Source organism: Schistocerca gregaria, chromosome 1, assembly GCF_023897955.1.
Source record: "Schistocerca gregaria isolate iqSchGreg1 chromosome 1, iqSchGreg1.2, whole genome shotgun sequence".
Lineage (NCBI taxonomy): Eukaryota > Metazoa > Arthropoda > Insecta > Orthoptera > Acrididae > Schistocerca > Schistocerca gregaria.
In genome coordinates, this window is record NC_064920.1 from 1,201,988,290 (window position 1) to 1,202,276,647 (window position 288,358).

Consider the following 288,358-nt stretch of genomic DNA (forward strand, 5'->3'; position numbering starts at 1 on the left):
GCGTCGTCTCACGCGGTCTGCACGTCCAGCACGAACGCTGGTCCAACTGAGGCGCCAGGTGGAAATGGCATGGCAAGCCGTTCCACAGGACTACATCCAGCATCTCTACGATCGTCTCCATGGGAGAATAGCAGCCTGCATTGCTGCGAAAGGTGGATATACACTGTACTAGTGCCGACATTGTGCATGCTCTGTTGCCTGTGTCTATGTGCCTGTGGTTCTGTCAGTGTGATCATGTGATGTATCTGACCCCAGGAATGTGTCAATAAAGTTTCCCCTTCCTGGGACAATGTATTCACGGTGTTCTTATTTCAATTTCCAGGAGTGTACATACAGGCAGTAAAACAATTACAATATATAAAGACACAGAAATGTCATATCTTCTGGTAACAAAATAAGGAAAAAATTTATAGTACAATAGATGGAAATAGGAGGATATGCATTGCCGGCGTTACACGTGTTGGCGCACCGGTTGCGTTGCCAGCGGTCCAGGACGGTCTTGGGGCTGACGCAGAGAGATGTCCTGCCGCTGTTGACCGGTGCTTTCAGTACCGCTCCCACAACGGCACTGTTTGGACCGTTAGCCGTCATTCCTGTGGATATCACGACTAGATACAGGGTAGCATGCAATTCGCTGCGGGAAGGAAACAAAGCTAAGATTCTCCAAATAATGGGATCTAATGTTGACACTTAGGTACAACTAAAACAGCGGAGATTTGACAAATAGCAATGTGACTGGGACGTATCAGATAAGTATCTGATGTGAAATTATCCCGACCTTCAGACAGAGAATGCCGGCCGGTGTGGTCGTGCGGTTATAGGCGCTTCAGTCTGGAACCGCGTGACCGCTACGGTCGCAGGTTCGAATCCTGCCTCAGGCATGGATGTGTGTGATGTCCTTAGGTTAGTTAGGTTTAAGTAGTTGTAAGTTCTAGGGGACTGATGACCACAGATGTTAAGTGCCATAGTACGCAGAGACATTTTAACCATTTTTCAGACAGAGAATGGGGATAATTACATCAAAGCCAGTCGGGTAAAGATTTTCTTATGGGACATGGCTCATACCCAATATACCGACGTAGGATTACAAGGCACAACACAAGCATATGTTGTTATGGTGTACAGTGCACCACGGAACATGTAGTCTTGCAATGGCACACTTATTATATTGACGGCACAGGGATCAATAACAATATGAACAGTATCTATGCACGCAAAAGTGATGAATGTAAATTTGTACCAAGGCTAGTGTTCGAATCTGGGTCTCTTACCCAGGAGGCAGGAGGGAGGCATGCTAACGTTGTCTGTGCAGTTCTGCAAAGCCATTGTGCCCGGGTGGCATAGCGGCTAGCGATCTGCATAATGAGCAGGAAATGAAGGTTCGAATGCCAACCTTGGTACAAATTTTCATTCGTGTCTTCAGTCTGCATACACACATTTGCAGATGTTTTAGTTGAAAAGGTCTCTGGAACAGTATAGTTTCATTTGATTAAGCACCTATGTCTGTGTTTGAGGTAGGTTCTCCCGTTTCATTCGATGGTAAGGTTGGAGAACCTATGTAACGCTGCTTAAGTTTAGGGTTAATACCAACTGCGCTGAGTCGTAAATGGGAATTCAGATCGAGGAGAGAGGAGTTTATTTATTTATTTATTGTTCTGTGGGACCAAATTAGTGAGAAGTCTCCATGGTCATGGAACGAGTCAATTCATGAAATTATAACACGATAGAAGAAACAGATCAAATGAAATATAAGAAACGTATTCAGGTGACAATTCGTAAAGTTAAATAAAGAAAATCAACAATGTAACACTGGAATTTGCGTAATTTTTCAGCTGTTCCAGGAGCTCCACGACAGAATAGAAGGCGTGAGCCATGAGGAAACTCTTCAGTTTAAACTTAAAAGTGTTTGGGCTACTGCTAAGATTTTTGAGTTCTTGTGGTAGCTTATTGAAAATGGATCCAGCAAAATAATGCACTCCTTTCTGCGCAAGAGTCAAGCAAGTGCATTCCACATGCAGATTTGATTTCTGCCTAGTATTAACTGAGTGAAAGCTGCTAACTCTTGGGAATAAGCTAATATTGCTAACAACAAACGACATTAAAGGAAATATATACTGTGAGGGCAATGTCAGAATTCCCAGACTATTGAATATGGGTCGACAAGAGGTTCTCGAACTTACACCACAGCCCATTTTTGAGCCAAAAATACCCTTTTTGAATCAGCAGAAATACCCCAAAAAATAATGCCATATGACATAAGCGTATGAAAATATGCGAAGTAGACTACTTTTCGTGTTAACTATCACTTATTTCAGATACTGTTCTGATGGTAAAAAAAGCAGCATTTAGATTCTGAACAAGATCCTGAATATGGGCTTCCACAAAAGCTTACTATCTATCCGAATGCCTAGGAACTTGAACTGTTCCGTCTCGCTTATAACATGCCCATTCTGTCTGATCAAAATATCGGTTCTTGTTGAATTGTGAGTTAGAAACTGAAAAAACTGAGTCTTACTGTGATTTAGCATCAAATTATTTTCCACAAGCCACGAACTTATTTAATGAACTACATTATTTGATAATGTTTCAAGATCCTTCACTACCAAGCGGGTGTCATCAGCAAACAGAATTATTTTTGAATCACCTGTAACACTAGAAGGCATGTCATTTATATAAATAAGAAACAGCAGTGGCCCCAGCACCGACCCTTGTGGAACGCCCCACTTAACAGTGCCCCATTGGGACGGAACATCAGTACCACTCTCAGTATTGCGGGGAATTACATTCTGCTTTCAGTTCTTAAAGTAAGAGACGAACCAATTGTAAGCTACTCCCCTAACTCCATAATGGTCCAAATTCTGCAGTAATATTTTGTGGTCAACACAGTCAAAAGCCTTTGTTAAATCAAAGAAAACACTTAGCGTTCGCAACCTTTTATTTAATCCGTCCAAAACCTCACAGAGAAAAGAGAATATAGCATTTTCAGTTGTTAAACCATTTCTGAAACGAAACTGTACATTTGACAGCAAATTATGTGAATTTAAATGCTCCAGTAACCTTGCATACACAACCTTCTCGATAACTTTAGCAAACACCGATGGCATAAAAATGGATCTATAATTGTCAACATTATCCCTGTCTCCCTTGTTATAAAGTGGCTTCACTACCGAGTACTTTAATCGGTCAGGAAACAGACCACTCCTAAAGGAAAACTTACGGATATGGCTAAGTACTGGGCTAACATACATAGAACAATACTTCAGTATTCTACTAGATACCCCGTCATATCTATGAGAGCTCTTGTTCTTTAGTGATTTAATTATTAACTCAATCTCCCTCTTGTCAGTATCATGGAGGAACATTTCAGGTAACAGTCTCCGGAACACTTTTTTCTACAAGCGCTATATGATTCCCTGTTGGGAATAGGCTTGTATTTAGTTCACTAGCTACATTCAGAAAGTGATTATTAAATACTGTACTTACTGCAATTACCAGTAACACGGACATTCCCACTACGCACTGATTCTATATCCTCGACCTGTCTCTGCAGACCAGCCACTTCCTTTACGACTGACCATATGATTTTAATTTTATCCTGAGACTTAGCTATTCTATCTGCATACCACATACTTTTTGCCTTCCTAATAAATTTTTAAGCACCTTAAAATACTGTTTGTAATGGGCTGCTGCATTTAGATTTTGACTGTTTCCAACGTTTAGATATAATTGCCACTTTGTTCTACAGGATATTCTTATCCCTTTAGTCAGCCACCCAGGCTGTCTGTTTGTGCTAGTACCCTGTTTTGAACGCTCTAACGGAAAGCAACTTTCAAAGAGCATGAGAAAAGTCTTGAGGAAAGCATTATATTTATCGTCTACTGTATCAGCGCTAAAAACATCTTGCCACTCTTGTTCCTTGATAAGGTTTACAGAGGTCTCTACAGCAACTATATCAGTTTTCCCAAAAAAATGTTAACTATATTTAACATGTGTCACAGCACAAAAATCTTTTAGAGTTAAAACTTGTGCATCATGATCTGAAAGGCCATTCACCTTTTTGCTAATAGAATGCCCTTCTAGTAATGAGGAATGAACAAAAATATTGTCTATGGTTGTTCTACTGTTCCCTTGCACTCTCGTTGGGAAGAATACGGTTTGCATAAGATTATATGAATTAAAGAGGTCTACCAGCATCCTCTTCCTTGCACAATCACTTATACAATTATTTTTGAAGTCACCACATATAACTAACTTTTGTATGAAGTGAACCAAGAACCTCCTCTATCCTTAGGAAAAATGTTGTGAAATCGGAGTCTGGGGATCTATAAATAACAACAGTTAGATGTTTAACTCCACTAAATTTAACCATACCCACACAACATTCAAACACCTTTTCAGTGCAGTACTTTGAAACATCATTTGACTCAAATGGGATACCGTTTTTCACATACATGGCTACTCCACCACACAGCAAAGAGCTCCTAGAAAAGCTGCCAGCCAACCTGTATCCTGGTAAAGGAAGCCTCTGAATTATCTCCTTATTTAAGAAGTGTTCAGATATATGAATAATTTCAGAGTCAACATCTATAAGCAGTTCACTAACTTTATCTCTAATACCTTGTATATTTTGATGAAATATACTAATTCCCTCATTACTTGGATACCTAAGCTTTGTCGAAAGTGGTTTCTTAGTTAGAGAGACTTCCCTTAAGCAAGAATACCTATCAGCTGACTTCAACCTAAAAAAGGTGCAGCTCTAACACCAACTAGTACAGGAATTTTCCCATGAGTGATCCCACCAACCCCACCTATGCTGTCACCTATAAGCTTTGCCAACCTCCCCTTTCCATACCTGTTGAGGTGCAGGCCATGGCTAGTGAAACCCGTCCTGCTGATAGATTCCACTGACACCACTGAAATGTGAATGCTAGAGGAGTTCTTATAGTTGCACAAACCCACTGTGCCAGGAAGGCACAGTAATTGGCGCAACTGCCTAGTGATCAGCAGACCTGGGTTCGAATCCCAGCCCTGGTACAAATTTTTATTCGTCGCTTCGGTCTGCGTATATACGAGGTTTGAATGAAAAGTGATGCTTCCTCCTTCGTTAATTGGGTTTGGATGGGAATACTTTAATATATCAAATGCAGAAATAATCCTTAGAAAGTGATCTCTAATTACCAACATTCACTTTTCCACGTAATCACCAACCGATTGGATACATTTCTGCCAACGATGAACACGTTTTATGAAGCCATCACGGAAGATGTCTCACAGTTCTCTCAACGTCTTCATCAGAAGCATAATTATGTATCCGCAGATCGTCTTTCATTTTCGGGAACAAATGGATGTCAGATGGTGCTAAATCTGGACTGTATGGACGATGCCGTACGGTGGTGACATTCTGTCTCTGTAGTTCTGCTATGATGGCACCTGAAGTGTGTGGTTTAGCATTGTCATGCTGCAGGAAAACAATTCCGTTTTCTTTTCGAACCCTTGTTAGTCGACGTTTCAGAGTTCACAGCGTTGTGATGTAACGCTCTGAAGTTATTGTTGTTCCACGATCAAGGAAATCAACATGGATAACTCCACCTGCGTCCCAGAACACTGTGGTCATGATTTTACCAGCTGAGGGCTGGATCTTCAATTTCCTTTTTGTGTCGAGTCTTTGTGTCGATATTCCATAGACTGACGTTTCGTTTCCGGGTCTTAATGGTGTACCCAAGTTTCGTCTCCTGTCACAACTGAATGGAGAAATGCGTCACCTTCATTATCGTAACGCGAGAGGAATTCCTGACAAATTTCAAGTCTGTACGCTTTCATTTCAGGAGTCAGCATTCGGTGTACCCATCTTGCACAGATCTTCCGAAAGCCAAGCAAAGCAATAATGTGAGCCACACGTTCTTTTGAAATGCCGATTGTGCTTGCAGTTTCTCTCTGAGTGATACGAGCATCGTCCTGAATCAGTCTGTCAACATCTTGCTAGTGAGACTCGGTGGCTGGTGTCACAGGACGTCCAACTCTTTCTTTGTCACGCAGGTCAGATGTTCCCGTCTCAACATTTTTAAACTTACTCGTCCAACGATGCACAGTAGTCACATCAACACAATCACCATAAACTGCTTTCATTCTCTGATGAATCTCCTTTGGGGTGACACATTCTGCTGTCAAGAATTCAATGACTGCACGTTCCTTAAATCACACTGACCGACCGTGTGCGCAGGGTTCCATACTTTACACTGTAACAACACAACCGTTCAATGCTAAGGCTTCCCGCCAACCGGAGCTGTAGAGAAGAGGCTACGGAACAAACCAGTAACTACCGCATACCAATGCTGCCAACTGTTGAAGAGTTACGAAGGTGGAGGCATTGCTTTTCGGTCGACTCTCGTACATCATACATGTCTGAGACTTCAAAAATAATTTCATTTGAGTAGGAATAGTATAGTCTCCGATAGAGATATGTGGTATAAAGCTGACAGCTTAGTTCAAAAATGGTTCAAATGGCTCTGAGCACTATGGGACTCAAAATCTTAGGTCATAAGTCACCTAGAACTTAGAACTACTTAAACCTAACTAACCTAAGGACATCAACACACCCATGCCGGAGGCAGGATTCGAACCTGCAACCGTAGCAGCCCCGCGGTCCCGGACTGCAGCGCCAGAACCGCACGGCCAGCGTGGCCGGTGACCGCTTAGTAAACCAAACTTCAATCGCAGAGATGAGCAGATACCATAAAAACCTAACATAGGGCAAGACATTTTCAAGTACAAGATGATGCTTTCGGGGCATCACCCATCGGGTTGGGCAGTGTGGAACGTGGAAGAGAATTTTCGGATAGTTCCACTTATCACGCTATCACCACATGAACCAGACACACAAATTCTGATTCATCTATGCCGTCGACATCTGCATGTCCTTGAGAACTTCTCGATTCTAGCCGCCGACGTTTCCTTTGGATGTACGTAGGATATTTCGATATACAGCTAAAGGCATTCTAGGAGATGCAGACCCTACTGTAGAGGAGAATTAAGACTCAGCGAAGAACACTCAACTGGTAATCCTGACGTATGTGGAGGATAAGTTAATACAAGTATTTACTGTGAATTCTGTAAGCTGATAATCAAAATATCCACGGGTGTACTGCCGGTCTATAGTATCCAACGGGCACAATATTTCGGCGATCAAACATGTCGCCATCATCAGGTGAACTGACGGACTGAGCTCCTGTGAACGTGGCGGGACAGAGATCCGTACGCTATGGCTGCTCAGGGGGAACTGGGTTCGGTCGCGGCGGCGGCCGATTTAAATACCCTCTGCCCGCGGCGCGCTCCCTCTGTATTTTTTGTCTCAATGAAAAAATCTTAAAGAAATATATTTTGTGTGTAAACGGAGTAATAAAGAGTTGTATTTCAGTAGTAGTATACTGTATTTAGAATAGTACCAGCTGAAATGGACTCTGCGAGTCTTGACTATTACCAAGTCACATTTGTCAATGCGAATTTGACGTAGCAGTTTAGGAATAGTTTGTAGTTTATCTGTAAGAGTGGTGAGACTCCTGTCATTTCGAGACCGCCACTGTTTTGTAGGAGTGTCTGTTGGTAATATATGGTAATTAATTGTTAATATTTCTCTTTAAATTGGTTGCTAAAATTTTAGAAGTAGGTTACATGCTAATTGGTTTGTTTTCTATTTGGCATATTTGGTGATGGATAACATTTCGTAGTTGTACAATCACTTACTTGCTATCATAGATAGCATGACATTACAACACAGAAAATAAATAAATAATTAAAATTTTATGAGAGGAGCCCAAAAGGCATCAGACAAGCTCTTTTAGTACGGGATGTCAAATAGAACCAATGCATCAAGGGAACTTTCCAGACGAAAAGGGTATGATTGATTCCTGAATGTGGTCCCGGAATCAGTTGTGGAAGGCTATTATGGCTTCTCTTTTCTTACACTCCTTGTTGCGAAAGGGAGAGACACTCTATACCAGTAAGAATTGTCGGACAGAGTACACAAAGGATAGCAGCCACACCAGGAGATAATGGAGAATGTCGCAGAAAATGTTGAAGAACTGGTGTATCGATCTTTGGCACCAGTCTCCAACCCCAGCCGGTCGCGGAATGTAGATTGGACTCACACAACTCGGACTTACGACTCCGCAGTGAAATGACAGCGCAGCATCCGATTAGTGCAGGTAAAACTAACTCATCCACCGAGGAAAACGAAGAAGAATAGATATCTGGAGGGCGAAGGATACAAATCAGTTTTTTTTTCTTTGGACGCCCTGGACACGTCGTGCGCTGGAGAAGAGAAAGACGCGCGTTTGACGACTGTTACGCCGCGAGACATCAACCATCACGAAAGTCCTATTCGCGCCAGTCAGCCCCAGACAATTACCATTGACCTGTGGGCACTATCTCATCGCCATATTCTGGACGAGGTCTTACCCCCCCTTCCCCCCCCCCCCCCCCCATAAGGCCGCAGTCGTTCCCTGTTGAGATACCCGTTTTCCGAGCCGCGGAATTCAGCAAGAGACCATGAATATGTAACGGTGAATTAACATTTAATAGTCCTAGGCGATTGGAACCCTGTTACAGGCTATTATAGAGGAGGGGTGGAAGGTAGATTTACGGGACAACATAGACTGGGGAAAAGGGATGAAAAGGGCTTGTAATGGCTGTCGTGAACTCCCTGTTGAAAAATAACAGAAACAGAACGTATGCTAGGCTACATATGGTTGGGAAAAGATTTAGAAACCGGACTCTGAACTCTAAGGAATACCCAGATAATGAAAAAAATGTACGAATTAAGCTTCCTGAGGGACATTATTACGTGGGATGGCTGATGCCGACCGGTGTGGCCGAGTGGTTCAAGGCGCTTCATTCTGGAACCGCGCGACCGCTATGGTCGCAGTTTCGAATCCTGCCTCGGGCTGGATGTGTGTGATGTCCTTAGGTTGGTTAGGTTTAAGTAGTTCAAAGTTCTAGGGACTCATGACCTCAGCTGTTAAGTCATGTAGTGCTCAGAGCCATTTGAACCATTTGAAGTAAAAGAGCTGGCAGATATCAGATGTTAATATGGAAACCAAGAAGAATTTGTGGGGGTCTATCTTTTGAGGAAACCTTTATATGGAATGAAACGTAGTACATCATAAAACAGAAGAAGAAAGAACTGGGTGCATTTTATATGCAATCGCTGAAGAATTTCAGAAATAAGGTGGAAGGATAAGTACAAAATGAATAGGTGCTAAAAAGAAAGGGCAACGGCAGATGTCAACAAAAAACACATGCCCAAAGAAAAGACAGGTACAGACATCTCTATTAACGAGAGTCAACTTGGTACTGTACTGAACAGTTGAGGAGAAAACAGTCGGAGTAAGCAAGAGACTAGAATGTACAAAACAGGTTGTAGGGATGTTGTATGTAACTGTACTACGAGGGTAAGTCAAATGAAAACCTTAAAATTGTAATAACAAATTGAAATTTCGCGCCGTTATCCTGTAAGTTGGTAAGCGTGCTACAAACAGCGTGCAGAATGGCCTGTAGGTGGCAGCATAGTGCAGATACACATATACCGTCGCAGTATCCGTATAAAGATGGCCGCCCCACTTGCGACTTCTACCAGGGAAGAACAGCGTCCTGTTATTCGGTTTTTGCGTAGTGAAGGTGTGAAACCTATTGAAATTCATCGACGAATGAAGGTTCAGTACCGTTATGCATGTTTGTCACAGCAGCAAGTCTACGAATGGAGTAGCAAGTTCGAAAATGGTGTGACTTCAGTGGAAGATGATCCTCGTTCAGGTCAGGCACAACGAGTTGTGGCTCTACAGAACATTGCAGCGATTGAAGAAAAACCGCCGAGTGACACTGAATGACATTGCAGCATGTCTACAGATTAGTCATGTGTCAGCACACCACATTGTGCATGATGTGATCCAGTTTCACAAAGTGTCTCCAAGATGTGTGCCACGGTAACTGACTCCTGAAATGAGAGAACGACGTGTAGATGCTTGTGAAGAAATTGTTCGGTACTTTAAACGAGAAGGTGATGGCTTCCTTGCAAGAATCGTTACTGGGGACTAAACCTGGGCTCACTTCCACCAACCGGAAACGAAGAGAGCCAGCAACGAATGGCGACATTCCTCATCACCAAAACCAAACAAGTTTCGAACAGAACCATCAGCAGTGAAAGTTATGCTGACTCTCTTTTGGGACGAAAAAGGCGTCATTTTGGAGCATTACATGCCTAGAGGGACCACTGTCACCATTGCATCATACACAGATCTCCTAAAAAATCATCTGCGGCCTGCAATCATATCAAGGCGACGTGGACTGCTGTCAGCAGGTGTCCTTTTGCAGCATGACAATGCAAGGGCTCAAACTGCAAAAGAATTTTTTTGTAACGGAGTTTATGCTCTTGTAAGCGCTGGAGGACTTGAATTGAGCGTGGGGGAGATTATGTTGAAAAGTGATACAGCTTTGTACCACTTCTGCACAATAAATAATATTTAAGGTTTTCATTTGACTCACCCTCGTAGATAGGAAAAAATCACGTACAGTACCAACGAGTCTAAAGAGAGATTTCTTAAAAGAAAGAACAAATTAGGTATGAAGCGGCTCACGCATTGTGAGAGACATAATGAAACGAGTGAGGTGAAGTAACAGTATCCACGAGTCCCCACACGGGTTCAGGAACAGATCGCCGTGATAGGTACAAAAATATTAGAGATGTACAGTGAGGGGACAAAAGTCATCAGATACCACCTAATATCTTATCAGAGCTCCAGTTGCCTGACGTAGAGTAGAGACTCGACGTATCATCGACTCAACAAGTCGTTGGAAGTCCCCTAATGAAATACTGACCCTTGCTGCTTCTGTAACCACCCATAATTGCGAAAGTGTTGCCGGTGTAGGATATTGTGCACAAACTGACCGCTAGATTATGTCCCGTAATTGTTCGGTGAGATCGATGTCTGTGATCTGGGTGGCCAAACCATTCGCTCTAGTTGTCTAGAATGTTCTTCAAACCAATCGCGAACGACTGTGGCCTGGCGACATGACATCAGTGTTTGAGAACATGAAGTCCATGAATGGCTGCAAATGATCTCCATGCAGCCGAACATAACCGGTTTCTGGTCAATGATCGGTTCAGTGGGACTAGAGGATCCAGTCCATTCCATGTAAACACAGCCTCCACATTTATGAAGCCACTGCCAGCCTGCACAGTTCGTTGTTGACAAATTGGGTCCATAGCTTCGTGGGGTTTGCGCCACACTCGAACCCTACCATCAGCTCTTACCAAATGAAATCGGTCCAGGCCACGTTTTCCAGTCGTCCAGGGTCTAACTGATATGGTCACGAGCCCAACAGACGTGTTAGAGGCGATTTAGTGTTGTTATCTCCTGCCATAGCCCTTAGAAGTCAAATTTCACCTCGGTGTCTTGACAGATATTTTCGTCGTACGTCCCACATTTATTTCTGTTGTGAGCAGCGGAAAGCGAAAAGGGACTTCTTGTCGGAAGACTAAAATTTTCAGTAAAAGCAAAAACATTCAATAATGTGTAATTTACCGTTTTTCGTTTTTTTGTATATTATAATAGTTTACTTCATTCTGTACACGCTCGTATTGATTTGAAACTTGTTTGAATGCAACAACAGTCAGTTATGTCATGAATAGCAATCGACGTCAGTTTTCGGAAAAGGCACCTCTTGTCGTTATGGGAAAATAACATTGGTTCGACAAGAGGTCCATTTTCTAAATATCGCGGCTATACATGCAGTACTTCACAAAATAGAATCTCTTAAATTTTAGAATCATTTTAAGGAGCTCAGTGTAACTTCGTATAAAAGAAAACCGTTTTGTGATTTCAATAATGCCAAACAACACACGTGGTCCTATTTTTGCGAATGCCAACAGATGTTGCCAATGTACAGTTGGTAACACTTCAAGAACAGTTGACAGCTGACGTTACAAATTCGTGTTTACAGCTTGCTCAGTTTAAAGTACGCAATGTGTGAAGATAGAATTGTGAAAGCACTAAACGATATTGGTCTTGGTGGTGCTTTATGTGATGAAGAGTGTGAAGTATTTCAAGATTATTTTTCTGAAAGAATGCCAGGTAGTGACGAATCAACTGATGAGGAACTGGAACTTCAAGGTGATGAGTTAGTTAACCTATCTGATGTTTCTTTATTATAATACATTCCGAAGTTTAATGAAGCCTTAGGTAACAATGATAATGTTATTGATAAAGTTAGTATTGAAACAGAACGAAATGTTAACAGTGCTCAAGTTGTAGATGAGAATGATGGTGCGGAACACTTTGACCTGGTCGCAACCGATGACTGCATAAATTCAATTGACTCTTTCGATGCTGACAGAGACCATGCTCTCGTTTCAGAGATTTTAAAAGTGGGTTGCGGGTGCAAAGAACAATGTTGCAATTACTATTCAGTTGATGAATGTTTGGATATGCGTCGAGAATGTGCTAAGATTGATCATTATGAGAACAATGTCAACACAATAGATCAAGTAATTTTAGGCCAATTTCGGTGTGTAACTTCAGATTCTTCTTTGACAGCTCGTAAACATAAAGTACAAACTCAGAGGAAACAACCACGAAGTAAATACTTAGTAAAAGGTCGGCATATTTGTAAAAATACTTACATGTTTTCCAACAATATTAAAATTAAAGTACTAAAACGCCTAACAAAAATGCGTAATGATACAGCTTGATTGTCAAAGCTCATGGTAATGCAAGAAAACTTCCTAAGAATCTGACTTCTTTTTCTGATTCAGAGTTTGTTCTAAGGCTTTTACACAATTACGCAGGACAACATGCCATAATTTTACAGGCAGAAGTAGCACTCAGTATATTTCAAATTTCAAACTTCTACTTTCAAGTGATAGTAAAGCCAAAATTTTTGAAACTTACATGACTTCCTTTACAAATGATATGCCCGTAAAACCAGTACCAAGTAGAGTGTTTTGTAATATCTGGAAGGAGATAAGCCCAGAAATAGTTGTCGTGAAGCTCAAATCAGATCTTTGTGCATTTTGCCAAAGGCATTTCACTTCAGGAAGTACAATGGCTTCACTGCCTGAAGAAACTAAAGTGGAAACTATTGAAAAAATGAGATCACATCTACAACTTGTTGCAAAAGAAAGAGAGTTTTATAAGGGAACTATCAAAAAGACTAAGGAAAATTTTGAAGATGGTGATAGGAGTTGTGTACACTACAGTTTTGACATGGCCCAGCAGGTTCACATCCCAAGTAACCCGTTGCAGCCTGGACCTATTTATTTCTTGGTACCATTCAGAATAGGAATATTTGGGGTTATGTGTGAGACTGTGAACAAACAAGCAAACTGTCTACTCCCAGAAAGTGTAGGAACAACAAAGGGATCCAACGTTGTTGCCAGTCTTTTCCACAACTACTTGGAAAACTACAGTCATGAAGAAGACACAGTGTTCATCCATGCTGTCAATTGTGTAGGTCAGAACAAGAACAATATCTTATTAGGATATCTTGCTAGGAGAATCAGTAATAACAAAAATAAGAAAATTGTTTTGTCATTCATGTCAGTAGATCACATGAAATTTGCATGTTACAGGGCATTTGAATTTTAAAGAAATGATTTAGGGTCACCTATATCTCATCCATACAAGAATTCGCCGACTGCATTGAGAAATATACACCTACAACAAAAATTAACTCAGCTGTTGGTGTTGGATATGAAGTAGGTGAAGTTGCTGTGAATACATATGGCTGGCTAAATTTCCTGAAGGATAGTAATGCTAACAAAGTACCTCACATGACTAAATACAACCACTTTGAGTTCAACGTTAGCTACAAAGGTAGAGTACATTGCAAATTGGACATTGATGGAAATGAATTTGTGTACCGCATTTTCCCCAATGACAATGAACCCACTGGGTTTCCTGCTGCAGTAATTCCTCCATGGATGACAAGACAACGAAAAGAGTACCTTTTTAAAAACACCAGGACCTTTTGCCAAGAGAACTACAAAGACATTCTGTGTCCCGAAATAGTCTCAGAACGTGAACCAGAAACTCAAGTGAGCGACTGTGAAGATCCTGAAGAAGAACCTGAGCAAACAAATATTCCAGAACCAAAGAAGAGGCGAAAACGCTCTTGTTAAAGTGCCTTTAACCCCATTCAGACATTTTTTATTTTTACGAACAGAAAATCAAGACCTTTGGCAACTACAAAATATGGGATCTCAGTAATCTATTTTGGAGGATTTGTGAATTCCAATTTCTTATGGTTCTAGTCCCATTAATTACTCCAGAATCAAAATTTGATCCAAAAGATGCCATAAAATAGTATAAAATATAAATATTATACAAAAAAAATTGTCAACAAGGGGCCGATTTATTTGGATTCAAATGTATTTACACTCTGATGTGATGTAGGTCAGAGGCAGTAATCCACTTATTGTGAAGTGTCAATTTCAAAAACTCCAAACCACTGGACAAAGAACATTTTAAGTGTAATATATATGCAGAATTTGTTTCTTAAATATGTAAAGTTAAGGAACGATAATAAAGTGAAACTTTGAAAGACCATATCTCAAAACACCTCTTTCATGCCATAAATATTCAACCTGCCATAAATTCCTCAAATTTAGAGATAGAAATAAATTTTTTTACAAGTTGTTTAGAATTTAATGCTGAATGTAAAAACTACAAAACTCAAATTTCGACATATTCGACAAGAGGTCCCTTTTCGCTTTCCGCCTCACACTTATTTCACGCAGTTTTGTTGGCACTGACACTTCTACGCAAACGCCGCTGCTCTCAATCGTTAAGTGAAGGCCATCGGCGACTGTGTTTCCGTAGTGAAAGGTAATGCCTTAAATCTGGTATTGTGGACACATTACATTGTGGGCACATTGCATTGTGGGCACTCTCTTGACGCTGTGGATCTCGGAATATTGAGTTCCCTAACAAAATACGAAAGGGAATGTCCCATGCGTCTATTGTGGAATTTTGTTATTTCTGTGGAGGTTGACTCACTGCAGCCCGGCGTGACTTGCCTTAAATGCTCAGAGTCGCACACAACCAGGGAAGGAAATGCTAACGCGGTTCGTGATTCGAGCTTTTTTTCCCATGAATATTAATGTGAGAGCTAACGGCGAAGGGCTGAGCAGGAGGCCTTGGCAGCCGGCCTCTTCTGCTAATTGCCTCACCCTAATTAGTTGTGGCTGTGACTCATCTCTGCACTGCATTTTGAGCTTTTACCAGAGAAAATTCCACGTCGCAAGCGCATACGAACGTTACAAATCTGCGCAGACGGTTGAGCATAAGCTCTGGTTGTCTGGTGCAACTGCTGAACCGCATACGGTTTTCACATCTGTCGCGGGAATTCTTATTCGGAGTAGGTGTTAAAAGTCTTCGGTTATGCATTGGTTAGGTCAGATCATTTTAAGTGGCAGTAACTAAATGTGCGACAGTGCTGAGAGCTCATCTTAAAATAAGTTATCTATACTATAGAAGCAACTAGTCAGCAGTCTTTGGACAGAAAAACATTTTCAATGAAGATCCATAACAGGCATAAGAGCCTAAAGCACGATGCTGCTGCTGATTACCTTTCCACAGGACGCGACCGTACATAGAAAAAGAAATTTTTTTATCGAAAATAGCTCCGACAGTGCTCCGTTTCCACGTTGTAAGTAGTGTTTTGCAGCTCTGCACAGTACGTTAAAAATGATAAATATACAGGAACAGAACTTACCAACATAGCACATGAAAGTTCTTACATAAAATATTCGAAACGCGCACATGCTCATATTTTTATTAAGTTAAAATACTTTGGCTCAGCGCCATGCTTCCGTTTTCAGTTGACCCAGGGAAGGTTTATCCCAGGGAAGTGTGTTGGGTCATTAGTGCATATTTTGTTCATCAGTAACCGCGAGAACAATATAAATAGTAACTCTAGACATGTCATAGATGACGCGACTCAAAAAAAAAAAATGTTCAAATGGCAATCAGCACTATGGCACTTAACATCTGAGGTCATCGGTCCCCTAGACTTAGAACTACTTAACCCTAACTAACCTAAGGACATCACACACATACATTCCCGAGGCAGGATTCGAACCTGCGACCGTAGCACCAGTACGGTTCCGGACTAAAGAGCCTAGAACCGCTCGGTCACAGCGGCCGGCTCATGCGACTGTCTACAATGAAATATTGTCTGAAAAAGTTGCACAAATATTCAGTTGTATCTTGATTATATTTCAGTGTGCTATAAATACTGGCAACTTGCTTTAAATGTAGAAAAATGTACAAATGTAGCGTTCACAGAACGAAAGAAAAAAAACGAAAAAAAAAAAACAAAAACGTGGTATCCTATGAGTACTGAAACAGTTAGAACAATTGGAATCGATCAAATCATGTAAATATCAGAGTGTAGCATTTTTAAGGGATGTGACTTGAAACTAGGGAAGTGCAGTCAGTCTACAAAGAATTCGTGCGACCATTCCTAGAATATTGTTCAAATGTGTGGGAGCCGTAGTAGATACGACTGTCAGTGGACACATGGTGTACCACTCTCACTCCTCTCCTTTCCTGTTCCAACTTCGGACAGCCCGCGGGTAGAGCGATAACTGGTAAGCCTGCATGATAGCTCGAATATCTATATCTTTACCGTCACTGTCTTGACTCTTCTAGGTAGGTAGGCTGTCGGAATTTTACGCTACTCGCTATTAAAATTGCTACACCACGAAGATGACGTGCTACAGACGAGAAATTTAACCGACAGGAAGAAGGTGCTGTGATGTGCAAATGATTAGCTCTTCAGAGCATTCACACAGGGTTGGCGCCGGTGGCGACACCTACAACGTGCTGACATGAGGAAAGTTTCCAACCGATTTCTCATACACAAACAGCAGTTGACCGGCGTTGCCTGATGAAACGTTGTTGTGGTGCCTCGTGTAAGGAGGAGAAATGCATACCATCACGTTCCCGACTTTGATAAAGGTCGGATTGTAGCCTATCGCGATTGCGGTTTATCGTATCGCGACATTTCTGCTCGCGTTGGTCGAGTTCCAATGGCTGTTAGCTGAATATGGAATCGGTGGGTTCAGAAGCGTAATACGTAACGCCGTGCTGAATCCCAGCGGCCTCTTATCGCTAGCAGTCGAGATGACTGACGTTGCCTGGTGAAACGTTGTTGTGGTGCCTCGTGTAAGGAGGAGAAATGCGTACCATCACGTTTCCGATGAAAGGCATCTTATCCGCATTGCTGTAACGGATCGTGCAGCTACGTCTCGATCCCAGAGTCAACAGATGGGGGCGTTTGCAAGACAACAATCATCTGCATGAACAGTTCGACGACGTTTGTAGCGGCATGGACAATCAGCTCAGAGACCATGGCTGCGGTTACGCTTGATGTTGCATCTTAGGCAGGAGCGCCTGCAATGGTGTACTCAACAACGAACCTGGGGTCACGAATGCGAAACGACCTGTTTTTCGGAAGAATCCAGGTTCTGTTTACAGCATCATGATGGTTGCATTCGTGTTTGGCGACATCACGGTGAACGAACATTGGAAACGTGTATTCGTCATCTCCATACTAGCGTATCAGCCGGCGTGATGGTATGGGGTGCCATTGGTTACACGTCTTGCTCACCTCTTGTTCGCATTGATGGCATTTCGACAGTGGACGTTACATTTCAGATGTGTTACGACCCGTGGCTCTCCCCTTCATTCGATCCCTGCGAAACGGTACATTTTAGCAGGATAATGCACGACTGCAGGTTGCAGGTGCTGTACGGGTCTACCTGGATACAGAAAATGTTCGACTGCTGCCCAGGCCAGCACATTCTCCAGATCCTTCACCAATTGGAAATGTCTGGTCAATGGTGGGCGAGCAACTGGCTCGTCACAATACGCCAGTCACTACTCTTGATGAACTGTGGTATCGTGTTCAAGCTGCATAGGCAGCTGATTTCTCCGGATCTATGCACCCATATTGCGTGAAAATGTAATCACGTATCAGTTCTAGTAAAATATATTTGTCCAATGAATACCCGTTTATAATCTGGATTTTATTCTTGGTGTAGCAATTTTAATGGCCAGTAGTGTACATTTTTTCCATCTATCTAGTTTCCAGTTGACTGCCCCTTAAACTAATCGATTATCCTGGAGCCCTAAAACATGTTCAAGTTGCAGGTTGACTATCTAATGGCTTGTAGGTTCAACAAAATTTCATTTTGATTATTTTATGTAACTGATGACGGAATTTAAAAATGTTACCATGCTCTCCCATTAAGAGGTATAATCTTATGTTAGAAGTTTACCAGGAGGAGAAAAGAACTACAGTTAGTGACAGTGTATTTGTCTTTAGGCGGTGTGACTGACGTCGCGTAAATACTCTGACTTTATTCATCCTGTGTCAGAAAAATTGAGCATTTAACGACTTACAGCAAACTTTAAACATGATTTTAAGCCTTTAGGAAACATTTTGTCGCTGACAGGCCCCCCCCTCCCCCCTCCCACCCCCCCCCCCCCCGAAAGAATAAAAAAGAGGTTTCTCGATTACATTTTTGCTGTTATCGCGAACTTCAGCATCACAGATGACGTTTCCATTTATTACCTCTCTACTACGACTCTGTTAGCAACACAGTTTTCTGACAATATTCGTACACGCCAACCGAGCGAGGTGGCGCAGTGGTTAGCACACTGGACTCGCATTCGGGAGGACGACGGTTCAATCCCGTCTCCGGCTATCCTGATTTATGTTTTCCGTGATTTCCCTAAATCGCTTCAGGCAAATGCCGGGATGGTTCCTTTGAAAGGGCACGGCCGATTTCCTTCCCCATCCTTCCCTCACCCGAGCTTGCGCTCCGTCTCTAATGACCTCGTTGTCGACGGGACGTTAAACACTAATCTCCTCCTCCTCTTCTCCGTACACTACACTGAATGTACCTAGAAAATTATAGCATTGTACGACTCATAGTTCAGGATATACGACACCATAGATATTTAGACGCTTGAAAAAGTAGCTTTCGCATAAAAAGGTGCGCAGTAAAATTTCAACATCAGGCATTATGTTACAGTTTATTATTTCTTTACTACTATATCCACTTGCAGCATACTTTTCAGACAATTTGCATAGGTATCACTCAATGTACTTGCCTGCTAGTTCAGGAGATATGACGTTATAAACATTGACATGTGTCTAAAACCAACTTTTCTTAAAACGGAGCGCAATTTCATAATTAAAGCGTTTTGTGACTTAAACACAATTTCAGACGTTTTATAAACTTCAACACATTAACAAGGCGTTTGAAGCTATTTTATACCCCATAGTTCTGTATTCGTACTAAACGGAAACTAAGCAGCAACAACTATTGAGGTGTTCCAAGGCGAACATGAAAAAAGAAAAAGTGGTTCATTCTCGAACCGCTTCCAACAATGTAATAGTTTCTTTCCGTTGTTGCACTAGACATACAGCGACCATTGCTTTAGAGAAGCGATGTACACAATTCCTAGCACCGAGGGCAACAAACCTCTCACTATGGCTGTGTAATACACTACTGGCCATTACAACTGCTACACAAAGAAAAATGCAGATGATGAACGGGTATTCATTGGACAAATATATTTTACTAGAACTGACATACGAGTACATTTTCAGGCAATTTGCGTGCATAGATCCTGAGAAACCAGTACCTAGAACAGCAACCTCTGTCCGTAATAACGGCCTTGATACGCCTGGGCATTGAGTCAAACAGAGCTTGGATGGCGTGTAGAGGTACAGCTGCCCATGCAGCTTGAACACGATACCACAGTTCATCAAGAGTAGTGACTGGCGTATTGGGACGAGCCAGTTGCTCGGTCACCATTGTCCAGACGTTTTCAATTGGTGAGAGATCTGGAGAATGTGCTGGCCAGGGCAGCAGTCGAACATTTTCTGTATCCAGGTAGGCCCGTACAGGACCTGCAACATGCGGCCGTGCATTATCCTGCTGAAATGTACCGTTCGCAGGGATCGAATGAAGGGTAGAGCCATGGCTCATAACACATCTGAAATGTAACGTCCACTGTTCAAAGTGCCTTCAATGAGAACAAGAGATGACTGACACGTGTAACCAATGGCACCCCTTAACATCACGCCGGCTGGTACGCCAGTATGGCGATGACGAATACACGATTCCAATGTGCGTTCACCACGATGTCGCCAAACACGGATGCGACTATCATGATGCTGTAAACAGAACCTTAATTCATCCAAAAAGAATGACGTTTTGCCATTCGTGCACCCAGGTTCGTCGTTGAGTACGCTATCGTAGGCGCTCCTGTCTATGATGCAGCGTCAAGGGTAATTGCAGCCATGGTCTCCGAGCTGATAGTCCATGCTGCTACAAACGGCGTCGAACTGTTCGTGCAGACGGTTGTTGTCTTGTAAACATCCCCAACCGTTAACTCAGTGATCGAGATGTGACTGCACGATCCGTTACAGCCATGCGGATAAGATGCATGTCATCTCGACTGCTAGTGATACGAGGGCGTTGGGATCCAGGACGGCTTTCCGTATTACCCTCCTGAACCCACCGATTCCATATTCTGCTAACAGTCATTGGATCTAGACCAACGCGAGCAGCAATGTCGCCATACGAGAAACCGCAATTTCGATAGGCTACAATCCGACCTTTATCAAAGTCGGAAACGTGATGGTACGCATTTCTCCTCCTTACACGAAGCATCACAACAACGTTTCACTAGGCAACGCCAGTCAACTGCTGTTTGTGTATGAGAAATCGGTAGGAAACTTTCCTCGTGTCAGCACGTTGTAGGTTTCGCCAGCGGCGCCAACCTAGTGTGATTGCTCTGAAAAGTTAATCATTTGTATATCACAGCATCTTCTTCCTGTCGGTTAAATTTCGCGTCTGTTGCATGTCATTATCGTGGTGTAGCAATTTTAATGGCCAGTAGTGTAGCTATACAGAAAAGAACGTTATTTGTACTTATTTTTTGTTTCACAAGTATTCGTTTCATTTAGCAAATATTATTACAACAGCGCACTTTTACAGAAAAATTATTTACACAATTTAATTTAAAGCAAGACACTGTATTGTGTTCAGAACTGATTTACTGTTTGGTTCAATTTTTGTCGTAGACAAGCGCGAAATTGGCTCTAAATCGTCAGTCGTCGAAAACTTATAATTGTTTTTATTGACCCAACGGTAGAAATTCTACAGATCTGTTTTATCAGATACAGTTCGCAGGGTCTCGTTGTTTAGCATGTCGATGAGTTTCAACTGTGTTACATTTCCAGGGAAGGTGTAGCAAATGACGAACAAAAAAGAAATGCAGACGAACGAACGGTAAGGGAATGGTCGTCATCAGATCAGTGGCGACGTCACGTCCAGCAGGTTCTGGGCCCTCACAGAACCGCGTTTTTGAGTTACCGACATAAGAGTGCGAATAAATATTTCCAGAAATGGTCCGAACTCGTAAGAAGATATATAAATTTTAAAGGAGAATAGTTTTAGAAAAAACTGTAACGAAATGCTCAATTCTATGTCTTCCTTCGATATTTTGTGAAGGTCAAGCTCTCATCACCCCGAAGGTTCGCCTCAGTACTGCAGTGTTTTACCAGCCTTGGTTCAACTGGAAGTTGTTCACAGTTTGCCTCGTTCTGGCCTTTGAACAGACTGCCCAGCCGCTTATAGGGGGGACCTACAGTTGAACGTCGGCTGTGATCCTCGGTGCAACTCTGCAGTTTTCAAAATTCCAAAAATGGCGTGTGTGTGTGTGTTTGAGGTTTACGGGCGCTAAACAGCGTGGTCATCAGCGCAAAAATGGCGGATGTGTATGTATGATATCTGACAAATAATAACCGTAGGACAGATCAAGGATGAAAAATCAGATTTTTGGATCCTCAGTCTGGCGCTGGATGGCTGACCCACCAAGACACAATGTGTTAGAACGCGGACTTCGTAGTAATAGCTATTGTGGTGCAATGGAATTTGTGATACTATGACGTTTTTGCAGAATGAATATCTCCTCTATAAAAATCAACATCGATTCAGCAAATGGAGATCTCGAGAAGTTCAGTTCCCTCCGTTCGTTCATGAAATGCAGAGTGGCGTATGCAAATGATCTCAGTGTCCCTCGACTTCCGGAAGTTACTCGATGCAGTTCGGCAACGTCTTTTAGTGAGCAAAATACGAGCTTACTGAGTATCAGAACGGCTGCGTGATTGGATTTCACAGTTCTTTTCTCATAAAGCTCAACCGTCTTTCTCAACGGAACAAAATCGAACAGTGTGCAGGTGGGAGTACCAAAAGGGAGTGTCAAAGGGCAGTTACTGTTTGCATTTTGTATCAAAGGTTCAGTGGGTAACGCTGGAGCCTGCGAGGGCAAATTGCGGACGATACTGTTGTTTACAGGAGGTTCGCAACGCCAAAAAGACTGTAGCGAAGTGCAGGAAGATCTGCAGACGGTTCACGATTTATCCAGTCACTGGCAGTTAACCTAGAATCTAAATAAATGTTACGTGTACCGCATAAATAGGCAAGGAGATCTACTACTGGCGGAATAAACCGCTGGTGGTCCATCACTAGAAACAGGGACAATCGTCAAATACAGTCCACTCTAAAGTGGTATGACCACATAAAACTGCTTGCAGTAAGACCAAATTTCAGCCTGAATTTCATTGGGGAAATCTAAGACAAATCTAGCTAATCCTTGAAAGGAGTGGCTTACAGAACAGTTGTCCCATCGATTCTTGAGTATTTCTCATTAGTATGAACCCATTAAGAGCTAGAACTAATACAAGATGTGAAGAAAATGCAAGGAAGAGTGGTCCGTTTCATCATGAGATCGTTCAATAGGCGCGTGAGCGTTACGGAAACGTTCAACAAATTTCAGTGGCAGACGATACAAGAGAGGCATTGTGCATCGCGTAGAGGTTCGCTGCTGACGTTCCGAGACAGAACATTTCCGGAAGAGTCGAGCAACGTATTACTTCTTCCCGTACTCGTTTCGCGAAATGAAAAATCAGAAAAAGCGAAGCTCATGTAGAGTCCCCCCCAACAGTCATGGTCCCCACGAGCTATTCGCGAGTTGAACAGTGAAAAGAAGATGGTGGGGGAAGGGGGAGGGAGAGAAAGTTGCCAGAAGTACTCTCCGTCACACACCGTAAGAAGTCGTGCGGACTGTAGATGTGAATGCACGTGGATAAACAGTGAACGATAAATACACTGGCCGATTAAAAGAGTTATGACATCCATATGGAATGCCGAATAGACCAAAAGGTGTCAGGAAAGAAGGGGGGGGGGGGGGAGGGTTTACTGTTTAACGTCCCGTCGACAGCGAGGTCATTAGAACGGAGCACAAGCTCGGATTAGGGAAGGATGGGGAAGGAAATCGGCCGTGCCCTTTCTAAGGAACCATCCCGGCATTTGCCTGCAGCGATTTAGGGAAAGCACGGAAAACCTAAATCTGGGATTGAACCGTCGTCCACCCGAATGCGAGTCCAGTGTGCTAACCACTGCGCCACCTCGCTCGGTCAGGAAAGAAGGACCCACCAGTATAAAAAGAGGCAGTGAGTATCGTTTTGTTGGAAGAGAAGTAGTAACAGGTAGTAATAGGTCGGCCAGGAGGGCTCACTGACTAGTCACTGGATCTCACCTGCGTAATAGCTCCACTAAGGACGTTTCAACCCTTGTAAAGCTGCCCAAGTCGTCAGTTGGTAAAATGATTGTGAAGGACAACCAAAGCTTAACCCAGACTAGACAGATCTCGTGTGCTGGTGGACAGGCACTGGTGGCTCCAAATAGTCGCTTGTATTCATGGGAGGAATCACGCATGATTTCTAGAGTGCTACCAGCAGTCATCTAGCATAGTGACTGCGTACGGAGTTAAAAATTGTAGATATAGTGATCGAGCAGCTCGTCATAAGCCACTCATGCCTTTGTCAGTTCTGAGCAACTCTTAAGGTGGTGTGAAGAGTGAGTCTCAACTGGAGTTACTAATTACAGTTTTACGTAATCCCTTCACGAAAGAAGATGAAGTAAATATTCTAGAATTCGAAACCAGAACAGCTGTTAGCATGAGTGACATAAAAGTAGATATCTCGGGTGTTGCGAAACAAATCACTTAAGAAAGGCAAGTCTTCCGGTCCAGATGGTATACCAATCAGGTTTCTCTCAGAGAAAAGCGCCTTTCTTAGCAATCATACACAACCGCTCACTTGACGAAAGGTCTATTCCTAAAGACTGGAAAGTAGCACAGGTCACACCAATATTCAAGAAAGGAAAGAGGAGTAACCCATTGAATTACAGACCCATATCACTGACCTCAATTTGCAGTAGAATTTTGGAGCATATATGTATACCTTGATGAAAATGACTTATTGATACATAACCAACACGGATTCAGAAAATATCGTTCTTGTGCAACACAGCTAGCTCTTTATACCCATGAAGTAATGAGAGCTGTCGACAAGGGATCTCAGATCGATTCCATATTCCTAGATTTCCAGAAGGCTTTTGATACCGTTCAAGCGACTATTAATCAATTGCGTGCATATGGAGTACCGTCTCAGTTATGTGACTGGATTCGTGATTTCCTCTCAGAGAGGTTGACGGAAAATCATCGAGTACAACAGAAGTGATATCTGGCGTTCCGCAAAGTAGTGTCATAGGCCCTCTGCTGTTTCTGATCTAGGGCACTAAAATAAATCCGATAAATCTTGGGTATACGATTAATCGCACCAATCTAAGGGCTGTCAATTCGATTAAATACCTAGGAATTACCATTACGAACAACTGAAATTGGAAAGATCACATACATAATATTGTGGGGAAGGCAAAACAAAGACTGCGATTTGTTGGCAGAACACTTAGAAGATGCCACAAACCGACTAAAGAGACAGCCTACATTACACTTGTCCGTACCCTGGTGGAATATTGCTGCGCGGTATGGGATCCTTACCAGTTAGGATTGACGGCGGACATCGAAAAAGTGCAGAGACGGTTCAAAATGCCTCTGAGGACTATGGGACTTAACTTCTGAGGTCGTCAGTCCCCTAGAACTTAGAACTACTTAAACCTAACTAACCTAAGGACATCACACACACACATGCCGGAGGCAGGATTCGAACCTGCGACCGTAGCAGCAGCGCGGTTCCGGACTGAAGCTCCTACAACCGCTCGGCACCCCGTTCGGCTGCAAAGAAGGGCAGCTCGTTCCGCGGTATAGCGCAGTAGGGGTGAGGGTGCCACTGATATGATACGCGAGTTGGGCTGGCAGTCACTGAATCAAAAGCGGTTTTCTTTGCTGCGAAATCTATTTACGAAATTTCTCTCACCAACTTTCTCTGCCGAGTGCGAAAATATTTTTTGAAACCCAGCTACGTAGGGAGAAACGATCATCATAATGAAATAAGAGATATCAGAGCTCGAACGGAAAGTCTTAGGTGTTCCTTTTTCCCACGCGCCATTCGAAAGTGGAATGTTGGAGAAGTAGTATGAAAATGGTTCTATGAGTGGAATCGTGTGATTTGGAATGACGAGTCACGCTGTTCCCTGTGGCAGTTTGATGGAAGGATTGCGTTTGACGAATTGCTCGAGAAAGTTCTCTGCCATCACGTGTAGTGTGCCAACAGTGAAGTATGGAGAAGGTGGTGTTACTGTATGGTGGTGTTTGTCTTGGTTCAGGTCTGTCCTGCAGAAAACGCTAAATGTGGAAGGATATGAAGACATTTTACAGCACTCTGCACTAGATAATGTGGAGGTAGAGTTGGGAGGTTTTATTTGACTGTATCAGTATGGTTAAGGACCCTGTTATAAAGCGTTATCTGTAAGGCAGAGGTTTGTGCACAATAGCATTCCTGAAATGGACTGGTGTGACCAGACCTGAACCAAGTGGAACAGCTGAGGGATGAGTCAGCATATCGCCTTCGCTCAAGGACCGTGCATTCAACAGCAGTACCTTATCTGGTTTCGACTCCTAAGGAACAATGGGCTGCCTTTCCTCCACAGACTTTCAGACACTACTGGATGTCTCCCCGGCAGAGTTCATGTGATTATAAAGGCGAACCGTGGACACTTCCCGCATTGCTACCCAACTACAGGTGTCCCGGTACTGTAATCAGATGCGTCGTGAAATAAGTGCAACAGCGAGTGCAGTTCTGTCACGTAGTCAGCACTGGCAGCTGGGACAGTGAGCGCGCAGGTGCCCTCCTGCCCGCACCAGCAGAGCGTGGCGCCGTGCGCAGCCACCCCCGCCGCCCCCAGGCGGCAGCGTCACTTCCTGCGGCCACCGGGCCAGCGGCAGCGGGCAGCGGGCAGGGGCAGACGCAGCCACGCGCGCTCGGGCATCGGGTTCAAGGCCCGCGGCGCCTTTGTCTGCCCGCAACAATCGCCGACTGTGTGGCGGGGCGGGCGCTCCTTCCGGCCGCCCCCGCCTTGCGCCACGCCGCCCCTGGCGGATGTCTTAACACGCCGCGCCGCGCCTGCCTGTCACACCTGCGACTGCATTGTTCCCGGTAAAAGTCGCGCAGCGGATGGCAAACATGGCGCCGCGCCCCTCTTAGACAGTGTAAGGACTCTTTCACTCGAGAAACCGTGCAGCCGCATGCAGAGATTCGCTTCACATTGAACCTTATGCGTCCTTTCACATGAGAGACGCCGAGCGTCGACTTCGGCTCACTATAACCGTCGTATAGTTGTGACGGTTCAAATATATCCACGCCCCTTGTATTCCACAAGGCCACAGCCACAGTTCGTGGTCTAGTGGTGTGCGCCACGTCCTCTAGATTTCTGGATCCAGGTTTTTTTCTTTTGTTTTTGGCAGGGTCAGCGATCAAAACATGAAAGAATTAAAGACATTAGGTGCCAGTGGACATTGATTTAAATCAATGGGGAAGGTCGAAAATTTGTGCCACACCTATTTTCGAACCCTGATCTGCTGCTTACTTGGCACTTGCGCTGACCATGGCGCCATCTCGACACAGTACATTAGATTAGATTAGTACTTGTTCCATAGATCACGAATACGACACTTCGTAATGATGTGGAACGTGTCAGGTTAATAAAAGGTCTCTACACAAAATATTACATGACACTTAATACTTTTAATTTTTTTTTTTTGGGGGGGGGGGGGGTTGGTGAAATTAACCCTTATTATATCCAAAAATTCATCTAATGAGTAGAAGGAGTTGCCATTACGAAATTCTTTTAATTTCCTTTTAAATGCTATATGGCTATCTGTCAGACTTTTGATGGTATTAGGTAAGTCATCAAAGACTTTTGTGGCAGCATAATTTACCCCCTTCCGAGCCAAAGTTAGATTTAACCTTGAGTAGTGAAGATCATCCTTTCTCCTAGTGTTGTAGCGATGTACACTGCTATTACTTTTGAATTCGTTCGGATTGTTAATAACATATATATATATATATATATATATATATATATATATATATATATATATATATATATATATATATATATAGTGAGGCTACAGTCAAGATTCCTAGCTCTTTAAATAAGTGCCTGCAGGATGATCTTGGATGAGCTCCAGCAATTATTGTGATTACACGATTTGGGCAATCAATACTCTTTTACTCAATGATGAGTTACCCCAGAATATGATGCCATACGAAAGCAGAGAATGAAAATAGGCGTGGTAAGCTAATTTACTCAGATGTATATCGCCAAAATTTGCAATGACCCTAATAGTATAAGTAGCTGAACTCAAAAGTTTCAGCAGATCCTCAGTGTGTTTCTTCCAGTTCAACCCCTCATCAATGCAGATACTTAGAAATTTTGAATATTCTACCTTAGCTACCGATTTCTGATCGAAGTCTATATTTATTATTTATTAAAGGTGTCATTCCATTTACTGTGTGGAACTGTATAGACTGTGTTTTGTCGAAGTTTAATGAGAGCCCATTTGCAGAGAACCACTTAACGATTTTCTGAAAAACATCGTTTTGAATTTCATCAGTTAATTCTTGTCTGTTGGGTGTGATAGCTATACATGTATCATAGGCAAAAAGTACCAGCTTTGCATCTTCGTGAATATAGAATGGCAAGTCATTAACCTTGCGGCATCACATTCTTGATTGTTCCCCAGTTTGAGAAATCACCAGTGTTTTGCATATTATGTGAACTGTTTATTTCAACTTTCTGCACTCTTCCAGTTAGGTATGTTTTAAACCATTGGATCACTGTCCCTTTCATACCACAGTACTTGAGCTTATCTATAAGTATTCCATGATTTACACAATCAAATGCCTTTGATAGATCACAAAAAAATTCCAATGGGTGAGTTCCGGTTACTCAGAGCGTTTAATATTTCATTAGTGAAAGTACGTCCGCCCCGTTAGCTGAGTGGTCAGCGCGACAGACTGTCAATCCAAAGGGCCCGGGTCGGAGTTTTTCTCCACTCAGGGACTGGGTTTTGTGTTGTCCTAATCATCATTATTTCATCCCCATCGACGCGCAAGTCGCCGAAGTGGCGTCAAATCGAAAGACTTGCACCAGGCCTACGGTCTACCCCACGGGAGGCCCTCGTCACACGACATTTCATTTCATTTTCAGTGAAAGTATATATAGCATTTTCTGTTGAAAAACCCGTTTGGAAACCAAACTGACATTTTGTTAAAACTTTATTTTTACAAAGGTGTGGAGCTACTCTACAATACATTACTTTTTCAAAAAATTTGGATAAGGCAGTAAGAAGAGAATTTGGCCGTTAGTTGTTGACGCCAGACGTATCCCCTTTTTTGCAGTGGTTTAACAATGGCATACTTCAGTCTATCTGGAAACATACCCTGCTTCAGAGAGCTATTACATATGTGGCTAAGAATCCCACTTATTTCTTGGGAACAAGCTTTTATAATCCTGCTGGAAATGTCATCAATTCCGGCTTGTTGTTTGTCAAGTTTCCATTCACTTTGATGGTAATGCGATCATCCTGTACTATTGGTTGCCCTGTCTCCATTGTAATAATATTCGAAATTGTTTTGATTTTGTTATCAGAGGTATTAATCTCAGACATGATGCATATGCTTTTGGACATTTTAGTAATCTTTCTTAATGTAGCACATTAGTTTTTATAATATTTGGCTGTTCCTGGGTCATTACTCTTTATTGTTGTTAGACACAGTTCCCTTTTGTGGTGCTCATGACAACTGCACGGACTACCCTAGCACGCTTCCCATCATATCCAAACTCTCAACTTATCCACATACTACTGATATAATGCCCCTCGACCACTATCCTCATTACTCGTGGTATCTCGCCGATTCCCGTACGATTTCGAGCTTGGTGTCCATCCACTCTGAAGGAATCATTGGCCTGTCCGCACCTGGATTATATATGTGGTGTCTGACCTTTCTGACATGTCCAAAAAGGCACATCGAAATGGTGTAAAATAGAAGGCCAGACAACTCTGGACTGGGCCACCTGGCCAATAATGATATACGAGCATTTCATTTCGTTCCCACGTAAATACTGATTTAAAACGAAAGAGGTGGTACAAAATAAACAATGAATGTATTTACTGTGTGGAAAACATTGTGGAAGAAGCTGGGAAATATCTATACCTCAGTAAGGAGCTTCTACAGGAGAGCCAGTATGTCTCCTCTGAAGGTGTGTGTTCAACAGGTGCAAAGAGTATTTGATTTCCGTAGTAAGAGATGGCCGCAAGTGCGACTGCTATCAACGATGCTGTCATCAACCGACTGCGCTAACGTCGACAGAATCACTCGCCTGAAAGCGTGTGCAACCAATGAGACCGTCACCAGTCGCCACAAGAAGAAATTTAAGTCCCTTGCAGAGACAACACAGAACACTAAGCCTTGCCTCGATGAATCTTGAACAATGTCAAATCTCTCAGTCCACCGGCCAATGAACCACTGGCTAAGGGACAAAACTTCTCTATCCCACCTGAGCGGATCCCTACAGAAGAAATCATCGAGTCTACGGAAGCAGTGCTCCATCACACGATATAAGCTGAGAAAATTAGGTGGGAAACTCTGAAATTTACTACGTGAAAAGCCACTGGAGCACAACTTCAGCTTGAAGAAACGGTAGATTTCACAGAGCTGAAGAAGAACAACGGAGCTGTGATTTACAAGCAGATAAACGTAATGCTACTGTCAACCTGCCGTATGAAGACAGGATGAAAGAGTTACTAAATGATCCTATCTACAATAATTCGGAAGCCACAACCTCAATCAAGAACCTAAGAAATGATGCTGACGCAACCAGTTATAACATTTCAGCTCCTCAACACCAAATTAAAACGTTGATTAGGAGGTGTCTGCTTCGTGCAAAAGGTCTTGAGTTCATATTGACGACAACAAGTAATTCTTCATTACAGACGTTTATTTACAAACAGAACTGACAGACTGCACACTCAACAACTGACTCTCAGAGCTAACCGCACTGCATATCCGAACTGGCAACTGACAACTACTAGGTGTATTAATATCTTTCCAAACAATGAGAGTCTTTGACAATGTTTTGTTTACAATACGATAGCAATTCACGACTTAAAACTAAATTAGACATTACAGAATTTTAGTACAGATTAAAGTAAGTAAAAGGATCAGTACATATAAATTCTTACAAGCATAATTTCTAAATAGATTTTCTACCAGCTTCTGGATAACCTTCACCAGATTTGTACCGATATTTCCAGAAATATCTTGACATTTGATTCTGGATATTTCTTGAGTGATTCAGAACAACTATTTATATGTAAAATGATTTAAATCGTGTTTCAAAACGTAAATAAATCTTTTTAGCAATATTTCTTGATACAAATCGTCTTTCGAAATTATGTTATGAAACAGTTTTCACAAGTTTTCGTATTTTTGCGATCATAATATAGAATTTCTCCATAGAAAGTTCCAGAAGTGTGCATTAAACGTTCATTTAAAGACTTTCTCTTTAGCTGGTGAGTTTTTAAAAGTATCTTGTCCATATTATACGAAATAATTTAGCTCAAAACTGATAATTTATACAATTAATCAGAGCTACAGCAAACAGTGAGTCTTTCTTTTACAAAATGAAATATAATTACAAAATTGAATGAAAATAGGTTACTAACACTAATATATATTTACATTAATTCTATTTTTGTTCTTTTTGTGCAAAATGTCCTAATATTGACACAGTACAATATTTAAACATCACCAAAGTTTCCCTTTACATTTTGTATATCTGTATCGACATCCCCTAAAAGTCTACAGTATCCAATACTTCAATATGTCCCAATATGTCCTGTAATGTTACACAGTGGACTAATTCCCAGGATACCGGTTCCTTCTTTAGTTTATAAGTGCCAATAATACATAAGGAATGCCATCCTTTAAGGCCAATACTGAATGGGATCAACTCGCCCAAATAGAGTTTGGAAAAGTATCTAGCCTGTACATTAATGACCTCTACATAGCGAAAACACTCTTATTTGAATAACTCGACTCACTGTACAGAACGCATAAATAGAGAAATAATTTTACTCACAGTTGCTTTTCTAAGCAAGTTACTATTCACATACGTGGCAGTAACCGAAACTGTTCCCATTCTAAAAAAGCATGTCCTGCTAGACATAACCGACCTGGTTGAGTTATGTTTGTCATCAGCGTACTTCAAATCGTAAGGAAAATGCGACGAGCACAAAGATGGGAGCTGACAAATTGATGGAGGCCTTTGATGCAACTGGGCTATGTTCCAATCATTTGCCCCAAGCTGCTGGTTTAGATACGTGGACGACATGTTCGCTATATGACCCTCTGGTGATATGGAGATAGAGAGATTTCACGAATATTTGAAAAAAAAAATACACATGAGGACCCAGTTAACGGGACAATAGATGGCACACTAGGGCACTAAGTGTATCGGAAAACTGCACATACGGACAGGTAGTTGCACGCGTAATCCACCACCCAGCACAGAACATGTCTGACATCTATTCTTCGGCTATCTCCATGCAGCACCTAAGCCCACAACATAACACATGAGCTGAAAAGGTTGCAAATAATGTTCTTGGCTAATAGTTATAGCCACGAATCGATCCACTCAGGCAATGTTAACGAACAAAAGCAAGCAAGACGGGCAAACCAACAAACTACAGGTGAAGAATGTTACTCACCGGATTGGTTAACACACTCACCATGGTTGGTGTCCAGACACGTCCGCTTCTACAGCAGCCGCAAAATCCAGGATGTGCTAGGCTCCACCAAGGACAAGGTAAATGCTATGCACACTGGAGGCGTGTGCAAGACAGAATGTGAGTGTGGAGAAGTACACATTTGCGAGACAGACAGGTTTGCAGCAACCTGCATATGGGAGCACGATCGCTACATTCGACTCAAGCAGTATAACAAATCTGCAGCTAACATTTTTTAGGAAACTATTATCAGCACCGATAGGCTTGGAAAAATGCATGATGCACACAGCGCTGTCTTGTAAATTACTTATTCACAAGCCTAACATCATGAACAGAGAGGATGCACTCAGGCTTGCCCCATCATGGTTATGACATTAGAACCCAACGTGACCTACTAACAACACGACAGCGAGTAACAGCTGCCGCGCGACCGGTCTCCAGCAGGAGGAAATCAGGAGCCCATGCCTCATTACATGACTATAAATCATGGCACACATTGCAAGAAGCAATAGACAACAGCAGATCCCCACTCCCTCCACCGCAATAACCTATTACAAAAATGTTCCCATTCCTTCCGACTCATTTGGCCAATTATATCAACTCTTTTTCTTTTGGTAAGACGTACTGTCATACTCAGTGAGTAGTCATTACAAAATATAAGTGACCCAGGACAGCAAGAACACAACAGGAGACCCAGAAGAAGGCCACTGTAAATGTGGTCGAAACATTGGTTCCGCTAGTAATACTTTTCTTTTTTTTATAAGACTCGATACTATAAGCAGAAAACCTTTGTGTCAGTACACCGGCTGTTTATCCATTGGAATTTCAACCTTAATTCAAGCGTCTGATGAGTGGCTCCGCGCACTGGTGAAAGATTAACTTTATGCTTTTTTATAATCTCATTAATTTATTTTCTGCTCCTAAAAGAAGTTTTTTAAGGGAGTTTAAGTCAGGTCGCTGAAAAGCGGTTGTTTACCGGAGCATAACTCACAGACATATTCTGTCCAGCTTGGAATGAAGGCTATCTATTCCATCGAGGCAGGGTGACTGAACTACGAACTGTTCCTCAAGTTCGTTCGGTGAATGATCGCCGCTACCCGCTTCGCACGGTCTGCAGGCTGGATGTGCAGGGAGCAGCTTGCCATTATTTCGCCCTTCGCGTGCGATTTTGATACACATTGTGAAGTCAACAGCTCTATTGCTTTTGCTCACTGCCCACCGTCTATTATTCGCGTGCAGTATTTTAAAATTTTTCACTCCGCGACTGACGATACAGGAAATGGAGACTGTATTCCAAGTAGACAGTTCCGTTGCGGAATTGCAAAGAATGCTAGTACTGTGTCGTTCTTTCGTATATGATTAGGGAAAGAAATTGAATAAGGGTGAAGCTTGGAATGTTAAATGTAGGTAATGTAATAGGAATTTTGGCAATGTTCTGCAACAGAAGAACAAAATGATACGTAAGCATTTGTGATAAATTTTTACTAATATTTGGAAAGGTATTTTCCCTACAAACATTTGTAAGTGATACATTCTCCTGCAACTCTGTCTTTGTTAAGTAATGAAAATATGTTAAAAATGTTTTTCTTCGATCCACTCGGCTTATGCAGCAGTGCTGCCGAAATACTCCGCTAAATTAATAGAGCTTTAGTTTCTAACCGAGACAGTCTCCAAATTTGAACTACTGGAGAGAGATCTCATAGTCCGAAAACTGGAAAACACAATGGGAAAAGATAACGTATGAGCAAGAATAATCAAGTCAATCCTTAAATACAACTTAATCACAATATCAGACAACCTCTCTTTTTCGAACCCCGTTCTGCAATCGAACGGAGTCTTACAGGGTGACCCAGTGAGCCCTTTGCTGTACATTCTTGTCACAGAAAAAGTACTCCGAATTGGAGAAAATGAAGAAGATGTATATGTATATGCATACTCTGACGACATAGCCGTAGGTTCAACAGATATACAAAACCTGCAGAGAATCATTGAGAAAATAGACAAATGGGCAGTGAAGACAAACTACACATAAACATAACAAAGATACGGTAATTTTCAGAAAAGGCGGCGAAAAACCTAAAATGCGGAAATCAGCGTCAGAGGACAAAAAATAAAAATCTCATCAGCCTTTAAATACCTAGGGCTGACGTTGCAACCAATAGCCAAATACTTCACCAAACATTCAACAGAGCGTGCAACCCAAGCGATAATAGCAGTACAGGACAACAAAAACATCCGCCTACTCAGTCTAGAAACAGCCTGCGTGTCTGGCAGTACATGATATTTGGTTGGTCTTGGTTTAGTTGTGGTTGTCCCTTCGTGTCTCCGTTTCACAATCACATCACTAGCTGTCGAGTTGGGTAACGTTACAAGGGTCGAAATGTCTCTGTTGGATTTGTTACTCCGGCTACATCCAATGCCTAGTTCACACCTCTCCTGGTGTTCCATTCCTCCTGCTGTCCGTTCTGCTATTCTTGGTTTCCAGCTGACCCGCCTCCTGTCACAGTGGATTGTCCACCCCATGTGACATCCGGTGGTCAGTCTCGCCTTAGATTGGTGTAGTCAGATACTTTTGATCAGACAGAGTATTTTAATAGAGCACAACTGATGGCTTTCCAGAGGCGGACAACAGTGAGTGTTTTCAGGAGTATTCACATGGTGGTACGAAAGCGTGTTGAAAAGTAATGGTTCCGAATTGTTTACATGGAAAGTCTTAACGATTTTTAAAATAAAAAACTGTTACTAACATTATTTACTATTATTCTTCATGTCAACATTTTAATTTCTCAACATAGTACTCCTGGCCACGAAGGCATTTCTCCCAAATGGAGACCAGTTTGTTGATAACATCACTGTAGAATGCTCGAACAGTCCACGGGCATACTGCCGGTTCATAGTGTCCAACGGGCACAATATTTCGGCGATCAGACATGTCGCCATCGTCAGGTGCGCTGACGAACTGAGCTCCTGAGGGCGAGCGGCCGATTTAAACGCCCTCACCACGAGGGCCGCTCTCTTCGCCGTCCGCGCCGGCGGTCGCGAAGACGTGAGCGTCGGAATCTGTCGTAGCGTCGGTGTGCTTGCTACGTCCGGCATGGTCGCCAGTTCGTACTTCTTGCTGAGAGCCTTTTTAATTACATTGAGTGCCGGAACCAAAGCCTTGCTGAGATGGTACCCGCAATATCGGTTGATAAAATCTTCCCTGATGCGAATTTCGATAGCCTCCCTTATAATCTGTCCCAATATTTGGACACTATGAACCGGCAGTGTACACGCGGACTGTTCGAGCAACAAATACGCTGACAGAAACTGAAGAATCACATCACTGTAGAATGTTCGGCTTCCAGGACACTGCAGATCGATTTCAGCTACTGTGTAGCTATCTTCAGTGCAAGTACATCTAAGTCATGACGATGCCGGCCGCGATGGTCAAGCGGTTCTAGGCGCTCAATCCGGAACCGCGCGACTGCTACGGTCGCAGGTTCGAATCCTGCCTCGGGCATGGATGTGTGTGATGTCCTTCGGTTAGTTAGGCTTAAGTAGTTCTAAGTTCTAGGGTACTGATGACCACAGATGTTAAGTCCCATAGTGCTCAGAGCCATTTGAACCATTTGAAACAAGTTATGATGACGCAACGTAAATAAAGTCGCACATAGTATTACATAGACATGACTGATGACAGTTTAAGCATTTTCTCTAATGTCATTTTGACTTATATTACACATTAGCTGAAATCAATGTGCAATAAACAGATTACTCGTAAAAATGCTGTCATGCCACCTGTCTTGGATCTGATTAATACGGTCGTGGCGCACGCTGTTCCTAGCGAAAACAAAACCTGATGTTTGACTTCGTTGACGGAGCCACAACGTCACCCCTGCTTGCAACACTTCGTTACTATCAAACTAAAGTGCTCCAAAGTGTTGTTTAAGTTTTCGAAACAGGTCCAAATCGGATGAGGACCTTTGTTACGCTCAAGGAAAATATGTTCCACCCGTGGCCGATCTCTCCGAATTGGAAACTTGATTGCAGCACGCTTGTTCTCAGGCAGCGTCGTAGTTACGTTACACACCGCCATGAAACGCGCTGCAATTCGGAGCCCTCTAGCGGCAGAGCTTTGCAAATATGTAGCCTACACATCAAAAATAAAGATGTAGAACATTAATAATGTTGGTTTTATTTTAAAAGCTTTAAGAGTTTTCGCATAAACATTTTCGGAGGCATTACTTTTCGTCCCACCCTCGTAAGTAGGTATGTGAGTTGTAACACAAGCAGTACTTGGCAAACGTATTCACAATTTTGGGATTGCGTTATATGCAAATCCAGTAGAGCTGTTTGCTACTAGACAATTGTAACGATTCTAAGAATTTCAGTTTTCATTTGAGTAATACAACAATGACTTTCGCAATAGCTTTACTCATGATGAAATAATTCCTTTCGCTGATGACAGCAGTACTGTAGTCACTGAGAAAACAAGAGAACTTGTTGCAGAGAAAGCAAATGAAATGCTTAAGGACGTTTACAATTGATCAATAAACAGTAAAGTGACATTGAACATAAAGAAAACCAATGCCATCAATTTCAGTTTGAATAGGGAAAATGACAGTGTTAAATGAAATGTAGATGGCACCTCTGTAGACTGTGTAACAAATGCAAAATTTGTAGGAATCAATATTGATTCTCAGTTGAAGTAATGTGAACATAATAGGTACTTGCAAACAGAATGTCATCAGCATGTTATGCCCTTAGAATCCTACCATCACTATGTGACGTGCAGTATCTTTTAGTTACGTACTATTGATATGTACATTCAATTCTTAGCTATGGCATTCTTTTTTGGGGAACTAATGCACACAATTTTCAAACTCCAGAAAAGAGCCATAAGAATAATAACCAAAAATAGTAGTCGAGCTGATTGTAAAGATCTGGTCCAAACATTGGAGATTTTAACTGCTCCATGTGAATACATTTACCAGTCAGTTGTACACATCAACAATAACATTGGTAATTGCTGCACAAATAGTTCTGTCTATGAGCATGGAACAAGAGCTAGACTCAACTTACATTTACCAAGAAAAAATAAACATAAAACTCAAAACAGAATATTCTATCAAGGAATATACTGTACAATAAATTACCAAAAGAGATTAAAGAAATTGCAAAAATGTAATTATTTAAAAAGGCAGCTAAAAAGCACATATTATAAAATACATTTTTACATTGAAGGATTACTTAGAAGAAACAAAGTAAGGGTTTGGTAAAAAATAAATAATAATAACGATTATAATACTTCCAACATTCCACACACCAGCTTCACTTTATGCTTTTTTCCTTTTCTAGAAAAACTTACCTACAAGCTACCCACCGCACCTCTTCCTCTTTCTGAGCTCAACGTCTCACTCATTATAGAGGTATAACACTTCCGTCTGCTACTGCTATAATATAACCTCAAAGCTGGAGACTGTTCGTATAATGAAATTATTTTTATTCAAGCAAATATAGTATAAGGGAGCACAGCAGTGTTAACCTCTGAGAGGAATTTTGTTATGTTGGCCGTATTGTACCTAACGGAGGTGGCTTATCGTAAGTGGAAGTCAAAATTACGTAAATATTTAAACAGTAACAAACAAATTTTACCTATACACACTGTTCAAAGGATAAAGAAAACGGTCGCCAGCCTAATTAGGCATAAGAATGAGTACCATTCTTGTTCAAGAAAATAAGTATGAGTAACTTTAACGGACAGACACAGCCTATACTTTATCACCTAAGAGTGGAATGAACTCTGACACCTGCATACGTTCACGGTAAGGTTGGATCTGACAGAGCAGAAAAACTACACTCCTGGAAATTGAAATAAGAACACCGTGAATTCATTGTCCCAGGAAGGGGAAACTTTATTGACACATTCCTGGGGTCAGATACATCACATGATCACACTGACAGAACCACAGGCACATTGACACAGGCAACAGAGCATGCACAATGTCGGCACTAGTACAGTGTAAATCCACCCTTCGCAGCGATGCTGGCTGCTCTTCTCCCGTGGAGACGATCGTAGAGATGCTGGATGTAGTCCTGTGAAACGGCTTGCCATGCCATTTCCACCTGGCGCCTCAGTTCGACCAGCTTTCGTGCTGGACGTGCAGACCGCGTGAGACGACGCTTCATCCAGTCCCAAACATGCTCAATGGGGGACAGATCCGGAGATCTTGCTGGCCAGGGGAGTTGACTTACACTTTCTAGAGCACGTTGGGTGGCACGGGATACATGCGGACGTGCATTGCCCTGTTGGAACAGCAAGTTCCCTTGCCGGTCTAGGAATGGTAGAACGGTGGGATCGATGACGGTTTGGATGTACCGTGCACTATTCACTGTCCCCTCGACGATCACCAGAGGTGTACGGGCAGTGTAGGAGATCGCTCCCCACACCATGATGCCGGGTGTTGGCCCTGTGTGCCTCGGTCGTATGCAGTCCTGATTGTGGCGCTCACCTGCACGGCGCCGAACACGCATACGACCATCATTGGCACCAAGGCAGAAGCGACTCTCATCGCTGAAGACGACACGTCTCCATTCGTCCCTCCATTCACGCCTGTCGCGACACCACTGGAGGCGGGCTGCACGATGTTGGGGCGTGAGCGGAAGACGGCCTAACGGTGTGTGGGACCGTAGCCCAGCTTCATGGAGACGGTTGCGAATGGTCCTCGCCGATACCCCAGGAGCAACAGTGTCCCTAATTTGCTGGGATGTGGCGGTGCGGTCCCCTACGGCACTGCGTAGGATCCTACGGTCTTGGCGTGCATCCGTGCGTCGCTGCGGTCCGGTCCCAGGTCGACGGGCACGTGCACCTTCCGCCGACCACTGGCGACAACATCGATGTACTGTGGAGACCTCACGCCCCACGTGTTGAGCAATTCGGCGGTACGTCCACCCGGCCTCCCGCATGCCCACTATACGCCCTCGCTCAAAGTCCGTCAACTGCACATACGGTTCACTTCCACGCTGTAGCGGCATGCTACGTGTTAAAGACTGCGATGGAGCTCCGTATGCCACGACAAACTGGCTGACACTGACGGCGGCGGTGCACAAATGCTGCGCAGCTAGCGCCATTCGAAGGCCAACACCGCGGTTCCTGGTGTGTCCGCTGTGCCGTGCGTGTGATCATTGCTTGTACAGCCCTGCCGACCGCGGTGGTCTCGCGGTTCTAGGCGCGCAGTCCGGAACCGTGCGACTGCTACGGTTCCAGGTTCGAATCCTGCCTCGGGCATGGGTGTGTGTGATGTCCTTAGGTTAGTTAGGTTTAAGTAGTTCTAAGTTCTAGGGGACTAATGACCACAGCAGTTGAGTCCCATAGTGCTCAGAGCCATTTGAACCATTTGTACAGCCCTCTCGCAGTGTCCGGAGCAAGTATGGTGGGTCTGACACACCGGTGTCAATGTGTTCTTTTTTCCATTTCCAGGAGTGTATTTGCATAAATATAACAGATAACAGTACACACTATTACTTTCAGGCCTTATTGAAACTGAATGGTCTTCATAACATTACTATTAATATTCACTGTAGAATCATAACATAAGTTCAGTATTACTTTTCAAACATTTTCCTATCTGACAAATTTGTAAATGTAGTTCACTGCAAAATTATGAACTACTCATAGATTAAGTCTCTCTCAGGTAAATACTTTTCTGTTTAGAATGAAAGTTAAATGTATTTATCTAAGAAACAATTTCTCACTGAATTTTGAATAAAATTTTTTACTGTTTTCATAGATATTGTTCTTTCTATTAATTGCTATTTATCATGAGCATAAAGGATAAACTGTGGATCCTATTACACTATTGATATGCACTTTCAATACACAAGTGGAACCCAATATTGTACAGAATTTGACTTGCATAGCAAGTGTAATTAAAACTTTCTATAATTATGTAACTTTGTGGATTTAAACTAATTTCAATGGACGGGGGCTCTCAATCTTGACCATTGTAGCAGAGCAAACTAAACACACTTTCAATACACTAGACAAACAAGTACTTAGCAAGCATGAACATATAACTCTCAACAGTTGCAGTTCTGAACTTTCTCTGCAGTGAAACACAAATTTGAGGTATTAGTAAGATCCTTTCAACAAACAATATTAATTTTAGCACACTCTACTGCCATATTAATTTTAATATGCCTTCAATAAAGGATACTCGGTAAACACTTTAGTGAGGGATGGACCCTAAGTGGATATGTGACTGAGGATAAATCTCGGTAGGTACAAGAGTTCAGTTAAATTTTACCATATATTTGGGTACACTATAACATCCTATGAGCTGATCCTTCACTGTACATTACTATAGTGTTCCATTACAGTGATTGCGCAATGTGGTGGCGATTGCATGTTGGTAGGTGGATTTGCAGGTAGAATTGCTGAACTCTGTCATTTCTTGGTGGCGATGAAGATACCAATTCCAGAATAGTTCCAGCTCTTTAGCCATCCATCCAAGGCATTACAAAGCGTCAGGAAAAGTCTCTCTCGGAACCAATACAGTGCACAGCTTTTACATGAGCAGTTGATAGTTTGGTAGCTCGTCCCCGGCTGAGTCTTGGGTCCACCTTTCTATCCATGCCCACAACATTTTGCGTGCGCTACACAGTTCCGTTCCCGAGGGGAACTACAACACCCTTTACATACAAAATAAGTAAGAACCATAAGTGAAGGTCAGCAGTTTACATAACAACAACCAAACATATTAAATAAAACAGAACCTTTGCACATATTGACATTTCTATAAAAAAAATTTAAACAAAATTATTCAACCTCAATGATAAGCAAAGATATTATGTGAGAAAGAGAAAACATATCATTTGCTCATATTGTGCATATTACAGAGATTACACTTCATTAAAGTATCGAATTAATCATACACTAATTACGGAAGTTCAACTATGGGATGTTGAACAAAATAGAAAGCTAAATGAATCAAGGAAAGGTATGTATTGTATACCAGAAGTAAATCTAATGATTGTCTCTAACTAGAAGTCTGTAAATCTATGTGTATTCGAATCAGATTATGTTAAATTGGTCTGAATTTGTAAATACTTTGACATCTCCTATATCCTTGTAAATAGAGATCTATGGATGAATAAAGCTACTACTACTACTACTACTACTACTACTACTACTAACGGCATCTACGTGAATACTGCGCTCGCACCTAACGATGTGTAATGTGTGGTGGAGGGTTCCTGTTGTACCATGATCGTTTCGCTCCTTTCCTGTTCCATTCAGGAGTGTTGCCAAATGGGTCCAGATTTCTCCGATTTTCTCTTCGTGGTCATTTCATGAAGCTTATACAGGCTGCTACAGGTATAGATAAAGATATTTTTACTGCTGACTGAGGATAGTGTACTGAACAATATTACATCAATATTTACCTAATTTGCAAACTTATAATTGTAGCTATTAGAAGTAGTATGTTTTCAGATTGGCTAGTACCTATAATTACATGTGGCAAGAGCAAGTGATGGATGCGTATTTTCCCCTGGGCAGCAGTTCAGATGTTGGAGTGTGGACGCGTGGACTCAAAACGGTTAGTCTACCTGACAGGAGTCGTCCTCTTAACGACGTAGTTGAGGAAATTAATGTTTCTCGTCACGGCCGCATTGAGATCTTTAGAGACGGAGTGCAAGCTCGGATTAAGAAAGGATGGGGAAAGAAATTTGCCGCGCCCTTTCAAAGGAACCATCCCTGCATGTGCGTGAAGCGATTTACGAAAATGACAGGAAACCTAAATCTGGATGGCCGCACGCGGATTTGAATCGGCGTCCTCCCGAATGCGAATCTACTGTGTTAACCGCTCGGTTACCGATACAGTTACGATCACGAAGAAAACGTCAGGTAGTAAATTATGTGACGTATTTTCTGGAACACTGTTAGACATCGAGGAAAAAACAACTGGAACACTAAATTATGTGATTTATTTGCGGGAGGACTGATAGGCACAGAGAGAGAACAACTGAAACACTGACGTGAATATACACTCCTGGAAATTGAAATAAGAACACCGTGAATTCATTGTCCCAGGAAGGGGAAACTTTATTGACACATTCCTGGGGTGAGATACATCACATGATCACACTGACAGAACCACAGGCACATTGACACAGGCAACAGAGCATGCACAATGTCGGCACTAGTACAGTGTATATACACCTTTCGCAGCAATGCAGGCTGCTATTCTCCCATGGAGACGATCGTAGAGATGCTGGATGTAGTCCTGTGAAACGGCTTGCCATGCCATTTCCACCTGGCGCCTCAGTTGGACCAGCGTTCGTGCTGGACGTGCAGACCGCGTGAGACGACGCTTCATACAGTCCCAAACATGCTCAATGGGGGACAGATCCGGAGATCTTATTGGCCAGGGTAGTTGACTTACACCTTCTAGATCACGTTGGGTGGCACGGGATACATGCGGACGTGCATTGCCCTGTTGGAACAGCAAGTTCCCTTGCCGGTCTAGGAATGGTAGAACGATGGGTTCGATGACGATTTGGATGTACCGTGCACTATTCACTGTCCCCTCGACGATCAACAGAGGTGTACGGCCAGTGTAGGAGATCGCTCCCCACACCATGATGCCGGGTGTTGGCCCTGTGGGCCTCGGTCGTATGCAGTCCTGATTGTGGCGCTCACCTGCACGGCGCCAAACACGCATACGACCGTCATTGGCACCAAGGCAGAAGCGACTCTCATCGCTGATGACGACACGTCTCCATTCGTCCCTCCATTCACGCCTGTCGCGACACCACTGGAGGCGGGCTGTACGATGTTGGGGCGTGAGCGGAAGACGGCCTAACGGTGTGCGGGACCGTAGCCCAGCTTCATGGAGACGGTTGCGAATGGTCCTCGCCGATACCCCAGGAGCAACAGTGTCCCTAATTTGCTGGGAAGTGGCGGTGCGGTCCCCTACGGCACTGCGTAGCATCCTACGGTCTTGGCGTGCATCCGTGCGTCGCTGCGGTCCGGTCCCAGGTCGACGGGCACGTACACCTTCCGCCGACCACTGGCGACAACATCGATGTACTGTGGGGACCTCACGCCCCACGTGTTGAGCAATTCGGCGGTACGTCCACCCGGCCTCCCGCATGCCCACTATACGCCCTCGCTTAAAGTCCGTCAACTGCACATACGGTTCACGTCCACGCTGTCGCGGCATGCTACCAGTGTTAAAGACTGCGATGTAGCTCCGTATGCCACGGCAAACTGGCTGACACTGACGGCGGCGGTGCACAAATGCTGCGCAGCTAGCGCCATTCGACGGCCAACACCGCAGTTCCTGGTGTGTCCGCTGTGCCATGTGTGTAATCATTGCTTGTACAGCCCTCTCGTAGTGTCCGTAGCGTATGGTTGGTCTGACACACCGGTGTCAATGTGTTCTTTTTACCATTTCCAGGAGTGTACACTAAGACACCATTGATCGCAGTATCCCACTTGTTCCCAGAAGATCCTTTATATAAGGAAGTCATACCTTGAAACGTCCGTTCAGGGAATTTTGACGGTGAGACTGTGGAGCTGTATTCTGTGGAGGACGCGAGCGGCAGTGGTTTCCCCCTGAGCCAGTGGCTGCCTCGCAACATCCCGTGCCGGCGGTGGGCGGCTCTGGCGGCGTAATGCGACGCAAATTGGCAGCCATCGACAAAGAAGGCGGCCGGCCCGATATATCGGGTCCCGGGCGCTTCTTTACATGCGGCCCGCAAATTGCTTTTCCGGCAGGCGGCGTCAGAGGCGGCGCCCGACGCGGCGGGGGCTGAGCAGAGATCTCGTTAAAGCGGGCGCCGCCTCCGGGCGCGTGGCGGCCCTGAACACACCCAGCGTCTGCCCGCAATCTGAGCGCAGTCTCTGGTCGTCCCACACTCTGAGCGCAGGACGTGCCTTCTAGGCCACCTTCGTCCAAAATCAACTTGCAGTACCTAAGCTGACAAACACAGTCTGGCGAATGGTCGTCGTAAGCCCAAGTGCTAACAGTTCCTAAACAACCAGCTAGTGCGCGCACAACATAGCTTGGCACGTACCTGCGTAGCTGGCACTTCAGGGTAGGGGACTGCGGTAAGGGTGAGGGCTCTGTTGTGGTAGGGAGGTGCTTTTCGCCAGCTGAATAAAGGAATAAGTCACATGTAAGCTACATCTTACAAGTCTGCAATCGATCCCGCTAAAAAAAGATATGTCAGTACGACCAATAATTCGATAGACATTGACGTCAACACCATCTCACCACAGTACCAAAGAAGAAATAGTCACATAAGGAAGGGATCGACAAAAGCAAAGCAAGTCCAATAACATGATACCAGAATGAAATCTCATAAAACAAAAAAGGTGTAAAATACGTCAAGTAGCGGAAAATGATTACAGTTGTAAGTAGGCTGTTTAGGTTTTTATGTTGGTAACGCCACGTAGCGCTCTGTATGAAAATCACTGGCTGTGCTGTGTGCAGTCTGTGGCTGGTTTTCATTGTTGTTTGCTGTTGTAGTGTTGGGCAGTTGGCTGTTAACAGCGCGTAGCGTTGCGCAGTTGGAGGTGAGCCGCCAGCAGTGGTGGATGTGGGGAGAGAGATGGCGGAGTTTTGAGAGCGGATGATCTGCACGTGTGTCCATCAGAGACGGTAAATTTGTATGACTGGATGTCATGAACCGATATATATTATGACCTTTGAACACTATTAAGGTAAATACATTCTTTGTTCGCTATCAAAATCATTCATTTGCTAACTGAGCCTATCAGTAGGTAGTGCCTTCAGTAGTTTGAGCTGGCAGTAGTGGCGCTCGCTGTATTGCAGTAGTTCGAGTAACGAAGATTTTAGTGAGGTAAGTGATTCATGAAAGGTATAGGTTATTGTTAGCCAGGGCCATTCTTTTGTAGGGATTTTTGAAAGTCAGATTGCGTTGCGCTAAAAATATTGTGTGACAGTTTAAGCACAGTCATTTATAATTTATCTAAAGGGACGTTTCTCAGTATAATATGAAGGACACGCGTAATGTGAAAATTATGTGTCAGTCCACTGACTATACTAATCTATACTAATAATAAAGTGTTGGCGCCACTCCTATTCCTTACTTATATAAACGATATGCGCTGTAGTTGTTTCACGGGTAACTCTAAAATATTTCTGTTAGCTGATGATACTGGTTTCGTAGTAAAGGATGTTGTGTGCAACACTGGCGCGGTTTCAAATAGCGCAGTCCATAATTTCATGGCTTGTAGAAAATAAACTAACGCTCAATCACAATAAGGCTCAGTTTTTACAGATTCTAACACACAATTCAACAAAACACGACGTTTTAATTTCCCAGAATGGGCATGTGATTGGTGAAATTGAACAGTTCAAGTTTCTAAATGCTCAGATACATGGTAAACTGTCGTGGAAAGCCCAGGTTCAGAGGTTTAATGCTGACATTTTTTACTATTCGCATGGTATCTGAAGTAAGTGATCGTTCGAGACGAAAAGTAGTCTACTTCGATTATTTTCTTTCGCTTATATCGTACGGTATCACATTTTGGGGAAACTCGTCCCATTCTAAAAGGATTTTTTGGTTCAGAAACGGGCGGTTCGGGCAATAAGTAGTGTAGGTCCACGAATCTCTTGTCGACCCCTGTTCACCAATCTAGCTATTTTGACATTGATCTCTCAATATATATATTCCTTATTGTCATTTCTTGTTAACAATGTTAGATTATTCCCAAGAATAATCAGCTTTCACTCAATTAATACTCGGCAGAAATCAAACCGGCATTTGGATTGGACTTCCTTAACTCTTGAGCAGAAAGGTGTGCAGTATACTGCATACGTACTGTATACATTTTCAATAAGCTACCAGAAGATTTCAAAACTCTTATCAGTAATCCACGATCTTTCAAATCGAAACTGAAGAGTTTCCTCATGGGTCACTCCTTCTATTCTGTTGAGAAGTTCCTTGAAAAATTAAGCTGATTCTTGTTGTATCGTTGATTTCATTTACTTAAACTTATGACTTAACTTTTTTCGGCTTCATAAAGGTTTTATTTTTGTCTGTCATTACTTTTCAGTTGTAACTTCGTGTTCTGACACGTTCCATGACCCTAGAGATTTGTTCCTGAATTTGGTCCTACGAAACTTGACGTCTAAATAAATATATAAGTGAGTAAAGCCGTCATGTCTGTGTGTCTTTGAACACGCTAATCTCCAAAACTACTAGACGAATTTTCATGGCTTTTTCGTAGGTAACTTGGACACAGATTCGGGCACCGTATAGTCATTTGTTCATCAAAACATGATCACTGCAAAATATATCGTGATTTAAAGTTTTACTGAAACTTTCTTGTTGTCTGTCTGTCTGTTTGAACATGCTAATCTCCAAACCTAGTAAACGGAATTTTATTGGTGATCCGTGGTAACTCCAGCGTGGCTAGGCTTTATTTCATCAAAATCCAATCACAAGAAATTCATATATACTACAAAAATGTATATGTGTATGTTTCACATGTCCTCCGAAACCAGTGGACCGATGTCAAACAAACTTGGTACACACATCACTTACTGTCTGAAAAGAATCGCTGTGAGGGTAAAAATCAACTGCCTATCAGAGGAGTAATGGGGGGCTGAAAAAGAAAGAGTGGGCCACAACTGGCGAATACCCACAGTTTATTCATCCAGTATTCGAGAAAGAGGGCACTTTGTGACTTGCAACAAACTTCACACATAATTTCAACCCATTACGAAACCGTTTCTCTCTGACACCCTCCTATATAATGATGAATGGAATAAAGTTTATCCCATTCTACATTTTCGATGTTCGTTTTGGTATCAGGCACGGCGTTTTAACTTCTTACTTCCTTACAACCAACTTACATTTTGCATACGGTCTTCACATATAATACCGAATATACCAGCAAAATTATGTTTTTGTTCGACAGTTAGTTCAGGATATATAAGGTCCTAATCACTGAGAAGCGCGAAAAGGTGACGCATCGTGTGTGACGTTTAAATTTATTATTACTAACGAGCAGGACCGATTTCGATGAAATTTGTTGAACTCTGAGGAAGTACATAGACTACTTTCTAAAATATTTTGTACAATACTACGTGGATTGCGAAAAATATTCACTCTTTGAAAAAGCAATTTACTATTCCATTTATAAACTTTATCATATTTATGAAAAACGTTTTCTTGGTGGATATGTGCTACGTGAAACTACTGAAAGTAATGAATACAACGTTTTTGCAATCTTCAATATTTTGATCTGTACTTCCACTACAAGTTGCATAATGTGTGGCAGCAACATCCACACTTACAACGCCCATCAAAGGATGAAAATGAAAAAGTTTGTCCCGTACTAGATTTTCGTTGTTCATGCAGTAAAACCGTCGCGTCGTGTATGACATTGTAATTTATTACTTCTTTACTAATAACTATATTCATGATGGATTTTGTAGACAGTTCAAACACACGTCCAAAATTATGTCATGCGTGAAAAACTGCCGTATCATTCATTTATTACTTATTTGTTACTCAAAATAGCTCTGAGCACAATGGGGCTTTACTTCTGACGTCTCAGTCCCCTAGAACTTAGAACTACTTAAACCTAAATAACCTAAGGACATCACACACATCCATGCCTGAGGCGGGATTCGAACCTGCGACCGTAGCGACTTCTTTGTTACTAACTCAGTTGAATCCGCCTGGCGAATTAGTGTCGAGGTCCGAGGTGCCGGCCAGCCTGTGGATGGTTTTTAGGCGGTTTTACACGTGCCTTGGAGAATTCGGGCTGTTTCTCCTTATTCCGCCTCAGTTACACTATGTTGGCGATTTCTGCGCAAACACTGTCTCCACGAACGCGTACGCCATAATTATTCTACCACGTAAACATCTGGGGAACACTAGTCTGGTATGAGACGTTCCCACGAGGGAGGGGGGGGGGGGGTGAGGGGCGAGGGTGAGAGGAGGGGGCTCCACTGGGGGGACCGAAACGCACAATAACCCTGGGTTTGGTGTGGGGCGGCGGTGGGGTGGGTGGACTGCTGTGGCCTGTTGTGGGGTTGTGGACCACTGAGTGCTACGGCGGGACGAAGCCTCTCCGTCCCTTCTAGGTCTAGGACCCCGTTCAATACACACAAAACACATAATACATACTAACTTTAGTCACAACATACTTAGCAGACAGATCGATACATACACTACTGGGCATTAAAATTGCCACACCACGAAGATGACGTGCTACAGACGAGAAATTTAACCGACAGGAAGAAGATGCTGTGATATGCAAATGATTAGCTTATCAGAGCATTCACACAAGTTTGACGCTGGTGGTGACACCTACAACGTGCTGACATGAGGAAACTTTCCTACCGATTTCTCATACACAAACAGCAGTTGACCGATGCGTACCATCACCTTTCCGACTTCGATAAAGGTCGGATTGTAGCCTGTCGCGATTGGGGTTTATCGTATCGCGACATTGCTGCTCGCGTTGGTTGAGATGCAATGACTGTTCGCAGAATACGGAATCGGTAGGTTCAGGAGGGTAATACCGAACGCCGTGCTGGATCCCAACGGCCTCGTATCACTAGCAGTCGAGACGACAGGCATCTTATCCGCATGGCTGTAAGGGATCGCGCATCCACGTCTCGATCCCTGAGTCAACAGATGGGGACCTCTGCAAGACAACAACCATCTGCACGAACAGTTTGACGACGTTTGCAGCAGCATGGACTATCAGCTCGGAGACCATGGCTGCGGTTACCCTTGACGCTGAATCATAGACAGGAGCGCCTGCGATGATGTACTCAACGACAAACCTGGGTGCATGAATGACAAAACGTCATTTTTTTGGATGGATCCAGGTTCTATTTACAACATCATGATGGTCGCATCCGTGTATGCCGACATCGCGGTGAACGCACATTGGAAGCGTGTATTCGTCATCGCCATACTGGCCTATCACCCAGCGTGATGGTATGGGGTGTCATTGGTTACACGTCTCGGTCACCTCTTGTTCGCATTGACGGCACTTTCAACAGTGGACGTTATATACGAGATGTGTTACGACTTGTGGCTCTACCCTTCATTCGATCCCTGGAAAACCCTACATTTCAGCAGGATAATGCACGACCGCTTGTTGCAGGTCCTGTACGGGCCTTTCTCGATACAGAAAATGTTGATTGCTGCCCTGCCCAGTACATTCTCCAGATCTCTCACCAATTGAAAGCGTCTGGTCAATGGTGGCCGAGCAGTTGACTCGTCACAATACGCCAGTCACTACTCTTGATGAACTGTGGTATCGTGTTGAAGCTGCATGGGCAGCTGTACCTCTACACGCCATCCAAGCTCTGTTTGACTCAATACCTAGGCGTATCAAGGCCGTTATTACGGCCAGAGGTCGTTGTTCTGGGTACTGATTTCTCAGGATCTATGCACCGAAACTGCGTGAAAATGTAATCACATGTCTGTTCTAGTATAGTATATCTGTAGAATTAATACCCGTTTATCACCTCCATTTCTTCGTGGTGTAGCAATTTTAATGGCCAGTAGAGTATATTAATTACCACACCATGAATGGAGTTACTCATTTGTTAATGTATCAAAGCGGCCTGTCCAATCTGTCTACACGGAACGGTGCACCAGGCGCATCCACGTGACACAACGGAAGAATAGTGGTCTAAAAATGATCCTGGCAGGCACCACTAAGCGGTATCCCGCCTGGTTAATGACGACTGGTTAGAAACCCGTCACGAACTGGTGATCTTTGTTTCATGGACGTCCTCAGGTGTCGCAGCTATGCATCCTCAGGTGTCGCAGCTATGCATCCTCAGGTGTCGCAGCTATGCATCCTCAGGTGTCGCAGCTATGCATCCTCAGGTGTCGCAGCTATGCATCCTCAGGTGTCGCAGCTATGCATCCTCAGGTGTCGCAGCTATGCATCCTCAGGTGTCGCAGCTTTGCATCCTCAGGTGTCGCAGCTATGCATCCTCAGGTGTCGCAGCTATGCATCCTCAGGTGTCGCAGCTACGCTGTGGTCCCCGAACGCCGCGTTTACCAGTCGCGGTGTGGTGCCTACGAGCGCAGGACGTGGAGTGGCGGATGCGAACGAGGAGGCAAATTGGTAAACCAGAGTGGCAAAAGTGCTGCCATCTATTGGCGGAGAGAAGAACACAGGGCCACTAGCCCGGCCGTTCACAATTTGAATTTAGTGGTTTACATCTAAAATGAAGAAAAAATAAAAAATACATAAAAATGCACGATATAAGTGAAAAGTGCAATTATGCGTAGTAAAGTAGCGTACTGAACATGTCGGTCCAGAAATGTTGTAAAACTGAGTGGAAGGTGCGATATAAAAGTATTATATAAAGCGTAAAGCGCAATGAAACTTTCCTTTTAGATGAGTGGCAAACAAGTTTTAAATTTAGTGGGGATATATAAGTCGCAACGTAGAACAACGCGCTCTAGTCATCAGTTAAAAGAACATGCACATGTGTCACGCCTATTTACAAGCTCTCGTAACTGATCGACGGTTGTCTGAATCCTCCTGAAAAGTGCTGTCCCGAAATTTCAAAAGTGTAAATCTCTCTGTGGAGCACAATGCCACTGAAGTTTGTTAAACATCTCCGTAACGCTCTCTCGGCAGCTAAACGATCCCGTGGCGAAAAGCGCCGCTCTTCGTTTGATCCTTTCTATCTTCTCTATCAGTCCTACCTGGTAGAGGATCCCAGATAGATAAACAATACTCAAGAATCGGCCGAACAAGCGCCTCATAAGCCACTTCCTTTGAGGATGAGCTACATTTCCTTAACGTTTTTGCGATGTATCTGAGTCTGCTGTCTGCTTTTCCCACTATCTGTGAAACGTCCCCTTAGAAAAATTGTACATGACTGTGCTTAAACGGACACACAATATTTTTAGCACAACGCAATCTGACTTTCAATAATCCCTACAAATAATGGCCCTAACTATTATTTTGTAACTGTTCCGTATTTCTATGTCCCTCTTCCCGTATTGGAACGCGAGTGTCCTCTGAAATACGTAATTCTTGTATTACCTGTGTCAGCTGACCTTGTACTTCCCGGACTTCTCTTTGGTGTTGCGTATTAATTTGATTCTGATTTTGTTTGAATTTCCTAATTTGTCCGCACTCTTCTGTGTCATTAAAGACTACCGGTTTCGTGTCATTCAGATTATCATCTACCTTCGTAGATAAATTATTTAGCTGATCCGAAAGTTCAACTACTTTCTCTGATAATGAACTAATTTCCTCCATGTGTCTTTCTGAACCAATTTTCAGAGTATCTACTATGTCCTTTAAGTTTTCCTGAGTTTTTGCAAGTTGCGTAACCGAATCGGTAGATGCAACTGAGTAGATTTTAGCTTGCAAGGTCTCATGATTTTCATGAACCATAGTTTGCAATTCTTTTATGGCTGTTTCGTGATTCTGTAATGCATTGTCATGCCGCGAAAAAATAGGTTGTGTTTTTACGTCATTACAGACTTTTTAACATTTTGATTCAATGTTATGTAACTCAGTAGTTAAATCTTCACGTGTGTGTTCAAGTCTGGTGTCTAACTTTCGAAGATTTTGTTCCATTATGTTTAACTTTTGAAGCTTTTGCTGTGTTTGTCTCTGATTTTGTTCCATTGTGTCTAACTGTTGCTGTGTTTGTCTTTGATTTTGTTCCATTTGTTGCATCAATTGCAATAATAATGTATTAGTGTCTGGAATCTCTTTCTCTATACTTTTTGGCAGTGCATTTTCACCGGCAACATTCACATTTTGACAAGCAGAAAATGTGTCTTGACTCATTTGAGAAAACGATGAGAACCCAAAACCTGAGTCTACAGTATTTGCAATATTGTGTTCTGTCATTTCTGATTCCTGAGGCGAGCTGTTGCCGACCGATCGATCGATAATGCTACCCTGTTCACTAATTGTTTCACTGCCTACACCATTATTTGCAGCCCGCTCCATTTCCCTATGCACAATTACCAAATTACTACTTTGAAAATTACTTAATTCATTACATGGTGGTGCTAACACACTGCTTTCGTCTTCACTGTCATTTCTCAGTTTACTTTGGAGCCTAGTATTACGTTTTTCACACGCCATTATTGTTACAATATTTCACACGACAACACAGAAAAGCACAATTTGAAGTGCAAAATAACAAAACACATTAACATAGCATTGAAAATAATATCTAGTTAATTTCAAGCGCAGCTGCGAAATACTTGGTGCAAATCTACATGCATGCCACAACTGTTTTACTGCACAACAATGAAAAACTGCAATTATAAAGGAGATTCTCACTACAATTACGCGCTATCAATAAACAATAGCTACACTAATTACGCAAACTACAAGAAAAAATCAGAAGATTCCAGTGAGGTATCTTCGGCTAAGGGTCGACATATGAAACGTCTCCTTAGAAAAATTGTACATGACTGTGCTTAAACTGACACACAATATTTCTTAGCGCAACGCAATCTGACTTTCAATAATCCCTACAAAAGAATGACCCTGACTAACATTAACCTATACCTTTCACAAATCACTTACCTCACAAAAATCTTCGTTACTCGAACTACTGCAATATAGCGAGCGCCAATACTGCCAACTAAATAAAAGATTCAAACTACTGATAGGCATAGTTAGCAAATGAAAGATTTTGATAGAGAACAAACAATGTATTTACCTTAATAGCGTTCAACAGTCATAATATATATAGCAGTTCATGACATTCAGTCTTGCAAATTTCAAAACTCAGCCATTTCTCTCCCCACATCCACCACTGCTGGTGGCTCACCTCCAACTGCGCAACGCTACGCACTGTTAACAGCCAAGTTCCCAACGCTACAATAGCGAACAACAATGCAAACCAGCCACAGACTGCACACAGCACAGCCAGTGATTTACATACACAGCGCTACGTGGCGTTACCAATATAAAAACCTAAACAGTCTACTTACATCTGTTTTATATAACCATTCCACTTAAGGTCGCTCTGGATGGTTACGACTAGACATTTTATGGCAGACGGTGTCTTCAGCTGTTTGTCATCAATGGAATAGCCGTACAGTAGTGGATATCTTTTCCTATGTTAGATTTATTTACGGTGAGGGTCAACTGCCAGAGCCTGCACCATCCATCAGTTCTCTGCAGGTCGTTCTGCATATTCTTACTAACCTCTGGCTTTGCTACTTTCTTATAAACAACTGCATCATCTGCGAATAGCCTTAAAGAGCATCCAACGCTTTCTACTAGGTCATTTATATATACTGTGAACAGCAACGGTCCTATCACACTTCCCTGTGGTACTCCGGATATTGCATTTACATCTGTCGATTTAGTTCCGTCAAGAGCGACGTGTTGAGTTCTATGTGCAAGGAAGTGTTGAATCCAGTCGCAGGTCTGCTCCGATATTCCATATATATTTGTCATTAAACGGCACTGCGGGACGACGTCAAATGCCTTATTGAAATCAAGGAACACGGTATCAACCAGAGCGCCGTTGTCCACTGCGCTGTGGATCTCATGGAGGAAAAGAGCGAGCTGAGTTTCGCGGGATCTCTGTTTGAGAAATCCATGTTGATTTTCATAGAGGAGATGTTCATTTTCCAAAAACATCATAATTCTTGACCATGAAATATGTTCCCTACTTCTACAACAGATTGACGACAACGATATAGGTCTATAATTCTGTGGATTTGTCTTACGGCCTTTCTTAAAAACGGGCATGACCTGCGCTTCGTTCCAGTCATTAGGCACCTTTCGTTGCTCAGGCGATCTACGATAAATTACTGCTAGAAGAGGAGCAAGTTCTTTCGCAAAATCTTTACAAAATCTTACAGGTATTTGATCTGGTCCTGAAACCTTTCCACTACTAAGCGGTTATAGCTGCTTTTCAATTTCGCTATCGGTTATCTCAATATCTTCCACTTCGACGGTCGCACGACGATTGAAAGGAGGGACAGTGTTACGATCTTCCTTGCTGAAACAACTTCGGAAGAGCGAATTCAGTATTTCGGCCTTCTCTCTGTCATCTTCCGTTTCGGTGCTGGTTTGGTCGCTGAGCGAATGAATAGATGACTTTGATCCACTTGCTGATTTTACATACGACCAAAATCTCTTAGCGTTTTTACTCTCGGACGACACGTCTTACTTTCGAAATCATTGAACGCTTCTCTCATTGCTCTCCTTAGACTCGTTTTCGCTTCATTCAGCTTTTGTTTGTCAGCTAGGTTTTTACTTCTCTTGAATCTGAAATGAAGTTATCTGCGTTTACGTACGGCTTTTCTAACCCGGCTATTAAACCATGGTGGATCTTTCCCATCCCTTAAAACCTTACACGGAACATACTTGTATAGTTCGTACTTGTCTAGGGCATCATATTTGATGCTGACTGCTGACATATTCTGAAATTTGTACCCTGTCACACTTACTAAGCAAATATATCTTCCTACCTTTCTTAACATTCCTTGTAGGACCCTTCGTCATAGATACTGTCACAGACTTATGATCACTGATACCTTCCTCTTTGTTAACTGATTCGATAAGTTCGGTCTGTTTGTTGCCAGGAGGTCTAAGACAGTGAGATGTTAAAAGACGGTAAGACGTGACTGTGTCCTGATCGATTTCGCGTAGCAGCGCGGTAGACGCTGCCACATCCTGGAGCGCGCAAAGCTGCTGAAGATTGTCTTTGAGAATGGGGCCAGCACGTCTGCAGCGCACAGCTTGGCACAGCACAATCATACTTACGGTGGGCAAATTGCAATACCAGCAGAGTAGTTTAGTTTTTTATTTCACACTTATGGAATCAAGGACGATCACCTGGCACGTCTTCTTCTGCACTGGAATCAGTGTGTCGACTTCTGGATTTTAGTCAACTTGAGTCATTGCTCCGATCGAGAATTAAGGGAGTAAGTATTTGTCAGTTATCGTTAACATCTAGAGAGAGCACGTTCTTAAGAGGGCAAGAACAACTGCCAAGATAAGAGATATCCTCGGTGTCGCAAAGCAGCTTAAATAACTTAATAAAGGCAAGGATTCTGGTTCAGATAGTATACCAGTCAGTTTCCTCTCAGACTATGCTGATACAATAGCTCCATATTTAGAAGTTATATACAACCGCTCCCTCACAGAAAGATCCGTACCTAAAGACTGGAAAATTGCACAGGTAACAGCAATGCCCAAAAACGGAAGTAGGGGTAATTCGTTGAATTACAGGCCCACATCACTAAACACTGTATTCGAACGTTATGAAGTACGAAGAAGAAAACGATTTACTAACACATAGTCAGCAAGGATTCAGAAAATATCGTTGTTGTGAAACACAACTAGCTCTTTATACTCATGAAGTAATAAGTGCTATCGACAGGGGATGACAAATTGATTCCATACTTTTATATTTCCAGAAGGCTTTCGACACCGTTAAAAAAAAAAAGGTTCAAATGGCTCTGAGCACTATCAGACTTAACTTGTGAGGTCATCAGTCCCCTACAACTTAGAACTACTTAAACCTAACTAACATAAGGACATCACACACATCCATGCCCGAGGCAGGATTCGACCCTGCGACCGTAGCGGTTGCGTGGTTCCAGACTGTAGCGCCTAGAACCGCTCGGCCAGCACAGCACGCTCGACACCATTCCTCACAAGCGTCTTCTAACCAAACTGCGTGCCTACCGAGTATCGCGTCAGTTGTGGATTCGTGATTTCCACTCAGAAAGGTTCGTAGTAATAGACGGAAAGTAATCGAGTAAATCAGAAGTAATAATCAGAAGTAATATCTGGTGTTCCTCAATGAAATGTTATAGGCCTTCTGTTGTTTCTGATCTATACTATCGATATAGGAGACAATCTTAGTCGCAGTATTAGATTGTTTGAAGATAATGCTGTCATTTATGTTGTAATTGTTGTGGTCTTCAGTCCTGAGACCGGTTTGATGCAGCTATCCATCCTACCCTATCCTGTTCAAGATCCTTCATAGCCCAGTACCTACTACAACCTACATCCTTCTGAATCTGCTTAGTGTATTCATCTCTTGGGTTCGCTCTACAATTTTTACCCTCCACACTGCCCTCCAATGCTAAATTTGTGATTCCTTGATGCCTCAGAACATGTCCTACCAACCGATCCCTACTTCTCGTCAAGTTGTGCCACAAACTCTTCTTCTCCCCAATCCTATTCAATACCTCCTCATTATTTATGTGATCTACCCATCTAATCTTCAGCATTCTTCTGTAGCACCACATTTCGAAAGCTTCTATTCTCTTCCTGTCCAGACTATTTATCGTCCATGTTTCACGTCCATACATGGCTACACTCCATACAAATACTTTCAGAAAAAACTTCCTGACACTTAAATCTATACTCGATGTTAACAAATTTCTTTTCTTCAGAAACTATTTCCTTGCCATTGCCAGTCTACGTTTTGTATCCTCTCTACTTCGACCATCATCAGTTATTTTGCTCCCCAAATAGCAAAACTCCTTTACTACTTTAAGTGTCTCATTTCCTAATCTAATTCCGTTAGCATCACCCAACTTAATTCGACTACATTCCATTATCCTCGTTTTGCTTTTGTTGATGTTCATCTTATATCCTCCTTTCAAGACACTGTCCATTTCTTTCAACTGCTCTTCCAAGTCCTTTGCTGTTCTGACAGAATTACAATGTCATCGGCGAACCTCAAAGTTTTTACTTCTTAATGAATTTTAGTACCTACTCCAAATTTTTCTTTTGTTTCCTTTACTGCTCACTCAATTTATAGATTGAATAACATCGGGGAGAGGCTACAACCCTATCTCACTCCCTTCCCAACCACTGCTTCCCTTTCATGCACCTCGACTCTTATGACTGTTATCTGGTCTCTGTACAAGTTGTAAATAGCCTTTCGCTCCCTGTATTTTATCCCTGACACCTTTAGAATTTGGAAGAGAGTATTCCAGTCAACATTGTCAAAAGCTTTATCTAAGTCTACAAATGCTAGAAACGTAGGTTTGCCTTTCCTTAATCTTTCTTCTAAGATACGTCTTAAGGTCAGTATTGCTTCACGTGTTCCAGTATTTCTACGGAATCCAAACTGATCTTCCCCGATGTCGGCTTCTACCAGTTTTTCCATTTGTCTGTAAAGAATTCGTGTTAGTATTTTGCAGCTGTGACTTATTAAACTGATTGTTCGGTAATTTAAATTCCCACCTTTTTGCAGTTTCTTCAATTTTATTCTGCAGTTCATAACCAATAGATTGTGGTCAGAGTCCACTTCTGCCCCTGGAAATGTCTTACAATTTAAAACCTGGTTCCTAAATCTCTGCCTTACCTTTATATAATCCATCTGATACCTTTTAGTATCTCCGGGATTCTTCACTGTATACAACATTCTTTTATGATTCTTGAACCAAGTGTTAGCTATGATTAAGTTATGCTCTGTGCAGAATTCTACCAGACGGCTTCCTCTTTCATTTTTTTGCCCCAATCCATATTCACCTACTATGTTTCCTTCTCTCCCTTTTCCTACTCTCGAATTCCAGTCACCCATGGCTGACATTTACCGTCTTGCAAAGTCACCAGATGACCAAAACGAATTGCGAAACTGTTTAGCTAAGATATCTGTATGGTGCGATAAAGTGTGTAGTTATTCACATGATTAATAAAAGAAATCCACTAAATTTCGATTACGCGATAAGTTACAAAAATCTAAAGGCAGTAAATTCAACTAAGTACTTAGTGATTACAATTAAAAATAGCCTAAACTGGAACGATCACATAGATGATGCTGTGGTTAGAGCAAACCAAAGACTGCGATTCATTGGCAGGACGCTTAGAAGGTGCAAGAGGTTTACTATAGAGACTGCTTACACCACGCTTTCCGCTCTGTTTTGGAGTACTGTTGTGTGGTGTGGGATCCGCATCAGGTGGGACTGACAGACGACATCGAAAAAGTACAATGAAGGGCGGCTCGTTTTTCGTTACGGCGAAATAGGGGAGATAGTGCGAGACATGATACGTGAATTTGAGTGGCAATCATTAAAATAAAGGCGGTTTACTTTGCGACGAGATCTTCTCACGAAATTTCAATTTTCTTCTCCGATTGCGAAAACATTCTATTGGCACCCATCTACGTACGGAGAAATAATCATCGCGTTAAAATAAGAGGAATCAGGGGTCGCACAGGAAAATTTAAGTGCTCTTTTTTCCCGCGCGCAGTTCGAGTGTGGAACAATAGAGAGACAGCTTCAAGGTGGTTCATTGAACCCTCTGCCAGACACTTCATTGTGAATATCAGAATAATCACGTAGACGTAGATATTGATGTAGATCTGACAGGACACTGACACTGCTTTTTCATTTAATCTTCACGTTATTTTGAATAGATATAATTGTGATAGGTTTCTGATTACTGATTTTGTTTGTGATCCCGTAGTTGGGTTTGTTAGGGAATGGGATTAATGAGTTTAATCATTGTTCCTGTTCAACATCTTTAAATTTTTATGTTGTAGGCTTGTGATATATGAAGATATTAGCAATCAGGTCAAAATCATATCCAAAATATTATTGTCGTCAGATAGCGTCAGTCAGAGTGAGATATTTTTTTTTTTTTGCAATTTCCCCACTTTATGGCCGTAATTTCCGCGTTAACCATTTAACTTCGCACGCAACCATTTGGAGGTCCGTTCTCAAAGAATTGGTCCACCTCCATTAATTTTGGAGGGTTAAGGGAAATTATACAGTGTGGCAGTTTTGCAACCTGAATAATAAATCAACCAGGGACACGTTTCAGCCCTCTAAAACTGTCTACACCAATGCTGGGGTGTGATTATGAAGTTAAACGCGAAGAAATGACCACAGTTGCACCAAGAACAGGCAGATATCATCTACAGACGGACTGGTCCCTTGAGCATTATGAGAGTGGTTCTGAAAACTCGCATCAGCTGTCCGGCTAGGTGAATGACTGTGCATAGGGAGTTAAAAACAATGGGGTACTGTGGTTCTACAGCCCATCATAAGACACACATTCCCATAATCATTGCTAAGCGACGGTTGAGATGGTATAAAATGGGAGGCCACTGGACAGTGGATAACCTGAAACCAGTGATTTAAAGTGGTGAATCATGCTATACGCACTGGCGATCTGTTGGAAGGATCTGAGTTATGGCGAATGGCTGTGGCCCTGAGCACTATTGGACCTAACATCTATGGTCATCAGTCCCCTAGAACTTAGAACTACTTAAACCTAACTAACCTAACGACAACACACAACACCCAGCCATCACGAGGCAGAGAAAATCCCTGACCCCGCCGGGAATCGAACCCGGGAACCGGGGCGCGGGAAGCGAGAACGCTACCGCACGACCACGAGATGCGGGCGGCGAATGGCTGTAGAACGCTGTGTACAGAGGAGATAGTGATACTGTTTAGTGCCGGCCGTAGTGGCCGAGTGGTTCTAGGCGCTACAGACTGGAACCACGCGACCGCTACAGTCGCAGGTTCGAATTCTGCCTCGGGTATGGATGTGTGTTATGTCGTTAGGTTAGTTAGGTTTAAGTAGTTCTAAGTTCTAGGGGACTGATGACCGCAGCAGTTAAGTTCCATAGTGCTCAGAGCCATTTGAACCGTTTCTGATACTGTTTAGTGGTGTTTTTCCTGATTAGTTTGTGACCACCTTGTTGCACTGAAGAAAAAACTAAACGCAGAAGTATATGAATAGCATGACAGTGTGCCCTGTTATACTTTAACATTTTAAGGCAGTGGCTTGTGGGCAATAACAATCCCAAAACGTTGTGGCATGCCCGGAGTCCCAAGATGAGGTCACTGGAACACCTCTGGAATGAGTTGGAACGTCGACCTCGCTCCAGAACCTAGTGTTCAGCATCACTATCTACTCTGGCTACTGTTCTTGAGGAAGAGTGGGCAGAAGTTCTTGCACAGACGTTGAGACGACCCGTTGTCAATTGTCCCCAGCACAGTTCAATGGCGAATGTTGGGCACACTGCACGTTAACGTCCAGTAAAAGTACCAACATACTTTCGATCAATAGTGTAGGTGCAGAATAAGCGAAAGTTTCTTTCCCATCGTTCCTGATAGAGCAATTTTGATGACCAGCAGCGCAAATGTCCCGTGGATAGAGGATACATCGATGTGGTATCCGAGGATGACGATGATGTTTGGTTTGTGGGGGCGCTCAACTGCGCGGTTATCAGCGCCCATACAAATTCCCAACCTTTGCTCAGCCCAGTCTCGCCACTTTCGTGAATGATGATGAAATGATGATGACAACACAAACACCCAGTCATCTCGGGGAAGTTGAAAATCCCTGACTCCGGTGGTGTCCGGGTATCCGAGGTTTCGATTGCGAGTGTGAAACGACTGACGGAGTTGTGAAGGCTCCAGTAGAGGGCGCCCGAAGCCGGCGAGCAGAGCGCTCGCGTGTCGGAAGGAAGGCCCCGTGGCCCGTGAGCCTACCGGCCCAGCAGGTTGGCTGCCGGCCGTGGTGGGGGCCCTGCCCCCCCTCCTATATAGCGGGCGCAGCTGGCGCCGCTCGCATCCACTGTGCGCGATGCTCAGCTGACCACCGGTGCACACTGCAGCATGGGTCTTCTCAGCGTCTTCGTCTGCGTGAGTACTGAGTACTGAGTAGCCGGCAGCCTGCCCTGGGTGACGTTGTGGGAGTGAACCACGTATTGCAACCAGCGCGCGCGGCCGCAGTTCCGTGTCTAGCTACAGTGGAACCTCGTTTATCCGGAGTAGGTCGGGTCGCAGATCAACCAAATGATCGAAAATTCGGTTAATCTGGAAATTCAGAAAAAAAGATTAAAATAAAATGTGTTAGTTGTCACAAACATACACGTTTCCTTTGCTTTTCAAATGGTTGGGCGGCGAAATTAAGTACAGGTACTTCGTAAACTCAGTACATCATTATCATTTATCCAACATTAATAATTTCCGAAATAATTATCGACTGGTACATGTAAGATACAACATTTATTGTACGCTTGTGTACTTCTCGTCAAGTTGTGCCACAAACTCTTCTTCTCCCCAATCCTATTCAATACCTCCTCATTATTTATGTGATCTACCCATCTAATCTTCAGCATTCTTCTGTAGCACCACATTTCGAAAGCTTCTATTCTCTTCCTGTCCAGACTATTTATCGTCCATGTTTCACGTCCATACATGGCTACACTCCATACAAATACTTTCAGAAAAAACTTCCTGACACTTAAATCTATACTCGATGTTAACAAATTTCTTTTCTTCAGAAACTATTTCCTTGCCATTGCCAGTCTACGTTTTGTATCCTCTCTACTTCGACCATCATCAGTTATTTTGCTCCCCAAATAGCAAAACTCCTTTACTACTTTAAGTGTCTCATTTCCTAATCTAATTCCGTTAGCATCACCCAACTTAATTCGACTACATTCCATTATCCTCGTTTTGCTTTTGTTGATGTTCATCTTATATCCTCCTTTCAAGACACTGTCCATTTCTTTCAACTGCTCTTCCAAGTCCTTTGCTGTTCTGACAGAATTACAATGTCATCGGCGAACCTCAAAGTTTTTACTTCTTAATGAATTTTAGTACCTACTCCAAATTTTTCTTTTGTTTCCTTTACTGCTCACTCAATTGCGAAAACATTCTATTGGCACCCATCTACGTACGGAGAAATAATCATCGCGTTAAAATAAGAGGAATCAGGGGTCGCACAGGAAAATTTAAGTGCTCTTTTTTCCCGCGCGCAGTTCGAGTGTGGAACAATAGAGAGACAGCTTCAAGGTGGTTCATTGAACCCTCTGCCAGACACTTCATTGTGAATATCAGAATAATCACGTAGACGTAGATATTGATGTAGATCTGACAGGACACTGACACTGCTTTTTCATTTAATCTTCACGTTATTTTGAATAGATATAATTGTGATAGGTTTCTGATTACTGATTTTGTTTGTGATCCCGTAGTTGGGTTTGTTAGGGAATGGGATTAATGAGTTTAATCATTGTTCCTGTTCAACATCTTTAAATTTTTATGTTGTAGGCTTGTGATATATGAAGATATTAGCAATCAGGTCAAAATCATATCCAAAATATTATTGTCGTCAGATAGCGTCAGTCAGAGTGAGATATTTTTTTTTTTTGCAATTTCCCCACTTTATGGCCGTAATTTCCGCGTTAACCATTTAACTTCGCACGCAACCATTTGGAGGTCCGTTCTCAAAGAATTGGTCCACCTCCATTAATTTTGGAGGGTTAAGGAAAATTATACAGTGTGGCAGTTTTGCAACCTGAATAATAAATCAACCAGGGACACGTTTCAGCCCTCTAAAACTGTCTACACCAATGCTGGGGTGTGATTATGAAGTTAAACGCGAAGAAATGACCACAGTTGCACCAAGAACAGGCAGATATCATCTACAGACGGACTGGTCCCTTGAGCATTATGAGAGTGGTTCTGAAAACTCGCATCAGCTGTCCGGCTAGGTGAATGACTGTGCATAGGGAGTTAAAAACAATGGGGTACTGTGGTTCTACAGCCCATCATAAGACACACATTCCCATAATCATTGCTAAGCGACGGTTGAGATGGTATAAAATGGGAGGCCACTGGACAGTGGATAACCTGAAACCAGTGATTTAAAGTGGTGAATCATGCTATACGCACTGGCGATCTGTTGGAAGGATCTGAGTTATGGCGAATGGCTGTGGCCCTGAGCACTATTGGACCTAACATCTATGGTCATCAGTCCCCTAGAACTTAGAACTACTTAAACCTAACTAACCTAACGACAACACACAACACCCAGCCATCACGAGGCAGAGAAAATCCCTGACCCCGCCGGGAATCGAACCCGGGAACCGGGGCGCGGGAAGCGAGAACGCTACCGCACGACCACGAGATGCGGGCGGCGAATGGCTGTAGAACGCTGTGTACAGAGGAGATAGTGATACTGTTTAGTGCCGGCCGTAGTGGCCGAGTGGTTCTAGGCGCTACAGACTGGAACCACGCGACCGCTACAGTCGCAGGTTCGAATTCTGCCTCGGGTATGGATGTGTGTTATGTCGTTAGGTTAGTTAGGTTTAAGTAGTTCTAAGTTCTAGGGGACTGATGACCGCAGCAGTTAAGTTCCATAGTGCTCAGAGCCATTTGAACCGTTTCTGATACTGTTTAGTGGTGTTTTTCCTGATTAGTTTGTGACCACCTTGTTGCACTGAAGAAAAAGCTAAACGCAGAAGTATATGAATAGCATGACAGTGTGCCCTGTTATACTTTAACATTTTAAGGCAGTGGCTTGTGGGCAATAACAATCCCAAAACGTTGTGGCATGCCCGGAGTCCCAAGATGAGGTCACTGGAACACCTCTGGAATGAGTTGGAACGTCGACCTCGCTCCAGAACCTAGTGTTCAGCATCACTATCTACTCTGGCTACTGTTCTTGAGGAAGAGTGGGCAGAAGTTCTTGCACAGACGTTGAGACGACCCGTTGTCAATTGTCCCCAGCACAGTTCAATGGCGAATGTTGGGCACACTGCACGTTAACGTCCAGTAAAAGTACCAACATACTTTCGATCAATAGTGTAGGTGCAGAATAAGCGAAAGTTTCTTTCCCATCGTTCCTGATAGAGCAATTTTGATGACCAGCAGCGCAAATGTCCCGTGGATAGAGGATACATCGATGTGGTATCCGAGGATGACGATGATGTTTGGTTTGTGGGGGCGCTCAACTGCGCGGTTATCAGCGCCCATACAAATTCCCAACCTTTGCTCAGCCCAGTCTCGCCACTTTCGTGAATGATGATGAAATGATGATGACAACACAAACACCCAGTCATCTCGGGGAAGTTGAAAATCCCTGACTCCGGTGGTGTCCGGGTATCCGAGGTTTCGATTGCGAGTGTGAAACGACTGACGGAGTTGTGAAGGCTCCAGTAGAGGGCGCCCGAAGCCGGCGAGCAGAGCGCTCGCGTGTCGGAAGGAAGGCCCCGTGGCCCGTGAGCCTACCGGCCCAGCAGGTTGGCTGCCGGCCGTGGTGGGGGCCCTGCCCCCCCTCCTATATAGCGGGCGCAGCTGGCGCCGCTCGCATCCACTGTGCGCGATGCTCAGCTGACCACCGGTGCACACTGCAGCATGGGTCTTCTCAGCGTCTTCGTCTGCGTGAGTACTGAGTACTGAGTAGCCGGCAGCCTGCCCTGGGTGACGTTGTGGGAGTGAACCACGTATTGCAACCAGCGCGCGCGGCCGCAGTTCCGTGTCTAGCTACAGTGGAACCTCGTTTATCCGGAGTAGGTCGGGTCGCAGATCAACCAAATGATCGAAAATTCGGTTAATCTGGAAATTCAGAAAAAAAGATTAAAATAAAATGTGTTAGTTGTCACAAACATACACGTTTCCTTTGCTTTTCAAATGGTTGGGCGGCGAAATTAAGTACAGGTACTTCGTAAACTCAGTACATCATTATCATTTATCCAACATTAATAATTTCCGAAATAATTATCGACTGGTACATGTAAGATACAACATTTATTGTACGCTTGTGTACATCTATGTGTATGGAGCGCATACTAGACTCCAAGTAACTCAACATTTTCAGTTTTTTTTTTTAATTTGGATTATCTTCATTGTTGATTGTTACATTCTTGAAAGGCCCTAGTGGTGGTGTGTTCTGAGGTAGTACTTTGTCCTCCATGCCGTGTTGGTAGCTCCAAGCAGCACCTGCTGTGTCTGCTGACTTACACCAAGAGCTGCATGCCGGTCAAGGAGTACTTCAAACAAATGGAGAAGTGATTGGCGACTTCATGGCATGTTGTGTGCATCACGGCCAAATTGTGGATAGGATTGGCAGGAAAATCAGCATTGACCGTATTTTGTTGTTTTATTATCAGCAAAATCGGTTTTCGGTTACTTAGTGACCATCCTGAGTGCTTTAATATACAATTAAAATTGGTAGGCACTGGTATCAAGCTATAACCACAAGCTTAGAGGGATCACATAAATAGTGAAGTACAAAACAAATATTTGAAATAATACAGGACATTATAGACACAGATATGCATCTGTGGTAATAAAAAACCATTAACTTTTGGAGCAGAATTAATATTAGACACATTTGCTCATTTATGGAATACGAGAGAGCAGAAAACTTAGCACGTCTAACGCTTGTGGAAAGAATCCAATATGTAATTCATGTCAAAATTGTACCCACACACTTTCGCGGTAGTACGTAAATTATAAATTACTTTCGCGATAGTTTTAACAGATATTATGAAAACTCATGACTCGTTTCGGTGGATTTCTACAACCATCCTCAGATCGTTCACATCGTAAAAAAAAAGAGTTGAATAGACGTCAATAAAACATCAATGGCTATAGTCATGTAGTGACAGACACTCGTGTTATGGGCCGACAACATCGTGGCGGGATGTAGTTAAAATCATGACCGGGAGCGAGCCAGGCAGTAAACCGCAGTCTTGCGACTTGCATGTAATGAAGAAGGAAAATGACTAGCAGGAATATAAAAAAAATGGATAGTATGCCCATTGCTTGCATTTGTACAAGATTTACTGAGAGAATATCCATTAACTGTATTTGAGCAACAAATAGAGTAAGAAACTGTATCTGCTGTACAAATGCAAATAATGGGCATTGGATCACTTGAACTAATGGAACAGGCCACCTTTATCACCTGCGTCTTGCGGTGTTGTGTTCCACAACCTGGTCCTGTCACGGTGGTGCTTTCAATTAAACATTGTCATAGTGTTGTTGGCCCATAATACGAATGTATATCATTTCATGAATGTAGCTAATGATGAAGTCTTTCAATGACTATTCAACTCAACTCTTTTTTACTATTTCAAGGATCTGGAGGCTGTAGAAATCAACCGAAACTAGTTACCGCGTTTTAATTGTATAATGGCAATTGTGGTCCGCCGCCAGCAATGGACAGTGAAGCTTTGACGATGCCAGCCACTCATGCTGCCGAAACCTAACAGAAAATCATGAGAGAAACGTTGGCTAAAAAATCCGAGACATAACACAACAGGCAATTTGTGAACAAGTGGCTACGAAAACAATATCTTTGCACAACAATTATGTTACCTACTGTGATTGTCGCCTGTAGTTGACGTAGCAGAGAGAGATGCCAGCTGTTTACAGGACAGAGGGTGTGACCGTGTTGTGATTGGTTGTTGCTATGGTAGATGTCCTGTAAGCTCATAGCTATCAGTCACTTTGTTATTCTGATCCTGAAAGAGTTGGAATTCATCCTGTGCAGAAATCTTACAGTTGTGGCGTCTCTGGCGCTCGTCTTACATTGCCACCACAAGCAGTGGCTAGTGTCACTTTGGCCTTTAGCTCTGGTGCTACAGTGTCTTGAGACTGAGAGCCAACTTTGTAACTCATAATCACTACCGCCATTGCAAACGAATAAACGGCAATAAATTGGCCTTCAGAAGCAAAAGTCATTTCTTTACGATTGCTCTCCCATTCTGACGCTGTTGAAGTTGCACCATGAAATTCGGCAACAATATTATTCAACACTTCTCCTTTATACATACTATACGAAGCATCTAACTTTGTGTCCATAGACATTGTCAGATGTCATTTACACTCGAAACAAACAGTGGAATACAGTACAGTTGAGTGTTAACTTATTACCTGACATAAAGCCCTGATCCCTGTGTGGCCCTTTTCTGGATCGAAATTTAAATAATTGCTGCACTAGATGGTTGCCGCTTTTACTTTCGTACCATCGACACGGCACAGCATTAATTCTAAACGAAAAAAAAGTTGTAGACGATGAGGATCAGTAGGAGATCCGAGTTAATGGTACACAGATAAACGAGATCCCACTGTAAGTAGTTCTTTTTTTAAATGCTGTGATCATACAATTTATAGAGATTAAGTGATTGGTTTCTTATGTTCTTTTAGTTTTATATTTATACTTCACAATAAAAATAAAATGCTCAGTCTTATTTCCTATGTCAGATGTATGTATAATATCGTTTACGATCTTTGATCGCTGCCTCAAAGAGGCGCATGTACTGTTGCCGTGTTTCTTTATTGTTGGAACACGTTCGACACAATCACGCACTGTCGCTTAGTAGACGAAGCCTCAACGTGACACGATTGTGGATTTCCTAGAATATGCAGGTCGATCTGTCGTTCTCACCAGGGCAATATCGGTGAATCTTAAAATCGGTTTATGACTACCCCATGGGTTGCTACGGTGACATTACTATCCACTACAAATGTAAATGATGTACTGGATAACGTAGGAAACTCCGCGAGGCTTTTCGCGGATGATGGAAACACGCAAAGCCAGAAAACTGTAGCGAAAGGTGGGAAGACCCACAGGCGATCGACGAGTAGTGCAGTTGGTCCCGCAACAACAAATATGAGGTTCAAATGGCTCTGAGCACTATGGGACTCAACAACTTAGGTCATAAGTCCTCTACTTAAACCTAACTAACCTACGGACATCACACACACCCATGCCCGAGGTAGGATTCGAACCTACGACCGTAGCAGCCCCGCGGTTCCGGACTGCAGCGCCAGAACCGCACGGCCACCGCGGCCGGCCAACAAATATAAGGCGAATAGATCAGTTCAGTTACATGATTTCCGATGCCTTTAGTCAAGAGTTCAGGCATTAAACGCGACAGCGTTACGGAGATGCTCCACAGTCTCCAATGTCAGAGGCCGTGTTTTGGTATACGAAGCAAAATATTATTTCATCCAACATACGTCTCGTAGAACGACTGAGGCAGAAAAAATCTGCGAAACTGGAAATCATACGGAGACCTACCGCTAGCCATTCTTTTCACTACTGTGGGTCACCAAAGAGGGAAATGATAATGATGTCAGAAGTACTCTCCTCCAGACTCTCTAACTCGCTATATGAAGTACAGATGTAAATGCTGGTGTATATGTTTAGATATGGATGAGGAAGAGAAAATGAAAGCGAAATTTCTGAGAAATGTTACGGTGTTTTTTAAACATAATTTTTTTCTTCATTTTCTGCAATATGACTTCAAATAATAAGAAACGCTAAATGAGAAACTCAATAATAACATACCTCACATAGTCTCCTGACTTACTATTAACTTCCGCTCCTGTAATAAATGACATTTTCTAGTGGAGTTAATGATAAACATTTTAATGTACACATAATGTTTTCATTGAGGCAACCAGAGAAAAGGCTTAATATCATTAACCGGTGTCGGCCACCATCAGAACGACTGAAAGCTGCGTGAGACGGCCAGAAGAGTCTTAGTGTGACAGAGCGTTACTTTTCTTTGGCTGGCTCAAAGAATATGTTAAGTGTACAGTAACTTCAATTAAAAATAAGTGAGTAGAACTGTGAGCATTATTACCAGAGCCTCCCAGTTTGTTGAAGGATGGAGGGTTTTCATTTCGCAAAATAAGTTGCTGGATTATTGTGTCGTCGATGGCGAGGTTATTGAAACCAAAGCTCAGATGGGGGAAGGATGGTCGGTGATCGGGTAAACAGTCGTTTATTAATTCAGGAAAAACACAGAAAAAATAAAAACTCTGATATAATTTCACTTATCTATTGGCATTTCGGTATAACAGGTCAGTCAAATGTACAATGTTGATAATTGTCCGATTTGTGGACTGGGATTTCTTTGGCTCGTAACTTCATATCTAAGCTAGGTTTAGTCTGTATACAACATATGGTGTGGAAAACTTTTAAACTTTGCTAGTAATTGTCCGATTTGTTTGATGCCAGACAGACTATGCACATTTACTCGTTTGGATATCAGTAGGAGAATCCAGTATGCACGTTGAGATGTTAGTTCCGTGTGCACGACACGGAATACCAGCATTTATCGGAAAACTGGAGGATGTAGTAGTGTAGTAGGCTTCATAGAGGACTGCTTTACTTCAGTGATTCATCATACCTGATATGTGGGGAACACATTAATCAAGTCACGTATCGGAGTGACTGTGATCAGCGTAGCCAATCTAATAATGTATAAGGCTATATTTAATGAATAGAGAATTATTTAATATAACTATATTAAATCATTAATTGCGTCACGTAAATATGAAACGTTCAGAATGTAGTGCTAGAAACATCTTAATACACAAAATGTGAGTTAATGTTGTGCATCAACAAATTATGTACACACTTCTGCATTTCAGGGCTAAGTATACATGTATTTAAGAATAATCTATATTGTCCTCTTCTTGCAGCTTCGTTTGGTTAAATAATTATTCCAAACCAAAAGAACTAGAATTTTGTCTGGAGGAACTTTTACAATGGTAATCTGCATTTTTACGTTTAAATCCAGTCTTCAGCCAACAATGTTTATAAAGCTAAGCATGATTATCGCATACACAGCGCTTTTTTTTAAAAAATCGCATCCGTTTTAGACAGTCGATCTATTCTAAGTTATCGTCGATATCAGACGAGTGTGAACCAAAGCCGCCTGCTCACTGATTTTTCTTAGTACTTTTAGGTTGGCGGCAAGTCATCCATGCTAAATTGTACTGCGTATGTGACGTTTTTTGGTTAATTTACAACGCGACAACGTGATTACAACTTAAAAATGGACCAAGTTGAATTTGTTTATTGAAACTAATGAACTAACATCCAACAAACCAATAATTCTCTAGCCGTGGACCTGTTGACCTTCACCTCTCGACTACGCACTCGAGCACAAGATAAGGATTTCCTATTAATGTAGCGGTGGATATTCCTGCGACTATGGCTTCTGTCACATGTATTTAGACTCGAAACGTTTATGAAGTGACCAAGAACGTCGCAACCTTTATCTGGAGACCGGCCGTGAAAGGACGTAAACTTGGCACCTCCCGAATGTGAGTCAAGTCTCTTGTACACAAAGGCGGCTGGCTATGTTGGTGGCATATGAATGCTATGATTGTGTCGCGTAGTTTAACGGTTCTTACCTCCATCCTGCAAGAAATTTGTTGCTGTATGGGGCTCTTTCGTAGGGTTAGTATTGATTCTGAGGACGAGTGGAACCTACGTCCACATCAGTACTCTGCGAATCAGTGTGACGTGTCACGCCTGATGCTCCAGTAATAAAGTACGTCACCGGAAACAGAGTGTTGCGGGATGGAATCCTTCCTGGACCACGGAAATATTCAGTGTACCGTTAATCTAGTCTTCACCACTCAGCGATGGATCGGATTCCACGCTAAACTGTGGGTCCCCTTTCCATGGTTGGATAGCTGTGGTGGGTTTGGAACATGCAAGTCGCCGAAGTGGGTTTGAAAGACACCTGGTCATTTATACCCAGGCAACTATTACTGTTATTATAATTAACTCTGTGGATTCTCATTATATTTAATTCTCTTCTGGGCCTCATGTGAAATGTTGCTGTAACGTCATTCACTACTAAGTATACTAAGAGTATGGCAGTTTTACGCTGCAAGCACAATTGCTACTTTTGAAGTCTCGTAGCTGTATATCTGCTTTGATTATGTCAGCAATGAAGTGTCAAGGTTTTAGGGAAAACTGCGTTAGAAGTTAGAACAAAGTTGTAAAGTGAAAGAATTGATGTTGTTGTTATTGTTGTTGTCTTCAGCTTGATGACGGCTGTGATGCAGCTCTCCAGTCTGTGCATCTTTGCACTATTGTTGCAACCTACAGCCACCGGAACCTGTTTACTGTAGTCAAGATTTTGTCTCCTTCTACAGTTTTTACCGCCAAGACTTCTCTGCATCACCAAACTAACTGCTCTTTGGTGCCTCAGAATGTGCCTCATCAACTAATCATTTCCCTTAGTAGACTTGTGATATAAGTTTCTGGGAGGGGGCCATACAATGTGTTACGTGGAACGTTCAAACTGGGTATATAAAATTCGACAGTCTCTGAATCTGGAGAAAAATAACGTTTTTCGTCGAAATCAACGGTCTTTTCACAGGCCATAAACTCTGCCTGTTATTGAGGAAACCATGTTGAATCATTGCTCTACACTTAAAAGACGTTCCTGTGGGATACTTTGCGTGTTTGCGACTAGATCGGTAATTTCTTCACGGGCATTACATAGCACATTATACCGGATGGAGACTCATCTAACGGCATTGATGGTTCAAATGGCTCTGAGCACTATGGGACTTAACATCTATGGTCATCAGTCCCTAGAACTTAGAACTACTTAAACCTAACTAACCTAAGGACATCACACAACACCCAGTCATCACGAGGCAGAGAAAATCCCTGACCCCGCCGGGAATCGAACCCGGGAACCCGGGAGCGGGAAGCGAGAACGCTGCCGCACGACCACGAGATGCGGGCTGGCATTGATGTATCTAGTGTGATTCACGGAAGCGTAATTGGACAGTTGTTGTTCATACTGTACGTTATGAGATGGCACTTAGTATTAGTTGCAAACTTAGGCTTTTCGACAATAATGCAATTATCTGAGAAAATGCTGTACCGTAAACTCTGCACTAATAACAAGCTATATTTGCACAACACACTTCGCGAAACGTAATAGTGTGTCATCTTTTGACCGCAGGGATTACTGAATCACAACTACACTTGCTCGTAGCATACACGTATTTCGCTGTAGCAGTATGTAGTCTCAGTAGTAGATAAAGCAGATGGCAGGCCGAGATTCATTAGCAGGATACCGCGTCATTATATTTCGCCTACAAAAGAACTGCATATATAACACTTTTGTGGCCCATACATGAACACTGCACAAGTGTACGGGACTCACATCAAGTTGCCAGGAAGACGTTGTTTGAATGGCGAGAGGATCTGAACTGTTGAAAACGTCTAGCAAGCACACACTGAACACGTCGAACAACTCGCTAGAACCTGTTCAGGAATACCAAAAAACTTCTTTCGGGGAGGTAATTACGAATTTTCTTTAACCCGTTATGAATCAATGTTCTACACAGTGCGCAGATAAAATCAGGCCAAGAAGACCTCGCACGGGAGGACAGAATCTGTCGTTCCTCGGACGCTTCATCCGTAAATAGAACGGGAAATAACCTGAATGTATGGCCTACGGTGCACTCCACTTGTACAAGTAGATGTATGAACATACGGGCGATATCTGTTTCTTTCTTTTCATGACCGTCATGTGTTTCGTTCCCTTTCTAAAGCGGTTAAGCTGAACGGCTGTGGAGCTCTTTTGAGCCAGATTCCATCAGGATTTTACAAACCGGCAGGAGAATACTGAAGCCGAGACTAATTGGTGACTGAAGAATGCATGTCAAGATTTCGGAGACATACCTGCTAAACAAATACGTGGACGCGAACATGTACATTCATCTAGAAGACATCATTAGAGACAGATATTTACTTCTACAAGTGGACGAGAATTTGACTCTTTAGACCATCAGAAATTGTTGTCTTCCTTAGATCCTCTGAAGTAAGAAAATGACAGGGACACATCTCTTGGCCCATTATATGAAAATATACCAAAAATTCATAAAGGTATTTTAGATTTTGCACTAGTAAAAAAAGAAATCGCTTTAATTATACACATGAAGCATTCATTAGGAAGCTCTCCAATGGGGTAGGATGTTCATTAAGAAGCAGAGGTTTAGCAGGTGACTCCTACAATTTAATTTTCGCCACGTATAACACTTTCCTTCCTTAACATTTGACACATATTGGCCTTGTCCTTGATTAGTCTTTATTAATTGATTCGGTACCACAATTCAAAGACTACATCATTCATCGCCGAGGGTTCTGATTGTCCTCTACTTTGTCCATCTTGTAGTGAATCGCAAGTGATTCATTGGCATAGAGACACTTTATTTTGACCATTGTGTTGAAGGGACTTATTTTGGTGCTGAAAGAAATGCGTATATTACTGTAGATCTTTTTTTGCAGTGTGAGGTCCAATCTGAAGCAGGAGATATTTATTTGAATGATGGCTAACTGAAACCCTCAGCTGTCGACAGGTGTTTTTGATATACCTCGATGTGGACAGCTGCAAATGTGTGCCCCGACCGGGACTCGAACCCGGGATTTCCTGCTTACATGGCAAACGCTCTATCCATCTGAGCCACCGAGGACACAGATGAATAGCGCGACTGCAGGGACTTATCCCTTGCACGCTTCCCGTGAGACTCACATTCCCAACTGTCCATATATTCTACATATGTAGAATTGTGGACAGTTGGGAATGTGAATCTCACGGGAAGCCTGCAAGGGATAAGTCCCTGCAGTCGCGCTATTCATCTGTGTCCTCGGTGGCTCAGATGGACAGCCGGCACGGTTAGCTCAGCGTGTTCGGTCAGAGGGTTACGTGCCCTCTGTAATAAAAAAACTGAGCTCATCGATCAACAACGAACTTTAATGGATGTCTTACGACGTCCGCCCCGAGCAGATGCAACGAACAAAATGAGATTAAAAAAAAAAAGATGGTTAGAGCGTCTGCCGTGTAAGCAGGAGATCACGGGTTCGAGTCCCGGTCGGGGCACACATTTTCAGCTGTCCACATCGAGGTATATCAACAACACCTGTCGGCAGCTGAGGGTTTCACTTAGTCATCATTTATTCCAGGGAAAAGCTGCACGGTCATCAACAGTATTCTGTTCTTTCGAGAACAGTTACTGTCTTCATATAGATATTTATTTACATACGCTGAACCTTTAAATCTAATTGGGCATTCTTCACATAAATTTTTGTTCTCTAAATAGTGCATACACATGCCCAGAACAGGTATTGGGCAATACTCATTGTCGTCTGGACAATTGCTCCCGCCAGGCAGTACAACTGGGTTTTCCCATCTCGTGCTTTATAACAGACATGTCTTCTAACAACGTCCGAAGTTGCCTGAGAAACTACAAAAGGACTTTTCCTCGGCTCGAGATTAGTAGAAGAAGATCAAAGGCGATAACAGCGAGTGAAAAATAATGAAACAATCTCCACGTTCGTTGAGAAAGATGTGCTACCCGAACAAAGCTCAAGGCACGGGAATGACGTTACGGAAGTAAATTGTGTCGTCCTCAACTAAGCTGCAAAGAAAAAGAAGCTCACAGCACAAAGTGCAGTGGTTGTTATTTGGAACTCTCTGAATGGTAATGTAAGTAGAGTGAAGGGCAAACGTTACATAATGTGATTGAGCTTGCGGATCCCGTGATCGAAACGAACGCGAAATAGGATAAAAGTCGTGGTCTTTCATATTTCCACATCTTCTGTAACTTTCATCACCTCTAGGTATCCTATATAATACGTTTTGTATATTCCAGTATTAGAAGTCGACTCTCGATTGTGTTAATATTTGTGCGATTTGAAGGTCAGCACACTGACATAAATGTTCTAAAGCAGTAGAATGCAGATGTCAAGGCAACTCAAAAAATCGATTTCGAAGACGAGCTACAAAACATTTCGACACTGCTAAGAACTTCGTCGGTATGCGCATGAGTAGCGTTAAAGATTTGGTATCGTAGGTCGCTAGTTCGAATTTCGTTAGCATTAGTTTTTTGTTTTCTTTAAATTCTATACTTATTAACAAATGTAAATGTTATTTAACACATACAAAATCATAATTTTTTTAGTAAAAACAAAATTTAAAAAAAATTTAACCACTAATCGCATGAAAATGTGAGTATTCACAGTAAATTAAAATCTGATGTAAAGATGCGAAACATTAAATTAAAAAAAGCAGTTTTGAAATTTAGAGTTACAAGCATTACTTTTGTACATACCTTTTTTCACTAAACAGTAAAGCATTTCACATGTCTGTAACAAATTTTAATTTATTTTCATGCGATTGCTACAGATGTACTGATACACACAGCTTCTACCCCTTCAGAGTCCCAACACACGTCACAGGTGATCATATGTACTTTCGTTAAGCTAACTTAAGCTTTTGCTGGCCTCTCCTTTTTCCTCATCTTGATACGGTGTTTATCTTTAGTTCAGCGCCTGGACGTGCTACGGGTTGCCTGCAGTAAGTAATTACAGAAATATTTACGCGGCCCATGGTACATACCAGGTGCCCTTAAATTAAGGCAGCTTTGAGAAATTGTCTATTGACAGATGCACCACGGCAGGATGTAGGTTTAAAAGCCTTGGTAGCGTGGTGAAACCTAGCACAACGTTTCTGTTGCTCAAATAGTTGCCGAACACACCTTTTCCTGTTTCTGATGAGCAGGAACCTTTTTTTATAACAGAACCTTTAATTACGTACTCTGTTTATTCACATCAGTAATGCAACCGCTCTATGAATGTACCTTTGCCAGACGCAGGGTGGCAAGGTTAGCAGGTGGCCTTGCTTGCAAGTGTGTCCCTGGATTTCAGAACATTTTTCGCGTCCTTTAAACAGACCGATAATGTCTTTTGGCCGATGAAGTGCAGAAATGCCTTGCGTTCGTGAATCCGTGCGAGCTGTAGGCAGCCTAATAAGAGAGAAAGTCGATCTACATTTTTACTCTACAGACCACTAACCGCTGTGTGGCGGAGAATGGGACGTTACGTAGGGCCGAAGGGCAGCTGCGGCTTCCCAGGTGCAGGAAGCGAGACTCATCCAACTTCTATCCTTGTACGGCTATCCGTCGTGGGTCCTATTTCAAAGTAGACCACTTTCAGTGACGTCCTTCTTAACTGTGTCAATCCATCTTCTCATTCTCCTCCTTTTTCCACTTATAGTCATTTCAAGGAATTCCTTGTCTATTCTACTTTCCTTTATTCGTTTCACATGACCATACCATCTCAACCTTGATTGGCGAAGTTTTTCCAGTGCACTGCGTTTTACACCTGAATCCATTATGTTCCCTTCATTCCACGTCATTTTTGTTCCCTTCAACACAAATGAAACAAATAAATTCAGCAGCTTGGATTTGGCTATTCTCTGTCTCTCTCTCTCCCTCCCCCCCCCCCTCTCTCTCTCTCTCTCTCACACACACTATCAGAGCACAGGCCTCCATTGAGTAGGTCAAAATTTGATACATTAGGTGCTGAGGATGATCAGTTTCGTCTTGTATGATATGTGGTATGAGATTAAATTCAAGTAGTACTGTCTACCATAAAGGACACTTGGCTAGAATGCAAATGAGGCTCTGAGAGTCATAAGGGCCAATAGCATACCGTCTTCGACCCTCCATACTTAAGTGAATTCAGAGAAACCAGTGACACAGCTTTTTGTGAATGCTCAGATATACGTCGATTGTTGACCTACAGTACAGATAAACCTGATACATCATAAGATCTACAGACGTCAGAAGCAACTAAAGTCTTACAATCGACGATAGTGTGATTTATGGTTCTCAGTGCCTCAGATGGATTACTCTATGATAAAACCCAAAACATAATGTTCTATATCTCACTTAGAATCCCTCAAAATAGGTTTCTCTCAGTATAACTATAACACATAGTGATGTCCGATCTAATTTTACTATATAGTGAGTGAATTCGCGTGTCTGTGGAATATGCTATCGCGTAGAGGGATTTATGCCAAGTGTATGTAGACAAAAGTCTGCTGCAGTGTGCTACCACCTATTGGCAGTAGCAGCGCACGCTGTAGACTGTGCCCTTTGTTTATCAAATTCGTATTGATTTGGCCCGTTAGGCAATTACTTCACGTCACGTGACGCCAGTTGGACATGTGCAGAAACTCCTTAAAACGTGCACAGGTGAAGGTGTGCTCGCGACTCTGGTGCCAAGTTTCACCGAGTGCAGAGGAGGAGTATGTAGCACAGATGTCGAAAGTTAGTGTGTTCTCACGCTCTTGTGCTTTTACACATCATCCGCCACTGATTATAAATACAGTCTTAAGTCAAAACTACTTAAATTTGGCCGCGCGGGGGTTAGCCGAGCGGTCTATGGCGCTGCAGTCATGGACTGTGCGGCTGGTCCCGGCGGAGGTTCGAGTCCTCCCTCGGGCATGGGTGTGTGTGTTTGTCCTTAGAATAATTTAGGCTAAGTAATGTGTAAGCTAAGGGACTGATGACCTTTGCAGTTAAGTCCCATAAGATTTCACACACATTTGAAGATTTGAACTTAAATTTGGACTTACTCCCCTTTATGTCTCAGGTGCAGAATTCTATACCATATTGGCGTCAGTGAGACAGGTGTGCGATTGGACCAGACAATACTGCCCCCCTCTCCCCCCCCCCCCCACATATTCTGGAACGACCCGTGCCTTTCCCACCCACTCAGCACACTCAGTTGTTCCAGTGACCTACGGGGCAATTCCTGCGCGTATTCGATACACATACTAATTAACGACCCATCAGGTACTGTATCCTTTGATCACTCACTTGACTATCTTCTTCGGATCCCAGCAATAGCCGAATGTAAGAACTCCGCTGAGATTGCCATGGTGAAGGACATCTACCTTCATTTCCTTGTTTTCCATTGCGCTGCCTTCGTCGCCAAAGGGCATCTTGACAGTCGATTTTGTTCCTTTGATTGATTTTCACGTAAAATAAAAGCTTCTTCTAGATTGTTGACAACTCAGTTGCTTAGATCTTGCTTGCGAACTCACTGCACACTTCTTGCACAACTGTTGTTACGCCCGTTTTGACTTCGTTCAACTTTTGCTTGTCAGCAAGAGTTCGGTTTCGTTTGAATCTGTTATGACACCCCTCTTTGCTTTTGTACTCGTAGCAACTTCGCAGTACTGTACTGTAGCGTGTTCCCCTTAATTCGTACTGTTTTACATGGCAAACACTGTATCTAGCACTATCCTACAATAGCCTGAATTAGTATCAGAGATCATCGATATTCTCCTACAAATAAACGTTGCTTGCTGCCGGTTATTCAGGTCGCTTAAAATCGTATTTTTGTAAAATCCGAAGAAAAAATTTCGATCTTCTGTCATAGTCGTGGAAAAGTTGTCTAGCAGTCAGAGAGATTACAGCTCCCACAGAGGCATACCGAGAATATTTCTTTCCACGAACAATACGAGACTGGAATAGAAGGGAAAACCGATAGAGGTAGTCAAAGTACCCTCCTTCTCACACCGTCAGGTGGCTTACGAAGTGTGGATGTAGATGTAGATATTTGTAGTATGAACGATGCTCATCAGTAGGTGTCCAGTACCTTGTCCATCGTATTAACCGATCCTTCCGTCGCTTCTTGATGGAACAACTTGATAAGTATAAATTAAAAGCACAATATTGCGTATGTTCTACAGCACTAATTTATTTTAAAGTTTTATGGCTTTGTATACCGAAAGCCGGTTAGCAAAATAAACGAGTACTGCAGAACATACACAATACGGTGCTTTCCGTTTATAATATTATTCGTTTACTATCTGCTGGCAGCTGTACCTAGTAGCCTAACCACACAGTATAGTTTAGTGTAATTATGAAACAACTGTAACTAAATTAACATTATAAAAAAAATACCTATTGATGCTGTTATGAGTTCAACATATTACAAGCAGATATACTTTACCTCGTAAAACGCAAAGAGTTTGCATATTTACTATTGACCGCCATTTCTAAAATGTAAAACAAAAACCAATGAAAAATGCAAAATATGTTTTACAGTGCAAATTCTCTCTACTTCGATTCTGAACAACTGACAACAGAAGCAGTAAGTATTTTTTGGTACTAATGCTTATTTTAGTCATAAATGTGTCGCTATCAGCCTAAATGTGTCGCTATCAGCCTAAAAAGCATTGTGTAAGTCGACCATTGGCAATTTAAATCAGAAAGTAATGACAAAATAATAATAATAGTATGAAGCGCCTGAAATGGGCCTTATATGTTGAAACGCATCTTGCTGTTTAATAAAACCCGCTTCGAGACTGAAATCCTTATATCTCATGAATTTTGAGCGTCCATTTTCAGTGTGTACGGAAAATCAAATTACATAAAGACAATGTTAAAGGGAAACGAAAATTTGTGTCGCTTTCTTCACACCGGGCCGTAGATGTAGTAAGCTGTCGCAACGTTTCTGTGACTTCTAGCCTTTACTTGAACTCTCGACCAGGATAAGCGTCCCGTATAATACGTGTTCTGCACAACCAAGTCCGATATTTTTCCAGAAAACAGGTAAGCATTTTCTCCTTTTTCGCAGAACACAGAACTGTGTTAATTGTTATCTCCAGGCTCGTAGTCTCAAATTTGCAGCTATCGTTAAAATAGATTCACTTGTCGTAAATAAAAACCCGGCTGTCAGCTTCGATAATCTTTATCATTTATTTACGCTTCTTGCCTCAGATGTTTTGTAAATCATGCAAACTGCCACATCAACGCTAATACTGCGCAACACCAAACATATCGAGAATTTATGCAAAGCGATAGCTCCTGACACATTTCAACGGCGCCTGTCTCACCTGAATTTCAGCGCTCTTGGCCCAAGATCGATACCATATTTACATTTTAACGTGTAATGCAAACTACGTGTAATCGTCCAAAATTATGTTAAACCTTAATCAGATGAAGGAAATTTTAATTGTAATATTTCTACTTCTTTGAAATGATCAGTAACTACAAAAAAATAATGTAGCTCTTCTATCTATGACGGATCACATAACTTGTTTTCGGTGGGTGTTGTGATACACCGTACTCTTAAAACAAAATTGCAATGTAATGTTTACTTTTGTCTGGACATGACTCTCCAGATTTTATATATTGTTTCATTGCTACGAGAATCCAAATGTTATGTTAGCATCTGTGACTCAAGTGGTAGTGAGACTAAACGGTGTTTTAGAATTTTGATTTGAGACGCAATTTTCGTTACAGTCTTGGTCCGCCACACAGTTTTCATCTGCCAGGAAATTTCAAACAAAAAATACTTTATCAGCTATGATAAAATCAATGTTCAAATAAAAATGTGGAAGGGGGATTTTCGCCTCCAAGTTTTCTCTATATCGCGCACACATTCTTCCAACAGGCATCCTTTCGTTACCTTGTATATCAGTCACGCCTCCAAAGTAGGCTTTGCGGAAAAAATTACACAATATTTTTGTAGCATTTTAAATCGGAACTCATATTTCTACCTTCCTGAAAATACAGGCTGAAGCAGCTAAGACAAACCACCCCAAATATAATCAGAATGAATGAATATGTCGTGGTGTGCTTTTTGCCAAGTTGTAGCGAACAGTGTGACAGGTTTCCTGACGTTCGCAAGAATTATTATTACGGGACAGACTTTTTTTAATGGAACTATACACTTTTTTCCTTGTTCATTTGAAAGAAGCTTCTAAGATAACTTCAACTACGTAACATGTTTGGGACTTGATCAGATAGTATTGAGATAACAGAGCCGCAAACCGCTGTCCCGCTAGAATGAGATTTTCACTCTGCAGCGGAGTGTGCTCTGATACGAAACTTCCTGGCAGATTGAAACTGTGTGCCCGACAGAGACTCGAACTCGGGACTAGGCGTAAGTCGTACTTCGGTAGCTCAGATGGTAGAGCACTTGCAAGCGAAAGGTAAAGGTCCCGAGTACGAGTCTCGGTCGGGCACAGAGTTTTAATCTGCCAGGAAGTTTCATATCAGCGCACACTCCGCTGCAGAGTGAAAATCTCATTCTGGAAACATCCCCCAGGCTGTGGCTAAGCCATGTCTCCGCAATATCCTTTCTTTCAGGAGTGCTAGTTCTGCAAGGATCGCAGAAGAGCTTCTGTAAAGTTTGGAAGGTAGGAGGCGAGGTACTGGCAGAAGTAAAGCTGTGAGGACCGGGCGTGAGTCGTGCTTCGGTAGCTCAGATGGTAGAGCACTTGCCCGCGAAAGGCAAAGGTCCCGAGTACAAGTCTCTGTCGTGCACACAGTTTTAATCTGCCAGGAAATTTCACTGTCCCGCTGTCTGAAGGGGTTCCACAAACGTCCGTTCCATTACACCAAACGCAAGGAACCACGTAGCTGAGGTACGGTTAATGTGTTTACAATCACGGTTGTCACAGCAAGCGCTCAAAATGCTAACCTTGAGCTTTGCTGCATGCTACAATGTGATTCTGGAGATACAATACTGGGTGTTGAATTTTATCTCGAGTTAACGGCAACACAGGCGCCTTTGATAAGGCGTTCCATGCCTTCGGTAGATGTCGGTGTTTCCTAACAGGCCTCTTGTCTTAATTCTTGCCAGAGATAAAAGTACAGAATTGTCAAGTTTGGTAAGTATGCAAATCAACTTGTGTTTCCCTAACGACTTATCCAACGTTCCCCACACATTCTCTTAAGTGGGTCTGTCATTACATGTGTGGAATAGAAGGGACCAAAAAAATGTTCAAATGTGTGTGAAAACTTGTGGGACTTAACTGCTAAGGCCATCAGTCCCTAAACTTACATACTACTTAACCTAAATTATCCTAAGGACAAACTCATACATCGATGCCAAAAGGAGGAGTCGAACCTCCACCGGGACCAGCCGCAAAGTCCATGACTGCAGCGCCCTAGACCGCTCGGCTAATCCAGCGCGGCTCGGAGGGACCTCCGTCATGTTGGTACCACACTCATTCCCTTATTTCCAGTTAGATGTCTACCAGGAACTGCGACAACAACATATCTTAGGGACTCGGGAGTACTTAGATTCCTGTCAATTAAACAGGAACCAATGACGCGGGCCTTGAAAGACAACGCACCAGACGTTGACACACCACGAGAGTTGTTTTCAACCACTTCTTTCAGCTCGCACTGATTTTTAACTAACTATAAGTGGTAACCAAATTTTCACTGAATAGGATTTTAAGCTATTGCTATGAAGCTGTAGACGAAGCGAAATGTGAAAAGAAGGGAATGTGGTGGAATGTAGCGTTACCAAAAGATTTGTTTGGTTGATCCTCTCGTACTTCCTAGGTGCCTTTCAAAGACAATTTCATTGTGTTACGACAGCTAAAATGATAATTTCATTTCTTCCAGCGGTTGCTATTCTTTTTCCTTGGCGTATTTCATTCTCTACATTTCAAATTTGCCGTGCGGGATTAGCCGAGCGATTTATGTCGCTGCAGTCATGGACTGTGCGGCTGGTCCTGGTGGAGGTTCGAGTCCTCCCTCGGGCATGGGTGTGTGCGTTTGTCCTTAGGATAATTTCAGTTAAGTAGTGTGTAAGCTTATGGACTGATTACCGTACCAGTTAAGTCCCATAGGATTTCACACACACACAATTCAAATTTACAGTTTTCTTTGTAATGTTTGAAAACACAGATACTGACTGCCTGCCACGATCATGATATTCTTCAGAATCAACACCATCGTTGTTGTAATAGCTTAGCGACATTCAACTTTTTCGAGTATCGTACACATTATGAATGCCTGAATAGATTTTCGAGCAAGTTATCTGATTGATACAGCAGCAAGCCACAGACTCATTGGCTTCAGGCCAAAGGTAAACACAACAGCCGTACATAAGTTACGTGTTTGCTTGCATTCGGTGTAATAGGGCAGACGTTTGTGGAATCTCTTCTCCCAGGCGCATACGGAACATCTTCTCCTGACGGAGGGCCGTGGTTTGCTGCATTGTAGCTTTGATACACTACTTGATCAAGTCTCATACAAGTTATGTCGTTGAACGTCTCTTAAATGAAAAAACTCTACAGTTCCATGGGGAAAAAGTCAAGCTTGTAAATCGGCGACTATAAACGATAAAAATTACTTTCGCACTTCAGGAAATTCACCATACTCTCCGCTATAACTTGGCGGAAACGGCACGTCGGTATATTCATTCGTTGTCGATACATTTGCTGTGGCCTGTCTTAGCTACCTCATCCCCTGTACAGAGAACAAGGAGGTATGGGCAGACCACATCCAGTGAGCCCGTGTCTAGGGAATGTGCTTATCGCTGAAGCAACTGGTTTTCGGTGATACCGGTTTCTTTCATCGCCAATTAAACCTGACTGTTAAAACCACTCAAATTCACCGGTTTCTTAAATAAACACACTTCCGTTTTTTTCTTGATATTTCCTATAATAAATGCGGAAATCGGATAAACCTACAAATATTTTAACCCTCTCTGTTTAAAGATACACTACCGGCCATTAAAATTGGTACACCACGAAGATGACGTGCTACAGACGCGAAATTTAACCGGCAGGAAGAAGATGCTGTGATATGCAAATGATTAGGTTTTCAGAGCATTCACACAAGGTTGGCGACATAAGGAAAGTTTCCAACCGATTTCTCATACACAAACAGCAGTTGACCGGCGTTGCCTGGTGAAACGTTGTTGTAATGCCTCGTGTAAGGAGGAGAAATGCGTACCATCACGTTTCCAACTTTGATAAAGGTCTGATTGTAGCCTATCGCGATTGCGGTTTTCGTATCGCGACATTGCTGCTCGCGTTGGTCGACATCCAATGACTATTAGCAGCATATGGAATCGGTGGGTTCAGGAGGGTAATACGAAACGCCGTGCTGCATCCCAACGGCCTCGTATCACTAGCAGTGGAGATGACAGGCATCTTATCCGCATGGCTGTAACGGATCGTGCAGCCACGTCTCGATCCCTGAGTCAACAGATGGGGACGTTTGGAAGACAACAACCATCTGCACGAACACTTCGACGACGTTTGGAGCAGCATGGACTATCAGCTCAGAAAGCACGGGTGCATCACAGACAGGAGTCCCTGCGATCGTGTACTCAACGACGAACCTGGGTGTGCGAATGACAAAACGTCGTTTTTTCGGATGAATCAAGGTTCTGTTTACAGTATCATGATGGTCGCATCCGTGTTTGGCGACGTTGAGGTGAACGCACATTGGAAGCGTGTATTCGTCATCGCCATACTGGCGTATCACCCGGCGTGATGGTGTGGGGTGTCATTGGTTACACGTCTCGGTCACCTCTTGTTCGCATTGACGTCACTTTGAACAGTGTACGTTACATTTCAGATTTGTTACGACCCGTGGCTCTACCCTTCATTCGATCCCTGCGAAATCCTACATTTCAGCAGGATAATGCACGACCGTATGTTGCAGGTCCTGTACGGGCCTTTCTGGATACAGAAAATGTTCGACTGCTGCCCTGGCCAGCACATTCTCCAGATCTCTCACCAATTGAAAATGTCTCGTCAATGGGGACTGAGCAAATGGCTCGTCACGATATGCTAGTCACTACTACTCTTGATGAACTGTGGTATCGGGTTGAAGCTGCATGGGCAGTTGTGCCTGTACACGCCAAGCTCTGTTTGACTCAATGCCCAGGCGTATCAAGGCCGTTATTACGGCCAGAGTTGGTTGTTCTGGGTACTGATTTCTCGGGATCTATGCACCCAAAATGTAATCACATGTCAGTTCTAGTGTAATATATTTGTGCAATGAATACCCGTTTATCATCTGCATTTCTTCTTGGTGTAGCAATTTTAATGGCCAGTAGTGTACATAGAACCAAATTATTATTTTAAATAGGCAAATAAAAGAAAACTTACTTCTCCAACATTTGCTGCTTTTCTCGAAAAGTGATAAGTAGTTGGATACTGCAACAATCACCAGTATTCTCCCATTCATTCTAATTTTTTTTCAAACTCTGCTCAAAAAATTAAACATGTCTTAAACGAGAGACATACCACTATTTGGGCATCACAGTAGTCAGTTCTAATGGATGGAAACTAAGGTTAGACAACCCTATTTTTCATGGTAATTTGTCCGTTTTCTAGGGTTACAAGCGTATAAAGGCATACTTCGTAGATACAGGCACCAGATGAGCTACTTTCTACGAATGAACTGTAAAGTTTAAATTATCTACTCTCATGATGTCGCAAGTTCGTTGCGCTGTCTCCTATTTTCAGTCTTGTAAAGCAAATAGAACATTGCAGTTAACTGAGCCTGCACTTCGTAAAATACTTCCAAAGCAAGGACTGTGTGTCTACCCAGCTAGCCGCGCGGTCTAACGCGCTGCTTTCCGAGCGAGAAGGCGTGCGGTCCCCGGTGTGTCTGCCAGAGTGTGGATGGTTTTTAACGCTGTTTTCCATCTGCCTCGGCGAATGCGGGCTGGTTCCCCTTATTCCGCCTCAGTTACACTATACGCCATTATTACCCTACCACGCATTCATCTGGGGTTACACTTGGGGGTGGGTGGACTACTGTGGCCTGTTGTGGGGCCGGCCAGAGTGGCTGAGCGGTTCTAGGCGCTTCAGTCTGGAACAGCGCGACCGCTACGGTCGCAGGTTCGAATCCAGCCTCGGGCAAGGATGTGTGTGTCGTCTTTAGGTTGAAAGAAAATTACTGTTAATGAATTAAAAGATCCACGCAGTGGACACCAAATGAAAAAGCTACTCCTTGTGTTTCTGATCTAGACTGCCATAAAAATGCGAAGGACCTGATAATCAGAACTCAGGGAGAAGTTGTAGTATAATTCACAATCGATTTATTGATCTTCAACAAGACAAGACAACAAAATTATTAAAGAAACATCATCCAAAAAGTATTTATTTAATAAAAGCCTTACTAAAATGGGATCTATGGTGGACAAAGTGATCTGCTGGGGACGACACACGACACTAACCTGAACACAACTCACTCTCTCTCACTTCATACACGTGAATCCAGGTTATGGCATCAAACTACGCCACCACCAAGCATCTACAGGGTGTTACAAAAAGGTACGGCCAAACTTTCAGGAAATATTCCTGAAACACATGTGTCCGGAAACGCTTAATTTCCATGTTAGAGCTCATTTTAGTTTCATCAGTATGTTCTTCCACCTACGTTCAATGGAGCATGTTATGATGATTTCATACTGGATACTCTACTTGTGCTGGTAGAACATGTACCTTTACAAGTACGTCACAGCATTGGTTCATGTACGACGGACCTCCTGCACATTTCAGTCGAAGTGTTCGTACGCTTCTCAACAACAGATTCGGTGACCGATGGATTGGTAGTGGCGGACCAATTCCATGGCCTCCAAGCTCTCCTGACCTCAACCCTCTTGACTTTCATTTATGGGGGCATTTGAAAGCTCTTGTCTACGCAGTCCCGGTACCAAATGTAGAGACTCTTCGTGCTCGTATTGTGGACGGCTGTGATACAATACGCCATTCTCCAGGGCTGCATCAGCGCATCAGGGATTCCACGCGACGGAGGGTGGATGCACGTATCGGCGCTAACGGAGGACATTTTGAAGATTTCTTGCAACAAAGTGTTTGAAGTCACGCTGGTACGTTCTGTTGCTGTGTGTTTCCATTCCATGATTGATGTGATCTGAAGAGAAACAATAAAATGAGCTCTAACAGGGAAAGTAAGCGTTTCCAGACACATGTCCACATAATATATTTTCTTTCTTTGTGTATGAGGAATGTACCTGAAAGTTTGGGCGTACCTTTTTGTAACACCCCGTATTTTCTACCATACAAAAAAAAAGAGGAAAACTTTGGTTCGAAAGAACAGGGTGCTGAGAAATAGATATTATAGCCCTACATCACAGCAGCCAATACTTTACCATCCTACTGGTCAAGGCAGCACACTATGATGCGTTCGGCGACTGAAGTCATGGACGTCGGAAATCTGTTATTAAATGCGCGTTCCCGAAAAATGCAAGTACATGGCCTCGCGTTTGGTTAATTCAGAACACAGGTACTTCCCTAAGAGCCTCTGAAACCCCGACGGATTCCAATGTGCAGGTGGACTCGTTTGCTGGTCTGCCAAACCAATTTAACTCGATGCCACGACTGTGTGTGTCGGAATACGTCAAATGTTTAGGCGGCCGACTCAAGACAAATAAGTACACCCATGCATCACTTGTTGTGACTGTGATGACATAAGCAGTACCTCTGACGGTTCAAAAGGTGACTGGCACAGGCTCTAAGTCGCACCCTATCAAAGGACACAAGTCTCACCGTTTAGGTAGAGACCTGCAGTTCTTTACTAGCAAAGCGCCGGTACAAGAGACTAGTACATGTGCTCTAGAGCACTTGCACGCGAAAGGCAAAGGTCCGGAATTCGAGAGTCGGTCCGGCACCCAGTTTTAAAATGCCAGGAAGTTTCAAGACCATTTCATCACAATGTATGAAGTCAAATCGCCGTAGATCGTATTCCCTACACCGAATCAGAAGCGAGAGTGCCCTGCAATCTCTCAAGGTTAGTTAGGTTTAAGTAACTCTAAGTTCTACGGGACTGATGACCTCAGCAGTTAAGTCCCATAGCGCTCACAGCCATTTGAACCTCTTTTGTGGTTGTGAAGCACTGAGGGCTACGGCGGGACGAAGCCTCTCTGTCATTTCTAGGTCCCCGGTTCAATACACAATACACAATGGTGTCGTCCATAAACTACAATAAAGACCAGATGGAGCTCGTCTTGGGCACTGGATGTATGCGCGCACCATCTAACAGGCAATACTACACGGTGATAGATACACCATTGATCAGCAAAGCTGAACCAATTCTTATCCCATGTGTTTGTTGTCAGTTTCTGTGTGCATTGTTAATAAAATAACACTGGCCGCTCTTCCCATTTTCTACTAGCCAATAATGCAATATTTCAAAGCAACTGAAATTTTACGAATAAAATTTCGTCATTTTTCAAAAAGGTTTATTTAAAAATTTAAAATTTTCACTCTGTTGATATGGCTACTTGATATCACGGTTTTTTACCTTGTTATTAGTAAAAAATGAAAAGAACGCCTGTTACAACCGAAGTTAAACAAATACTGAAAAATACCGGTTATTCAGAACTGAAATAATGGTATCGGTTTTAATCGGTCGCACTGCGGTGGTCAAATGAGCATGCACTAAAGCCGTCGGCGCACGGACCGTGCTGTCCAACGTCAACGTCGAGCGGGCCAAGTCCAACGTGCTGCTGAACGCTCAGGTGCGATGCGACTCGTGCATACGGTACGTGGGCCCCAACGTGGTACACGCGATCGCTACGCACTCCAACGTCAGTTGAGGGATGCTACTAGGTCATAAATCACACTGTTTACTCAAAGGGCGCGCTTAAAATTCCCACATTCGCTCTATTACAACTCACATTTCCTGCATCGTCCAGAAAAAGGAAAGTACCATGTCCAATCAATAAGGACACAAGTTTATAATAGTTCCATTACAAATAGTGCGGTACAAATTTGGAATACTTCTCCTTATAAGATAAACATTATTTCGTCATTCCCACATTTTAGTAAAACTTCAAGGTCAGTCTTACTTGATCAATGTTCCTACACAGTAGCAGAATCTTTGCAGTATGTGAATTACGAAGTGTAAAAGAAAAAGGAGCAAAATATCTTTATACAGGTAGTGCAAGCTGTCCTGTAGATTAAGCCAATCGAACAAAGTCACCCCTCAAAAAGAGGTGAATTTATATTTACATAACATTAAATATTATAGTATATACTTATATTAAACTAATAATAAAGTAGCAGAAAAAAATTTGGAAGAGGCACGACGAAAACCACTGCCCAATCAAATTCTTCTGCAGCGTGCAGAGACGCTACTCATTACGCTTCAGCAATTACGCACTGTACATGTCTAATCATCGTATCTTAGCTCCTGCAGAAAACCTTAATCGTAGATATGTTACTAATTGAAGTTTAATAATAACAAATTGTACGAAGAACAATGTGTTTTTGGTAGATCTTCAGTGTGTCACTGGCTTCAAATAGCCTACTCTCATAATACGCAAGTTAGGATAATTCTTTTACCACGAATATGATGTTTCTCATTATTTTATTGGAACGAATCACACAGTTAACAACGAGTTTTCCAGTGATTCTCAATTTGCTGGTGCTCAGAAACGGCGTATATACATATAGGCTTGAAATGAATGCCAGTATGGCGCCTCACAACTCTGTACTGAAGGGAGATGGCGTGTGTGTGATGTTGGTGGCGTTGTGCCACCGCGCTGGTCAACGCTCACACGCACGCTCACAAGGGAACCTCCCCATCGCACCCCCCTCAGATTTAGTTATAAGTTGGCACAGTGGATAGGCCTTGAAAAACTGAACACAGATCAACCGAGAAAACAGGAAGATGTTGTGTGGAACTATGAAAAAAATAAGCAAAATATGCAAACTGAGTAGTCCATGCGCAAGATAACTAACATCAAGGATAGTGTGAGCTCAGGAGCGCCGTGGTTCCATGGTTAGCGTAATGACGCCTCTGTTCACTGTAACAAGTTTAGTGTCTGTGTTTTGCGACCGCACCGCAAAACCGTGAGATTAGTAGCCGAAAGGACGTGCCTGTCCAATGGGAACCGAAAACATTTGATCGTAAGGTCATAGGTCAACCGATTCCTCCACAGGAAAATAGGTCTGATATATTCTATACCACACTGGTGACGGCATGTGCGTCACATGACAGGAATATGTTGCCAACCCACGCAACTTGTACAGTTGGCGAATGGGTTAAAAGATTCTTCTACCTTGCCCGATTCAGGTGTTCTTGTGGATGTCATAATCACCCCCAAAAAAGTGATGAAAACATATGAGTTTGTCACATAAAGTGCAACAAATGAATGCAACAGTTTGAAAGTAGCACAATTTTCCCTGTGCTGTGTCAAAACGTATGTTTTTAACATTTTCAAATTTTGCGTGTGTAGACCGTCAAATCCTGCATATGTCCAAGCAAATATGAACATGTCCTGGAATTTTGGAGAGCGAAGTTGATTATGTGTGAGTGCCTGAACTTTGGTAATTGTCTGAAAATAAAAAAAAATTATTATTTCACTCGATGGAAGATTTGAACGAAGGACCTCTTGTTCCACAGTTGCTCACGCCAACCACGGGACCACGGCGCTCCTGAATTCATTCCATACTTGATGTTGCATGGAATACTAAGTTTGTATATGTTGCTTATTTTTTTCATAGTTGCACATAACTTCTTCCTGTTTTCTCGATTGATCTGTTTTCAGTTTTTCAAGGCCTATCCACTGTGCCATCTTATAACTAAATCTGAGGAGGGTGCGATGGGGAGGTTTCCTTGTCAGAATATGTTACATGTCATATATTGCTCTGCACGTTCGGAAAGACTGCCGAAGGTGCTATTCCAAGCCATGACGCCAGAAACTCGGCACGCTCAACGCTCAACGTTCGGATGCACGGCCCGTGTGCCGACGGCTTAAGGCAACGCCTTCGCTCTTGTGAGTCACAAGCGGGTGCGAACTCCAGGCGGACCCCGTTTCGCGTCCGCGGTGGCTTTTGAGGGCGGCCTCGCGTAATCGCCTCGCGTGTGCCGGAGCGGCAAGGCCGCGGGCTTCCCACGGCCATCCGAGGCTCAAACACAATGGCGGCCCTCGCGCAGTTATGTCGGCCGAGGCGACGCGTCCGCTTACTCTACCCGGCAAGTTATTGCTGCTGCCGCTGCTGTTTGTTCTCCACCATCAGGGCAAACGCTCTGCTGGGAGCAGCGAGCTGGTGCGGTGCGCACTAACGAAACTCGTTTCCCGCACAGGCAAGTTTTTTGGCTGACACAGCGCAATCATAAACGAGAAACCGCCACTTCTTCCGAAGCACGATGTGCAGACGTCATGAGGTGAATGTGGAAGATTCTGCAGGAGAGACGCTCAGTAGCTCGGTACGGGCTTTTGTTGAAGTTTCGAGAACATACCTTCACCGAGGAGTCAAGCAGTATATTGCTCCCTCTTACGTATATCTCGCGAAGAGACCATGAAGATAAAATCAGAGAGATTAGAGCCCACACAGAGGCATACCGACAATCATTTTTTCCACGTACAATACGACACTGGAATAGAAGGGAGAACCGATAGAGGTACTCAAGGTACGCTCCGCCACACACCGTCAGGTGGCTTGCGGAGTATGGCTGTAGATGTAGATGTAGACCGAAGTTCATTTAGTTTATTCCGCTCGTAAATTGTTTACAGTGTGGAATCGTTTTCTGTTTTATTAAACGGCTTCGGTCATCCATATCCAGTTGCGGTTTGCCAATCTAGCAGCTTCCGAGAGCAACATAAACTTCATTTTCAGAATTTCATACACTTATTAAGCGAATTTGTCTTTAATAGTGTCATAATCTGCTCAGTAAGATGATTAATCTAATGTTACAGGTTTAACACAATGAGAGAAGTATTAGCATTAGAAACTGTGTTTGTGTCTTGACGCAGCGCAATTCACGGTGGACAACTTACCGAGGTTATGCTCATCCAGTACTTGACAATGAGAGCTTTCAGCGAGCTCTTAGCGACTTCGAACATACTTCAAACACAATTTCAAACCTTCCAGAAAGAATTTCAAAACGATTATCCCGCCGACCTCAACAAAATAATGAAACGAACAAAGTTTATCGCTTACCACGTTTTCGCTCTTCATGCAGTGAAATTCCAGCATTTCTCATGACATTTTAATGTTATACATCTACACTACTAATTGTACTTATATCAATTTTTAGACACTATCCACATTTGGAACAATTATTTATTTGTATTTTATGCTACCAGTCACGTTTACGTCTTTCTTTTATGTATAATTTAAATAAAGCAACAGGTTTCAGTACGTTTTGCCCATCTTCAGGCGTTTACCTACACAGAACGTTATTACAAAAAATTAATTGTTTTAAACTACATTAACATAGAATTTTCTGTTTACTGTGCTCTCCTGGAGGGCCTGTTGAGGTATTTCGAGGAAATGTCGCGAGTGGGATGGTGAGTGACGAGAAATTGACGAAAGGTGACGTCTTCTTGTGTGGAGGTTACATTCTTTACATGTATACAAAAAAAGTGCAATGAATTACGTCGGAAACGGTGCCAAAATAAATAATACAAAGTGTAACGTTACACAACAGCTCCGCCACTGTACCAAGGAGGAAAAATGAAGCTTTTGGACGACAAAATCACCACGGTGTAATCATAATGGACAACGAGACACAGATAAACGCGAGCAAAAGACATCACTGGACATCAGCTCTGGCCATCGACTGCCCCTCTCTTTCATTCTCTCAATATACCCCAGAGCCTCCCCACCAGCTAACAGTAAACAAAAGATCAGTTTAAGACAATGTATTTTCAAGTAACAATTTTTTGTATGCATAAAGGCCTGAAGGTGGGCAGAACACGCTCTAAACTCGTTGCGTTACATAAAATTAAATCTAAAACAGTCCCGGGTTCGGTTCTCGGTGGGTTTGGGGGCCTCTTGTCCCGCTCCCTCGCCGGAAGTTCGAGTTCTCGCTCGGGCACAGGTGTGTGTGTGTGTGTGTGTGTGTGTGCGACTTAAACCTAACTAACCTAATGACATCACACACATCCAAGCCCGAGGCATTATTCGAACCTGCGACTGTAGCGGTCGCGCGGTTTCAGACTGTTGCGCCTAGAACCGATCGGCCACTCCGGCTGGCGATGACCTTAGCACTTTGGTCCCATAAGACCTTATCACAAATTTCCAAATTTTCGAGTTGGGGATTTTCTCTGCCCGGGGACTGGGTGTTTCTGTTGTCCTCATCATTTCATCGTCATCATCATGATTCGTGACAGCGGCTAGATTGGATTGTGAAATAATTGGACTATGTAAAAATTGGCTCTGTGTACGGGGGCTGATGACCGCGCTGTTGAGCGCTCCACAAACCGAATATCATCATCATCATCGTCATCATTAAATGTAAAACAAATAAACGTGACAGGTATCAGAAAATATCGAATAATTAAGCAGAATAATTTTTACCTTTGACACATTGGCCGTAATCGTACTAAGGTAAGGAGATATCAGAAAATCCATAAACAGCAGCATAACCCATCGAAAACTACTTTTCTGAAATCATAAAGCCTCAAAGCTTCGTTTGAAAACCGAAGCAAGTGTCTGTGTCTCGGAAGTTAAACAAGCTTACAAAACTCACTTGTTATTGTTTTGACAGCCCATTGCGACTGTTCGGCACAGTGAAATGCGATTACCAGTATCGTTAACGTATCAATAGTAGCTGTAGTGACAGAGGAGGTTCATCCTACGATGTATGGGATTCGAGGAAGTGACGTCATAAAGTGACATCGGAGGCTGCCCGTTTGAGATTCCCTCGTTCCTGTTCAGCTGGAGCAAGTCGAACGTTCCAATCGGATCGGCGGGACTCCACCGCCTCGCAAATGCTGCTGTGTGACCAGCGGTGGAACACAGAAATTCCATTACTGGGTCGGCGGGCGTGTGACTGCCACTGTTTGTTGTTTGGATTAGGGCTTACCCGAGAGTGCTGTTGTTGCTCCTTCGCGAGAAAATGAAAGGTGCCGTCAATAAAGTGAGCTGTATATGTCTTTCAATGGAACGGGAATAGTATTTTAACACATAAGCAGAATCCCAAATAGGTAAAAGTAATAGTGTTCAAGTAGAGTAAGGACTTTACTACATTTCTGGTATTATATTTAAAATAACTCCGTTGAAGACAGTTGCGACCTCTCCCCTCCCGCCGAAATTCCTTATAATGATTAAGTTTCAAATATCGTTATCATCATTCGTCAATCAATCTGCAAATCCGAAAGAATATAAAACAAAGATACATTGAGACACACGAATAGCTAAATGTGTATCTTTTATCTGATTTCAGTCCAGTTTTCGGTATACAAGCACACTACATAAAATCTTCCCAAATTTGCAACATTCAGACTTTCATCCTCCAAATGATATCTACTAATGTCAAAATAGGCCTCCATTTGAGGAAAAAAATCCTTATAGTGTACTTCTGGAGCTAAAGCATTGTGGAAAAGGGTATCACAGACTAGAAGCAAAACGGAATAGAAGAGGAGCGAAGTGTCTGGGATGTGGTGGTAAGAAGGGTGCTGAAAATTAAGTGCACTGATGTTATTTAAATGAGCCCCATTCAATATAGCACAAGATAATTCCATAAATACAACTTGTGGATTACACCAGTGTAATGTGTAATGTGATAAATTTGATGGCTGCAGGTCTTTAGTTTCAAACATCACTTGTCCTATCAGTGTAAGTACGTGCAGTGTAACTACTGATGAATTAAAACATGTCTTCATAGCTCAGTATTTATTTTGTAAACAATATCAGAAGCAGCTCATGGCTGATGGTTCAAATGGCTCTGAGCACTATGGGACTTAACATCTATGGTCATCAGTCCCCTAGAACTTAGAACTACTTAAACCTAACTAACCTAAGGACATCACACAACACCCAGCCATCACGAGGCAGAGAAAATCCCTGACCCCGCCGGGAATCGAACCCGGGAACCCGGGCTTGGGAAGCGAGAACGCTAGCTCATGGCTGACACGTGACATGTTTCTCACATTATTACCGACGTACACGTGGTCACTAAAATTAAACGTATTGCAGGTCTACATAACCTACCCTAACATCAGTTCAGCCTCAAGCGACACTTGGAAATTACCCAAAATTTGCTTGACGACTCTCTTCCCTCCACCAGTTGAAGGGATGCGACGTCTCAAAATGAAGTACTACAATACATTACATAATACAATTAAGCTGCTTGAAAGATAGCTCGATTTTCAGTCATATTATTATCAACTTCAAAGAGTTCTTCTATCGCATATTAAGCTAGATTGACTGTATATTGATATGGTAGCAAACATACTTGTGTCCATCATTACAAGCTCAAAACTATCTGCCACATTGGAAAATTAATTTCATGAAATTTAAATTGGCTGAGTGTTTATGTATAAAATGATTCGTGTTAAATAGGTGTTTTGTTTGTAATGATTACAAGACTTGAGTGAGTAATATACACATCAAAAAACATTTTGCATCACCCCAGTTCCCAGAACTCCTGAAGGTAGACGTTGACTGTGGATTCTGAATCACAGACAAAGTCCCTTTGACCTTTCAGAGAAGTTACTAAAGCCGCCCAAAGAAGTAAACAACCATGCATGAGCACCGCCTATTAGATGCAGGGGGTCCGACAGTCAGTTCCATTCATTCTACCAGGAAGGGGGTACACGGCTCGTGTTGTCCGTAGTTCAACCGTGTCTAGACGGTCAGTACCGCGGTTCGATCGCGTCCGCATTGTTACTCTGTGCCAGGAAGGGTTCTCAGCAAGGCAAGTGTCCCAGCGTGTCGGAGTGAACCAATGCGATATTGTTCGGACATGAAGGAGATACAGAGAGACAGGAACTGTCGATGACATGCCTCGCTCAGGCAGACCAAGGGCTACTACTGTTGTGGATGACCGCTACCTACGGATTATGGCTCGGAGGATCCCTGACAGCAACGCCACCATGTTGAACAATGCTTTTCGTGCAGCCACAGGACGTCGGGTTAGACTAAAACTGGGCACAATAGGCTGCATGATGCGCAACTTCACTCCTGACGTCCATGGCGAGGTCCATATTTGCAACCACGACACCATGCAGTGCGGTACAGATGGGCCCAACAACATGCAGAATGAACCGCGCAGGATTTGCATCATAATTCCTTCACCGATGAATGTCGCATATGCCTTCAACCAGACAATTGTGGGGGACGTGTTTGGAGGCAATGTGGTCAGGCTGAACGCCTTAGACACACTGTCCAGCGAGTGCAGCAAGGTGGAGGTTCCCTACTATTTCGGGGTGGCATTATGTGGGCCGACGTACACCGCTGGTGGTCATGATACATGAAAGCCAATCAATGACCGATAGTGCAACTATATCGGCAGCATACTGGCGAGGCATTCATCTTCATGGATAATTTGCGCTCGCATCGTGCACATCCTGTGAATGACTTCCTTCAGGATAACGAAATCGACTAGAGTGGAGAGTCATGAACTCTAACTAACGTGCCTGGAATAGACTGAAAAGGGCTGTTTATGGGCGATGTCAGTGATCAACCACTCTGAGGGATTATGCCCAATCGTAGTTGTGGAGTGGGACAATTTCGACCAACAGCGCCTTGATGAACTTGTGGGCAGTATGCCACGACGAATACAGGCATTCTCAATGCAAGAGGACGTGCTACTGATTAGTAGAGGTACCGGTGTTTACAGAAATCTGGATCACCACCTCTGAAGGTGTTGCTGTTATGGTGTACAACATGCAATGTGTAGTTTTCATGAGCAATAAAATGGCGGAAATGATGTTTATGTTGATCTCTATTCCAATTTTCTTCACAGGTTCCGGAACTCTCGCAACCGAGGTGATGCAAAACTTTTTTTTTATTTGTGTATTTCCAAAGTTTTGATGGATTTAATTTCATGATCTAAATTTTAATATATTAATTCAGCTGATACGTTTGGATTACAGTTGTATGAAAGAAACATGATCTTTTGTCCTCCAGGAGCTGCTGAATAAATGTTACTTTTCAAAGCAATTGTTTAATTGAATTTCAACATCATGCAACACCTTTCTTCGGTCACAGGCGACACAGTTTTGGTATTAACCAAATGTGTTTGCCACCTACGAAACTTATAGTACTGTTGTAGTCTTTAACTGTTATCAGTCCTCTCAGTTCATGGTAGCAAAATATGGGGTGATGAAGCAGACTGGAATTAAAATTGTAGACATAGAATTCTTTCAGATTTCCTAGAACACAGTTTTGGAATGATTATATGGTATCAATTAAACTACTAGACGATCAGCAATATTGTACTGTTGTCATAAAAAGTCTTGTGTATAGGGAAAAATGGAAATAATTTAATATAAACTTTTGGTTATGTTCAAAGAGTTTGTTGATAGGTGTCACGGTCGACTTTGCATCGATAATGAAAATATACCACAAAGGCAAGACTGCGATGAGATAGAAAATAAATACATAGCAGGTCGGGTGTAATTCCTACTTGGAGACGAAGAGATTGGGAGGGGAATCAAGGCATGCCAGGCGAAATGTCCCATGACACGCGGCTTTAAACCTATTGCAAAACAGGAGAAGCTAATAATAACTGTTACGACGCTGTATGGTCGAGTTATCGATTTCCCGGGACCAGTTGCGAGAAGTAGTGTGACTGAAACCAGAACGAGCCGACAGCTGGGAACACGCAGACAATGGCGGCAACTGCAGCTGGTGCAGAACGCATCACGCAACGGCCAGCCCTTTGTCTGAGCGGCAGCGGGTGCGCCTGACTGCCGATGGTACAGTGTGTTACAGCCGTATTACTTTACACGTATTAAGCTGCTTTGGTAAGGACGTAAAGATTTCGCCGCTGCAACAAGAGGAACAAGCCTAACTACCAGATACATTCGATCGTGTTTGAGTACCTCGAAAACTCTTAATGTCTACGCATCATCGTCGATAGGACAAGACTTGATGGGTGGCAGTAGAATGGAAGTAGTTCACACAGGTATGTAGAACAAGAAACTCTGCAGCACCACTCATACTGCTCTGAACGATTGCTCCTAAGTTGAACGTAACATGTAACAGACGCAAGGGCATGTACTATACAAATGGGCGAAATGTTGTCTCGATGTAACGTAGTTTTTTCTTTTATCTTTGCTTTTTCCTTCTTAAATATCGCCATTATCTTTCTGAAATAGTTTTTCATTAACCTGTATCTTCGATTAGATGTTTTTAAATGACTATATGGGTAATAATGAGTTGTTTGGTATCATGTGATTAATTATCAAATGGCTCTAAGCACGATGGGACTTAACATCTGAGGTCATGAGTTCCCTGGACTGAGAACTACTTAAATCTAACTAACCTAAGGACATCGCACTCATCCTTGCCCGAGGCAGAATTTGAACCTGCGACCGTAGCAGCAGTGTGGTTCCGGACTGAAGCGCCTAGAACCGCTCGACCACAGCGGCCGGCATTTAATTATCTACGTTGTCAGAATTTTATAAGATAAAAAGACAAGTTCAACTGGAAGACAAGAGAGAAGAGAAAACCGCTTCCTCCCCTGAGTGAGGGACACCTCTAAGACTTCATGGAATTGACAAAACTAAGTACCGAGCTAATCACGTGGATTCAGCTATTCTAGGCTTCCAGAAAGCTGTGAGTCAATTGCTCACTAGTACAGGAAAAACACACTATCGGGCAGTTAAACTGGTACGAACACTAATGAAAGAACTACTTCACCATGATGCTTCGAAGTAGGTCAGTTGGAGCTAGAAGAATTGTTTCTGACAACTTCGTCTTCTTAGTATCGCACCACACACTTTGAACACCAAAAACGTATACTAGGATGAACGGCTATAAAACCTAACTCCAGAAGAGGGTGTAACCTTTCTTCTTGTTTGAATAATACAGTTACACAAGTGCTGCAGATAACGTTTTTGGAATGCTGTAGATTAGATTAGATTAGTTTTTCGTTCCATAGATTCGTGCTGAGGAGATCCTCGTGGATGTGGAACATGTCAATTTTTTAAGCTAAACAACAATACTAACAGTATAAATATATGCAACACATCATTTGCTTCTATTAAAAAATTCGTCAATGGAGTAGAAGGAGTTGGCCACTAGTAAGTCTTTCAGGCTCCTTTTAAACTGATCTTTATATGTAACTAAATTTTTTATGTTTGCTGGCAAATTATTGAAGATGAATGTTCCTGAGTAGTGCACCCCTTTTTGAACTAAAGTAAGTGCTTTTAAGTCCTTGTGTAGATCATTTTTGTTCCTGGTATTGTATGTATGAACTGAATGAGCTTTTTGTTGGAAAAAGAGATATATTATCAGCACGTCCTAATCACGTCTCAGTCTTAAAAGACCACGGGCGACTTATGGCTAGCCTGTTACACCAGTTTCCTCACTCTGACTGTTGCCTAACTAAGTACGATCAGTTTCCTGCATATCAGTCTGTGTATTTCTTTTTGTGCTTGAGTGATTTCACAACATGTTACAGGTTATCTTAAGTTACGTAAAGGGAAGCACTCCGTCTTCAGGCCACAAGTGGCCCATCGGGACCATCCGACCGCCGTGTCATCCTCAGCTGAGGATGCGGATAGGAGGGGCGTGTGGTCAGCACACCGCTCTCCCGGTCTTTACGATGGTTTTCTTTGACCGGAGCCACTACTGTTCGGTCGAGTAACTCCTCAATTGGCATCACGAGGCTGAGTGCACCCCTAAAAATGGCAATAGTGCGTGGCGGCCCGTATGGTCACCCATCCAAGTGCCGGCCACGCTTAAGCTACGTAGATAGAACATAAATATGTTAAAAGCAAAATGTCACAACTAAGCCATAATAATATTATTTTTCGTTGACTAAAAATTGGATATTTTATCCCATTCACATGAACTCCGCTCATCCCAGTCATTATCCGTTTGAGAATATTACTTTAACAGTTTTTATCTGGAGACTAAACTTTTCCACTCATATCTCATTACCAATTCTTGCTTCAGCACACTGATGTGATCATACTGTAACAACGGAAGACAAATTCTTTGTACGAACTACAGTGCAAAACACTTCACTTGTCCTATTAGTATTTAAGAAAAAGGCAGGCCTGTGTTAGTGTTAATAGCTGTCGTAAAAGAGAAAATGCAAAATGTTGACTGTTTTTCTATTGTGCCTCAAGTAACCATATTTACTGGGGAAATGTAATCAGTCTACAAAGGATCTTAGCTCACAAAGCATTCATGCTACGCATCCTAGAATATTTCTCAATTACATGGGACCCATACCATACAGGACTAGCAGGGGATGTTGAACGTATGGTAAGAAGGGCAGCGCGAATGGTCACAGGTTTGTTTGAGCCACAGTAGATCATCAGACTATCTACGTAAAGCCTAAACAGGCAGGCGCCAGAAGATTAAATGTCCCCCGAAAGCTTACTGAATAAGTTTCAAGAACCGCGTGACGTGTGTAATCTAGGATATCGCTCCCGTAGGGATCTCGAAGAATATACTGATTACGGAACACGCAGAGGTATTTAAGATTCATTCTTCACGCCTTGCACAAGCAAATGCGACAGGAAGAAACCGTAAGAACTGATGCAATGTGAAGCACCCTCTGCCACGCACTTCTCAGTCATTTGTAAAGTATGGATGCAGCTATAAAACATTGGCGCCTTGTATGTGAACCAATTTTCAAGAAACGAACAGGAGCTAACTGTATATAGCTTCTTAAACCCATCAACGTATCTTAACTAGTGGTTAAGGAAAGAAGATACTTCGGAAGGTGACTTCCGAACCTTTTCTATACGTAACTGGCAAAGTCACTTAACTGTGTCAGATATGCTCGCCCGAGGAAAACAACGTGCAGAAAAAAGCTGCATCTTATCTAACGGATGAGTTCAAACAACTCATAAAACTCACACATCTGGCATACAAACCACGACTTACTCCGGGAAAATCGCTTTACTTATAACAAGAATCGGAACAGGGTTATTCACTCTTTTAGGAACGCTAACTCTGGCATGCCTATACATTATCTGAGAACAGACACGGAGCGCCTGTCTTATGGAAACCTATGCTGATTCTATCGACCCTGTCGAGAAACTAAACCAGCACTTCGCTTTAGCAACAGCCACTGTTGAATGGCAAACAGAAATGTCTCTTACTAATAATCCGATCGCTGTACAAGATGGTGCTTAAAAATTGTTTTATGAAAGACGCTGACAGTACCCACAAAACGTCCACCACGCATATCAATTTAGTATCTACTGGTCATGATAGCGTTACAATGAAATGATCAGGTTCATTAATGAACCACGGCTAGCATAATAACAGATATCGTTAACCATTATTTCACCACAACTGTTTTCTTTGCGGCATGGAAACAGGGACTCGACAACTCACAGCATTCTATGATTGCCTTCCCGTCTGTATTTTTCTGGCCATTTCCAAAGCCTTAGAATCCATAGTAAATTACCAGTTTACTGCTTGCTTGATGACGAGTAAACTCCAAACAGTATCTGTTAGCCATTTACAGACGTTGCAACATACCATCTGCCTTAACAAAAATAACAGACGACCTGAAACTAACCACTGACAGACAAGAGGGTACTATAACGTGCTATTCAGATTTTACCATCGCCTTTGATACATCTGATTTCGACATTTTACTTGCCAGACTTGTTGTTGTTGTTGTCTTCAGTCCTGAGACTGGTTTGATGCAGCTCTCCATGCTACTCTATCCTGTGCAAGCTTCTTCATCTCCCAGTACCTACTGCAACCTACGTCCTTCTGAATCTGCTTACTGTATTCATATCTTGGTCTCCCTCTACGATTTTTACCCTCCACGCGGCCCTCCAATACTAAATTGGTGATCCCTTGATGCCTCAGAACATGTCCTACCAACTGATCCCTCCTTCTAGTAAAGTTGTGCCACAAACTCCTCTTCTCCCAAATTATATTCAATACCTCCTGGACTGGTGGCCACAGATGCTAAGTCCCATAGTGCTCAGAGCCAATACCTCCTGATTAGTTATGTGATCTACCCATCTAATATTCAGCATTCTTCTGTAGCGCCACATTTCGAAAGCTTCTATTCTCTTCTTGTCCAAACTATTTATCGTCCATGTTTCACTTCCATATATGGCTTCACTCCATACATATACTTTCAGAAACGACTCCCTTGCAGTTAAATCTATATTCGATGTTAACAAACTTCTGTTCTTCCGGAATGCTTTTCTTGCCATTGCCAGTCTACATTTTATATCCTCCCTATTTCGACCATCATCAGTTATTTTGCTGTCCAACACATTTACTACTTTAAGTGTCTCATTTCCTAATCTAATTCCCTCAGCATCACCCTACTTAATTCCACTACATTCCATTATCCTCGTTTTCCTTTGTTGATGTTCATCTTATATCCTCCTTTGAAGACACTGTGCATTCCGTTCAACTGCTCTTCCCAGTCCTTTGCTGTCTCTGACAGAATTACAAGGTCATCGGCGAAACTCAAAGTTTTTATTTCTTCTCCATGGATTGTAATACCTACTCCGAATTTTTCTTTTGTTTCCTTTACTGCTAGCTCAATATACGGATTGAATAGCTTCGGGAAGAGGCTACAACGCTGTCTCACTCCCTTCCCAACCACTGCTTCCCTTTCCATGTTCCTCGACTCTTATTACTGCCATCTGGTTTCTGCACAAATTGTAAATAGCCTTTCGCTCCCTGTATTTTACCGCTGCCACCTTCAGAATTTGAAAGAGAGTATTTCAGACAACATTGTTAAAAGCTTTCTCTAAGTCTACAAATGCTAGAAACATTTGCCTTTCCTTAATCTATTTTCTAAGATAAGTCGTAGGGTCAGTATTGCCTCGCGTGTTACAGTATTTCTACGGAATCCAAACTGATCTTCCCCGAGATCGGCTTCTACCAGTTTTTTTATTTGTCTGTAAACAATTCGCGTTAGTATTTTGCAGGTGGTACTTATTAAACTGATAGTTCGGTAACAGATTAAATTTTTCTCCACGTGCAATGGAGTTGTTGCGCTGAAACCAAAAGTTCCGCCAATTGTAGTGGGACTACCGTGTCGAAATGCAGATAGACAGTTTTCCGCATCCCACAGATTTCGGTATTAGATCTGACATTCCTCTCGTTGTGCGAGGATGTGCTGCAAAGTAATATCTTCGAATTTTTTAATCTGTCCTCAATATCGGTTGAGGCATGCATATTACTCGGTCGACGTTCTCGCTTCACTGATGCAAGTTGCAACCCTCTTTCGTTAGAGAGTTCGAAACTGCAGCGTCTAGAATGGCTGTACGTAACGTATGTCCATGTTACAGAAACGCGTGTTGTATTTGAGTTTCTAAGCGCAAAAGCTTACCTCCAACTGAAATCAAAAGAAGAATGGAAGCTGTGTACGGTGATGATTCTATCGACATCAGTAATGTGCGTCGTTGGGTTTTTCGTGCTCGTAATGAAGGAAATGGCGGTGACCACGGAAACAAGAGACCATCAATGGAGCTCCGTCACAAAGGAACACCGACGTCAAAAAAGTCATGCCCAAACTGTTCTGGGATGTTCCTAAAGACACCACCATAAACTCCGCAAGGTACTGCGGGACCTTCAGAAAACTGCAAGCACGAATTCGAATGTTTTCTCCCCCGCCTCCCATTCATCATTACGATGCCAGACCATACACGAGCACTGCGACATTTCAAGTGCCCGACGCCTTGATCTGACTGTCATCGATCATTCTCCATACTGGCCCTACTTGGTCCGATCACATTTTCGTCGGTTTCCAAAACTTAAGGAATGTCTTCGAGGAGTTCACTTTGATGGTGGTGAAGCGGTGTAAGTACAGGTGAAGTTGTCGCTCCGGCCACGAAGTCAGACATTCTACAGCGACATCGACTAACTGGTCTCTCGTTGGGAGATATGAGTTCGTCTCCAGGGCGGCTATGTTGAGAAATAAATATGTAAACATGAAGAATAAACAATAATTTTATCTTGTAAATCTTCCATTTGGTCCGTGTTTGCATATAATAACAACAATATCAGAAACTGAGTCGATCTTCTCAAAAACATGCTGTAACATAGAACAAACAAGGTAGTATGAAAGTATCCACAGAAAACTATACTTCAAAAAACGAATAGTAAAAATGTAATAATGTGTCGCTGTGTTTGTATAACCGTGCTATTTTCTTCATGTTTTAGTTAAGAAAGCCCACTGATGATGGTGATATTAGTCGCCGAAACTAGTTTGGCAAAATAAAGAAATAAACGAGTAACAAAGTATTTTGCATCAAGGCTGACTCAGTTTCTGTTATTACTGTTTTCATGAAGAATAAAGATGGAGAATGTTAATAAAGTTTCGTTTATTTAAAAGTATTTAAAAGTATTTTCACATGAAAAAAAATCAGAGGCATTACCTTTCAGCACGCCCTCATACCTCAGTGTCATCACTTCAACTGCACAATAAATAGTTTTATACTGCAGTCGTCTAGCTGTAATTAAGTACAAAACCTATCACATACAGACAAGTATCGAGAATATAAGTACTGGCTTCTGTCATCAGAAAAGAGCGTGTGATTTAGGGTTAAAGCTCAGTCATCAAAAATCCAGTAGTGTCTGGAAGTTATTACTAGACTCATAAGTACAAATTCCGGGAAACTCTCCCATATTCCTTTTAGTCCTAGATAGGAGAAGTATTAATGTCTTACCCTTAGCGAGGAGTTTCGGAGTAATATTAGATGAAAAGTAAACTGGAATGAACACAATACTACAGCTTGCAAGATGTCACCAAAATCCCTACAGGACATGGTACAATGTAAAAATGTCGGTCTTTTGGAGTGGAAAATAAGACTGCACAACAGGGCTAAGACATTTTTCATTTATTATTGTGTATGACTTCTGAAGAAGGCTATATTATTGTAGCAGATACCATGATTAAGGTTTAAAATAAACATAATTTAGCGGAACTATGGCCTGTTTTTCATTCGGGACAATTGTACAAACGTCTGTCCTAATAATCCTTGATCACAGCGATATTATCATAAAACGTATTTCTCAGGAAAGCTAACTGTACTTGCAATTGGTGATGAACACTTTGGTACGATACTACTTGAAGTTTTCTTTTTTGACGACTTTTCCCCACCTAATGTACATGTGTCCTAGGAAGGCAGCGACAACTGCAAAGATCTCCGGACACTATCCCTGATGCGGCGTTCTATCGATCTTCCCTCGACCCACTCATATCCTAACACAGGAGAAACACTCGTTCCCATCTCAGCAAACACTCCGTCCAATTACATCGCACGGATGACTGCTCCAAATCCATTACGCTAGCAGCAGCACCACTCTGAAAAAATCTCCCTCACAATAAGAACTAAACTACATCTATAGCTTCAAAAGACAGCTAATGGTCTCCTAAACAACAATATGTCTACTTTGCCGTTGAATATATACATTACCATATTACCGCCGAACATCCTTGTAGCACAAACATGCTGTCCTGCCTCAAATACACTCCTGGAAATGGAAAAAAGAACACATTGACACCGGTGTGTCAGACCCACCATACTTGCTGCGGACACTGCGAGAGGGCTGTACAAGCAATGATCACACGCACAACACAGCGGACACACCAGGAACCGCGGTGTTGGCCGTCGAATGGCGTTAGCTGCGCAGCATTTGTGCGCCGACAGTGTCAGCCAATTTGCCGTGGCATACGAAGCTCCATCGCAGTCTTTAACACTGGTAGCATGCCGCGACAGCGTGGACGTGAACCGTATGTGCAGTTGACGGACTTTGAGCGAGGGCGTATAGTGGGCATGCGGGAGGCCGGGTGTACGTATCGCCGAATTGCTCAACACGTGGGACGTGAGGTCTCGACAGTACATCGATGTTGTCGCCAGTGGTCGGCGGAAGGTGCACGTGCCCGTCCACCTGGGGCCGGACCGCAGCGACGCACGGATGCACGCCAAGACCGTAGGATCCTATGTAGTGCCGTAGGGGACCGCACCGCCACTTCCCAGCAAATTAGGGACACTGTTGCTCCTGGGGTATCGGCGAGGACCATTCGCAACCGTCTCCATGAAGCTGGGCTACGGTCCCGCACACCGTTAGGCCGTCTTCCGCTCACGAACCAACATCGTGCAGCCCGCCTCCAGTGTTGTCGCGACAGGCGTGAATGGAGGGACGAATGGAGACGTGTCGTCTTCAGCGATGAGAGTCGCTTCTGCCTTGGTGTCAATGATGGTCGTATGCGTGTTTGGCGCCGTGCAGGTGAGCGCCACAATCAGGACTGCATACGACCGAGGCCCACAGGGCCAACACCCGGCATCATGGTGTGGGGAGCGATCTCCTACACTGGCCGTACACCTCTGGTGATCGTCGAGGGGACACTGAATAGTGCACGGTACATCCAAACCGTCATCGAACACACCGTTCTACCATTCCTAGACCGGCAAGGGAGCTTGCTGTTCCAACAGGACAATGCACGTCCGCATGTATCCCGTGCCACCCAACGTGCTCTAGAAGGTGTAAGTCAACTACACTGGCCAGCAAGATCTCCGGATTTGTCCCCCATTGAGCATGTTTGGGACTGGATGAAGCGTCGTCTCACGCGGTCTGCACGTCCAGCACGAACGCTGGTCCAACTGAGGCGCCAGGTGGAAATGGCATGGCAAGCCGTTCCACAGGACTACATCCAGCACCTCTACGATCGTCTCCATGGGAGAATAGCAGCCTGCATTGCTGCGAAAGGTGGATATACACTGTACTAGTGCCGACATTGTGCATGCTCTGTTGCCTGTGTCTATGTGCCTGTGGTTCTGTCAGTGTGATCATGTGATGTATCTGACCCCAGGAATGTGTCAATAAAGTTTCCCCTTTCCGGGACAATGAATTCACGGTGTTCTTATTTCAATTTCCAGGAGTGTAAGCCACCTGTAATATAGCTTCGATATTAAATGAAAATATCCTATTACAAGGGGGAGTCGCGTGACGTTTCTTACTACTGCCTGAGTAAGTTGTCCAGTACTTTACCGAGCCGACTACGGTTTAAGACATTCGTCAGTGAATACTCTCCGCTTGAAAGAGGCGTAACAAAATGAGAAGCTCTCCTAAGGTTAGTGAGCATTAAACTCAGCATCTGCGTCGTTCGGTGATGCGGTTGTAACGCGCTGTTGCAAGCGACTGAGGACTTGCTGGAGGTGCTGGAACAATGCCTCGTTTGAAGCGCCTGTGCGTGCTGCACTCAGTCCGTAGACCGAGTCGCGGAAGTTTCCGGACAGCATAATGAAGCCAGCTTCCCGCCAGTCCGCAGTTTAGCCGGTTACACGAGGGACACTCCGCTCAGGTAACAACACCCAGTGTTCTAACGACGATATTTCCATAACCTCTGAGGCAGACTTCGCGGAAAGCTCTCGTCTCTGAGTAGAGACGGCGCATGTAATGCCAGCTGTGCTCTGTACCAACTGAGAACGCCGTGTTAGAAGTTGCAAAAATGCAACAAAGGGCTGCAGAATACGACAAGTATATCCCTGCTGATGTTTCCAAAACGTAATGCCCACAAATCTCTGCTTCGACTCTCGCTAGTCGCATTTTGTTTAGATTTATTACATATTTTAAATTAATTAACAAAGCGAAATACTACTTGAAATAATGAAAACAACATTACATTTATTCAGAAGTACTTTTCGTATGATAATACGAATACTCACAGTGAATCAAAATGTGGTAGAAAAAGACGAAACATTTTATACAAAACAATATTCTTTTTTATTTGTAGACATCGAAAAATATTATTCATAAAAAAATTTTTTTCTTTAACGAAAACGCATTTCGCATATCTGTATAAAATTTTAATTTAATTTCGTGTGACCGGCAATTGAAGCTAAAGTGCTGTTCCTTTATTGAAAAGCTATATTTGTTAACATTTGAATTCGTTAATGAATGTGGATCTTAACTATAAGTTATTACTAGCGAGATTCGAACTAACGACTTCACAATTACAAATTTGCTACAGTACGCTACCGTATAACACGTTAACATATTCTAAACGTATTTTACTTAACAGCAGTCAGAAATTCTGTATTTTTCGAATATGACTTTTACCGACACTTTTTATTTTTTTTTCAATTATGTCGTACTGCTTTACGAAAATTATATGTGGGCTCTGACCTTCGAGTTCCCCGGATACAAAAAGTCGAAAAAGGCCTGTTCGCAGGTTTCCTAATGTGGCGTCACTGATTAAAGGAAAATAGCGATTTTAGAAAAATATTTTGCAGAGCATCTGTTAAACGTCTTTAGAAAAATGTGAAATATTAAATAGTTAAGGTACGTCAATTTCAAATATAGTTAAAACAGTTAAGTTTAACTGTAAACTTCTAAATAACTGCAGACCGTAAAAAATTACAGACTTTCATTTGCTGAGCGTTTTCAACCAGCAATACGAACACCACCGTGTCGGGAGGTTGTGACTGATATGTTTAGCACAGCAACTGCAGTTGTCTCCGTATCCCCGCGAATACTAGAAAAAAAAAGAAAAAAGAAAAAAAAAGCTGGATTGTGAATCATAAGATAGCAACGCATGGAGCAGGGAGCGAAGGGTGCTGGGAAACAAAAAAATTTAAACTTCTTTCACAAATTTTGTTTGCTTCCTAGAGGTATAATCTTTAAACAAGTTAATCAAAACTTAACAAATGAATTTCAGACAGTATAGAAGCAGCATTCAATATGAGCTTAAAGAACTGCAAAGTCAATATTTAATATCGAAGAAGTTACATGGCAGTTTCAAATTACACTTTTGTAATGTTTTACAATTAACAAATAAAAAGAAAATTTCAATTTTTAACGAACAATCTGCTTCTCCAAAGTAAGCACGCCGATCCAATCTCTTTACACATCGTTCCATAACGCGGCTTCTCAAACACAATCACATAATATATTAATTCCGTTAAGAAAGCAGCCCACACTAGCAGCGCAGGCCGCTGCAGTATAAGAGATCAGAATATAAATCATCACATAAAGTAGAACACACACAGCTGATACAAACGTTTACTAAAAATGAAAATGAAATTCGTGTCGAAAGCAGTTACAGCCTCCGAGTTACACCATCGCTCGATATACAACCGAGATGCTCACTTACTAACCTAAATAAGCAATACTTGCCACACAATCGCACATGTTCACTACTCTCTGTATTAAAACGTACATATTAAACTGATTAATTTCACGTAAAACTAAAACTAACTTCAATTATCTGGGACACACTTGGCCCAGAGCCGTTCTTGAGCTTTCAGAGTAGTACGCCTTGAAACAGTTGACATAAAACGAGAAAATTTCTCTCATAACATTAGAAACCCACATAAAAATATGTTAATGGCATACAGCGCGTTTAATCCCAGGATCTGAATTTTACTGACAAACCGCGACATAGCGTTACGAGGAACGCCTTTTCAACGTAGCAACGACGTTCAGTTAATTTTACTTTTAATCCTCCGAAAACCCTGCCACGGGCTTTAGGAAGGGACGGGTTTTTGGCAAGTCATTGGCAACTAGTTCATGTTTAATAAAACGCAGCGTCACCAAATTCAGCAGGATTTCAGTGTGATGGAGAGACTCGTTTAACGCACCTCACCAGTCGCTGCGTGTCGTGCCGAACACCCGTTTGCACGCCTCCCTGTCTCGTGGCCGTCCGCTGAGTGTGTGAGGTTCGCTAAGTGGTACACTTCCGTCGGTTGGGCACGCACCACGCACAGGGGACCATTAAGGCACATTAGAAAACAGCATCACTGTAGTCTTCGCCTCCACTCGTGCGAACTCCAACAAAAGAAATCACGTCATGCATATGTAATAAAAACCCGTTGCAAAACATCCGGCGCACACCCTCCCGCTTACTGGCTGAGGCGAAGCTACAACTGCTCAGGAAAACGGACTGGCTGCGACGTGCTAGGCAGTTACTTTCACTTCTCCTCCTCTTCGTGTATCCTGTCGGGACGCCACGGTATCCGTCACCCAGTGACGGAGTAGACTTGTCTCTAGTTTTATATATTTTTTTGGCAGCTGTAGGTTATTTTGCAGAATCTATTAAATTTTTTACTTACGTCAAGTGAGTTGTGTGCATCTTTCCAGTGTCCTGATACACCTGGCTTTCCGTTTATTAATCCTCGAATCCTTTTTCATTCATTAGTCTTACAGTTTAACTGGAATTAATTACGCAATTTGTTTGCAGTCTCGATGTGTCTATAGAAATGTTGTCAACTACTGATTACATAACTCTAGTTACAAATTATGTGAAGAACTTGATTATATCTGTTCAATAGATTTGTCTTGAACATATTACGGTGCCGGTACGTCATTATTTTTAAAAGATAAAACCTTTAGTAATACGTGTAATTGTTTCGTAAATATTATTTATTTATTTATTTATGCATTTATTTTACCTGGCAAGATTAGGGCCTTCAGGCCCTCTCTTACACCTAACCAGGCATACTCAGATTGAACGAGTTACAGTATCTACATAACATTAAGGACATATAGCCTATTATGCAGTATTGATGTTAAAGAAAAAAAATAGATATTATAACAGTAGTACAATGATAATTATAACAATAAAAATAATTATAACAATCAATAATAATAATAATAATAATGCCTATGTATATGCAAGTAAACATACTTTTCTTTTCTGAATCGTGAGATGAAGCGCACTGTGACTGTTACGATGAACCTCCCATCAATCCTGCGTCTACAGCACAACCTTCAAAATGCTAATCACTGCAAAATCGAAGAGTGTGTTTTGCGTTGTTGTTGTTGTGGTCTTCAGTATGAAGACTGATATGATTCAGCTCTCCATGCTACTGTAGCCGGTGCGAGCCTGTTCATCTCCGAATAACTACTGCAACCCACATCCTTCTGAACTGACTGTATTCGTCTCTCGCTGTCCCTCTACGATATTTTCCTACCACGCTTCCCTCCAATATTAAAATGGTGATCCCTTGAAGTCTCAGAATGTCTTCTATTAACAGATCTCTTCTTCTGGCCGAGTTGTGCCATAAATTTCCCTTCTCCTCATGAGTTACGTAATCTACCCATCTAATCTTCAACATTCTTCTTCAAAAGCTACTATTGCTTTCTAGTCTAAACTGTTAATCATCCATGTTTTCATCCATACATGGCAAATACTTGCGGAAAAGATTTCCTAACACTTAAATGTATATTCGATTTTAATAAATTTCTCTTAGTCAGAAATGATTTCTTGTCATTGCCAGTCTACATTCTACATCCTCCATAATTTGGCCATTAACAGTAATTTTGCCGCCCAAATAGCAAAACTCATCTACTACTTCTTGTTTCCTAATCTAATTCCCCCCAAATCGCCTGGTTTAATTCTACTACATTCCATTATTATTCTTTTCCTTTTCTTGATGTTCATCTTACATCCTCCTTTCAAGACACTGTCCATTCCTTCAACAGCTCTTCGGGCTCCTGCACCCGAAATTCTTCTTAATCCAACATCGAGGTCGCAATCTGCTTTGTCGATATGAGCTCTCGAAAAAAATTACGCCGTTATCCCTAAGGTAACAATCTTATGATCATAAATTATGGATCAAAACAACAAACATAAATCAATGCTAATCCTTTTCTGTCTCTGGCAGAATTACGATGTCATCGACAAATCTCAAAGGTGTTATTTCTTTTCCCTGAACTTCAGTTCCTACCGCACATTTTTGTTTGATTTCCTTCACTGTTTGTTCTGTGTAGAGATTGAATAACATCTGGGATAGGCTATAACCCTGCCTCACTTCTTCTCAACCACTGCTTCCTTTTCATACCCCTCTACTATTAAAACTGCCATCTGTTTTCTGTACAAGTTGTAAATAGTATTTCGCTCCCGGTATTTTACCCCTGCTGTCTTCAGAATTTCAGAGGGAGTATTTCTGCCAACATTTTCAAAAGTTTTTTGTATTACTTCTTAATATAAATGGCAATGCTGGCCTCAACTTCACTTCTGACAGTGGTTAAAAGTCCTGAAAAAGTCTGAACTCTAACGTAAAGTTCTTATTCAATTTGACCAAACCGAAACGGAACACACTCTGATTAATAGTCCCTGAATAACTATAATTTCCAACGTTCTTACTCAACGTAGCCAAAGCGAAACGAAACAAAAACATACAGCCATGCTTCATAACTGGACAAACGAGTCGCGGCCATATTGTCTCACATAGCTGCCAGCCAGCCAGCCACCCACATGGGATTCACGAATCTGATGTGCAATCCGTCTGATTGCCTGGGATTGCCAAGGGACCAGGGACCGATCGCTGCGATTTGCCCACCTCCGTGCTATTCACAAAGCAATTGTTCGCCCATGAGACGGATTGCTGCGATCCGTCTCTCCTGTGTGGGGCTCACTTTTCGTCAATGCCTGTAGGTGTTTCTCAAGGGAGCGTAGCTGGACCGCGTACGTTCTTTCGATACTGAAGCTGTTTATTAGACGTGGTGAGGAGCAGCTCCGATTGTTCGCCGACGATTCTGTTGTCTAAGTACATAGTAGTCGCTGTACGACTGTAAGTGTAAGCGCGCTTCAGCCACTCGGGGTTCTGAATGGAAGCTGGTTTTCAAACTGAATTCATTCAAAATACTCAATAATATGTAACTACAAGGCTAATTATAAACTTCTGGAACCTGACACTTTCTGTAAACACATGAGTTGCAGTAGCTTGCGTTGTTGCACTGAATTAACACAAGGAGACTAGAGTAGCGTAGTCAAATGAAATACTTATAGATTTCCTTTTGATTGAGGCAGAAAGCAGTGCATGTGTGAAGAAAATTCTATTGTGGTGTAATACAAAGCTCTCCTAAAGTGTTCTGCAAACGTATGATGATGTCTTGGACGAAGAATGAATTCAGAGGAAGCCGGCCGGAGTGGCCGTGCGGTTCTAGGCGCTACAGTCTGGAGTCGAGCGACCGCTGCGGTCGCAGGTTCGAATCCTGCCTCGGGCATGGATGTGTGTGATGTCCTTAGGTTAGTTAGGTTTAATTAGTTCTACGTTCTAGGCGACTGATGACCTCAGAAGTTAAGTCGCATAGTGCTCAGAGCCATTTTTGAATTCAGAGGCACTCTGCTGTCATTACGAGGGCTAGGTGCACCACACACCAAAGAGCAACGGCTGTGTCAGAGTAAGATGGGTGACGTTATCCTCACCACTTCCTCTTATGCACAGTCGTTGTTGAATTCGTGATTCTCAGTGAGAACACAGACCTGATTCAGCTCTCCGCGCTGTCATCTCTGCATTACTGCTGCAGCCTACATTTATTTTGTGCTGCTTAGTGTGGTCACGTCAAGATATGCTTTTACGCCCAACACTTTCCTACAGTAGCAAATTGACGAATCGTTTGTACCTCAATAAGTGTTCCGTCAACTAATCCTTTCTCTAGCTAATTTCTTTTTTTTTACGAATTACTTTTCTACCCAGTTCTCTAATTATAGGATCTATCAAATAAATCTTCAACATTCTTCTATAGCTCCTCGTTGCGAAAGCTTCTAGTCTTCTTGTCTGAACTGTTTATCGTGCACAATTCACTTCCGTACATGAGAACATTCCAGACAAACACTTCCAAAAAAGACTTCTTAACACTCAAATTTATATTAGATCCTCTCTACTTCGGCCAAAGTCGATAATTTTGCTGTCCAAATAGCAAAACATATACTATTCTTGGTTTCTCGTTTCCTGCTCTAATGCCCTTAGCGTTGCCTCATTCAGTTCCACTACATTCCATTGTTCTAGTTTTACTTTTGTTGACATGCCTGTTTCCAAGACATTTAAAGACCCCATATTCGATGCCAAATTCAATGGACGTGGAAATAGCGTTTGTTGCACTTTATTTTCAAAACTGGTAAGAGAGACTGCAGCTGCTGTCTTCTCTTAAAAAGAAAGAAGAGAAAGCGTAGTAGGGTATTACTAACTGGAGAAATGAATGGGTGGCATATAACGAATCACTTCATGGGTAACAAGTAAAATGGGTAATCCCTGAAGTACCATTCTTTAATCAGGCAATTAAACGTTATAACTGTGAACTAGCAGCACAGCTGGTAGCCTTACTAAACTGACCCCCACGCCTACTTTCGTTCCATTAAGTGCGACACCGATCGCGCGTTTAATAAAATTATCAGTAATGTTGCGAATAAGGACAGAAAAAGTTTTTCGACACACACCATCCAATTACAGTATCATCCTGCAAATTGGTACAGCTCCATTGTTACAAAATGTTAAATATAATACTGCCACTTTATCTTTGTGTCTCAATTATAAAGCTCAGTTAATCTAACTCGTTTTTACAATTTTTGGTCCGATACTCAGTTTTTATCTAATGATCCAAGAGCTGAAACAGATAGCTTCAAGGAAACCTCTTCATGAAGCCCTCTTCATGAAAACGTCTACAGGAAGTTTCTATAAACTGAACGTAAGCCCTGAAGCATAACTTTCTACCTTCAATATTACGCGCTTTTGAAATTTCGTAAAAAGTGGGTTTTCCAGGAAACGAATACTTCCTACTGACATAGCTATACATAATCTCACTTTATTTAAACATTTAATTTGACTTTAGATTATTGCGCAATTCTTTTTTTTGTTCTGCATGGCCACACATTAGAAGCTGTGGGTTTGGCCTTGGTTGAGTGAGTGACAGGGAACGGGAGAGGGGGGGGGGGGCTGGTAGGGGGTGGGGAGACCTATCTCTTACTCGCCAACGTGCGTAGACATACAGATGCAGCGCTTGCTTTTCCATATCGCAAGTGCCTCGTTGTTATAAGGTCTAGGAATACCACCACTAACAAAATAGATTAGAAGTCAGATTAATAATGTTGCTCACGCAGCATACGTTCGCTTTATCGGGCAACAACAAAGTTATTCACTGTGGATGGTATCATTAGAATGGAAATAATGAGGTCACTGTAAAAAAGTTAATGTGCCACTTATCTTGAATGGATTCCCATGTAGATTTCGTCTAAGTCATTATGGTTCATCTTGTTGATTCTAGGGTGATTCCACTTTGGCTGCTAGAAGGTCCGGATCTGTATTTTAGCAATATTTGAAGACCTAACAAATGCGTTTTTCAGGAAATTCTTAATGATCATACAAACCCAGAGAGGAACAATGACATGGTAGAAATAAATTTGGACTTGGTATTCATGATCCACATTTTTAATAAACTTCTTGTAAATTCACATATACTTCTTCTTAATTGACACATCATCAAGAAAACAGTTTTGTATCAATCTTCACATATTTAATTTCCACTTTAACCAAACACAAGACTTGCGTGTTCTTTTACAAAGCGAAATAACGACATAGCTTCTGCAAAGTGAAACAGAGGCCGCTCTCTGTGCGCATTCACGCCAAAACGATTAAAAGCAAGTCAAAGATTATGACAGTCTCACAGAAATGAAGAACCATATCACTGTAATATATCGATACATCGGAGTACCTATACATTAATAGAACCAAATGTGAATATTCTCACAAAAATATGTCTGTTACTTCGCAGAAAAGTAGTTCGATATTACTGGTATCGAGAACTGGGGTTGGAGTGCCGTAACGTTCACGTAAATAAAGAACCATTACAATGGTGAGTCGGTCTGTCGTTACTGAGTCCGATTTTACCTTCTCCCGCCGCGATCTTCATCTTGTGCACTTCGGCCATCCCCTTGGGGTGACTAACTCGAGTAGAGAAATGTGCTGTTTCTAGGTTTCCTGTAAAATGTGCCTGTGGGCGTGCGCGTGTGTCCGCGCGCGCGCGCGCGCGCGTGTGTGTGTGTGTGTTTGTGTGTAGGTCGACATCAACTATGTTCTCACCGCCAAAGACGTTAATAAACTACGTTGCCTTGCTTTTCTCTGATAAATATAACTCTTGAACATTTATTGTATTGAGTAACGGTGGCAGGAAGGACGTACACCTTATCTCTTGAAAACAGGAAATGCACCATCAGCAAAAACGTTTTTAATTTTTATTGTACTATCGGTGGTAGGAAGGACATACCTTCTCTCTTGCAAGCAGGAAATCTACCATCAGTAAAATTACGTGATAGAACCCGTTACTGCAAGTTGGCGAACAAGAACGAACTCGGATACAGTGTATAATCATCTTCGTTCCGTGGAATTACTTTCAGCACCACGAAAGACTGCCTTGCATAAGGTAAATTTGTGGTAAGGTCTTATGGGACGAGACTGCAGAGGTCATCAGTCCCTAAGGTTACACAACACGTAATCTAACTTACGCTAAGCATGACACACACACACCCATGCTCGGGGGAGGACTCGAACCTCCGATGAGAGGAGCCGCGCGGACCGTGGCAGGGCGCCTGGGACAGCGCGGCTAGCCCGCGCGGCCTTTGGAAAAGGACCACGGGTAGACATACGATAAAAGAAACTCGAGTGCGCACAGACACGCACCGACAGTCACTGTTGTCACATTTCACACACATTGGAACAGTACAGGCTGCGGCAAACACTGGCACTAGAGTTGAATTCTTTTATTTGCCGGCTCGTGCATGCCCGCCCAGGCGCGGAAGATTGCCACTTGCAAACGACGCACGCGCCAAAAGAAGCAGCGCCATAGTGTAGTATAGTATAGTATAGTTCACAAACTTACATTTAGGGGGGAGCGCGCAGTTTATGAAGTAAAGCCACCACGGCCGCATTAACCCTTTCGCTGCTACAGAGACGTGCTCCCCACATCCCGGGCTGTGCGCGATTTTGTCATCACTGCATTGCTCGCCTGTGCTGACACATGGTGTTCCGACTGCTTTGACACACTTATCATCCGATTTGACAAAAAAACTATTTGGCTCAAAAATTTGATTTTTACGCACCTTCCCCCCATAAATGACTTAATTTTGTTTCGATGTTCAACGCAGTTATTGTGCAGCATTAAATGTAGTAAACCATTACACGAAATTTTGAAGAGTTTGCAGAGCTAAGAGTCCATAGCGTATACTTTTCGTATGGTCGATTTTACTTGCCACAATGTTGAGAATGAAATGAGGACAATATACCTAAATTTCATATAAAATTTACTGTATAACAATGTCTCATTTAATTTAAGTACGAGATTGTTATCATATGTAATATTGAGAAATATTCCGTCTTTCGCTACTCTAATGTTGTTGTTGTTGTGGTCTTCAGTCCTGAGACTGGTTTGATGCAGCTCTCCATGCTACTCTATCCTGTGCAAGCTTCTTCATCTCCCAGTACCTACTGCAACTTACATCCTTCTGAATCTGCTTAGTGTAGTCATCTCTACATCTACATCTACACCCATACTCCGCAAGCCACCTGACGGTGTGCGGCGGAGTGTACCCTGAGTACCTCTATCGCTTCTCCCTTCTATTCCAGTCTCGTACTGTACGTGGAAAGAAGGATTGTCGGTATGCTTCTGTGTGGGCTCTAATCTATCTGATTTTATCCTCATGGTCTCTTCGCGAGATATACGTAGGAGGGAGCAATATACTGCTTGACTCTTCGGTGAAGGCATGTTCTCGAAACTTTAACAAAAGCCCGTACCGAGCTACTGAGCGTCTCTCCTGCAGAGTCTTGGTCTCCCTCTACGATTTTTACCCTCTACGCTGCCCTCCAATACTAAATTGGCGATCCCTTGATGCCTCAAAACATGTCCTACCAACCGATCCCTTCTTCTGGTCAAGTTGTGCCACGAACTTATCTTCTCTCCAATCCAATCCAAACGATTTATCGTCCATGTTTCACTTCCATACATGGCTACACTCCATACAAATACTTTCAGAAATGACTTCCTGACTCTTAAATCTACACTCGATGTTAACAAATTTCTCTTCTTCAGAAACGCTTTCCTTCCCATTGCCAGTCTACATTTTATATCCTCTCTACTTCGACCATCATCAGTTATTTTTCTCCCCAAATAGCAAAACTCCTTTACTACTTTAAGTGTCTCATTTCCTAATATAATTCCCTCAGCATCACCCAACTTAATTCGACTACATTCCATTATCCTTGTTTCGCTTTTGTGGATGTTAATCTTATATCCTCCTTTCAATACACTGTCCATTCCATTCAACTGCTCTTCCAAGTCCTTTGCTGTCTCTGACAGAATTACCATGCTATCGGCGAACCTCAAAGTTTTTATTGCTTCTCCATGGATTTTAATATCTACTCCGAATTTTTCTTTTGTTTCCTTTACTGCTTGCTCAATATACAGATTGAATGACATCGGGGAGAGGCTACAACCCTGTCTTACTCCCTTCCCAACCACTGCTTCCCTTTCATGTCCCTCGGCTCTTATAACAGCCATCTGGTTTCTGTACAAATTGTATATAGCCTTCCGCTCCCTGTATTTTACCCCTGCCACCTTTAGATTTTGAAAGAGAGTATTCCAGTCAACATTGTCAAAAGCTTTCTCTAAGTCTACAAATGCTAGAAACGTAGGTTTGCCTTTCCTTAATCTTTCTACTCTAACAAAAGTTTTATTTATATCACAGTCATTCCGCTTTTTTCTAAAATGTTCTGATTAAAACAAAATTGGCGAAGTACACAAAATTGAATTTTTAACGTAATAAAACATAGAAACTAAAATGTGAGGCGCAATGCGCAAAAAATTTGTGTTTGTCACAACGGACGGCAAATACTTGCCAAAACATAGATCAGTTGACGAAAACATTGAATATGATGATGTTGCCAAAGCAGCTAAGCGAAGAATTGCGTCATACAATCAAGTAGCCCGGCAACGTAAGATCCGAAATTCTGCTCTAAATAGCACTTTTAATACTGTCGCAAAGAATATATTTCAATATGAATGGTAAAACAGCGACTGCGGAAGAGAAGATATACAAACAAAACATTACATGGATATTGTATGTGTGCCTTTTCATTGTTTTTAATTGCTGTGAATAGAAGTATTAGAGGACAAAATTAGAAAAAACCGAAAACTTATTATGATTATAATGAAGAGACAAAGAACTAGAAATTTCAAAAAACTAAATTCATGAAGTAAGAGAGTTCGATATTGGTTTTAAATAAACAAAATATTAAGCGCCGAATAACGTTTGAATTCAGAACTTTTCCCCTAGTAGTCAAACACCTTAACCATTACGCTAATGCACCTCGTCATCCGAATAATCTCCTGGAGGGCTTTACAAACTCACGCAAAATGCCGCAAACACTGTTGGTATGTGTTGTGGTTGGCAGGAGAGACAACACCGTGTTACGAGAGGAGGCTGAAAGGCACGCGTTTTAGCTCACGCAGGCTGGCGTGAGGTCTGGAACAGGACACGAAAATTAGAATTTAGAGAAACTGACGTAGCTGGTGGAATACTTAACTTTAATCCATTAATGATTAACGTCGCTCTTGACGGTACATGATTCACAATATCAATAGTAACTGAATATGGCGCCTTGCTAGGTCGTAGCAAAAACTTAGCTGACGGCTATGCTAAACTATCGTCTCTGCAAATGAGAGCATATTTTGTCAATAAACCATCGCTAGCAAAGTCGGTTGTACAGCTGGGTGAGTGCTAGGAAGTCTCTCTAGACCTGCCGTGTGGCGGCGCTCGGTCAGTAATCACTGTTAGTGGCGACACGCGGGTCCGACGTATACTACCGGACCGCGGCCGATTTAAAGGCTACCACCTAGCAAGTGTGGTGTCTGGCGGTGACACCACAGTATGACTATGAATTATTCACGTTTCGTCAAAGTACAATAGGAAATAAACAATTACTGCTGTTCTTTATGGCGAAAAAGCGTTTTGTAATAATGATACAAACACCTTTCCTTGCTATCGCCTGAATTAGGAGGCTTATTGCTTGTTTGGTTTAATTAATTAATAGAATATGTTGGTATAAAGAATGCTTTTTCCAGACTTTCTATAAAAGAAAGCCTGCTATCAAGCCATTGCTTTTGTTCAATTACTTTATTTATGACTGAACGTTTCTAAAACTGAAGCCACTCGCCTGTGGTCTGCACTGCAGTCAAGCTCTGGCAACGTCGTTCTCTGTTCATTGGCTGACTGTGCTTTATGACGTCAGATGCGCAGAACGAACCTAAACTCGGCCGACGTCGTAAATGACGCGCACTTTAGCTGGCCATAGCGATGTGCTGTATAAAGACTTACGGAGTATGATGGTGGAGGTTATGATTACAGCATTGTTACTCTTCGATATTCGTGAGACGTTTTTCGGCCGTGGGTCCCTTGACGGATCTCAGCCCTCCTCCTCCTCCTGCTGTGTGTGTGTGTGTGTGTGTGTGTGTGTGTGTGTGTGCCTGTCGCCCCCTCACGCGCTGCTGCTGGTGCAGCCGCTGCCGCCGCTGGCTGGGTGCCCCATTTCGTGGCGCAGCCGGAGGAAGTCCGGACGAGCGCGCAGCGCTGCCTGTGCCTGCCAGCTTTGTGTTCGGAGCCCGCCAGCCTGTCTGCTGCATAGTCACGGGGCGGAACTGTGCTGCTGTAACAACGCACTGCGGCCCCGATGAGGAAAACTCCACTCCTAGAGGGTCTGACGAGTATGTCGCGAATGATAAGAAACGTGTGCGAAACCAGGAATCGAACCGAGACCTCCCGGTCTCCGTGACCACACGACTCAGTCATTAATCTACCTGAGTAGACCCCCAGGCCCGACACAGACTTCCGTTTTCACTGATTTTTCCAACTACGATGCCGACCATTAAGATTCCGACACTGACGAGGGAAACTCCCCAACGCACCCCCCTCCCCCCCCCCCCCCCCGTTTCCCCTCAGATGTGGTAACAGGGCCCAGTGCACACCCCACCGGAAACTTAATGCAGATCAATCAAGCATGAAAAAGAGAAGAAGGTGTGGACTGGACTGGAAAAAAAAGAAGCAAAATAGAAACAGTGAACGCTCCTAGAAGGACGTGTGCAATACATAGCATGCGGAAAGAGAAATAGCGTCGTGGTTGAAATTGCTGGCAAGGTAGCTCAGTTTTTGGTCCGGAGGTTCGCTGCCCTCTGTAATAAAAAAAAAACTAAGTTAATGGATCAACGACGAACTGAAACGGGTGTCTTGCGACGTCCGCCACGAGCAGATACAACGAGCAAAAACGAACAAAATGAGATTTTAAAAAAAGCGTGGTCGGTGAGAAGGTTAGCTGCCCTCCGTAATAAAAACAAAAACTGAGTGAGCGAATCAACGATAAACTATAACAGGTGTCATGAGACGTCCGGCCCGCACATATACAACGAACAATTACGAACAAAATGAGAGCAACAAAAAAAAAAGTGGTTATGGTGTTAGATTGCCTAGCAGGCGAGCCGTGTTCGAACCTCCCTTGTGCCTATTTATTTACTTGTTTTTTCGTTGTTCGCTTTATTCAAATTTGTGTCTGTGTTGTGATGTAACGTCCGTTTGAAACAGCGAGGTGTAATGGCAGTTGAGTCTGGACAACTACTCTAGTAGCCTCTATGAGCAGCCGAAAGAAACGGGCTTTCGAATGGTAACCCCAAACGTTTGATTACAACCTGACAAGCCAACCGAATCCTCCACCGGAAAACACGTCTGGTGTGTCCTACACAACATTAGTGACAGTACGTGTGCCATATAATAGGAATCTCTTACCGGTAATATCTAAATCCGAAAAAAAGACTGGAGTGGGTAGGTAATACACACAAACGATTACACTTTCAGAAATTTTGGGTGATCTATTCGAGAGAAAGAGCTCCACAAATTGAGAAAGTCTCTTACTTGTTGGCCCATCTCTGGCCCGTATGCAAGCAGTTATTCTCCTTCGCATTTACTGACACAGTTGCTAGGTTTTCTCCCGAGGGATACCAAGCCAAATGCTGTTCAATTGGCGCGTTAGACGAAATCGCGAGCTGGTTGGAGAGTCCTGCCTCTAATGCTCCAATCATTCTCTGTTGCCGGCCGCGGTGGTCTCGCGGTTCTAGGCGCGCAGTCCGGAGCCGTGCCACTGCTACGGTCGCAGGTTCGAATCCTGCCTCGGGCATGGATGTGTGTGACGTCCTTAGGTTAGTTAGGTTTAAGTAGTTCTAAGTTCTAGGGGACTAATGACCACAGCAGATGAGTCCCATAGTGCTCAGAGCCATCTGAACCATTCTCAGTTGAGGAGAGATGCGGCCACCTTGCTGACCAAGGTATGCCTTGGCAAGTACGAAGACAAGCAGAAAAATCTCTCGCCGTGTGCTGAAATGTAAACAGAGTATGGCTTGCCATGAAGGGCAACAAAACGGGGCGTAGAGTACTGGCGATTTGCCTCTGTGGCGTAAGCAGGCAGCAGATGACAACAAAAGGCGTCCTGCTATGAAACGAAATGGTACCCCTGATCATCACTGCTGGTGGGCGAGTGTCGGGTTGGAATCCAGCCGCTGCCTGGAGCACATCCAGACTCTTCTCTGCTGGTCATAGGGGCTCATTTGGCAATGGGAGTCATCACTGAAGACTGTTCTACTCCACTCAATGAGATTCCAGGCCGAATGTGCCCGACACCATTGCAGTCAGGTTTGTTGTGTACGAAGGTCAATGGTAAAAGGCGCAAGGTATGCTGTGCGCTCAACCTCTTTTCTGTGATCCATCTATCAGTGGTCCTTTTGATCACTGAAACGCCAGTTACACTTCATATCGATGATAATAATGGACCCAGGGCTGTGAGTGCCTCTGACGATTACTCGTTTCCTTAGGTCCTATAGTCTCTCAAGGTCAACACTTCCTTCTTGACGCTGTGTTCGGCCGTGGTTATAGGTATGGAAAGCTGGCTGAAGCCAGAGATAAATTCTGCTGAAATTTTTACAAAGGCACATACGGTGTTGAGAAAGGATAGACTGCATGCAGCAGGTGGTTTCGTGTTTGTCGCTGTTAGTAGTAGTGAAATAGAAGTGGATAGTTCCTGTGAATTATTATGGGTAGAGTTTATACTCAACAACCGAGCTAGGTTAATAATTGGCTCCTTTTACTGACTCAGCAGCATTAGTGGCAGAACAACTGAGAGAAAATCTGGAATACATTTCACATAAATTTCCTCAGAGTGTTATAGTCTTAGGTGGAGATTTCAATTTATCATATATAGACTGGGACACTCAGATGTTTAGGACTGGTGGAAGGGACAGAGCATCGAGTGACATTATACTGAGTGCACTAACCTAAAATTACCTCGATCAATTAAACTGATAACCGACTCGTGGAGATAACATCTTGGACTTACTGATAACAAACAGACCCGAAATTTTCGACTCTGTAAGTGCAGAACAGGGAATCAGTGATCATAAGGCCGTTGCAATATCCCTGAATATGGAAGTAAATAGAAATATAAAAAAGGGAGGATGGTTTATCTGTTTAGCAAGAGTAATAGAAGGCACATTTCAGACTACCTAACAGATCAAAACGAAAATTTCTGTTCCGACACTGACGATGTTGAATGTTAATGGAAAAAGTTCAAGGCAATGGTAAAATGCGTTTTAGACAGGTACGTGGCGAGTTAAACTGTGAGGGACGGGAAAAATCCACCGTGGTTCAACAACAAAGTTAGGAAACTACTGCGAAAGCAAAGAGAGCTTCACTGCAAGTTTAAAAGCAGACAAAACCTCGCAGACAAACAGAGCTAAAGGATGTCAAAGTTAGCGTAAGGAGGGCTATGCCTGAAGCGTTCAGTGAACTCGAAAGTAAAATTCTATGTACCGACTTGACAGAAAATCCTAGGTAGTTCTGGTCTTAGGTTCACTCAGTAAGTGGATCGAAACAGCACATCCAGACACTCTGGGATGATGATGGCATTGAAATAGAGGATGACACGCGTAAAGCTGAAATACTAAACACCTTTTTCCAAAGCTGTTTCACAGAGGAAGACCGCACTGCAGTTCCTCAGTTCCTTCTCTAAATCCTCGCACGAACGAAAAAATGACTGATATCGAAATAAGTGTCCAAGGAATAGAAATGCAACTGAAATCACTCAACAGAGCAAAGTCCACTGGACCTGACGGGATACCAATTCGATTCTACACACAGTACGCGAAAGAATTTGCCCCCCTTCTAACAGCTGTGTACCGCAAGTCTCTCGAGGAACGGAAGGTTCCAAATGATTGAAAAGAATACAGGTAGTCCCAGTTTTCAAGAAGGGTCGTCGAGCAGATACGCAAAACTATAGGCCTGTATCGCTGACATCGATTGTAGAATTTTAGAACATGTTTTCTGTTCCCGTATCATCTCATTTCTGGAAACCCAGAATCTACTCTGTAGGAATCAACATGGATTCCGGAAACAGCGATCGTGTGACCCCAGCTCGCTTTATTTGTTCATGAGACCCATAAAATATTACATACAATCTCCCAGGTAGATGCTATTTTCCTTGACATCCGGAAGGCGTTCGATACGGTTCCGCACTGTCGCCTGATAAACGAAGTAAGAGCCTACGGAATATGAGACCAGCTGCGTGGCTGGATTGAAGAGTTTTTAGCAAACAGAACACAGCATGTTGTTCTCAATGGAGAGACGTCTACAGACGTTAAAGTAACATCTGGCGTGCCACAGGGGAGTGTTATGGGACCATTGATTTTCACAATATATATAAATGACCTAGTAGATAGTGTTGGAAGTTCCATGCGGCTTTTCGCGAATGATGCTGTAGTATACAGAGAGGTTGCAGTATTAGAAAATTGCAGCGAAATGCAGGAAGATCTGCAGCGGATAGGCACTTGGTGCAGGGAGTGGCAACTGACCCTTAACACAGACAAATGTAATGTATTGCGAATACATAGAAAGAAGGATCCTTTATTGTATGATTATATGATAGCGGAACAAACACTGGTAGCAGTTACTTCTGTAAAATATCTGGGAGTGTGCGTACGGAACGATTTGAAGTGGAATGATCATATAAAATTAGTTGTTCGTAAGGCGGGTGCCAGGTTGAGATTCATTGGGAGAGTCCTTAGAAAATGTCCATCAACAAAGGAGGTGGCTTAGAAAACACTCGTTCGACCTATACTTGAGTATTGCTCATCAGTGTGGGATCCGTACGAGGTCGGGACGACGGAGGAGATAGAGAAGATCCAAAGAAGAGCGGCGCGTTTCGTCACAGGGTTATTTGGTAAGCGTGATAGCGTTACGGAGATGTTTAGCAAACTCAAGTGGCAGACTCTGCAAGAGAGGGTCTCTGCATCGCGGTGTAGCTTGATGTTCAGGTTTCGAAAGGATGTGTTTATGGATGAGGTATCGAATATATTGCTTCGCCCTACTTATACCTCCCGAGGAGATCACGAATTTAAAATTAGAGAGATTCGAGAGCGCACAGACGCTTTCCGGCAGTCGTTCTTCCCACGAACCATCTGCGAGTGGAACAGGAATGGGAGATAATGACAGTGGCACGTAAAGTGTCCTCCGCCACACACCGTTGGGTTGCATGCGGAGTATAAATGTAGATGTAGATGTAGATGGTTCGCCCATTTCAGCCAACATCGTCGAACTGACGCATCGCTCCTATTCAGATGTCGAGCGTTTCGCCAGTTGCTCCAACCAGCTTCTTTCAGCCCAGGTACACGTCGTATAACAAATGTTGACGCCTTTTATGTTGTCCACGCGCCTGTCTGCGAGAGGCAGCTACTGTCCAGCTGAGTACACTGAATGAGCTCGCCCGGCCAGCCGCCCGGTCTACCGCGCTGCTTCCCGAGCGGGAAGGCGTGCCGGTCCCCGGCTCGAATCCGCCCTGCGGATTTGTGTAGAGGCCCCGTGTGCCGGCCAGAGAGTGGTTGCTAGAGTTATATCTTCCCGAAGTATACTGTGCTCTTAAATTAAATAATTCATACATTTCAGCAGCTGATGCTAGATATAAGATATCTTAAGATAATGTATGCCATGATGAATACAGTGTAAAATATGAAGGGCTGATTAGGTGTGTGAGTAGGTCTCGTGCGTTTGACATACTCTTAAGAACTGAAGTAATAAGTAAATAAAAATAAAATAAAGAGCGTTACATTCGTAAAAGTGGCACAATAGATGCTGTGCCCCCATGTCCAACTGCGTCACGCTCTATTTACGTTAATCTCTGGTCCAGAGAACGTTCCCAGTTTCTGGTACTCGACACACGGTAAACTTCGCTTTATGACGGTCTTCCTCCATTCCCTGCATCCTGTCTATTGACATTTCTCATCCGAGTCTACATATACTTCTGTAGACTGCGAAAAGAGCTCTTATATTCAGTCCTTACATGTAGAAACCTATAGCTCAAGTTCGAGGTACTACTGAGGTGGGATCAAAATTAATGGGCAGAAGATAGACATGCTGCGTTACTTAGATGATATTTCTGTGGTCACGGAAATGAAAGAAGATACAGGGAAGGGTCTCATCACAATGGAAAGGAATTTCTGTAATCAGTACGGTATGAGAATAAAAAAGCGAAAGATTGAAGTGCTTGCATGCAGTACTGATGAATAGTATGAACCATGAAGAATAAGAATAGGAACATATAGAGGTATTGTTCTGTTTTGGAAACAAAACCACAAAGGATAGTGGAAGCAGGGAAGACATTGTGAGCAGAATACAGCAGGTCAAAACTGCATTTAATTTGAGAAATAGCTTACTCACGAGCAACATCTCCAGACAGATTTACCAATGAAGAGGTGCTGAGAAGTGCACAGGAAATCAGATCTCTATGGATGCACTTCCAAAGTAGAAGAGACAAACTCATACGACACATTTTAAGACACAACAACGTCACTGGAAGAAGAAGAAAAGTACTGAGGACAGCAATCGCCGGGTTGACCAAAGATGTCGCACACGCAACAGATTACGTATGATGTGGGATGCACTACAAATGTGGAAATGAAGAGGAAGGCAGACAGAAGAGGAGATTCGCGTACTAAGGGAAACCAACCTCAGGGTTGAATACTAAAGGGTGGGAGAGAGAGAGAGAGAGAGAGAGAGAGAGAGAGAGAGAGAGAGAGAGAGAGAGAGAGGGAGAGAGAGAGGTGAGAGAGGGAGAGAGAGAGGTGCATACAAGTAACTCCCCCCATCGTTCCGTTCTTGAAAGAATCGAGTTCCCATGTATAGAATAGTAAGTTTAAAGTCGTACTGTAGTCTTCTTGTGAAAACTAATTAATTTGTCTTAATTTGTCAAGATCCTTGTGTTAACACAATTACTGGATTGCTGCTTTCGGCAATATGTATTGCCATTTTGAGACCTACAAAAAGAAAATATGCCAAGGTTACAGGCTTAGAGTCGTATTAAGAATGTAGTATGGCATACACAACAGCTAAATTACAAAAATTACGTACCCATGAAACCGGGCAGTGGTAGTTACGTCACACAATGTTGAAACCACTCTGGCACATTAGGACTTTTGAGTCCTCACTCTTCTGACTGATTTTCATCTCAAAGTAACAACTCCAACCAAAGTGCTCAATTATTTGCTGGATGTATTCCCATCTCTATCTTGTTCTACAGTTTTACCCCTCTACAGCCCCTTCTAGTACCATGGACATTATTCCCTGGTATCTTAACAGATGTCCTATCACCCTGTCCCTTCTTCTTGACAGTGTTTTCCATGTATCCCTTTCCTCGTCGATTCTGCGGAGAACTTTCCCATTCCTTACCTTATCAGTCCCTCCTAATCCTCAACATCTACTGTAGTACCATATCTCAAATGGTACGATTTTCTTTTGTCTCGGTTTCCCCACAGCCCACGTTTCACTACCTTACAATGCTGTGCTCCAAACGTACATTCTCGGATATTGAGTCCTCAAATTAAGACCTACGTTTTATATTAATAGACTTCTCTACATCAAAAATAGCCCATTTTGCCGCTTCTAGTTTCATTTTTATGTCCTTCTTGCTCCTTTATTTTATTTTGCTGTCTAGGTGGCAGAAATCTTTAACTTAGTCTACTCCGTCATTCTCCCAGTTCTGATGTTAAGTTCCTCGCTGTTTTCATTTCTGCTACTTCTGTTTACTTTCATATTTCTTCGATTTACTCCCGATCCATATTCTGTATTTATTAGACTATTCATTCCATTCAACAGATCCTGTAATTATTCAAATTGTTCAAATGGCTCTGAGCACTATGGGACTTAACATCTGAGGTCATCAGTCCCCTAGACTTAGTACTACTTAAACATAACTAACCTAAGGACATCACACACATCCATGCCCGAGGCAGGATTCGAACCTGCGACCGTAGCGGTAGCGCGGTTCCGGACTGAAGCCACAGCTGCCGGCTTCGTAATTATTCTTCACAGTCACTGAAGATAGCAATCTCATCAGCGGATCTTATCGTTAATGACCTTTCACCTCGAATTTTAATCCCACTCTTGAACATTTCTTCTATTTCCGTCATTATTTGTTTGGTGTATAGAGTGAAAAATAGCGGCAAAAGACTACATCCGTGCATTACGCCCTTTTCAATCGAGCGCTTTGTTCTTCGTCTTCTAATGTTATTGTTCCCACTCGGTTCTTGTACATTTTGCATTCCATCCGTCTTTCCCCATAGCTTAACCCTGTTTTTCTTAAGAGTTTCGAACATCTTGCACCATTTTACATTGTCGAACGCTTTTTCCAGGTTGACATATGATATGAACGTATCTTGACTTTTCTTCAGTCTTGCTTCCATTATTCTAGCCGCTCAGTCCGGAACCGCGCGACTGCTACGGTCGCAGGTTAGAATCCTGCCTCGGGCATGGGTGTATGTGATGTCCTTAGGTTAGTTAGGTTTAAGTAGTTCTAAGTTCTAGGGGACTGATGACCACAAATGTTGCGTCCCATAGTGCTCAGAGCCATTTTTGCTTCCATTATCAACTGCAACGGCAGAACTGCCTCTCTGGTGCCTTCACCTTTCCTAAAGTCAAACTGATAGACTTCTAACAGATCCTCAATTTTGTTTTCTGTTGCGCTGTCTGTTACTTTTGTCAGCGACTTGGATACCTGAGCTGTTCGGCTGACCATGTGAAGATTTTCGCACTTGTCGGTTCTTGCAATCTTCGTACCGTGTGAATGATGATTTTCCGAAAGCCTGATAGTATGTCGCCAGTATCACACATTTTACTCACCAACCTGAATAACTGTTCTGTTGCCATTTTCCGAATGATTTTAGAAACTCCGATGGAATCTTATTTATCCCGTCTGCTTTATTTGACCTTAAGTCGTCAAAAGCACTTTAAAATTCTGCTTCTAATACTGGATACCATATCTGTTCCCTTTCGACTCCTGTTTCTCCATCGACCACGTCATCATACAAGCCTTGCCGCTCACAGAGGCCTTCAGTGTACTCTTTCCACCTATCCTCTCTCTCCTCTGCGTTTGACGATGGAATTATCATTTTACTCTTTATATCAGCGCCCTTGCTTTTAATTTGTCCAAAGCTTATTTGACTTTTCTATTTGCTGAGACAGTGCTTGCGACAGTCATTTATTTTTCCACTTCTTCACATTTCTCGTGGAGCAACGACGTAGTCGACAGTGGTTCCACAGGAACGTTAATTAAAAAACAAAACTGCGTGAATCCCTGCGGGGCCAAACTGCTGAGGTCACCGGTCACTAGTCTAACACACTACTTAAACTAGCTTATGCTAATAACAACACACACACACACACACACACACACACACACACACACACACACACACACACACACACACGAATACATAGTATCAACATAAATAATAATAGTAGAAAAAATGTTCACGAAAAAAGAATAAAAAATTCTCTATTGCTTGATGCACATTTTTAATTAATTCGTTACCTTTTATTTTTGGTTAATTCGGTTCATATAAATCACGTGTAATGTAAATACGTTTCTGTGACGAGCATCTCTTCACTGATAGGTATTTCTGTTTACATTACTGCCAATTTATAGAATCAAAACAGTCATGTAGCTTTGAACCCTGTACTAAAATGATTTGATTCTTTCTTCAGCTACCGTATAGTTTCGCAGTCAGAACAGAAAAACCTGAAAACGGGTTATCATTCTATTCTACTGGAGGAAAGTTCAATACATGTACATGACTACTTTGCAGTTGAGAATGAAGTGCTTGACACAGGAATACAATAGATGCGGCTTTGCAATTAATTGTGCAAGTCAACTGCTGAAGGGTGTCGAATTCGAATGGGGGCAGTTGAGAAAGCTGAGACTATGAGAACGCTGTGAGTTGCAGCGAATTGGACCCTGTATCGAATACTACATTACACTTTTGTGCGCTCGGACGCTAAATAAAACCCGTAAATGAAGAAATACGCATCATACTACTATGCTTGACATTTCAGCTCACTAAATTACAGATGCTCACCTTATATTGTCACATGTTGATACAATAAAAAAAAAAAACGTTTGTGTCGCATAGTAATTACAACTACCTTTGCGAGCACCTACATATACAAAGATATCTTAGATACTCAGCTAATTTGCGGCTAATGATTGATTCGACAGTGACAATGTCTAGTAAAAACGAAAAGTCAACCGAATAAATAAGAAATACAAATGATACTCTGCCATGTAAAACGGCTTTGCTTCAAAATTTACATATTTATAAAACTTTATCATCTTTCCATGATTCATATACTATTGAAAACATTACAGATCAGACTAAACACAATCGTCTTAGATTACGCCAAAGCTGTTAAGCTGCGATGAAGTTCAATTATTAATTACGTAAATTGAGTCTCAGATCGAATTTTAGAGACAGGTTTATTTCACACATGTACTGGTACCGACATCACGCCTGAATTTTTGTAACAAACTTGAAAAATCATGCTCTCAAAAAATGATCAAATCACTTTGGCAGTTGTGTGTGTATGCAATATGATAATTATACAGGAGTGGAGATATTACTTTAAAGTTAGCAACATGTGTTTCATATTTAATCTGCATTTGAAGAACTATCGGTAATCTTCATAAGTGAGTCCATATGTATTGCTGTGTACAGTTGCTGCTTTGGAAAGGCGCGTCTTATTTTGCGCTGAAGAAGTGAAGAGGCAGTTGCTTGTCAAGTGTGTTGATGTGGAAGATGTGTTTTGTAGTCGTAACGTCTGTTAGCACCTTGAAACGTGCCCTTAGAAAAATTAACGAATTACTGTGCAGATAAACCTCTTAAGTTATTTGTTTTTCTTACAGCTGAGTATAACTGAATGTAATGAGACATTTCTGTCTTTACTTATTCTGATCATCACTAAACTGACACACAATATTTTTTTTTGCGCAACGCAATCTAACTCTCAATAATCCCTACAAAAGAATGGCCCTATGGCCCTGCCTAACAATAACCTATACCTCTCATTAATCACTTACATCACAAAAATCTTCCTTACTCGAACTACTGCAATACAGCGAGCGCCAATACTGCCAGCTAAATAAGAGATTCTAACTACTGAAGTCACAAACTACTGATAGGCATAGTTAGCAAATGAAAGATTTTGATAGAGAATAAACAACGTATTTACCTTAATAGTGTCCATAATATATATGTATTTTTATCAGTCCACGATATCCAATATTGCAAATTTACTCTTTCTGATGGAACACGTCCAGATCGTCCGCTCTCAAAATTCCGCCATCTCTCTCCCCACATCCCTCACTGCTGGCGGCACACCTCCAACTGCGCAACGCTACGCGCTGTTAGCATCCAGCTGCCGCTGCTCAACACTACAATAGCGAATATTCCAACAATGCCAACCAGCCACAGACTGCACACAGCACAGTCAGTGATTTTCATACAGAGCGCTACGTGGCGTTACCAATATAAAAACCTAAACAGCCTACTTACAACCTTTGTTTATCTTAATGTGGATGATACATAAACAGAGCCAGAGGAAAAAATAAACAGTGAAGGATGCTGAAAGTGGCAGTCTTTCTCGGTCTGCATCGATTCATCTGACAAATTCGAGTTTGTAACTTGATTCAAAGCTGAGATACAATCTACGCTTTTTCGTCTTCAACAAGAAATCAAGAAAAGGATAAGCATTTTGTGGTCCCTAGTTCCCTTCGACATAACTCGGTCTTTAGTGCTGAACTCAAGTGAGGTGTGACGGCACGTGAAAATACCATCGGTCGCAGGGCGAGCAGAGTTCGGGTGTTACGGTCAGCTGGAGTCGGAGACGCGGCGACCGAGGGGCCGGCTGCCGGCGTTGGAGCGACGACCCCCGGCAGGAACGACGCTGAGGTCGACGCCCCCAGGCGCCCGTGTCCCGCTCTGCTCTCCGTTCTTGTGGCCGCCGGATGGCCTGGGGCCACGGACGCCGGAGGTCACGGCTGCGCGGGCTATCTGGCTGCAGCATCGCGCGCTCCCCTGGACGGGATGCGCACGTACGACTTCCTTTCATCACTCAGCGGCTTAATTAGCAGAGACTTACAAACATAATTACCTGTATTCCGGCTCAAGACGTATTGGAACAACCAGCCTGACTTTAATACTCAAAAAACTTCCTGTCCCATTAAAACTATACTGTGGAACGGTACACCAAACAACTTTGCCTCTTTGAGGGGAACGATTTTTCTGTTCAGATATGACTCTCAACACATCTCAAATACACCGCTGTAAAAAGATAAATGTTGAGGTGTCATATTCTAGTCAATCACCAAACGACGTACACTATCTGTTCAAAAGTGTCCAGACATACACTTTGTGATCAAAAGTATCCGGACACCCCTAAAAACATATGTTTGTCATATTAGGCGCATTGTGCTGCCACCTACTGCCAGGTACTCCATATCAGCGATCTCTGTAGTCATTTGCTGGCCAGAGTGGCCGAGCGGTTCTAGGCGCTACAGTCTGGAACCGGGCGACCGCTACGGTCGGAGGTTCGAATACTGCCTCGGGCATGCATGTGTGTGATGTCCTTAGGTTAGTTAGCTTTAAGTAGTTCTAAGTTCTAGGGGACTGATGACCTCTGAAGTTAAGTCCCATAGTGCTCAGAGTCATTTTTTGTAGTCACTAGACTTCGTGAGAGAGCAGAATGGGGCGCTCCGCGGAACTCACGGAATTCCAACATTGTCAGGTGATTGGGTGTCACTTGTGTCATTCGTCTGTACGCGAGATTTCCACACTCCCAAACATCCACAGTGAAGGGACACGTACAGCACAAAAGCGTGCAGGCCGACCTCGTCTGTTGACTGACAGAGACCGCAGGCAGTTGAAGAGGCTCGTAATGTGTAATAGGCAGACATCTATGCAGACCATCACTCATGAATTCCAAACTGCATTAGAATCCACTGCAAGTGCTATGACAGTTAGGCGGCAGGTGAGAAAACTTGGATTTCATGGTCGAGCGGCTGCTCATAAGCCACACATCACGCTTGTAAATGCCAAATGACGTCTCGGGTAACGCAAGGAGCGTAAGCATTGATCCATTGAACATTGGAAAACTTTGTGTGGAGTAACGAATCACGGTACACGTCTAGCATTCTCCGTGGTGGCTGTGTGTTCTACGTCGTGTTTCCCTATCACTTTCGTGCAACGAAGCTATGAGCATGTTTTTTTAGGGAATTGACTAGTTTGAACCTGGGACCTGTTGCTGGCAAGGAGATGCCAGACCACACATGACATTTAGAAATTAAAAGAGTTCAGTGAGACTAGCGATGATATAACCAAATACTTAATGATCTCAGCATCAGCTCCACTGCACTCCCTGTAAAAGAATCTTAATACTAACTAAATTTGGTGGAAATGTTTCAAGGCTTTCCAATTTTTAGTTAGCTGGTAAAATAACGTCGAAAAAGCAGTTAAGTTTACCACTGGAAATTTTATTCTACTCACAAAACATTGTTTATAAATTGCACTATTGATAAAAGGGAACATTTTAATACAGGATGATAAAAACCAACTGCGTTCAACAAAAATGTGAACGAATATTCCCTGAATGGGCTTCCAAGTTCTACAATGGATCGAAGGATGACCTATGCCATATCACATCTATAATCTAGGTTTCAGTTAAGTTTCACAAAAGAGAAAAGTATCCAAATGATCTACAGTAACCCTCAATTATCTTTAATTACTTATTTCCATATTTACTTGTTTCCATATTTTTTCCAACCCTATCACTTAGGGTCAGTGAAGCATAGCTTGTTTCTCGGCTATCCAAACTCATCTTTTCGAATGTCCGCTTGTAACAGTCACTCATTTCTCCTGTCGATAATGTGTGTTGATATTTAACACTCACAAGTTATTGAAATGTTGATTCTGTAATACTGCAGTCAGCACGTGCCCTCTCTACAATTGGAATTATTAGATTCTTCTTGAAGGTATTTGACTTTTCTTGTGTGTCTTGCAAACTAGTTGAAATGGTTTTGTCATTGTTGGTTCTGCCAAGGATCTTACTAATTATCTACGAATGTCGTTTGCTACTGTTGCCTTGTTTCGGCCGTCTTTCAGTGCTCTGTCATATTCTTCTCTGAATATTGGGTGTCCATCTTTACTTCATCGTCTTTCCTGTCCATAGACCGGTTAAAAAGTTTCTTCTACAGTTTGCACACACCTTCTGTGCTTAGTGCTGGTTTGTTAACTTTTCTTTGCTGATCCTGCTGTCTCTTTATTCGACAAATGTTCCTTAAATTTATTTTAAGGAGGCTGTAATTTACAGATTCTAAATAATTTCCAAAAAGCAGTATCTTATTACAAACAGGCAATTTTAATCTGAAAACAGATCATTCTCATGTACAGATTTCATTAAAAGAGGCATGAACGTTTCCTATAGCAACGGTTACATTTGTAGCTTTGAGTGTCTCTTGTATCCATTCTGCTTTGCCATTTTGAGCCTCCTGGCAATGTCATTCTTTAGACATCTGTATTCTCTTTTGCCTGCTTTATTTGATACATTTTTACTTTTTCTCTTGTCAGCAAATAAATTTATTACCAAAGTAACAAAAATAAAATTTCAGTGATGTGACTATCATCTCTGTACTGCGAACTTATTACCCTCGTAGAGGGGTACGTCCTGTGGTTGGCATACAGCGACAAAGCGAGGGCAGTATCTGCACCATATGGTGTGAGATTAGATTAGATTAGATTATTTTTTCGTTCCATAGATCCGAGTTGAGGAGATCCTCGTGGATGTGGAACATGTGTGTGTGTGTGTGTGTGTGTGTGTGTGTGTACGGTGAGTGAGCAAACGGCAGCGCCTCGCCGCGGCAACCCATTGCGTCACAGATCGCACCGTGACAAGCGCCGCTTTTCTGCTCAAATCGCGGCGGCAGGGGCAACAAAAACCGCAACAACAACTGCACGGCACGGCACGCCCCACTGAACACGTCAAGAGAGGCCGCGTGGGCTCCAGCTCAGCACTGTGCCCTCACCTACGTGACGACACCTGCAACACAGACAGGAGAATACGACACAAGAGCACAACACTCACCATGAATGGAAGATTTAGTAAAATACACGAATATTCAGATGATTTCACAAGGATGTATCTTGCATATTGTGACGTGATTTTTTTTTCTGGAAACAGTCATGTACCGTACTCAAATCCGTAATGAAAGGCTCATTTGATCGGAATATTTAACTAACACAGAGAAATATCGTAAGCGGCAGTACTACTGTTAGTCGGTTAAGGGATCTGACGTTCCACGCTCCGATCCGTAGCACGCCAGTTTTCTTTCTCCTGATAACGACGTTGTCTTGAGTAGTCCCCGCCCGGAGATCCGAATGGGGGACTTTTTTACCCCCGGAATATTTTACGCAAGAGGACGCCATCATCATTTAACCATACAGTAAAGCTACATGCCCTCTGGAAACATTACGGCTGTAGTTTCCCCTTGCTTTCAGCCGTTCGCAGTACCTGCACAGCAAGGCCGTTTTGGTTAGTATTACAAGGCCAGATCAGTCAATCATCCAGACTGTTGCCCCTGCAACTACTGAAAAGGCTGCTGCCCCTCTTCAGGAACCACACGTTTGTCTGGCCTCTCAACAGATACCCCTCCATTGTGGTTGCACCTACGGTATGGCCATCTGTATCGCTGAGGCACGCAAGCCTCCCCACCAACGGTAAGGTCCATGGTCCCTTAATCGGGCAGGTAGGTTAAAAAATTTAAAAACGGAAATGGATAGCTTAAAGTTAGATATAGTGGGAATTAGTGAAGTTCGGTGGCAGGAGGAACAAGACTTTTGGTCAGGTGAATACCGGGTTATAAATACAAAATCCAATAGGGGATATGCAGGAGTGGGTTTAATAATGAATAAAAAAATAGGAGTGCGGGTAAGCTAGTACAAACAGCCTAGTGAACACATTATTGTGGCCAAGATAAACACGAAGCCCACGCCTACTACAGTAGTACAAGTTTATATGCCAACTAGCTCTGCAGTTTTTCTCTGAAAGCAGGTCGGTTTTATTCAGGATTCGAACAAACCATGAAATTCCCGGTTTTTCAGCTACAAAACCCTACTTTTCAACATAATCTCCGTTCAATGCCCGCACGGTATCACTGTACTGGTCGAGGCAGGAGCCTACGTTTTGTGGCATCAATACCCTCTTCATTATCTACGTACTGGTTTCTGTGGAGTGTATCCTTCGTTGGGCCAAACAGACGGGAATCGGAAGCTGTGAGATCCGGGCTGTAGGGTGGACGAGGAACATAAGTCTAATGAAATTTTGTGATGTACAGTTGTCAAGATCAGCCTCTTAATGTGCAACCTAATCTGCACGGATGTTCCTGTGTTGATCTTAATGGTGTTTTGTTTAGCGGCGTGCCAGCAGAAGTGGCCGTGCGGTTCTAGGCGCTGCAGTTTGGAACCGCGAGACCGCTATTGTCGCAGGTTCGAATCCTGCTTCGGGCACGGATGTGTGTGATGTCCTTAGGTTAGTTAGGTTTAAGTAATTCTACGTTCTAGGGGACTGATGACCTCAGATGTTAAGTCGCATAGTGCTCAGAGCCATTTTAAGTTTTTTTTATTTTTATTTTTTAAAGCGGCGAGGAACGCCGTGGGCATGCACACACTACTGAGTACCCCAGTTGGTGGACGAGTGTGTGAGCCTTACCAACAGAGACGTCCAGTAGAGCAGAGATGTGTTTCATTGTGATCAGTCGATCGTCTCGAATGAGAGTGTCCATACATTCCAGCGCTGCAGGAGCCACAGTTGTGTATACACAGCCGGCACGCGGGAGATCGGACATTTGCGTGACCGTTCTGGCATTATGACAGACGCCTCTCTCAACGACTCGTCGTGGTTTTGTTCGCTGCCTGGTCTCCGTAGACACTCTGAAAGCATCTATGAACATCTGCGATGCTCTGGTTTTCCGCCAGAAGAAACTCTGCTTGAAATACACCTCTGTTACAGACGATATTACGTGAAGCACCACCAGCTTTCGGAATGTCATGACACAATAGGATGCAAAGTGGGAATATTTCAGGTTCTTCCACAGCAAATTCTGCATTTTTTCAACCAAAAGTGGCCGAGAGAAAAAATGAGTTGCTTTACTGATTGAACGGCCCTCGTATTACTTCGTTTTCTTCCATTTATACTGCTCATGGGGGGATTTTATGAAGCAGAAGTTTGCACATTGCCTAACATTAAGCATTAGAACAATGAATATTAATCAGTTTTACCTCCATTTTCAACACTTGCGATACAACAAAGGTAACCAGTAATTATTATGAATTTTTAATGGGTTGCAAATTTGAGCCCACAGTAGCTACAGACAATTGTTTCAGAGAAACTATCAATGGAAGTTGAAATTCGCTTTACAAATTACGATCGCGCCAAGTCGTGTTGTCTGTTTCCCGATGTGCCATCAACCAAGGATATGCGTATGCCATGTTGCACATTTGCAGCCCGCTACGGCTCCAGTCGGGTGATGCTGAGGGAATTAGATTAGGAAATGAGACACTTAAAGTAGTAAAGGAGTTTTGCTATTTGGGGAGCAAAATAACTGATGATGGTCGAAGTAGAGAGGATATAAAATGTACACTGGCAATGGCAAGGAAAGCGTTTCTGAAGAAGAGAAATTTGTTAACATCGAGTATAGATTTAAGTGTCAGGAAGTCATTTCTGAAAGTATTTGTATGGAGAGTAGCCATGTATGGAAGTGAAACATGGACGATAAATAGTTTGGACAAGAAGAGAATAGAAGCTTTCGAAATGTGGTGCTACAGAAGAATGCTGAAGATTAGATGGGTAGATCACATAACTAATGAGGAAGTGTTGAATCGGACCAGACGAAGGGATCGGTTGGTAGGACATATTCTCAGGCATCAAGGGATCACCAATTTAGTATTTGAGGGCAGCATGGAGGGTAAAAATCGTAAAGGGAGACCAAGAGATGACTACACTAAGCAAATTCAGAAGGATGTAGGTTGCAGTAGGTACTGGGAGATGAAGAAGCTTGCACAGGATAGAGTAGCATGGAGAGCTGCATCAAACCAGTCTCAGGACTGGAGACCACAACAAACAACAACGGCTCTAGTATGGGTGTACATTTCTCCAGATACCTGGCGAACTACGAATTTCGCAATTTCCAGCATTTTTTTAATAAAAATATTGGCATTGTGTCTTAGAAGCAAAAATTTTGGCTGTGTCCTTCTTTCGGTGTATTCTTCCTGTATAAAAAATTTCAGGTCATTTTTAGAAGTGTCTGATGGGACCATCCCCGTGTCTTTTATCAGAACGTGCACGAGTAATTCTCAAGCCCATTTGTAAAAAGCGATAGCTGAAGAAACTGAAAGTCCTTCACTATTTGGTGTAGTCAGAGCTGGGCGTACAAAATTTTAATCACTTTTCAATTGTGTCTTTCCTTTCAAAGGCCCATGTTTTAAAACTGTCATTGAAAGATTAATCTTTAGTATTGTTTGTTCCCTTTTCAACACTCATGTGTTAAATTTCCACAATTATATTTATAACAGAACAGGGAAGTGATAGGGCTAGGTTGAGCAGTGTTTGATCACTACTCGTAAACGTATTTTATTCCCCATAAGAATATATAGCATCAAGAACAAACACTAATTATTTCGTGGATAAGTTCTCAAGATACATTTGCGAAAAAACTTTTGAGACTAAATTAATTTAAGTTGCACTTCCCCAACGCTCCATAAAACACAGCTAAACTACGAGTGTTAAATAAAAGAGAACAACTCTGCATTAATTTTAAAAATCACTGAGGCCATAACTTGGATTTAACAGCGATGTAAAATTAATTAACATCGCACCACAATGAAATCATTTAAGTTCTCGCCCAGTTACTCAAATGGTGCTCCACCAACAACTGTTTTAACACCTCACTTAAAAGAAATTGGATGCACAAGTAAAATACCTTTAGAAAATGTTAAAATGTGTGTGAAGTCCTTAGGGATCAAACTGCTGAGGTCATCGGTCCCTAGACTTACACGTTACTTAAACTAATTTATGCTAAGAGCAAGACACACACACACACACACACGCATGCCTGAGGGAGGACTCGAACCTCCGGCGGGAGAGCCCGCGCAATCCGGGACATGCGGCTCAAACCGCGCGGCAGTTAAGACCTTTCCACAGTTACAAATCACTATGATTAAAGTTATACAGACATCCGTTGATTACACACACAAAAATCCGGTTAACCAATGGTTATTCAACCGTGAGAAATACCGGCCGTATATGGTATCCAGGCATCCACAGGCCACAGAGATCAGCCTCCTACAGCCCGTTGCCAGCAATTTGTGTCCTCCAAGTCATCGTCATCGCAAGGGCGAAGCTGATGATGCACCCCAGAGCTCATGGTGCACCCAAAACATCGCGTTTCAGAGAGCACATTCCCAGAGGCGAGCTGTATGAGCGCCACCACGCGGAAGTACTCACTGCGGTATACTTCGGTATCGGTGCACGCACGTCTCGTTGCCGTTGCATTTAAGTTACCGCGGAATTCTGACGTCTCGTGACGGCACAATATTTCCTTCTAAATTAAAGATTGCTGACGAGTGCAATATGACAGCAACGGCCATCAGTCGATTTCCCAGGACCTTCGCTCAGTGGAAGAGGAGTCAGAAATACGCGAACACGTGTCTCGGCTTATCCCTAGATATTCGACGGTTTATGGTAAAACTACTGTCAAAGTTTTCGACGTATTTTCAAGGTTCTTTACGTGCATTTTACCGCGCGATAATTTCAGCCGAAATGGAGGCTCAGTAGTTATCGGAGCGACATTTTAATTTTGCGTCCTGTGTTCGAAACCCGATTACTTTTTTATTTATTTAATTCATTATTATCGTTTTCATTTATCTACCCATGTCCGTAGAAGGTTATATCATGGATGTTTTCCATCAAATTAGGGACACAAGGGCGTTACATTAACTATAAAATTACAACTGTCTTTCACAATAAGTGTCATTAGTTTATTATATACGTCTGCATGAAATGTGGAGGGGTTGTAATCTTCTTAAATTCTCATATTCTGACATTTCAATATTCTATCAGTTGTTACATTAATTCTCATATTTTATTCATATATATATTCTTCAGCAATACTTGGTGCATTCCCTTGGATGATACCGATCGTAAATACATTCGAAACACAGATATTCCGAACGCTAGCAGCAGGCTGGTCACAGTGAAGCGTCGTTGACATTGATGAACATTTCACGTGTTGGCAATAATTTCGCATGCATGTCGTATCACTTTTCCGAAAACAGGCGCTTGCAGTTGATTATGAATCAACAAGATATACCAAAGGAATTTCACCGAAACCAATTTCAAATAACTTTCTCACTCATTTCTTTAAATCCATTCATTTTATATAAAATTAGTAGACGAATAAGGACAACTTTATGGAAAACATTCGAGTAGTAATCTACAGACAAGGGTATATAATTGAAAAACAAAAGCAAAAATAAAAAAAATATTGAAATGGCTCTGAGCACTACAGGACTTAACTGCTGTAGTCATCAGTCCCCTAGAACTTAGAACTACTTAAACCTAACTAACCTAAGGACATCACAAACATCCACGCCCGAGGCAGGACTCGAACTTGCGACCGTAGCGGTCGCGCGGTTTCAGACTGTAGGACTATAGAGGCAGCATGGCCCGATATTTCTGCAGAGAGCTTCCAAAGTTTTGTTGAGTCGCTGCATTAAGCCGGTCAAACGGAGGTCCGACACGATACTGGGAGGTATCCCGTAACTTTTGTTACCTCATTGTATCATATTCTCGTAGTTTCAGACCGCCACCTTGAGTGGATGTATACAGCGGAGGTGAAAAATGGAAATGTCTTTTAGTAATTTTCGGGCTGTGGCATCCGATACGAAAAAAAGTAATAGGCTTGTTCGAATGTAAAGGAGAGTCACATATTGAAACAAGTACTTTTGAAATATTTTCGAAGTAACGTAACTGACAGTAGCCTGCAACACATTTGTTAGAATGGGAATTGCTTGATAACGTGTTTTGCAAAATGTCACTTATACGCTTTGCCCTGTACCGAACTTTTATGACTGCGAGAATGTAAACTGTCAATAACTTGAAACCAAACCAAAATTACACAAATATACGTAACACAATAACTGAATCCGATGCAAAACTATTGATTTGAAATTGGCTCTGGTAATAAAACAAAACCTAGTATGAAATTTTCACTCTATAGCGGAGTGTGCGCAGATATGAAACACATCCGTGACAACCTGAAACTTAATATTTGCTGTGGCCGAATACACGAAAGGATGATAGGCCCAGTTTTCCTCGGACAGAAAACCATTATCGGGAATGTTTGCCTGGACACGCTCGAACAGTTCTGCTAACACGGACCATAGACCGAAGATGTGCTGCCGTCCAGCATCCACTAGCACGGTCGCGCAGCCGTACATTGAAGTTTCGAAGTTCGAGGTGCACGGAATGACACATTTCCTGAGACGTGTGTGAGTCGTGATGGCCCCGCACGCTCCCGATGTCACGCCATTAGACTTCTGTGGGTTTACATCAAGCATCGCGTATACACTTCAGACAGTGACACTGCTACTCTTCGTATACGAGTCAGTGAAGCAATCAGAACAGCTAATGCTGCAATTCTGACGCGTACACATCACCTTTGTGTTCTACGAGTGACGAATGGAAAACACATTGAAACTCTAGCATAACGCAAAAAAACTTTGAGAGTTGATAATCGTTTTACAAAAAAACCGCGATGGTCTGTCTCTAATAGTTTCCAAGTTAATATTTTCTGAAATGATAGAGGCACGTCTTGTACATTAACTTTTGTAATCATTTAAACAAAACGGATGCACATGAAGTTTATACTGTACTACAAATGAGGTACGTGATAATCCTCAGTTTATTGGGACCAAACGACTGTTAATGGTATCCACGTAAGTACACCTGTACTCCGCCAGTAAGTGTACGATGGGTAGCAGAGGGCACTTTACACTCTGCACCAGCAGCAGCCGCGAGTAGCTTCCACCTGCTCGGCAGAAAGGAAATTACGTTGTCTCGTATGTTGATGCTTTGTCTCATTCCGTTCACGGATGGATCCTGCCAAGAATGGCTGCTTGAACACCTCTGTGCGAGCTGCTACTTGGGCAGTTTTATTTGGGCGATTCCTGCGGGACATCGGGACCTGACGATATTGTTAGCATCCGTTCCTTCAAGTTTTATAAGCGAGTTGTTCCGAGGTGTCCGGCATCTTTCTTAGACTGATTGCCGGTTAAGACTTTCCATCATATCTTGATAGGTATATACACAGAGTAAATTTTTTAGAGAAATCTTTATGTTGAACGAGAGATGGTCAAATGCAGTATTGATTGTGTACTAGCGTCGCTGCTCAACAGCGATCGCTAGCTCAAGGTGCTGTGGGTAATGCGTTAGAGTAACTTTAGATCGAGGGATGTATGGAGGATTCTCAAGCGTAAAGACGTATCTGATGTGTGCTGGATATATACTTACTTTCTATCGGCAGAAATGATTTTTATTTACAAGACACCATACCGGACATAACTAAGGTAAAGAAAGGGTTTTTTTTACCAATGCATTGAGCGTATTCATGACTGATGATTGAGTCAATGTATAGCACTCCCATCCAATGATTTTGTAAAGCTAATTGTTAATGTATAATCAGTTTATTGTGTGTTAATTGTGTGCAGTATTAATTTTCAAAGAGTCAAAATACAAGTTTTTGTCAAAAGTCAATACCAGTTCCCAGATCCACGTCGCTTTTTATTAACTATTTTGTTCAAGAAGTTATTGTCTCAATCGTATTCGATTTAACTCAAATGTATGCCAAGCGACAGCCTTGCACAATAGCGGTACGCTAACTATACAATTTAAAGTACTAACAGAGACCAGTGCGAAGAGCGTTACCATTGCGCAGATAAAAGTAAGAAATTTTATTATTTGAGGGACAGTATATATTAAGCACAGGGACTATTGTTTTCGAACTGATCAGGTTTTGTTTTGAAACTTCCTGGCAGATTACAACTGTGTGCCGGACCGAGACTCGAAATCGGGACCGTTCCCTTTCGCGGGCAAGTGCTCTACCGAATTTCTTATTTTTTTTTTAAGAGAAGCAGAAACCTTTATTATTTACAAAATAAACATAGTAAGTCCTGACACATGATAACTGTCCTGGAAAGAACCTCGCTGCCGTCCTAATATGCAGCATGAAATAACAACAAAATCAAAGTGTGGCTACCTCCGGAACCCTAAAGAAGAGTATTCATAGATCTTTATCATCATCATTTAAGACTGATTATGCCTTTCAGCGTTCAGTCTGGAGCATAGCCCCCTTATAAAATTCCTCCGTGATCCCCTATTCAGTGCTAACATTGGTGCCTCTTCTGATGTTAAACCTGTTATTTCAAAATCATTCTTAACCGAATCCAGGTACCTTCTCCTTGGTCTGCCCCGACTCCTCCTACCCTCTACTGCTGAGCCCATGAGTCCTTTGGGTACCCTTGCTTCTCCCATGCGTGTAACATGACCCCACCATCTAAGCCTGTTCGCCCTGACTGCTACATCTATAGAGTTCATTCCCAGTTTTTCTTTGATTTCCTCGTTGTGGACACCCTCCTGCCATTGTCCCCATCTACTTCACCTGCAATCATCCTAGCTACTTTCATATCCGTAACCTCAACCTTGTTGATAATGTAACCTGAATCCACCCAGCTTTCGCTCCCATACAACAAAGTTGGTCGAAAGATTGAACGGTGCGCAGATAACTTAGTCTTGGTACTGACTTCCTTCTTGCAGAAGAGAGTAGATCGTAGCTGAGCGCTCACTGCATTAGCTTTGCTACACCTCGCTTCCAGTTCTTTCACTATGTTGCCATCCTGTGAGAATATGCATCCTAAGTACTTGAAACCGTCCACCTGTTCTAACTTTGTTCCTCCTATTTGGCACTCAATCCGTTTATATTTCTTTCCCACTGACATTACTTTCGTTTTGGAGATGCTAATCTTCATACCATAGTCCTTACATTTGTGATCTAGCTCTGAAATATTACTCTGCAAACTTTCAATCGAATCTGCCATCACAACTAAGTCATCCGCATATGCAAGACTGCTTATTTTGCGTTCACATACCTTAATCTCACCCAGCCAGTCTATTGTTTTCAACAGGTTGCAGCCTTGTCTTACCCCTGAAACTACTCTGAACCATGAAATCAATTTACCGTCAACTCTAACTGCTGCCTGACTATCCATGCAAAGACCTTTAATTGCTTGCAAAAGTTTGCCTTCCATTCCATAATCTCGTAGAACAGACAATAACATCCTCCTAGGAACCCGGTCATATGCCTTTTCTAGATCTACAAAACATAGATACAATTCCCTGTTCCACTCATAACACTTCTCCATTATTTGCCGTAAGCTAAAGATCTGCTCCTGACACCCTCTAAGAGGCCTAAACCCACACTGAATTTCATCCAATTGGTACTCAACTAATACCCGCACTTTCCTTTCAACAATACCTGAGAAGATTTTACCCACAACGCTGAGTAAAGAGATACCTCTGTAGTTGTTACAATCTTTTCTGTTTTCATGTTTAAAGATGTGTGTGATAACTGCCTTTGTCCAGTCTGATGGAACCTGTCCCGACTCCCAGGCCATTTCAGTTATCCTGTGTAGCCATTTAAGACCTGACATTCCACTGTATTTGATGAGTTCCGACTTAATTTCATCCACCCCAGCTGCTTTATTGCACTGCAATCTATTGACCATTTTCTCCACTTCCTCAAATGTGATCCTATTTCCATCATCATTCCTATCCCATTCTACCTCGAAATCTGAAACATTACTGATCGTATTTTCACCTAAATTGAGCAACTCTTCAAAATATTCCCTCCATATGCCCAAGGCATCCACAGGATTCAGCAGCAGTTTTCCTGACCTGTCCAAAATACTTGTCATGTCCTTCTTACCTCCCTTTAGAAGACTGCTAATGGTTTTCCAGCAGCTTGACCCATAGTCTCCAACCTGTTTCCAAAGTCTTCCCAAGATTTCTTCTTGGATGCTGCAATTATCTGTTTGGCTTTGTTTCTTTCTTCAACATAACTTTCTCTGTCTACCTGAGTTCTAGTATGTAGCCATTTTTGATACGCCTTCTTTTTCCTTTTACAGGCTTCCTTGACTGTGTCATTCCACCAAGCTGCTTGCTTCATCCTGCTTTTACACACTACTTTTCCAAGACATTCTTCAGCCACTTCTAGTACTGTGTCCCTGTACTTTGTCCATTCCTTTTCCAATGACTGTAATTGACTACATTCAACTAACTGGTACCTTTCTCAGATCGCTGTTATGTACTTGTGCCTGATTTCCGTATCCTGAAGTTTCTCCACTCTTATCCTCCTACATATGGACCTGACCTCTTGCACTTTCGGCCTCACAATCCCAATTTCACTGCAGATTAAATAGTGATCAGTGTCATCAAAGAATCCCCTGAATACACGTGTGTCCCTCACAGCCTTTCTGACTTCCTGATCTGTTATTATATAGTCAATGACAGATCTGGTTCCCCTGCTTTCCCAAGTATACCAGTGAATGTTCTTATGTTTATAAAAGGAGTTTGTGATTACTAAGCCCATACTGGCACATAAATCCAAGAGTTGTTTCCCGTTCCTGTTGGCCTCCATATCCTCTCCAAATTTACCCGTAACTTTTTCATACCCTTCTGTTCGATTTCCAATCCTGGCGCTAAAATCACCCATGAGCAGAACACTGTCCTTGTCCTTTACTCTAACAACTACATCACTGAGTGCCTCATAAAAACTATCCATCTTAACTTGATCCGTCCCTTCACTATGCGAATATACTGACACAACCCTAATTTTCTTGCTAGACACTGTCAAATCTATCCACATCAGTCGTTCGGTTACATACCTTATTACAACTACGCTGTGTTCCGTTTCTTTCCTGATGTAAAGCTCTACACCCCATTGTGCTATTCCTGCTTTGACTCCTGACAGGTAAACGTTGTATTCTCCCACTTCCTCTTCTTTCTCATCCCTTACCCGAATGTCACTAACAGCTAAAACGTCCAGCCCCATCTTACTTGCAGCCTCTGCCAGCTCTACCTTCTTCCCAGAGTAGCCCCCATTGATATTAATAGCTCCCCATCTCATTACCATTTGTTTGCCACGTCGTATCTTAGGAGTCCCTGGTTTGTCAGTTAGAGGTGGGACTCCGTCACCTCCAAAGGTCCGAGGCAGTTTGCTCTGATTTTTGCCAGCATCATATTTAAAGTACCAGGGAAGCAGGTTGCTAGCCTTACTTGCTCCGAGTGCCATTGGGTTTTACCCCTAACGGCTGAGGGACTAACCGGTGGATTTGGTAGTCTTTGCTGTACGAGCACAAAGGTGACCACGACTCAGAATAGGTCCGAGATGCCCAGCCTTATTCCAAAGTAACTGGTATCCCGACTGTCGGGACCACTTATTTGGCCACTCATACGTTGCCCGTGGTTCATGAACTAGGACATGACTACAGGAACCCACACCATGAACCACGTATTTATTGACATGAAAACAAAATTTGAAGTACATCCATTTGCTAACTGTACAAGCGTTAGTTTTTCCTAGGTCGCATACTCGCATAGTGTCCTTAGTTGATCACTTTACTTGGTCGATTCCACAACGACAGCACCGCCGCTCATCTTTGCGCACCAGGCACACCCCACGTATATGGTGGGTCCGCAAAAACCGTTACTAGGAAATTGGCATACCAATCCTTGTACTTGTGTAGCCGCAATAGTTTTGTGTGTCCACCTTGCAAGTATTGCCCGTAATCCAGGACGTTCAGTACGGTCTGACGTGTGTCTCTATAGATGTAATGGACCGGCATACCTATGATCCACAGCACTGCGTTCGTCTTATGACGCGGAAAATACATTTCCTCTGGAAAAAAATACTATGTCAGGAGAGACTGCTGTTTAGATAGTGCCGCCGTATGAACGCTATTATCTTTCTTGCGAGAGTCCAGACAGCCAATGCCTCGCCGCGGACCAGCCGATGGTCGTCCGTATCCAGCTCGCCGCATTGCTGACACAAGGGCGAATCCGTCAAATGCATTGCGCACTTTTTATCATTCGTAGGGTATTTTCGGTTGACGACAGTGTACCATGTTGATCTGACTGATGTAGGCAGGTGGGGGTGGTGGACCGTGCGCCACACCACGTGCCAATTAACAGCTGGATGTTTCTGTTCCACCCTATTCCGGGCGATCTGTCGAAGAAGCAGATGGTACACGTCCTTCGATGTCGACTGTCGGCTCGTCGGTAAACGGTCTCGAACGTAACTGTGTTCCACGATGAAAGTGCGCACATACGTTAACGGGGGCGATATATGGTCTACACTGACTGGAAGGAGATACGATGTTGGTACGAGTTCTTCAATGATCGTCCCCGTAAGCTAGTGATTCCCGTTGCACCACCGTTTGAGCATAGTGTTAATATACATGGCAGGCGCCTTCTCGTGCACGTTCACTAAACCAACGCCTCCCTCTCGCACTGGGAGGGTAAGCGTGTTGTACTGTAGCTTAAAGACCTGTACCAGGCATACATAGTACACAAAAGCCGCCTGAATCCTCATAGCCATCGTGCACGTCAAGGGGAGAAGGTGTGTCAGGTGGCACATCATGGGCGCGAGATAAAGGTTGACGAGTAACACTCGCTGCAGCATATCCATCGACCGTAGGGCGTTTAGTCGTTCTGCCGTGCGGACTCTGAGTAACAGTCTTAGGTAGTTGTCCGCAGCCGTTCCCGCTGCCTCTTTATGAAAGGTGATACCCAAACAGCGGAGTGGTTCCACCGCAGGTATGTGTCCTTCCGTTCCTGGTTCTAGTCCACGACCCACATGCATGAATTGTGATTTTCGGTAGTTGACCACACTTCTAGCTGCCATCCCATACGTCTGTAGCCAATCCAGTGACGTTTGAGTCTCCCCCACATTCCGTACGAGGAACACAATGTCATCCGCGTATGCCCTGCATTTGAATGATAAATGCCGTAGGGAGATACCTGTAAGACGGCGGCGAAGGCCTGCGAGGCACGGTTCTAAGGCGAGCGCATAAACGAGAATCGACGAGGGGCAAGTCTGTCTCACTGACCTTAAGATCTTAAAATACTCAGTTCTCCCTCCGTTGACCACTATTGCTGATCTGGCGCCATGCAACAGCCGTATCACAGCAGTGGTCATAAAGGCGGGACACCCATCCTGTTCATCACCGCCGCGAGGTATACATGGCCCACGCGATCAAAAGCATGATTGAAATCTACTGCAACCATCTCACCCCGGAGGCGGCATGCAGCCGCGAGGGCGACGACGTCACGATAGTCTCCCAAGTCTGTGTGGATATTACTGATGCCGCCAAGACAAGTCTGATCGGCATGTATTCGATTCTCCAGCGACTTTTTGATACGACTTCCCAGGATGCCCATGAAGATCTCGTAGTCACTATGAAGGAGGGTCACGGGGCGATAGTCACAAGCCCGTTTGCCACCACGGGGCTTTGGTATCGGTATGATGAGCCCTTCCTTGAACTGAATGTGAACCGGCACTTCTTGCCGCAGAAGCTCATTAAACATGCATAGCCACATCGGTGTCATAATGGTCACAAAGGCACGGTAACATTCCAACGGGAATCCGTCTGGGCCTGGAGACTTATTGCAGGCACCTCGAGTAATCGCTTCCTTCAGCTCTTCACACGTAATTTCAGATAACCCGTCCGCTTCCCCGTTCACACTCGTCGCGTCTGGGATCTCTTCCAGGACGTTCCCCAGCTCCCTCTGACCCTCCCCGTTGCTCGCATAGAATCTGCTAAAATGATCCGTGAACGCCTGTGCTATGTCCCTTTGTGTTGCAAAACGAGGGCCATCGCGAGATCGATCTCATGTATTAAATTCCTTGATCTTCTTCGTCTTTCCTTTATCACATATGCATCAAGGGAACCTCGTTAGGCAGGAAATCCTGCGACCTCGAGCGTATCATCGTACCTGCCATCCTCAGAGTCGCAAGTTGTACCAACTTCGCCTTAACTCGGTGGACGGCCGTCTGGCGTTCTGGTGTAGGTGGCTGAGCTAACAGTTCCCAGAGAGCCGTAAAGTAAAACTCAGTGGCCGTGCGCTGCCATTGAGAAACCTCCTTCCCGTAACCTATTAATGTCATCCGTAAAGCTGGCTTCGCGCGCTCGATCCACCTCTGCAGGACAGAACCGAAAGAATTTCGTCGACGGAGGCAGCCATGCCACGCGTCCTCCACCATGCGTCGGCATTCTGCACCTCGCAGGTAGGAGATGTTCATTTTCCAATTACCCCTCCGTCTCAATACCTGCTGTCTATCAAGGTTAACCGTACAAATATATGCCTCGTGGTCTGTAAACGCTGTCGGCCATATTTCTGCGTCCACCGTCGACATTGCTAACGCCCTTGAAACGTAGATCCGATCCAAACGGCTCGCTGACTGACTAGTCAAAAATGTATATCCTGGTTGGTTGCGATACTTCAGGTCCCATGTATCGACTAATTCCATCCCGTTGACCAGCTCCCTAACTTCTTGGCTAGTAGTATGGTTAGGTTGTTGGTCCTTTCTGTCGAGCACACAATTAAAATCTCCGCCGAGTGTGCAACCATCGTATCGTCCCTGGAACAATGGTGTAACCTTATGGGCGTAAAAATCTACTCTGTCCCTCCTCTTATTCGAGCCTGACGGTGCGTATATGTTGATCAAACGTATTCCACCTATGGTCACGGCCGTATCACGCGCAGAAGCAAATACTCTACTTCGTCTGCACGTAACCCTGCCTTTAATAATATAGCTGTGCCAACGCCTCTCTCGTCACACGGGGAACAGTAAATGTCGTAACCGTAAAAGTCCGAGGGGGGAAGTACCCGAACTTCCTGTAATAGTGCTATGTAAATCCGCAGCCTTTATCATGTCACTGAGCATCTTGATTTTACCGGCGTTCCAGTGCTATTGATGTTAACAGACCCTATGCGATAAGCTGGTTGCATGGCTGTCAACGTAGATAAGGTACCGTACGGTCGCTAAGTCTTCTGTACATAGGCTGCTGTCGGACTATCGTCCCCCGCCGTCCCCTGATATGGTCTGCCGTTATTCCGTGCACTCTTCCGGTCTTACACCGGGAGAGTGCGTGGCAGCACTTCCTCCGGCATCGTCTGTTCCCCACGGGGGTGGCTCTTCTGACCAGTCCCCTGGTGTCCCATCGCTGCCGTGCGGTGCAGCCGCCGCAGCCTCCTCAGTAGCCTGTTGCCGTCTATCGAGCTCCTTCGCTGTGTCTGGAACATCGTCAGCGGCAGGTCGTGTCGCCGTCCCGCTGGCCACCGTTGCATCCACGCCAGGCAGTTCTTCGGTCTCCATAGTCGGCTGCTCTGTTCCCGTACACGTCTCAGAATTGTCTGCTAGATCAGAGTGGTCGTTCTCCACCGTGAGGCGGCGCTTCTTCCGGCGTTTTTGTGATCGCTGTTTACGTTGCCGGGCCTCGGAATAAGAGGTCAGCATGGTCTCCAGTTGTTCGTGGGGGACGTCGGAATCGTGCGCAGTCGTATTATCGACGTCTCCAAGTGCCTTATCTGAAGGGGCGGCAAGCGGCACCGAAGAGGGGGCGTCCTGTGTCAGCAGCAGGCGGTCCAGCGCAACGTCGTCTTTCTGTGGCTCGCAACGATCCGCCGCCGTCTGTGTGTTCTGGTACGCTTCTGTCTCGCGGCCCACGTCATCGCGTAATGCGGCGACGTAAGTCATGGGGAGCACAGTTGGTTGCGGCGTGAGGGGTGGATCATCTCGTGGCAGCTGTAATACCCTTCGTTGAGCACACTCAGAATGTACGTGTCCCTCCTTCCCACACCCATAGCAAGTCCTTGGTTGTCTGTCGTAGATGACAATCGCCCTACAAGCGGCGATGTACATGTATGACGGAACGTGTTTTCGGAGTTCGGTCCGTATTTGTCTGACGCCATTGAGGACAGGATACGTCTCGAAACTCGCCCACTTTTCAGCCACGTGGGATAGGACCGTTCCGTAAGGACGCAGGCCGTCTGTCACCAATTCTTCTGGCACTTCGAATGGAAGCTCGAAGACGCGGATCGTTCGGAGGCCCATGCCGGCGTGTTCAACTGTTACCGCTCCAACATTCCCGTCCGAATGACAGAAACAAAGTCCCTGTCGGTGTCGGAGTAGTAGTTCGTCACATGTCGCTTCATTTATCAGCTCTCAAAGTTTTTTGCGTTATGCTAGAGTCTCAATGCCTTTTCCACTCGTCACTCGTAGAACATGAAGGCGATATTCGAGCTATGCCCATATATGCGTCATCATTGTAGTATCAGCTGTTCTGATTGCTTCACTGACTCGTCTACGAAGAGTAGCAGTGTCACTGATGTGTATACGCGATGCTTGATGTAAGCCCACAGAAGAAGCCTAATGGCGTGACATCGGGAGAGTACGGGGCCAATACGCTGGGGCCATCACGACTCACACACCTGTCACGAAATGTGTCATCCCGTGCATCCCGAACGTTCAAACTCCAATAAAGGGCTGCGCCAGTTTGCTAGAAGATGCTTGACGGCAGAAGGTCTTCGGTCTGTGGTCTGTGTTGGCAAAACTGTTCGAGGATGTCCAGGAAAACATTCCCTGTTATGGTTTTCTGTGCGAGGGAAATTGCGCCTATCACTCGTTCGTGTATTCGGCCACACCAAATATTAAGCTTCAGGCTGTCAAGGATGCGTTTACGAATATTGTGTGGATTTTTGGAGCCCCAAATCGTAATGATGTATAGATTAACTTGTCCAGAAAAGTGCAACTTTGCTTCGTCCGACTTTTCAGGTAGTCACTTTTAGTATACACAGAGGTTAGTATGGAACCCACGAATGCGTACATCTCAAGACGATCGCTTGGCTGCAACGCTTGCAGTACTTGCACTTTGTACACAAAAATGCATTACTGCTGATGTAACACTTACAGGTAATTTTGCATCCCGTTTTAGTTAAATGGGCATCTGTGACTGAGTGTGGAAACAGTGGGAAGCAACAAACTGAAACTAAATCACACCTCAGAGATGAAACTGATGAAAATGCACAGAACAAACTGTAGTTGAAATCAGGTCATTAGCAGATGCACGTACTATGTTCGAGGATAATGACTTTTCTCGAGACTAGAAATCTAGTCTGTAGGAATCAGCATGGGTTTCGAAAAAGAAGGTCGTGTGAAACCCAGCTCGCGCTATGCGTCCACGAGACTCAGAGAGCCATAGACACGGGTTCACAGGTAGATGCCGTGTTTCTCGACTTCCGCAGGGCGTTCGATACAGTTCCCCACAGTCGTTTAATGAACAAAGTAAGAGCATATGGACTATCAGACCAATTGTGTGATTGGATCGAGGAGTTCCTAGATAAGAGAACGCAGCATGTCATTCTGAATGGAGAGAAGTCTTCCGAAGTAAGAGTGATTTCAGGTGTGCCGCAGGAGAGTGTCATAGGACCGTTGCTATTCACAATACACATAAATGACCTAGTGGATGACATCGGAAGTTCACTGAGGCTTTTTGTGGATGATGCTGTGGTGTATCGAGAGGTTGTAACAATGGAAAATTGTACTGAAATGCAGGAGGATCTACAGCGAATTGACGCATGGTGCAGTGAATAGCAATTGAATCTCAATGTAGACAAGTGTAATGTTCTGCGAATACATAGAAAGACAGATCCCTTATCACTTAGCTACAAAATAGCTGGTCAGCAACTGGAAGCAGTTAATTCCATAAATTATGTGGGAGTGCGCATTAGGAGTGATTTAAAATGGAATGATCATATAAAGTTGATCGTCGGTCAAGCAGATGCCAGACTGAGATACATTGGAAGAATCCTAAGGAAATGCAATCCGAAAACAAAGGAAGTAGGTTACAGTACGCTTGTTCGCCCACTGCTTGAATACTGCTCAGCAGTGTGGGATCCGTACCAGATAGGGTTGATAGAAGAGAGAGAAGATCCAACGGAGAGCACCGCGCTTCGTTACAGGATCATTTAGTAATCACGAAAGCGTTAAGGAGATGATAGATAAACTCCAGTGGAAGACTCTGCAGGAGAGACGCTCAGTAGCTCGGTACGGGTTTTTGTTAAAGTTTCAAGAAAATACCTTCACCGAAGAGTCAAGCAGTATATTGCTCCCTCGTACATATATCTCGCGAAGAGACCATGAGGATAAAATGAGAGAGATTAGAGCCCACCCAGAATCACACCGACAATCCTTCTTTCCACGAACAATACGAGACTGGAATAGAAGGGAGAACCGATAGAGGTACTCAGGGTACACTCCGCCACACACCGTCAGGTGGCTTGCCGAGTATGGATGTAGACGTAGATGTAGATGCACGCCTGAAACTGGATTCTAAACTGGAATAAATGAAGCTTATTGAACATTGGTCATTCAGTAAATTTCCTGCGGCCTAATTGCTGCTGGTTCGGTAGTCAGCTAAGGCGGCGTCGCGGGGCAACAAGAGTCGTTTCTGAAGTTATAAGACTTGCCTCCTCGCTTATCTCAAGGCAGGCGGGACGGACTTGCAGAATTAGGATTGTTGTCACCTCTCGTTCCTAGACTTTAATGTATTGTGGTTAAGCACTAGCTTTTCAGGGGGGAAAATGTACTCTCAACTCTTTCACTTCGCTATTTCCAGCCGGTGCTGGGGTTCGTTTCAAGTTCTATCGCTTCCTTTCCTCAATACTACCAGTCCTCTCGGCTACGACTATTTCCCGTTTCCCTCTCACTGTCTCCATCGCTCTGTCCTCGACAGTTTGTTGCTGCTAACGAGTAGGAAGCATACATTTAGGCCGCAAAAAATCCCTGGATTGTGTGTGTGTGTGTGCGTGTGTGTGTGTATGGTGGTCTTCAGTCCCGAGACTGGATGATGCAGCTATACACGCCACTCTATCCTGTGCAAACTTCTTCATCACCCAGCACCTACTGAAACCTACATCCTTCTTAATCTGTTTAGTGTATTCATATATGTTGGCCTCCCTCTACGTTTTTTACCCTCCACGTTGCCCTCCAATACTAAATTGGTGAGCCCTTGATGCCTCAGAATATGTCCTACCAACCGATCCCTTCTCCTTGTCAAGTTGTGCCACAAATTTCTCTTCTCCCCAATTATGGTAATACCTCCTCATTAGTTATGTGATCTACCCACCTAATCTTCAGCATTCTTCTGTAGCACCGCATTTTGAAAGCTTCTAGTCCCTTCTTGTCTGAACTATTTATCATCCACGTTTCACTTCCATACATGGCTACACTCATACAAATACTTTCAGAAACGACTTCCTGACACTTAAATCTATACTCGATGTTAACAGATTTCTCTTCTTCAGAAACGCTTTCCTTGCCATTGCCAGTCTACATTTTATATCCTCTCTACTCCGACCATCGTGAGTTATTTTGCTACCCAAATAGCAAAACTCCTTTACTACTATAAGCGTCTCCTTTCCTAATCTAATTCCCGCAGCATCACCCGATTTAATTCGACTACCTTCCATTATCCTCGTTTTGCTGTTGATGATGTTCATCTTATATCCTCCTTTCAAGACACTGTCAATTCCTTTCAGCTGCTCTTCCAGGTCCTTTGCTGTCTCTGACAGAAATACAATGTCATCGGCGAACCTCAAAGTTTTTAGTTCTTCTCCATGGATTTTAATTTCTACTCTGAATTTTTCTTTTGTTATTGTTTCAATTTCACGTGACTAGAAGTAGGAAAATCCTATATTCTGGGGGCAGCCTGCTCTCTTAAAAGGCGTCAGGTGCATACATCTGACAGTCTTCTGCCTTGCCTTTATTTACAGTGAACTGGGGAAGTCAGCTGTACTTCCAACCAGAGCGGTTCCATTAATCCTTCCGGGCGCGCATTTTGTCCGAAGGCGCTGAGATGGCGCAGCCGGTCTCGTGCTCCCGACTTGAGCGCAGGGAATGTAAGCGGCCAACGCTGCACGTCCCGGCTGGGGTTCTCGACATGAATCCACGGCTACTACGAACTGGAACTTCAAGCGAAATGAATGAATCGTAATACACGGCACTACATCTCTGACTTCCTGTCAAACGAGACTAAAAATCAGACGTCTCAATTTCGTATGATTTCATAGCACTAGGGCAGAATAACACTCTCTGACTGATACAAAGTGTGGGTTTGGATGTGGAGTTACTATTGGGAGTAATTGTGACTACATTTGCCCACCTCTTTAATGCTTGTTCGGCCGGTCGTGCGCTCCCATGCTGCCTGGCACTGATGACTCCGTAATACCATCCTCACAGATTTGGATTGTGCATAACAGAAGACACATCGCGCCTGCTGCTTGCCTGTCGCAATTTTGATGCACTCCAAGTCAAATCCGTAACAAAAGGCGTAGGAAGAAGTTTCGAGAGCTGCTAAACGTTGTACAACAAACAATAACTCCCTATCTCTGATAGCATCCGAGTTATGATATTTAGAAACATAAATATATAATGAGTGATCTTTGCGAGCCTTCAAGGACGGGAAGGCCGTATTGTACCACTTAATAAACCGAGCTGCCCACTCGCTGTACCGTAGGTGGCATTCAGCTAGTTGATATATACTGAAGCGGCAAAAAAACTGGTACAGGCATGTTTATTCAAACACAGAGATACTTAAACAGGCAGAATACGGCGCTGCTATCGGCAACGCCTATATCAAACAACAAGTGTGTCGTGCAGCTTTCAGATTGGTTACTGCTGCTACAATGGCAGGTTATCAAGATTTAAGTGAGTTTGAACGTGATGTTAAAGTCAGCGCACGAGCGATTGGAACAGCATCTCCAAGGAAGCGATGAAGTGGGAATTTTCCCGTCCGACCATTTCACTAGTGTACCGCGAATATCAGGAATACGGTAAAATATCAAATCTCCGACGCCGCTCCGGCCGGGAAAAGATCCTGCAACAACGCGACCAACACCTACTGCAGAGAACCGTTCAACGTGACGGAAGTGCAACCCTTTCGCAAATTGCTGCAGATTTCAATGCTGGACCATCAACAAGTGTCGGCGTGTGCACCATTCAACGGAACATCACTGATATGGGCTTTCGGAGCCGAATGTCCACTGTTGTACCCTTGATTACTCCACGACACAAAGCTTTATGCCTCGCCTTAGCACGTTGTGAGTGTGGGTGGGTGCTATTCTGTCATTCTGCGCAACGGATTAATCTGAGATGTACCCTTTACCCTGTGGCTCCTGCAAGGTGCAATTTCCACCCCCACACTACTACAGAAGTCAGACAGACTCTCCTAACGTTCTAACGACAAATGCCTGAAAAACTTTCAGCAATAAATATCTTCTGGTGTCGTCCGCTGTAAGGAAATGACACAAAAATTCACAAAATTTCTTACCTAACTAGTGGGATACTTGGGTACTGGAGTAGTGCTAGTTAGTGTAAGAAAAACATGAAACTAACGAAAATTATTATTTATTTTGCAAAAATTCTGAGAAATCACAATGGCACTTTTAGTTTCCCGGGTTCTTTTCGGAATGTGAAGTTACCTCTTAACGATAGGATTCGCTAATGAAATTTCTATACAAAGTTTAAGATTACTAATGACTTGGCAGAATGGCTGAGAGACGCGCCTACTCAACTTGAATAATTATCCGTTAGAATGTTGCTAGGTACGGTCGAGGCTGTCACATGTGAAATGGAGTGAAGTGTACTGTTGTGGATGAAATATGGGGCTCGCAAGAGATGTAGCGCATAATACCGTAAGCTGCAATGACAGCTGTCTGCGCCGCTCGCTGCTGACACATAAGATAACTCTCGTTCTATTGGGATTGACCTTCGCCAATCAAACTCTCCCTACGCCTTGATGAAGTCAAGGACTCCTATTCGCCCCTAGTCTAACTATTAGCGTGGTAAACCAGTCAGATAACCAGTCCACCGCGATGCTACTCAAAAATTCGCATAACTCTGACCGTTCACACTGCACAATAAGTGTGGCGGCCAACACAGTGAACAACGCTTAATCGCAAGGACTCAATATACAGTCGCACTCTGATTCGCTCTCGACAGAGGTGCTCTTCCAGTGAAGTACTGAGAAGAGACTTGTTCCTCGGTCTTTGAGTACACGTACCAGCTCACACGCTCTCGTTAGGTGTTCTTGCTCCAAGAGCAGCAATGGAACGGCCCCTCACCACGCCAGACGTGAAGGGGTATATCTTTTGGTCTCTTCCATTACTCCTTCAGCTCAAGGCGTCAGGAATATCGTCTGCCAATCAGCATTGCTCTTCTAAAACGGGAGAATGGCGTTTCGTTTAAGGCGACCAATCCGGAAATCTGCAGCATTGGCGTTTGGCGTTTGCTGTCTCCCTGTGAAAACCTTCAATCTGCGTGAACGTTTGTAAAGAATGCGTAGGCTGGGCGCTCCTACACAATGTCGCGGACTTTGCTTTTGAGCCGAACACGGGCTCGTTCTGCCTTTCACTCGGGCAGACGCTGTCTGCTCTACAGGCAGTCGCCGGCCGACTTAGACAGGTTGGCTCGTCCTCTGAAGGGACTGCTCCACCCCCCCCCCCCCCCTCACCCCCGGCGTGGGGTTTGCCTCTCCCAAACTAAAAGCCCCTGCGACTGTCATGTCTTGAATGGGTGTGTGTACGCCAGCCCCGAGTATTTCAACCACGGTACGCACTTGCGATTGACTAGTTATTTGCATATCGTTTACATGAATTCATACAACATCGACTTTATCTTATCGAGTTTGGGTTCGAATGAAGCGTCTTGATGAGCAGAATATGATTGTGAGGGGGGAATATGTAAGTAATGAAGGTCAGGAGACCATGATGTCTTGCAACGTCAACACCAAAATTGGACTGCTGATAGCTGGAAACGTGTATCGAGCACATGGGCGTGTACGGGTATGGAGACAACCTTACGAATCCATGGTCCCTGCATGTCAGCAGGGTACTGATGAAGCTGGTGGAGGTTCTGTAATGGTGTGGGACGTGTGCAGTTGGAGTGATGTGGGATCTGTGATACATCTAGATACGATTGTGACAATTGACACACATAAGCATCTTGTCCGATCACCTGCATCCATTCCTGTCCATTGTGCATTCCAGCGGAGTTGGGAAATTCCAGCAGGACAATGCGATACCCCAGAAGTCCAGAATTGCTACAGAGTGGCTCTGGGATTCCAGGAACGCTCTTCTGAGTTTAAACACTTGCGCTGCCCACCAAACTCCACAGACGTAAACATTACTGAACATATCTGGGATGTCTTGTGACGTGCTGTTCAAAAGAGATCTCCATCCCCTCGTACTCTTACGGATTTATGGATAGCCCTGCAGGATCCGTGGTGTGAATTCCGTCCAGTACTACTTCAGACGTTAGTCGAGTCCAGGCCACGTCGTGTTGCGCCACTTCTTCTTTCTCGCGGGGGGCCCTACACGATTTTAGGCAGGTGTATCAGAATACCTTAGGCATGTTGTTGTTGTTGTGGTCTTCAGTCCTGAGACTGGTTTGATGCAGCTCTCCATGCTACTCTATCCTGTGCAAGCTTCTTCATCTCCCAATACGTACTGCAGGCATAGTGTAGTTAATTTGGGTTCGGAGGATACAGTGATCGTTTGCATAATGTAATTCTGTCGGAAGAATTCTAGTGGTCCCCTTGGAAGCCGTATCCTGCAATATTAAAGCGTTCCGCTGAGGCCGGTTACAGATCGTGTAAAGAATAAACCCGACCTAACAATAACAACAAAGGATTAGTTGTATTTGTTGGTAACGAAATGGCAGTTGGCGACGAGGCTATGTGTAATATTGATTATGATTATTACACAGTTGTTTTATAGAGGGGAAAATGGAGACGGAAGAGGATGTACAGCTTTATGGCCACGCTGAAACATTTCAGGTATGCCGGGAGCTGCGTAGAACGATCTACAGGTTTGCGGAAGGTTCATGCTCGTATTACAACAACCTAACAAGAAAACATTACTGTTGTTGACGTTTCGAAGTGGCAAGATGGCGGACAACGGTGCTCGCTTTGGGAAGCCAGCGGTCGACGTCTTAATTAAGGAAGAGCCGGCCTGGTGGCTGAGCAGAGCGCCGCTCCGCAAATTCAATTTGTGCGGGTGTGGGGGTGAGTTTGCTGCGCACTCTCCGCCCCCATCTCATTACCCAGTGTAAGTCCGGGACCTGTTGGCTTGGCCACGCCCACCTCGCGTAATGCAAGACACACAAGCGGTTCTCCGGTCACGCCACTACCGATATTGTTCCGAGAGATAATTCGGTGCCGGATCCACGAGGCCTTTCATCTTACCGGGGCGGAGGGATAAAAATTGTTTTGATGAAAGAAGAAGCTCGCAGGAACGAACTTGGTAAGTAGCGGCCTCCCTAATTTAGACCATCGGGGAGAGGACGTAATAGCTGGAGGGCCTGCAACCAATTAAAACTTGGCTGCAAAATCTGTTTTCATACGCGACGTCATTAATTACGGCGTCCCAGACGCTTGGCACCAATTACCGCTGCTGCTGCTGCTACTGAGATGACAGAGCGGTCAGAGTCGAGGATTCTTTCCTCTGGTAAAGCGTGTCATGTGTTGTCTTAAATGCGTGTAGTGTGAGTAGGAAGTTACTACAGAGAGGGATGGATCTCAAAATCTCGTTTGCCGACCATAAAATCCTGCGAGAAGCCGGCCGTTGTGGCCGAGCGGTTCTAGGCGCTACAGTCTGGAGCCGTGCGACCGCTACGGTCGCAGGTTCGAATCCTGCCTCGGCCATGGATGTGTGTGATGTCCTTAGGTTAGTTAGGTTTAAGTAGTTCTAAGTGCTCAGAGCCATTTTAACCAATCCTGCGAGAATAGTAAACGTTTGTTTTCCGGATTGCAACCACTAACGATATGAGTGCCAACACGTCGTGAAAGATCCCATTGAGGGGACCATTCCACATGATAGTTATGTGACCACCTCCTAGCGTAGAGTAGGTCCAAGAGGGTGCTTCGTACCACTGATTTTCTTCTCTGTTCTGTTTCCCTATTGAGAGATGGAAAATATTACTCTCCTCATGCATATGTATGTTCAGTAATCTTATTTATCTTTTTTTCGCGATCCTATGCAAGCCATATTGGTGGTGACTGCATCAATTTTATGGTCTTCCTCGAATACAGGTTTGTTTTATATTCAAAGTTTGTAGGTGTCTGCATTGATCAGGGGTTGAACTGGAAAAAACAAAAAATCTGCTGAAACGTTTGAGTTCAGCTACTTGTGCTATTAGAGTCCCTGCAAATTTTGGCGATATACATCTCAGGAAATTAGATTACCACGCCTGTTTTCATTCTCTGCTTTCGTATGGCATCATATTCTGGGGTAACGCATCATTGAGTAAAAGAGTGTTCATTGCACAAAAGAGTGTAAAAGATTATCCTACAGACACTTATTTAAAGAGCTAGCGGTGTTCACTTTAGCCTCACAGTATATATATATGCACTTATGAATTTTGTTATTAACAATCCGAACCAATTCAAAAGTAAAAGCAGTGTACATTGCTACAACAATAGGAGAAAGGATGATCTTCACTACTCAAGGTTAAATATAGCTTTGGCTCAGAAAGGGTAAATTGTGCTGCCACAAAGGTCTTTGGTCACTTACCTAATAACATCAAAAGTCTGACAGATAGCCATATAGCATTTAAAAGGAAATTAAAAGAATTTCTGAATGGCAATTCCTTCTACTCATTAGAGGAGTTTTAGGATATAGTAAGTGGGTAATTTCCCCACCCTCCACCCAAAAAAAATATAAAGTGCCATGTAAATTTTGTGTAATGTGATATCTTGTATAGACACCTTTTATTAACCTGACACGTTCCACATCATTACGAAGTGACGTATTCATGATCTGAAACAAGTATTAATGTAATATTTTAACTCAATCAACAGGCTTTTAGCAATAACGACGCCGCCTTTCTTCCTAAGACTTCCACGTAAGTTTCTGAGCATTTCTATTAGAATTTTTGCTATTGGTTATACCGAACTGCTACCATCGTAGTAGCGCGTCTTTCGATTCGTTCGATGTCTATCGTCGTGCTTATTACATAAGGACTCCATTCGTGAGAGCCATAGTCTAGAATTGGTCGCAATGGCGTCCAGTACTTGATTTCCTTGTGATATTTCCGCTGAAATGTGACGGTAAGGGGGGGGCGGATAAAATTCTATAACCGCCAGACAAATGTCAGTTATACAGCAGTTCTTCAGGCCGTAGTAGTGTCTGGTTGCGATCCGCTACGTAATGATACTAGCGGCTAAATGGGGGATGTAGAGGAATCACACTTCGAGCAAGTGTATGAGAGCTATGAATAACATTTGTGCTCGAGATTCGAGGGAGGGAGGGGGGTCGAGTGCCCTATGTGGCCTCCCTCTGCGTGGACGCTGCGGATGTAGGGCGTGTTTGACTGGGACTGGTATCGGTAACTTCATTTCATGCTTTTCTAGAAGAAAGTTTTTATCAGTTACAAATGTGCGTTACTTTCTGGTGATATCTGTATCTTCTTCACTCTGCAACGTCGTTTTTTTACGAAATCATGTGTCCATTCTAAACAATATTAACTTAAGCTTAATCCGCGATCGCTCATGCTTCATAAAAAAGTAACATAGGTGACTTAACTGAAATATTTCAATACATTTAATGACATTGCAAGGCTTTCTTCATACCTCTGTCTGCAGTCTATGCGTCTTTCGTGTGTCAAATTACAAATAAAGCCTGCTGCTAACGACTTTGTTTGAAGCAGTGCGGATCGTTACATTTTCTTTCACACGGGAGTTATTACAGGGTGAGAGTTATTGAAGTGTATGAAATAAAATCGTCATAACCTCTGAACGGCTTGCGCTGCACGGCTGCCGCGGGACATGACGGGAATTGGTATACACTGTATAGTTTGATTTAGCGACGAAGTCAACTTTCATTTGGATGGGTTCGTCAATAAGGAAAATTGGCGTATTTGCGGGACAGAGAATTCGCATTTCGCTTCCGAGAAGTCTCTTCACACTCAATGGGTGACTGTCCATTGTGAGATCTCCAGTCACGAAATAATCGGTGCGATATTTCTTGACAGCACTGTGGCTATAGAAAGGTATGTGAGGGTTTTGGAAGATAATTTCTTCCCCATTATCCAAAGTTACCCTGCAGATTTGGTTCATGCAAGACGGGGCGCGACCCCATCGATGTTCTGGAGGAGCACTTTGGAGACCGCATTCTGGCTCTGTGGTACCCAGAGGACACTGGCCGCCATATTCTCCGAATCTGTTTTTGTGGGACTATGACAAGGCGTACAGCAATAACCCCTAAACCATTTCTGTGGTCAAAACATCCATTCAGGAGGTCATCGACGGCATCGATGTCCCAGCACTTAAGCGCGTCATGCGGAATTTCGCTATTCCTCTGAGCAGCACGATCGCCAATGATGGGAGGCATATCGAACATGTCATAACCTAAATCCGTATATCTGAAGTAAGGTTTACATGTTAAACAAAGGGTGTGCGCGTTGTAGTTTGTACCTAATTTACGTTTTTTCTATATAGTTAAATAACTGTCACCTTGTACGTAACAATATTTTGTACATTCTTGAAACATCGCCTTGCTTCTCTTTTAGTCTGTTGCTTTGTGCTAGTAAAGTGTGACTGTATTAATATTTTCCTCCTGACGTATTCTGAGCAGTGTGTATTACTTCTAAGCTACGTAAGTACTCTTATTGCGTTTCCTATACTAAATGATAGCAATGGAGATACTATCGAAGACAGTTCTGCCAAAGCAGAGTTACTAAACACAGCCTTCCGAAATGCCTTCACAAAAGAAGACGAAGTAAATATTCCAGAATTCGAATCGAGAACAGCTGCCAACATCAGTAACGTACAAGTAAATATCCTCGGAGTAGTGAAGCAATATACTGCTTGACTCCTCGGTGAAGGTTGTTGTTGTTGTTGTGGTCTTCAGTCCTGAGACTGGTTTGATGCAGCTCTCCATGCTACTCTATCCTGTGCAAGCTTCTTCATCTCCCAGTACATACTGCAACCTACATCCTTCTGAATCTGTTTAGTGTATTCATCTCTTGGTCTCCCTCTACGATATTTACCCTCCACGCTGCCCTCCAATACTAAATTGCTGATCCCTTGATGCCTCAGAACACGTCCTACCAACCGATCCCTTCTTCTGGTCAAGTTGTGCCACAAACTTCTCTTCTCCCCAATCCGATTCAATACTTCCTCATTAGTTATGTGATCTACCCATCTAATCTTCAGCATTCTTCTGTAGCACCACATTTCAAAAGCTTCTATTCTCTTCTTGTCCAAACTATTTATCGTCCATGATTCACTACCATACATGGCTACAGTCCATACAAATACTTTCAGAAACGACTTCCTGACTCTTAAACCTATACTCGATGTTAACAAATTTCTCTTCTTCAGAAACGCTTTCCTTGCCATTGCCAGTCTACATTTTATATCCTTCCTACTTCGACCATCATCAGTTATTTTGCTCCCAAAATAGCAAAACTCCTTTACTACTTTAAGTGTCTCATTTCCTAATCTAATTCTCTCAGCATCATCCGACTTAATTCGACTACATTCCATTATCCTCGTTTTGCTTTTGTTGATGTTCATCTTATATCCTCCTTTCAAGACACTGTTCTCGAAACTTCAACAAAAGCCAGTACCGAGCTTTCATAGAGTCTTCCACTAGAGTTTATCTATCATCTCCGTAACGCTTTCGCGATTACTAAATGATCCTGTAACCAAGAGCGCTGTTCTCTGTTGGATCTTCTCTATCTCTTCTATCACCGCGAGACTGCTACGGTCGCAGGTTCGAATTTTGCCTCGGGCATGGATGTGTGTGATGCCCTTAGTTTAAGTAGTTCTAAGTACTAGGGGGCTGATGACCTCAGAAGTTAAGTCCCATAGTGGTCAGAGCCATTTTTTTTATCTCTTCTATCAACCCTATCTGGTACGGACCCCACACTACTGAGCAGTATTCAAGCAGTGGGCGAACGAGCGTACTGTAACCTACTTCTTTTGTTTTCGGATTGCATTTCCTTAGGATTCTTCCAATGAATCTCAGTCTGGCACCTGCTTGACCGACGATCAACTTTATATGATCATTCCATTTCAAATCACTCCTAATGCGTACTCCCAGATAATTTTTGGAATCAACTGCTTCCAGTTGCTGGCCTGCTATATTGTAGCTAAATGATAAGGGATCTTTCTTTCTGTGTATTCGCAGAACATTACACTTGCCTACATTGAGATTCAATTGCCATTCCCTTCACCATGCGTCAGTTAGCTGCAGATGCTCCTGCATTTCAGTACAATTTTCCGTTGTTAAAACTAGATATACCACAGCATCATCCGCAAAAAGCCTCGGTGAACTTCCGATGTCATCCACAAGGTCATTTACGTATATTGTGAATAGCATTGATCCTACGACACTCCCCTGCGTCACACCTGAAATCACTCACTTGCGAAGACTTACCTCCATTGAGAATGACATGCTGCGTTCTGTTATCTAGGAACTCTTCAATCCAATCACACAATTGGTCTGATAGTCCATATTCTCTTACTTTGTTCATTAAACGACTGTGGGGAACTGTATCGAACGTGTTGCAGAAGTCAAGAAACACGGCATCTACCTGGGAGGAAGTGATTTTCCTCTGTATGCCTAGTTTTACTGTTATGCGACGGTTTTAATATTCGGAAGTGCCGCTAACGGCAAATTTCATACTGGACTGTATTTAAAAGGAACCTCCAGGCTGCGGATGTACATGTAGCTGGAGTAAATTAAAATGTTGAAATTGAGAGCGTGTAGCGCTGACAGATTTAGGACACGGTAGCAGCTAGGTCGCCCCGACTTTCCCGGTAATCGAAAAAGGCGCATTAATTAGGGCCGCCTTTAATGTACGCTGGCATCCCTCATGGCGGCGCAATATTCTGCGTTCATCAGCGACGTCCGCGATGCCGGCCAAATGGGCCGATCGAACGATAGCCGGTAATTGCGTGCCGTGACGGCGAGCTGAGCTGTGAGGCGCTGCCGTGGTGGCGAGCAGGGCGCAGCAGTCCTTCCGCGTCAGTAGGACAGCGAAACTACTGTATCGGCTGCGTCACCAGACCAGCTGCCTGATGTGACGGCGAGCTGAGCTGTGAGGCGCTGCCGTGGCGGCGAGCAGGGCGCAGCAGTCCTTCCGCGTCAGTAGGACAGCGAAACTACTGTATCGGCTGCGTCACCAGACCACCTGACTGTTGTGACGCCAGAACGCGCTATAGTTCCGAGCTGAACGTGGGTTCTTAAAGGACACTGACGGATGCTCAAAGAGACTGTTACTTGCAGACATCTCACCAACAGTATTATGAAAGGCTTATGCGACAAAAAAAAATTGGTGTTGGAATTAAAATCCATGGAGAAGAAATAAAAACTTTGAGGTTCGCCGATGATATTGTGATTGTGTCAGAGACAGCAAAGGACCTGGAAGAGCAGTTGAACGGAATGGACAGTGCGTTGAAAGGAGGGTATAAGATGAACATCAGCAGCAGGTACTGGGAGATGAAGAAGCTTGCACAGGATAGAGTAGCATGGGAAGATGCATCAAACCAGTCTCTGGACTGAAGGCCACAACAACAACACCATGCGACTGTTATTCGAATCCGACAGACCACTTTCTAAGCGGAGGTTCGTTTAGACATGTATATATGGGTCACCGTCATCACTATTGTCCTTTCGGCGATGAGGCCCTTCTGCTTGTTCTGCCCTGAATACATCTTTGCTTCAGCCTTCCTGTCCTCTTCGGACAATAACTGTGTATGACTGTGCCATTTTCTCTATCCTTGTATTATCAATTCGTTCTAAATGCTCTTTCCACATGCTCATTTATTCGTCTTTTTTATCCCATATTGCAGATATTTGCAGCTGATTCCGCATGTCCTGGTTTCTTGTTCTATCAAGGCGTGTGTATCCCAGTAGCACCGTTAGGAATTCCATTTCTATGGCTTGTATATGGCACAGATGTTTCTGTCTTAATGTGTACGTTTCACTGCCGTATAGAATAACATGCAGGGGTAGAATACAGGTATCGAAATGCTATTTACAATTTCTACAAAAACCAGATGGCAGTTATAAGAGTGGAGGGGCACGACAGGCAAGCAGTGGTTGAGAAGGGAGAGACAGATGGTTGTTCTCTGCCCCAATGTCATCCAATCAATACATTGAGCAACAGTAAAAGAAACAAAAGAAGAACTTGGAGTACGAATTAAAATCCAGGGAGAATAAATGAAAACTTTGACGTTCGCCGATGGCATTGTAATTCTGTCAGAGACAGCAAAGGACCTAGAAGAGCAGCTGAACGGAATGGACAGTATCTTGAACGGAGCATATAAGATGAACATCAACAAAAGCAAAACGAGCATAATGGAATGTAATCGAATGAATTCGGGTGATACTGAGGGAATTAGGCTAAGAAATCAGGCACTTAAAGTAGTAAAGGTGTTTTGCTATTTGGGGAGCAAAATAACTGATGATGGTCGAAGTAGGAAGGATATAAAATGTAGACTGGCAATGGCAAGGAAAGCGTTTCTGAAGAAGAGAAATTTGTTAACATGGAGTATAGGTTTAAGTTCCAGGAAGTCGTTTCTGAAAGTATTTGTATGGAGTGTAGCCATGTATGGATGTGAAACGTGAACGATAAATAGTTTAGACAAAAAGAGAATAGAAGCTTTCGAAATGTGGTGCTACAGAAGAATCTTGAAGGTTAGATGGGTAGACTACATAACTAAAGAGGAGGTACTGAATAGAAGTGGAAAGAAGAGAAATTTGTGGCACAACTTGACTAGAAGAAGGGATCGGTTGGTAGGACATATTCTGAGGCATCAAGGAATCACCAATTTAAAATTGTAGGGCAGCGTGGAGGATAAAAATCGTAGAGGGAGACCAAGAGATGAATACACTAAGCAGATTCAGAAGGATGTAGGTTGCAGTAGGTACTGGGAGATGAAGAAGCTTGCACAGAATAAGTAGCATGGAGAGCTGCATCAAACCAGTCTCGGGACTGAAGACCACAACAACAACAACAGCATGCGACTGTTATTCGAATCCGACAGACTACTTTATAAGCGAAGGTTCGCTTAGATATTTATAAATGGGTCATCATGATCATCATTATTGCCCTTTCACAGATGAGGCGCTTCTGCTAGTTCTGGTCTGAATCCATCTTTACTTCAACCTTCCTTGTCTCTTCGGCCCATAACCCTGTATGACTGTCATTTTCTGAATCCTTGTATTACCAATTCGTTCTAAATGCTCTTTCCATTTGATTCTTTATTCGTCTTTTTTAATCCCATGTTGCAGATATTTGTAGCTGATTCCGTGTGTCCTGGTTTCTTATTATATCAAGCCGTGTGTATCCCAGTAGTACCGTTAGGAATTCCATTTCCGTGGCTTGTACACTACTGGCCATTGAAATTGCTACACCAAGAAGATATGCAGATGATAAACGGGTATTCATTGGACAAATATATTATACTGGAACTGACATGTGATTACATTTTCACGCAATTTGGGTGCATAGATCCAGAGAAATCACTACCAAGAACAACGACTTCTGGCCATGATAACGGCCTTGATACGCCTGGGCATTGAGTCAAACAGAGCATGGATGGCGTGTACAGGTGAGAGAGAGCAAAGGACCTGGAAGAGCAGTTGAACGGACTGGACGGTCTCTTGAAAGGAGGATATAAGACGAACATCAACAAAAACAAAACGAGGATAATGGAATGTAGTCGAATTAAGTCGGGTGATGCTGAGAGAATTAGATTAGGTAATGAGACACTTTAAGCAGTAGATGGGTTTTTCTATTTGTGGAGGAAAATAACTGGCGGTGGTCGAAGTAGGAAGGACATAAAATGTAGGCTGACAATTGCAAGAAAAGCCTTTCCGAAGAGGAGAAATTTGTCAACATCGAGTATGGATGTGTCAGAAATTCCTTTCTGAAAGTATTTGCATGGATTATAGCCATCTTTGGAAGTGAAACATGGACGATTCGGTTTAGATAAGAAGAGAATAGAAGCTGTTGAAATTTGACGGTACAGAAGAATAGTTAAGACTATGTGAGTAGATCACGTAACTAACAAGGAGGTACGGTATAGAATTGCGGAAAAGAGGAATTTGTGGCACAGCCTGACAACAAGAAGGGATCAGTTAGTAGGACATGTTCTCTGGCATCAATGGATCACCAGTTTAGCACTGGAGGGAAGCGAGGAGGGTAAAATCGCAGAGGGGACCATAATGTGAATACAGTAAGCAGATTACGAAAGATGTAGGTTGCAGTAGTTACTCTGAGATGAACAGACCTGCACAGGAGAGAGAAGCATGGAGAGCTGAATCAAACAACCCTTTGTACTGAAGACCATGACAACCTGCAACGTGCGGTCGTGTATTATCCTGCTGAAATGTAGGGTTTTGGAGGGATCAAATGAAGGGTAGAGCCACGGGTCGTAACACATCTGAAACGTAATGTCCACTGTTCAAAGTGCCGTCAGTGAGAACAAGAGGCGACAGAGACGTTTGACAAATGGCACCCCATACCATCACGCCGGGTGATACGCCGGTACCAGATGGCCATTCTGTTAGTAAAAGGGTGAATGGTCTTTCAGACCATGATGCACAAATTTGAACACTAAAAGATTTTTGTACTCAAAGCAACGTCGTATTTAATTACAAACTACGTGGGAAAGTTAATCCAACAGCAATAGAGAGTTTTTCAAAACTTGTCAAGGAACAAGAGTGGCAAGACGTTTATAGTGCCAACAATATAGAAGATAAATACAATGCTTTGCATAACACATTTCTCATGCTCTTTGAGAGTTGCTTTCCATTAGAACATTCTAAAAGGGGTACTAGGAGCAATGGACAGCCCGGTTGGCTGACTAGTGGGATAAGGATATCATACAGAACAAAGCGGGAATTATATCAAAATGTTAGAAGTAGTCACAATCAAGCTACAGTAGCCCATTACAAACAGTATTTAAGGTGCTTAAAAATGTTATTAGCAAGGCAAAAACTATGTGGTATGCAAATAGAATAGCGAATTCACAGATATAAAATTAAAGCCATATGGTCAGCTGTGAAGGAAGTGTCTGGTCAGCAGCACAAGGTTGACGATATAAAGTCATTTTGCAGTAATAATATTTCTATTACTGATAAACCAGATATATGTACAGTATTTAACAACCATTTTCTGAGCATTTCTCGTGAATTAAATAAAAATTTAGTTTCTACAGGGAATCATATAAATTTCTTAGCAAATGCCTTTCCGAGATTGACGTCTGAAATACTCCTCTGTGATACAGACATGAGGGAATTTGAGTCAATAGTTAAATCACTGAAGAAATAGGATTCTCATGGTTCTGATTGAGTGTCTAATAGAATATTAAAGTACTGTGCTGCACATGTTAGCCCTGTATTTAGCCATATTTGTAATTTTTCCTTTAGGAATGGTCAGTTTCCTGAGCGATTTAAGTACTCAGTAGTAAAGCCGCTTTATAAAAAGGGAGAAAGGGATAATGTAGATAATTTTAGACCTATTTCTATGGCATCAGTGTTTGCAAAAGTTATCGAAGAGGCTGTGTATGTAAGGTTAATTGATCATTTTATATCACACGATTTGCTATCAAATGTACAGTTCTGCTTTAGAAGTGGTTTGACAACTGAGAATCCTATATTCTCTTTTCTCTGTGAGGTACTGAATGGGCTAAACAAAAAGTTTCGAGCGCTTGGCGTATTTTTTTAATTAACAAAGTCATTTGACTGTTTTGATCTCACAACATTGCTCCAGAATTTGGACCATTACGGCATAAGGAGAGTAGCTCACAATTGGTTCACCTCTTACTTTAGCAACAGGCAACAAAAGGTCATTATTCACAATGTTGATAACGGCTGTGATGTGGGATCTGAGTGGGGTACTGTCAAGTGGGGGGTGCCCCAGGGATCAGTGTTGGGGCCGCTCCTGTTCATTATGTATGTAAATGATATGCCCTCTAGTATTACAACTAACTCTAAAATATTTCTGTTTGCTGATGACACTAGCTTGGTAGTAAAGGATGTTCTGTTTAACATTGACTCGGTTTCAACTATTGCAGTATATGACCTCTGTTCATGGCTTGTAGAAAATAAACTAACGTTAAATCACAGTAAATCTCAGTTTTTACAGTTTCTAAAAAACAATTCAACAAAACCTGACGTTTTAATATCACAGAACAGGCATATGATTAGTGAAACTGAACAGTTCACATTCCTAGGTGTTCAGATAGATAGTTAGCTGTCGTGGAAAGCCCACATTCAGGATCTTGTTCAAAGACTTAATACTGCCATTTTCATTATTCGAACGGTATCGAAAGTGAGTGATCCTTCGACAGGTAAATTAGTCTACTTTGCTTACTTTCATTCACTTATGTCGTATGGTATTATGTTTTGAGTTAACTCTTCCCATTCTAGAAGGATATTTTTGGCTCAGAAACGGGCGGTTCGGGCAAGAAGTGGTGTGAGTTCACGAACCTCTTGTCGACAACTGTTCACGAGTCTGGGTATTTTGACATTGGCCTCTCAATATGTATATTCCTTATTGTCGTTTCTTGTTACTAATATTAGTTTATTTCCAACAACAAGCAGCTTTCACTCGGTTAATACTCGGCAGAAATCAAACCTCCATTTAGATCGGACTTCCTTAACTCTTGTGCAAAAAGGTGTGCAGTATACCGCTGCATCCATTTTCAATAAGCTGCCATTCGAATTCAAAAATCTAAGCAGTAATCAACGCGCTTTCAAATCAAAACTGAAGAGTTTCCTCATGGGTAACTCCTTATAACCTGTCGAGGAATTCCTTGAAAAATTAAGCCGATTCTCATTGTATAGCTGATAGCGTTCGCTTAAAGTTATGGACTGATTTTCTTGCATTTATTTTTATCTGTTATTACTTTTATGTTGTAAGTACATGTACTCACACGTTCCATGACCTTGGTGATTTTCTCCTCAATTTGCTCCTACGGAACTTGACATGTAAATAAATAAATAAATAAATACGACGATGACGAATACACGCTACCAATGTGCGTTCACCGCGACGTCGCCAAACACGGATGCGACCATCATGATTCTGTAAACAGAACCTGGATTCATCCGAAAAAAATGACGATTGCCATTCGTGCACGCAGGTTCGTCGTTGAGTACACCATCGCAGGCGCTCCTGTCTGTGATGCAGCGTCAAGGGTAACCGCAGCCATGGTCTCCGAGCTGATAGTCCATGCTGCTGCAAACGTCATCGAACTGTTCGTGCAGATGATTGTTGTCTTGCAGACGTCCCCATCTGTTGACTCAGGGATCGAGACGTTTATTTATCCAGGACACAATTTATTCCGTAATGCGGTTCTACTGCGGTTATATGTGGTACACACATTTAATATCTAGTCTTAACCAACTTCATTTAATAGTAAACACTAATTTTATACCCTTGAAATACTATTTATAATAACCTGCGACTTTTCCTTCCCTTGCAACGCGGTAACTATTGGTGGTGGTGGTGGTTAGTGTTTAAGTTCCCGTCGACAACGAGGTCATTAGAGGCGGAGCGCAAGCTCGGGTTAGGGAAGGATTGGGAAGGAAATCGGCCGTGCTTTTTCAAAGGAACCATCCCAGCATTTGCCTGAAACGATTTAAGGAAATTAAGGAAAACCTAAATCCGGATGGCTGGAGACGGGATTGAACCGTCGTCCTCCCGAATGCGAGCCAGTGTGCTAACCACTGCGCCACCTCGCTCGGTAACTATTGGTCCCAGAGAGAAAAATATGAATAGTACCTTTTTCATGGTAAATATAATGTTGTTAAATTTTATATTGGAAAATATTTTGCCTAGAAGCCGAGGTGTACTAGGAATTCAAGAAAAACAAAGAATCGTGCTTTTAGGTTCTTACCGTCTCCCCCCACTCGCGCCCCATCAGTATGTTGTATGTTCTTCGTTACACTCCCACTACCCAAAAACTAAACTCCTCCAGAACAGGCCATGAAGGCCCAACGGTACTGACCGGCCGCCGTATCATCCTCAGCTCATAAGCGTCACTGCATGCGGATATGGATGGCCAAGTGGTTAGCATACCGCTCTCCCGGCCGTTGTCAGTTTCCGAGACAGGAGCCGCTACTTCTAGAACAAGTAGCTCCTCAGTGGGCCTCGCAAGGGCTGAGCGCACCCCGCTTGCCAACAGCGCTCGGCACACCGAATGGTCACCCGTCCAAGTGCTACCTGAGCCCGACAGCGCTTAACCTTGGTGATCTGACGAGAACCAGTGTTACCATTGCGGCAAGGCCGTTGGCACTCCCTACTACCACTGTACAAAAATTTGCGACATGAATTTTGCCCCTTATTTTTTCGTCGTGTACTGGACTACAAATGGTTCAAATGGCTCTGAGCACTATGGGACTTAACATCTGAGGGCATCAGTCCCCTAGACTTAGAACTACTTAAACCTAACTAACCTAAGGACAGCACACACATCCGTGCCCGACGCAGGATTCGAACCTGCCACTGTAGCAGCAGCGCGGTTCCGGACTAAAGCGCCTAGAACCGCTCGGCCACACCGGCCGGTTACTGGACTGCCGCAAGTTTATAATTTACTGCACCTGCAAATCTGCTTTTCCAACTGCTACGTGTATTTCTCACATTCTACTGCACAGTTCATTTGTAACAACACAGTTCACGTAGCATGCTTTGCATCTTGGACACACACTGTTGCCTTTATTCCCTTTATACACAGTGTGAAACGTCCCCTTAGAAAAAATATAAATGACTGTGTTTTAACTGACACACAATATTTTTAGCGCAACGCAATCTGACTTTCAAAAATCCCCACGTAAGAATGACCCTGACTAAGAATGACCTATACCTTTCATGAATCACTTACTTCACAAAAATCTTCGTTACTCAAACTACTGCAATACATCGTGCGCCACTACTGCCAGCTAAATAAAAAACTCTAACTACTGAAGGTACTACCTACTGAGAGGCATAGTTAGCAAATGAAAGCTTTTGATAGAGAACAAACAATGTATTTACCTTAATAGTGACATCCAGTCTTACAAATTTACTGTCTCTGATGGACACACGTCCAGAAAATCCGCTCTCAAAACTCCGCCATCTCTCTCGCAACATCCACCACTGTTGGCGGCTCACCTCCAACTGCACAAAGCTACACACTGTTAACAGCCAACTACACAACACTACAATAGCGGCTATTCCAACAATACCATCCAGCCACAGACTGCACACAGCACAACCAGTGATTTTCATACAGAGCGCTACGTGGCGTTACCAATATAAAAACCTAAACTGCCTACTAACAAGTGATGTTAGCCGTACTGGCCATAAAAGACTGCAACTTTCAATTAGCAGATAACATTCATCTTCTGCCTTCCCTGTGTGCTCCAGATTTGTGAGGTCAGTCATCCCTCAAATGCGGCATCGCCCCTTGAGGACTGATGTTCTCCTTTTCGCAGTAACAGCTGAGGTTCACTGGGGTGCAACACCCACATTGTTGCAGTGAGACTGATTGTTGTTATCCAGCTGTGCAGAAAGGCCTCGTTACTTCGAACACATCATTTGCTTCATTGTTGAGTTTATAACAGCTGTTTAAGAGCATATGGACTATCAGACCAATTGTGTGATTGGATTGAGGAGTTCCTAGATAACGGAACGGAGCATGTCATTCTCAATTGAGAGAAGTCTTCCGAAGTAAGAGTGGTTTCAGGTGTGGTGCAGGGGACTGTCATAGGACCGTTGCTATTCACAATATACATAAATGACCTTGTGGATGACATCGTAAGTTCACCGAGGCTTTTTGCAGATGATGCTGTGGTGTAACGAGAGGTTGCAACAATGGAAAATTGTACTGAAATGCAGGAGGATCTGCAGCGAATTTACGCATGGTGCACGGAATGGCAATTGAATCTCAATGTAGACAAGTGTAATGTGATGCGAATACATAGAAAGATAGGTCCCTTATCATTTAGCTACAAAATAGCAGGCCAGCAACTGGAAGCAGTTAATTCCATAAATTGTCTGGGAGTACGCATTAGGAATGATTTAAAATGGAATGATCATATAAAGTTCATCGTCGGTAAAGCAGATGCCAGACTGAGATTCATTGAAAGAATTCTAAGGAAATGCAATCCAAAAACAAAGGAAGTAGGTTACAGTATGCTTGCTCGCCCACTGCTGAATACTGCTCAGCAGTGTGGGATCCGTACCAGATAGGGTTGATAGAAGAGATAGAGAACATCCAACGGAGAGCAGCGCGCTTCGGTACAGGATCATTTAGTAATCGCGAAAGCGTTACGGAGATGATAGATAAACTCAAGTGGAAGACTCTGCAGGAGAGACGCTCAGTAGCTCGGTACGGGCTTTTGTTAAAGTTTCGAGAACATACCTTCACCGAAGAGTCAAGCAGGTGGCTTGCGGAGTATGGATGTAGATGTAGATGTAGATTTAGTAGTTGTCGTGCTGCCACTGCTTGCTCCACCGTCACTGTGCCGATCCTTGAACGACTGCCTGTGCGACCGGTGCGCTGGTGACTTTGTGTGCAGGTGGTCGGCGCGCTGCTGGTGACGCCGCCGGCGGCCGCCGTGGTGCTCATCTACGGGGGCAGCGTCGAGGACGGCGCTGGCCAATGGGCGCGCCCGGAGCCGCCGACGCCGCCCACGGCGCGAGGGCTGGTCTACCTGGGCCGCGCCGACGCCAACAGGTGCGACACCCATAGGTCGGTACGCAGCTCTGCTCCAAAAAGCGGGTGTGGTGGGAGTGTCCGTGGTCTGCGCCGCTGGTGGTGGCACTGGCTTGGGATGAGCCCTGCACACAACTCCCAGCTGTCAACGGTCTGTGTCCGCCTGGGCTGTTGGTGATGGGGCTGACCTCCGACAGGACCCAAATGTGCCGGCACACAGCTGCCAGGCAAGTGTGGGGCTATCTGCAGTCTGCCATCATCTGGGCCAGTGATGATGGCAAGCGCCTGGTGGAGCGCACACATAGGTCTGTATGCTGATCTCCCACGATCTGGGTCAGTATTGATAACAGTGGCCTGAGGTACACAGCTCCAGGCTGAGCTCATAGGCATCTCCAGCCTCATCATCTAGCCTGATGGAGACAGCTTTGGTATGGACGAGGATATGCATGAATCAGCTCTCAGGAGAGGATCTGGCTGCTCGAGGTCTGGTATCGGGTCGGCTGTTTGTGATGACACTTCAGATGCCAGTAACATTGCAGACACACCTTGCTCTTTGTGCACCTAATAACCACATAACACCTCATTAAAATTTATTGTTTATGTTTTTATGTACATCACATACTGACAGAACGTCTTTGCTTATTTAATTATCTGTTCATCACAAATTATGAAACTGAGTCTCTACATGTCACTTCCTGTTAATTTGCCAGACATGTAGTAGTGTGTACAACAATTAATATTTGTCAAGTGTGTACACTAATCTCGCATAAACTAATGATTACATTACTTTGCATTCTGTGAATTACCAGGTTTTTCGCCAATCTGATCCAACCCACTTATTTGTTTATTCATTTCACTCACACGCAGCTTAAAAGGACAGGTATGTAACATTACTATCTGTATACAGGGTGAAAAGTATTTAAACTGACAAACTGTGGGAGGTTGTAGGGACATAAAGACGAATATTTTTCCCTAATGTCATTTTTCCTGTGAGGTGTATTTAAACCGGTGGAGGCCGTATTACGCTCTTCAGTTGTTAGAGGACGTAACGCGCTCTTCAGTTGTAGGCAACTGTTGTCCACCAGTGTAGTAGTGCCTCTGTTTACTAATGGAGCGATACACCTAGAGTGAGCACACTGATATGCTTGGTGTGTACTACGTAGTGCACCACAACGGACGAGCTGCACGGCGGGTTTATCAACAACAATATTCTAATCGCGGTATACCGCATCATGCGACCTTTGCTGCTGTGTACCAACGTCTGCGTGAGACCGGGTCATTTAGCAGATTACCTGGACAGGGACGCCGTCGCACGGTAAGAACGCTGCAATTTGAGAAAGCTGTCTTGCAGCATGTGGAGCACGATCCTTCAATCAGCACTCGTGCAATTGCACGTAACATGGGGACAAATCAGACGAATGTAAGAACAGTCCGTGGAGAGCAATTGTTACGTCCATTTCACTTACAGCGTGTCCACAACCTGGAACCAGTTGATTATCCACCCAGAGCACAGTTTCCGCAGTGGTACCTGGAACAGTGTGAAATGCATCCTACATTTCCATCCTCTTTGTTGTTTCCCGGTGAAGCAACGTTCGGGCTTGATGGATTCTTCAACATGCACAATTCACACGTTTTGAGGGAGGATAACCCCATGCCACAGTTACTAGCGCTCATCAAGTGCGGTTCTTCGTTAATGTGTGGGTCGGCGTTGTTGGGGACTGTTTAATTGGGCCGTGTCAGCTGCCTAGCCCATAAAATGGCAGGCACTATTACAATTTTCTCGCCAGAGTATTGTCAGAATTGCTGGAAGACGTCCCGCTCCCTACATGACAACTCATGTGGTTCCAACATGACGGCGCGCCGGCACATTTTAGTCGTCATGTGCGTCGATTCCTGGACTGACGGTTCCCAGAAACGTGGGTTGGCAGAGGTGGTCCTGTACATGGCCTGCTCGATACACATATATGTCCCCTCTGGACTTTTTTGTGTGGGGAGAGATGCGCAACCTTGTTTACGCAACTCCTGTTGCATCATAAGAGGATCTGGTTACGCGGATAGAAGCAGGAGTAGGTACAAGTCAGAATTCTCCTGGTTTTTTTTTGCCCATGTCAGACAGAACATGTTCCAACGGTATAACCTTTGTTTACGTGTCAATGGAGGTATTTCTGAATATCTACTGTAATTGCAATTGGGTTGTGTTAATGTGTTGTCTCTCGGTCATAACAAAATGGAGAAGTGTTTGTTGGTTTAATTAATTTGCCGCCAGAGAAATCTTCAAAAATGTTGAAATGTGTGTGAAATCTTATGGGACTTCACTGCTAAGGTCATCAGTCCCTAAGCGTACACACTAGTTAACCTAAATCACCCTAAGGACAAACACACACGCCCATGCCCGAGGGAGGACTCGAACCTCCGCCTGGACCAGCCGCCCAGTCCATGACTGCAGCTCCTTGAGACCGATCGGCTAATCCCACGCGGCACAGAAATCTTCCTCTATCGGTTTAAATACTCCTCATAGGAAAAAATGGCATTAGGGAAAAATAGTTGTATTGCTGTCCCCTACAACCTTCCAGAGTTTGTCGGTTTAAATACTTTTCACCCTGTAAAATACTATTACGGAAAGACAAAACTGCATATAAAACTAGCTAAATGTCAATTTCCAAGTTCCTAATCGATGTAAGAGCCATATCGTCAGCTATCACCATGTTGTTCCAAGTCCACTGTTAGGAACACAAGGGGCATTCGTCTATAATGTGCTTGACTGTCTGGTTCAGAGCCACACAGTCACAAGCCAGAGACTCTGTAGCACCCAATCTGCAAAGCGAGTCTGCGCATCGACCATGCGAGCTCTCTTCAGTTTGATCCTTAGTTTCCTGTCGACTTTTGTGCCAGAAGTATCGCAGTTACGCTTTCGGAACCACTCACGCTCTTCAGCATTTTCAGTAAATTGACATTTCTGATCCCACAGGCCCCTCACCTCGGTATTATTGGCATCTAGCTGTTCTACTTGCCGTAACGGTGGCTCTCTTGGACGGAGCATATTTAGTCGTAGACTTGGCGTATTTCCCTGTATGAGTAATTCTAAGCAATGCCTCGTGCTTACGGATTGTGGGAGGATAGGTGTTGTTAAGCAGAGGAAGCCAATAAATGGATGTTGGTCGGATTGTCCCAGTTATTAATCGCTCAGTGTGGTTCAACAGGACGTCGATGAAGTTGGTGAGGCAGCTGTTTGGCCACACCAGCGCACAATACTCGGCTGCTAAGGAGATCAGCGCACTGGATGATGTGCTCAAGGTATTCTCTGGAGCTCCCCACCTCATGTCACACAATTTCTGAATAATATTGTTACGAGTCTTTATCTTGGCATCAGTATTTTCAAGATGATTATTACACTATTGGCTACTCCAAGAAGAAATGAAGATGATAAACGGGTACTCATTGGACAAATATACTAGAACTGACATGTGATTACATTTTCACGCAACTTGGGTGCATAGATCCTGAGAAATCAGTACCCAGAACAACCACCTCTGGCCGTAATAACGGCCTTGATACGCCTGGGCATTGAGTCAAACACAGCTTGGATGGAGTGTACAGGTACAGCTGCCCATGTAGCTTCAACACGATACCACAGTTCATGACTGGCGTATTGTGACGATCTTGTTGCTCGGTCACCATTGACCAGACGTTTTCAATTGGTGAGAGATATGGAGAATGTGCTGGCCAGTGCAGCAGTCGAACATTTTCTGTATCCAGATAGGGTCATACAGGACCTGCAACATGCGGTCGAGCATTACGCTGCTGAAGTGTGGGGTTTCGCAGGGATCGAATAAAGGGTAGAGCCACGGGTCGTAACACATCTGAAATGTAGCGTCCACTGTTCAAAGTGCTGTCAATGGGACAAGAGATGACCGAGACGCGTAACCAATGGCACCCCATACCATCAGGCCTGGTGATACGCCAGTATGGCGATGACGAATACACGCTTCCAATGTGCGTTCACCGCGATGTCGCCAAACGCGGATGCGAGCATCATGATGATGTAAACAGAACCTGGATTCATCCGAAAAAATGACGTTTTGCCATTCGTGCTCCCAAGTTCGTTGTTGAGTGCACCATTGCTGGCGCTCCTGCTAAGATGCAGCATCAAGGGTAACCGCAGCTATGGTCTCCGAGCTGATAGTTCATGCTGCTGCAAACGTCGTCGAACTGTTCGTGCGGATGGTTCTTGCCTTGCGAACGTCCACATCTGTTGGCTCAGGGATCGATACGTGGCTGCACGATCCGTTACAGCCATGCGGATTAGATGCCTCTCATCTCAACTACTAGTCTTACGAGGCCGTTGGGATCCAGCACGGCATTCCGTATTACACGCCTGAACCCACCGATTCCATATTCTGCTAACAGTCATTGGATCTCGACCAACGCGAGCAGCAATGTCGCAATACGATAAACCACAATCGCGATAGGCTACAATCCGACCTTTATCAAAGTCAGAAACGTGATGGTACGCATTTCTTCTCCTTACACGAGGCATCGCAACAACGTTTCACCAGGCAACGTCGGTCAACTGCTGTTTGTGTATGAGAAATCGCTTGGAAACTTTCCTTATGTCGCCAATCTTGTGTGAATGCTCTGAAAAGCTAATCATTTACATATCACAGCATCTTTTTCCTGTCGGTTAAATTTCGCGTCTGTAGGATGTCATCTTCGTGGTGTAGCAATTTTCTTGGCCAGTAGTGTATATGAAACCGTGCGGTCAAGGGTGAGAGCAAGGTACTTAGCAAAGAGTGTTTCCTTAAGTTTAACTCCGAGCCCCATAGTAGCTTCTTTATTTTTCAGATGGAATGCACATACTTCAGTTTTACTTGTACTGGGTTTAAGTCTCCACTTTGTAAAATAGGAGCTCATTATGGCTAGAACCTCTGTGAGAATTGTCTCCGTTTGGCAGAGTTCTTTGATTGTACAAGCAGAAGCAACATCGTCCTCGCAGCAGAAATATGTTGACCTGGTATTGGGGAGATCAGAGGACTACAGGTTGAATAACAGAGGGCTAAGAAGGAGCCCCGTGGCTGATCATTACTTAACTCCTCTCCTTGCTCTCATTTCCTCCCAACCAAACGCAGAAATATTTTTTGTTAATCATGTTGTTGATGAGAGATACAGTTTTTCGGCATCGGTTTGTTTTTAGTATTTTTTACATCGTCCCTTCTCTCCAGAATGTGCCATACGCCTCGGTTAGGTCTACTAACTCGACAAATATGTTCCCGTTTTCTAGGAAACCAGCCTCTGAGAAAGTTTTTAGGACGAGTGATTGGTAGCAACAACTTCTCTGTAACTTGGAACCTGCTAAGTCGTGCTATGTTCTAGAACGAATTCACCAATTGTATTACAAATGAGGCTCTCCGAGACTTTATAAGAACACCTCAAAAGGGAAACTGGTCTGAAACTTTGAGGGAGGTCAGAGAGTTACCTGATTACAACCCACTGTCGACACTAGTCCACTCCAAACCTACTCAGCTGTTCTGCAATGTCCTTTCACTCATGCATTACCAGCGACATTTCAGCGTAGTTGTTAACTTACTTATTCGTTGAATTGTGGGTACAGCAGCGAAGAATGGGGATGCACGTACTACAGAAACAATTTTATTAGCGTAATGTTTGTTATGTTCATATATTATTTATGGTTACTAAATCTGCCAGTACACAATATTTATTAGTACACGTCACTTAAGAAAAATGAAATTATATTTAAATTTAATTACCAGTTCATGTGTTAGGGGTATTTTACCAGCAGATGTCACTACATTTCCGCTTTGGGATGGCTGTTCGCAAAAAGGGAGTACAATTTATACCCCATGTTCTAATTTACTATTCGTCACGTCTCAACGATGAAAAAGCATTCGCATGATAGCACATGATAGCAACCGTAAGTGTTTGAAGTAGCTGATGTGCAGAACAGTATGTCTCCACAAGGAGTAGGTCATACAGAGCAGCATGCCTACAAAGTCTTGAATTTCGTCCGAAATGTGATGAAGTCCTAAACTTAAAGGTCTTGTCTCGTTTTCATCAATGCCCCACACAACTCAGTATGTGTTCTCTATCTTACTGATTGGGTAACTTGTGGGCAAAGTTCTGTCAATTCAAGTGTTAGTTATGAACTCTCATTATGTTAAGAAACCTCCACAATAAATTGAAGTAAAGAGTTTAGTCACGCTTTCCTAAATATTAGTTTCAGTAGTCTTCCATTCAACAACATCTTTCGTTCGTGTGAAACAGCGCAGTATGTAGCTTCTCTAAAATATAAACATTTCAGCGATACACTTACAATAATTTTCTGTTGTTCTTCATTACGGTGCACATGATGTCTCCATGGGGAGAAATATCGTTTTTCTTTCTCTTCATGTGTTTTCGTTGAAATACAGTTACTAATGTAGAGAAAAGCAGACAAGTTTAGAAAACGCACTAGATTTGTCTTCTTTTAGAAATCCGGAAGACAAGTCTATATTCTTCAACAGTTCTGCAGGTTCCTTAATTGTGAGGTTCACCCATGAATATCGAACATTCGTTAAACTGGGTGCGCAGTGAGATTACAGATGATCAAATATTAAAGAAATAAATGGACAAAGGGAGTTGTAATTCATCACAACAGTTACACAATCTGTTAGGTCGACCTGTTACTGAAAACAGAAGAGCAACAACAAAGCAATCAATCCGATATTTCAAATTTTAGTTTCACAGGACTTGTCATAACAAAAGAAACTAAACAAAAAATTATAGACCAGACAGTTGGATGTATAAATTATAAGATTAAGAAATACTAGTTTCCACAATATTCCACTTCAAAATCACTCCATTGTACTTGGAGCAATGCTAAGAAATGGAAAAACGGAAATGTCGTGTGGCTAGGGCCTCCCGTCGGGTAGACCGTTCTCCTGGTGCAGGTCTTTCGATTTGACGCCACTTCGGCGACCTGCGCGTCGATGGGGATGAATTTATGATGATTAGAACAACACAACACTCAGTCCCTGAGCGGAGAAAATCTCCGACCCAGCCGGGAATCGAACCCGGGCCCTTAGCATTGACAGTCTGTCACGCTGACCACTCAGCTACCGAGGGCGGACAACGGTAAGAAATGGACGCTGGAGAAACAATTCCATCCGTGGTAATTAATCACTAAAGATGAAAACAGAATAGTTTAATTTGTGTTGTATTTTCCCTAGTCAAACGATGGGAATGTCTAGATGTAGATTTAAGAAAAAATTGTTTATTTGTGTGTTGACACGAGTTCTCTTTATTATTATTATGTTATACATTATTTAATAACTAATAAATATGTCACCCATTCTGAATGTACTGCAGCTGCAATTCGAAAAATATGCCTCATTTCAATGTACTAACTAAATACCTAACTGTCATAACCAAGATGATGCATGTTTGCTATGCTTTTTAATCATGTGACATGGTTGCATATGTTGCTTTGTATGTAGCATTACGTTTTGGCGAGAAGCAACTGTTTGTATGTGCGATGGTTAAAACGTAATTAAGGTGATCCCTCTTAGGTAGCTTTAACTATGTTAGGAGCAATATTGTAGAACAGAAACAATTATGTAAACAGGCTATTTACGGAGAATTTACTGGTAAAACACAGAATACAGATTTATGAATGTGACAGGTCTAACTCCTTAAATGTTTTATAATACGTTTTGTACCATTGACTTGCTATAAAAAAAATGAGGGTGAGTACAGACAGATGTTTGGAGAAGTAATGGATGACAGCTGAAATTAAGGTATCATGTAACAGCACTCTGCATTTTTATAACCAACGTACATGCCCTTGCGTCAGAAGTAAAAAAGCCTCATGATAAAACTAGAACAACTTAGAATGTTATTAAACAGAGAACAGTGGAAGTTAACTGAATAACACAAACACGAATTTAATAACTTGAGTAGACACCAGGCGCTCAGATGAACTCGTACCCATGAGTAGAACGTTGTCTTCGCCACTCAGTTAGTATGTAAAGGAAGTTTAAACAGTGAAATACAGGAGCGTTAATTCTGCTACGGGTACTGTGTATAACAAGAAGCCAAGTCGTTTCACTCGTACCGCCTTCAAATCATTTGTTCATGCAACAATCTTTTTACGAAGGGTTGCTGACATTCTCATGAAATCTTGTGCTGACATAACCTAATAGTCCATCGGGTACAACTGTATTCCGTCAGTGACAAAAATGCATTTACTGAAATATTAATGGATAGTTTATGTCGTATGATTTTTCATGTAGTATGGCCTTAAGCTGTAAATGTATGTAACTGTTTCTGATGAAGGGCGAATCGCCGCAAGAAGCACTACAAAATGAAAACAGTAATTTTTAGTAAGCAATTTCCCATAAATCTGACGAGTATTTTAATATCAATACAAATCGAGGAGCTGTTTGTTTTCATTTGTAATTTTCGACGATGTGGAGTGTGCGAAGTACTTACTCGGTCTCAGTATTTTCTTTTATTTCAGTTTGTGTCAGGTTCCACAATACAGACAGGAAATATTTTTTACCAAGTTCTGACGTAATCATAACGACGTGTGACACTAGTAGAGTTACTTAACTCATAACAGGAATAAAACGCATTTAAAATAACCCTTTCGGATTGACCCATAGTGCTATAAGAACATAAATGCTCTCCTGAAATCTTAAATACATTTTATCAAAACTGGTGTTTAACTCCGTGGCTGTTCATTTTATGGTTATATTAACGAAAATCCTATGCTACTCACGAATGGTTTCGATATCATCTTCAGGAGATTACATACAATTGCGTCTTCACACATTCAATGTTAGGGTTCTCTGTTTAACATAAAAAAGAAATTATGTGATGCAGACTAAGGAGACGTAGGAGAAAGCACTGGAAATGGTAAAGTGACAAGTGTTGAATATATTAATGTACTTACATAAACATCTCGTTAGCAAATAGTAATTGCATCATGAATGAATTTATCACTTTGCAGCGGAGTTGTGCTGAAATGTAATTTTCTGGCAGATTAATACTTTGTGCGTGGACTGGGACCCAAACATAGGACCTCTGATTTTCGCGTGCAAGTGCTTTATCAACGGAGCTACCCAAGCACGATGCACGGCATTTTCCCACAGCTTTCCTGGAAGAAGCAAAGCTTTGATGAGAGGTCGCGAGTCGTGCTTGGGTAACCCAGTTGGCAGGTCACTTTTCCGCGAAAGGCAAAGGTTGAAATTATAACCCAAACTGTCTGACACAAAATCGGAGAGTTACTCTGACTGTGACGTCCCTACAGCTTCCGGGAAAATGTAGCGGAACCTGGGGATTGTCTAACAAAATTCAATTTTGTTGCAGTTATCAACCACCTTATTGTACAGTAGCAAAAATTTTGTAATTTATCGAATGAAACACTCTTTCTTTCCATTTATGATTACGAATTCATTATTAATACTTCTGTGATATTTCAGGCAGTACTTAAATTTATGTTTAAAACTGTGGCGTGTCACATTGGTCCCTAGTTATGGGCCAGTTGCAGCACACATAAGTGTAAACTGTAATATACTCACTCTTGGTGTAGATAATAGTAGTGTTATGATAATGTCTTTTTCAAAATGCATTAAGACGTAGATACTCCCGGGCCGCTGCAACATGTCACTTCAGGGTCACTCCTCAAGTGCCGTAGGGTTGGTACTATAACTAGCAAACAAGTGAGGAACGGGACGGGCAGCGTCTACTGAACCAATAACACCACCGAACAAAAGCCGGTTGCGGCGTCGACGCTTCCACGTTGCCGGCTTCCGTGTAAACAGTATGCGTTAGTGCGGGGACGCCCGATGTTGTGAGGAGTTACCGCCTCGACTGCAGTTTTTGTTTGTTAAACCATGTCTCCAAAACGATGTCGTTCACCAAGCTACAATCCGTTGCGCCGAGGAGTGCAATTAAATAGTCAGGCTTTGGTATTACTACGGAGGACACGTTAGTTTTCCGTGCAAGAAAAAGAATTTGATTCTGTTCATGGGCATGCGCCGATTCCTGCCGATCAAGTTTTAGAGTGTACCTCGAAAACTCTAGGACTCAGTGAAAGAACGGTTATAAGGTAATGGGTGCTGCTACAAGACGTACAAGTCAGTGAAATAAAAAGTGTGGGAGAAAGCCCCTGTGGAAGAAACAGTGTGTTTTTTTAAGTACTCCGGGCAAGACAAAGAAGCAGCCTCGTCCTATTACAGATATTGATTCTTTCCAATCCGATGCAATTCTTCGGCACATATACGAATACTATAAAAGGAAAGAATACCCCACAATACAGAAGTCGCTAATTTCTTTAAAACAAAGTGAATTTTTCTCAGGGGGGAAAATGACACTTAGGATGATTTTAAAAAGTATTGGCTTCCGTTTTAAAAAGTTAGATGGGCGAAAACCGTTACTAGAAAAAGCTCATGTTGTTGCAGCTCGTACCATTTTCTCACACAAAATTGTAGGAAAGGACATACACTCAGTCATATGGTTAGACGAAACCTGGGTCAACGCTGCAGAATCAGTCGAGAAGTGTTGGGCAGGTGATACTCCGAACAGGAGCGGTCGTCAGCCAACAGGAAGAGCACAGGATCTTCAAATGGCTTTGTGCCTGAAGGACTTCTAGTTTTTCGATAGAAAAAAAAACCGGTGACTATCATGACGATATGGACCACCTAGGGTTTTTACAGTGTTTTAAAAATTTATTGCTCCAGTTTAGTGTTCCGACAGATTTTGTGATGGACAAGGCACCGTACCATTTCGTAAAAAAACTATGGTGCAGTGGTTGCTGGCGAGAGACATTGTTGCAGACATGAGCATGACAAAACTGCTTATATACTCGATCGTGAAACAAAATAAGCCTGTGACGTCTAAATACGTCGTAGATGAAATTTCAAGCGAACAGGATCACTTGGTAAGTCGTAGATGAAATTGCAAGCGAACAGGGTCACTTGGTAATTAGGCTACCGCCTTATCACTGTTATTTTAATCGAATTGAATTGGTTTGGAGTGAATTCAAGGCGTATATTAGAAGTAACAACAAGACTTTTACAGTAACAGAAGTGGAAAGACTGCTACGTGAAGGTCTTGCTACGGTAGACGCTACCTCATGGAGGAGAAAAGTAGACCATGTTGCTAAACTGATAAGAGAAGCACAGGCTATAGATGGCATTATAAATGAGAACAAACTGTAAGTGATATCTCTTAATGATGATGATGATGACGAAGACAACGGTTTAATTGGTGAGTGTAAATGTACACAGGATTAATTCCTTTTCTCTCTGGAATCGGGTAGGCTACGTATGTTTTGCTGTATTTCTTTCTAAGAGTGTGGATAGTGTGTTATTTGGTATGCTTAGATTTGCAATACGACGTTTTACATGCAGCTATTACTGTAACAATTTGGACAACTTTTCATAGATATTGTCATTAACTTCAGGTGTTGTTATTTCCCGGTTTAATATACTATCAAACGTTTAGTCTCCGTCGTCGTTCTCTCCATGGTTAGAAAAACGTACTTAGTTGCACTTACGTATAAACATAGATTGTAGCTTACATTTACAAAACGTATTTTGGTGTTGTGGGCGTGTGCGGTGGCAGCTATTGCAACCTCGCAATGTAGCCAACCACACGCGAGATGTCAAGTGGCATGTTTCACCGGCCCGGGTATAATTAATTTTGTAACAACTAATATAATCATTATTTACTGTAGTTGAAACTTTGTGGAGGAGGAAGAAGTAATATGAACTGGCGTTTAATATTTATTTGTAAAGCTAAATGTACTCATACAAATACTACAACAATGAGGTATTTAATTCGATTTATTGTTATGCAATTTCGGCGTCGATTTCCCTATAGTTCGCTCATCCTATGAACGAATGCTCGGTCTTCGAGAAATGAGCTGTCATAAGGGCATGAAGCGTCACTGTTAGCGAATTACACTTGTCTCACTGGGTCAACATTTTGCAGTGAGGCTGTTGGAAGGGGTGGTATTAAAGACTGCCGAGAGCGACTGACTTTACTTAGGTAGCGCACTTTAGCGTGGTACGTTTCACATTGTAGCCTAATTTTGAGACGTGGTTGTCCTCGTTTTCTGGAAAAATCTTTATAGTGAGACGTGACAGGTGCCAGATTCTCTTGCCACATTTCTCATTTGTGTTCTGGAATTTAAATCTCCTACAGTAGCAGCTTTCATAGCTTCCTGCGGCACCTGACCTCTCTGTTGTACGCTTACGATTCCTCCGCATGCTATAGCAGCGATTAATACAGACAATTTTCATAAATATATCTTTACGAACTGTTCAAGCAAGCCAAGGTATACATAAAAGGACAAAAAATAGTTTCATTTATACTTGGAGTGAGGTATAATTTTTTACAAATGTCCGCTAGAACACTGTTACAACTGACTCCCTCACGTCATATCTTCTTCTCCTTCTTCTTCCTTAGTTTTTGTCTTGCATGCCAGCAGGTACGTTGGTTTCGCTTTCTGTCGCCATTGTGCCTGATCTTGGGCCTCATCAGGGTGCAGGCCTGAGATCTTGGTGTAGTGTGTCGAACCATCGGTACTTAGGTCGCTCTACTGGCCGTTTACCATTTACTCTCGAACAGAAACCAATCTTCTTGCACCTGTTCTGAGAATTTGCTCCTACTGTCAAAGACATCTTTCTCTCGTCTGCCATTGGTGCTACTACGTATAACTCGTGACATGATCGTGCAGTGTTAATCCAGATGTCCACCTGAACATCTTTGTTTCCATGACAGCAAGTCGTTGCTCTACTTCTTTTGTCGACATTCAGCATTCAGCACCATACAGTTTAACTGACTGGAGTGCAAATCGGTGTACTTCCGGCTTGATCCTGTTCGCATACTAGTCACGGAGGGTCACTTGAGACATGTGCACACCAGCAGGCGATGTAATCATTAAAACTGAATAGCTCCAGCTCTACGAAAAATATGCATCAGGTGCTACACAGAATAAAATTATAATACCTAACATATATTTTCATGTATTAGCTAATATATTTTTGCTCATGTGGGAATAAGTCATTCTTTTAAACATCCTGAAAACTATTTGCGCTGTATCACACACATGACTCACAAGTTTTCATCTGTCTGTTCTGTTAATCGTACAGCCACTTTCTGGGAATCTCCGTGAAAGCCATTTGCTGGCAAATTCGAAATGATATGTTCTCAAACATACTGCTACTTTTGACCTTGCACCCACTACTGTCTCACGCAAATTGCAGGTTCTACTTCTAACGCTATCTGTTGTTGACAGATCGGGAACAGATCCTGCCGCGCTGGATCACGTGGCGGCAGCATCGTCACCCCACGGCTACCGGGGCAATGGCTACGACAACCTGGGACCGGGAGGAGTGCCGTGGCAGGGTGACCCTCACCACCACCCACACCCCCACGAAGGCGGTGGTGGCAGTTGGTCGTCTGGTGGAGGAGCAGTAGGAGGCAGTGGGTCATGGTCATCTGGAGGAGGTGGTAATGGTCCTTGGGCTTCTGGAGAACCAGGGGGAGGAGGAGGTGGTCCGTGGTCATCTGGAGGTGGAGGAGGTCCGTGGCCACCTGGAGGGGGAGGAGGGGGAGGGGGTGGTTCATGGTCATCTACTGCCGGACATGGTGGTGGCCCTTGGCCTCCATCAGGAGGTGGGGGTGGCTCGTGGTCTTCAGGAGGGTCTGGTGGTCCTTGGCCACCTGGAGGACAAGGTGGAGGGGTTTACAGGCCTTGGGGACCAAGTGGAGGAGGGGGCAGCACTGCCTGGAGACCTGAGGAGCACCGTTACGGGCACTGGGATAAGGACCCACCTAAACATGCTGGTGGAGGTCGGTGGCCTGCTGACAGGTATGGCGGTTACTACGGTTACGGAGGTGGTGACGGCTACGGATATGGACCTGCTGGTGGACCAGCAGGGCACCCACCAGTTGGTGGTGGTGGGAGTCCACCTTGGCCTCCTGCTGGTGGAGCTGGTAGTGGGGGAGGGCACTGGAGTAGCAGTGCAGGTCACTGGGGTGGCGGAAGCGGAGGAGGTAGCGGCAGTGGTGGGTCCTGGGGAGGTGGCAGTACTGGGTCTTGGGGACCAAGCAGCAGTGGTGGTTCTTGGGGGAGCAGTGGTGGTGGAACAGATAGGTGGTCCTCAGGAGGAAATAAATGGGGTTCTTCTGGGAGTGGAGGGCCGTTTGCATGGTTAGGAGCCGGTGGGAACAGGTGGGGAACTGGTGGGGACAAATGGAATAGTGACAGATGGGGATCTAGCGGAGGTGGCAGTGGAGGTGGTGGTGGAGGTGGGCCTGGGTGGCTTTCCAGCACAGACAGGTGGGGTTCTGGAGCAACAGGAGACAGGTGGTACACATACGGTGGGCACCGGTACGGTGCAGGTGGGGCTGGTAGTGGGGGCGGAGGTGGATGGGCAGGTGGCGCACCTGGTGGCGGTGCAGGATGGGCGGGCGGTGCTCCCAGTGGTGGAGGATCGCACGGGTTGGATCCCTCAAGAGACGACCGCTATGGCAGTGGTGGAGGTGGCGGGTGGGTGACCCTGAGGGCTGGCGGCGCTGCTGGGGCCGGCGGCGGCGGCGGCGGCGGCGGCTGGGAGGCGGAACGCGGCCACGGCTACGGAGGTGGCTGGGACCGGTACGGCCCGTCTGGGGGAGGCGCTGTCGGAGGCGGCGGATCCTGGGACCGGAGACCAGCCTACGGTGGCGGAGGTGGAGGCGGAAGCTGGGCCGGCGGCAGTGGAGGCGGAAGCTGGGCCAGCGGTGGCCCCGGCGGCTGGTCGCAACGGCGTTGGGGCGGAGGCGGCGCGCCAGGTGGAGCTGGAGGCGGCTGGTTCGGGCCGCAGCCCCCACCGAGTGGAGGCGGCGGATACGGTGGGTGAGTCCGCGCATGTCCGGGCGACACGAGCTTTCCGCACGCGTCACTCCACGGCCACGGCTTGTCCACGCTGCTTGCGGAGGGGCTGAGCACCGCCAACTGCTGGCTGCGTGAGGGACACGAGGGCGCTGAGAACACCTGCTGTTTTGACCACGACTGTCACGCAACACAAAGGCGGATCCACAGCTGATATAGACCCAGTTGCTTGAATTAGTTCACTAGTCACCAACGTTCAGTTTTTATCAGATGACTAACCATCATGAGATTACGTGACATAGTACCTAACTATGATACTGGCAGGTAGTACAGCCAACAACGCTGTCGTTATACGAGTGTGCAATATATTTATTTTTTATAGCTACTTCATCGAGATCCAACAACTTGATCTCTACTTTATGACATTTACATCACGAATTGGCACTATATCACAACCGATTGATCTTTAGATTACAATCGTTAAACTACTGTATAGCAAAAGAAAGTGTTGGACACAGCATAGTCTATATGAAAAATAAACTGAAATTGATAAATACTCACCATCAACTGCAGAATAGAAACTAAAATCCGTCTATGTACTTCAGTTCTATTTTTCTGTGATCGGAGGATTTCCAGGCGTTTGTGTTTTTTCCAGGGCTCTCGACACCACTATAATTATCTGGCTACTCGGTACCTTCGAATGTTCATAAATTCGCAACTTGTTACTCTAGGCTAATACTGAATTCTCCACAGTACTCGCAACAACACTATACTAACAAAAAATATGTACTGCCTACACTCAGATATAAATTAAAAATAGTTCAGTTATTCCCAGTTATGAGGAGGCAAAGCTAGTTATTTAGCACACACTGCTAAACTGTAGTTCTGTTCATGTGAGGCCTCCCAAAACATCCACCCACAATTGTTCGTGGGGCACATGTCTATGGGTTGACCTGTTAGTTGTGATTTCCCACATGCAGTATGCACGATCACTTTACTATTTATTTCGTCTAAAGCACCGGTAAGAGGAAGTTAAGAGTCTCCATTTTCGAAACTCTGTATCCAGTTGCATCAACTAAGAATGTTAGAACATTATACAAATATTAGAATGTTATACAAAAATTCAGAAGGAACATGCCTCCCAACGTCTTCCATAATTGGAAAACTAGTACCTCCTGCTCGGTAGTCTTAACCAGTCCACGATAACACATTGCAGTTTCCAATTTTATGCAAATATTGAATCGTCGATGGGGGCCATATTCACAGGTGAGATGACTCTTGTTCAGACTCAAGCTAAAAGATTCCACTGTAGACTGCCCCTGACGTATAGTAATATCCTACACACTCGTCACATTCTAGAAAGTTTGTTCTGCACACATTGCCTCTCCTGTTTCCACAAGAATGTTAGGCTGTTTTGGCCCTGTAAAGTACGACGGCGTAAACAGAACCAGTTATATAAATGATTTTAAAACTCTCCAAATCGCTAGGTTTGTAATTCGGCAACAGATTTCGGCTGTGCAAATATCTTCAGACCAGTCGGTATCTTTAAATAACTATGAAGCCGGTTATCAAATAACATAAACCGCGTTTTATGTTGTTCAAAAATAGTTTATAGCAATCATTGACATTATTTCTCGACGATACGTTCAAAACTATAGAGAACAGATTATTTATCGAATGATAACCCTTTAGCTGGTTGTTTCTGAAGACTATGACAGAGCTTTCTCACGCACTTGTTATGAGCACAGACAGAACAGTGAAGGAATGCGTGACAGCCAAGAGACCCAGCGTCACGTAAGGAGCATAATGGCACCGAAACGGTGTTTAGAAACTGTTTCACCGCGGATGATCGTAACACGGTCCCTCATTTCAACGATCGTACGAACTTCGAAATGGCAGGTATTAAGATAGTTGATCCCGAAATAGAAAGACTACTACAGTCGCTTAGTATTGGAAAATCATTAGAATCAGACGAGATGGGTGCAAGATTGAACAGTGGTTATGCGAAAGAACTTCCTCCCCTTCTAAAAGCGGTTAGTTGTAGATCGCTGGAACAAGGAAGGGTACCTAGCGGCTGGAAAAAGGACACCGGTCATTCCCGGTTACAAGAGGAGTCGTAGGACAGGTGCACATAATTTGTAGGTCTACACCGTTGACGCCAATCTGTTGTAGCATTATGAAACATGTTTCATTCGCAAGAATTATGACCTGTTTGGTGAATGAAAATCCCATCAAATCAGCAGGGATTCAGCAAACAGCGATGTTGCAAAACTGAGGTCGTTCTAAATAAACTTGTTGTAGCTGGGATTCAGTCATAAAGAATTTTTTGAAGGACATCATCTTCACGCCAGTAACTGATATAAGTTTTTATTACACTTTTGCAATTTCGGCCTCAGGGCATTATCAGGTGATATTATGGCTATAAGCCATATCAGCTTACATTACGTTGACTTGGCTTAAGGCCATAATATCACCTGATAATGGCCTAAGGTCGAAATTGCAATAGTGTAATAAAAACTTATATCAGTCACTGGCGTAAAGTTGCTCTCCTTCAGGTCGCTCTCTTCCTCCAAGAGCTACAATGCGCTGAAGACATCGGTGCTGAGGTTCATGCCGTGTATCTTGACTTCAGGAAGGCATTTGAACCTGTCCCACACTGCCGATTAGTGAAAAAAAACGAGTTTATCGAATATCTCACCAGATTTACGATTGGATTTAAGATTTTTTTTGCAGGTAGTACTTATGAGCTCCTGTTAACGGAACAAATTCGACGGATGTAAGCCTAATTTGGGGGGTACCCCAAGGAATTGTGATAGGACCGCTCCAGTTTACAGTGTGTATAAACAGTATAGCAGAATGATGAGTCGGAAGCTCTTTGAGACTGTTCACAGGTGATGCTGTTATTTATAAGAAGGTAGTAATGCCAAAAAAGTAACAATGAAATGATGAATGGAGCAGCGACTGGCTGTTGACCCTGAAGATAAATACAGGGTGACAAGTATTGAACGACATGAAAAAAAGTTAATTAGTGTGAACACACTTTATTCAACGTGTAAACGTCACTGCAGATATTCGGATTTAGGTTGAGATATGTTCGATATGCGTTCCATCCCTGGGGATGGTATGGCGCAGACGAGGAGCGAAATTCTGCACGACCCGCTGAAGTGTCGGAACATCGGTGCTGTCGATGACCTCCTGAATGGCTCGTTTTCAGCTCGGCAGCGGTTTTGTGGTTATTGCTGCACATCGTGTCTTTAGTATAGCCCCACAAAAAGCAGTCGAACGTGTTCAGATCCGGAGAATACGGCAGCCAATCGAGGCCTATGCCAGTCGCCTCCGGGTACCCCAGAGCCAGTATGCAGTTTCTAAAGTGCTCCTCCAGGACATCCAACACTCTCCTGCTTCGATGGGGTTGAGCTCCGTCTTGCATGAACTACATCTTGCCGACATCAGGGTCACTCTGAATAATGGGGATGAAATCATCTTCCAAAACCTTCACGTACCATTCGGTAGTCTTCATGTCATCAATAAATGTCGCACCGATTATTCCGTGACTGAACGTTGCACGGGCCAAGGTGAGGGTGGAGAGACTTCTCGATCGCAGTATGCGGATTCTCATCCACCAAACGCGCCAGTTTTGCTTATTGACGAACCAATCCACATGAAAGTGGGCTTCATAGCAGCACCAAACAACATAGCGATTACTAAATCTTATCATGTCCCGCGGACAACCGTGCAGTTTCAGCGTCCTGAAGCAAACCGTTCAGAAGTTATGACGCTTTTATTTCATATAGATCAATAATTGTCACCATGTAAATGCAACATATTGCATATACATAGGAAAAGAAATACACTGCTGTAAAGCTACCCTATTGGTGAGAAATTGCCGGAAACGGTATCTACCGTAAAATATCTAGGAGTATCTATCCGGAGCGACCTTAAGAGGAATGTGATTGGATTGAAGAGTTCCTAGATAACAGAATGCAGCACGTCATTTTCAATGGAGAGAAGTCTTCAGAAGTAAGAGTGATTTCAGGTGTGCCGCTGGGGAGTGTCGTAGGACCTTCGCTGTTCACAATATATATAAATGACATTGTGGATAATATCAGAAGTTCACTGAGGTTTTTTGCAGATGATGCTGTAGTATATCGAGAGGTTGAAACAATGGAAAATTGCACTGAAATGCAGGAGGATCTGCAACGAATTGACCCATGGTGCAGGAAATGGCAATTGAATCTCTATGTAGGCAAGTGTAATGTGCTGCGGATAACTAAGAAGAAAGATCCCTTATCATTTAGTTGCAATATAGCAGGTCAGCAACTGGAAATAGTTAATTCCATAAATCATCTGAGAGTAGGCATTAGGAGTGATTTAAAATGGAATGACCATATAAAATTAATCGTAGGTAAAGCAGATGCCAGACTGAGATTCATTGGAAGAATCCTAAGGAAATGCAGTCCGAAAACAAAGGAAATAGTTTACAGTACACTTGTTCACCCACTGCTTGAATACTGTAGTGTGGAATCCGTACCAGATAGGGTTGATGGAAGAGATAGAAAAGATCCAACGGAGAGCAGCGCGCTTCGGTACAGAATCATTTAGTAATCGCGAAAGCATTACGGAGATGATAGATAAACTCCAGTGGAAGACTCTGCAAGAGAGACGCACAGTAGCTCGGTACGGACTTTCGTTTACGTTTGGAGAACATACCTTCACCGTGGAGTCAAGCAGTGTATTTCTCACCTCTAAGTATATCTCGCGAAGAGACCATAAGGACAAAATCAAAGAGATTAGAGCCCACACAGAGGTATACCGACAATCTTCCTTTCCACGAACAATACGAGACTGGACTAGAAAGAAGAACCGATAGAGGTACTCAAAGTATCCTCAGCCACACACCGTCAGGTGGCTTGCGGAGTATGGATGTAGATATAGATGTAGATGCAGAATGACGACATAAAGAGATAGTAGGGAAAACAAAAGCGACATTGAGATTCATAGCAAGAATCTAAAGGAAAACTAATTCATCCACTAAAATGTGGATTACTAGGCGCTTTTTCGTCCGACACTTTAGTATCGTTCATAAATCTTGGACCCTTGCCTATTTGGACTGATAGAATAGATAGAGAAGATCGCCGCCTTTCGTCACGGAATCGTTTAGTCGGTGCGAGACGGTCAACAAACTGCAGTGGCAGACGCTAGAAAAGAGGCGTCGTACATCTCGGAGATGCTTACTATTGAAATTTCGAGAGAGTACTTTCCAGGAAGAGTCGGACAACGTATTACTTTCTTCCACAAACGTCTCGCTAAACGAGAGAAGTTGAGAAATTAGAGCTAAGACACAGGCTTACGAATAATCATTCTTCGTACGCGCCATTCGCGAAAGGAGTACTGAAGCAGGGGCGACTGAATGGTTTCAGAAGTACGATCCGCCACGGACCGCCGGATGACGTGCCTAGTTCTGATGTAGAGTCGCCGCCCACACCATCGCCAGTTCCTCCGCCTCTTGCGTGTCTCTTAATGAATTCATCACGGATTCCTCTACCCCAATAATAAATTCTACGCAGTACTTATAACAACACTGGACCAACAACTAAATATGTGCGGACAGCTCTCAAATATAAATCAACACACCGAGGAAATGCGAGTTACTTAGGATTCACTGTTAATCAGCAGCTCTGTGGATGTCATAAGCATTCTCAAACATCCACGCACTGTTGTTTGTGGACCACGTGTCTATGAAGTCATCTGAAAAAACTGTCTACACCGCTGTCCTACCTCCGCGTGTCAACGAATCATCCTAGGCAGTGCTCCAAAACGAGTATCCGTTTCAAGTACAATGCACAGTTACATCACAGTTACATCAAGGTAATTGTTATTTTGATGATAAGCGTTCCTAAGTGATTAAGACGCTAATTCAAGCAAGTGGACTGTTCTCTCGACACTGCTGTTCTCTCGATACTGCCCTTACTGAAGAGCTATTAGCGACCTTAGATGCAACACGACCATTTTCCAACAACTTGATGAGATTCTTCAGGCTCTCCCGGCGAGGCATTGTCTTGTTAATTACTCGGGTTTCTGCCGGTCGGCGTGTTTCCTGCGCGATATTTCAACTGCGTGACCCGCAGTCATCTTCAGCTGCTGTCTGATACTGCAACACCTGAAGAAGACTGCGAGTCACGCAGTTGAAATATCGTGCAGGAAAGACGCCGACCGGCAGAAACCCGAGTAATCAACATGACAACTTGATGGGACATCACAATTGCACTAGTGGTGGATAAAACTGCAAATGGATGTCACTCTTGACTGCAATTACACCCAAATTAAGAATAAACGACTGATTAGACCAACCCCAAAGTAGTAAGATACGATAGATACGCATATGCGATTAACTTCTCCCCATCGTAAATGTCTGGGAGGTCCAAAACGAAATGTGGGACGGGGTCATACGCTGCGGGCAATACGACTTTCTTACTTTCCAAAATTAACATACATTCTCCTGCATTCCCACGAGAAAGGATATTCCAGAGAAATGGCGCAGCTACAGCCTGTCAGGTATTTGAGAAATCATTCTTCCACTCGCAGTGAAGTTCTGTGGGGTCTGGAAAGTAGGAGACTGACAGAACTGAAACTGAGAGAGCGGACTGTGACTAATTCTTGGGATAACATAGTTAGTAGGAGTTTTGTCCACGAAAGGCGTGATTCCAATCTGGCGCACAATTCTGGATGCGACTCATGAAAAGAGGTTTCAATGTATTTTCATTTCATAAGTACACATATTGATTTCTTCATATTAAAATTTCTCTGCATTAAGATGTAGTTTCCAGTCGCTACTCTAGACTGATATTTTTCACAGATATAACTGAAGAATTACTACAGTTTTAATCGGATGAAAGTATACCATAGATAATGACAGTAAAAGAATAAATGCAACATAAGAAAGGAGAAAATTATTAAGGTTGGGAGTCACACCCTAGGTGTAACGAAATGAGAGGTGAAGAAGGCATGGAAGACATCAGAAATACTAGAGCATGTAAAAGAATCTTACGTACGCGCTACGGATATACAGCGCATGTTGCTTAGGAACGAATTTTGCAGGATGAATCAGAACGGATGAAAGAAACATGAAACCACTTGCGAAAGGTATAATTACTGACAAATAGACACTGCATAGCTGCGGTGAAGTAAAATTAGGTGTTTTCTTACAAACTGTCCGATCGCGTAGTAGGAGGAGGAAATTGATGTAGAAGAAATCGCTTGCCCCGTAATGCTGTCAGAATTCTTCCAAGCCCTGAATGATCTGAGCTGAAATGAATCAGTAGACTGGGTAATACACAGGGTGACACAAAAATCCATTAACATTTGAAAATTCATTACTTCACGGAATAATGTAGGCATAGAGGTAAAAATTGAAATACTTGCTTGAAATGACATTGGGTACACTAAGTTAAAATCCCGAAAATAACCAACGGAGGGTGCTTCATATGATACAAAAGCAATAATTAGCATAAAAATTGATTTCTAGATGTTCTAAGAAATAGCTAACACGTCGGTCGTCATTCATAAACAATGTCTGCTGCGAACAGCATATCAGTAGGTACGGTGAGGAATTGTCTTTTAGCATCTCTAATGATGGGCGGTCGGTAGGCTTGCGACTCCAGGTAACGGCACAGCTAATAATGACACGGACTGACGGCTGCGAACCTGGACGGCCAAACATGATGGAGTGACGATTCAGCAAGCGATCCCCATCAAACGATGTGCACAAGAGATCTTTCACACGAGCAGCAATATGGACTTGAGCGACATAAAAAGCGTAACTTCCAGCATGTAGTAAAATCAGGTCTTCCTTTCAATGTATGTTGATGCAATAACTCAATCTCAACAATAATATACAACCGCTTGCTCGACGAAAGATCCGTACCCAAAGACTGGAAAGTTGCACAACTCACACCAATATTCAAGATACCTAGTAGGAGTATTTCACTAAATTACAGGCCCACATCGTTAACGACAATGTTCAGCAGGATTTGGAACATATAATGTGTTCGAACATTATGAAATACCTCGAAGGGAACGGTCTGTATTGACACACACAGTCAACACGAGTTTAGAAGCCATAGTTCTTGTGAAACACAACTGCCTCCTCACTCACACGAAGTGTTGAGCGCTGTTGAGAAGGAATTTCAAGTTGGTTCTGTGTGTCTACATTTCCAGGAGGCTTTTGACACTGTAATACACAAACGACCTGTACTGAAATTGCGTACTTAAGGCATATCATTTCAGTTATGTGACTGGATATGTGATTTCCTGTAAGATAGGACACAATTCGTAGTGAGAGACGGAAAGTCATCGAGAAAAACAGAAGTTATTTCTGGTAGTCGTATTGCCCCTCTGCTGTTCCCTACCTGTATTAACGATTTAGGAGACAAGCTGAGCAGCCGTCATGAGTTGCTTGCAGATGATGCTGTACTTTATCGTCCAGTGAAGTCACCAGAAGATCAGAACAGATTGCAAAACAATTTAGGAAAGATATCTATATGGTGCGAAGACTGGCAATGGATCCCAAATAATGGAAAATATGGAATGATCCACATTAGTGCTGAAAGGAGTCCGTTAAACTTCGGTTACACGATAAATGAGTCAAATCTAAAGGCCGTAAATTCAACTAAATACCTAGGAATTCGAAATAAGAACAACTTAAATTGGAAAGAATACATAGAAAACGCTGTGGGGTAGGCAAACCAAAGAATGTGTTTGACTGGCAGAACACATGTATTAAAGAGACACTAGGCTTGTTCGTCCTCTTCTGGAGTACTGCCGCATGGTTTGCAATCCTTGCCAGATAGCACTAACGGAGTACATCGAGTTCAGAGGAGAGTAGCATCTTTGTATTGTCGCGAAATAGCGGGGACAGCGTCACTGACATGACGCAGAAATTGAGGTCAGCGTCATTTAAACAAATGCGAAATTTCAATCACCAACTTTCTCCTCCGAATATGAAAATATTATCTTCACGCCGGCCTACATTGCGAGAAACGATCATAATAATAAAATAAGGGAAATCAGAGTTCGCACGCAAAGACTTTGGTGTTCGTTTCTTCTGAGCGCTGTTCGAGATTGTAATAACAGAGAATTATTGTGAAGGTGGTTCGATAATCCCTCTGCCACGCACTTACGTTTGTTTTGCAGAGTATCCATCTAGATGTAAATGCAGATGTAGACATTTATCAGCCAGGCTAGGGATGTTGCGATACTGTAACATATGCTGTCAAGCCGACAGTTTGAAAAGCAGCACCCCGCTGTCCAGCGCTCTCTGTCGGCCAATTTTTGCAATCGTTTTTTGTTTTAACACAATTCCATATCATTTCAGGCATGTGAGTCAATTTGTAGCGCATTTTCAAATGTCAACGGACTGTTAGGTCACTCTTTGGTTCCAGAATCGCTATAATCTCTGAGAGGTATAAGAAGTGGATATGGGTTCGATTTAGTCTCAAAAAATTTATAAATGCTCAACTTATCATCAGACTTACCGAAAAACACTATGATCGCATTACCAAACCAGGCACATACTGTTAAAAGTGGAAGTTATTGGACGATTAGTCTTGTAACCTGAGGACGAGAATAATGTAGAATAGCGTAGATGACGCACGGAAGGAAGATCAGTTTGGTTACAGGAGTGGAAACGTTCCAGCTAAGCAATTATGGCACTGCGCCTGCCATCTGAACTGAGACTGAAGAGGAACGTTTTTTAACCTACCGAAAGACTTCGACAGTGTAAAGTGGAATGAAATGTTTACAAAAAGGTTGGTGATGAAACACGGAGACAGACGAATAGACATTCATAAAGACGAACTTGGAGCAATAACACAGGAAGAATAATAGTGACAAGTTGGCGTAAAGTAGGGCGTAACGTGAGGTCGACAGCTTATCGCCACTACTGTTTAACGTACGTCACAGAGCAGTAAAGGATGGGAAAGGATATTTCGGAAGAGGAATAAGACAGAAGGGGGCAGCTGCCAGTGCTAAGGCTCTCAGACAACGCAAACCTTCTGGCCGTATGTAAGATACACTAATATCTTCTGAAACCAATAGATGACATACCATGAACGGAGTACGACTTAAGGATAAAGAAAGCAAAGACGAAGGTGAGGAAGAGTAGTAAAGAGGACAGTAATGATTGTATGGTGTAAACTTTCTCGACAATAGTACTCAACCTCTCAAAAATACTCATTTTTTGCAACAATGCAATTAATGATCGCCTATTTTTCCTTTAGGAACTCTATGCATCCAGGAAAGAACTGTTTTGAGGGATAATGGGAAAACCATATGAATTCATCTTGTGTACAATTGCACTGCTTTATTTCTCACAACGTTTTCATCCAGTTATATTGTTGGCATCCACAACACAAATTTTTATGCACCTGTAGTTGTTATTAGCATCTTGACCTTTATACCTATATAATTATCAGGTGTGTGTACATTGCTCACAGCAAATTAGTATTACATTAGTTCCTCTATGTACGAGTGCATCGCCTTATTCTATTATACAGCTCATTCAACTTCGATTTTTGACTATCGTAATGATTAGAGCTGCAATTCTCTGTGACAGAATGGGCACCAGAGTGCACTGGAGTTGCTGGTGTTTAATGCTTAGTACTGGGTGAGTCGGCACTATCAGCACCTGGCAGAGTTTGGAGGGGACCTCGTTCTGGGTCTCCATTTGGCCAACTGGTCGAATTATGCAATATCGGGACTTTTGGGGACTGCTTGGAAATGTGAGGGCAGACATACTCCTCGTCAAGATTCAGGTCGACCACGTGCCGAGCACGTCGTAACCGCTACCCACTTCACGTGTCATCCTGGAGCGTTCTGTGTCATCCCGCATCATAGGTCGGAGACTAGCATCAGTTCCATGCGTAGGCTGCCGTTAGCACAACTACACAAACGGCTGCGTTTGGAATGGTGTCTTGACCAAGAAACGTGGACTGCTGATGAGTGGCGCCACATTTCGATCAGCGATGAATCGCAGTTCTACACTAGGCCGAATGAACAGTATAGAGACTAGCAGAGTAGCGACTCAGAGAGAGGGCCCATGCCTCCAATGAGCTGGAAAGGCACATCAGTGTTACTCCTGGCACCATGGTGTGAGGAGCCGTCGGTTATGGCGTCAGGTCATGGCTATTCATGATTACATTAACTGACAGACACCCTGCTTTCTCATCTGTTGCCGCTCATGCAACAGTATTGTGATGCAATTTGTAAACAGGACAGTACTCGACTACGTATGCCACGTGTCTCTGTGAGTTGTCTGTGTGACGTGAGGTACTGCATCGGCCTACAGGATACCAAAGAGAACCTTTCTATGACCAGCTAGAACGTCAAGTGCCTCCAAATGACATTATCCAGGATATCATGGACCAGTTGCAACAGTCGTGGGCCAGCTAGCCTCAGTAGAGGATGCAACGGCTTTGTAACATCCTTCCCAACCGAATCAGTGCATGCATCTTTTCTATAGTGGATGCAACGTACCACAATGATTTTGTCATCACTGAAATAACGTCAAGCATCTTCTCAACCAGTGAAGTTTCATTTCCTCTCCTAGTCCCCTTCTGAGTGCTTCACTTTTTTTTCAGGCAGTTTATATGAAAATGAACAGGTGGATATTGTTGGAAGCTCCTTGAAGGTGTTCGCGGATGTTGCTGCTGTACGAGTATATGGGGAAGTTAAACGTCCGGAAACTGAACCGACATGCTTCCTGAAGAACACTGACGCTTCGTGCTTAAATTACTAGTTCATCCGGAACGTACATAAATGTATCGTGTTGCACATACGTAGGCGGACAGACACGTTACTGTTCTGCTATGTACTATGCGCTCACATTAATGTGACCACTGGTCAAAATTCTCAGTAACCACCTTTTGCAGCGAGGACCACTGCGAGATGTGCACGATGAGAGTCACTGAGCTTGTGCGAGGTACCGAGTGATTCTTGCGCTGTGGTCAGCTGCCCTAGGTTCTTTGGTTCCTGGAGGATCCATGGCACGAGCAGCCCGATGAAGGTGGTCCTACAGATACTCAATTGCGTTCATATCCGGAGTCTGGTGCTCTTCAAACCATGCGCGTACACTATGAGCTTTGGGATATATTGCATTGTCCTGCTGGAACATGCCATCATTCAGAGGAATGGGACATGGTCCTCAAGGATAGGTGTATGTCTGTGTTGATCCACTGTGCCTGCCAGAATGACAACAGCAACCAAGTGTCCTCAGCTCGTGGTCTAGCGGCTAGTGTTGCTGCCTCTGTATCTTGGGGTCCCAGGTTCAATTCCCGGCCGGGTTGGGGATTTTCTATGGCCAGGGACTGGGTGTTTGTGTTTTCCTCATCATTTCATCATTTTCGTCACTTGAGACAGTGACTAGATTGGATTGCGAAAAGAAAATGGACTGTGCAATAATCGGGACTTTGTACAGGCGCTGATGACCGCGCAGTCTAGCGCCCATACATCATCACAACAGCACCCAGGGAATGCCACAAAACGTTCGTGAGACCGTAATGCTGCGTACCCCGTCATGGAGGCTTTCGACGATTGTTGAAGTGTGTTTGTTTTCAGGTGTTTCGCGCCCCATATGTCAGCAGCCTCCTATCTTCTGAAAAGGCCACCAGTAGCCACTTGATGGGCGTCCAGATGCAATATTAGCGTGCGAATTCCAGCCTCCGTCGCCATGAACAGCGTGCAGCAAGGGTTCACGAAACAGGCGCCTGCTGCGGAGGCCCGTATGCAGGCAGCAACGTTCTCTGCATGGTCGTTGAGGAGGCAGTGCTGGTAGCCCCTTTGTTCACCTGGGCGCGCAGTTGCTCAGCAGCTGCACATCGTCACCCGCACACATCTCCGTCACTCCCGTCACCTGTCGCTTGTGGTGCGCCACACTTCCCACGGCGCTCATTTTCGATGACGCCATTTTGCCGAGCACCGTATACTTTAACCACGGTGGCACGCAAACAGTTTGCACGTTGAACTGTTTGGCCCGACGCCAATATTCATCCATTTGAACGTGAGATAAATTGCTCCGTTCCTGCATTACGACAAGACTGCACTATTTTCCGCGTCCCCCAGACGCGCTTTATACACTGAAAAGCCAAAGAAACTGGCACACCTGCAGATATCGTGTACGGCCCACGAAAGCTCGCAGAAGTGCTGCAACACGACGTGGCATGCATTCGACTAATGTCTGAAGCTGTGTTAGACGGAATTGACGCCATGCATTCTGCAGAGTTGCCCATAAATCCGATAGAGTACGAGGGGATATAGATCTCTTCTGAACACCACGTTGCAACGCATCCCAGATATGCCCAATAATATTCATGTCTGGGGAGTTTGGTGAACAGCGGAAGCGTTTAAACTCACAAGAGTGCTCCTGGAGCCAATCTGTAGCAATTCTGGACTTGCAGGGTGTCGCATTGTCCTGCTGAAATCGTCCAAGACCGTCGGAACTTGGCTCAGAAAAGGGATTGAAATTAGAGAAATTATGGTCCTTACTAATAATTAAAACAGCGCCAACTCATCCCCACTACAAGCTGCGTAACGCACGTTGACACGACTCCGCCACCTTAAGCAACGGTGCGATGACGTCACGAACTGACCGTTGCGTGGATACGTGTAAACAGTTCAACATGCTGAGTTTGTTTAAGTTTGAAATGGCTGAGGCTTTATAGACTCTGATAATGTCTTAAGCATTGAGAGACGGAATGTTAGGCAGAGAAACATGCCTTGGATCACGGCCTAATGCCCATAAAATACAGATCACCAGTTTCTGTCGGGTTTGCAAATCGGTTGTCATTGACCAGGCGCAATGCTACTCTGCTGTCCCCTGGAGGATCATTTTTCGACCACTATTGTTACGTCCTGTCTCATTACTGCACTCGGTACGGTGTTCCTTGTAGACAAGTTGTGTGTGTGTGTGTGTGTGTGTGTGTGTGTGTGAAATCTTATGGGACTTAACTGTTAAGGTCATCAGTCCCTAAGCTTACATACTACTTAACCTAAATTATCCTAAGGACAATCACACACACCCATGCCCGAGGAAGGACTCAAACCTCCGCCGGGACCAGCCGCACAGTCCATGCCTGCAGCGCCTAAGACCGCTCGGCTAATCCCGCGCGACCGTAGACAAGTTTTAGAGTCCGCTTCGATGCACCAAAAAATAAGGTAACTTCATTCATGGTGTGGTCATGTGATTATGTCCAGAAAAGACGATACTTCCTTTCTGCACCGCTGTTTCCTAGTCGAGAAATCCTACTGATCCTCCTACTCTGATTCTACTCACGGTAAACCCGACTGGGACACGTAAACTGTAAAAAAACCTGAACAGAAAGATCTGACTTAGCAATGAAGTAGATTTACTACTCGTTACAAATGCATGACATGGAAGTTTCTTATAATATTTTCTTCAGTTATACACACTCTAAGAAAAAAAGAGGGTCGCAACACATAGGAATTATACCAATGACACGGAAATCGGTAGATGTCATGTACGTGTACAGACAAACGAATGATCTCAATTTCATAAAAATTGTATGATTTATTCGATAGAAAAAGCTTCACAAATTGAGCACGTTGGTCGACTTCTGGCCCTTGCTCAGGTATTTGTTTGCCTCGGCCATGATTTATAGAATTGTTGGATGTCCTCCTGAGGGATAGCGTTACAACCTCTGTCCAAGTGACTTCATAGATCGTCGAAATCCCGAGATGGTTGAAGAACCCTGCCCACAATGTTCCAAACATTATGAACTGGGGAGAGGTTGAAGATTAGATTTGGATTTAGATTAGATTAGATTATTTTTTCGTTCCATAGATCCGTGCTGTGGAGATCCTCGTGGATGTGAAACATGTCATTTTTTTAAGTTGAAATAACAACACTAACAGTATGAATATATACATTGCATCACTTGTTTCTATTAAAAAACTCGTCAATGGTGTAGAAGCAGTTGGCCACTAGTAAGTCTTTCAGGCTCCTTTTAAACTGATCTTTATTTGTATCTAAATTTTTTATGTTTGCTGGCAAATTATTGAGGACGAGTGTTCCTGAGTGCTGTCCAAGGAAGGGTTTGACAAGCACCATAACAAGCACTATAAACTTTGGCTATGGGCGGGCGGACCTTACGTAGTTCAAATGTAAGCCCGCAGTGGCTTGCCATGAAGGACAACAAAACGGGGGTAAATTATCGTGGACGTATCGCTGTGCTGTAAGGGTACTGTGGATCATAACCAAAGGGGTCCTGCCATCAAAAGAAATAGTATCTCAAACTAATGGTTCGAACAGCTCTGAGCACTATGGGACTTAACATCTGAGGTCATCAGTCCCCTAGACCTTAGAAGTACTTAAACCTAACTAAAGTAAGGATATCACACACATCCTTGCCCGAGGCAGGATTCGAGCTTGCGACCGTCGCAGCAGCACGGTTCCGGACTGAAGCGCCTAGAACCGCTCGGCCACGGCGGCCGGCGAAATGGCATCTCAGACGACCATTTCTGGTTGTCGGCAAAGCGAGGTGGCGCAGTGGTTAGCACACTCCCCCCATCCTTCGATAACCCGATGGGACTGATGGTCTCACTGGTAGGACCCTCCATCAAATGAACCAACCAATCAGTCTGGTTGTCGGGCCACATGGCGTTGCGGGTGACAGTCAGGTGGGCGTTTCCAGACGTGCCTTCGGCTTGGAATATAGCTGAAAAGAGTAAAATACTCTTCAGGATGAGTCCCACTCGGAACTGAGTCCTGATGACCAGGACAGACCTGTCTGGAGGGGTCCCGGACAGCAGAGGGTCAACAACCTGACTTTACCCGCAGTACTGTCCGACAGGCAGGAGCGATGGCAAGGGGTGACATTTATTTTCATAGCTGGACCTCTTTGGTTGTCATTCTCACACCCTTACAGCACAGCTGTACGTCGGCGATAGTCTACGCCCCCTTCTGTTGCCCTTCATGGCATTTCAGCAAGATAATGCCTGCACGCATCGAGAATGTGTACACCTTGTCGTAGTGCTTGTCAAACCTATCTTGATCAACAAGTCCGCTTAGGATCTCTACCGGTTGAGAACGTTTGGAGCACTATGAGCACAGCTCAAACCAGCTCGGGATTTTGACGACTCAAAGTGCCAGCTGGACAGGAATTGGCATGAAGTCCCTCAGGAGGACATTCACCAACTCTGTCAATCAATCCCAAACGAAATAACTGCCTCCATAAGGGCCATTGACTTGCTTAATTTGTGAAGCTCTTCCTCTTGCGTAATTTTTTTTAAAGGAATTGTAGGCATTTATTTGTCTGCACATACGCATCACACCTACCGATTTCCGTTCCATTCGGATAATTCCTTCCTGGTTTCTCGTTTTTGTCTTAGAGCGTAAATCGCTTCACTGGTATGATTTACGTCATCGGTACAGGGCCATACGAGCAACTGGCAGCACTCCTTCACGATCTATAGCTTTCCGAAGCGACGAGTGTGCTCTTTCAAGAGGCTGACAAATACTTTTCCAGTGAGCTTGCAAACTTTGATTGAGGATTCATTTTTACATGCATGTGGTCCTGTTTTCTTCAGAAGTGTAGTATTTACATTCTTTTTGAAAATCTGATGAGAGTGTTCAGCGACAGGTGGTCTGGAGCTGTACGCGTGTGTCAACGCTGGGATGGTGCGCAGGTACCCGCAAGTGTGCGAGCAGCAGCGGCCGGGGGCCGGGTACGGCGACCACGGCCGCGGCCACGGCCACGGCCACGGCCACGACCACGACCGGGGGCTCGGCCACGACCACGGGGCTCGCGCGCCCCTGCCCTACCTGAACTACCTGCACTCGGCCACCAGCCGCAGCACCGCCCCCGCGGCGCCTACCGCCCCCAGCGCCACCTCCTCGGCGCCCGCCCCCGGCGACGACGACGACGACGACGACGACAAGGCTGGCTCGTCCGGGACCTCCAAGTGACCGGTCCCCGGCTGACCACGGCGTTTTTTGACACCTGATGATGTCTGCGTCCGGTCGGTGCGAAACGTCGCTCAGTTTCTACTGGTGACTGACCTACAGCATCCGCGAGGGTAGTCTGCAGACGGGAATCTTGTCTGCTGGAGTGTCGTGTTTGCGGGTGGGCTGTCACCGATCCTACTTACCGATCTCCAGTTGTCAAAGACGGGAGAGAAAATGTCCAGGAATACGTCTTTCAAACATTCCTCGCTCATCCAGTTGATTGTGGTCATTGTAAACAGATACTGCTACTGGTCGTATGCTCGTATCGCAACAGTCACAGTGCTGAAGCCACAACTATTATGGGAAATCTCTAGGACAAAAGTGGTAAGAAAGATACCATGCCATACCACTTTGCGATTAACACAATCACAGTTTTTAAGTGGCCTGAAAACAAAAAAACAAATTACCTAGTAACGCCACTGAGAAAGGCTCAGAGGATACATGCAGTTGTCCCTGTCTCCGCCCTGTAATGTTTTCCACTTTACTACTGAATCAGGTGAAATTGAATCTTCGTGATTCACTCCACGAAGAAGAGATTCTAGCCTGACACGAGCGGAACACATCCGCTTTCTGACTCAAACTGAACTGATCACAGTATTTACTCGGCTGGATCTTCACTGGCCAGCCGCCGAAAGAGAGGCCAGTGCCTACTCGTAAATTCTCGGAAAACTTCGTCTGCTTCCCAGCACCAATCCGAACATCAGCTATTCAATATATTTACAAATTTAAGGCATCCTTTTTATATTGCAACATAGCCTCAAGTTGTAGCTACCAAAAAGTCCTGACAATATATTATTATTGTTTTCTGTAATTGTTCATTAAGACAATAGTTGATCAAATGGGCTGTAGTTTATTGCGTAATCCCCTCATTACTACCTTAAATACATTTACTGAACTGTCTGCATTTTACAATGTCTTTGAAGTTCGAGGCAAATGTCCTTCAGAGATGCATCTCTGAGCGCTCTGTAAGATACAGATACGTATTTCACGGCAAAGCAACGGCAAACCGACGAGGAAAACATTGTCTCTCCCTGTTCGGCAATCACATAACGTGCAAGCGGCACGGACGAGACACCAGGGTAGCTGACCGTTCGGATCAGTGCCGGAGGCGTGATCGGGCAGCCCAAATGGCAAAGGCGACCGGTCGCGATTAGCGGGAAATCCGGGTTCGAGTCCCAGTACGACACACGCAAAAAATCATGTATACTAAATGCTACAGCTGATGTATAATCGTATTCGCAGTTTTCGAATACATTCCATGTACTATTTTAGTCAAATTCCTTCCATCTCGTCCGTCTCCCCTGTATAAGTGACCATTCAAATGGTCTGCCCCAACGGAAGTGTCTGCAGCGCGCTTGCCTCGTAGTCGACAAGCTTCCCCCTGTTTGATTTATCCCGTGAGGAAATAAACAGAAGGTTGTGCGGTGCGCTCAGAAAAGTCACAAGCTATTCAAAATGTCAATGTTTAAAAATTATTTAGTATGCTTATATATTTCCTGACCTGAAGCTATGATTGTAATGACATAGTCTTCACTCAATGTGGCATCAGATCTGCGATCAAGAAGATCCATAATGACCAACCGTCAACTGGATGACACTTAGACCCTTCCTCTTCTTCATCTGTATGGCTGTGTAGCTGTTGCAGCGTGGAGACGAGGAAGTACGACGGACAATAGTCTATGATGCCGCTCCTATGTTGGCACATAGGGTGTGTGGTGTATTGTGTGTGGGGGTGTAGGGTGCGGCAACAATTCTCGGTGGCTTCTTGGAGTCTTCAGACGTCAAGAACCGCACGAGAGGCTGGTGAACTAAAGACTGTTGCTATTGTAGTTAGAACCTGTTGCTTTTTCACTACCTTCTATTTAATAGCTTTGATCTCAAGATAATAGCTACACCTCAACAACAACACCGCTGGAACACAATAAACTTAACAAGAGGCGCTTGCCTCACACCGCATTCGTATTAGATATGCAGCTTCACCACGTTAATCAAATTCATACGATTCGTCTCCCATTTGGTGCGTAGTCAGTTCATGTGGGAATAAAACTTCACCACACTTGAAACTGCTTCTTTCAGTATCAGTAAAGTTCAGTTTTAAGTATTGGTCTAGCTTATTTCACAGTTATAATTAATTTCCGACCATTCGTAAAGCCCAACTGTCACAAGATCACTGACACATTTTTCAGCCTTTTTACCCTATGTTTCAAAGCACCTCAGTTAAGATATCTCTCTCATCGAAACTCTACGCTGGAGTACATAAAATAAAATAAATACACAATGATAGTGTTGTATATACACGAAAAATGACTAATTTTCATTTTCTCTCCTGTGACTTTGCGCTCGACACCTATCAATAAAATTAAATTTCTAATCTCTGTCACTTTATTGCATTATACACTTTTCTATTATGTTGCTATATCTATTTACATGAAATGTGACTTACAACTGGCTAACGAAAGATAAATGTGAATAAATTTTTTAACAAATTTGATTGGTGTTTCATTTCTTGTGTAAGAGAAACAATTTCAGCTACCCTTCACTTGATAGTATACTAATTTACTACACTGCCTGATGACGTACTGAAGTTAAAATTAGTCTTCAATAGTTGTGTACATACTCATATCTCAAGTTTAATGTTAAATTGCATTATTTTCCACTTACCTACACTAATCAGGCAGAACATTATGTTCATCGACCTACTATCGACATAAACCCATCCAGGCGATAGCAACGTCACCTGGCGAGCAACGACTGCTAGTTGCAATTGTCTTAGGATCAGTGACATAATTTATAACTTTCCGTACTGTGAAAACGTTTTTGTAAGTTGGTGTGTGGTCTTTTTCCTCGTAAGACCCTACGGATCTTTCTACATGTATCTAGTTTTTACTGGATGAGTCCACAATATATATAAAACATTTTCATCCATTTTTGCATACTTATGAGACTTCACAGAACGAAGTTGTATTTTTTAAATACGTTATGAGGTCTCCGCTGCTGTTAATTTTTTATAGCAAAAATAATCCCGATTCCTTTCGCAAGAGACCCTCCTAGCAACTGATGTAATCCAGTTTTTGAGCCTGCCTGTACTTCTGGAAATTGCTTTCGTTCCTGGAGAAGCTATGTCAAAGTTATAACTGAAAATGTACAAAACATTGTTCAGTTTTTCGTTAGTAAGAGGGGTATTACATTACTTTTTTCTGGAGTTCTTCCACTAATTACATACTGGAAGTGTTCAGTATTTTTCTGCGTACAGCTCTTTTTGTGGGTAACATTTTTCACATTTGTTGAAATTTTTTATAGCTATTGTTAGTAACAGCGAGAAGTGTTCGCTGTAGTTTTATCAAAGTTTTCTGCCGTTCTCTTGGTCTTGTTTACAGAGACCTGATCAAGGAGAATTTGGGCATTTGTGGTAAGGGCTTATGCGACCAAACTACTGAGCTCTTCGGTCCCTAAGCTTACGCACTACTTAATCTAAGTTAACATAACTTACGCTAAGGATAACACACACACCCTTGCCTGAGGGAGGACTCGAACCTCCGACGAGGGGAGCTGCGCGAACCGTTACAAGGCGCCCTTAGATCGCGCGGCTACCCCGAGCGGCGAACAAGGATAATTCCGTAAGTTGTTGAGAAACTGTCAAACACTATGAGGTCTTATGACATTTAAAAGAATTGGTCTGTGGAGGCTCTGGCTCATAAAATTGAAATTAAAATCTCCATAGAGTGCAACTGTGTTCCCAGAAATCTTGAGTTTATCTAGATGTAGGTGTAGTGTCTGGAAAAAACGATGTTGTCAACAGGACATATGTACGTACATAAAATAATAATTTTTTATAATTTTTCTGCCACTTAAAAGTAGACACTTTAAAATGTCGTTCACAACATAGTTTGGTTAGAGATACTACACTCTTTATAACCTAAGTTTTCTTGTACATAAATAGAAATTTTAATGATGTACTCAATAAATATGCTCAATGAATTCCCAAGACTAATGTCTAATATTTTTAAGTGTTGAAAATACTCACTTTGTAACCAGTGTTCATAAAAACGTAAAATGTATCATTAGTATGTTCACTAACGAGAGGTATGTTTGTTTAATTAATTTTGTTTCTTAGTAATTGTACATGTTGCTGTACAGTCTTTAGAGAGTACTTACAATTTAGTTCAGCACTGCATTAAAACATGTATACACTGAAGGGACAAAGAAACTGGTACACCTGCCTAATATCGTGCAGGGCCCCGCGATGACGCAGAAGTGCCGCAACACGACGTGGCACGGACTCGACTAATGCCTCAAGTAGTGCTGGAGAGGACTGACACCATGAATCAAGCAGGGCTGCCCATAATTCCATAAGAGTACGAGGGGATGGGGATCCCTTCTGAACAGCACTTTACAGGGCATCCGAGAAATGCTCAATAATTTTTATGTCTGGAGAGTCTGGTGGCCAGTAGACGTCTTTAAACTCAGAAGATTGTTCCTGGAGCCACTCTGTAGCAATTCGGGACGAGTGAGGTGTTGCATTGTCCTGCTGGAATTGCTCAACTCCGTCGGAATGCACAATGGGCATGAATGGATGCAGGTGATCAGACAGGATACTTACGGATGTGACACATGTCGGAATCGTATCTAGACGTATCAGGAGTCCCCATATCACTCCAGCAGCACACGCACCACAAAATTACAGATTCTCCACCAACTTGAACAGTCCCCTGCTGACATGCGGCGTCCGTGCATTCATAAGGTTGTCTCCATACCTGTACACGTATATCCGCTGGATATAATTTGAAACGAGACTCATCCGACCAGACAACATGTTTCCACTCATCAACAGTCCAATGTCTTTGTTGTTAGGCCCAGGCGTGGTGTAAAGCTTTGTGTCGCGCAGTCGTCAAGGGTACACGAGTGGGCCTTCAGCTCCGAAATGGTCGTACGGGAAAATCCCCTCTTCATCGCTACCTTGCAGATGCTGTGTCCCATGGTCCGTGCGCCGACTACAATACCACGTACAAAAACTCACTTAAATCTTGATCATCTGTACATTGTAGCAGCAGTAACCGATCTAACATCTGCGTCAGACACTTGTCGTCTAATATATTCTTCGCCGACCGCAGCGTCGTATTCTGCCTGTTTACATATTTACATATTTGAATACGCTTGCCTATACCAGATTCTTTGGCTCTCCCGTGTGTCCATATTCTACTTCCATACTTTCTATCATCTACGTTTCACTTTGTAGGAGTCTAGTTCCACGCATCATTTTAGAACTGTATCTGCCAGTTTAAGGACCTACTTCTTGACGTTGTAACGATTCATGTTGAATGTTACTTAAGTTTCTTCTGCCTTGTTCATTGATGAATGAATGGTAAATTTTCATGCTTCACAAAGTTTATTCACATTAATTGACATCCGAACTGCACACTTGTGGCGTCGCAACTAGTGCGAGCGCACAGTTTTCTATCAAATATTTACTGTGAAATGTAGACAGACTGTAAAGTAGCCATCAGATTAGCATATGTGCTGTAGCGGGCAGATTACCGGTGTCCGTTCGTCTGACGTCACGACCATATGGCATGTCTGTACCGTGAGAATGTAAGACCTGTGCGCTAACTAGCCGCGTGTATAACGTGGAACTTTCATCTTTAATAACTTCTAACTGAGGAACCTGAGGAAATTAAAAGTTAATATACTAGTTTCTGTTATGAATAATAATAAGTCATCCAAATTTGAGCTTTGAAACCTGCATATTTTGGAAATTAGAAAAATCTTACAGAAAACGCAAATTTCTACAATTTTCGAGTCTAAATAAATACCATTATGTATAGATCACCTTCAGTGACCATCCAACTATGAAACAAAATCACCTTCCGTGCTTTTGTATTTATTTTGAGAATTTTACTTTTAGAAATTCACCTATAACTTTGTTAAAACCATAAATGTTTTGAATTTTTGTGAACAGTTATTTTATATGAGTAGGTGAGAGTGAATGAGTGTGCCTGAGTGAATGAAAGAGGGACATTCGCCATTCTTTGCAAGTGTATAAAATCTAGGTTGGAACTCGCAAGTGTTCAGACGATGTAACCGTGGGAACAGAGTCGCCAGTGGTTCCCCATCTTAGTGAATGTCGGATGTCCAAGAGTGTATGGTATTGTACAAGCAGCCAGAACGTTCGCGAGTATTTAAATAATTTCTGGAAATAAAGTAAAGTCTAGTTTTCCTTTCGGTTTGTTAAATTATACAGTAAATTTTGTGTAACAAGAAATCATGACGTAAATGATTCAGAAGTCATGACTGGTGCGTGCTAGATTTTGGCGCGAGGCGCACCCAAAGAGTTAATTCTGATTGGCTGTGTGATGTGTGAGCCAATGAGATGCGAGGACGGTTAGCAGACTAGGAGAGTGAGTCGCGAGTAGATAGGAGTCGCGAAGGAACTGTGATCGAGAAGAGACATGCTTGATGTGTCCTCGCGAATAATGTGTAAAATGAAGTCATAAAACGGCTTCATCGCTTCGGTACTGTGCGATTTGAGACTGGAAGAGTCCAGTAACGCGTAGTGTGAGTTTGAGCGAGTTGTGACTTTTCGTTCCGCGAAAGACGCGAGTAACTTTAATAATTAAAAGCGTGGCGGTACTTCGTAAACTTTTACTAAGTGCTTATGGCGAGCATTAACGTTAAAAAAAAAACGAACTATTATTGAACATCGACTGCAAACGTGTATGTTAGAAAATCGTCTGTGTTGCAGTTAAGTAAATTCCGTAACTTTGAAAGCTAATTCTGGCGGGGTTTGAGTGTGGATAGAATTGTGAACTGAACTTTCTTCAAACGTAGATTAGCGGGCTGATGATCAGGCTTAAAGACAATAAAGAGCTTAAATAGAATTACCAACTTCGCGTTCTCGTTTGAGTAAACAATTACTACCATTCCAATAACTCAATTTATTTAGGAAGATTGCTCATAGATTGTATTTCAGCAAACATGTATCGCGGCCTCCGGTGAGCGGCTATTAAATTGCAGTTTCTTCAACACTGCTTTTCTGCAATTTTTCCAGTAGCTGCTATCAGGAGAGGCGAGTGCAGCAACTACCTAAGAAACGAGGTAGGTGGATTTTCTTTCAGGGAAAGGAAACTGCGCGATAAGAGCCTGACCCGTCGCAAGTGGTGCATCGGCCGGGAAATAAAAATAGTAAATTCCAGTGAATTTCAAAAAAAAAGCAGTAGTGACAATTACCGGACAATACAGAAGTGCTCGCTATTTGTAGGAACTGTGTAGCGTACAAATTGATATCGCCACGTGAATAGGAAGGACAGTGAAAGTGTCCGTGAACTGTAATGTGTTGTACGGAACGGAAGAATTTTTCGGTGACTACGCGCCGATTGGAATAGCAGTCTACGACGGCGTCTGGCAGACGACGAGCTACGGAGACTACGCAGAGGCGACGACAGCAGTGGCAGTTGGCAGCGCTGATTCGAGCGGGGGCCCGGAAACTGGTACAGCATTGCAGTGTATGGTGAACGGACCCGCAGTTTCATCTAGCAGCAACGCAGCACGCCGAAGCACAAAGTTAAGTACAGTGCTTTTGAAAACTTTGTGTGTTTGTGGAGTCAAACTGAGGAAAATGGCTGAGTTTCAACCAAGTGACAAAAAGGCGGAACTAAGTTGTGATAGTGGGATGGAGACAGGGGAAAATGACCCCATGAATTTTAGTTTAGACGTGTCTCAACCCAATTTCAGTAGTAGTTTGACTGATTCATCCTATGTTAATTATAGTTTGGAATCAGATCCAAATATGTCAGTGCCCAGTGAGTTACAGTTACCCATGCCGGTAGTTAATGTTAATAGGGACATTGTATCAGCAAATGAGGGGGCGAAGGATAATGTCGCCAGTATGCTGATGAATCTAGTAACTATGATGAACGTGTTGGATTCCAATATGTCAAGTAAGATGGATTCCAGTATGTCAAAATTGGAAACTAATATGTCAAGTAAAATGGATTCAAAAATGTCTAAATTAGGATCTGATTTAAGTAATGAGATGACTAAAATGGGCGCTGATTTAGATTCCAAAATATCCGATCTCAGAGACTGTTGGAAGCAAGATTTAGCAGTGCTCAGTAGTAAAGTAAATGTTGATATACAGCAGGTTAAACTAGAATGTACAGAAAATATTGTTCAAGTGCAAAGTGAATTGACGACACGAATCGAACAGGTTACTGAGGATCAACAGCAATTTAAATCCCATGTTGATGCAGAATTAGATAAAGTATGTGAGCACATAAAAGTGGTAGAGAATTCCAATGAAATTAATCATGCCGCCTTAGAATGTAAAGTAAATGATACCAAAATTCGGTGTGAGAAACTTGGAGAGCAAGTTGTAAATAAGGTCAATAATTTAGAGACTCACATAAGCCATTTCAGTGAAAGTGTGAATGAGCAACTTTGTGGGCATGAATGCAGACTAACCAAAGTAGAACAGTGTGTTTCTAACCATAGTGGTAGTATAATTTCCAGTGGAATAATTGAATCTACCGAGGTTGCGTATGTTACCCACAGACAGTTTTTAAAATTTGACCCAAGTAAGAACATGCACCCCAGAGAATTTTGGAACGATTTTGAAGACGTTTTGCCGAAAGTATGGAGCGATAAACAAAAGATAGGCTTTATCACTTCAAATTTGATGGGAGAGGCCAGAGTATGGGGGAATTTAGCCTCTGAAAAATACGCGAAATTGTCAGAATTTAAATTAGCGTTCTTTGAGGAATACTGGGGAAAGAGAAAGCAGATGGATGTTCTTAATCGGTTCTGGTCGGGAGAGAAATATGACCCCAAGAGAGAGGGCATCAAACGATTTGTTCAAAGGTGGGTAGCAACTCTGTCCTACCTTAGTAATAAGTTAGAAACAGAACAGATCATATTAGGGGTAGAAAATAAGCTACCGTGGAACTGGAAAACTAAGATCATATCTGCGCCCCGAGATAACATTGACAAGTTCGTACAGTATTTAGAAAGGGTTGAATCCGTCCAAAAAGAAGAAGAAAACATGAGGAGGGAGCATCGCCCGCCTGCTAGGCAGAATGACAATCGCGCGGATGTAAACATTAATAGGATGGGTGTTCAGAGAGGCGGCGGATACCGTGGCAGTTCACGTGGTAGAGGAAGAACATATGTTAACAGGTTCAATGAACGCGAGCAGTATGACAGCGGCCGACAGATGTCAGGAGGTGAGGCGGTCAGCTGGAGGCATAGTGATGACGCACCGCGCTCGGAAAACCATTAATTGTCTACGAGTGTGCTGGCGATCGTAGGCAACAGCGTTTAAAGTTAAATCCGCTGGCAAAACCATTCATAAGAAAGCAGCCTGAACGACCACCTAACATAAATGTTGTTGCTACAAAATTTAGGGAGGATAACGTAAAACAGACAGAGATAGTAGCTTTAAGTCAAGTGGAGGTTAATGAACCAATTAACTGTAAGAATAATCATAAGAAGCCACTTATTGAAGAACTAAGTACTAGTTATAAGGGTAATAATCAGAAAGACATTATGCACAGTAAAACTAATGAAGAGCTGTCGGATAGGGGTGAGAACAGTAATAATGGCAGGGTTGTGACTGTGCTTGATAAGATAATTGATGTTGTAGATAGTTACGAAGAAGAGGATAGATTAGAGGAGGAGGTAGAGGTTAATGACGACGCCTTGGATAGGGTCGTAGAAAAGGAGGTTAATGAGAAAGAGGGGGAAACATTGGAAAAATGTTTTGACTTAGCAATAGTGGATAGGCTAATAGGAGCTGCCACTAGAATTGAGGGTGATAATAAGCATGAAATAAACCCTGTAAGTGTGAATGTGATTGCCACCCAAAAGACAGGCTTCGAAAGGAGAGAAATTGTGCAAGATTTATTGGAGGAAGCAGAACCCAAAATAAATAAAGAGTACTTAGGGCAACCGATAGTAGAGCTAAGAGTATTAAATGAACCAGTTAAATGTTTGATAGATACTGGATCGGAAGTCTGTGCAGTATCCCAGAACTTGGTAAATGAACTCCCTAACAGTAAACAGATTGTTAAGATGCCAGTAAGTGGCTTGAACATTGTAGTAGCAACCGGTAAGACTAAGAAGACAGTAAAACAGGAAGTGTTTCTACCCATAGCATTTAAGGAAGTAGAAATAAGACAGAACTTCTTAGTTATAAATGGACTGAGTGTAGACATATTGGTGGGGGCTGACTTTTTGAATAAATATGAAGGATGGGTGAATTTTTCTACCAATGATGTTATGGTAAAAATTAAGGGTAAACTAATTACTATACCTTTCATCGGTAAGCAGCTATGTGAGGATCCTGAGCAGAATGATTTTCCTATATGTATTTGTAAAACAGAGAAATTCTTGGAGGGCTATAATGAGTACGGTGGCAAAAAAGTAGAGGATCCGTCTGAGCTTGTGAGTGTCAGAAATAGGATCGAGGAGAAATTACTAGAATTAATTGATATTGATGAAGCAAGGAAAAACGATTTAAGACAAATACTAGTCAAACATGCCGAGGTTTTCTCAGATCAACCAGGGCTAGTAAAGGATTATGAGTGTTTTTTGACAGTGCAGAAAGACGCTCATTTCTTCAAAAAACCATTTGCAATCCCAGAAGTACATAAGGAGGCAGTACGTGACTTAATTCAAAATATGTTAGAGTGGGGAATTATTGAAAGGGCTGTTAGTGTGTACAATAACCCGCTAGTCATAGTTCCTAAGAAGGATGGCTCAATTAGACTAGTGTTGGATGCTCGAGCATTAAACAAAATAGTACTACCTGAGAGTGACCGTCCGGAGAATATTGAAGAACTGCTACAAAAGTTTAAAGGTGCTAAGTTCTTTACATCCATGGATGTGACCTGTGGATATTGGAACCTACCGTTAGCAAAGGAATCAAGAAAGTACACGGCATTCTTATTCGAAGGTAGATGTTATCAGTATAAGGTGGTGCCGTTTGGTTTAAATATAAGTGTATGTGCCTTTGTAAGAGCTATGTCGCAGGTATTAGGGGACCATCTACTAAGAAGAATTACAGTGTATGTAGACGACGTTTTGATATCGACACCAACGTGGGAGGAACACTGTATGTTATTGGATGAAGTATTGGGGGCCATAAAATTGGGGGGTATGAAATTGAAGCTAGACAAAACTGAATTTGTGAAGAAAGAAATTAAATTCTTGGGGCACATAGTGAGTGGCGATGGTATCATGCCGGATCCAGAAAAGATTAGAGCAATAAGGGATTATGCTGCACCTACAACACGTAAAGCATTAAAGGGGATGTTTGGTTTGTTTGGGTTTTATAGAAAATTTGTGTCTGGACAATTATTCAATGCACCGTGCCTGCGAGAACTCTTAAAGAAAAATGTAGTTTATAAATGGACTTCTGAGTGTCAGAAGGCGTTTGAAGAATTGAAAGAAGCTCTTATTAATAGTAAGATTTTGAACCATCCCGATTTTTCGAAACCATTTTGTCTGGGATCTGATGCTTGTGGTTACGGGTTAGGAGTTGAACTATTTCAGTTGGAAAAAGAAGGAGAAGAGGAAGTCCACAAGACCATAGCCTTTGCGAGCAGGTCATTGCAACAATCCGAGAAAAATTATAGTATATCTGAACTTGAAGCATTAGCTGTTATTTTCGGCCTGCAAAAATTTGAAAAGTACCTTTTAGGACATGAAATTTGGATCTACACAGACCATAGTGCCCTTACATATTTAGACTCATGTCAGCTAAAACATGCTAGATTAAGAAGGTGGTCCCTGTATTTACAGCAATTTAATTATAAGATGATATACATTAAGGGTTCCGAGAACATCGTGGCGGACGCCTTATCAAGAAGTGTGAAAGATACAGGACAAGAAGGGAAATCTTTAAGAAATACCGATAATAATGAAGTAATGTTGGCCATCATGCAGCTCCAGGACGATGGCTTAATTAAGCGCATTTGTAAGAACCTACGGAGGGAACAGAACCAGGATGACAACATTAAATTAGTAAAGAGTAGATTAGGTCATCCAGACTACCCAAAATTACTGGTCTACTATAAAGTGCATAAAGATGTCTTATTTAGGCGCAGGAAAGACAGTGAGGAGAATTGGAAAATATGTTTTCCGGAGCAACATGTAGATGCACTTATAGACTACGTACATTGTAAGTATGGGCATTATGGCGCTCGTAAATGTATAGCTAAGTTAAGTGAAGTGGTAATTTTTGATAATATGTGGAGAAGGGTGCAACAGCGATTAGAATCCTGTGATCGTTGCCAGAAAGTTAGGGCCAACAATAGAACTATCCAAGGACAGATGTATTCAGTAGAACCACAAAATCGGCTGGATTTAGTAGCTGTAGATTTATTTGGTCCACTACCAGTGTCTAGAGGGGGATGTGAATATGTGTTTGTGATGGTGGATGGGTTTACTAAGTACGTAAAATTTTACCCAATTAAGAAAGCCAACTCTAAAGTATTAGTGAATAAGTTGGAGAAGGACTATTTTGGGAAGATAGGAGTGCCAAAGGCAATATTGTCAGACAATGGGCCCCAGTTTATCTCTAAGAAATTTAGTGAATGTTTACAACAGAGAGGTATCGATCACATAAAAATCTCCGCGTACTTTCCTCAAGGGAACATGTGTGAGCGAATTATGAAGGAGTTAAACAGATTGTGTAGAACATATTGTCATAAAAAACACTCCGCTTGGGCCAATTATATTGAATACTTCGAAGAAGTAATAAACCATCTGAAGCATGAAGCCACAGGATATGCACCAGTAGAGCTAATGTGTGACATTAGGCCGAATAATATTTTATTCGACCTGGTCGAGTTTCCAAATCTCACAGACATAGCCATCGAAGAGAAGGAGAGACTGGCACGTATTAATATAAGAAAGAAGGCCCTGGAAAGAAAGAGAAGGCATGACGCAAGAGCTGATCCCACTAGTTTTCAGGTAGGGGATCTAGTGCTAGTGAAAACTAGGGAAAGATCTAAGAAACTTACGTCAGAAACAAAGAAGTTTACCGATGAGTACGTGGGCCCATTTAGAATCGTAGAGAAGCCTCACCCAAATGCTTATAGACTGGAGTTTGTAAAATCACATAAGGTGTTAGGGCTTAGGAACATTGTGGATTTGAAAAGATATGTTCAAAAGAGAGACGTGGCCAGGAGTGAGTAGATACCTCAGAGAGCTTTGCACTCTTTGCAGAGCTAAGTGCGTGACGAGCACTAGGTCTCGAGTCGTTTGACAATATTTCTTCCACTTTCTTTTCCGTATTGTCAACCTACCTCTTCTTTCATTCAGAACTAAAATTCTATCGTCTTTCCTTCTTCTCTATCGTAGTTTTTAAGTGATAAAGTGTTTAAGTAATGAGTAGGAAAGAACCTCAGTGCAGTATAGGTTAAGCGTAAGGAATGAGTGTAAGAGAAAATCAAAAAGGATTAAGATACCTCAGATAAGTAATAAGTCTCAGTAAAGTAAATGTTTGGCCTAAGGTGTGAGTAATGCCCTTAGAAAGGTAAAATAACTAAGAAATGTAAGAGCCTCAGAAAATATGGTGACGAACATTGAAGCTGTTTGTTAAGTAACAGAACGATATGTTAAGACGTAGCATTAAGCTAATGTTTAGGAAAGGAAATGGAGCAGTACAGCAAAACTGTCTGTTCAATGAAGTCAGAGCCTCAGGAGGTGATTTAGTGGTAAAATGAGTAAAGGTACAGTGCAACAAGGTTGACTGTCAAAGGGGTAAAGGAAGTTAAGTTGAAGGGACAGTGCAGCAGGACTGACTGTCAAATGAAGAGAAATATGTGAGAAAAGGAGAAAGAATGAGCATAGTGTTTGGCTAGCTCGATATTAGGAAAAGGTGAGGCTACGAAGGTGAGTAAATAAAAAGCTTAATGTTGGTAACCAGAGGTGGCGTTTGTTGGTAAACAGAGGAGATGTTTGTAAACAAAAGGAAGTGAGGCTACGAATGTAAACAGAGCTGAGGCGACGTTGGTAACTCAGGAGGTGGATGTATGTTAGAAAGTATGGGTAACGAGGTTTCGCAGATTAGTAGGAAACGCTTTAACAAATACTAACCTGAGTGTGTGAAGTATGAGTATGAGAGTTGTAAATTAAACCCGAATGTGACTAGAGAAAACCTGATGTTGACAAGAAATTGAAGTAACTCCAGATATGTGAGATGAGGAAAGTACCCATGACATCGATTCCATTTTTGACTAGAGACACACAAAGCTCCCCAAGTTTGTCGTAGAGATTAGTATAAGGATTGTAGTGTTGATAAATGAATAAGTAAATATGTATTTTTCAATGTTTAATTTATGATACAGGACTACAGGAGATTGCCTGGAGACAGAATTGTAATATTGATAATTTTGTGTATATTTTATATTGTTGTGTATTGTGCAGGAACTGGAGAGTCACCAGTGCTGGCGGAGATTTATTATGTATTTGTGAACTATTTGTAGGAATTGTTTTTCTTAGTATTTCTTATGTAACCATAACTTGTTTGATTATGAGATGAAGAAGTAATTAAAGAGTAAATGTGCCACTTCGGTACTGCATTAGGAAAGTCAATTCACTTTTCACTTAAATATGAGACTTTAGAGTCAAGCAGATAGCGCCATTTATCGCTGCTGTAGGTTAAGACGTAGCAGTTAGAAAGGGAACTGAGGCCAGCTGATGTTTCAGGTGCGCCGAAGTAAACAGAGGTGGTAGCACGAGACTTGAAATGGACCTCCCAAGCAGGACCCGGTCGAACTACGAGTGCTATCAAAATCTTAAGTGTAAGTGGTAAAAAAGTGACGCTCACCATAGCGATAGTAGTGTTAGTGTGCGTGTGACGTACATCAAGATAGTATTTAGGTTTGTTTTCTCTTTCAGGAATTTGTAAATAGAATTTTGTAATCTGAAAAATTTTTTTTTGAATGATGATAAAAGTGTATGTTTAGATATAAGATGTTTTGTAGGTCGTCAGCCCTAGGTATAAGTGGATGATTGATGTACAGGAACTATAAATGTTAAATAGCTGTTTGAGTAAATCTTTAATAGAAATTTTTTTTAGAAAACTAAAAGTTTGTCATGAATGAAAAAATTTAGTTTCCTCAGGAGGTGTGTGGCGTCGCAACTAGTGCGAGCGCACAGTTTTCTATCAAATATTTACTGTGAAATGTAGACAGACTGTAAAGTAGCCATCAGATTAGCATATGTGCTGTAGCGGGCAGATTACCGGTGTCCGTTCGTCTGACGTCACGACCATATGGCATGTCTGTACCGTGAGAATGTAAGACCTGTGCGCTAACTAGCCGCGTGTATAACGTGGAACTTTCATCTTTAATAACTTCTAACTGAGGAACCTGAGGAAATTAAAAGTTAATATACTAGTTTCTGTTATGAATAATAATAAGTCATCCAAATTTGAGCTTTGAAACCTGCATATTTTGGAAATTAGAAAAATCTTACAGAAAACGCAAATTTCTACAATTTTCGAGTCTAAATAAATACCATTATGTATAGATCACCTTCAGTGACCATCCAACTATGAAACAAAATCACCTTCCGTGCTTTTGTATTTATTTTGAGAATTTTACTTTTAGAAATTCACCTATAACTTTGTTAAAACCATAAATGTTTTGAATTTTTGTGAACAGTTATTTTATATGAGTAGGTGAGAGTGAATGAGTGTGCCTGAGTGAATGAAAGAGGGACATTCGCCATTCTTTGCAAGTGTATAAAATCTAGGTTGGAACTCGCAAGTGTTCAGACGATGTAACCGTGGGAACAGAGTCGCCAGTGGTTCCCCATCTTAGTGAATGTCGGATGTCCAAGAGTGTATGGTATTGTACAAGCAGCCAGAACGTTCGCGAGTATTTAAATAATTTCTGGAAATAAAGTAAAGTCTAGTTTTCCTTTCGGTTTGTTAAATTATACAGTAAATTTTGTGTAACAAGAAATCATGACGTAAATGATTCAGAAGTCATGACTGGTGCGTGCTAGATTTTGGCGCGAGGCGCACCCAAAGAGTTAATTCTGATTGGCTGTGTGATGTGTGAGCCAATGAGATGCGAGGACGGTTAGCAGACTAGGAGAGTGAGTCGCGAGTGGATGGAGAGTCGCGAAGGAACTGTGATCGAGAAGAGACATGCTTGATGTGTCCTCGCGAATAATGTGTAAAATGAAGTCATAAAACGGCTACATCGGTTCGGTACTGTGCGATTTGAGACTGGAAGAGTCCAGTAACGCGTAGTGTGAGTTTGAGCGAGTTGTGACTTTTCGTTCCGCGAAAGACGCGAGTAACTTTAATAATTAAAAGCGTGGCGGTACTTCGTAAACTTTTACTAAGTGCTTATGGCGAGCATTAACGTTAAAAAAAAACGAACTATTATTGAACATCGACTGCAAACGTGTATGTTAGAAAATCGTCTGTGTTGCAGTTAAGTAAATTCCGTAACTTTGAAAGCTAATTCTGGCGGGGTTTGAGTGTGGATAGAATTGTGAACTGAACTTTCTTCAAACGTAGATTAGCGGGCTGATGATCAGGCTTAAAGACAATAAAGAGCTTAAATAGAATTACCAACTTCGCGTTCTCGTTTGAGTAAACAATTACTACCATTCCAATAACTCAATTTATTTAGGAAGATTGCTCATAGATTGTATTTCAGCAAACATGTATCGCGGCCTCCGGTGAGCGGCTATTAAATTGCAGTTTCTTCAACACTGCTTTTCTGCAATTTTTCCAGTAGCTGCTATCAGGAGAGGCGAGTGCAGCAACTACCTAAGAAACGAGGTAGGTGGATTTTCTTTCAGGGAAAGGAAACTGCGCGATAAGAGCCTGACCCGTCGCACACTCGTCATGTAAACAAAACACGGACGCACTTCAATGATCTCTTTGACTTTCAAAAGTAACTTTAAAAACATAACGTTAGCGACAGCCGACAGCCCCGGACGGTGCACAAGTCCCGCCCAATCACCCCCCTGCACACCGATCCATATCCTAACCTTCCTAACATCGAAGTTGTTCGTATCGCAGATGTGCCAGTCATAACAAGGGAGAAAATCAGTAGTTAGTACGAAATACAGTTTTTCCGGTACCATTGTGAAAAGAATTAGAAATATGGTCATTGAATATGCAAGTTGAAAAATCATCAATAAGAATCAAAAATAAAAATTGTATCCACACTGTCTTTTTTATTTCATGAGCTTTCATCTGCACTATATCAAAATATCCGATATTTGTTAACTGCAGTGAGCGCAAATTTCCGTCACCTCGCGTAGTGTAAGAAATTCTGTTGGGAAATATTAATTGGTAGTATCGCCAAGGATTCTGTCCATTATCTCGTTTGTCTAAAGTCAACGTTGTGCATAAACAAGGCAAAGTCGATGTCTTGGTTTGTTTCTGGTTACCTCATTAAGACTAAAGAATGTAAGAGTGGTATAATGTAGAAATACGTAATGCAAGCAGTCAGATATTTATACAGTGACATTCTTTAATATTTGCCTGTGTAATGGGTGAATTTTTACTTGTGAACTGTTATGAATGCTTACTTATAGGAGACACGAGATTACTTTGAGTTCTTCTTTAGTGTTTGAGAGCTTTAGAGTTGCCAATTGTTAAACATATGTACATAATTTAGTCAGTGTCATTCCAACACATCTTATCGTACTTTAATGTCTGTTAGATTTCAGTTTTGACAGCAGTTGGCCAAAACATTGAAGATTCGGTACCTTGTGTATGATAACTTTATTGAGAGTGCGTATCTATGTTTCATTTTGACACTATTACACAGACTGCTAAGAAGTAGTAACAGCACAACACTGCTAGTATGAACAACCGCGGTGAAACAAAAAAGGACGAACAAAAACACGATAGCGACGAGGACTACCAAAGAACATACTGATGTGCTCTTGGTTGGTGTGGCGGGGTGTAGGTGTGTGGGAGAGTACACGGGCAGGGCTTCTGCAAGTGTCCGGGTCTATCGCTAACGTTTCCTCTCGCAGCATCGCTGCATCGCATTATATAGAATTTTAACAATAGCTTCCAAAATAAACCATTATTAATTTTGTACAATTTTGATGTTACAATTAATATTTACAAAACGTAATGAATCTGATGTTACAGCCGAATAAGGTATAAAATACAATTTTCAATGACAATCTTTTGTAGTAATATCTTTAGTTTTCCATAAGAAAATCATTCTGAACTTTAATTACACTAATATCTCTCGCATTAGTTTTGTTACGTAACTAATTACAGTTTGGATTTGGTTACTAAAATGTAATGGTATTACAGAGCTCGTGCTTTATCTGATTAAATACATAGAACGTACAAATAAGTCCGCAAATTCTGCAAATTGGAAAACTGTTTAGATGTAAACAATTGGAGAGTTAATTAGAAATGTAATTACAAAGAATATGAATTACAGAGGAAGACATACAAATAAATAACAAATGAAAATACATCGCTTGGTAATAGCGTTTACGCTATTTCTCAAGATAGTGAAGACTAAGGTTAATGGATTTTTAGATTACCATTTTGTTAATTAGAAGCACTGATTTTTCATGCTAACATCTCTGCAGTCTCTAGTTATTTATTGCTAACGACTTAATACTTCAATTTCTTGGTTAGTTACTTAATTTAGTATATGTACATAATTTTATCAGTGACAACACTCCACCGACAATTATGACAACGCACGTACTTCCAGAACATTGCATACGCCTTCGCAATGAATATCAAGTTTTTTATCAAATAGGGCAGAATGATATAGGCCTTAGGAAGCACTGAATTGTCTGACAACGATCCGGATGCATATAAAAGTAAAAGGTGGTATCAGACATTTCATATGAGTCCTGGAGGAGGCTTTACCGCTATAACATGTTTAGCGATTTTCAAGTTAAATTCCCTCACTGCCAGATTCCGGGATCTCACGGGTTAAACAGAGTTTCATTTGAAAGTCAGTTAAAGATTCCTTCCGATGTACAGATGCCAGATTGACGCTTTTACGCAGAATTTTAAGGAAATGTAAAACAGCCACACAGGAAATGGTGCACAAGGCGTTTGTTCGACCGACTCTTGAGAACTGTTCATCAATCTGGGGTCCTCACCTGTTAGGACTGGTGGAGCAGACAGAGAAGATCCAACGAAAAGCGGAGCGTTTAGTCAACGAGAGAGCGTTACAAAGGTGCTCAACAAATTTCTCTGGCAGACACTACGAGAGAGGTGTTTGCATCGCGGAGAAGTTAACTATTAACAGTGCGAGAGAGCACTTACCGAGAACAACGCGTCGCAAATAACCACGACCAGAAAATTCGAGAAATTAGAGCTATGCAGAGACTTACCGACAATCATTCTTCCCACGTGCTATTCGTTAGTGGAACATGGAAGGGAGGATTACTTGTAAACCTCCGCCACAGTGTAGCGGAGTGTGCTGTAGTTGCAGATGTACACGAGGACTCACAGAAGAACACTCATTGAAAAATCATTTTCAACCAAAGTCATGGTTACATCAGTAGAATTTGTTTCTCTGTGCCTATTATTTTAAAGCTTCTGTCTGACCAACCAGCAGCCGGCCACAGTGACCGAGCGGTTCTAGGCGCTTCAGTCTGGAAACGCGCGACTGCTACGATCAAAGGTTCGAATCCTGCCTCGGGCATGGGTGTGTCTAATGTCCTTAGGTTAGTTAGGTTTAAGTAGTTCTAAGTTCTAGGGGACTGATGAGCTCAGCCGTTATGACCCGTAGTGTTCAGAGCCATTTGAACCACTTTGCACAAACCAGCAGCGGCCGACACCCGTTGTTCCCTCTCGGCAGGTGAGCGCCACCGGAAATGTCACAGCTGTCCAGTGATACGATGTAACAGGATCGAGATTGGTGCTGGCGTCATGGGCCAGGAAATGAACGCGTGTCCACTGGCATTTCTTTATTGTATGGGGAAGGCGTCAGTGGCTTGTGCCCATCCAACTTTCAAACACTCCAAACAAATGTATTCATTGAAGATTTCCTAGCATTTACATTTTCTTGTTGTGAATATTCTTTATTTTATATTCCCTGTACGTTATCGTAATTTATCTTCCCTATCAGAGCCCGAAGACAGTTTAGTACTTCCAGAATCTCACTTCGTAAGCTAATTTCCCAGATTTTCCTTTTCTCCATTAAGCCTGATTTATTTTTATTGCTGATATCTTAAAACGAAATAAACAAATAATTGAAACACGGAGAGAGTATTGTGGGGGAAACCATTTAGTATTCATTTATTTAATTCAGAAATTCGGAAATGTTGGCAGAGAGAAACTGTGGAGAATTATAAGGAAAAAAAGATATCCACAACTTCTAATAAACTTTTCAAAGAGTCTTTAATACAAAACGTTTGTAATATTGCTTATAAATAGCCCAAACAAAGGAGTCAGACAAGGGTTCAGCAATTCACCCAAAATTTTTAACATTTATTTAGACAATGCAGTCCTGGAATGGAGGGACGTCTGTAATGGGAGGATTAAGATCAACACAAATTCCTGCTTGGACTGCTTTTAAATGCAGATGATACCACATTGAAGGTGGAGAATGAAGATGACCTACAAAGAAGTATAAATTTATCACGTAAGGTTCGGGAAGAGCGCCACTAGACGAGTTCAGAAAAGAAGACGCATTTTGAGGACTTTAAGGGAAATAAACCCTGTAACGGAAAAGATTTTCGTTTCTAATAGAATAATAGAACAGGTCAAATAGTTTAAGTATTTATTGTGGTGACACATCTGAGAACGACGAAGACAAAGCGAAGAAATTACAAAGTTTTAGAATGTGGGACAATGAACAAATGCCTAAAAAATAAAAGGAAGAAAGGAGCAAGATTTAAATTTTATAAGACAATGCCAATAAGCAACAGAGATGAGATTTCTAAGAGCAGTAAAGGATGACCGGACCCGACAGATTTCGAAATTTGGATATCAAGGGAGGACTCTATATATTTAACATCGTCATTAGAGTATAAGAACGTGCAGAAATTGAAACGAATATCTCGAAAGAATGAGCGGAGGTAGATTTAAGAATATTTAACTCTGTTGAGAGAATACGGCAGGCAAAGCCGAGGAAACAACTAACAGGCAAAACAAAAGAAATCGTAACGGCTGTATTTAATGACGATAATGATAACTTATAACCTCTGTTCGAGACACTATCCATTTTATTCAGCTGATACTGCTCAATAATTTAAGAAATCAGAAGAGTGTGTTCTAGTAATCTACCCAACAGCGTCGGAAGTTTTTCTCATTGCACAAAATGTACGGCAGCAGAAGCATGAAGGATCAGAAGAGTAAGGTGACTTCCAGAGGTAGGCAGTTTATAGTTTTCAAACAGAATTTAGAGAGCTGGAAAGTGTGTAGGTAGTGGTGAAAATATTTAAATAGTATATTCGTTGATAGAGGAGTATCAAGACAGTCAAGACAAGAGTTAGAATATGTATGAGCTGCAGTGTTACAAGCATAATTCTTCCATAGCTTCGATCTTTCGCTTTCATGAATTGAACTTACAATTCGGTAGTGGAAATTATCATTTTACTCCTTCTTTATTTCTCTATTTTAGTTGCTTTATTATTTGAGTTAATATATCGAACATATTTGTACATTTTCAAATCATTACCTAAGTTATAAATACATCATTAGTCAAAATAAAAACAGAAGTATTAAAGCATACAGTCTATGCATCCATAGTGTCTTCAGTATGTTGAATTTAGTGCCTGATGTTGGCCTATGACAGATTGTAAGCTCTTTCTTAATATGGGGAAGGCTTTATTTGCTTTCTCACAAGTCAGCTGCGACTACAGATTTATGATGTGCTTTAACACGTAGAAGATAGATGATAGATATACTCCAGTGGAAGACTCTGCAGGAGAGACGCTCAATAGCTCGGTACGGGCTTTTGTTAAAGTTTCGAGAACATACCTTCACCAAAGAGTCAAGCAGTATATTGGTCCTTCCTACATATATCTCGCGAAGAGACCATGAGGATAAAATCAGAGAGATTAGAGCCCACACAGAATCATACCGACAATCCTTCTTTCCACGAACAATACGAGACTGGAATAGAAGGGAGAACCGATAGAGGTATTCAGGGTACCCTACGCCACACACCGTCAGGTGGCTTGCGGAGTATGGATGTAGATGTAGAAGTAGATGTAGAACTGGCGTTGTATCGAATTGCAAATCATCTGTCGGTCCTACCTTGATAATGCACCCATGTCAGCTTTACGTTTAAAAGCACGACATAAATCTGCAATGAGAGCACAGTAAACATTGACAAAACTCAACATATCAGCGGCACTGTAAACATACAGACAACAGATTTTTTAATTCACTGACGCTTTGAAAGAACTGCCAGATTACGAATAGGAGATATGACTTCCTGTAGTCAGTAATTCTGGGGTGGAGATTCGATTAATAAATATTCGTTCCCATTTTTAAAAGAGCCTGAAAACTGTTCTTGCGACCAGCCAGAAAGTGATTAAGAACATGCTGACCATAATTTCCAGTCCGCAGGTAAGCGTTGTTCTTGTGCTCTGCGAAATAATATGTTCCTATTTGGTATATACTTAACAGAATCAGAAATTATGACTACAAATAAAAGTTTTGAGTTCCAAACGATTAATATATTCAATAAAAGTTCACAAGCAGAAACATAATTATAATGTCCCTATCAGGAAAAGCACAATTAGCAGTTCAGAGATGACCTCAGTGGGAAGTTCCAAGTAAAGTGGTCTATCTATAGCCCTGACTTAAAATCATCAAAGTTAATTGCTCGCTACAAAAGTGAAAAGTAATTTCACCAACTGTCACGCGGTTCGGCCAACCTTACGGGCGGCGCACAAACAGTTACTTCCGCGAACTTTAAGTGATCCAGGACGGTGTTCAGTCCTCGCGAGTTCAGTGCCTACTATTATCGCAAACGTGTTTGGTAGTTGCCTAGCTCTGACGTCATCCGATGCAGAGCGTATGCCGGCGTTTGATTGATGCAGACAGATTGATGTTTTTTTTTTTTCATTTCAAAAACTTTACCAACAGCCATTCACTTTAAGATATTTTGCTTTATTTTGAAAGCAATCAGTTCCAGCAATTCAATTTGCCATCTTTAGGCCTCATATGCTTTTTTCGAATCAACGAACTTATCGTACAGCGCCGTAAAACTGCATATCGTAAATCCAAATCGTTAACCAGCTGATACGATAAGTTCGTTGATTCGAAAAAAGCGTATAAGGCCTGAAGATGGCAAAATGAATTGCCGAAACTGATTGCTTTCAAAATGAAACAAAATAACTTAAAGTGTACGGCTGTTGGTAAAGTTTATTGAATTGAAAAGTACGTGCTGGCCGCTGTGACCGAGCGGTTCTAGACGCTTCGGTCCGGAATCGCGCTGCTGCTATGGTCGCAGTTTCGAATACTGCCTCGGGCGTGGATGTGTGTAACTTCCTTAAGTTAGTTAGGTTTAAGTAGTTCTAAGTCTAGGAGACAGATGACCTTAGATGTTAAGTCCCATAGTGCTTAGAGCCATTTGAACCTTTTTTGAAAAGTACGTACCAACCGATGTCCCCTGGCCGTAATGGACCAACAGTGATTGATTGATTGACAGGTTGGTGCGAAGTGCCTTCTCATTGCCTCGCTGGCTGTGTTCATGCTTGGGAGCATCGGACCGCAGAACGGAACATCTGCTATCAACCGCTGTAGGCACAGGTAGCAACATCTAAACGGCCGCTATCTTGGACATGTATTAATTAATATCTCTGTCGTTTAATAATATACAATCTTCATTTTTTACATAATTAAAGTTCAGTATGCTTTAGTTACTGAAAACGTTTTAGCACGACTGGATTTGAACTCTGCCGGCTGGAATTTTCAGATTGGTACCGACAGTGCATGACCTCTGAACCACCTCTTTAAGAGCCCTTATCTTGATTGTTATTTAGACTACAGTCTTGAAACTTGGTAGAGCTGTATTATTGAATGAATGCAATGAAGTGCTTTAATTAGAACTTTCTGACATAAAAACAAATGATACCGAATCTATTGCGATTGAGGATTGTTTGTAGTAAATTACTTGAAAACTATTAGAGTAAGCTTAATGGAGTCACATAGTTAATGTTTTAAAGCAAGCTGGGCCTGCTTCTAATATTTTTCGTAAAAACCCCAATTTTGGTCGAAAAATTGCACAGATCGATTTGAGACTCGGAATTTTTTATTGTGACAAAAGGTTGCACAGTCTGAACAATTTTTTGACTCTCCTGCTCCGTTATTTAGGGCCACACATTTTTCCTTAAAATAATAAATTTAGTAAAACTTGTAGTGCGGGACAATACGTTGAGAATGTGGGTTTCGCTGGAGGCGTGCCAGATATAAATCCCTGCAGTCGCGTTATCCTCTGTGTCCTCGGTGGCTCAGATGGATAGAGCATCTGCCATGTAAGCAGGAGATCCCGGGTTCGAGTCCCGGTAGGGGGCACACGTTTTCATTTGTCCCCGTTGACGTATGTCAACGCCTGTAACAAGCCAACGGTGTTCATTTCATTCTAACGAGCTGCATGTCCGAAAGAACAGATAACATCTTAGTATACAAAACTTATTCATCTGATCATTCAGACGTTTAATAATTTTAATATTAGTATACTGAAGCATACAATGACAAAGTATGGAAACGCCATTTCAATTTTTAATTTCACTCTTTGATTCTGGTGCAATACTTCGTATGCTAGACACAGGCTCGTTATGATGACGTGGCGGTGCTAGTAGTGAACTGTGTTTAAGTAGTGGCACACTCGCTTGGCTCTGTATCTCTCACAGTGATACAGTTCTTGCTTTGCCGTCTAATGACTGTCTAGTTATACTAAACCCTAACGAGAAGTCATGAACACACTTTCCTTATCCCTCTGCTAGACATAAATCTAAGTCTCATCTTTGTCTCATTCCACCTATTTTGGTCTCTCTCTCTCTCTCTCTATCTGTCTTCCTCTCTTTCTCTCTCCCTCTTTTTCTCTCTCCCTCTTTTTCTCTCTCCCTCTTTTTCTCTCTCCCTCCCACCCTCCTCTCCCTCTCACTACCTCCCACGAACCCCCATATCACACTCACTGTCACTTTCCAGCAGATTTTTTTTTCCATTTCATATGCATGCAGAATGTAAAACCATATGATGCTGTTTACTACGTTACAGTCTCAACAAGTACAAGTACACACTTAGTAACAGAAGCAGTAAGTTTTAAACAGCATTATAAGTCACTCTGTATGTTAATAACCACGTCAAATTTAGTGTTGAATATGTAAGAATGTATACTAAGTACTGCTAACCCTCACTCCTCTAAGCATTTTTTTAAAACTTTATTTCGTCAATCTATGTAATGAAAATAACTCAAACCTCCTTCGCATCACTATAACATACATTAAATATACATAATTTGAATAACGTAGTATTGTCAGAAACATGTTAAATTGTTCAAAATGTAAGTGCAAATGTGAACGTTTTTTACTAACACAGAAGACGAATGTTATGTGGTCAAACACAGGTAATGTGTTACTGTATTTTGCTTTTCTCATTAACCCCAAATGAGACTGTTTTCTCGTAAAACTAATAGCTGCACCTTTCGGTTACTATTAGGTGAAAAACTGAAGCAGTTGTAACACTCATTATAGCTATGAACAACTTGAACATGGAGCTGAAGATCCGAATCGAGCTGAACAGTAGAAAAAAAATATTGTGATTGTCGACGGAATGTTGTTAATAAAATGTAGCCCTAACGTGTGAGTTACAGCCGTGGACAGTCCCTCACAGAACACTTAGATGTATGATTAAAAAAGGAATTAAATACTTCAAAGAAAGGGAAAAGTGGAGAAAAAGTCCAGTGTCACTTTTTTTAAAAAATCGTTTTCTCAGATATTTATTGAAATCAACTTACGTAAATATTAACACAATATGCTATGGTAACATCAGCTCTGAATTTCAATCTACATTCTAGTAAAGGTAAGTGCACTAAAAGTAATTTTCCAGCCACTGGTAGAAACTGGTGTAGCAGGGAGACGAAGGTACACATCACATTTTGTATAAGTAACAAATGTACATTCCCTACATCCAGTATAGATTTCAAAGAATTTTTTGACGTTACACTTCAGCCAGTGGTCAGTAGAGTTACTTCGTGTATACCTTGTGATAGGAGATCAGCCCTGGGGCACTTTATTTCTCGTCTCGGTCTGCTGTTGAATTTCATTGCTTTGGCTACCTCTCTTTTTTCCAGATCTTCCTCTGTTACGAAGATGTTGGTCAACCTCAATCCTGAACTGCCCTGATTCATGGATTTCTCGGAAATTTTCATCTTCAGTTGCACTTCCTTATAAAGGATCCATGCATTTGTGATCGAAAGATCAAACAAATGGTAAAACATTCCGAAATGTCACTTCTTGGATTTCGGTGATATGTAGTGACGACCTAGAAGACTGCCATCACATTTACTTCCCCCCTGTATTTCTTGCACACAGCACAATTTCAGGACAGGCAACCTCTTTACATGTTTTTGAACAGCGCCTCACTTTCTTTTCTGGCTGTTTACCCTTGAATGTTGATATGAATGTCACACATTTGTTGTCCTCTCGTAGCACAGAAGATACATAAATACCATCCACACGGGATGCGAATTCTTCTGATGTACCTCTTGGCAGAGTACTCAGTGGGGGATCGATGTATAGTAGCTGTCAAACTAAACTTTATGACTGACATGTTTCGGAAGTCCCACGACAACATTGGAGATTGCACCAAGCTGTGGTTCTGCAGGCAACGGAGAAGCTGGATCGTTCTCTTGGACAGCATAGATGTCAAAATTCCTCATGTGGAATAAAGTACAAATAATTTGAAACCGCTTTTGTGAGGTTTGTTCTGAACATACTGCCTCAGATGACGTCTGATTTTCGTAGCACACATTTGTTAGTCAACTGACAACGCTTCATCCACTGGAAGTGACGAAAAGAGACTCAACTATTGGTCTGATTTTATGCAATTCATAGTGACCAGCCTCACCTTACAGAATTAATTTAGAGTTGTGATTGAAATGGAGAGTTGCTCGAATTTTTTCGAATACTTCCACTGGCGTTATGTTCTTCACAAGATCATTTCAAATTATAACGCTCGAAAACCCACGTATTTTAGTTCTTTGAATGACAGACAGCTGTGAACTGATTCCTATGTACTTCTCCACATCTCAATGACTTTCTACTTTCGTTGGATCTTTCTGGGAAACATACAACATACATTCATCTTTTATTTTTGGAGAATTTCATGTTTGAAGAAATATTCTAATAACTTGTATGGTGCTTCCAACAGTTTCATTTCATCAGAATGATCTATGTTTCATTTAAATTTCTTTCGTTCCACTGTGAGGGAAAGGTTCTTTCTTTTCCATGAATTCTGGATGGGTTTTTTAGTTGCTCTGGCACTTTTAGATTCGCCGTTCTTAGTGCGGTTGATTGTGGGCATAGTCCGTCGTTATGCGATAAGGGCGATCTACTGGCGGCGTAAGATGACAAAAAACACGCTCATTCACAACTCTTTGTGAGGTACTTGCAGACAAGTGTGATAACTGTTTCTGTTTCATTTTAGTCCGCGAGATAACATTCAGAACCGCTGCCACCATGTAATTCATTAGGATTTACTGCAGGATAGTCGTGAGTGCAACTATCACGGCCACTGAGTTCATCTTCACTATCAGAAGGTGCATCTAGCAGCCATCTTACATCCTCTGCAGCAGGAGCTTTCTTCAAAAAACCAATGTGGCTGAATAACCGATCCGTAACCTTAAAGTCATGGTAAATAATTAACTGCCATAGTAACTGTACCTACCTAGAAAAGAACATCCAACACAGAAAAATACTCCATTATATGAGAATATTTACGCAGAAATCGGGATAAGGCAAAACGACCTCACTAATGCTGTGTATCAGCAATCATGCCATTTTGCGCATGTGCAATATACAAAAATTGTAATGTAAAATCCCAATTTGAATGTTCTTTACAACTTTTATTGTTGAATATGGTTTTACGTACATGAACTAGTTTGTGTGTCTTAACAAGGAAAACATTACGTGAAACTAGGCAAATTTCAAGTCGACAATTTTTTCCGCACTCCAACAATAACGTTACCACACGTTTGCAGTGCAGCCAACTACTACATCCCTAGTACGACAGATATTATCTAACAGTAGGAACTTCCTTACATCTGTGAAACTTGGGTTAGTTCACAAGATCTCAGCTAGAGGTCCATAAAACAATTCTTCAATTCACTTATCGGACGTGGAGCAGTATGCTGCACTTAGGGTGTCTACTATTAGCAACAGTCTAAGTTTCTACACATCCAGTCCGCCTTTGTAATAGGAAACGTCCTACTGTTTCAGTCACAAAATGATTATATGAATTCTCCCTACTATTTATATCTGTCAGCAGATTTTCAAGTAAATGTGTCATTTCAGGAGCTGCCGTCGTGATTTCCTTGCCGCGGAAGTTCTCGGCAGCAGGTGAGGTGAGCGCTAATGTGCAAACTCCGAGTCGGAAGCCTTCAGAAGAGGAATTGCCGGAGACTGTGCCCGAAGGCTGCTGCTCGTAAATCCAGCTTATAAATCAATTTTAGTGGCCGTAACGGCGAGCTTCCAAAGCGGTTTTAAACAGCGGAGGCCGTTATCAATAAAAAAAAAAAAAAGAGAGGACGTTACTATGGGCGAGAGTATGAAGTTCACCACGATGCTACCTATCTGGAAAAAAGGTAAAGAAATAGTGAGCAAAGAAAAATACGGGGGCCGTTGTAATGTTATAATGGTCTTAACGATGGAAAGAGAATCAAAACTTTGCGGTTACAACAAGATTGATGGTGCGTATTACATTTGCACTTCGACTTTCTGGGATATGATGACTGAAATGCTTATCGACGCCATAGATAACGGCTGTATGGCTGTGCATCTACATGTACATCTACGTGATTATTCTGTTATTCACAATAAAGTGCCTGGCAGAGGGTTCAATGGACCACCTTCACGCTATCTATCTACCGTTCCACTCTCGAACGGCATGCGGGGAAAACGAGCACTTAAATTTTTCTATGCGAGCCCTGATTTCTCTTCTTTTATCGTGATGATCATATCTCCCCATGTAGGTGGATGCAAACAGAATGTTTTCGCAATCGGAGGAGAAAACTGGTGATTGAAATATCATGAGAAGTTCCCGTCGCAACGAAAAACGCCTTTGTTTTAATGATTGCCACTTCAATTCACGCATCATGTCTGTGAGACTACCTCCCCTATTTCGCGATAATACAAAACGAGCTGACATTCTTTGTACTTTTTCGATGTCATCCGTCAGTCCCACCTGATGCGGATCCCACACCGCACAGAAGTACTCCAGAATAGGGCGGACAAGCGTGGTGTAAACAGTCTCTTTGGTAGACCTGTCGCACCTTCTGAGTGTTCTGCCAATGAATCGCCGTCTTTGGTTTGCTCTACCCACAACATTATCTATGTGATCGTTACAATTTAGGTTATTTGTAATTGTAATCCCTAAGTATTTACTTGAATTTACAGCTCTCAGATGTGTGTGATTTACCGCGTAATCGAAATTTAGCTATTTCTTTTAGTACTCACGTGAATAACTTCGCACTTTTGTTTATTCAGGGTCAATTGCCGATTTTCGCACCATACAGATATCTTGTCTAAATCATTTTGTAACTCGTTTTGATCATCTGGTGACTTTACAAGACGGTAAATGACAGCATCATCTGCAAACAATCTAAGACTGCTACTCAGATTGTCTCCTATGTCGTTAATGTAGATCAGGAACAATAGAGGGCCTATAGCACTTCCTTGGGGAACGCCGGATATTACTTCTGTTTTACTCGATGATTTTCCATCTACTACTACGAACTGTGACCTTTCTGACAGCAAATGTAGACGGAGTAGCAGACGTGGACGACATCATAGTAACAGCATCTGGCCAACTGGGAACTCAGTTCAAATTGGGAGGATTCCCAATCGTAGTTACGATATAATGATGGTTTTGCCGAATAATTCCTTCAACAGTAAACACAGTGGCCGCGTTAATGAGACGCCAGAACCCTCTTCATACAGAAAGACCGGGAGTTGTCGCCCGTACTTGTGCGTCGCAGTCGTCATCACACTGTGAAGCAGCAGCACGGGAAAACTCTGGCTTCCCCGAAGAACTTGAATCTCAGTAGTAGTTAACAATATCTGGGACTGTCGGTGGCATCGACTGTTACTAACAGTTGTGCATCACACTCACAGAACACAGGAAGGATAAACGAAAGGGTTCTTTCAAAATTTTCTCACAACGCATATTAAACACTGAAGTTTATAACAGTACGTTTTTTAGAAAACACGAGACAAAATATTAGTCTTTGAGCGCACTACTTCAAGCGCCCTTTCCCGATGTCTTATTTCATAGAATGGTGTAATATTTCATCAGACGAAACGCAAAAATCAAACGAAATTAAAGAAATAGACCTTTCCACACTTTCATGTCAACAAAAAAAAAACACAATTCAGTTGCGTCTCGTAATTACATGAGCCTGAATAAGTGATACAATAATAGAAAGGAGCAATGTCAGCCATATCTGCGATGTAGTGGTCCAACACAATTTGCAGTTTAAAATATAAGGTGTAAGGTGCAATTCAGATTGCTCCTGATTAATGTGCAATACAGTTCAGATCCAATAAACAATGTAAGTTCTTAGCTATTGCTTTTTATAGTGAATAATTCGAGTACGGTGGTGATAACGCCGCTCTCACATTCTTAATAAGGGGAGATGTGTGTAAAACTTTTTGTCGCCAGATAGTTCTGTAGAATGTTAGAAATATTGTCTCCAGTTTTCACACTTCAATTCGTACTACAAATGATTTAAAAGTCATCTGGTTTCAACCGATTCGTATTGCTGCGCCCACTTTTATACAGGACCATGTTCTTGTTTGCAATATTTTATTCTTTGCTGTCATCGGAAAGGATATCGGTAGAGAATATAATGTTGTGGGCTCATTTACGATAAGGTTAATTACGATGTATTAAAGAAATGCACACACGCTGGAACACAAAACCCGAACGAAAGCTTTAATAACTTCATTTGGAAGAGACGTCCAAAGACAAATTTGCTGATCTACTGTCGTCAGGATTACCTGATATGATGCTTCTCTGGTATTCAATGATCGTAACACTGGAGGAATCAGGACACTTATGAATTGGGATCTGTTGTAGGCTGCTTCACTGAAAACCTTTTGTAGAAGACTGACGATGAGTGCATTGCTGGTTCTGAAATGTCAGTGAAAGATATTGCCAAAAGAGCTTAGCAGAAGAATCAGACTAGAAAAAAGAGCTACATGAAGACCAAAAAGACCAAATGTTTGATTATGGCCAACGTTAAGGTATTTGTTTCCGGCATAAACCCTAGCAAAATCTTTTTCTGCCTTTTCCACACATTCCATTTTTCAGTGTATAAGGTATCTTTTCTACTGAGCCACTGGAGATATAAAGAGGTGAAATTTGGTGCAGGTTTTGTGCTTAGTGTAACAAAAGTTTTCAAAGTCCGCTACTGTCAAATGTATTTAAATTTTAGTGAAATAAAAATTGCTGTATATCATACACATAAAATATTTAAAAAATGTTGGGAGGTTTCTCAAACAGATATTAAAAAAACTGATATACTGACTTGTTTATTTAATTACTAAGAATAACTTATCACATTTTGAAAGTTAAAAGTAACGTAACCTTTTTTTTAAGCTCCTCGTGTGATACTAAGTCTTCTAAAAGAATCCAGCAATGAGCTGATCAAGTTATGTGACAAAAGAATTGGAAAAAATAACATTATAGCCAAAAACATAACGTCAACATGAGCAATTGTTGATTCAATTATCTCTCAAATAGTAAAAGTTGATTATCTTATACGTACCCATGTACGAGTATTATCTCGTATAGCCCCCTTAATCAGAACAGACGAGCTACTTGCAGGCAGGGAATGCAGCAACCGACCGATATGTTGTACCGTAACAGATGTGAAATTGAAGCTGCAGCCAGCAGCAAGTTCTACATACACGCCAACCCTCATCTGCAAAGTTACCATGAACATGTCCCAACACTGGTACTGGCATCTTCCTACCACTAATAACAATCCCGATAATACCCACTGACCATCGGAGCCAGCATTTGATGGCACATCTCCTCAGTTCAAAGGTACTCGTATATCATGGACTTCCTTGCTGCCATAGACCACAAATATAGATCTCTCAGATACTATGATTTCCAGCTCTAACAATGTCTACTCGACCATTCACAAAAATATATGTTCTTCTCAAAGTATGACAAAGAAACATTAGACGAATAGAGACACACAGTTTTCATGTTTTCAGTTATTAAATCAAAAGATGAAGATAGGCGTTATGTAAACTCAAAACAATATCATTTACTTGTGGAGCCATAATATTGCCAGGCCCTACTAACTAAAAGTGTCCATGTGATGAGAGGTGGCCTAACAAAAAGACAAGGAAACTTGCAGAACACTGCCACTGCCAACCTGCGTTTGTTTTCCTCAGAATTTTCCGATATGCTACAATAGCTGAGGTTGCCCTAGGAACCTGACAGATGTCAAACTCTCCGGGGTTTGCGGACGTTGGAGAAAGTCAACTATAATCTAGTTACAAAGCAATATCTTTTACAGAACACTTTTTAGATATGTGTACGTATTTTAGAATGCAAAGAGGTGGTGATTGAAACAGCAACAAAAGAATATAAGGTGGTCAGTCAAATGTCGCAATATGGCCATAGGAAATTATGAAGTGATTGCTAGATGTGATGGGACACATGTCAGCTGTTGATCAGAGGTCAGTCAGCAATTTTGTTTCGAGTGCAATAACACAATTTGTGTGCAATTACACAATCCTGCCTGCTGTGCACAAACATTCAATCATTCCCTTGACGCCTGCTACATGGCACACGGGTGACTCGAGCTCATCATGAAATGAGTCTTCCAACGATCACTCACTGTGACATATTCTCTGGTATAATTATGCCCTATATGCTTACATATATGCGTAAAACAGGATGTATGTACGTGTGCATGTGCAGCATTTAAAACACTACAGCGATTTCAACCAAATTTGTGATACACATTGATTGCTCAACGAGAATCAGCCTAATGGGGGGTAGAAACTCCTAGCTCCCAAACGATCGGAGATACGGCCACAAAAGGTATTCATAACCCTAACATTTAGGCTGTCCAGTACATCAGGCGTTTGTGCGAGTAATATCAACATGCCTTTCAGAGGCTACACATGTAGATGGGCGCAGCTAAGCAGGAGCCAGAGAAGGAGGTGGACTGTGAGAGATGGAGGAGGATGAGATGCACAGAGAAAAAGGTGGCTGTCAGAGAGGGGGGGGGGAGATGCTGCACAGAGGGAGGAGAGAAGGGAGACAGTGGTGGATGCATGTGAATTGATAGAGGGGGGGGGGGGAGGGATCACCATGCCTTTCAGGAGTGGCTTGTGAGGATGGGCTCACCTAAGCAGAGACTGTGGTAGGGGGGGGGGGGAGGGGATGGACTGTGAAAGAAGGGGGAAGGGGCGAGAATGAGGTAGGCAGAGAAAGGGAGGATGCATGAAAATTTGCCGCCTCAGGTATGACATTTTAATTTATTACTTTCTTACTACTAACTCTATTTGCAAGACATTTTGTATACAGTACTCAAATATACTACTGAATCTAGATACAAAGTTATATAACTGTGTAATACCTAATTAATAAGATAAGACATCATAAGTATTGAGGTGCACGAAAAAGTGCTGTTTCATACATGACGTTTTAATTTATTAAGGCTTCACTACTAATTCTATATGCAATACGTTTCACAGACAGTGTCTCATATACCATTGAAAATATCATTTAATGACACAGTTCAAAAGATATGAAGTCACAAATGATGACCTTTGTGAAAAAAATCTCTTTTCTTAAAACGGATCACAAATTACCAAGAGAATATTCCTAGTCATGATATGTTTGATAGTGAGAGCCCATAGCCACCTCCAACACACTGTAAACATGATGCAAAACATTTTCCATACTTTTTCTCACTCACATGCTTCACGTGTAATATTGGATACATCAGCCAATTTTTAAAGTAATCATAAGTCTGAACCTATTTTATACAGGGTAGTTCGATTTTTTAAGGAAATGGGGCTACCATTTTGAAAGAAGAACTTATTTAGAACAAGAGAAGCGTATAAAAGTAGAGAAGATGAACAAGTGCTCATAGCTCTTAAGGAATGCATTTTAGAGACCATGTTTACTGGTTCATTTCATATTCCGAAATATTGATCACTCGTGTTGGGCCACTCTGTTTATATAATTTGATTGGCGTGATCGATTAAACTGTATTTCCAGCCTATTATCGATTTTTGAGACAGTAAATAAGAAACATAACACAGAGCACAAAACACTTAGTTGTCAAATGGCTAATGTAACACATCCGTTAAAACACAAGTACAGTACAGCTTCAAGTACCTCTTCCACCTGCACACATACACCAACCTGGGCCACCTTGTCTCCTCTGTAGATACTACATACCCTTTCTTAGAACACCTTTAAACGGATGTCCGTTCCAGATCATGAAATAAATACCGAGGTACAGCCTTCAGACGAACCATAGTACATTTCACACCTTTCCACCACAAATAAAGCGTCCAACTCCTCCCTCCCTTTTCTCGCTGCAATGTTACCCGCCTCCCAACATCTGCCCTATGTGATCAAAAGTATCCGTCACCTGGTTGAAAAAGACTTACAAGTTCGTGGCACCCTCCATCAGTAATGCTAGAATTCAGTATGGTGTTGGCCCACCCTTAGCCTTGATGAAGCTTCCACTCTAGCATGCATACGGTCAATCAGGTGCTGCAAGGTTTCTTGGGAAATGGCAGCACATTCTTCACGGAGTGCTGCACTCAGGAGAGGTATCGATGTCGGTCGGTAAGGGCTGGTACGAAGTCGACGTTCCAAAACATCCCAAAGGTGTTCTATAGGATTCAGGTCAGGACTCTGCGCAGGCCAGTCCATTACAGAGATATTATTGTCGTGTAAGCACTCTGCCACAGGCCGTGCATTTTGAACAGGTGCTAGATCGTGTCGAAAGTTGCAATCGCCATCCACGAATTGCACTCCAACAGTGGGAAGCAAAGAGGTGCTTTAAACATCAGTGTAGGTCTGTGCTGTGATAATGCCACGCAAAACAACGGATGCAAGCTCTCTCCATGAAAAACACACAGCACCATAATACCACCCCCTCCAAATTTTACTGTTGGTACTATTAAGGCTGGCAGATGACGTTCACCGGGCATTCGCCATACCCACATCCTGCCATTGGATCGCCACATTGTGTACCGTAATTCATCACTCTACACAACGTTGCACACTTTTCAATCATCCAATGTTTACACTTCTTACACCAAGCGAGGCGTCGTTTGGCATTTACAGCGTGATGTGTGGCTTATGAGCAGCCGCCCGATAATGAAATCCAAGTTTTCTCACCTTCTGCCTTACTGTAACATTACTTGCAACGGATCCTGATGCGCTTTGGAATTCCAGTGTGATGGTCTGGATGGATGTCTGCCTATTACACATTATGACCGTCTTCAACTGTCGGCGGCCTCTGTCATTCAACAGACGAGGTCGGCCTATACGCTTTTGTGCTGTACGTGTCCCTTCACGTTTCCATCTCACTATAACGTCGGAAACAGTGGATCGAGGGATGTTTAGGGGTGTGGAAATATCCCGTACAGACATATGACAGAAGTGACACCCAATCACCTGACCACGTTCGAAGTCCGTGAGTTCCACGGAGCGCCCCATTCCGCTCTCTCGCGATATTTGATGACTACTGAGGTCGCTGATATGGAGTATCTGGCAATAGGTGGCAGTACGATGCACCTAATACGAAAAAGTATGTTTGTGGGGTGTCCAGATACTTTTGATCACATAGTGTACGTCGTAGATGCTCTGAATAGATTTGGTAGGCGGAGAGCATCATAAAGTTAATCAGCTAGAAGCCATAATATACTGCCTTATGACAACACCACATTGCAGAATGCTGCTAGTAATGAATTTCAGAGCGGAAGCCAGCAACCGAACCTCTTGGGGCCAACGTTCCCATTCAACACTCATGTGTCCCCGGGCCTTTCAATCTACTTCGACTTATGACACGAGGTACAACGTAGATGGTTCCTAAAAGGGCGCTGTAGAATTGGGAGTGGGGCCCAGGCAATCCGCCGCGTCACAGGCTCGCTGACATCTTGCTCTGGACCCGCAGACGCTGAGGTGATTGCACAGGAGTCAGATACAAGCCAACATGCAGGTCAATGAGCAACAGCCGAGGCAGGTGTAGAAGAACGACCCCTTGCAAACACTGGGAATAAAAAAGTGAACTCCTGCATTTTTTTAATAGCATCGACGACGTTCCACAGGTTCCCCGTGAGCTTCCATGATATCACACAATGGTGACTTCGCTCGGCTCTCCTTAAATTGGTCCCAGAAGCGTCATCAAAGGATTTGGCAACGGGAGTGTTTGACTCAAACGCCTGGAATTCGGAGGCAGTGGTGTGCATGCACGCCGTTCACACATAGCAGGAGTAACCGCAGTGGTGTAAGCACGAAAGACATTTTTCTTTCCTTGGTTGTGATATGGCAGAGTTGTAGGCGTATTGATGGGAGATCTCCACTATGTGACGAAAAGTATCCGGACACCCCAAAACCATACCTTTCTCATATTAGGTGCATTGTGCTGCCACAAACTGCCAGGTACTCCATATCAGCGACCTCAGTAGCCATCAGACATCGTGAGAGAGCAGAATGGGGCGCTCTGCGGAACTCTTGGACTTCGAACGTGGTCAGATGATTAGATGTTACTTGTGTCATACTTCTGTACGGGAGATTTCCACACTCCTAAACATCCCAAGGTCCACTGTTTCCGATGTGATGGTGAGGTAGAAACGTGAAGGCACACTTACAGCACAAAAGCGCACAGGCCGACCTCGTCTGTTGACTGACAGAGATGGCCGACAGTTGAAGAGGATCCTAATGTGTAATAGGCAGACATCCATCCAGACCATCACACAGGAATTTCAAACTGCATGAGTATGCACTTAGGCGGCAGATGAGAAAACTTGGATTCCACGGTCGAGCGGCTGCTCATAAACCACACATCACACCAGTAAATGCCAAACGGCGCCTCACTCGGGGTAAGGAGCCTTAATATTGGATTATTGAACAGGGGAAAAACGTTGTATGGAGTGACGGATCACGGTACACAATGTGGCGATCCGACGGCAGGGTGTGGGTATGGCGAATGCCCAGTGAACGTCATTTGTCAGCGAGTGTAGTGTCAACAGTAAAATTCTGAAGCGGTGGTGTTATGGTGTGGTCGTGTTTTTTCATGGAGGGGGTTGCACCTCTTGTTGTTTTGCGTAGCATTATCACAGCACAGGCCTACATTGATGTTTTAAGTACCTTCTTGCTTTGCAGTGTTCAAGAGCAATTCGGGGATGGCGATTGCATCTTTCGACACGATCGAGCACCTGTTCAAAATGCCCGGCCTGTGGCAGAGTGCTTACACGACAATAACATCTCTGTAATGGACTGGCCTGCGCAGAGTCCTGACATGAACGGTATAAAACACCTTTGGGATGTTTTGGAACGGGGACTTCGTGCCATGCCTCACCGACTGACATCGATATCTCTCCTCAGTGCAGCACTCCGTGAAGAATGGGCTGCCATTCCCCAAGAAACCTTGCAGCACGTGATTGAACGTATGCCTGCGAGAGTGGAAGCTTCATCAAGGCTAAGGGTGGGCCAGCACCTTACTGAATTCCAGCATTAACGATGGATGGCGCCACGAACTTGTATGTCATTTTCAGCCAGGTGTCAGGATACTTTTGATCACCTAGTGTACATCCCATACATTAGTTCCTTCTGTTATACACATCTAACATCTTTCCTATAAACTACACCATGATTTTTCTCAATCCTCCCACCTTAAGCAGCACATTGCAAGGCATCCCAGACATGCTCAATAAAGTTCATGTCTGGGAAGTTTAAACTGAGAGTAGTGTTACTGGAGTCAGACTGTATCAATTCTGGACGTGAGGGGTGTCGCATTGTGCTGTTGGAATTGTCCAAGTCCGTGGGAATACACAATGAAAATGAATGGATGCAGGTGATCAGACAGGATGCATACGTATGCGTCTGCTATCAGAGTCGTATCTAGACGTATCAGGGGTCCCTTATCACTCCAACTGCACACGCCCCACACCATTACAGAGCTTTCATCAGCTATCCTGACATGCTGACATGCAGGGTCCGTGGATTCATGGGGTTGTCTCAATACGTTCGTACACGTCCATCCGCTCGATACAATTTGAAAGGAGACTCGTCCGATCACGCAACGTATTTCCAGCCATCAACAGTCGAATTTCGATGTTGACGGGCCCACGCGAGGCATGAAGCTTTGTTTAGTGCAGTCATGAAGGGTCCACGAGTGGCCCTTGGGCTCCGAGAGCCCATATCCATGAGGTTCCGCTGAATGGTTCGCACACTCACTCTTGTTGATGGCCCAGTACTGAAATCTGCAGCAGTTTGCGGGAGGGTTGTACTTCTGTCACTTTGAACGATTCGCTTGCAGGATCTTTTTCCGGCCACAGCGATGTCGGAGATTTGGTGTTTTACCGGATTCCTGATACTCACGGTACACTAGTGAAATTGTCGTACGGGAATATCCCCACTTCACCTCTACCTCGGAGATGCTGTGTTCCATCACTCGTGCACAGACTATAACACCATGTTCAAACTCACTTAAATCTTGATAACCTGCCATTGTAGCAGCAGTAACCGATCTAACAACTGCGTCAGACACTTGTTGTCTTATATAGGCGTTGCCGACTGCCAGCGCCGTATTATGCCAGTTTACGTATCTCTGTATTCGAATACGCATGTCTATACCAGTTTCTTTTGCCCTTTAGTGTATAAGTGTTTCGAAGCATACCGTTCAGCACCGGAGTAAACGATCCTTTGGTGACCCAACTACATCGTCGGCTACCACTGTTATTGGCATGGGATCATCGAGAGTGGGTCAATGGAAACGTGTCACCCGACCGGGTGAATGACGTTTCTTAATATAGCAGGTCGATAGTCGCAGCGGGGTCATTATTATGTTGTGAGCGCATCCACCTGGGCTTTCATGTGACCTATGATAATAGTCGAAGGCACAAGGACAGCTCCGGACTGCGTGAATAGTATAGTGAACCACTCGCTTCCCTTCCTCCTTGACGTCTATAATTTGAATTAATATTGTGTTAATACTGGTTGCTGGTGAGAAGGAAAGTTACTTATTAGTATTTTTTTAATGATGTCATTCATGAGCAGCCATGTCACAGTCATTTCAGTCGCTCAAGAAAGTTATAATTAAGCTTTACTTGTTTAATCAGAATCGGACGATGACTCTCCTTGTCCGCATTCCCGATGACTAGAAGCGATCTGCAATCCTTTGTAAATAAACTGACTTGCTTTTCTTGCGTTGCGCAGTCAGTCGGGAAACCTCGGATCAAGCGGAAAGTTTGCTTTGATAGAGTTTAATTATCCGATGAAATAATGGAGCTCTTCGACCTAATAATTGCAGGTATGTTTCCAGTTCATCGGAAGTTCCCTTCTGATTACCAACGAAGCGACACCCCCGTGCAAATTTCCAACTAGAGAACACATATATAATGAAATTCCTTACACACCTTTGATGTAAATGCTCAGCATATATTCTCTTAATTAGCATACAATAGATTTCCAATCTATTTCTTCCAGTAATCTCTATAGCAAAATTACAATTATTTAATGCAGCTATTCGGCACGGAGAAAATGCTAGAAGTCCTCCCAACACACACCAGAGAGAATATTACAAAAAGTAATTATGCGCTCATGGAATAGTAATAGTACTGTACTACTTTGCGCATCGATTCTGTGATTATATAGATGGTCAAGTAGGAAACGTAATTCACTCATAGAATTGTCCAGGGATAATTAGTAGAATATAAAGAGATATTACACGTCTTCCCCGAATGCGATAGCATTTTCAAGCAGGATATCTATCACACGGCGAGAAACGTCGTACAGTGTTTTGAGGATCATGTTAACGAACTCACGTCGATGTCTTATAACACTACCGTCTGCTACTGGTATACCATAACCTTAAAGCAGGAAGCAGGTTGTGTGATAAAACTATTTTATTAAAGCAATTATGTTACAACGCAACAGAGCAGTGTTACCCTCGGAGAGGAATTTTGTTGTGTTGACCGTGTTGTACCTAACGGAGGTGGCTTATCGGAAGTCAAAGTCAGAATTACGGAAATATTTGAACAGTAACAAACAAAATTTTGCCTATCTGCACTGTTTAACGGATAAAGAAAACGGTCGCCAGCCTAACTAGGCAAGAGAATGATTAACATTCTCGTTCAAGAAAATAGTTATTAGTAACTTTAATGGATAAACACAACCCATACTTTGTCACACGGGAGTGCACTGAACTCTGACACTTACATATGTTTACGTTAAGATTGAAGCTAGCAGCTAGAGCAGCACAAACTATTAGCAAAATTATAACAGATACCGAAACATACTATTACTTTCTGGGCATAGACAAACTGAATGGTCTTTATAACGTTATTATTACTATTCAGTGCAGAATCATTAATTGGACATAGGTTAAGTACTCTCAGTTAAATACTTTACTATTTAAAATGAAAGTTAAATGGAATCCACTAACAGGTTGCTTCTCACTATCATTTCAATAAAGAAATTATGGTTTTCATAATTACTGGTCTTCCTATTACTTGTTACCAAGCATTAACCCAATAGACGAACTGTGGATCCTGGTATGCTATTCATATGCACTTCTAATAGACAAGAGAGACAAACACTTGCAAACATGAGTATATAACGTTTCATACTGCAGTTTTTCCACTTTTACTACAGTGAGAGACAAAACTAACATATATGTAAGACACTGACTCACCTTCTAAGATTTACAACAGGCAGTAATGTGATCATTTACTAAGCAAAACTTTATAAGCCTCAGTCTTATGAACTCTTAATTTGAAGTTGACAACAATACACTAATAAGCAGTTTTATTAGGAAAATTACATTCAGCAACTATTATTAACTTTAACTTTCTTTTTACTATGTTCAAGAGGCATCAATTAGTAAAACACTGAGCTTGAATGTTGTTTCAGTAAGGACACTCGGAAATCACTTCAGTTCAAAGGGAAGGGAACCTGAGAGGTGTTATGACAAGGAGAAAAATCAAGGCAGGTTCATAAATTCATTTGTAAATTACCTTATATTTGAGCACACTAACACATCCACTTAGCTGATCCTTCACTGTACATTATTATAGTACTCCTTTACAGTGATTGCGCAATGTGGTGGCGATTGCATGTTGCTAGGTGGAATTGCAGGTAGAATTGCTGGACTCTGTCATTTCTTGGTGGTGATGATAGATACAAATTCCAGAATAGTTCCAGCTATTTATCCATCCATCCGAGGCATTGGAAAGGAGCAGAAAAATCCTCTCTCGGAACCAGCACAGTATGCAACTATTACATGGCAGTGCACAGTTCGGTAGCTCGTCCCCGACTGGTGGCTCGCCCCCCACTGACTCTTGTTCCACCTTTTCTACCTAGGCCAACCACAATTTGCGCGCGCTACACAGTTCCGTTCCCGAGGGGAACCACTACACCTTCTATATACTAAAGAACTAAGAACCCTAAGTGAGAATCAGCAGTTTACATAACAATAATCAAATACATTAAATGCCGGCCGCGGTGGTCTCGCGGTTAAGGCGCCCAGTCCGGAACCGCGAGACTGCTACGGTCGCAGGTTCGAATCCTGCCTCGGGCATGGATGTGTGTGATGTCCTTAGGTTAGATAGGTTTAAGTAGTTCTAAGTTCTAGGGGACTGATGACCTCAGATGTTAAGTCCCATAGTGCTCAGAGCCAAATACTTAAATAAAACAAAACATTTGCGCAATTGACATTTCTACAAAAAATTATCCACACAGAAATTACCATTATATTCAGTAAGTTTTGTTCCCTCCAAATGGGAGAAAGAATTTAAATGACAGGTACATAACATTACATAGAATCATATCATGACATCGAAGTTCTTACAAAAAAAAAAAAAAAAAAAAAAAAAAAAAAAAAAAAAAAAAAAAAAAAAGTATACAATTTTGTGTTACTGATTCAAACAAACACGTTTACAGAAGCTCAGCAATGTAACATTAAATGAAACAAAAGCAAAATAAATCATTGGAGTATTAGAGCTATGGTGTTACAGTCTTATCCAGCAATTTCGCCTGATTTAAATCGGATGGAACACATCTGGACGCTGGTTACGCGCCAATAAACCACCAATTTGTAATTTGCGGAAAATACTTCACCTGTGCTTGGACCTCTGGTGGTACGCATGTCAGGAAATCTACCAATCTGTCGAAAGCACTCGACGCACAATCCCCGTTCTATTGTTTCCGAGAGGTAGAAAAACGTCTTATTAAGGAGATAGACAAAACATTTTGCATAATCAGTGTATTTTCTTCTTATATTGTGAGTACCATCAGTACCTCTTGGTTAATCCAATAACGTCGTGTGTACCAAAGGTTACTAAAAGCTCTGCGAAGATTCCTAAGCTTGATACATCCTAGGCTCGACATTATCCGTTTCCACCAATACAGTGATATCGTCATTGAAAGTGTGGTGTCACTGAACCTTTTTCGTACCCTAAACTAAATTTGTTTTACCGTGGCGACGGAGTGCTGTAAATTGCGCTTGAGAAAGCTAGACAGCTAACGGAGTCGGAATCGCACAGGAGTAGCTCTGTCTGCATCGCAGCGGCTCGGCAGCCGTTGCAGTGTTTACTCGCATTCGTCAGGCGCCGACCTCAAACACCAGCTGGGAGTGAGAGTTGGCTGGTGTGAAAATTTAATCGGCCAGAATCAAAGCGGGTCTCTGCTGCAATTGTTCGCGACTCTGTTTGTTTCACGCACAATACGCCGGCTCGACAATAGCGCGCCGACGCCATGTTGGCCACAAGTTGCGTCACCGGCGAACAGCCGACGAGCGTTACGCCACAGCACCCGCCATTTTGTTAATTTACTGCCTGCGTTACAGTTTTGTTTACTTTCGCCAGAACGCACTACCCAGGGAACAGAACGCTGACAAATTTAACACTGTTCTGTAAAATTACGATGTGTGCTTCAACAGGACCCTACTGTCACCGTGAGGACATATCTCAAATGAAAATGATACATGTATCATAAAACCTACAGGGTCTTCAAATTAAAGTTGATGTCCTGAAGCTACTGTTTACAATACAAGCACCACAGTTAGGAAATCTTGCTTCTGTGTAAGTCTTTACATTTATATTGAAACATACCTTTTTGCGCTCTAAAATGGAACGTCCTATAGTCATGAATAATTTTCCACTTCTTATTATTTGAGCACTACCTCGTAATATTAAGTTGGCAACAGTCGACATGCATTTCTCTGTGTTCGCAGCTGTCCTTTCTAATGACGCATAGATGTGGACGTTGACCCACTCTCAGCTTCTGGAACTATTACAGTCTTATCTGATTGGGCAGACTTTAATTAATTCAATTGGGTGTCCTTGGTGAACCATTATATAGAGGTGAATGCTGCACCTCGAGGACAGTGTACCTAACACACATGGTGTTTTCTGGCTTGTGTTTCAATGAAGTGATTTATTTTAGGAACGCACACTAGAAACCGCCATAAGAAATTTCCGACATTTTCTACTGTTTTTGTTCTTGCGAGACATGGGGTTGTGTTTTGCGCCGAGTTTGTAAGTATTAGAGTTGTAAAGTTTTAATTGTTATATAATACTGATACTTCTTCACATATTCAGATACAGAATTTTAACACGAGTAAAATGCTGTATATATTTAGGTGAAACTAGAAGTAAAACCTTCATCAGTCCAGATCACTATAGCACAGCTTTTATTATGTTTACCGGTTCCAGCAATCTAAATTGGCGTCTTCCGATCTTATTCAGTACATCTGAACTCTGAATGAATCTCGACCATGTGCACTTTATGTCAAGTATAAATCAGTTATAACGTAAAATGTTGCACTTCGAGTACAATATCCATGATCGGCCTATAGCTGAATGAAGCTACTGCATTAACACGAGAGTCTATAGTCGGTACAATAAGTACAGCATTTTACGTAATAACTCTTTCATACCTGACATGCTTATATACTAAAGTTTTCATGTTCTCGTAACGTCTTTTTGTGATATGACAGGGTGTAAGGTGCACATGGTCGAGACTCTTTCAAACATATTTCATAAGATCCGAAGACTACAATCGGCAATCTTAGTAAATGCTGTACAATAGAGATCTTTATATTATATCAATGTAAATGACCTGTATATTTGAAGAATGTCAAGCATATGCAGTATAATGTTAGAACAGTTAAGCCATAGACAGTTAAGCCATACTTCGTTGGACGCGCATCATCATGTGCCTTGAATCGGTGTAGGTTTTTTTTCCATGGACCATGTGTACTTACAAAAGAACTGAGTTTCTTTAATATCTTACTAAATTTTAATTGTCTTGAAAACGGAAATTACTGTCAATAGCTTAGGTTCCAAAATATTTTTAAATTTTAACGTATTTTTGATAATACTTCAACTTAATTTGATTTCTCATGCTGATCGTTGGAGTGTAGTAAAGAAGTAACGCAACACACAGACTATTAAACACAGTATAGACAAGATTTTCTCTATATTTGTTCGTAGGAACATGAATATGTTGTATATTGGAACAGCTTTTCATGTTTGGAAAAATCTTACTTTTCCGAGTAAATTTTTATACTTCCAGAAAAAAATTGCAGCACACATAAAATAAATGCTGTCGTTTCAAAGTAGAATAAGAAAATACATTAAGCATCTATTACAGAACTGGTTAGAGGCGAAAGTCTAAAAAGTGTTCCAACGCTCAACACTCTCCCCTGCTGTACAAACTAAACAAAACACTTTTTTTCCTTGTTTCAAAAACACTTACTGTCGTAGGGCCTACAACGCAGGGATTCTGGTTGTAACGAGGCGGCCAACCCTCCGGGATTCTGTGGAAACGTCCCACAATGGGACGCATTGGGAGAAGTAACAAAAAAAGTCCCGCAAAACGCCTAATATGACCCTCATGTTCCATGGACTTTCCTCCAGTTACATCTTACTTCCAGATTTCATAGGGAGTATCAATCAACTTATCAACACTGAATCTCTGTGTGACTATGTGCGATAGCATTCGTTGTCAAGTGCAAATGAAACAGAAAGAAATATAGCGTAAGAATATTTTAGGCAAGATGAAAAAGTGCCAGTTCAGTTCCCGCGAAAAGTTGGCCGATTAGTCTGTTTCACGTGGGATGCTGAGGGCAAGTTATATGGCTTTGCTCGGAGCCGCATTGTGAGAGAGAAAATCCTTTCACTGGCGCCAGCAAACCTACGGCTGCGCGTGCCTTATACAAGGCAGCGGCTATCGAACAAATTTCTCAGAGATGTAAAGCATTTCTGAAACGGGATTATAAAGGCTTTCGTCTTGAAACGTGGTACTTGAAACTGAATTAGGGTGTGTTGTAAAACAATGCAATTAGCACCAGAAAAACATTGAACAGTTTTAGAACACTGAGTGTGGTGGCGCGCTGAATAACAAGACCTTCGTAGCGAAGCGACTGTTTGTGGTTTAAATTAGTCCGCGCGGTGAGACAACACTGTTAACTTCTGTGTCTCTGTGGCGACCAGCTTCATGACGTAATCTGCTTGTTTTACGTACTAACGCCACAGGTTGCGAAAAAGCGAAGATGTAAACCCACGCAAGACTTAAAAAAACAGTTTTCCCTTTTTTTACAGAAGTGTTCAACACCATCTGAAGCAAAATATGCAAAGGGGTGTTTTCAATTGCTCACAGCGACAAACACGGTATACGTCATTCAACGTCTGACAAGCATAAAAACACGCTGAACTCGGCAAGTAGAACGTCATCGCTGTCAATTCAATTCCGTCAAGAAAACTAAGCGACCAAGAACTTGCAAAAGCCGAAGAGTTATGGGGCTTCCACACGGTAAGACATAATCTGAGTTCTACATCGACGGAGTGCACTTGTAAATTAATTCAAAAAGTATTTGTACGAGGCAATTGCAAAGAGTATGATTCCGCTGTATTGTTTCGGCAGCCTGAAGATTGACCTCAATGATGCCCCTTTTATCTGTATACGCACAATGTTCCAAACCATAAGGACGTGAAAATATTTCCAATGATAGTGTCGTGATTTCATCCTAAAATTGAAACTAATGACATAATGTTAGATATCCTGAATTTATCTGGCGGAAGTGCAGTCATTATATATAATTATTTAATGGACATTCTTGAAAAGCACGACATTAAAGAGAAAGTGATTCGAATTTCTTTTGATAACACCAATACAAATTGTGGTGGAGTTCAACGTTAAGGACACTGTAACGTTTGCAATTTTGTCATATGATGACATGATGGAGACCGTGGCTGTTATTTGATGGTGTTGGGACAGAACCAGCCACAAATTTACTTTCAGTTCCTTTCTACAAAGGGTACCGTTACCGGTTTCGGATCTTTGTGATTCATCTTCAGACGGTTTACACACTTTCCTTATGACATGTGGTGTGTTTTTTTACAGATAAATTGTCGTGAAATGTCGGTTTGGAGTATTTTCATAACATTCGTCCAACAGATGTGAATACTTTCCCACTGCATTCTTGTTACTGCACACGTATACATTTTTCTCACTGAACACTTTAAATTTTTCGGTGCGTGGTAAAAATGTTCTTAGTGACAAATCTAAAGTGTTCAGTGAGAAAAATTTATACGTGTGCAACAACAAGAATGCAGTGGGAATGTATTCACATCTGTTGGGCGAATATTATGAAAACAAACACTCTAAACCGACATTTGAGGACAATTAATCTGTAAAAAACACACCACACGTCATAAGGAAAGCGTGTATACCGTCTCAAGATGAATCACAACGATTCGAAACCGGTAACGGTACCCTTTGAATAAAGGAACTGAAAGTAAATTTGTGTCTGGTTGCTGTACCAACACCATCAACTGTAACGTTTTCTTCACCCTTCAAGAGTGCTTCGGAAGGAAAACAATTGGTGTAGGCGCGCAGCACACATTGCACACTACGCTATACAAACATCAACAGATATGTCACCAGTGGACGTCGAATATATTGTTAGGAAGATATATTCGCAGCTACATAGATACAGTGCGTGTAGAAGCCGTAGAGGTGCAGTAGAAAATAATTTTGGGATATAGTAAAAGAAGATGGCTTGCATTTTTGCCCACAGTTGAGAGAATCTCGCAGATGTATGTACCATTGAAAGCTTACTTCTTATTGTAAGAAAGATGTTCAGCTGGGGCACATACGTAACTTCTATCACATCTGCGTCCAGACCTACAAAAATACACTGATGAGCCAAAACATTATGACCACCTGCTTAATAGCTCTCTTTGCCCTGTTTCGAACGAAATTTATAATTGATTCTACGTATCAGGGAACCGACAGTTGGTTGACAGGTTTCTGGAGGTATCTGGCATTAGATGTCTACGCACATGTCATGTAATTCGCGTAAATAGCGGGCCGTTGATCTGCGTACTCATTGCAGGGGCCCAATAGCGAACAGTTGGGTGCAACAGGATTCACATCAGGCGGATTCAGTCTTCGAAACACCAACGTGAGTTCACTATAACGGCTGTAGTAGCATGGTTCTGGCTCCGAGACACAGATAATTACACTGCTGAAAGATGGTACTGCCGTCGTAAAAGACATCAAGCATGAAGGGATGCAGATGGTTTGCAGCTATCAGCTTGTCTTCGATTACTACCACAGGTCCCATGCAAGCGCAGCAGAACGTCTCGCTTAGCATTAATAACGCTGCCATCAGCCCGAATCTGTGGTTCGCTGTTCGTGTCGAACCTCCGTTCACCTCAATGACGGCGCTTGTGGAGATGACCGTCGACTTAGTGTAGCAAAAATGTGATTCACCCGAAGAACCTGCAAGTTTCCATTGATCGACAGTTGAATTCGGGTGGTCCTGTGGCCACTGCAATTGTTAACTGACGATGTCGTTGGGTCAAAGTGTGAACTCGTAAGGGTGGTCTGCTGCGGAGCTCCATGTTCAACAATGTACGATAACCTGTGTGTTCCAAAACACCAGCATTGTACTCTTTCGGCAGAGATGCCGCAGATCACCACGTATCCTACTTTACAGAGCAGACGAGTGTCCGTACCCCACGTTCTGTGAAGAGTGGCGGACGTCCAACCATTTACCGCCTAGTATTCGTTTCACAGTCCTTCTACCTCCTCCATAGATGCTCACGACAGTAGCACGTGAACACTCGACCGGCTTCGCAGTTTTCGAGATACCCGTTCAGAGTCTCTGCGTAATAATAATATGTGCATTGTCGAAGTCACTTATCTCAATGGATTTCCCCATTTGCAGCCCCCATCTTCGCTAGGGTAATCCGCCGTTCGCTTTTGCTCCGCTTACATACTTTTGTTAGAGCGTCACGTGACCCCAACAACACTAGGAGGGGCATCCAACGTCGCGCTTGCAGTGTTCATAATGTTTTGACTTATCAGTTGTGATGGAACGTCACACAAATATTTCGAGAAAAAAACTGTATGCCGGTCCGAGACTCGGACTCGGGACCTTTGCCTTTCGCGGGTGCACACTACGCTGTAGAGTGAAAATTTCCTTCTATTTCGAGAAAAATTAAAGGGTTTTTTGTGTGTAAAAAGATAGTGGCGTGTGAACTATAAATTATTGAAAGACTGCGTCCGTGTGCGCGATGAATATCAAATATTAAAAAGTGCAGTTTAATATCTGTAAAGGTGGCAAACAGCGATAGTTTATAGTCGCTGTGTAATACAGATGAAGAGTAACAGATATAATTTTTTTTATTTTGGTTTTTTTTCCTAGCTTGTGTCGTCTAGCGGAAGGCCGCCATCGTATCACAGTCTGATATTTAATGTAAGTCTGTCTGTAAGTTATCAGAATATATGTCTAATTGTTATTAGAAAGTGTTAGTTATTGAAGTAGTGAGCACCTCCCATAACAGCCACCACTAGTTGTAATTAATAACTCTATTTCAGAACTTCGTGTTACGGGGAGCTCGCTCTTCCTAGCAGCATTTGGTCGGCCATTATGCTGACGACATGTTTTAGTTAGAAATTCAGTCTGTAATATTAAATGTAAACGCGCGAGACTTCTCTGTTTTGATCTTTTGTTAGTTTCAAATCTAGTAAAGTAAAGACAAATTCCATTCATTAATTTTTCCATACTGAATGAGGTCAGTATGTTTACGATTGGCCACGTAATGGCAAATGAGATTCTCCTCAGTTTTTGCCTTGAAGATAACGAATAGTAAGTACAGAAAAAGATTCCGTTTAATAAGCATAAAAATATCTCAGCCTCTTTGTGAAAGTTGATACATAAATGACCAGTAGCCCCTGAGAAAAAAATTAATCATTACAATTTACGTAAAAGCACGCATATTTTCTCTCCATGATAGCAGCACTCAACGCAAACTATCTGTTAGAAGGCGGTGAATTGCACGCTGAGTATAAGATATTATTTCGTGCGTACTTCGGATGAGCTGTTGTCCGTACGTATTTTATTGTGGTATTGGGCTATTTCAGAGTCTCATGGTAGCCCACAATATTTAACAGAGTAAATAATATTGCACTACAGAGCAAAAAACAATGCAGTACTCTTTTTTTTTATAAATTACTGCATGTGTAGAATTTAACAAAATTTCATTCCCGAGTACCGCGGCATTTACATGTGTGTCTGAAAATAATGTACTGTTATTGATACGCGTAAGAGACTTCCAATCAGCAAACAGCATAGTGAAGACAATTTGAAATCCTGAGTATAACATGTCCACTACGTCTTATATTGCATTTTTGCAGAATATTTTTTATATTTTTAGAGACTACGCTGTACTACACAGCACTACACTAGGCTACACAGCACTATAATACATTAAACCACTGTACATGGCTTCAGGATAAAAACCAAATTTCCTCTTTTGGTCTTAAGTGTCCGGAGTGCTGAAATCCTTCCTGGTACTCAACGACGCTCACCTCCACGGTGCTTACGCAAAGTCGTTGTAGTTGGATGATCTGCCGTGGCACACTTCACGAGCCCATGTGGGCTTACGGTTCGTAAGCTGATATTTTGGCTGTCTGCGAGGTCAGCTTGTGCCTCGGTTTGTCGTTCATTGTGAAACGTCCCCTTAGAAAAGTTATGAATTACTGTACTGGTAAACTTCTTACTTATTTGATTATCAAACAGCTAAGCAAAACTGAACGTACGCAGACATTACTCTCTTTACGTATTCTGACCAACACTCAATTGACAGATAATATTTTTAGCGCAGCGCAGTCTGACTTTCAAAAATTCCTGCAAAAGAATGGCCCTGACTCACAATAACCTTTACCTTTCATGAATCACTTACCTCACAAAAATCTTCGTAACTCGAACTACTGCAATGCAGCGAGCGCCAATACTGCCTGCTAAATAAAAGATTCTAACTATTGAAGGCACTAACTGCAGATAGGCATAGTTAGCAAATGAAAGATTTTGATAGAGAACAAACAATGTATTTACCTTAATAGTGTTCAAAAGTCATAATATATATGTATAATTTGTGCAATCCAGTTTGGCAGATTTCCTTTTTCTGACGGACACACGCGCAGATCGTCCGATCATATTAATATCCGAAAAATCCACCATCTCTTTCCCCACATCCACCACTGTTGGCGGCTCACCTCCAACTTCACAACGATACGCGCTGTTCAGTCAGTGATTTTCATACAGAGCGCTACGTGGCGTTACGAACATAAAACCCTAAACAGTCTACTTGTTATGTAATAGACTGGTGCTTTACTATAGACCTTCCTGTCCTGATGTGTGACATTTTGTCTAGCGGCACAGTTCCATACAATGTGGTCCGGAGTGCCAGTTTCTCCTTAATAGCAATTACCTGTTGTACGTTGGCGTACTTTCAGAGCGTATCTAGGCTACGGCCCATGTTCACACAGGTAGAATACTGCCCCCTTTGCCGGAAGAAGTATGAAGTTCTCGATATTTCTTTTATGTTAGGAGGGAACTGGTAGCATCTCCCCCCTGTTTATGTGCTGTCCCAGATTTTTTCCCATTCTCAATCAATGCTTGCCCATATTTCCTTTCTCTATGTGGGTCCTGCCCCACTTGAGTGACTGGGTGTAATGTAGCAAAGAGACATAAAATGGAATGCCCATGTGAGAATTGTGTTAGGCAAGGCGAATGGTCGAGTTTGGTTTATTGGGTGAATTTCGCGAAAGTGTGGTTCATGCCTAAAGGAACCAGCGTATAGGACGCTAGCGCGACCGAGTCTTGGCCGCGGCTCGAGTGCTTTGGATCCGTACTGGGTCAGATCAGAGGAAGACACCTCAGCAACTCTGGGGCGGGCCGCTAGAGTTGTTACGGGCAACTTCGAACAACACGCAAGTGTCAGAGGTGCTTCAGGAACTCACGTGGGATTCCCTGGTGGGAAGACAGTTGAGAACATTTAGAGAACTGGCACATGAAACAGACTGCAGAACGATCCCACTGCCGCCCACATGCATTTCTAGGACCACGAAAATAACTTGAGAAATTAGGGTGCATTCGTAGCCACATGGGTAGTCGTTTTCCCTCGGTCTGGTTGCTGGTGGAACGGGAAAGGAAATGATTAGTAGCGGTAGGGGGTACACCATACCACGCACCATACATTTACATTTACATTTACATCTACATTTATACTCCTCAAGCCACCCAACGATGTGTGGTGGAGGGCACTACGTGCCACTGTCATTACCTCCCTTTCCTGTTCCAGTCGCGTATGGTTGGCGGGAAGAACGACTGCCGGAAAACCTCCGTGAGCGCTAGAATCTCTCTAATTTCACACTTGTGATCTCCTCTGGAGGGATAAGTAGGGTGAAACAATATATTAGATACCTCATCTAGAAACCTGCACAGCAAGTTACACCGCGATGCAGAGCGCCTCTCTTGTAGAATCTGCCACTTGAGTTTGCTAAACATCTCCGTAACGCTATCACGCTTACCAAATAACCCTGTGACAAAACGCGCGGCTCTTCTTTGGATCTTCTCTATCTCCTCTGTCAATCCGACCTGGTACAGATCCCAGACTGATGAGCAATACTCAAGTATAGGCCGAACGAGTGTTTTGTAAGACACCTCCTTTGTTGATGGACTACATTTTCTAAGGATTCTCCCAATGAACATCACCCTGGCACCCGCCTTACCAACAATTAATTTTATGTGATCATTCCACTTCAAATAGTTCCGCACGCATGCTCCCAGATATTTTACAGAGTTAACTGCTACTAGTGTTTATTCCGCTATCATATAATCATACAATAAAGCGTCCTTCTTTCTATGTATTCGCAATACATTACATTTGTCTATTTTAAGGGTCAGTTGCCACTCCCTGCACCAAGTGCCTACCCGGTGCAGATGTTCCTGAATTTCGTTGCAATTTTCTAATGCTACAACTTCTCTGTATACTGCAGCATCATACGCGAAAAGCCGCATGGAACTTCCAACACTATCTACTAGGTCACTTATATATATTGTGAAAAGCAATGGTCCCTTAACACTCCCCTGTAGCACGCCAGAGGTTACTTTAACGTCTGTAGACGTCTCTCCATAGAGAACAACATGCTGTGTTCTGTTTGCTAAAAACTCTTCAATCCACTCACACAGCTGGTCTGATATTCCGTAGGCTCTTACTTTGTTTATCAGTCGACAGTGCGGAACTTTTCGAACGCCTTCCGGAAGTCAAGGAAAATGGCATCTACCTGGGAGTCTGTATCAAATGTTTTGTGGGTCCCACGAACAACTAAAGTGAGTTGGGTCTCACACGATCGCTGTTGCCGGAATCCATGTTGATTACCACAGACTATATTCTGGGTTTCCAGAAATGACATGTTGTTGTTGTGGTCTTCAGTCCTGAGGCTGGTTTGCTGCAGCTCTCCATGGTACTCTATCCTGTGCTAGCTTCTTTATATCCCAGTACCTACTACAGCCTACATCCTTCTGAACCTGCTTAGTGTACTCATCTCTTGGTCTCCCTCTACGATTTTTACCCTCCACGTTGCCCTCCAATACTAAATTGGTGATCCCTCGATGTCTCAGAACATGTCCTGCCAACCGATCCCTTCTTCTAGTCAAGTTGTGCCACAAACTCCTCTTCTCCCCAATTCTATTCAATACCTCCTCATCTACCCATCTAATCTTCAGCATTCTTCTGTAGCAACACATTTCGAAAGCTTCTATTCTCTTCTGGTCTTAGTTACTTATCGTCCACGTTTCACTTCCATACATGGCTACACTCCATACTTCTTCAGAAACGCTTTCTTTCCCATTGCCAGTCTACATTTTATATCCTCTCTACTTTGACCATCATCAGTTATTTTGCTCCCCAAATAGCAAAACTCCTCTAATACTTTAAATGTCTCATTTCCTAATCTAATTCCCTCAGCATCACCCATCTTAATTCGACTACATTCCATTATCCTCGTTTTGCTTGTGTTGATGTTTATTTTATAACCTCCTTTCAAGACACTGTCCATTCCGTTCAACTGCTCTTCCAAGTCCTTTGCTGTGTCTGACAGAATTACAAAGTCATCGACGAACCTCAAAGTTCTTATTTCTTCTCCATGGATTTTAAAACCTACTCAGAAGGTTTCTTCTGTTTCCTTCACTGCTTGCTCAATATACAAATTGAATAACATCGGGGATAGGCTACAATCCTCTCTCACTCCCTTCCCAACCACTGCTTCCCTTTCATACCCCTCGACTCTTATACGCGAGCAAAAAACATGTTCTAAAATGCTACAACAGATACATGTCATAGATATAGGCCTATAGTTTTGCGCATCTGTTCGACGACCATTCTTGAAAACTGGAACTACCTGTGCTCTTTCCCAATCATTTGGAACCTTCCGTTCCTCTAGATACTTGAGGTACACGGCTGTTAGAAGGGGGGCAAGCTCTTTCGCGTACTTTGTGTAGAATCGAATGGGTATCCCTTCAGGTCCAGTGGAATTTCCTCTGTTGCGTGATTTCATTTGTTTTCTATTCCTCGGACACTTATTTCGATGCCAGCCATTTTTTTTTCTTGTTCGTTCGAGGATTTAGAGAAGGAACTGCAGTGCGATCTTCCCCTGTGAAAGAGCTTTAGAAAAAGGTGTTTAGTATTTCAGCTTTACGCGTGTAATCTTTTGTTTCAATGCCATTATCATGCCAGAGTGTCTGGATATACTGTTTCGATCGACTTACTGATTTAACGTAAGACCAGAACTTCCTAGGAGTTCTTGTCAAGTCTGCAAGTGGCGAGAGGTCGTTTGTTATGTAGATGTTATTCGTATATTCGTTATGTTCAATGAATTGCTCTGTTTCTTGACTGACATCACGTACATCATGTACTACGCGGTATAGAACATGCGTCTAACAGGTGGCCGTATCGAGGTGGCTGGACGGAGGGCTCAGAGGGGAGAGAGAGAGAGAGAGAGAGAGAGAGAGACAGAGAGGCAGTAATTTAGGCCGTGGAGTCAGTCGGCAGTCCGCTGCCGGAGGCTGAGCTCAAGAGGCGCGGTTGCTCCAGCAGGCACCCGCCTGCCTTAAGCGACCATTACTCTGGCGAGGGCTTGTTTGTTATGCAAATGGCGGCGCTCGCACCACGCGGCCGTGACGTCACGCGGTGCTACACCGAGGCGGGGAATGCATAAAGATGGCTGCGCGCCCGCCAGGGGCAATTAGGCGGCATTGTCTTCCCAGCGATCCCCCGCAACCGCAGATATCGTGCGCTCCGAGGCACCAAACTGCTTTTCGTACACGCCTTTCTCAGGCCACAACCAAGTCACAAAATTACTTCTGGCTCCCTCATCATACCTCACATCCTTTTTGGCCTACTTTTCCTTCTTTACGGGACAGGTTACTAGTAAGCAGTAGTGATCTATAGCTTAAATTACTAAATCATAGCCGGCCGCTGTGGCCGAGGGGTTATAGGCGCTACAGTCTGGAACCGCGTGACCGCTACGGTTGCAGGTTCGAATCCTGCCTCGGGTATGGATGTGTGTGACGTCCTTAGGTTAGTTAGGTTTAAGTAGTTCTAAGGTCTAGGGGACTGATGACCTTAGAAGTTAAGGCCCATAGTGCTCAGAGCCATTTGAACCATTTCAACTAAATCATAATTTGTCAGTTTACCCGTTGAAGTGTCCAGATATAAAATTTCATCAATGGTTGAAATGGAAGTAGAGCTCCACAGTATCACGGTATTCGGATAAATACGATGTTTAATGACTGATCACGCACGCCACTTTTGTTGCACTTACCACCTGTAAGCTTGGCCATACTGTTGTGTGACGCAATGGCAAAGAATTTTTTTTTCTCTTATTGGTCATGCGTGGCTGCTGGTATTAATTTGCGTCACTTCAACAACACTTGTGCTTGGAAAAATGAAACGTAGGTATAGGTAAAAGGTAAAACGTGTCGTGCAAGCTTATGACCAGGCTATTGGTATGACTGTAGCTAGAGTACAGTCTTGTGTCACCATGGTACTAGCAGGGGGAGGGTGGCGAGCTTATGGGACCCGGCGTACCCCAAGTTCTCATTCGACAGCAGGCTGAGATTACCTGGGCCGTTCTGGAGGTACTGGAATGAGGAAAAATTCCCGATCTTGTACAGGACTGAACCCATGGCCTCAAGGACCAGAGTCTAAGTTCACCTGGTAGTCCACCATGGCCACCAGTAAAAGAAAACAGACAGTGTATAAACTTCCCTCGTGATAAAAATAAAATATTCAGGTAGTGAAGCCAGCCATATACTAAATCATCCATGTACTAAAGATGACAGACATCAACCATATACCAAAGATGATAGAAATAAACCAAAGTAAGTGTCTTGTTGGAAATATTTGATGAAATGTTTAATGTATCAGACCAATGGTAACACCTTTACCTTGAATATGGCTTTAAACACTGACTAATTGAATTGTGCTCAGTAAATGTAGAAAATTTACTTACAACTGTTAGTTAAGAATTTAAATTTAAATTAACATTATATGTTTGTTGATAAGGAATGAAATTTTACTTAAACTTTGTGTTTTATTTATAAATATAACAATATTATACAATCAGCCACATACCACAGATGACAGATGTAAACCAGAGTCATTTGAGACTATTGTTTTTGTTTAACTTCAATGTCAGTTAACTGGTTGCAGTTGGAGGACATCGTATATCTGTTGCTCAGACAACAAATGGAACAGCCAGCTACTAACATCAAATTTGAAATAGTTTCAATAATTTAAAAATAGGAAATAAAATACATAAATCAATGAATATCCAGAATACCAATGAAATATCAGTCACTTCTTTTCCTACTCAGAAACTAACAAGCACTAGAATTTAGCAACATCAGGCTTCAATTGCAAAAATATTACAATATGCCTGTACCATACCATTTGGAACCCAACATCTCTCCTTGGAACAATCTCAACGTATCTTGGCAACTCCAACTTCACACATTTTTTTGGAAGCCTGTCATAAATGCCTACTAATGCCAAAAAGAAGGTCGTTACAGATACACATTCGACAGTTCATATTTTCAACTCTTGCGCAGTTACCAAAAATAGCATCAGGAATGGTTGCAGATGCCAAGCCGACAATAGTGATTTGGTTCGTGTTTCATTCGCCGCCAACACAGCAACCTGAGCCAGTGTTTCTAATTAACCCTAACCGCTGATCCGCCGACGAAGAAACACGCTAAATCAGCCTTAACCGCTCAAGCCAATGGTTTGCTACGAGCACGCAAAATCTAAGTTTCCTCGAACCGACCTCTCTACTGTGGAATTCTACAACTACCAAGGACGCAGAAACACGTACAAGTATAACTTCTTATGTACCATACGCCAAGGGATAGTATAAGTAGCCAGTAACTGACACATGAAAAGACAGAAACTCGATAACTTAAGTAGAAAGCTCAACTGGAGTAACATCCTAACAAGATAAAACGTTGGTGGACAATTTCCGTCCATCAAGTCACTGCTTCGGCACGACTAACAAGTTTTGTGAAGGCTTCAATTTTATTTTAAATGAAATAGGAGGTTCTTTTTCCCATGCATGTAGAAACAGGATTAGATAGTGTCGGAAGTTCCATGCGGCTTTTCGCTGATGATGCTGTAGTATACAGAGAAGTTGCAGCATTAGAAAATTGTAGCGAAATGCAGGAAGACCTGCAGCGGATAGGCACTTGGTGCAGGGAGTGGCAACTGACCCTTAACATAGACAAATGTAATGTATTGCGAATACATAGAAAGAAGGATCCTTTAATGTATGATTATATGATAGCGGAACAAACACTGGCAGCAGTTACTTCTGTAAAATATCTGGGAGTATGCGTTCGGAACGATTTGAAGTGGAATGATCATATAAAATTAATTGTTGGTAAGGCGGTACCATGTTGAGATTCATTGGGAGAGTCCTTAGAAAATTTAGTCCATCACCAAAGGAGGTGGCTTACAAAACAATCGTTTCACCTATACTTGAGTATTGCTCGTCAGTGTGGTATCCGTACCAGATCGGGTTGACGGAGGAGATTGAGAAGATCCAAAGAAGAGGGGTGTGTTTCGTCACAGGGTCATTTGGTAAGTCTGATACCGTTACGGAGATGCATAGCAAACTCGAGTGGCAGACTCTGAAAGAGAGGCGCTGTGCATCGCGGTGTGGCTTGCTGTCCAGGTTTCGAGAAGGTGCGTTTCTGGATGAGGTATCGAATACATTGCTTCCACCTGCTTATCCCCCCCAAGGAGATCACGAATGTAAAATTAGAGAGATTCGAGCGCGCACGGAGGCTTTCAAACAGTCGTTCTTCCCGCGAACCATACGCGACTGGAACGGAAAAGGGAGATAATGACAGTGGCACGTAAAGTGCCCTCCGCCACACACTGTTGGGTGGCTTGCGGAGCATAAATATAGATGCAGATGTAGACCGAGCAACACTAGCGCCAAGAAAGTCCTAAAAGTTCAGAACACTTGAACTAACGCGACAGACGAGTTCGTCAAACTACACAGAGTTCACAATACTTTGAGAACCTAGGACACAATGTTCAGGCACAGTTAGGAATTTATTACTCAAGGCAGAGTGGTTACGGCAGATACAATATTTCATCCCAAGCTACCATAACACTGTCTTTAGCAAATGATACTTTTCACTCCAAATAAGTTCAACGTCATTCTCTCTATCCTCTGTACCGAACATTTGCCATCATCTACTTCTACGTCGTAGCATGGAGAGCTGCATCAAACCAGTCCCAGGACTGAAGACAACAACAACAACAACAACTTCTACGTCATACTCCGCAAGGCACCTCGTGGTGTGTGGCGGACGGTACATTCGGTGCCGATCTGATCCCTCCAGTCCTGTTCCATTCTCGAATAGAGCGTGGGAAGAATGACTGTCGGTAAGGCTCTGTATTGGCTCTAATTTCTCGAATTTTCTCCTCGTGGTCAATACGCGAGATATAGGTGGGTGGAAGTAATATGTTGTCCGACTCCTCCTGAAAAGCGCTGTCCCGAAATCTCAATAATAAATCTCTCCGTAATGCACAATGCCTCTCTTGTAATGCCTGCCAGTTACGTTTGTTTAGCATCTCCGTAACGTCCGAAAAATCAGAGATTATTTTCGATCCATCAGCCATTATAAATTAATACGCAAAGGAATTATGCAACTTGGTTGCGAGCGGGCATTGATTGAAATCAATGGGGAAAGTTGAACATTTGTGTCAGACCGGGATTCGAATCTCGGACTTCTGCTTACTAGGCAGATGCTCTGAAATCTGAGCCATCTGGATACAGAAGTCATTTCAGCTGCCAGTACTACCCTACCAAACCTCCTATCAGAGCCAAATTCTCAGCTTGCCTGCACACTACAAACGTTGTGCCCCTTCCTCACTATTCTCATTACTCGCGGAATTAGCGTCTATAGTTCCTTTGTTTATCACTCAACGCATTACTTATGACTGCTTTGTCACCAGCGTGATGGTCAAAACTAACTTCGTTGCAAGTAATGTGAACTGGGTATTCATGCGCGTAGGATCTCACTCGTACATTTTGATACGTAGAAAACACTGGTTTATATGTTTTCGACACTGTATTGAAACATACCTCATCACATTAAATCATCATACTGTCTATAACAATCAGTGACTCAAGTGAGCTTACGAGCTCGACCATTTATATAGCACAACAATTACCGTTTGATATGTTACTAACACTTGGTTCAAGAATAATAAAAGAAAGTTGTATACATGGAAGAAGTCTGGAGATACTAGAATATATCAGATAGATTATATAATGGTAAGACAGAGATTTAGGAACCAGGTTTTAAATTGTAAGACATTTCCAGGGGAAGATGTGGACTGGGGGAATGGGGGAAAGAAATACAGTAGAGGAAGAATGGGTAGCTTTGAGAGAAACGAATGAAAAAGCTGGTAGAAGCCGACCTTGGTGAAGATCAGTTTGGATTCCGTAGAAATGTTGGAACACGTGGGGCAATACTGACCCTACGATTTATCTTAGAAAATGGATTAAGGGAAGGCAAACCTATGTTTCTAGCATTTGTGGACTTAGAGAAAGCTTTTGACAATGTTGACTGGAATACTATTTTTCAAATTCTAAAGGTGGCAGGTCGGTTGGTTTGTGGGATTAAAGGGACCAGACTGCTAGGGAAGGTGGCAGGGGTAAAAGACAGGGAGTTAAAGGCTATATACAATTTGTACAGAAGCCAGGTGGCAGTTATAAGAGAAGAGGGACATGAAAGGGAAGCAGTGGTTGGGAAGGGAGTGAGACAGGGTTGTAGCCTCTCCCCGATGTTATTCAATCTGTATATTGAGCAAGCAGTGAAGGAAACAAAAGAAAAATTCGGAGTAGGTATTAAAATCCATGGAGAAGAAATAAAAAACTTTGAAGTTCGCCGATGAGATTGTAATTCTGTCAGAGACAGGAAAGGACTTGGAAGAGCAGTTGAACGGAATGGATAGTGTCTCGAAAGGAGGATATAAGATGAACATCAACAAAAGCAAAACGAGGATAATGGAATGCAGTCGAATTAAGTCGGGTGATGCTGAGGGAATTAGATTAGGAAATGAAACACTTAAAGTAGTAAAGGAGTTTTGCTATTTGGGGAGCAAAATAACTGATGATTGTCGAAGTAGAGAGGATATAAAACTGGCAATGGCAAGGAAAGCGTTTCTGAAGAAGAGACATTTGTTAACATCGAGTATAGATTGAAGTGTCAGGAAGTCGTTTCTGAAAGTATTTGTATGGAGCGTAGCCAGGTATGGAAGTGAAACATGGACGATAACTAGTTTGGACAAGAAGAGAATAGAAGCTTTCGAAATGTGGTGCTACAGAAGTATGCTGAAGATTAGATGGGTAGATCACATAACTAATGAGGAGGTACTGAATAGGATTGGGGAGAAGAGACGTTTGTGGCACAACTTGACTAGAAGAAGGGATCGTTTGGTAGGACATGTTCTGAGGCATCAAGGGATCACCAATTTAGTATTTGAGGGAAGCGTGGAAGGTAAAAATCGTAGAAGGAGACCAAGAGATGAATACACTAAACAGATTCAGAAGAATGTAGTTTGCAGTAGGTACTGGGAGATGATGAAGCTTGCACAGGATAGAGTAGCATGGAGAACTGCATCAAACCAGTCTCAGGACTAAAGAGAACAACAACATGTTATTATTAACACATTCAGAGAACAGACCTGCAACTAACGTTAACTATTGTGCAGGAGTCCAGAGGCAGAGCTTAGCTTTGTATTGACACGTTGTATGCAAACACAAACCCGGTACAAATACACTTATAGTAAGTAAATAAGCGAAATATACTATTGTAACATTTACGCCAAATAACTCTAATTTACATTTTAATTATCTGATTACTTTTATTACTAACATTCCCACTGATTCTTGTTTAGGTGATTAACATTGTACAACTTAACTTTTGAAGCATACATTATAAAAATGCTGTCAAATAGAACATAACGACATGTGACAATAAAGTGATGAGACTGATTTTCTTTGCAAGGTGCGGCAACCCTGCAGGCTTGTGTAGGCACAATATCTTTGACCTTGGTCTATAAGCTGCTTCTAGACCAAGTGGTACATCGATGCAACTCCTCAGTCGTGAGTTGTGCTGTAAAAAATTAACACGTGTTTGTGTCTTTCGTCACGGAAATGGAGCTGCATAATATTGCGCTACGGTATGCCATTTCTTTTTGCGTTAAATTGGATGAAAACATGACGACGAGTTACGCTAAGCTTCAGAAGGCTTTTGGAGAGGAGGGTATGTCAAAAGCTCAAGTTTGTTTTGACATAAAATGTTTAGTGAAGGCAGAACGAATGTTGAAGATGAAGACCACAGTGGACGATCATCAACCTCACGGACGGATGTCAACTTGTTCATAAAGAGTGGGTGCCTCCTGGACAAACAGTTAACCAATATTACTAAAAAGAAATTTTAGAAAGACTTCGTAAAAGGGTTCTTCGTGTCCGTGGCAACATTGGTGGTAATTCGATTCTGCATCACGATAATGCGCTATCCAATACTGCTCTGTCACTACAGCAGTTTTTAACCTCAAAACAAAATTCAATACTACCACAGCCACCTTATACACCAGGTATCGCTCCGTGCACTTTTTTCCATTTCCAAGACTCAAAACGGCGGTCAAGGGACACCGTTTTCAAACAACACAAAAGGTCCAAAAAGCTTAGACGAGCGTCTTGGAGTATATTACAGAAGATGAGTTCCAGAAATGTCACCATCAATGGCAGAAGCGCTGAAAAAAGTGTGTGAGATCTGAAGGGAACTGCTTTGAAGGGGACAACACTAAACTTGACCAAAACGGTAAGCAACATTTTTTTCATAGCACTCTCATTACTTTATTGACGCACCTCGTATGTTACGTTTACTTTGCGGAATTATCTTCGAAATCAGTTTTATACAAAATAATAATAAATTGACATCCAAAGGCATACTTTTTTAATGTAATGAGACTGTCAGACAGAGTTGTGTTAAGATTAAGAAAGGAGGACTTAACATTGAATTCTCTCATTTTGAGAGTACTGAGGGTAAAAAACATTCAGCAGCCTAGATCGCATAAAATACGAGGGTTGGAACTTAAATAGTGGCAACTATTTATCCACAACCGATACAAAAGAGTTACATGTTTGCACCTGTTACTGTCCTTCAAAGTAGTCACCAGCGTTGTGTAGAACCCGTTGCCGGCGGTATGGAAGGCTCAGTACACCGTTTGCAGAGCCTGTTCTGTTGATGGTGCGAATGGAGCTGTTTCTGCCTGTCGACCCTCCGGAAGAGTTCTGAAACGAATGTCATGAAGTGGTTCCTTCATCTTCGAAATCAAATCAAAGTCACACGACTGAAGTCTGGGGAGTATGGTGGATGGTACAGTATTTCCAGTCCCATCGACCGAACAGAGCAGCCACAGCTTGTGCTGTATGCGCCCGCGCATTGTCGTTCAAAATGATGGGTGGGTTGCGCGTGGGCGAGCTCACGAATCGTGTGGCGTCGATCACTGTCCACTAACACGGCAACAGCATGCACGTCTTCTTCAGAGACGCTAGGACGACCTAACCGATGCATGTCTGCCACAGTTTGCCGACCTTCGTTGAAGGCTTTTACCCAACGTGCCTCCGTTCTGTACGGCAATGCCGATTCCCCGCACGCCTCTTGAAGATCTTGACGACACTAAGGTGCTGTACGACCTCTGACACATTCAGACTTGATCCAACTCGGTTGTTCCTGTTTCGAAAACATAGTGACACCGTTAAATTAGACTGCTCGTTCACAAGTGACAGTGTTTCCCTCGATTTTTCGCACACCGGTGACGTGGGACGGGCGAGTCCATCTGCTCCGAAGAAAGGTAGGAATGTCAACAACGTGTGCTATCAGCGACAATAGCAGATTCCATTGCATAGTGTCTCCACAGCAGTGCTGCCACTATTTAAGTATTAAAAACAACAGGTTTCGACAGACTTTTCTGTCATCTTCAGGTCTTAAAAATCTTATAGTTGTGAAAACGTGTTCATTTTAATCATGACAATCCTTTTATAGCGTGCTGATTTTTATCCGCATGACAACTTGGCGTGAGGTTCAACGTAAAATGAATATGTTTTCACACAAAAAAGGTTTTTAAGACCTGTAAATGGCAGCAAAGTATGTCGAAACTGCTTGTGTTGAATAAAGAAATATTTTATGCGATCTGGGGAGTTGAATGTTTTTTAGCAAATTTGGCAGTAATAACAAAGCACTTGTCTTATTGACTGCCTATGGATCGGGAAGAGTATCAGCTTTGGCATCGATCACTTCACTACAGTGTTTCTTGGTCTGCAACATTAAGCCGGATATCTGGAGGACGAAAGACATCTACATCTACATACATACTCCACAATCCACCATACGGTGCTTGGCGGAGGGTACCTCGTACCACAACTAGCACCTCCTCTCCCTGTTCCACTCCCAAACAGAACGAGGGGAAAATGACTGTCTATATGCCTCTTTACGAGCCCTAATCTATCTTATCTTATCTTTGTAGCCTTTCTGCGAAATATAAGTTGGCGGGAGTAAAATTGTACTGCAGTCAGCCTCAAATACTGGTTCTCTAAATTTCCTCAGTAGCGATTCACCAAAAGAACGCCTCCTTTCATCGAGAGACTCCCACCCGAGTTTCTGAAGCATTTCCGTAACACTCGCGTGATGATCAAACCTACCAGTAACAACTCTAGCAGCCCGCCTCTGAATTGCTTCTATGTCCTCCCTCAATCCGAACTGATAGGCATCCCAAGCGCTCGAGCAGTACTCAAGAATAGGTCGTATTTGTGTGTTTTAAGCGGTCTCCTTTACAGATGAACCACATCTTACCAAAATTCTACCAATGAACCGAAGACGACTATCCGTCTTCCCCACAACTGCCATTACATACTTGTCCCACTTCATATCGCTCTTCAGTGTTACGCACAAATGTTTAATCGACGTGACCGTGTCTACACTACTAATGGAGTATTCAAACATTACGGGATTCTTTTTCTTATTCATCTGCATTAATTTACATTTATCTATATTTAGAGTTAGCTCCCACTCTTTACACCAATCACAAGTCCTGTCCAAGTCATCTTGTATCCTCCTACAGTCACTCAACGATGATACCTTCCCGTACACATCAGCAGCAAACAAACGCACATTGCTATCCACCCTATCCAAAAGATCATTTATGTATATAGAAAACAACAGCGGACCTACCACGCTTCCCTGGGGCACTCCAGATGATACCCTCACCTCCGATGAACACTGACCATCGAGGACAACGTACTGGGTTCTATTACTTAAGAAGTCTTCGAGCCACTCACATATTTGGGAACCAATCCTATATGTTTGTACCTTAGTTAGGAGTCTGCAGTGGGGCACCGAGTCAAACGCTTTCCGGAAGTCTAGGAATATGGCATCCGTCTGATACCCTTCATCCATGGTTCGCAAGATATCGTGTGAAAAAAGGGCGAGTTGCGTTTCGCAGGAGCGATGTTTTCTAAAGCCATGCTCATGGATGGACAGCAACTTCTCTGTCTCAAGGAAATTCATTATATTCGAACTGAGAATATGTTCGAGAATCCTGCAACAAACCGATGTTAAGGATATTGGTCTGTAATTTTGAGGATCCGTCCTTCTACCCTTCTTATATACAGGCGTCACCTGACATCAGATGTCTGATGTCACAAGACATCAGAGAGGACACTGGCATATGTTAAGAGCGTTTTCTTCAGTAAAACAGTTGCAGTGATATCACTCATTGATATGGAGACGAGTAAGAGGCACCTGAAAATTTACGCCTTTACCATGGCACTGCGCAGAAGTTACACGTGGACCATCGGAAAACCGGGGAACTAGACATTTAAGGCATTTGACAGATGGTACTATGTTATGTTAAAAATTAAGCGGTCATGCAAAAGTAGAAATTTAAAAGGACTGAAAAAATACGGGAGAAAACAACTGTGTGAGAACAGCACAACATGAAAGTGTATAAGCCGCTGACACATCAGCTGCGGTATCCAGAAACGCTTAACATGGGGTTAGGTAGGAGCAGTAGAACGATGATGTTTGGTTTGCGGGGCGCTCACTGCGGGGTCATTAGCGCCCGTACAAAGTCCCAATTTTTACACAGTCCAATTTAGCCACTGTCACGAATGATGATGATGATGATGAAATGATGAAGACAACGCAAACACCCAGTCCGGGGACAGAGAAAATTCCCAACCCGGCCGGGAATCGAATCCGGAACCCCGTGATCCAGAAGCAGCAACGCTAGCCACTAGACCACGAGCTGCGGACAGCAGTAGAATGGAAAAAGATAATAGAAGCCATGAATACATAAAACAGACTATGGATGATTTTAGGTGTAGTGATTCTACAACTACATCTACGTACTCCGAAAGCTACACTATGATTTTTGGTGCTGGGTACCTTATACCACTGCTAGCCATACTCTTTCCCGTTCCACTCGTAAACGGAGGGAGGTTAAAATTACTATCTATATGCTTTCTTACTGACCCTGATTTCAGTTGTATTTTCTTCGTGGTCCTTACGGGATATATACGTCGCTGACAGCAGGCTCGTTCCGCAGTCTGTCGCAGATACCGGTCCTCTATTCTTCCTCAGGAGTGTCTGTCGAAAAGAACATTTTCTTCCATCCAGAGACTCCCGTTTGAGTTGACGGAGCACTTCTGTTACACTCACATGTTGATCGAGTGTAATTATAACAAATCTCAAACCACGACTCTGAATTGCTTCGCTGCCTTCCTCCAATCCGACCTGCCATCCAAAACATTCGAGTAGTACTGAAGAATGTTCTGTACGCTGTCGCTATTCGCATTACTACAACCGACATTACGTGTTCGTCCGCTTTCTTGTTGCTTTGCAACCTTACGCTCAGACATATAATCGATGTAACTGTCTGAAGTAGCACACTGCAAATACTGTATTATTATTTACAGATGGTGCGACTGACATAAGATGGGAAAGGATGGACAGCATCAAACATCAAGAGACACAGATAACTTAACCCTTTCGTGGGCAAAATTATTGAGCAGTTTTTTTAATAAATGGAGAGCAGGCAGTAGTTAACAGAGAGGTATATTTATCATACAGAATATCAAATTTGCTCCAACTGTGAAAGTGAGGTCACACAACAAGGTGGGAAGTATTCTTGGAGTTAAATGACAAAAACAACTTTTTCAATATATGTCATATTTATTTGATAAATTTACTTCTCTAGTTACAATGATTGTTCACAATTACTTACCATGGAATTTTCTGAAACATGGGTCTATGCAAAGTAGTATTTGACACAGCGAGTGCTCTTTTCCGCAGCTTTGGTACTACAATGACGGCAGGTCTTTACCCCTTTCTGCCAGAAAGACAGGTTTTTGTCCACGACTTTTTTGGATGAGAAGCCAGCAATCAGTTGTCTGGCTAGATCGATCCTGTATGTGAGCTGATCATAACGTCCACTTTCTCTTTTACTTACTTTCCACGGGATGAAACTGTTCACTGCAGCAATGTCCACCAGGAAATAAAATATTCTGTGCCACCATTTTAGAGAACGTCTTCCAGTTGCATATCTACCTCGTAATTGATCAAACTTATCGACACCACCCATTATTTTGTTGTATTCTGCCACAACTTCAGGACAAGAAATCTCTGTACTCGTACCATCCTTGTTTTTCCTTTTCACTGTGTCTGTTTCTCACGGGTCATGAATTGAGGACAGGAAAGTGACTGGACGGTTATCCATCCATTTTACTGCAGAAATGGCTCCTTTTGCCTCAAACTGGAATTCTCCTCGTTCTAATTTTACGTTTTCCTTCATAAACTTGGGTAAATACTATAGCTTTGAAGAAAAAATCACAAAATGTCACGCAAACAACACTGAAAGGCTCCTCTACAAAGCAACACTCAGCTGTGCAATGCCTTTGCGCGAAGGTACAGCAAAAACGGGGGGAACTTCAGACTGGAAGTAGGACCCTATACTGTTCATTAGGTGGTAGCACCGTACAGAGGTGGGGACTGTGAATCCCACGGGACTAGGAGCGAGTTCATTGTAGCAGGAAGCATGTTTCCCACGGCTCACGAAAGGGTTAAAGAAATCAGGTAGGTGATTTAATGGGTCAATTATGCGACCTTCTCACCTTCTCGTTCAATTGCAGCTCGCAACTTTGCAGAGAGTAAGAAAAAAAGGAGAGTTAGAGAGAAGTGGAAAGCGACGAGACGGACTAAGGGAGAAAGGTTGATGCAGGGGGTTACAAGAGAGAGAGACTGGTATAGGCAGAGAGAGAGAGAGAGAGAGAGAGAGAGAGAGAGAGAGAGAGAGAGATGGAGAGAGAGACGGGAGGGCGGGGGGGGGGGGGGGTGGCGAGAATACAGCAGCGAATGCTTTTGCTTCATCAGCTACAGCGCAGGAGCGGTTTTCGCTCAGCAGGCAGCACCAGAAACGTCCCTGGCTCCGACGTGTCTAGCTGCGCAGACCCCGGGACCGCATCCTCAGCCGTTGCTCATCCCTGCGCCCGCATTTCGTTTCTCCCTCGCATCGCGTTTCGTCCCTCCGCGCAACGCGCAAACCGCACAGTCCTGTCCCTCCTTGTACCATTTCCTTTCGCAGCTGATCCCCAACAGCCGACTTCTCCTTTTTTTTCGGATGAATAAGTCGACGCAAATGAAAAACCGCTCACTGGGCAGGCAAAATTCAATTTAGAGTTTAATAAGCGCCGTTGTAAACAATGGCTTTCAGGTGGGCCCGTACTGTCTGCAGTTTCTACTCCGTAAAGAAATAAAATGCAGCTTTCGGATTAACGGAATAACTCCCTTAAATGTTCCAGCTTCCTGCTTGATTTCGTGGCCACCATTTTCCGTGATTCACACCAGCCTCTGATGAGCCTAGTGAAGGTGAAATGAGAGTAGAAAGAGTTAAAAAGAAGGTTACGTGCCTGTGAGCATGTATTCCTTTCACAAACGCTAAAGCTGGCTGTTTCTTCAACCAAGATTTATTAAATCTCGCACGAATAAAGGAATCCTTCTTCTGCCTAAGTATATAACCACAATAGTCATTTTCAGCTTTTGGTTGGTCCTAACTCTCAACAATAAACAGAAACTTGTAATATTTACGAATCGTAAAAGGACGTCAAATTGCGTGACTGTGCACTATCGTCCCACTCAAGCGACTATACTCGTGATTTCCAGTTGGAAACGTCACAGTTCATAGTAATAGGCGTAAAGTCATTTAATGTATTTCACGTTACCCAAAAAATTTTTATAGACAATCTGATGTTCCTAATCTACATAAAGGATCCAGGAGACAATCTTAGCAGCCCTCTTAGACTGTTTGCACATGATGCTATCATTTACCGTCTGGTAAAGTAAGATCAAAACAAATTGCAAAATATATGAAGATAGTAACTGTTCTCGAAAGCACAGCTACCATTGATGACCGTGCAGGTTCTCTACAATAAATAATAATTAATTGAAACCCTCAGCTGCCGACAGGTGTTGCTGATATACGTCGATTGGGACAGCTGAAAATGTGTGCCCCCACCGGGACTCGAAGTCCAGACATCCGGCTTACATGGCAGACGCTCTATCCATCTGAGTCACATTTTTTTTAAACGTCATTTTGTTCGCTTTCTTCCGTCGTATCTGCTCGGGACGGACGTCGTAAGACATCCGTTTAAGTTTGTTGTTCCTCGATTAACTCACTTTTTTTATTACAGAGGGCACGGAGCCCTCTGACCGAACACGCTGAGCTACCGTGCCGGCGAGCCACCGAGGACACAGGTGAATAGCGCGACTGCAGGGACTTATCCCTTGAACACTTCCCGTGAGACGCACATTCCCAACTGTCCACAATTTACATACGTAATGTACCTAATAGATATTTGCCCATCCACTCATTACTCGCGCACACTAAGGTGACGATTTCCATAAGAGTTCGGGCAACCTGTGCGCATTCGCACAGACGAAGGTCAATGGCTGGGTAGCCTTTAACTATATATACGAAGATAGCAACTGTTCTCTAAAGAACAAATACAATTGATGACCGTGCAGCTTCTCTAGAATAAATGATAATGGACAAATACCTGTTACGTATTTTACATATGTAGATTGTGTACAGTTGGGAATGTGTGTCTCACAGGAAGCGTGCGTGAGATAATCCCTGCAGTCGCACTATCCTCTGTGTCCTCGGTGGCTCAGATGGATAGAGCGTCTGCCATGTAAGCAGGAGATCCCGGGTTCGAGTCCCGGTCGGGGCACACATAATCAGCTGTCCTCGTCGAGGTATATCAACAACACCTATCGGCAGCTGAGGGTTTCAATTAATTATCAAATTGCAAAATTCACCCTAATCAATGCAAAGTGTAAGGTCATTCACATGAATACTAAAAATAATCCTTCAAATTTCAATTAGACAAAAAATCACAGATATCTAAAGGCTGTATCAGTTCAACTAAATGTCTAGCAACTACAATTGTCAAAAAGTTAAATTGAAATGGTCACAAAGATAATTTTGTGAGAACGGTAAACCAACGACCGGCAGAAGCAACACGTCTATTAAAGGGACTGCCTGCGCTACGCTTGTCCGTCCTCTGCTAGAATGCTGCTATGCTGTTTGGTATCTTTACCAGATTTGATTGTTGGAGGACATCGAAAAAGTTCAAGGAAGGGCAGCTCGTTATGTATTATTGCGAAATAGGGGAGAGAGTGCCATAGGAGAGCTGGGTGGCACTCGTTAAAACAAAGGCGGTTTTCGTCGTGGCGAAATTTCAATCACCAGCTTTCTCCGACGAATGATAAAATATTTTATTGACATACACCTACACAGGGGAAAATGACCACTGCAATAAAATAAGAGAAATCGGAGCTCGCACGGGAAGATTCCATTGTTCGGTTTCCCCTCGCATTGTTACACAGTCCAATGGTAGAGAAATAGTCTCAAGGTGGTCCAATGAACCCTCAGCCAGGCACGTAATTGCGAATTGCAGAGTAATTATGTATATGTAGACAACCTTATTGCTAAAGAATCTGTTTACTTTACCTAACTAACTACAGGTCATGTTTAGTCTTTTGTTTGATTCCTTTCCTGTCCATCTAGTTGTTACCAGTTGTTCTAAATATAAAAAGTTCAGTCACTGGTTCATTGTTAATCTGAACCATTACATTTTTCATACGTTGTTTGCAAACCAATTTTGATATCACTATAAATGATTTTGAACCCTACTTTCAAACTTGTTGTTTGAAGTCTTCTGTTTGTTGCTGACGTTTATCTGGTCAACAGTAGCATGTTATTACCAAAACAAAGGTGATTGACGTGTATTCCTTCTTTCTTTTCCCGTCTTAATATCCAGTATGCTGAAGAGAATAGTTTCGATGATATGTAATCTACCTTCCTTATGTCTTTCAATTCTGAAATTTTCACTATCATTAAGAGACGCAGCGATTTCTGTAGCATTGACGTATACTTTCATGAGGAGCGGAACAAAGACAATGGGGGGGGGGGAGGGGGGGGATAAAAGCGACGATACGGGCGCAAATGGGGAAAACCACGAACATAAGCGACTTTGAGAAAGGTCAGACTGTTAGCGCCCAGACCTTGGAACCAGAATGTCGGACACGGCGAAACTGATCAGCTGTTCGTGAGCATCTATGGAAAATGACTGAAGGGCCGTGAAACCGCGTGAAGCCGACAAGATGGTGGCGTCATCTCAGAATGTAGAGGTCGGTGGCTTGCCTGCTGTGTGAAGCAAGATAGGCGGTGATCTCTGACCGACCTGACGACAGCATACAACGCTGGCGCAAGCGTAGCAGTTTGGAACCACACGGTTCAACGGACACTCCACTGGGACTCCACAGCAGACGACCCTTGCATTTTCCCAAGTCGACCCAATGACATCGTCAATTACGATTACATTGGGCAGGGGGTCATCGAGAAAGACAGCGAATCAATGGAAATGTGTGACCTGGACTATGTATCACGGTTTTTAGTACTCCATGCGGATGCGTCAACGAGTTATAATTTCATAAAGTGGCTAAGACACTACTTTCAACGCTCCTTGCGGCAATTAAGGGCAACTTGGCGCATTTTTCGCGAAAATATCACGAGAAGCCAGTCTACTGTTGTTTTTCTTCGAAGTGTTAGCTGCTCTATCATTAGTAAAATATTTAATTATTCTGCAAGAATTAAAGAAGCTTGCACAAATGTTTAATACAAATATTACAAGCACACTGTTTTGGTACTACTAAGAAACGTTGTAAATTTTTAACGTTCATTAAAGACTCCAGACCTGTATTCGAACTGTAATTATGCTTGAGACAAAGTATGTTTTAAATTATTTCAGGTTTCCTTTAACAGGGAAGAAGCTAAGATAATCTTATGGACACTGTCCAGAAAGCGAGCTTTCTATAACAAGTTTGTTTGCGTGGCCATCTTCCGCAGCAAGCATATAAATACTTGTTTTGTAAATTAAACTGCCTTTTGCTGCTGCTATTTAGTTTATTTCTCCCATACGCGTTTCGCCTTTTCTTGTTTTAAGGCATCATCAGTGGGATCTACAAAGATACATTTTTGTTTAGTTTTAGATTATTAAACAGTTCACGTCGCGATTTTTGTAAAAAAGTAGTTACTTACAATTTGCTGATCTGCGTTTTCTCACATCTGGTGTAGAGGTCGCACTACCACTTTTTTCACTGCCACATACGCATAACTTCGAGTTCTGGCCTTCCTTACACTGTTTCCCATGTTTCTCACACTTTTCGTGGTGAAATCTTGTGGTTTTGACACTCGACACAACTATTTCGTGTGACACTGCCTTTCACAAACGTAAATATTGCGACTTCATTTCGCGTTTCCCCCTCTTTGCCATGTTCACGTATTTGTTGCCAACCTATCAAAGTATGTGTTTGAAACTACCTTCTATTTGTGCTGTTTATACCGTGTTCGTGTGTGTATGAGAGAGAGCGAGGGAGAGAGAGAGAGAGAGAGAGTCAGTTCATGAGTGTAATTTGTGTGTGTGTGTGTGTGTGTGTGTGTGTGTGTGTGTGTGTGTGTGTACTAGCTTATTAGCGAGTGGTTGAAAACTTTGGTGACAGATATGTTTGATTTTTGGTGCTGTAATCCTTTTGGGTGCGTTATTCTATTATTTTATCTATTAGTGTAAATAATGAACTGTTTGCCATCTGTATTTGGTCATTCAACAGGATTTTCTTTTCTGCTTTGGTTTTCTGTATGTGATAATTTTCTTGCATGGTTAGGAGGTGTTTTTTATTGTTGAGTCTAATTATTTTCTGTTTAATAATCTAAAACTAAACAAAAATGTATCTTTGTAGATCCCACTGATGATGCCTTAAAACAAGAAAAGGTGAAACGAGTATGGGAGAAATAAACTAAATAGCAGCAGCAAAAGGCAGTTTAATTTACAAAACAAGAGCTTTCTATAGTTTGCAAGACCATGTTATTAATGAGTCTACTGACTGATTTGATGCGGCCCGCCACGAATTCCTTTCCTGTGCTAACCTCTTCATCTCAGAGTAGCACTTGCAACCTACGTCCTCAATTATTTGCTTGACGTATTCCAATATCTGTCTTCCTCTACAGTTTTTGCCCTCTACAGCTCCCTCTAGTACCATGGAAGTCATTCCCTCATGTCTTGCAGATGTCCTATCATCCTGTCCTTTCTCCTTATCAGTGTTTTCCACATATTCCTTTTCTCTCCGATTCTGCGTAGAATCTCCTCATTCCTTACCTTATCAGTTCACCTAATTTTCAACATTCGTCTATAGCACCACATCTCAAATGCTTCGATTCTCTTCTGTTCCGATTTTCCCACAGTCCATGTTTCACTACCATACAATGCTGTACTCCAGACGTGCATCCTCAGAAATTTCTTCCTCATATTAAGGCCGGTATTTGATATTAGCAGACTTTTCTTGGCCAGAAATGCCTTTTTTGCCATAGCGAGTCTTCTTTTGATGTCCTCCTTGCTCCGTCCGTCATTGGTTATTTTACTGCCTAGGTAGCAGAATTCCTTAACTTCATTGGCTTCGTGACCATCTATCCTGATGTTTAGTTTCTACTACTTCTCATTACCTTCGTCTTTCTCCGATTTACTATCAAACCATACTGTGTACTCATTAGACTGTTCATTCCGTTCAGCAGATCATTTAAGTCTTCTTTACTTTCACTCAGGATAGCAATGTCAGCGAATCGTATCATTGATATCCTTTCACCTTGTATTTTAATTCCACTCCTGAACCATTCTTTTATTTCCATCATTGCTTCCTCGATGTACAGATTGAAGAGTAGGGGTGAAAGGCTACAGCCTTGTCTTACACCCTTCTTAATACGAACACTTCGTTCTTGATCGTCCACTCTTATTATTCCCTCTTGGTTGTTGTACATATTTTATATGACCCGTCTCTCCCTATAGCTTACCCCTACTTTTTTCAGAATCTCGAACAGCTGGCACCATTTTATATTGTCGAACGCTTTTTCCAGGTCGACAAATCCTATGAACGTGTCTTGATTTTTCTTTAGCCTTGCTTCCACTATTAGCCGTAACATCAGAATTGCCTCTCTCGTGCCTTTACTTTTCCTAAAGCCAAACTGATCGTCACCTAGCGCATTCTCAATTTTTTTCCGAAAGTCAGATGGTATGTCGCCAGACTCATATATTCTACACACCAACGTGAACAGTCATTTTGTTGCCACTTCCCTTAATGATTTTAGAAATTCTGATGGAATGTTATTTATCCCTTCTGCCTTATTTGACCGTAAGTCCTCCAAAGCTCTTTTAAATTCCGATTCTAATACTGGATCCCTTATCTCTTCTAAATCGACTCCTGTTGCTTCTTCTATCACATCAGACAAATCTTCACCCTCATAGAGGCTTTCAATGTATTCTTTCCACCTATCTGCCCTCTCCTCTGCATTTAACAGTGGAATTCCCGTTGCACTCTTAATGTTACCACCGTTGCTTTTAATGTCACCAAAGGTTGTTTTGACTTTCCTGTATGCTGAGTCTGTCCTTCCGACAATGATATCTTTTTCAATGTCTTCACATTTTTCCTGCAGCCATTTCGTCTTAGCTTCCCTGAACTTCCTATTGATTTCGTTCCTCAGCGACTTGTATTTCTGTATTCCTCATTTTCCCGGAACATGTTTGTACTTCCTTCTTTCATCAATAAACTGAAGTATTTCTTCTGTTACCCATGGTTTCTTCGCAGCTACCTTCATTGTACCTATGTTTTCCTTCCCAACTTCTGTGATGGCCCTTTTTAGAGATGTCCATTCCTCTTCAACTGTGCTGCCTACTGCGCTATTCCTTATTGCTGTATCTACAGCGTTAGAGAAATTCAAACGTATCTCGTCATTCCTTAGAACTTCCATATCCTACTTCTTTGCATATTATTCTTCCTGACTAATGTCTTGAACTTCAGCCTACTCTTCATCACTATTATATTGTGATCTGAGTCTATATCTGCTCCTGGGTAGGCCTTGCAATCCAGTATCTGATTTCGGAATCTCTGTCTGACCATGATGTAATCTAATTGAAATCTTCTCGTATCTCCCGCTATTACTAGCTGAAACTTGTTACAGAACTCAATTAGTCTTTCTCCTCTTTCATTCCTTGTCCCAAGCCCATATTCTTCTGTAGCCTTTTCTTCTACTCCTTCCCCCACAACTGCATTCCAGTCGCCCATGACTATTAGATTTTCGTCCCCCTTTACATACTGCATTACCCTTTCAATATCCTCATACACTTTCTCTATCTGTTCATCTTCAGCTTGCGACGTCGGCATGTAAGTCCATAACTTAATTTCACTCCATGCTCGTATGATAGTGGTATAACTAATTCGTACTTTTTCGCAGTAAAATTATTATTACAATCTTACGGTGAAATTTTATTCTTTTGATGCCTTGTACAGCCGTCTTTCCAAGTCCAAAAATCTGAAACCACAATATGACTGAGTAGAAGCACAGAAAATGCTACTGAAGAAGCTTGTAAAGCAACTTAGCGTGCGACCAAAAGAAGAATAGTATCATTAGAATCTCAGTCGTTGGTTTGGAAAAAAAGCTATGTACTTCAGTTTCTGGCATGTTAAATAGTGAAAACATAAAGTGTCTGCTGAAAGAGCTTTTGAAACTTTAACCTTCTCAGTCAACAAGGAAATTTGCTCTGACGCTACACATTTGTTCTGCTATGGAATGTAGCTACCTACGAAAGTTTGTGAAATTATGTCACTCAAGAACACTCCACTGGAAATGTTGACAGTTAACTTACTTACAAACAAGTGCCCATCTTTTTACTGCAACTGAATTTGAGGAAGAACATTGTAAAAATGACATGTCAATAAATTACTTCATTCTCAAATGGTTTTCAAATGGCTCTGAGTACTATGGGACTTAACATCTATGGTCATCAGTCCGTGAAATGTTCACTCTTTGGAATACGCCATCATCGAGGCGAACGGCTCCTCGAAACAAACAGCGGACCAAGCACGCAGACCGCTTGTGGCAGTAGTGTAATGGGAGACATTCATCTGCTAAACCGTAGGCATCATCACAGCTGCAGACATTTTTGAGGACCGATGTCATGCCTACCGGCTACGGCATCTTTCCAGCGGGATAACTGCTCATCTCACAAGTCCAGAATCGTGTTAGAGATGCTTGATAGCAGCTTCACTTTACTGTGTTGGCCACCACATCTGGCTGTCCTGAACACAGTGGAATTCGTCTGGGCGCTAGCTCCGCGCAACCCAAAGAGCCGGCCCGTAATTTGTGGGAATTGCGTGACCCTTACAGAGACATCCGGTGCCTCATACCTCCGGAAACCTACCAAAGTCTTACCCAAAACATGCCACACAGAATCGCTGCTATATTACATCCCAAAGGTGAAACGATACAGTATTCAGTTCACGGCTGTAGCGTTTTGGCTAACGATTCTATCTTCCTAACTTCACTGACACAGGGTAAATCAGTCTCTATTTCTCAGGGCCTGTAATACACGTTTCGTTGTAACTGACAATGTAGAGACGACGTACAATAATCTGAAAATAAACTGCAGTGGTCGCTTTGTCTAGACTGTATACAGTGGAAGCTTCAGCGACACCTTGTAATTCTCTCGGTAGGAGGGAATAAAAGTATGGAAATATACGATACTGGGGATAAATTACGATTTTTCAGTAAATTAAACTCAAATTAGTTAAATTTCGTATGGGTGCAATTATGGTGCAATTTTTTTAATGTCATTAATATATAACATTTGGATCCAAAAGAGATTGCAAAAGCAAGGTACATTTATTTAAACTGTTGTAACACGGATATTTCATTAGGAACTCTTATGTTTTGCTCACATAGGCTTATTCAAAGTGTCAACATATGTGACTACGAAATTCCTTGTTATAAAATTTGGGCAGGAAAACCTGATTATTCTCTACCCTTAGTACGAAAAACAAATACGTTTAATAATACTTTTGTATGTATACTCACATAATTTACAGATTTGAACTTTTTAACCCCAATATTATGCAAATGAGAAAGGTCATATTCAACACTTTGTAATCCAGCTATTCCGCTTGGTTGACACATATAATTATTTGCAGAATGCACCGTTTATGGTTTTAATCCAAACACCTGAGCGCCAGAGTTATCTGTAACTATTTCATGTAAATAATTCATTTAATAACAATTTAATTGATTCTAAAAAAGAGATAATTTGTTGATCTCTTGGGAAGGCTATAAATACGACCATGTTAAAGACCGACAGGCAGTTGGCTCAGTGTAGTTGGGAAAGTCACGTCGGTCATTGTTTTTAGTGCCGGCTAATTTCATTATATGTAAAAATGTGTGGATCGCAGAACCAAAGAGGTTGATGCACAAGATATAACTGTTTTGTCAGAGACGCCATGTAAACTTTATGTGTGTTTTTTAAAGAGGAATAAAAACGTGTGATGACTTTTATAAAACTACTAGCTGTCTCCAGCCTTACCTTTTTTAAAAATCTGGGCCTCTTATAAATATTTAATACACTAGACAACAAAAGTGAAGATCCATAAACTTTATCTTTGAAACAGTATTATTCAACGTTGTGATGACCACCCTATGAACATCTTTGAAATGTTTTGATGATAAGTTATATTCGCCTAAGGCATGTGACATTTTATTTACTAACACAAAACTGAATTTTCATCATATTAACGAAGGGGGCCGTTACAACCTGTACCCCCTATCCTCTTTGTGCCCCTACAGGAAACTAGAACTAGACACGTCTGTCTGTCAGCAGGACCTGGGTGTACCTTGTGTGTGTGTGTGTGTGTGTGTGTGTGTCGCCCCCCCTTTCCATTCTTCCTTTTTGTATAACAGGCAGACAGCTACCTGAGCAGAGCCCTCATCTATTTCCCAGGAGAGTAGCAGGAGCAAAACCCATCTCGCCAGCCACAGCACAGCCTCCCGTGACATCTGACACGGAGGGGTCTGTCTGCTGTCGGAGACATTTCTTTTGCCTCAGCTTGTAATGGTACTTGAATTACGTAACCATTACGGCACCTCACCTCAACCTCTCGATACCAGCAATAATCTACTGTGTTTCTGTAAAATAGTTAACATATTTCTGTGACAACATTCGGATTTGATTTAATTAATGTAGAGGTACTTCTATTCATCGATATGTATATGTTGCAATGATATTATTCTTAAGTGTTTTCTTCTTTTGTCACTATGATCTTTGACGTACTTGGAACTCTGATTTTTGGGCGCGTAAGCCGTTATTAGAGAGTCAAACTTTGGTCGTCATGTTAAAAAGGCGCAAATTGCAGTCAGTCTATGAAATGTGAACTTTACCAGTGAGGAAGGTATTTTCAAGAATGTTTTATATTGTGAAGTGATGTTTTGGAACGAGTTACGTGATATTGCAGCAAAAGTAATAAAAAAGAAGTGTAACTTAAATTCGGAGTGCTGATTACTTTTTTACATCACCATTGTTCTAACTTGCAAAAGTTTAATCTTCAAGAATGGTTTATGAACCACATCTATAAAACTTTTGAATATCGCTAAATAACACCTAGGCATCTTTACATCCGAGCTTGGAATCATCACTAACTAGATTTTAGACGATTGAGCCATGAGTTCACAACGAGACCAGCCTGGGAAACACGAAAAGATGAGTGCTTGGTTTATCCATTATTTCACGAAATGACCTCATTAACTGTGCTCTAATGACACCTGCCACATAATATAACTTTGTTGTTGCCCGAAAATGCAATATTTAGCAGCCTGAGCAATACTACAATCATAATTAATTTTTTACCTTTGTTGTGGAAGGGTTGTTAGAAGGTGCATCGGAAATCGTATTATTAGCAAACGCACATCCAAAAGGAGTACACATAGTAACACATTTTTCTAAGTCATCTGTGTTTTGACAGACTTGATTGGATGACTCACGTTTCGTTCCTCGGGTAGTCACCGAAGGAAGGGGATAGGAAGCATGTATCATGAAACTCCACTCCCCACAAAGAACATTTCCGTAAAAGCATTTATGTTTTTGCGTACATCAATTACGAATTTTCTTAGATTGATTTCGGAGAACAGAGTAGCATGAAATATAAGGCTCTAGAAAATTGCAGTCCATTCGCCCTCAAGAGTCGAAACGAGAGAAGGTAATGACGTTGGACGCTGGACTATGGGGCAAAGTCGCCTTTCTAAAGCATCTCAAAGGCGTTTCATTGGTTTCAGTTAGCAACTCTGCGCAGGCTAGTCCATTTCAGGAGTCCTATTGTGGACAAACAATTACCTCACAGTCGCCACTTTGTGGGAGGATGCGTTTTCACTTCGTGACAGTTTTCTGAATCATTCAAACAAAGTCTGAACTCAGTAGCGCGGGAATACCCCGATCATGTGATAGTAGTTGGAGGTGACTTCGAGCTACCGTGTATAGACTGGGACGTCTACCGATTCACTGTCAAACAGCTGTGAACACTTTTATTCGAAATCTGACTTGAGCAGCTAGTTCGACAGCTCTCAGGGAATGAAAATATTTTAAGCTTTGTAGCTTAAAACAGGTCTGACATTATGCAGGGTGTCAGTATGGAACAGGTATTAGTAATCATGATGCGATCATAGCGACGATGGTAACTAAAGTTAATAAATTCATCGAGACAGCTACGAAATATGTTTTTCAGGAAGAGCAGAGCATCCCATTTAGGTAACGAATGGATATAATTTAGTTCCAGTGTAATTCATGTAGAGGAATTAAGAAAAATAACATGAACGGACTGTAAATCACGAAGTGCAGAACAGTGTGTTGAGTAAGTGTAATATTAATGGGAAACCACAACATGGTTCGACAGAATAATTTGAGGATTACTGAGGAAATAGAGGCTGTTGCGCTCTCAGTTGGAAAAAAAAGAAAAAAAAGACCACGTGAAAGACCACAGGCAATAGTTAGTAGAAGTTCGTACGTCTCTAAAATGATCGATGCGCTTAGCATACAACTTCCACTCTTATGCGGTAGCAAAAGAACTTGCCGAGAAGAAGAAAATATTCTGATTCTATCTTATATTTCTAAGCGTGTCGAAGGCTTTTATCCAGTCTGGTGCAGCAATAGAAGACATCAAAACGAAAGACACCGTTTTAAACTTCGCGTGTAAGAAATCATTCAATAGAAGACATCAAAACAAAAGCCACAGTTTTAAACTTCGCGTGTAAGAAATCATTCACGCAGAAAGATCTACATCTACATGGTTACTCTGTAATTCACACTTAAGTGCCTGGCACAGGGTTAATCGAATCATTTTCATACTACTTCTCTACCATTCCACTCTCGAATGGAGCGTGGGAGAAAGGAACATCTAAATCTTTCCGTTCGATCTCTGATATCTCTTGTTTTATTATGATGATCATTTCTCCCTGCGGAGGTGGGTGTCAACAAAATATTTTCGCATTCGTAAGAGAAAGTTGGTGATTGAAATTTCGTAAATAGATCTCGCCGCAAAGAAAACCGTCTTTGTTTCAGTGACTGCCATCGCAACTCTCTATCATATCACCCCTATTGCGCGATAACACGAAACGAGCTGCCTTTCTTTGCACCCTTCGGATGTCGTCCGTCAATCCTACCTGGTAAGGATCCCACACCGCGCAGCAATATTCCAGCAGAGGACGGACAAGTGTAATGTAGGCTGTCTCTGTAGTGGGTTTGTAGCATCTTATAAGAGCTCTGCCATCAATGCGCAGTCTTTGTTTCGCCTTCGCTACAATATTATCTATGTCGACTTTCCAATTTAAGTTGCTCGTAATTGTAATTTCTAGGTATTTACTGGAATTGACAACCCTTAGATTTGCGCGATTGTCATATACCCAAAATTTATCGGATTTCTTTTAGTACCCATGTGGATGACCTCGCACTTTTCTTTGTTTAGTGCTAATTGCCACTTTTCGAGCCATACAGAAATTGACACAAGATCATTTTGTAATTGAAATTGATCAAAAGGTTCAAATGGCTCTTGAGCACTATCAGACTCAACTTCTGAGGTCGTCAGTCCCCTAGAACTTAGAACTACTTAACCCATTACTGGCCAAAACTCTATCGGATCATTTTTTGCAAACTTTTATACAAAAATACGTTACATTGAGTGATTAACTGAATAAAAAGTTGTTTTGAAAATTTTCAGTTTATTAGAACAAAATTTACAGACCGTCCCATTTTTGGGACATTGGCCAAATGCGCTATCCAAATTCACAACTTTAGTCTCCCTGCATAATATTGTAAGGAACAAATAAAGAATGTCTATTCAGTAAGAAATGAAGCAAAACACTTGTCGTCTACACCAACATTGCACCTGTCACAATTTTTTTTTCTGGCGGTAAGCACATCTCTTCTGTGTTTTACTCTCTTCTGTATTTTACTTGGCACGATGAAATGATTTCCTGGATCTAGTCGTACATCTGTGCTCACCCGTCCACCCATCAGCTTGCTTCCTTGTGGTCCTCTGCGTTTTGGTACTGATCCTGTTTTCTTTGATGAGTAAAACATCACTATTCTCTGTCGGACATCCAAAAGTGAGAGCTTCTCTCTAAAGTACCGTCTACATCTTGTACAATAGACTCATTGTTCAATACATTTTTGTCAATGTCTTCTTCATCTGTTATTACATCTGTATCGGGTGGAATAATCGCCAGTTCTACGTCATCGTCTTCATCTTCACTCTCTTGATGGTTCGCTAGTTCTGCTCGAATTTCTTCAAGTGTAAGTCCACGTGGCATGTTTTTATCCTGTTGGAATCTTAAAATTCTAATAGAAAATGAAAAAAGCAGATATAAAGAACTTTCTCTGTATAATACGTGTATACAAGAATAGGGCACAACAGCAATAAATAATGGTGTAACATGCCATTGTCCCATTATTGGGACACATAAAATCTATCGATATTGCAGTTACTTGAAAATATCTGAAATATACTTAATCTTACATGGACACCCATATGTTCATAACAAACACGCCCAGACAACTAAATCACAGCTCATTGTCGTCCAGGAACTACCAGCAGACATACAGTGCTGCCAAGTGCGAGAACAAAAAGTCGGCAAGTTTATAATTTTCCTGACGTGGAGTACTTAGAAAAAAGTTATTTATTTTACGTTTACAGGCATTATAGCAGTTAGTTGAACCTACAGGTGCAACAATAAAGTCTAAAAGCTCCATTGCCTACGTAGAAATAAGTAAAATATACGCGTCCCAAAAAACGGACAATGGCCAGTAATGGGTTAAACCTAATTAACCTATGGACATCACACA

General features: G+C 42.7%; 1 protein-coding gene and 1 non-coding gene across 5 annotated transcripts; both read left to right on the forward strand.

Moving 5' to 3' along the window:
- The first annotated feature begins 60,730 nt into the window (after positions 1 to 60,730).
- Positions 60,731 to 208,675, forward strand: LOC126284758 (uncharacterized). Of its 4 annotated transcripts, none has more exons than XM_049983918.1 (4): positions 60,731 to 60,797; positions 174,153 to 174,325; positions 187,590 to 189,191; positions 205,866 to 208,675. In XM_049983918.1, the coding sequence occupies exons 1-4, from the start codon at positions 60,771 to 60,773 to the stop codon at positions 206,143 to 206,145; spliced, it is 2,082 nt and encodes a 693-aa protein (XP_049839875.1). In that variant the 5' UTR covers positions 60,731 to 60,770; the 3' UTR covers positions 206,146 to 208,675. The 4 variants fall into 4 exon arrangements, with proteins under 4 accessions (XP_049839875.1, XP_049839864.1, XP_049839888.1 ...); XM_049983907.1 differs by lacking the exon at positions 60,731 to 60,797 and adding an exon at positions 64,262 to 64,328; XM_049983931.1 differs by lacking the exon at positions 60,731 to 60,797 and adding an exon at positions 64,262 to 64,328 and having other exon boundaries at positions 187,590 to 189,187.
- A 67,078-nt stretch (positions 208,676 to 275,753) lies between these two features.
- Trnat-ugu (transfer RNA threonine (anticodon UGU)) lies at positions 275,754 to 275,827 on the forward strand. The gene has a single exon. It is a non-coding gene; the product is annotated as a tRNA-Thr (tRNA).
- The last annotated feature ends 12,531 nt before the right edge of the window (positions 275,828 to 288,358 follow it).

Coding starts and splice junctions, on each gene's coding strand:
- LOC126284758 (XM_049983918.1), top strand. CDS start 60,771: ATGGGTCTTCTCAGCGTCTTCGTCTGC. Junction 60,798..174,152: donor TTCTCAGCGTCTTCGTCTGC/GTGAGTACTGAG, acceptor CTTTGTGTGCAG/GTGGTCGGCGCGCTGCTGGT. Junction 174,326..187,589: donor AACAGGTGCGACACCCATAG/GTCGGTACGCAG, acceptor TGTTGTTGACAG/ATCGGGAACAGATCCTGCCG.